This window comes from Eublepharis macularius, chromosome 5 (assembly GCF_028583425.1).
Source record: "Eublepharis macularius isolate TG4126 chromosome 5, MPM_Emac_v1.0, whole genome shotgun sequence".
In the NCBI taxonomy this organism is placed as follows: domain Eukaryota; kingdom Metazoa; phylum Chordata; class Lepidosauria; order Squamata; family Eublepharidae; genus Eublepharis; species Eublepharis macularius.
The window spans coordinates 122,817,247-123,071,604 of record NC_072794.1 but is presented as its reverse complement, the minus strand read 5'-3'; the positions used below and the strand labels follow the sequence as shown (position 1 = coordinate 123,071,604).

The 254,358-nt window shown below is 43.1% G+C and overlaps 3 protein-coding genes across 5 annotated transcripts; 1 reads left to right on the top strand and 2 right to left on the bottom strand.

The window, feature by feature from the left end:
- Window positions 1–15,140: 15,140 nt before the first annotated feature.
- Window positions 15,141–61,713, bottom strand: CAPZA1 (capping actin protein of muscle Z-line subunit alpha 1). 2 transcript variants are annotated; one of them, XM_054979879.1, is made up of 10 exons: window positions 61,630–61,713; window positions 46,709–46,772; window positions 44,740–44,791; window positions 43,705–43,768; window positions 32,661–32,867; window positions 25,414–25,493; window positions 24,822–24,900; window positions 23,283–23,354; window positions 19,141–19,203; window positions 15,141–17,111 (listed from the first exon to the last, which is right to left on the bottom strand). In XM_054979879.1, the coding sequence occupies exons 1-10, from the start codon at window positions 61,663–61,665 to the stop codon at window positions 16,971–16,973; spliced, it is 858 nt and encodes a 285-aa protein (XP_054835854.1). In that variant the 5' UTR covers window positions 61,666–61,713; the 3' UTR covers window positions 15,141–16,970. The 2 variants fall into 2 exon arrangements, with proteins under 2 accessions (XP_054835854.1, XP_054835851.1); XM_054979876.1 differs by lacking the exon at window positions 61,630–61,713 and adding an exon at window positions 60,991–61,099.
- Window positions 61,714–61,754: 41 nt separating this feature from the next.
- ST7L (suppression of tumorigenicity 7 like) lies at window positions 61,755–180,257 on the top strand. Of its 2 annotated transcripts, none has more exons than XM_054980226.1 (15): window positions 61,755–62,028; window positions 72,015–72,097; window positions 73,934–74,099; window positions 74,618–74,672; window positions 92,119–92,234; window positions 93,453–93,531; window positions 106,528–106,682; window positions 109,083–109,180; window positions 119,775–119,889; window positions 125,193–125,265; window positions 127,676–127,778; window positions 144,286–144,436; window positions 145,564–145,656; window positions 149,866–150,005; window positions 179,394–180,257. In XM_054980226.1, exons 1-15 carry the CDS (start codon window positions 61,755–61,757, stop codon window positions 179,487–179,489), a joined length of 1,797 nt encoding a protein of 598 aa, XP_054836201.1. In that variant the 3' UTR covers window positions 179,490–180,257. The 2 variants fall into 2 exon arrangements, with proteins under 2 accessions (XP_054836201.1, XP_054836202.1); XM_054980227.1 differs by having other exon boundaries at window positions 61,827–62,028; window positions 73,985–74,099; window positions 179,394–180,252.
- Window positions 180,258–198,831: 18,574 nt separating this feature from the next.
- WNT2B (Wnt family member 2B) lies at window positions 198,832–238,545 on the bottom strand. The gene is made up of 5 exons (XM_054980046.1): window positions 238,341–238,545; window positions 208,396–208,616; window positions 202,709–202,986; window positions 200,391–200,655; window positions 198,832–199,819 (listed from the first exon to the last, which is right to left on the bottom strand). The coding sequence occupies exons 1-5, from the start codon at window positions 238,496–238,498 to the stop codon at window positions 199,590–199,592; spliced, it is 1,152 nt and encodes a 383-aa protein (XP_054836021.1). The 5' UTR covers window positions 238,499–238,545; the 3' UTR covers window positions 198,832–199,589.
- Between the last annotated feature and the right edge of the window lie 15,813 nt (window positions 238,546–254,358).

Here is a 254,358-nt window from a genome sequence, read left to right as displayed (position 1 = left end):
GCTCAGAGAACTATGAGAAACTTGATTTTTTAAAATTGCCATCAAGTTGAACTGCAAAAAATGTCATATGAGGAATATAGATTTATTGTTTTGTTTGCCCTGTGATCAGTTTGAAGAGGCCTGACGTTTTTGCCCAAAGATACAAAATAGTTTTTAAAAGTCTTTCCCAGGACAATAGTGGCCGGGGTGGGTGGGGGGTGGGAAGAGAATATGCATAAAATCACCAGAGTCACTTCAGATAGCAGGAGGGGGATTCCAGCTTTGCATGTTCCTTTGTATTAAAGAATTCCCCACAAACAAAACCAAGAGCAGCAGAGAGAAAGCAACATTCCAAAAGGTAACTACCCCCCATTGTGTATCTGAAGTGATGGAGTGAATTCTTCCACCTCTGCTTTCTCATTCCCCTGCATAGGAGAACCAGGCTTGACTTATTTGCATGAAATGTACTCCCCCAAATACTGAAATATGTTCAGAGGTTCTAGAATTAGGAATGCTAAATTCTTAATTCTAGAGGTTGTATAATTAGGAATACTGAAAAACAAATAAAAGCTGTGGCAGAAGCAGCATCTGATTACTTTTTGCAAAGGAGCAGGCTTTGCCCCATGATCTGCTGTGACTTATCAGGTGTCCAGATGAATTTTTATAGGCCAGATTCATTTCCCCAGTAATTCCCTTGTGCAGCCAGGGCTCAGAATCAATACACGTTTCTCCTGGGCATAGGTAAATAGGGGATGGAAAGACCTTAACCTGAGACCCTGGAGAGTCACTGCCCGTCTGAATAGACTGTTGGTGGACCAGCAATCTGACTCCGTATAAAGCAGCTTCATGTGTTCAAAGGAAGGCCAGGGAAGAGGTACATTATACTGGAAGTTGTATACCACTATTGCTTGTTCCCTGGGTGAGGTCTGGTGCCTATTCACAGTTTACAACTCTACACAACTTGAGTAGAAAGCTGAATATCAGCATAGGATAGCCAGTGATGGTGCACGGCACTTACAGGGCAGGGTGTTGAATGAATGAAGATAAAATTACAGCAGTCTCCATCTAGACCAAATATCACTTGTAAACACTATTACATGAAAAAGTGCCAAAGAAGCAAATACAAGTCCAATTTTCTCCCTCTTTTTGGCAGGGGAATAAAGCCACAGCAGTCAATAGAGCTAAAATATTCTGAAAAAAATGATAGAGTTGTGCCCCAATGTAGCCAACATAAGGAGAAGGGTTGCAGACTGGATATGTTAGTTCAACATCATCTGAAAGGAAACATACTGCAACGCCTACTTGTTATTTTGAATACAGGCTACTTGGTCAAAGTGAAAGGTATATGATACACCCTTCTATAGTACGCCCAGCTGTGAAGGAAGTAGGCTTGACATTGGCAGGCTAAAAGCCAAATAAAAGCTGTGGCAGAAGCAGCATTTGATTACTTGAACTAAATTAGTATTGAGTAGGAGTAGCCTTTGCTCTATGATAAGCATCCTGCTTAGTCTCACTGGCACTCATGTTTTAAATATTCTAGAGCTGAGCTCTGGCTACCAAAGAACCTGTTATCTCCTATATTGTCTGGGGGAAAATGGAGTCTACAGTGAGCCGTGAAAACCGCAAGCTACCAGTCATCCCCTGCAAAGCTTCTGGCAGGCAAAGGAAGACCAAGGCCAGCTGACTTATCTTGTGAAAGGAATCTGCAATTGCAAACAAACGAACAGAACGATCGCTCTTCTGTTGTGCAATGAATTTCTCCATGTAGGCTACCTGTTCTTCTCTTGAGAGAGACTGCAAATAATCAACAAAGAATCTCAATGTGTAAATGTTTTGTTTGTTTTATTTTGCTCCAAGTATTCAGTTCTGGTAAGGTTTAAACAGTTAAGGGGTCAGTGTGGTACTTCAGTGACATTTGTGGTAACAAGGTTTTGTGGATCAAAACTCACTTTGTCGAGTGGATGAAGAATTGTTTTCATTGCTCTGGAACCTGGTACTTTTTAAGACTTAACAATACAGTTAACAGCCACCCACTTATTTCTGTGGGAAAGACAAGCTATGAACACACTGTTCGGACACTATTTACTGTGGAAACCCAAGCACAATTATATTATTCTAAGCTCATTGACTCCAACGGTCCTAGAAGAGTAACTCTGTTTAGGATTGCACTTAGAAATAATAATAATAATAATATTCGATTTATATACTGCCCTTCAGGACAACTTAATGCTCACTCAGAGCGATTTACAAAGTATGTTACTTTTATCCCCACAACAAAACACCCTGTGAGGTGCGTGGGGCTGAGAGAGCTCCAGAGAACGGTGATAAATTGTCAAGGGAACAGTAGGGCTTTTAACAAGTAAGGAGGAATTCTGTTGGTCAGAAAGCCTAAATACATTAATACTTTGCAGAAGGGAAAAGATACACTACAAAAAGAGGAAGAGGCAGGTGATCTCACCAAGGGGGTCTGTCATCAACACCCCCTTGGTCTTCAAACATGAGCAAATAGATTTGTTTCACTCAAGCAGATAGGCTGACTATCTTTTCAAAAGTTTGCTTTGAACACTTATTGTCAGGGCTTGCCGCTGCTGCCGCTGGGCGTGGCACTGGGCGGTCTGCTCCTGACATCATAGGGGGGCCAGGGATGCTGCAGGACCCTGCTCTGTGGAAGGAGGGGCGGTATACCTCACCCAGACTCCCTCTCAGTCCACTCGCTGGCCTGCTCAACCTGGCCTGCTTGCCCCCTGTGTCCTTCTTCATCCCCTCCTTCCAGAACTCTCCTCCAAAGCTCCACGCTTGCATTGCACCGCTCGCACTCCACATCAACGCTCCTTACTCACATCTACCACCCCAGGGCTCTTCCCAGCCAGCTTTTATAGGGCTTCCTTCTACTGTCCCACCCCTCTTCCAGCCTGGTCTTGGGCTGCACCAAGCAGTTGCAGCTGGGGTAGCTGATCTGGCCCCACTGACCAGCACCAGCTGTGCCTTGTTCCCTGGCTGCCCAGCCTCCCTGCCTTGGCTGATTGCTGAAGGCCTGTCCAGCTGCAGTTCCCTGGCTAGCAGCCCGGCCTCCCTGGCTGAGCTGATGGTTGAAGGTGGGACCAGCTGTGGCTCCTTGGCTGGTTGCCCAGGGCTTCATGCAGAGTGCCTCCACTAGCCCCACCTGGAGTGGCTTGGCTTTTGGCAACTCCTGGGCCAGGCTACTATTTTCTAGCTGGGGCGTGGCTTTGGGTTGTTGGGGCTGCTGCTGCTTCTCCTCCTCAGGTAAGGCCTTTGGGTGGGTGACTGCTGGGCCCCCAATCCCTCTGCCCTTGCCCCCTTCCGCCTTGCTTAGTCCCCTTTCCTTCCCTAGGGGAGTGGGACTCACTGGCCTCTCTCTGTCTCCCCCTGCCTCCTGAGGCCCTGGGCCTTTGCCCCTTGTCCCTGGCACTGACAGGTTCTGGCCCCATTTGCCCATGGGAGGGGTTGGCCTGCTGTTCCCCGGCTGCCCCCTCTGCCTGCCAGTCAGACTGGTTGACCTGCTGTCAGCTGGCTGACCAGTTGACCTGCTGTCTGCTGGCTGACCAGTTGGCCTGCTGGCTGCTGGCAGCCCCCTCTGTATGCCCATCAGACCGGTTGACCTGCTGTTCCCTCCTACCAAGTCTGGGGGCTGGGACCCAGACCCCGGACACTTATGATGGAAGAAGAGTTTTGTCTAACTTGAAAGGCCAGTGGTTTCAACAATCGTTCATTCAGTAAAGATATCAGCTCACTTGCTTTATAACTTACACTGTCTCACATAACAGCAGCAAGTTCCCTGAAAAGCAAAATTCAAGCCTGGCCAGATTTTACATGAAGAATAAGGCCAGCAGAGGACTTCCGGCTTGGGAATCATGGTGGTCTGACGCAGTTCAGGGAGCTGAGCTGTCCAAGTTGCTGTTTGTCAGGGCTGGTGGGGTGCTAGATCGCCCACGGCCCCCTGCTCTCAGGCGGAGAGCAGGCAAGAACGCTTGAGACCCTGAGGGCGTGTAGATTTCGGCTGAGGGGGGGGGGTTCTGCGCAAAGGATTCCCTCCCAGCCTTGAGGTCCCGCTCTAAGAAGGGTGGCAGAAATCTCTGCAGCAGCTTTGGAGTCATTGAGTTGGCATAGGATCGCCATACCCAAGCTTCAGTAACTAATTTGGACTAATCTGTACATCTGAAACAGTGATTACAACCCAGAAAAGACCCGGCAAGGTAAAGATCGTTATCTCTTCTACGAGTTTGAAATTGGACTAGAGGATTTAAATTCAAGCAGAAAGCTGAAGTAGAAAGTTTAAAAGGACTAATTAAGTTCACCCTGGTAAAAGAATTGTATGAAAAGAAGCTTTTAGAAAAGAATTAGAGGTGAAGAAAGGATTATTATTTACATACCTGTGGTTTAAAGAGATAGCTGTGGGAATGGATAAACATCGCGGGAGAAAGTAGCGGTGCGACAACGGGGAAGGAACAGGAAGTGCGTCATAAACATCGAGATGCGAGGCTAGAGCGGCTGTGAAGGAAATGCACCATTTTGAAAGAGGGCAAGGGCGAACCCTCATTGCAACCGGAAGTGGGCCATCTTGGAGAAGGGTAAGGGCAAAGCTTTGACTTAAAACCATAGAGAAAAGACGCCCGCCATTTTGGACAGATAAAGCGCTAACTTTAGGACAAAATACTAGCAAAACAAGAAAGTTAATTTGGGAACTTAAATATTTAAGCCATGGAATTGCGAAAAAGAGCAGACTCGTGGGAGCGGAGCAAATCGAGCCCCACAATGTCGAAAAAGGACTGGCAGTCGGCATTTGATAATTTGGATACGAAAGTGGCTGAAGGTAACAAAGATTAAAAGATGTAATACAAGAGATGATGAAGGATCTCAAGGAGACAATTAAATCTGAAGTGGCAGAATTAACAAACAGTATCGACGAGGTCAAGAAGGAACTACAGACGACGCAGCAAAAAGTTAACGAGGTAGAAGAAAAGACGGAGAAGCTAACCACTACATTTAAAGCAGAAACCACAGGCTTGAACGAAAGAGTGGCGGTGATGGAATGTAAATATATGGAGAGACAACTTAGATTTCGTGGCATTCCGGAGAAGGAGGGGAAAGTAGCCCAAGAACAGATATCGGAAATATTAGCAGAATTCTTGAATAAAACCATGGAAGAGATCGTAAGTCATGTGGATGTGGCATACAGAATTAATTCAAGATATGCAGCTCAAAAAAATCTGCCTAGAGATATGATTGTGCAGTTTACTACCAAAAAAATGAAAGAAGACATTGTGAGCAAGCAATTTCAAAACCCACTGGTAATGGAAGGAAAAAAGGTGAGAATAATGAAGGAGTTACCTAAAAAAATCCTAATAGAAAGGAAAAAATACAGAGATCTGACTCAGATCTTGAAAGAGTTGAATATAAGATATAGATGGGAGATTCCAGAGGGTCTGAGTTTTGAATTTCAAGCAATTAGGAGATCTATCAGATCACGGCATGAGATGGAGATGTTCTTGTTGGACAATGATAAAGACTTACCTAAAAGACGCAGAATTTGATTATGGAGTGTAAAGTAATATCATGGAATGTAAACGGACTTAACTCACCTTCCAAGCGTAAAACTATTTTTCATTGGCTATCCAAGCAACATTGTAATATTTGTTTACAAGAGACCCATGTTAAAAACAAGATCAAAAGTACCTAAAAAATTACAAATTAGGAAAAGAATTTGTTGCCGCAGCAAAACAGAAAAAAGAGGAGTTGTGTTATATATCAAGGAGGAGCTGCAACCTAAAATGATATTTAGTGACTCTGAAGCCAGATATCTTGCATGGAAATTATTTGGAACTCCCAAAAGATGCTAATAGTAGGGATTTATGCACCAAATTGAGCTAAAGACATTTTTTTTAAAGAATTACAGAAGCAATTAGACGGAGTGACTTATTCACAAATAATTCTGGCAGGGGATTTTAATGGAGTGGTAAACTTACAGGAAGACAAAAAAAACAAAGGGGACTCAAAACGGGGATTATTGCCAAAATCTTTTTTTGAAATACAAAAACAAGAAAATTTGCAGGATCTGTGGAGAAGAAATAACTCCAAAGCCAAGCAATTTACCTATTATTCGGCAAGGCACTCGTCGCTATCGAGAATTGATATGATCTGGGCCTCTAAGGAATTGGCAATATGGACTAAAGAAGTTGAAATTATGCCCAAAGTAAGATCAGATTACAATCCAGTTATGTGGAGATTTGGGAAATGTATTAAAAAATTTAGATGGAGAATTAACGAAGATTTACTGCAACAGGAGGGCAATCTAGATTTGTTACAGAAAGAAACCAGATTTTTTATACAATATGATTTGGATAAATCTGTACCAACGTATAAAGTATGGGATACGTATAAAGCTGTAATGAGAGGTGTCTTAATGGACTTAAACACGAGAGACAAAAAAAGGAAAGAAATTCAGGAAAAGATAAAAATCAAAGAGACTCAATTAAAGAAAAAACCGGGGGAAAGAAACTACTCTTGGAAATAAAGGTTCTCCAGGAGATAAATTGTTCTGCAAGAACAATTAAAAGTAATAGACAATAAAGAATTGGAATGGGAATTGAAGAAACTAAAACAAAAAACATTTGAGGGTGCCAACAAGCCGGGGAAATATTTAGCTTGGCAATTAAAGGAGGGAAAAAAGAGTGATAACTAAGATTATAGAAGAAGATAAGGCGTTAATGGATCAATCAGCCATAAGTAGAGCATTTTATAAATTTTATGCCAAATTATATCAGAGTAAAGTGGTAAAGGAGGATAGTATTGATCAATATTCGAGTAAAATTGATTTACCAAGGCTATCTGAGAAGTGAAAGCGAAAACTAAATGCTGAAATAACAGAAACAGAAATTATGGATGTGGTACAGTCGACTAAATTGGGGAAGGCACCAGGACCTGATGGTGTAACAGCTAAATTTTATAAAGTAATAGCAAAAGAGGTGGTGCCTTTCCTGAAAAAAGTGATGAATGGGATCTTAAAGGGACAAAAGATTCCAGAAACCTGGAATGAGGCTAATATATCACTGATTTTAAAAGAAGAACAGGACCTATCTAATGTAAAAAATTATCAACGTATATCGCTGTTAAATAATGACTACAAGATTTTTGCGAAAATATTGGCGGAAAGGCTGAAGGAATGGCTGGCTGAATTTATTGCAGAAGAGCAAGCAGGATTTTTACCAAACAGGATTAAAGACAATTTAAGGACTGTAATAAATGCAATAGAATACTATGACAGACACTGTGAAAAGGAAGTTGGTTTCTTTTTTGTGGATGCAGAGAAGGCTTTTGACAATTTAAATTGGAATTTTATGTTCGCCACAATGGAGAAGTTACAGATGGGAAAAGTGTTCATCCAAGCAGTAAGAACTATATATAAAGACCAGTGTGCAGCAATCATAGTAAATGACGAATTAACTATGAGACTGGAAATACGGAAGGGTACAAGGCAAGGTTGCCCATTGTCTCCACTGTTGTTTGTCTTGATATTGGAAATTTTATTGATGCAGATACGAGAAGATGACGCCATAAGAGGTTTGAAGATTAAGGGATTTACATACAAAGTCAGAGCTTTTGCGGATGATGTGATGGTTATTGTAGAGGATCCAATCCAAAATATGCCAAGATTGTTGGATAAGATAAAAGAATTTGGTGATTTGGCTGGATTTTATGTTAACAAAAGAAAATCTAAGATATTATGTAAGAATATGGTGAAACAAAGACAACAAGAATTAATGGAAATTACCAACTGTGAGGTAACACATAAAGTAAAATATTTAGGAATAGAGCTTACTGCTAAAAATATTGATTTAATCAAATGGAACAAGTTGAATTTGTCGTGGCTAGGAAGAATAGCAGTAATAAAAATGAATGTACTTCCACGAATTATGTTTTTACTGCAAACAATACGAATAATAATAGACAACAAGCAATTTGACAAGTGGCAAAGGAAAATATCGGACTTTGTATGGGCAGGGAAGAAGCCTCGAGTGAAGATTATGGATGGTTCCAATACAGGCAGATTAACGACTTATATGATTCGGATCGTATAAAATTGGGATTTAAATGGAAAAACGCGGAATTGGAAGAATGTGTACTACAAGAAGGCAAGAAAAAGATTTCTAAAGTTTATAAGATCTTGTTAAAATGGTATACAGAAGATGAAACTGTTAAAGTCCAGATGGTGAAGTGGGCTATAAACTGTAATAGAGACATAATGTAGGCATGGGAATACTTATGGAAAAATACATTGAAGATATCGACTTGTACTAATATTAAAGAAAATGTTTACAAGATGATATATAGATGGTACTTAACGCCAAAGAAAATAGCATATGGGAATAACAAAACATCAGATAAGTGCTGGAAATGTAGAAACCATGAAGGTTCATTATATCATATGTGGTGGACCTGTGAGGTAGCAAAGCAGTTCTGGGGAGATATTATAGAAGCTATGACTGCAATTTTACAAATCCAAATAAATAAGAACCCAGAACTGCTGTTGTTGAATTTGAATATGGAGGGGATTCCCAGGCAATATAGAACATTACTATTTTATATGACAACAGCGGCAAGAATTTTATATGCTCAGAAGTGGAAGACAAAAGAAGTACCATCTATTGAAAATTGGATATAAACATTGCTGTACATGGCAGAAATGGACAAAATGACAAGAAAGCTGAGAAAACAAAATCCAGAGGAATTCTTTAATGATTGGGGGAAACTAAAACAGTATTTGGAAAAGAAGTGGGACGTAAAGGGAGAAATGTGGGTACTAGATAACTATTAATTTAGCAGAGGAGAGGAGAGGGCGATCTTTACAAGAGGAGAAGAGATAAGTTAGAAACATGTTGTAATTGTTAATTTGATATTAGGTTTTTTATAGTTTAACATATAATATCTATTTTAGTGGTATATTAGAATGAATAAGAAAAGAAAAAGAGATATAAGCAGTAGATTTAGACAGCGGGTTGGAAAACTGTTGGAAGTCTGAGATAAAAGGGGGAGGGGAAAGGGTGGGGGAATATGGAAATGAGGGTATTAATCAAAAATTTGTAATATTAAATTTTACTCACCCAATAAAAATCTTAAAAAAAAAAGAATAAGGCCAGCAGAGATGTATTAGGCATATGAAAATATTGTTGATCTTATGCTATAAATTCAACATGAGTGGAAAACCACCCAGAAATTTCAAATAGTAATTTCAAAGAGAAGAACATCTCAAAAATGAGGATTAGTTATTGATGCATGTGTCAATGGCTAAATAAACCTCTTATATGCACAATAGATCAAGAATTTTAGAAAAAAGGAAAGTTTTTTTGATTATGTAGCTAGAAACTAAGAAAAACTGCAAATTATTATATAATGCTGAACATAAAATGTTGAATACAAAATAGTGAATGTAAAGTAATAAGTTTGGGGATGGAGAGGAAAAGTATTATGTAGTTCAAGTACTTTGTTATATATTCTGTTTTGGTTCATTTATGCATTGTTTACTGTTATTTTCTTCTTTAAATAAAATACATAGAAACTAAAAAAATTAGCATTAGTTTAAACAACATGGAAAGGACAATTAAAGTTACTTTAAAAACTAGGTGAGGAATAAATAAAAGGTATACTATACACTAGAAGCATAAATAAATATAGAGATCCAGCCTTGCAGAACAGCAGAGCCATTAAAGCTATAATATAAATTTTTAAAAACATGAAGCATACCAACACTGGTAAATTATGTGCCTATCTACGGTTTAGACAAACTAAGTACAGCACAAATCACTGAAGATATAACATACTGGCTTATACTCCCAAACCTTTGGGCAGTGAGATGCTTGCAGGAATGGGACTTTCCTGTTTCCCCTCTCCCACTGAGCTCCCCAAAATTCTGGTCAGGAGGGTCAGAAGATCCTCACAAACAGGATGGAGACAAAGCAAGAGGTCTGCTGGTAGAGGAGGAAGTTGTCAGTGAAAGGGAACATCTGAAAATGGTAGCAGGTAAGCAACCATGGGTTGGATTGTATGCTTCATTTTTGTTGGCGTAAGAAGCCTTCTTCCAGCAATAGCAGCTCTGCTGATAGGAGAGAGGTGGGATGATTCTGGGTTTGTTTCCTTCCCCAAACTGCTTTGCTTTTAGTCCATTCAAATCTCACAAACCCAACATCACCATTTCAGTGCTCATGGAGGGAGAAGGCCACTTCTGCCATTGCCTTTTGCTGGTGCTGCCTTAGTTCCTGCCCACTACATGTCCCAAATTCACAGCTTATTGATGAAACTGTAGATAAGGGGTGAAAAACAAGGTTGTACATACCTGTAACTATTGTTCACTGAGTTGTTCTGTGCAGGCATACGAGAGACTCTGCATGCATACAGGCCTGCCGACAGGAGAAATTTTTTTCGCTACTTTAAAGGTCTGTTAAGGGCTCGCTTCTCCCAAGCCACATAGCAACCGCTTTTCCCACCTAAATGGTCATGTGACCCTCTGGAGGAGTAATTCCCACCCTCAGTTCTGAGCTGCTGCAAGCTGCAACTGGATAGCACCAGAGAATTCACAGTGGGGCAGGAGGGGGTGGGGGTATGTGTGTCTGCACAGAAGAACTGCACAGAACAATAGACAGATATGTACAACCCTGTTTCCATCGTCATTCTTCTGTGCAGTCCCAAATGGGAGATTACCAAGCTATACACACATAATAAGGAGGCGGGGTGAATCCAACTCAATTTTATTAACAACACAAACCCCTTAAACCAGATGAGAACAACACTATAACATAAAATTTTCAAAATTTCAGCATGAACAGTGAAATTGTCTTATCACTCTAGTAATAAAGACTCTTTAAACTTTATTATTAAACAGAGACTGCAGAACCACTTTAGCTACTGCTGCATCCTGAGATGTCTACATGAATTGCATAATGTTTCACAAAAGTGTCTGAAGAGGACCAAGTCGCAGCCCTACAAATTGGTACCCCTCTTGAGAGGGCCATGGAAGATATCAGCGCCCTCGTGAATGTGTCTTAATCAGCCATAGACATTGAACAGCAGCCTGTGCATAAACTGTCTTAATGGTTGTGACAATCCACCTAGAGATGTTTGATGATGCCCGTTTGCCCTTATTTGGTCCACCATAGCAAATAAATAAATGATCTTTATGAAAGACCTGTGTCCTGTATAAATAGAAAGACAATATCCTTCTCAAATCAAGTGAGCAGAGTGCTCTTTCCGCCCTTGATTGCATATTGGGAAAGAACATGGGCAGCACAATTTCCTGCGACAGATGAAAAGGGTAAGAACCTTGGGTAGAAATTGAAGACTCAGTCTGAGGACCACCCTATTACTGTGAATTTTTAGGAAAGACGGATCTGAACTAAGTGCTGCCAGCTCAGAGACCCTCCTAGACAATGTGATAGCTACTAAGAAGTTAACCTTTAGAGATAGTAACTCCAGTGAACATGTGGCTATAGACTCAAAAGGAGGCAACATTAGTTGCAAAAGAACCAAGGACAGAGACCACTGAAGTATAGGAGATGGTACAGGGGAATGTAAATTAAACAATCCCTTTAGGAACTGTTGACATGTTCGGTTAGAAAACACTGACTTTCCCTCAATTTGTGTGTGGAAGGCCGAAATGGCAAAGTGCATTTTGACTGATGTTACAGCTAGCCCTTCAGCCTTTAGGGTACAACGGTATTCAAGGATACTGTGTATGGAACAGTCTGTTGTTGAAATACCCGTCCTTTGTCCAGTGTATGAAATGTTTCCTTTTTGATTTGCTTGACCTCTTAATTGACAGTCTTCTCACATTGTACCTCTAGTGAGAGTGCTGAGTCTCTGAACAAATGCACCACTTTGTTAAATGGAATGTGTTGGGGTTGTGGTGATACAGTTCTCCATAGCTCAGGATGTCCAGTACTGTTGGTAGTGTGATGTAATTCTGTTTGGACAGACTTACTAATTTTGGGAACCAACTTTGCCTGGGCCACAAAGGGGCTATCGAGATGCAGTCTGTCTTGTCTTGTTGCGCTTTGTATAACACCTTGGCCACTAATGGAATTGGCAGAAAAATGTAAAACAGGTGGCCTGTCCAAGTGAACTGAAATGCATCCCCTAATGATTGGAGGTTCCTCCTTGCCATGGAGCAAAACCTCGGTGCTTTGGCATTAGACACAGTGGCAAATAAATCCACCTCTGGGAAACCCCACAGTGTAAAGATGTGATTGAGATAGACACTCTTTATTGACCACTCCTGATTGACCCATGACACTCCTCTCAGGATATCTGTTCTGGCATTGTTGGATCCAGCAATGTGAATGGCCTGCAGGGAGACATTGGCAATGGCCCAGTTCCAAACAACCGTGGCCTCTGCACAAAGGGGCAGGGAAGCAGTGCCCCCCTCTTTGTTCACATAGTGTTGTCCGTCTGAATCTGAACATTCCAGCCCTTCAGAAGAGCTGTAAAAGAGATGGCTCTGAGTTCCAACACACTGATATGCAGGGTTTGATCAGCAACAGACCACTGATCCTGAATGTATAAGGAACCAGAGTACCCCAGCCCTGGGTGGAGGCATCTGTTGTAACTGTAACCTGGTAGTGTACTGTGCCAAAGGGCATTCCTTTGAACAAATTGGCATCCATAGACAACCAGTGTAATGACCCAATTACCTGTCTAAATATGGAAACTTATGATTAGAGGAGTGTATTGTCACTTGATATCTCCTCACAAACCAATTTTGTAGCTCAAGAACGTGGAGGCGTGCAAAAGGCACAACAGAGATAGCCGCTGCCATATGTCACAGTAACTTTTGTATTCTCCACACCGGTTGGAAATGGTTCCTGGAGAAAAGGGTCACAATTTTTTTTTTAAGCGTAGATGCTGTCAAATGGCAAACAGGCTCTTCCCTTTATAGTGCCTATGCAACACTGTGCTGGTTCAAGTTTTAAATTTTTCAAAGTTAATAGGCAGTTCCAAACACAAGCAGATGTTTACCACTAGTGAAACATCATCCCATAATTGATTCCTTGAAGGGACTGTAATCAGCCAGTTATCCAGATAGGGAAACACTGAACAACGCTGTTGTCTTAGATGTACTACCACTGGAGCCATACACTTTGTGAACACTCTACTACTCTAGGACCTGTGGACAGACCAAACGGCAGAACTGTGTATTGAAAAACTGTTGAGATATTTAAACAACAGAAACTTCCTATGATCTTTCCCAATTGCAACATGGAAATAAGCATCCTTTAAATCTAGGACAGCAAACCAATCATTAGGGTTCAGGAACGATAGTATAGCAGACAAAGTGACCATTTTGAATTTGGAAGTTTTAAGGAACCAATTAAGGCCTCTCAGATCGAGGATGGGCTGAAGTCCCCCATCCTTTTTGGGGACCAAAAAGAATCTAGAAAAGAACCCTAATGTATTGCTTTGCTTGTTGGATTTCTACAATTGCTCCCTTTTTCAGGAGACTTAGGATCTCTGCATCCAGTTTGGGTAAGACGACATTTACAGCCAAAGACTGTTCAATGCAATCAGGTGTGTCCACAAACTCCAACCCATAACCATCCTTAACAATGGCTAAGATCCAAGAGTCAGTTGTTATTTACTCCCATTCTGGAAGGTAAGCTGAGAGTCAGTCTTCAAAAAAGCAGTCTGGGTTGAGTGTGGCCGCAGCAAGTCAGAATTGTTTGGAAAGTCTTTGAGGATCCTTCCACCGAGAGCCTTGTTGGGACTGTTTTGGCCTGTATCGCCCACATCTCCTGTTCTGCTGGGGCTGGTTGTAGGGATGCTGGGATGATCCATGCTGTTGCTGGAAATGTCTATACGGCCTATCGTATGGGTGGTACTGGTACTGATGTCTTGGGAAGTACCTGAGCTTGTAAGATCATTGTTCAGCCGGCACTTAGCTGTTCGTTGATTTTTCTTCTTTGTGAGAGAGTGTCATTTGTTCCAGCTGCAAACAGCGAAGATCCTACAAATGGCATTTCTTCGACCTTTGCCTTTGTTTCTGGCAGTAGAGCAGTTGAGCGCAGCTGTGTCTTCTCATGAGGATTGCTCCTCCCGTGCCTCTGGCCCATGTTTCAACAGCATGTCTATCAGAGTTCATTTCTTGTTTTGATAATCTGATTGCCTTGGTTTATAGCAGGGATATCATTGCCTTCTTGTCTTCAGGGAGACCTGTGGTATAATCTGACAGCTTCTCCCATAGATACAGTTGGTGTCCTCCCATTATGGTTTGGTAATTTGGAATTCCCTCCTCAGGGAGATTCGTCTGTCTCCTGCTATTGTCTTCTGCCAGTAGGTGGGATTTTTTTTCCTTTTGGCATACCCCCAGTAAACTCTTATTGGCCCTCCTCCCTGGTTGTGTTGTGTTTGTATTTCTATGTTTTCATTGTATTGTTAAATATTTTATGTATACATTTTAAGTGCAGTTTTAAGTATTCTAAATATTTTAATGTTTTGATATTTGCTGCCTTGGGGATCCTATTTAGGTGGAAAGGCAGCATAGAAATGTTCAAATACTTTTGGTCAGGGCTCATTTCGAGGAGAAACACACAGGAATGCAGGTCCGGCAGTTCCCCAAAGAGGTCACATATCAGGTGGCCCCACCCACCTCTTGGCCATTTTGGGCCCGTTTCGGCCTGGATTGGGGCCGAAACGGCCTGGATCGGGCCTCTGACAGGTGGTGGATCACGCTCCTGCTCATCAGTGGCCTGATCCTGGCCATTTTGGGGCCAATTTCAGCCCTGAATTGCCAGGATTGGGTCCAAAACAACCGGAATAGGTGATGTCAGGGGGTGTGGCATATGCAAATCAGTTATACTAATGACACACTTCTGGTGATGGCAAGAGGCGTGGCATATGCTAATGAGTTATGCTAATACATCATGCTAATGAGTTCCTCCAGCTCTTTTTCTACAAAATTACCCCTGCTTTTGGTATGCCATTTTAATGATTTCAAATAATTGTTCTCCTTTAGTATCTTTGTAAAATCAATAGGTAGAAAGTCTGCCAAGAAAACGTCGTGATGCGACATCCCCCTATGGGTCAGTAATGACTCGGTGCTTGCACAGAGGAGGTAACTGTTGAAAATGTAAATAATAGTTTTCAATAAAAAGATAAAGGCAAAATTTTCTAGTAATATTTTTATTTGTGTACTATATCCAAACCCTGACCTGGATAGCCCAGGCAAGCCTGATCTCATCAAGTCTTGGAAGCCAAGCAGGGTCAGCCTTGGTTAGTGAGAGGATTGGACACCTCCAAGGAAGAACAGGGTTGCTATCCAGAGGCAGGCAATGGCAAACCATCTCTGTTAAGTCTCTTGCCATGAAAACCTCACCAGGAGTCGCCATAGGGTTACCTATGACTCACCATTATATCCAAAACAAAGCAAAAACACTGTTGACATGTACCTCTTACCAAGAGATGAATGACCCGATGCTGCCTCAGGCCTCTTACATGCATGCCTATATCTGAATCAGGCCTCATCAGAGTCATCTGGGATACTGGGAAGATATGTATTAGGTTTAGTGTTATTAGCCATAACTATTTCACAGTGGGATACATAATTTTACAATCTCCACAGTATTCAGGATGAGAATACCCCAAGCACATTCTCAAGAACATCCCAAACTGGGTGAGTGTAAAATGCAAGTCTGAAGTGATGAAAGCTTATACAAAACCTTTGTTAACAACTGTGTGTTATGTGGAGTGAGGAGAATGCTGGACCAAAACACTGATATTGGGGACACAGTAGACATTTCAGTGAAAAGGTCTACTAATTGTCATAAGCCTTGACAATGTAAAGGAGAACCTCCATTTTCAGAGGCACCAACCTCAGATTATTAGATGCTGACAATAAAACAGGGAAACGCTACCTTTCTAGCCACAAACAGAATCAATGTTCTAGAGTAGATGGACTTTGGCTCAAGTCGGCAAGGACTCTCTTATGATAAGATCTTACTACCAACATCTTTAAGCTCCAAGAAATAATCTCAACAAATATCCATTGAAAAGCATTGCTCATCTTGAGTACCACAACAGAAACTACCTACACCAGAACATGCTTTGGTGCAAATCTTTTATTGACTGTTTATAAATGTTCATTCATACATCCCTGGTATAAATGCCATCAACTTGCCACAAAGCATTAAAGCAGAGTAAGCCCAACTTTCTGTAAACAATTCTGTAATTTCTTCTCAGTCTAAACAAGATGTTTTGACAGCAATCAGACATTATTTTAAAAAAAGAAAAATGGGGGATCCATTTTGTAAAAATGCAGATGTCTATTTGAAACTGTTCTTCCAAGAAGAGAAAGGGGAAAAATTGCTTGAACAAAATGTGACTTGAATCTTTGGATTTAAAAAAATACCCTACCCCCCTTCTAGAAGATCTGGCTTCCTTGGGATTTCTGGGAAGAATGTTGTAAACACCTTGCAAACATTAAAAGCCAAGCCTAGAGGATATCGCTAGGTGGAAATTGGCAGTCATGGGGGCAAGTTAGGACAAGGTGTATTTGGTGCAGTGTGATGTCTTAAACTGCCTGCAGTCCTATTAAACTGAACGCAACATCTGGAGTGCTAGTAAGAATTCTAGAACACTGTCCTCAATATTACCAGCTTTCATTTCTATGAAAGGCTTTCCCAGCTAAGAAGTTTTCCAGCCCACACTAGAAGAAAGTGGTATCACTGGTCTCAAAGTGGCTGAATAAAGAAGTCCTACTAGGAAATGCATGGATACTTTTGCACAATAAGTTTACATGGCAGGGGCAAACAATACACAGACAATGCAATGTGTTCAGCAGTCCTTCATGAGACTAGAAAACCAGTTAACTCTGAAAGCCCTAGACAAATGCCAGCATGTCAGAGAAACTTCCTACTTGGCATAGGAACACATTGAGTGGTTTTGCTTTGATTTTGCATGCTAACATTTCCTACACCATTTCAGCTCTGGCCTTAGGCATTCTGCATTTCTTTGCCAATCTTGTAGCTGAGTATTTTATTCCAGTCGATCTTGGTACGGGTGACAGGCAGTTGCCGGCGTAAAGCTTTGAATGTGGTGTCGGACATAGTCTGGTAATTTTCACTGATTGCTGTCTGCAAACAATAAACAAGACTTGAGGTTAAAATTTTTAAAAGTACATAAACAAGTTCTTTTAACAAAGGTTGGTTATCCTATTGTCAAAGTCTGAGAGACATACAATCTTCTTGAATCCTCCCAAAGCGTGCTTATGGATAGGAGGTTACCCATGAGATCAGTTACAAATTGCAGAAAGAGAATTCTTTTCTGAAGATCCATATAGTAAAAAGACACACAAGAGACCAGAACAGATGTGATAGCAGGTCCGAGTATAAACATATGGATCTGCTGCAGTCACATAAAGAATGGGAAAGAACAAGAATCCAGTAGCACCTGTAAGACTAACAAAATTTGTGGTAGGGTATGAGCTTTCGTGAGCCACAGTACACTTCTTCAGTATCTGAAGAAGTGAATTGTGACTCACAAAAACTCATACCCTACCACAAATTTTGTTAGTCTTATAGCTGCTACTGGATTCTTGCTCTTTTCTATTGCTACAGACAAACACAGTTACCGATCTTGATCTATCTCCATAAAGAATGGGAAAAGGCATAGGGCAGACTTTCAAGAAAATGGGACATGGATGACTGAAGCTAAATCCTTCCAAAGCTTCATCCCTATGTCTTGTCCTTCCAAGCACTTTCCCCCTCATTGGGCTCATATATAGTATTGGATAAAGGAGAGTGTGAGAAATGGACTGAGGGAAAGCAAGCTGCAAGTGCCTTATAGAAGACTCTCTATTTCTGTATGACCACGGATGATCCAGACTTAAACAATATATCTATTTAGTTTGGCTCAAAGACTGAGCACGACTGTCAGGCACTGACACAGATGGGGCTGGGTCAGTGAGAACGGACTGAGAACAAGCTCTAGTGTTATGGAAAGTCTGCTGCAATTGATCTAGCTTCTCTCATACACATGGAACTGACTATACATCAGTGTATGTACCAACTGTCATTTCTGAGCATCACAATTTGTGTGCCTTGAGATCATTTAAGTTGCTATGTCACATGCGACACTGCTTACACAAGCACAGTTATGGCAATACATGTAAAAATTCACTCTGCTGCATTTTAAAAGGTGAAAACAAGCTTTCTATATCATTGCTCCTACTAGCTAACAGGACTGAGCACTTTTTTCCGTTCTGAACATGAGATCAAATGAAAAGATGTGCTCCTTTAGACTGCAGTCACAACTAGCAGATATGGAAGGCTAGTCTGGAACTGAATCACATTGTCACATTTAAAGATGACAGACCACTTTATTAAATTCTATAGGGTATAGGTGCACTGAGAGGAATGACTAACTAGAGTTCTACTGTATACTTCTCTTTTTATAAAGACAGGAGCTCAAAAGCATATATAATAGCATGGGAATGGAATGCATAGAATGACAGGGTTGGAAGGAACCTCTAAGGTCATCTAGTCCAACCCCCAGCAAAATGCACGGAATTCTCAAATACCTCCCCTCCCCACACACAGTGACCCTTACTCCATGCCCAGAGGATGGCAAAACTCCATCAGGATCCCTAGCCAAGGTGGCCTGGGGAAAACTGCTACTTGACCCCTGCATCATCTGCAGGAATTACCCAACCACGATGGAAATGTTCCCTTTCCATGGCTCTTGTCTTGACAAGTCCTACTCTTTACTACTGTTTAGAGGTACAACTAGTAAAACATATAATATACAAATCTTTTACTCTTCATGCATTTCTCAATCCGCAGCCCCAACTTAGATGGCAGTAAAGGAGGCACGGAAGCTTCAGCAATGTTGTCTAAAGGTACCAGCAATCCCAAAAACGGCTATGAGATCTCATGAGATCTTGGTTGACATTCTTTTCAAAGATGCAGACTTGTTTCTATGATTTGGGATTTTTAAAGCCCCAAAGGTATTTTTAAGTTTTTATTTTTTTCTTCAAACCTAGGGCTTCCTCTTTGCTTGGGGGTGTGTGTGTGTGTCCTGAGACCAAGTTCAGAATCAGATTTATAGATGTACAGTTTCTCAGTTAAAATGATTACAAAAAAGTTCAAAAACCAGTGCTCTTACCTGATACTCATTTTCTGCAAGTTCAATAATTTTAATAAAATCTTTGGCCGTCTGAACATCATTCTATAAAGATAAGAAGTAACACTTGGTCTATCAACATGTAGTGAAACTTCTACATGAATCTATGCCCAAAGTCCAACTGTATAAAAACTGAAAGCTGACTGTCCTCTACAGAAAAAAGCAACACAAACAGAATGTGTAACTCCTACATGCTGTTAACCTGCCTCTTCTTTATAACCAGTCCAGAACTATGTTTACATGTCCTGCATGTGGTCTGAAATTAACAAAAATGTTAATTTATTCTCTCATAATAATTGCACAATGTCAAGAAAGTCACTTTGTTTCTTGTTTCAATCAATCATTTTAAATTAGGCTTTCACCCTGGCTAAGATATACTTAGATTTATTGCTCTCTCTTTATAGTCCCCCTCTTTGATTTTGGAGGGAGACAGTTTTTCTTGAAGACCAAGGCTGGATGGTACCACCAGTTCTCGGATTGATAAGACAGAGCTTGTCTCTGTAAGTGTGAAATTCTCAAGGACAGAGCTTTTAGGGAGGGTGACTCTGGCATTCCAGCTAATTAGCTCATGGCCTCTTGGGAGTAGAGTGCTGAGTTCTTCCCTTGCACCTGTCAGGACTGGTTACTGCACAACTGTCCTCACAGGTTTGGTCCATTTTGATTGGCTAATCTGTTCTGACTTGCTGCAGGCAGCTGGCCTTTAAAGAAGTGTCCTAGTCTGATCTTTGTTCCCCTCTGGGTTCCTTCTTGGTTCTCTATGGGGCCCCTTTTGGTCCACTCTGGCCTGAAGGATCAACCTTTCTTTTTAAAGATTATAGATGGAGTCCTAAAGTCAACGTCCCTTTAGTTTTGTATCTTGGATTTTGGATAGAGATGGGCACGATCCGCATTATGATCGAAAAAAACCCCACGATAATGGCAATCGCGCGATCGGGACCCGGCGGATTGTGCTCGGGCACAGCCAACGATCCAGCGGTCGGGAGGGGGGCTGGATCGGGGCTTGATCATGCTCAGATCGGGAAGCCAGACACTCAGGCACCAGCAATCTATTGCCCTGGCAATGGAGCCAGGGGAATGCGAGAGCTGTGTTTGCCCTCCTTCTGTCGCCCTGGAAACGCGAACGGAAGCCTAGCTAGCAGGGCTTCCTTCCAACCACGGAGCAGCAAAGCAGTCACCAGCTGGAAGAAGACACCCAAGGGAGGGAGGGGAAAGGGGGTATTCTGTAGCCATGGGCACTCCAATCTCATCCCTGCAAACCCTGATAGGCAGCTCTGACGGCAAAACACAGACAGCCAAACAAACACAGATGCTGCCGGCATCAGCCACCATTCCTGTATTGCTGGGAACAGTGGGGCGCCCCTCCACTTTGGCCTCCACGATCCACGAATCGGAAACGGGAGATGATCGGTGTGGATTGTTAATTCGGGATCGTCGCCGGTGCCAATCCATGATCAGCTTGATCAGTATTTTTTTTGGATTGTGCCCACCTCTAATTTTGGACTTGTCATCTTGAAACTTTAGGATTTTGCTATCTGCCTGAAGATAAGATCTAAAGATCTGCCTGAAGACTAAGATCTGGAATAAGTTTAGGGCTTTCTAGTGCATGCTAGCCTGCCTAGCTATCTTGTTAGCAGTCAGACCCCTCCCACACACGGAAAAGGGCAGTTTATGGATATGGAATATAATAAACCTCTTCCTCATATGCCATGAGCACATGGCACTGCTTAGCAAGGCAGAATAATTCCCAGCCCAGCTGGAGCGGGAAAATTACTAAAATCTGAGTCATAGGTAGTCTAGTCTGGCCAGCTGATGCCCCCACACTCCGGAGAGTGACACATGCCTAAGAATGAAGAGGTCTCCCAAGAACACCCAGTTAATCTCGTTAACACCTTCCCTTGACCTACACTTCCTAATCAGAACTATTCTGTGAACCCAATAGTCCCATCCAGCAATTGCTGGGTCATCAAGTCCCATTCACACCTTTTGTCTACTTCAGGTAGAGCCACTGAGCCTCTCCTTATTGTCCCAACCTCCAGACAGCCATCAAGCCTTGGTCTTTAAGGCAAATACATCCATTTTGCCTCAGGACACACATTGGTGTGTGTGGGATGTGTGTGTGTTGCCCTCCCTGAAACTGCTTTCCCATTTCCTCACTGTTAGTTGGCTCTGTGTATGTTGTGTGTGTCTCCTAGTATACATTGGTGGAGATCCCTAGTTTATCCCCTCTCACTGCATCTCCTTTAATGCTAATTCCCCCAGCTCACAAGGAGACCTCCCATTAGGGTTAAAAATCTAGCATTTGTTATATTTCCTTCTCCTGATGCACTCTTCTATATACATTTATAATTGGCCTTTTGCACTTTAATCAATTCTATTGATTATATCTTGTGTTGAGTCATTTTGTTACTGCTTCAATCTGAATTCTGTACTTTTTCCAATTTGCCATAACCTACTTAAGTAATTTATTTCCTGGACTCAGCATGCCTGGTTCCTACTTTTAGAGGTTGACTTCGGTTTGCTTAGTGCCCAGAGGGCTTGAGGCTTGCCTCTCAGTCTTTAACTGTAGGCTAATTAGAAGGGCTGGTGGTAGCTGCTGCCCTGGCAAGTGAGGATTCACTTCCCAGTTTTGTATTTTGCCGTTGTCACCACTGAAACCCTCCTGGGGGATCCCAAGCAAGGCAGCCACCCTTTTCTTATACACAACTTTCCCCTTACTGTATTCATTTGTGACATATAACATATTAAGATTTTCTATGACTTTTCAGATGGAATGGCAAATCATGATTTGCTGCTACATACCCAGGACTGATTGATCCTCAGGATCATGAACACTTTTGTGGTAGACATTACCTTGGTTTATGTTCTTTCCTATAAATAGGGATTAAGCTGTGGATGCAAATCCTGGTTTGCAGGGAAGAGCTCAACCCTTAGTGCGTGGTTTGTATGTATCACTAAATCAGGGTTTACAACTGAAATATTTAATTAGATTCATATTTGCAAGGGGAGGGAAGACAAAGCATGCAAATCTAAGACAGCCTAAACTCATTCACAACAAAGCCATGTTGGTCTGCAGTAGAACAGCAGGATTTTAGTCCAGTGGCACCTTAAGAGATTTTCAGCGTGTAAGCTTTTGAGAGTTAGAGCTCCCTTCTTCAGACACTCTCTAAGTTGCCACTGGATCAAAATCCTGCTATTCACATAATGATTTACCAAAGCATGATTTAGAGAAAAGGCAGGGGATGGAAGTTACAAGACAGTTATTTTTCCAACACTGAACTTTCAAACAGAATGCTTCTTAGCCCAGATTATTTTTGGCTACAAATCTTTAGCAGGAACTGCCTGCAAGTTTTCAAGTTCTATTTGAGCACTAGAAACTTACTCCTTAAAGAGAAAAAGAACTAAGTATCTCAAAACACAAATCTACTAGATTTTCTACCCAGACATCAGAATCTGAAATTTAGGATGCTTGCTGAGGAACGTATGGGATTGACTACCGTTAGGTATTCTTAACTGAATAAACATCTCAGCAATAAGATGCAAGCAGTTTTCTACATACACTAGGAGGATTTCTCTAAAGGACAGAAAAGGCAGCCTACAAGCATGAAGCACTTATATTACTTAAGCGCTTGCAACATGTTTTCCTAAACAAGCTTTCTGTACAAGCTGTTCATGGTACTTGTTTTGTACCAGCAAGGTAACTGCTGCCTTCAATTCCCATCTCAGTAAAAAAGTAAAACAAAAGTCCTGTGGCATCTTTAAAGACTAAGCATTATTCCAGGATAAGCTTTCATGAATCAGAGTTCATTTCTTAGGATACTATGAAGTGAAAATAATTTTGCAGCTTTTAATATGGAAAATCACAAATGGGGGGAAGGGAGTTAAGCCAGAGACTTAGTGTGGATCATAAATCTTTCAGGTCTGATTCTCTGTGTAAGGGAAAGGAATGGATTTGGTTGGTACACATAATGGATGACGAGAAGCCAGTGGACTGTTTTATTTTGCTACAATACACTAACACAGCTACCTTTCTGGAATTATCTCAGTAAAAGCCTTCATAGAACCAGGTCTGAAAGCAGAATTACATGCAGGAAAAAAAAAAGCATCTGATGAAATGTTCCACTCACCGAAACTGCTACAGAATCCTGTATGTCTTTGTGACTAACCAGCTGCACATTACCATCTTCATAATAATGCACCTAAATTAAAATAAGACCTATATAGAATTGAGTGCCATCATAGTAGCATTTAAAGATCCCAAATTTGTTTGGTGGGCTGCTGAACTAAGGACTGTATATACACAAAGGATCTAGGAACATCTCCTCCCACTGAAAAACAAACAAACATCCCAACAATACTTTGGCCATCATTCATAGCAGCAAAAAGGCATAAACCAGATGAATTTTCTACTAGATCTTTGTTGTTGTTTTTAAAGCAGGCCAGGTATTCTCCATATCATGCTACACTTAAAGCAGTGAAAAAGTCTTCGTGGCACAGTAAGCTAAAGCTTGTTCACATTATATGGGAGAAAAGCAAGTCTGTTTAACAGTGACAAATTTTAAACCACCTGGATCAGGGACTACATCCATCCATTCAATTGGCCTTATAAGATTTTCTACTAGCACAAGGAGTGATATTTCTTCAAATACAATTTAGAAAAAAAATCAAATTAAATAAAACCATGTTATTTAGTTGTCATATATTCCATTGGCCCATATGATCATTTTGTTAAAAATTACATTTAAGTGTAATGTATTGCCGCAGCTCTTGTGCTACTGTATCTGCAAGTGAAAATGTGCGAAGAAATTTTCCTTTTTGTTCATGCATTGTTAGATCTAAGCAAATGGCAATATGAGTCTGCTGTATCCATTATAATGCTAATTTTTACACACCACAGATATTTACATTTTTAGCTTTTTGGACATATCATGGAAGGTGTCAGTCAATATAGCGCTCATTAAAACTAGCCCAGTACAATGAGTTTTTTTTAGAGGAAGACCCACAGAATATTTCAAGGGAATTATTTCCTGACATTGTGGGAAGCTCCCCATATCAAAGGCAAATGTCCTTAGGATTCCAGCATCCTTTTATCATAGAAATATCACATCATGTAAGTTTGAGGTAGATTAATGTAAAAATTCACCTTTTAAAAAATCATGGCTGTAGTGCCCTGACCAGGAAAAGAATGCTTACTGTTTTTAGTGTACACGCCTACTCTGTAAGATATGGCCTCCAGGTTAGCTTCGGGGGGAAATTGTCTTCCATAGTTCCTGTCACTGCCTTTAGGTCTCTCTTACTTCATGACTAGGCCTCCATTGTATCAAGCAGTTCTACTTTCTCAAGGTCAGGAACACCTTTGCCCTTGACCATGGGCTAGTCTAGCCCCCTGAGATAGAGCAGGCCCTTTTCTAGCCCTCTTCACACCACTCTCCTTCCTCTGCCATTTACCTGCTGCTTCCCAGCTATGTCCATTTCCTTCCTTGGACTGGTCATGAGCAACTTAATGTTTATGAGGTTTCCCTCCTGCTCCCCAGCAATTATGGCAAGTATGTTCTGGCCACTTGCCACTTCCACAACAGCACTGTTGTTCCTCATGACACCTTCTTTTTCGTCTTCTCTTACTCTGAGACTATGGTATGGCATGTCAGAAACATAGTAAAACTGACCTGTATCTTGAGTACAGCAACCACTTGAGCCGTAGGTGGTGTGATAGTAAACTTCCACTCTGACCTCCAGCGCCCATTCCTATGTAAAAGAGAGCAGATGCTGACCATGAACAAACAGAGGTGAAAAGGCTACAAGACTCAATTTCATATCCCTAGGAGGTCATCATGCATATATGCAGATTCAATAAGAACCTCTTCTCTGAACAACTAAACATGATAATTACTTGAAGCCTTTGCCTCAACAGGCAAATTCAGCTGTAATTAACTTCGACAGCAACCTGTATGGAGATTAACACTGCTTCACTTCTTGTTTACAAAAGAAGTTCGTGGTGGGCAAAAGAGTTGTTTCTAGTTCACTGATGTCTTTACTAATTATAACAGAATGTTGGCCATTAAGCAATACAACAAAAGAATGGGAGTGTGTTCTTTATCCATTAGTTAATGACTTATCTGTGATTATTCTTACTCTTGGCTTCCAGTGCAAGGGGATAACTAAGGGGAAGCAGGTATATTTTAGATCTGTGGGGAAGGAAGCCAAGATGTAGGACAGATATGTGCTAAATACAATTTGAAGTATTTTAGACATGCTCACCAGAAATTTTTGGGCTGAAACTGGTGGCTCTCAATGCAAGCAATGACTGTTGGCTGCCCATCTATAGACTTCCCATAAACCTGTTGCCAAAAAGAAAGTTTACGTACATAAGATACATCCTGGAAATAAAATGTCCTTTAAATGTTATAACAGCGTACATGAGGGTTTCTTTAATATTTATAGGCATGCCAACTTGTGGACAGTTTTAATTGTTTGGGCCTTTACCACCCAAATCAAAAATTACGGAGGAGGAAGGAAGGAGTTTGGGCAGAGAAAAGAACCTGTCATAAATTATTCGCTACAATTTTCTGTGTAAGAGACTGAAAAAGGTCAAGTTGTTATACATAATGGGTGATGAGAGGTTAGAGATTAAACAGGGTTAACATACCTGTAACTTATGTTCATCGAGTTCTTCTGTGCTGACACACATGGGGACTGCGCAGGCGCAGGCCAGCCGCCGGAGAATTTTCTAGAGCTTCCATGGCTCCGAAGGGGCCGTTTGTCGCGCGCCTCAGCGACCGTTTTCCCGCCCAAACGGTCACGTGATCCTCCAGCGACCAACGGCCCCTTCCCTCAGTTCTCCTTTGCCGCCGCTTGACCAACACACTTCAGCCGTAACACCTTAAAAACACCAATATCCGTTACAGCCATCACAGTATTGTGCATTGGAGTTCACAGCGGGGTAGGAGGGAGGGTTGTGTGTCAGCACAGAAGAACTCGATGAACATAAGTTACAGGTATGTTAACCCTGTTTTCATCTTCGTTCTTCTGTGCCTCCACACATGGGAGTGTACCAAGCTTCACACAATAAGGAAGGCGGGGGTGAAGTCCAACACAATTTTATTAAGCAAACAAGATCAACAATAAATAGATATGCATATATACATCTATGTAAAAATACTGTGTAAGGACACATAAATACTCAATATTCACATATATACACACCCCCAGGTACATATATACACACTTTCACTCAAGGGTACCCAACAGGTACGTCAAGAAAGTCATACCAAAACTCCCTCAGGAAAAGAGGGAGTGTAAGACAGCCTTGGCCACAGATACATCCTGCTCCGCATTGACATCAACGGCGTAATGCCTGACAAAGGTGTCTGCAGAGGACCATGTGGCTGCTTTACAAATGTTAACCAGGGGCACCCCCCTGAGGAGTGCCGAAGAGGATGCTTGGGACCGCGTGGAGTGGGCTCTGACATGAAGCGGGCAAGCCACCCCTGCCAGGGAATAGGCCTTGCTAATGGCCGCCACAATCCACCTAGACAGGGTCTGTGAGGAAGCCCTGTTACCCTTGTCCTTGGCCCCAAAACATACAAACAGGTGAGGACAGGTGCGGAATCCCTTCGTCCTATCCAGGTAATAGGCTAGGGCCCTCTTCAAGTCTAGGGTATGGAGGGCCTTTTCCCCCTTAGAGGAGGGTTGAGGAAAGAATGCAGGCAGTGAGATATCCTGCGAGAGGTGGAAGGCGGACACCACCTTGGGCAGGAACTCAAGGCAGGGACGCAGGACCACCTTGTTGGGATGAAACACAAGAAAGGGAGGGTCAGACCGCAGTGCAGACAGCTCACTGACCCTTCTGGCCGACGTGACGGCCACCAAGAATGCTACCTTGTAAGATAGCATATCCAAGGGGCATGTAGCCATAGGTTCAAATGGAGGCAACATGAGACGTGAGAGCACCAAGGACAGCGACCACTGAGGCACTGGCGCTGACACAGGTGGGTAAAGATTGTACATGCCCTTAAGGAATTGGCGGGATTGTGGGTGAGAAAACACCGTAGCACCCTCAACTCGGGTGTGAGCAGCTGATATCGCTGCCAGGTGGACCTTGAGGGAGGAAGCCTTCAAGCCCAGGCCACGCAAGTGGCACAAATACTCGAACACAACCCCCAAGGGACTGTTGTCAGGCACCACTCCTCTGGCAAGTGCCCAGAGCTCAAACCTGCGCCACTTGGCCGCATAAGCGCGCCTAGTGGATGGCCGACGAGCATTCAGGAGGACCCTCTGTACCTCGTCAGTAAAGCCTATCGGGGAGGAACAATCCGCCAAGCCGTTAGGTGCAGCTTCCTTGGATCGTGGTGGACCAGGCTCCCGTTTAGGAGAAGGTCTTGCCGAGGGGGCAGACTCACATACGTCCGTTGGGACATCTGCAGGAGCTTCGGGAACCAAACCTGCCGTGGCCAGAAGGGGGCCACCAGAATGCAGTCCGTCCCGTCCTCCTCTATCTTGCACAGGACCCTGGGAATCAAGGGGAACGGAGGAAACATGTAGTGCAAGCCCTGCGTCCACGTAAACTGGAAGGCATCCCCAATAGAGAGGGGGTCGCTCCCTGCCCTGGAACAGAACGTGTGGGCCTTGGTGGTCGCCGCAGTGGCGAACACGTCTATCACTGGACGACCCCACATCTGGAAGATCGGCCCAACGCACTCTACGTTCAGTTCCCACTCGTGGTCCAGTAAAGGGACCCTGCTGAGGGCATCTGCCCGGGCATTGTCCGACCCAGCCACGTGTATAGCACGGAGCGACACGCCGTTCTTGATAGCCCACTGCCAAGTGAGTGTGGCTTCCCGGCACAGGGCCATGGACACTGTGCCCCCCTGCTGATTCACGTAGTACATGGCAGTCGTGTTGTCCGTCTGCACCAAGACCTGACGATTTCTCAGCAGTGCTGTAAGAGACACAAGTGCGAAACGAATGGCCCTTAGTTCAAGCACATTGATATGGAGGGTCTTTTCCCTGTCAGACCAGACATCTTGCACAGACACATCACCACAGTAAGCCCCCCATCCCAACAGAGAGGCATCAGTGGTAACCGTGATGTCATGGTGTTGATACCCAAAAGGGGTCCCTCTAAACAAGTTGTCATCAGACAGCCACCAGTCCAAGGAGGAGAGGATGACCCTCGGGATAGAGAATTTGAGGGACGGAGGGTGCAGTAAAGCATCATACCTCCGCACAAACCAGTTCTGGAGAGGGCGCATACGCAGCCTAGCGAAAGGCACCACAGAGGTGGCCGCTGCCATATGCCCTAGTAAGCACTGGATAGTGCGCACAGACTGGAATCGGTTCCTTTTAAACATGGACACTAGACCCCTTAGGGACCGAGCCCTCTCCAAAGGGAGCAGAGCCTTACCCTCCACAGAGTCTAACAGTGCACCAATGTAGGACACTTTGCAGTTGGGCACCAGTTTGGATTTCTCCAAGTTTACCAGGAGCCCCAGGCGTTGGCAAGTGCTAAGTACCAAGCCAATGTCCTGCACCAGCCTAGACTCCGATTCAGCCACGATGAGCCAGTCATCGAGGTACGGAAAGATGGTACAGCCTTCTTCCCGTAGGAAGGAAACCACAGGGGCCACACATTTAGTGAACACTCGTGGGGCAGTGGACAGGCCAAAGGGGAGCACCTTATACCGGAAAACCCGTTGCCGGTAAACAAAGCTCAGGTATTTCCTGTGCTCCTTCCGTATGCCCACGTGAAAGTATGCGTCTTTTAAGTCAAGAACCGCAAACCAATCCCCCTGTTTCAGCAAGGCGATCACAGCCGCCAACGTTACCATTTTGAATTTGGTCACCTTGAGGAAGGCATTAAGGCCCCTCAGATCTAAGATGGGACGTAAGCCCCCATCCTTCTTAGGGACCAGGAAGAACCTAGAGAAGAATCCCTTTACAGAGTCCTCATAGGGCAATTCTTCCACAGCACCCTTGGCCAAGAGCGACACGATCTCCGCATCCAGCTCGGCCATAGTGTTATTGACAGCTGTCAGGGGTGAACTGCATCTAGGCAGCTCAACAAATTCCAGCCCGTATCCCAGCTCAACAATAGTTAAGACCCATGAGTCAGATGTTATTGACTCCCACTCAGAGAGGAGTGGACTAAGTCTGTCCGAAAAGTTCGGGGATACGGCTGGCGTGACCCGTCAGTACTGCCTCCCGGTGCCCTGCTGATCCTTCTGCTGGGCCGGTTGTTGTGCCGGACGAGGCTTGAAGGGCCGACGCCTCCTCTGCTGTTGTGCGGGAGGGTAGGGCCGCTGTTGGTAGGCAGGATACTGCTGGTAGCCCGGCCGCTGTTGCTGGTATCTGCCCTGGTAATGGTAAGGGCCAGATCGGGGAGCGTACCGTGACCTGGAGGAGGGCTTGTCCGCTGGAGCCAGACCCAAAGACCGCGCCGTCTGCCGGTCCTCCTTCTTTTTCTTCAGGGTCTCGTCGGTCGCTTTGGAAAAGAGCGAGTCCCCCTCAAATGGCATGCTCTCCACTCTGGAACGCACCTCTTGGGACAGGGCCGTAGACCGCAACCAGGAGTGGCGCCTGAGGACCACCGCCGAAGCCATCCCCCTAGCAGCAGTGTCAGCAGCGTGGCTCCCTGCGTTCATTTGCTGTTTCGACAGCCGGACAGCCTCTGTTTGCAGCAGGGACACCACCGACCTCTGCTCAGGAGGGAGGTCCCGGGTATAGGATGCCAACTTCTCCCAGAGGTACAGCTGGTACCCTGCCATGATGGTCTGGTAGTTGGCAATCCTCAGACCCAGCGAAGAGACGATGTACTGGCGCCTGCCCATGGCATCAAGCTTCTTGCCCTCTTTATCGGCAGGCACCGAGGAGTGACCCGATCGTCGGGGGTTGAATTCCTCTGTGACCAGGGAGGAAGGTGGAGGGTGTTTCACCAACGCCGGCCAGGTACCCTGCTTAATCTTGTAAAGCTGCTCGATGCGCTTGGATGTTGGAGGTTGATCGCAGGGCACCTGCCATACCTTCTCCACAATCTCCTCAATACCCTCGAGCATGGGGAAGCCAACATACGCCGGATTATCCCCATAGATACGCTTGAGGAGCTTGTCCTTGGTCTGGGGGACTGCCGAGGAGATGTCCATCTCGAGAGCCTTCGCCATCCGTGCCATCTGGTCGGCGTAGATGCGGAGGTCCTCGAATGGCGAGTCCGCAGATGGCACTAGCTCCTCAGCTGGCGATGGTTCGGACCAGGACTCCGACTGGTAGCCGCCAAAGCTCTCCACATCCTCCTCATCGGAACCGAGCTGGGATTCCGGAACCTGGAGCGGAGGGGGAGCCCACGCCGACCTCGATGTCGAAGGCCTCGGTTCCGACACGGAGAAACCCGCAGGTGCCCCTTCCCACTGGCAACGGTATGGCGAGGGGAGGTAGGAGGCCTGTCGATGTCGGGACGCAGTGGACCGGGCCGATCGGACACTGTCCCCAGACCGACGTCGCTCACGACCGGCAGCTGGTGAAGATGGACGGGCAGGGGAAGGACGGCTCCGACAAGGAGACGGGCTCGGTTCCAGCCTCGGCGACCGAAGAGCAGGCGATGGTCGGCTCCGACGGCGCGGGCTCGGCTCCGGCCCCGACGAGAATTCCGCGGGCACCGTCTCGAAGGCCATCGGATCCGGCACTGGCACGGCGAGTTCCTCTGGTTCGGGGGAATCCAGATGAGGGGAAGGCGTGTGAGGAAGCACGATGACCTCCTCCTGGGGAGCGGGATGCGGCGACTGATGATGTTTGGTCTTCTTCTTCTTCTTCGGTGGTTCCGAAGAAGACCTCGGAACCGACGCGCTCCTCGCCTTCGAAGGGGACCTCGGCCTCGATCTCTTAGGTTTTACCGGAATCGACCCGGTCGTCGGTTCCGATCGGGGACTCGGTAGACGGATCCTCGGTTCCGATGTCGGTCTCGGATCCGACCTGGTGGAAGATGCGCTACGGGGCGGCCGCACCGGTCCCTGCGCTGGAGAGGCCGCTCTCGACGCCGAGGCACTCGGGGGACGCGGTTTCGACCCCGACCTCGCGGAGGCCACTGAGCCAGCTCTGGAATGCCGTTCGGCAGAGGGGCTAGGGCCGGCCTTGGAGGAGGGCAACGGGGCGCCTCCGGACATGACCTTCTGCCACAGGGAGGAGTTAAGACGGGCCTTGCGCTCCTGTCGGGCCTTGCTGGTGAAGCCCTGGCAAATCTTACAGGCCGTCACATTATGGGTCTCCCCCAAACAGAACAGGCACAGTTCATGGCCATCGGTCTTGGCCATTTTAGTGTGGCATTGGAGGCAATGCTTGAAGAGAGCCTTTGAGGCCATCTTCAGGGGCACGCGAAAGGAAGGTCAAAAACAGTCCGAGTCAAATTACCGAGTCCACAACAAAGTCCAAAACGAGATCCGAAGAATAGTCGAGGTCACGAAGTCCGAAGTCAAAAGCCAAGCAATCAGTCAGAATAAAGCACGAAGCACAAAAGCACAGAGCAACGAAGCTCACGTTCTCTCCAAGCGGCGGCAAGAAGAGAACTGAGGGAAGGGGCCGTTGGTCGCTGGAGGATCACGTGACCGTTTGGGCGGGAAAACGGTCGCTGAGGCGCGCGACAAACGGCCCCTTCGGAGCCATGGAAGCTCTAGAAAATTCTCCGGCGGCTGGCCTGCGCCTGCGCAGTCCCCATGTGTGGAGGCACAGAAGAACGAAGATGAACAGCCTCTTTCTGGGGTGCAGATGGACAAAAGTCACTCTCCCTGTCTCCCTCCCCCTCAATCTGACTCAAAAGCTCATGATGGAATAAGTTGTGTTAGTTTTTAAGGTGTCACTAGACTTCTGTTTTATTTTGAGCAGTTAAACCACCTAGGTTTTTTTAAAATCTCCCTTACTCAAATATTTCAGAATTTGTTGCTACTGGGACATATTATTAATATAAGGTATCTTTAAAGATGTGTTTGCTAAATAAAAATGGGGAAAAAACACATGCCAAATCATATCCCTTTATTTAGGTCATCAGATAGTTTCCAATTCTTAATTTTTTTCAGAATATCCCACATTACTGGTTACAGCTCATGTGTGCTGTGTGCATATTTCCCCACTACGCTTTCTTATTGCCTGCACAACCAGAGGATTTCTCTTCCATGACAGTGAACTTGTGAAGTACATTTATGTGACTTCTACTAGGTAATTCTGAAGGTAACTTAAGTACAGATCCATAGAACTATTCCAAAACTTCTTTCTGAGAACAGATAAAGGAGAAGGTAAGTTGGTTCTGTCCTGTGTCCAGAAACAGTTATGAATCTGCTGAAGCCCACGGAAAACGTCCCAATGCTCTTTAATTCAACATTCATATCCCTAGAAGTTCATGCATAAACACTGTGTCCCATTCTAACAGAGAAAAAGCAAGGCAATAATAACATCTGTACAGTTAAATTACTGATGAGCCATATATTAATTAATATATCACCAAAGAAAGAAGGTGGATACTTAACAGTACAAAAGCCCTGTGGGTAGTGATCCTTCACATAGGTTCTTAATGCATTGTCACAAGCATCCCTCCAAGACTTGAGCGCTGCATCTGTGTCTTCTGGCTGGGAATCACTGGCTTCTTTTCTTAAATGATCAAACTTAAAGGAAAGCTTGTTCCTTGGGTCTAAAAATCTGCCATTACCCAGATCACCATGTTCTGTAATTAATACCTTATAAAGAAAAAACAGTCCATTATGAGAACAGTTACTTAAACATACCTTTTTGTGAAATATTTCCTTGACTCACATTTCAAGAAAGTTAAGAATGGAAGATTTGTATTCACTTACCGTGAAGCTTCCTTTCTCGGTGGTCCAGAAATGGGGCAGTCCTTACTTTTGGGATATAGCTCCTCCTCTCTGAAGGCAGGGTCAGTCAGCTGATTTTGATCCTGGAGGGGAGGGGCTTGTCCCTGGAATCACCAGTCTGTTCCCAAGCCCTGACTCCCCATCATAATACCAGAAGGGAAAATAACTGTCCTCAATTTTTTTAATAGAAAGATCCCTCCCTTGAATCCACTGGGAGGAAGACTATCGTCCTAACTCTTCATCCAATCCTAGAAGCCGCCCTGCCAGAAACTCGGGTGGGCAGGACTGCCCCACTCCTGGACCACTGAGAAAGGAAGCTTCACGGTAAGTGAATACAAATCTTCCATTCTCCGGTGGTCCTAGGAGTGGGGCAGTCCTTACTTTTGGGACATACAAGATCAGTGTACCCCAGGGTGGGTAGTCCGGCTTCCAGGCCTAGAGGGTGTGTATTAGTACCCTCCTGCTAAATGTTGTCTCTGGGGAAGGCAACTTATCTTAGACAATTATTGGGAAGACCACCTTATCGATCATTTCTAACGACTAAAGGATTTATAGGTTGCCTGTGTCGGTTTCCCTTAGTGAGTGCACCGTGACATCTATGGGCATCTCCAGACCTCTGGCTTGACATGCCAGAATTATGTACCCTCTGCTTTACCTACTTAGCCAAGAGAAGGACACTCTGGGTCCCAAGAAGGGCCTCCTGCAAACACACAACTAGCGTCCCAGACTTCTGAAACACTGTTTAGTCCTGCCCAAGTGGAATCTCACATGTCTACATATATCAAGGTAGTGAGATTTATTTATTCATTTTCTTCCTGTGCTTTGGATTAGATTAAAGGGAGGGAAGTACTATCTCTTCTGTCCTATGAAAACATGAAGTTCGCCTTTGGAAGAAAGTTGTTTTTGTTCATAATTTGCTCTACCATCTTGGAGGAAAGTGCATGGCTCTCTATCTACTGCTAGTGCCTGCCATTCTGACACTTGTCTAGCTGATTTTATTCTCATCTGAAAGATGGTTTTAAAGGTCAGTTCCTTTAGGGGACATGAGGTCATAGGCTCAAGGCATGTTTTGTATAATGCTCTCAATACCAGATTAAGATTTCACGTGGGAAAAACCAGCGAATCCTTGGAAGATTCTACAATGAGGTCCCCTTTTAGAATCCACTGCCATGAAGGTGATATATAAGGGAACGTCCCTTCCTAGAACCCCTAACTGGTCACTACCTGTTGTCTAAGGGTGTTGGTATTAAGACTTTTCTTCAACCCCTCTTGAAGAAAGGATAGTAACTCCCTAATTAGCCCCAAAAGATTACATGACTCTATCCATGCACTCTTCTGGGAACTTGGCAGGAATTCTGTAGAACTCTTCCTGGAGATTAGCATAGTACCAATCATGCCTTCTATTTAGTCCAACCCTATTAGCTGTTTGTGTTCGACCTCCACACTGTGAGGCTTGTCAGAGCTGGTCAGGAGTGTCGTGTTGATCCCTGCATCAATGGGCCCTCCTGCAGTGGAGGTGGCAGGGATCCATGCTTGAAAGATTCTTCAGGTTTTGAGACCATGTCTTTCTGGACCTGAAGGTTGCTATTAGCATCACTTCTGCACTTTACTGTGTGATCTTCTGAACAGCTTTGTGCAATAGCTGTACTGTGGAAGACATACAGGACGTGTGAAGGCAGCTTGCTGCTCACATCATCTATCCCTATGGTTTGAGGGTTTCTTCTCCTTGCACCTTGTTGAAAACTGTGGTAGACCAGTTGGGGAAATCTCTCTGGATAACATCCATTCTGCTTGGTTCATCACTCTCTGGCTTAGCCAGTCCGCCTCAGAGTTGTCCTCTGTATAAACATATAGTGAGCTGTGGAAAGATTCTGAGATTCCACCATACCATGTCTGATGGCTCCGAGTTCCAAAGGGTTTACCCTGTTGATTATTTGTCCTTCAGCCAGATGCCCTATGCCATTCTTCCTTGGGTGTGGGATCTCCATCCCCAAAGACATGTTCATAGTCATCACTGTTCTCTCTGGTTCCTTGAGTGGGACACCAACGTGGGACTGAATGAGGTACAGCCACTGGTTGTTTTCCTGTTTGAGGACCTCTGGCAATTCAACTATCCTGGACCTCTTGTGATCTAACACCCCATGATATGGCAACAGGCATTTCTGAAGTGCGCAGATCAAGATGTCGTTTGGATACGGGAAAGGAGCCACTCTCCGTGGCCTAGCCATGCTATCAGTGATACTAGGAGTCTGAAGAACACCATAAGTGGTGTTTTCAGCTCAAAGGAAAGGCCCAATGTTGGAAGTGCCTCTATGAGAGATTGAAGGAAGCCAATCTCCCTTCTGAATGGCAGTCATGACAAATTTTACCCTTTCCATTCCCACCTTCTTGTTCATAGAATCATAGAGTTGGAAGGGGCCATACAGACCATCTAGTCCAACCCCCTGCCCAGTGCAGGATCAGCCTAAAGCATCTCTGACAAGTATTCATCCAGCCTCTTCTTGAAAACCGCCAGTGAGGGGGAGCTCACCACCTCCCTAGGCAGCTGATTCCACTTTTGAACTACTCTGACGGTGAAAAAGTTTTTCCTAATATCCAGTCGGTACCTTTGTGCATGTAGTTTTAGCCCATTGCTTCGCGTCCTACCCTCTGCTGCCAACTGGAACAGCTCCCTGCTCTCCTCCAAATGACAGCCTTTCAAATATTTATAGAGAGCAATCATGTCCCCCCTCAACCTCCTCTTCTCCAAACTAAACATTCCCAAGGCCCTCAGCCTTTCCTCGTAGAGCTCAGTCTCCAGACCCCTGATCATCCTCGTCGCTCTCCTCTGCACCCTCTTGATTTTGTCCACATCCTTTTTGAAGTGAGGCCTCCAGAACTGCACACAGTACTCCAGGTGTGGCCTGACCAAGGCAGTATAGAGAGGGGCTATGACCTCCTGCGATTTCGATGCTATGGCCCCTTTGATACAACCCAGGATTGAATTAGCCTTTTTTGCCACCGCATCACACTGACTGCTCATATTCAGTTTACAGTCCACTCTTACCCCAAGATCCCTTTCACATATACTACTGCCCAGAAGTGTATCCCACATCCAGTATTTGTGCTTCTCATTTTTGTGGCCCAGATGTAATACTGTGCACTTGTCTTTGTTGAATTGCATCCTATTCACAGCTGCCCACTTCTCCAGAGTATTCAGGTCTTGTTGAATTTTAATTCTATCTTCTTGGGTGTTTGCTACCCCTCCCAATTTGGTATCATCAGCAAATTTAATGAGCAGCCCTTCCACTCCTTCATCCAGATCATTGATAAAAATATTGAAAAGTACCAGGCCCAAAACCGAACCCTGCGGCACCCAACTGGACACCTCCCTCCAATCTGATGAAACGCCGTTGACCACCACTCTTTGAGTGCGGTCCTCCAACCAGTTCCCTATCCACCGAACTGTCCTATAGTCTACTCCACAGTCTTCCAGTTTTCCCATCAGAATGTCATGGGGGACCTTATCAAAAGCTTTACTGAAATCCAGATAAAGCACGTCAACAGAGTTCCCCCAATCCAGCAAGCTGGTCACTCGATCAAAGAAGGAAATCAGGTTGGTCTGGCAGGGTCTGTTAGGAACAAAACCATGCTGACTTCCCCGGATCACTGAGCGGTCCTTCAGATGCTTACAGATTGATCCCTTTAAAATCTGTTCTAATATCTTCCCAGCAACAGAAGTCAGACTCACTGGCCTGTAGTTTCCCGGGTCATCCTTCCTCCCTTTCTTAAAGATTGGGATAACATTTGCTCTTCTCCAATCTTGTGGCACATCTCCAGTCCTCCAGGAGGCCTTGAAGATGATGACAGGGGTTCGGCAAGTTCTCTGGAAAGTTCTTTCAGCACTCTTGGGTGCACCCCATCCAGCACAGGGGATTTGTATTCATCCAGTGCAGCCAGATGCCTCTCCACTACCTCTCTGTCAATGTCAATTAGCCACTCAGGTGTCCTGCCACATTTTCTACTATCTCTAGATGTGCCTGAGTTCTTCAGGGAGAAAACAGAGGTAAAAAAGTCATTAAGCCTGTCTGCTTTTTCTCTGTCCTGCATCAGAGTTTCTCCATCTACTCCCAACAGTGGTCCAATTGCCTCTTTTACCTTGCGTTTGCTTCTCACATATCTGTAGAAGTTTTTCTTGTTGTAGCGAGCCCTCCTGGCCAGACCCAGCTCGTACTGAGCTTTGGCCTCTCTGATGGCTGATCTGCAGTACCTAGTAACCCTCATATACCCTTTAGAGGTCTGTCCTTCTCTCCATTTCCTGAACATTCCCTTTTTCTCCCTTAGCTTATTCTGGAGCTCTCTGTGCATCCACATTGGTTTCTTGGAGCCCTTACCATGTTTCCGTCTTGCTGGGATAGTGAAGGTTTGAGCTTGCAAAAGCTCATGTTTGAGAATGGCCCACCCTTCACTCGCTCCTTTTCCTTCCAGCACACTCCCCCATGGAATGACTCTCATCAAGCCTCTGAGTTCATCGAAGTTGGCCCTACGAAAATCTAACCTACAAGTCTGGCTACGAACTTCCTTGGCTCCCCACAGCAACTGGAATTCAAGAAGGACATAGTCACTTCCCCCTAAGGTCCCCACCACCTTCATCTCATCTACCAATTCTTCCCTGTTGGTTAATATCAAGTCTAGTATGGCCGAGCCCCTTGTAGCTTCCTCCACCTTTTGAAAAAGGAAGTTATCGGCCAGGCAGGTCAGGAAATTGCGTGATTCATGACGCTTTGCTGAGCCTGTCTCCCAGCAGACATCAGGGAAGTTGAAGTCACCCATAATTACAAGGTTCTGATGTCTGGATACTCTGCCAACTTGTTCAAAGAGGGCAGCATCCATTTCTTCTCGCTGGTCGGGTGGTCTGTAGCAGACTCCAACAACAATACACTTTGTCCTTCCTCCCCTTATTTCTACCCATATACTTTCCACCAGGCTGTCCGCCCCATTCTCCATAACTTCTTGACAATCAAGCCCTCTCCTCACATACAACGCCACTCCACCTCCTCTTCTACTCTTCCGGTTTTTCTTGAACAACTCATACCCATCCACTAGCACATTCCAGTCATGGGAATCATCCCACCAAGTCTCAGTAATTCCTACTATGTCATAGCCCTCTGTTTGCAATAGAAGCTCAAGCTCTTCTTTCTTATTGCCCATACTTTGGGCATTGGTATATAAACACTTGTAGCCTTTGATATGGAGATGCAGACAGCTCCTTTTGGTGTGTGGATCAGTTTGCTTGTGTAAAGATTCAAAGGAGTTTGCCGTGTTAGTCCGTAGTAGCAAAATCAAAAAGAGTTCAGCAGCACTGCAGCACAAGCCCTCGATAACCACAGTCCTCCCCGGCAGATGCATCTGACAAAGAGAACCATATCAAAGGAGTTGTTTACATCCCCCCTCTCCTCCTTCCCCCCCTCTCCTCCTCTATATTTGGCCAGTTTCCTTCTGCCCTCCATGCATCTGACGAAGAGAACGTGATTCTCGAAAGCTTATGCTACAATAAAGTTGGTTAGTCTTAAAGGTGCTACTGGACTCTTTTTGATTTTGCTACTACAGACTAACACGGCTAACTCCTCTGTATCTGGAGTCAGACTCCCATACTGGAACGCCTCTCTTGCCCATCTGAGAGTCTAGCCGCTAGACTATTTATTGGTGTGCCTTCAGGACCTCTTTGAATTCCTTATTTCATCCTGGGCCATGCCAGTTCATTTGTTAAATAGTAACTATGGCTGCGACTATGTAAATAGGGGGCATGTAATTTCTTTCCCCTTAGTGGTGGAAAATGTCATCCAGTCATAGTTGCCTCTGCAACACTGGTCTTTTTTGGAGGTCTCCCATCCAATTGCTAACCAAGGCCAGCCCTACTGAGGTACTGAGATCTGATGAGATCTGGCTTGCCTGGACTGTGATATCACAGTCAGGGGCTGGAATAAGGTCAGAATCATCATTATTCCCCCAGAACTGCTAGGGGAAGATTTTGACCCAAGGTAAGCCACTGAGTTCAAGAAATTATGGGACTCGAACCAGCAGGGTAATGATTCATGTCCCAGCACTTAACCACAACATTACAGCAACTCATTTCAGGCTTCCTTGCCTGGTGGATGCAAACCCCAGACCTTCTCCCTTTCACTAGTCTCTTGAGATGCCCGGGAGTAGGCTGAGGCCTGGGAATTGGGCAAGTTTAGGCTGCAGGCTTGCACTCTCTGAGGCCTGGAAGGAGGCTAGGCCTGCCTTTGCTGACCTACCACCAGCAGAAAATTTTCCAGGCATTCTTGCCTGACGGGTCCAGGCCCTTGGGCTTTTTCTCTTTCACTGGCCTATTGAGAGGTCTAGAAGAGGCTGAGGCCTGGGAGTTTGGAAAGTCTAGGCCGTAGGCTTGCACTTTTAGAGGCCTGGGAGATGGCTAGGCCTGCCTTTCTTGACATTCCGCCATCTAGGCCCCTGGGCATTTCTCTTTCACTGGCCTGTTGAGAGGCCCAGGAGGGGGCTGAGGCCTGGGAGTTTGGAAAATCTAGGCCACAGGCATATGCTCTTTGAGGCCTGGGAGGTAGCTAGGCCTGCCTTTGCTGAATTCTGCCATCCAGGCCCTTGGACATTTCTCTTTCACTGGCCTGTTGAGAGGCCTAGAAGGGGCTGAGGCCTGTGAGTTTAGAAAGTCTAGGCCGCAAGCTTATGCTCGTTGAGGCCTGTGAGGTGGCTAGGCCTGCCTTTGCTGACATTTTGCCAACAGAAATTTTCCCTCCAAAAGGAGAAATGAAAGTGAAAGCGTACCTCACAAGTCCCAGCTGAAAGGAAAGAGAAATAAAGGAGGGCTCCTTTTTATTTAGAGCAAGCTGGCTCTGAGGCTTCTGCTACTCTTTTCTCCTCCCTCCTTCCTTTCGCTGCCCCCATTACTCGCAGAATCGGTTTTACCGCGGTTCAGTTGGGGCTGCTGGGGTTGGAGCAGGTCCTCTGCTGCCGCTGGAGGCTGCTCCTTCCAAGCCTGAGGGAGTTCCCGATAATATCGGTCTCTACAACAGGCTACCGCAGACTCAAATACCGGACCCTCTGGCCTTCTGACGGGGGGGGGGTCCTTCCAACCCGAAGGTGGGGAACCTTGGTGGAGTTTTGCGGTTGTGGCCGTGGAACCTAGGGCCGTCGGCTCTAATGTTCGTTGTCACTCAGAGCGAAATGGGTGTGGGGTAGGTGGTAGGGCCTTTCCTTTCCCCTGCGAGCTCCTCACTGCCTGTGGCCTTGGCCTCCCTGAGTACTGGGATTATAGGCGCGCGCCACCACACCCGGCTCATCTCTGGCAGTTTCTTCTTCACCAGGATCACTGCGCTCCGCAGACCGTTGCTGAAGACGTCCTGCTCGGATGGCAGGGCCAGAAAACTTGGTGATTCCAGGGACAAGCCCCTCCCCTCCAGGATCAAAATCAGCTGACTGACCCTGCCTTCGGAGAGGAGGAGCTATATCCCAAAAGTAAGGACTGCCCCACTCCTAGGACCACCGGAGAATTGTTAATTCTATAACTTCTTCCAGGATAGACATTCCTGTGTCATTCTGGGCACAAATTTCCCTTTCTCTACAAACAACATACGTTTGCCAGAGTGTAACTATGGCAATACTGTATAAACTGAAACCCAGGAACTGAAATTCTGCTTTGTTAAAGCCACAATTAGGAGTTGATCCAGAGGAGTTAGCCGTGTTAGTCTGTAGTAGCAAAATCAAAAAGAGTCCAGTAGCACCTTTAAGACTAACCAACTTTATTGTAGCATAAGCTTTCGAGAATCACAGTTCTCTTCGTCAGATGCACAGAGGGCAAGAAGAAACTACTCTTCCACAACCCGGTTGTGGATGCATCTACTCCTCCCTCCCCTCTCCTCCTCTATATCTGACCAGTTTCTTCTTGTCCTCCATGCATCTGACAAAGAGAACTGTGATTCTCGAAAGCTTACGCTACAATAAAGTTGGTTAGTCTTAAAGGTGCTACTGGACTCTTTTTAATTAGGAGTTGGTCTCTCTCTTCTCCAGTTGGAAACAACTATTCAGGGTGCTTAGAACACAGTCATGATTCATTGGCTCAGGTGCTTCTGTGCAGCTCTGCAGAGCAAAGATGGCACTCTAGAAATCATTATATAACCCAAATCCCAAAGGAATCTAAAATATAATGGCTGATATGCTTATGGAGAGAAAGAACTAAAAGAGTAAATTATATCTATGGCTCACTAACATGTAACTGCAATACCAACAGCTTGTCAAGATGGCGAAAAATCCTCACCTTATGCAAGTGTCCATTACTCTGTCTCAAAGAAGATACTATCCTAACTTATCAGTGCTGCTTCTAACTGGGGGGGGGGGGTGCAATTTGGGTTCAGTATTCAGTAAAAATCACCAAATTTTATGTGATTCAGAAAATTCGGTATTACTGTACTTAAAATGGATTAACTAATGAAATTCAGTAACACCAAATTCAAGTTTACCAATTTATCTGGTAAACTTTGGAAATCATGGCTAGGCTGTTCCTTTGCTAAAGAACAGCAAAGAAACACTGCTTCCCACCTTTTTCAACCAGATGGGAGGGGGGAAGGAGGGGGGAGTGAGGCAGAGGCAGAAGTGATGGGGAAGGGAGGGGGGGAGTGAGTGGCCAATCAGTGCAGGAGCTATCCTTCTCTGGCCAATGGGATTCTCAAAAAGAGTGCCTTTTAAAAACTGCGCTGCAAGGAGTCAGCCTCCGTTTTGTTCTGACCTGGAGACTGAGAGACACTGCCTGTGTCATGGGTCAATTAGGCACAGCCAGCCCTGATGAAGCAGACAAACTTGGGGAAAGATGAAACAGCCATAGGAGTACTCTACCCACCTTCAGCTATAAGCAAACCACTGCCAGTCAGCAGTGGCTCATCTGTCTCAGTTCAGGACACACCAACTAGCTCCCCACAACCCACCTCACCTTCCCCCATTGCAGGAACCACTGGAGCACAGGCAGAAGAGGATCCAGCACAAACTATTGGAGAGGAGGGGAAATGCACATTTAGCAATTCAAAGGCACCTGGAGCCAATTGAGGGTGCAGGAAGAGCACACACTGGGCAGGTGCAGATCTGCAGAAAAATGAGCACTTCAGCAATAAAAGATGGGAGGGGGGGAGTAACGGGTTGTGGAAGCAATGAGTCAAATCATCTTTGACCTCACCACCACTAAACCTGACTCTGCCTAGCTCTTGCAACTTTGGACTGCATTGGCCTACGACCTCAGACTGCTTTGGAATGCAAATGGATCTTGCTGCCCAATGAGTGGATTCCTGGTTGTTGCTGCTTGTGCTAACACCTGCTGCACCTGGAGAATTTCTGCTGGTGCCCGGTTTGAGAGTCATAGATTCACTGGGGTTTTCCCTCTTTGCAGGGAGGAGGTTGACCTGGTGTCTGGGAGGAAAAGGGTTGGGGGAGGCATTTTTTTACTTTGCATTTTAAAAACTGTTCTTTTGCTGTGTGTGGGAATGCTTTGGTTGAGCTTTTGTGTAGTGGAGGGCTTTGATTTCTGGTTTTGAAGTTATATTTACTGTTCATTTTCCTGCTTTTTCTTCGGGGGGTGGGGGTGGGTATTTTCTCGTGTTGTAGGTACTTTCTTTGTTGCGATACATTTTTGATGGTTGTTCTTGGGGGGGAGGGCAGTTTTCCCCTGCTATTGGGACTTGCTCTTTCTTAGAAGAAGTTGGTTGGTGTTTTTTGCTGGGTTCTGATTTCTGTTGGCACAGAAGTTAGTGTGGTGTTCAATGGTTAGTTGTTCTTCTTCTGGGGGGGTGTTGTTGAGGTGTTTGGTCCATGTGTTTCTGCAGTAGGAGTCAGCTTGGGTCCCCCCCCCGAAACAGGAACAAATGGGAGTGGATGGGGGCACCTTGTTCAGGGACCCACAGAATTTTACCCCAGGGTCCAATCTTCTTGAAACTTGGAGGGGAGAGTCTTTAGAGGACATTTAGGAATAGGTCTCCTGCAAATCAGTGGATATTGCTTGCAAAATGTCACTCCCAGCCTCCTGGATAGCCCCCATAGTTTTTCCCATAGAGAATAACGGAGATTAGAAGTGGCTGGGGACACCTTTTGGAGGGGCATAAAATGGCCCTCTGTAGTCCAATCTTCATGAAACCTAGGGGTTAGTTAGAAGACAGATAGGAGTAGGTCCCCTGCAAATTTGATGAAATTTGGTTCAAAAATGCACCCTCCCCCCGGCCACTGGATCACCCCGAATTGAGTTTCCCATAGGAAACAACAATAGCCGAATTTTACCGAATTTGCTCTGTATTATTGAACTGAACTGGAATGTTTTGCTTGATCCAACATATGTCCAAATTCTTCAATCCCCTGATATATTTTAAAGCACTACTGCTGTTTTGGATAGTGCTTTAAAATGGGGAGAGAGATGATTAAAATAATGGATCATAAAAATGCTTATTTTTGTACACACACTTGAGGGCAGACGTAGGGCAGACGTAGGCCACACTCTGAACTGACCTGTAAGAATTCCAATAAGCCATTTTCTGAGCACAACATTCAAAGAAAATATGTAAGCTAATCAGTGGTCAAGTTTGTGTTAATTGCAACTTTCTATCCAAACTTCTGTAAAAAGGGGTCCAAATATCTAATTACTTGAAAAGTACAATACACGATCACTGGGGGCAAGTGGATTTTCATTTACCTGGTCATCGTACCCCTCTATCTTCACAGGAGTGAACTGATCCATGTTATACTGAGCAAATGCGCTGTCAAAGACAGAACATGAATTAGTTAACATTAGATTCTCTGCAAAACCACATTCTCAAGTCCTACTGTTTTCAAAAGTATCAGTTATAAACTTAAGTATTTTTCCAGTGTGGAGAGAATTTGACTTTCATAACTAACGGGCCTATAAAGGAGAACAGTGTTTTGGTATTGGAAACAATTACATCAACCCCCTCCCCCCCAATCCCATTTCATGCTTTATTGTACAAACACCTGTTCATGAACAAATTTCATAGCTGAAGCCAACATAGATGTCAGAATGCATCATCATCACTAACCTTAAGGAATGAAGACAATAAGTTGACAGTATAGCTTAAGGGTAGTTGTTGAAAGGGTAAGAATTGAAAGTATAAAAAGCTAATACATTTGTAATGTTCACAAGCAGACATAGCTGGCTACAGTCTACCAAAATGGAACTTTTCATTTAAATCCATTTTGGCCACGATGTAAAGAGAAGCTTTAACTATACCTAGTAGGGATTTTGAAGTTATTTTGTTGAATAGCAGACCCTTATGTCACACCACAGTCTGCTTTAGCTTTCAAAAGCAGTTTGTTTGTAGCATAGGAGCCTAAAATGTCTTTGGGCACATAGAATTAAGAAGTACAAACCACATTCCCAGTTATTATTCGTATGTAAAGCAAGAAACATACCTAGTGTCCCTTCTCCACTCATTAATAAAGCAAAACAGACACTAATACCACTTTGGACTCCTTTCCACACTACCAGGAGAAATGACAGGAGGAGCAACTAAGGCAGAACTAAGGCAGCTGTACTATTAGAGAAACTCCCAGTAGGAAACTACAAAAAATATCCAGACAGCAGTAGTTCTATGGATAATGATGCCACTTTAAAGAGACTTGTAAGTGTATGATACTACTAACATTAAAGCACACAGTGTTCTTTATATTGTGTTTTGTTTCTTTTTTTAAAAAAAACAGCAGGAGTACTTACTGAGCTGCCCCTTCCCTAAGAAGATTGTCATTATTAAGCAGCAACCGAACATCTAGGAAAGATATATATCCATGAAGATTAGCAACAGTTCCTCTGCTTCAATGTATTCATTTAATGGTACCCAGGTAAACTTTTGAATCGTAACTTGTTTGGCATTATAAAAAACAGATCTCATTAACACGTTTAGTTCTTTCTTGGGAGTGGGAAAACTTCTATTACAAACTTATGAAGAACGTGTTCAAACAGACTGCTTGGATCCCTGTCAGTTCTGGCCCCATACTGCTTCAATTTATACCAATTTCCACACACATTTTTGCCTTTAGTTTCTGTTTCACATTTTTTGGTTCCCCTCCAGGGTTTTCTGGTTCTTTTAAGATCACTTTTACCACCCCAATCTTTTTCTGGAAGCCAATGTTGAGACAATATTTTCCTCATGTGTGTGTTTTTCATTTTTATCCCACCCATACCCACATATCTCCAACCAACTTTTCAATTATTAGACTTTTATCATCATCAAACCACTCCTCTCCTCCATGTTCCTTTAACCCCATTTTGGTTTTGTTTACTATCTTTTTAAATCATCATTGTCATACTGATATATTGACCTACCATTGTAAAAACAGTCTCTAGCTCGTTCCATTCCGAAGATATTTCTTTTTCCTTATATCTCAGCCAGGGAAGGTGCTAGAGACTTTTAAAAAGTGAAAGCAGGAAAAACAAAGCATCTGCTGCATATATTGTCACAAAAATATGTAAATATAACACTATGAAAAAGACATGTTTTTTTAAAAAAAAAATTGCAGCAGGGGGAGTGGCCACTTCTAGGGCCTGAAAAAGCAGTTTAAAAAGCACTCTGGGCTCCAAAAGAAGTCAGATTGCCCAGCTGATGCCTGCTTCTGCTCCTAGCTCTGGGTCAGCACACGTAGGGCTGTCTGGTTTGGAGCATGGGGGAGGGCTTACGTATGGGTGGTGGGAGAATTCCTCATGTGTTCATTTTTGATCTTTAAAAAAAACAGCCCTTATACTGGTATAATATAAGCATGAGCAAAAAACTTAAAGGGTGTGTGTGTTGTGACATCACCAATGGGAGGACGACAGCAATCTCCTTTGAAAATCCTGATTATTTAAGGCATATGCAAAAAAAAATATAAACTGACTCCACAACTGTAAAAATGCAAAAGGAAGGCAGATGTGCAGAAGAACCATACCTAAACCAATTCCAACGTTTGGAGATCAACTGCTAAAAAAATCAAGAGTAAGTTGAGTTTGTGGAAAGCCATATATCTGAATGCTAGTTTTCAAATGGTAACACACTAATCATTCAGCTGGCTTTGAATTGCATGGTGAAAAAAAAGCAGTGATTTCTAAGGCAAAAAACCCTAATGTGCAAAGTAATAAAAAGCTATTGATTTTCTGTCAGGTAAATAAGCTAGAAAATATATTGTTGACTTCAAAAAAGCTGGAACACTGAAGTACAGAGCACGGCAAGCTTCTCTGTACTAAAAAGGCAGATGGCAGAACCAGGTATAACTTAGGCAATCAAGTGTAACCCTTGAACAAACCTATTTTCATGGGCTATTAAAAGCAACAGAGAAATTCCCAACGTTCATGTGTCTAAGCAGCACAAATGGTTCAGTCAGCTGCAAGCAAACATTCATAAGTCTATGACCCTGCTCACAGACTAGAAACAGGAAGCAACACACAGGCTCCATTTCTCTGCCAGAAAAATCAAAGAGGCTCAGCTTCATACAGTTCCAGATAACACTGCACACAGATAAGCTAAGTTACCACAAACAATGATTTTAGGTGCTACAGATGTCTTGATTGACAATTTCCCAGAATTATTTATTTACTTCATTAATAAACTACCTTTCTCCCCACTGGAGGCCCAAAATGGCTTATATTGGTCTATTCTCTCTTTTTCCCACAATAAAAGGCAAAAATTGCATGAACTATTTTGTTCACTTACCATTAAATACTTCATTGAATTCCCCTGGCGGTGCATGAGTGATGAATTTTGCAGCTATACGCACCTGCAAATAAAAGAGGTGAGCGTTAGTAGAGTCACTCACTCAGACATCTCAAACCATTCAGCCACAGAACATTCACAGTGGCGACAGATGAAGCTCTAGCACAGTCATATTTCATAAAGTCGAGGAAACTGGTACCTTGATAGCTACATCAGATGTTCCTGGTGGCTTTATTTACAAAATTCTAAACTAACTGCATTCATGATTTCTCTTGGCACTGAACAGCAATATGCATCATTAGATTAAGTCAAGTTAGAGAGAGTCCATCTTTCCAAGTTAGTGGCCCTGTATCTAACTGTTGTGTATGTGATAGAACTGACAGGTGCAGCTACTCAAACCACTTCAGCAGGACTACAAGGCAAGATGTCACTAAAACTGTCACTGCTACAGAAGCCCTACAGGTAATAGGCTAGCTATTCCAACATTAAATATTTGCATATGATCTAATTCTTAATCGTGTTATTCTCTTCTTATATTCATATTCATGTTTAAGAATCTAAAATGTACATTAATTGTGTGTTGCTGATCCCATTACCCATATTTTATACTTTTCACAGCAAATGAACACCTGAAGACTACTTGGAAACCAGGCATCAGTATACCAATATCAAACACTAAGAATTGGAACAAAATAATTGCAAGTAATAGTCTTTTTTATTGATCTTCTGATAACAGTAATGTAATACTGTTCTCTTGCTGCCTTCCGGTACAGAATATATGTAATCTTCTAGATTAAGTTGTCTCAAAGACTACTGATCAGGTTAAACAAAAAAAGGGGGGGGGGGCTTGTACATTCGTTTTCTGTTCACCTGCTGCACCTGGGGTTGCTATATTAATCAATTACCTTGTATAATATTTTGAACTGACCACCTACAATTTAGCCACAGTTAAATATCAAATACAATTTGGAGCCAAAAATTCCATTAAATAGGTAGCAGTTTTAAAATTCCATTACAGTCTCTTTTTTTTTTTAGCAAGGGAAGGTGAGAATGCTGCTCATCCCCAAGACTTACAGTAATCAAGGATAAACTTTAAAACAGAGCAAAGCTTCTCTTGCAGGTAGGGTTACAGTAATCAAGGATAAAGCTTCTCTTGCAGGTAGGGTTGCCAACAACCTGGAGGAAAAAGTGTCTTGCTGTAAAGAAAATGGCTTTTCTGTTCAAACTGTGACCATCTTAAAATCTTTGATTAAAGGAAGAAGGCCTGAGAAATGTTTACAGAGCTTGCAGTACACAATGACCTTTGAGATAAGAGAAAGCTCCTTAGCTCCTTAGCAGAGCCTCCATGGCATAGCTTTGTACCGATTAATGTTCTTGAGCACTAAGCATATCTTGCACCTGTGGAAAGGGGCTGAACTAAGATTGCAGATTGGTTTCGTTTCTGCCCACTCAAGCGTTCATGCCAGCACAGTGACATCAATTCTTGGAGTTCTGATTGGCTAAACAGGTCTGGGCTGATTGAGACCCCCACTCTTAAAGTAAGTTAGTAACATGAAGAGGAGAGAGGTTAGAAACTAGAGACAGAAACTAGTTTTCTTTTGCAAGATGGCTGCTCCTTTGCAACCATCACGTTGTCTGCTGTTATGGATCTAACACCTACGGTCCTTCTTGTCTCTTTAGAAGAGACTCTGAGGTAATTTGCACATATATGTTTGCCTTCTGAAACTACTATAGATTGTGTAGTTAGACCTTAATGCTAAGGTTTTCTTTTGTACCCATAGCCTGTCTTGTCTATTTGAATATCTTTACACCTAATAAATAATTATATTTTTTACTCTGTTGTGGTTCTTGACTCCTAAACCTCAAAAGGCTGAAACTGGTGTCTTGACCCTGAACTACCTAACAGGTAAAACTTGATTGAGAAACTCTACTTGCAAGTCACCCTTGCAAGGTAGACTTTCCGTTTAAGTTCCCTGACAGGCCAGGAGGTTTGTTCTCTTATTCCTGTGCTTCGGGATAGAAAAAAAGGAATGGTGGCAGCTACCTAGGCTAGTGTGAGAGCAGTCTCTCACTGGCATTTTTGTAAATCCTGCTTTTACCAGAGCTGGAGCCCAGTGTGCATTCATCTCTAGCATGGGTAGAGGCAGCGGGGCCCTGGCAGCTGTGATGCTTGCCTTAACAGAAGCTTAATGTATGGGAATCAGGGTGGATAAAAATCAATGATTTTTTTTTAAATGGATTTTTTTTTATTTAAATCAGATTTTTTAAAAATAAAATGCTTTTTGAGGAAAATATATTACCATCCAAAGGTTATTCCATCATGAAATAAAGATTAGTTTTTAATTATGTAGAATAAGGCTGTATATGCTTAATTTTTTTGGTAAATAAATTCCATTAATCCATTCACAATGTCATGCTCTTCTAGAGGTTTTTGTAAGATTATTGGGCAGTTTCTCTGCCTACAAGATATTATCACAGATGCTTGGTTTTGCAGTTCTCAAAACTGAATTTGTGTCAGCTCAGCAGAGATCACATGCCTCTTCTTCACAGCAAAAATGTTATAACATGAACAGAGTTGAGAAAAAGACCTTAATCCTATTGTTCTACAAACCTATGAAGACAGAATCAACCCCTTCAGTGCTAAGTTTCAAGAAGTTCAGTGAATAGAAACAATATTTTTCTGATTGTTTGGAGTGGAATAGATCTGCACAAGAAGAAACTAAGTGTGAGGAGGGAGGGACAAGCAGTACAAAATGACAGTGAAACTTTTTGAGCACAATACTGCACAAGTCTTTGGATCTTTTGTGTGTATGACCTGAGGTTTATCACATTCTTTCCTTGGAGGAAAAAACCTATAATGGCAGCAGGCCATAAAAGAGACCCAGTTTGGGAATACTTTAATGAAGTTCCTTTACCTATCGGTAAGGCAGGCATCTACTTGCATATTAAAGTTATACCAGCAAGAATTAGTCTTTATGTAGAAAACTATAATTTAAATCAAGCCTTAATGACTTGATTTAAATCAAATCCATCCTGATGGGAATGGGCAGCTGAAACTTTTCATGGAACAAAAACAAATATCACCTGGTAAACAGCATTCCATTAAACCTTTGATAAAGGGGTAGGATTTTTTTTCCTCCAGATTGTTGGCAACCCTACCGACAGGTTGTCTGTTGCAACACTTGGTCACCATAGGGCCACCTGTGATTCCACTTTATTTGCTGCAGAAACGAAGGAGCACCCTTTCCCCCATGTAATTTAACTTTATTTCTGTTATGAGGTAGGCCAACCTTGATGTTCCAGGACAAGAGTAAAACAAAAGAATAATAATATAATAACATTTGATTTATATACCGCCCTTCAGGATAACTTAACGCCCACTTAAGAGTGGTTTACAGAGTATGTTATTATTATCCCCACAACAAAACACTATGAGATGGGTGGGGCTGAGAGAGCTCCTAGAAGCTCTGACTGACCCAAGGTCACCTAGCTGGCTACAAGTGGGGGAGTGGGGAATCAAACTTGGTTCTCCAAATTAGAGTCCCGCACTCTTAACTACTACCCCAAACTAAAGTTTAGTGAATGATTCATGTTTATAGAACCCTTATCTAACATTGTTAGAAGTATCTTTCTGTTATATAATAAAGGCTTTAAAACACTCATTTGACCAAATCTTTCTTTATCCGTCAAACACCCATCCTAGCAAGATATGTGAATGGTCACTGTGAGTCACCAGTGGTCTATGATGCAATTAATTTACTGATGTGGGCAAGCAGAGAGAGTATATGTTCCAAACCACCAAGAAGTTAGAACAGCGTATTGTGACCAAAGGACTTTTAACCCTTCCTGAAGCATGAAAGATATCTTCCCTGCTCAAAGACAAAAGGGTGAACAACCTAAACTAGAAAATGAGTACAAGGAAATGACTTGGGATGTATTTCATGAATCAGAGTTTATGAGCTATAGAAGTGGTTGAACTAATCAAAACCTACACAAAGCATCATGATAGGCGATGATGAAAATATAGATACCAAAACAGCACAAGATATCATAAGATCACCACCTGAAGCTGAACAGATGACATCAGAGGACGTACACTGGATCAAGATTTTGAATTTCTACATGCAATTTCTCTTGTGGTAGTTGTTGTGAGTAGGGGTATGCAGTTCAGATATCCGATTCAGGAAAAATTCCTGAATCGGACCCGATCCATAAAGATTTGGGATTTCCAACATGCTGACCCTGATTCAGAAATCCCGAATCAAAGCTTTCCAAAGCATTCGGAATGCCTCAGAAAGCTTCGGGACTTAGTTTAAAGGGCCCCGCCACTGCTTCCAAGCCCTTTAAACACCATCAAAACAACCCCACCCCCACCCGCCCCCACTTACCTTGGCTCCATGGTCAGCAGTGGCTCCGGCCCTCCCCGCCGCCCGCGGGGCCATGGAGCAGCAGGAGGCGGTGCAGTGGCAGAGGAGCCAGCCGGCTCCAGGCTGCTGCATGACGCCGCCGAGCACTGCCACCGCATGGCAATGCCACCGCCACCATGCAACGCTGCCACGGCTGCTGAGCACCACCGCGCGCCACTGCCATGGCCACCGCCGAGCAGCAACGCCAACGCCGCTCAGCTGATCCCCCTCCCTCCAGCGCAAGGTAAGTGGGTGGGGGATTCAGGGGTTGCCCTGGGGGGGGGGTGGAGGGGTTGCCCCAGGGGGGTGGGAGGTGGGGGAGTCGCTTCACTATGCTCCGAATATTTACGGAGCATACCGAGGTGAGTAAAATACCATAATTCCGAAGTGGCTTGCCACTTCGGAATTATGGTATTCCCAATTTTTTTCCTGCTTTGGGTAAACCCGAAGTGGGAAACCCAAAGTGACCTGGCCCTGCACACCCCTAGTTGTGAGTGTGTAGTAAATCCTACCACCCCGAACTGAAGTCTTCCAAGGCATAGACTACACACAATGCAAAAACAAATGGTAAGTGCTCCTAAACTGCTGAGAAATTACTTCCTGAATATATCAGCATCAGGAAGGGTCTGATGAACCAGAGAAAGGATATAGGTGAAAGCAACAAAACCTTTCAGAAATATTAGAAAGGCAACAAAACTGGTAAGCAGCAAAACCAGACATTTGGTTTTGGCGCGTTTGGCTGTTGCAGCAATTGTACTTTATAGTCACATGTAGATCAGCAAGTCTAAGAAACTCTCTCTGAAGCACTGGATGGATTTGTGTAATATAGAAGACTACATTATGAGTTTAGAAAAGCAATAACTCAATGTATTGAAGAATAAAAAAACCCCAAGTCTCTGGGATTACAGAGAAAAAAAAACAAAGGCGTTGCTTCTACTGCTTGCACTAAATAAATCTCGAAGGCTTTGCATATTGTATATATGTAACTTTGACTGTACAGATACTCTTTTCCCCCCACACCCTTTGGGATGTGCAAAAACAATAACCCACATGAAGCAGGGATTTGTTGACATGTAGATGGAACAGCAGAGAAAGTTTTTATTCAAGCTTTCTTTAGCCTACTAGGTGACGGCACAGTTTGACTGGAGCTGGCCCAATCATCACTATCAAACCTCATGATTTATCATAATCATTGCCATGGAGTTTCCATTCCTGAGCTATTGCACTGTTGGGAATTCTGGCTGAGTAAAGAAGTGAGGGCAATTCTACACATAATTTGGAATAATCTCTGGCATTCAGGGATTTGCTGGAGCTGTTCTGTTCCATATTTTCCCTTGTCTACCCGAAAGCAGATATTTTACTGGAAATTTTACAGCAGCTCAACCATAAATTTCCATAAAGCAGCAAGGGAGCTAAAATACACAGAATAGCAATCAATAAGATCTTTAAAAACGGTTAAATTCCCAGGACACTGCTTGAACTGCCAAAAGCAGGTCAAAAAGAAAATGAGAATTTTGAAAGTAATGTTTGTTTAAAAATGTATTGTGGTCATTATTTCTTCATTATAGCCAGATTGCCAAGGCACTAAAGGGCATTTTATATATTATGGTCTCACCACAAAAATGAGGAAGCAGCTTCCCAAGGGGAATTCACTCATCAAAGATTCACTAAAACGTACACAGTACAAACAGTATAATTCTGCCACCAGTCATATAAACCCAGGTCAGAGAAAAGAAGTACAATGATGTTAAGTGGATTGCATTTTAAATATACATATTACTAAATACAGGACCAGTTGACAGTAAAGCTGACTGCATACACACACTCTGCAAGTGTGGGCCCAGTAACATAATAATAATTTTTGATTTATATACCACCCTTCAGGTCAACTTAACGACCACTCAGAGAAGTTTATAAAATGTATTATTATTCTCATGACAATCACTCTGTGAGGTGGGCAGGGCTGAGAGAGCTCCAAGAAGCTGTGACTGACCCAATATCTGACCCCCCCCAATATCTTTTCTTTGAAAAAATCAGTCACACACATATGACCTGAGTACTGTGTGGGATATATCATCATGCTTCCAGGTCTATGCAACAGAATGGAACAAAGCACCTCTTGCTTTCAGTGAGGAAAAGGAATTGCTACATTTTCAGATTTTATAACGTGTGTGTAAAGAAAAAAATAGAATATATTTTCCTACCATGACCAAGCAGCCTCTGCTCCTGACAAAAAACCTGGCTACTCTAAAATGCAGATTACCAAGTTAAAGCTAGCAAGAAGACTTCTTGCCCAGTTTTCTCCCTTTGGCTTTACAGAGCGCTCCCTTAGATGGATGAAAACCTCTTTCAAACTATAGCATGTGCTTTTATTAGAAAGTGCAACTGTAAGCAGTAGGCATGACACTCTGGTTGCATTAAAGCACTGCTACAAATACGGTGCTCAGAAGACACATTACTTTATCTAACAAGCACCAGGATCTATTTCAGCAGAGAGAGTACCAGTAGTAGTCCAGGATCTATTCCCCTGCCTTGTTCATCCTCCACAAAGCTTCCCTCTAGGGTGCCACAAAAGAACAACCTGGCAAAATGAGAAGCTGAAATGGTGGGAGAAATACAGCCCCTTTGGAACATGCAACTGCTTTATACAGTTACTTATAATCAAACTAACAGCAACTTATTCTTACATATAAATACAGTCCTACAACAGAGGGAGCCAGAATGCTTTAAACTTATCAGCAAACATTTACAACAGAACCTCAAGGTAAGGTAAGGACAGCTATAGCTCTGCAGTAGGCAAAATAAACATTTACTACAAGTTACACATAAAGTGTAACTTTTGGTTACTTTCTTCAGGAAAAAAGGCTTAATGGCCATGACTAAAACTAATGAACCATGCTTTTTGTCAAACAGAGCTGGGCCCCAGTGTATACAATATGATAAACCGTGCTTTCAGGCTTCCCTGACATTTTGGCACCTCAGAATGTTGAAACAGATAGTTCTTGCTCTTCTTCCAAGAAGTGAGGACCTGTGTACTTGGTCCACTGCTGCTATTTAACATTAAATGCAAACTTCCTGTTTCTAAAAGGAAAATGATCCAAAATTACTTTTAGTTAGTTTGTCATGGTACATTCAAATACAGCACTACCTACCAAACGCTGCTGCTTCTCACCCTTTCTTCTTTGAAGGAGTGGGAAGGACTGCCATTTCCCCCACACATGCTCCATGAAATTAACAGAAATTTCCCAGTACTTACTAGACTATGCTCATAAACTCTTATTAAGTGTCACTTCCTTCTGTTATCCAGCATATAACTAGAGGAAGAGAAGATTTACAGCTCTAAGTAGTTTGGCTCACTTGCTTTGCAGTAGATCCTGCAGGCCTCTCGATGTGTTCTGGGTGGTATGTGAAAATTCTGTTTTAGTCTGTTCTAAACTCCTCATCACGCAACTACTCTCTCCAGTCCCATAACTAATTTGTCTCAGTACCCACTGTAAGGAAAAGTGTTCGTAAACTAACCATCACTAGTTACAAGATCTTGGGCAAGGAAGGCTTATTGATGAAGAACTACATTGGTGTGACAGACCGAGAGGATATGCATTACTGTGCCTTTCATGCCTGATCCCTATTTAAGAAAAGATTTTTTTGCTACTGATTGGTAACCTTGGATCTCCCTTCAAGATGTGTTCTGAATCAAGTAAGAGTCTGTGTTGAACCTTCTTGTGCCTGTGCTAGTGTTGTTCACTAGTGTTGAAAAGTGAGATCTGGTTAATCTCATTTTGGAGATATGTGAACTTCATGACACATACTTTCCATCCCTTAATTTTGTACAACAGCTAAAATGTTAGATTTTGTTATAGGAACCTCACAATGCAAATCCCTGCCACATAAAACATATTGGGCAACCTTGGGCAAACCATAGCTTACACTAAAGCATCCTTGTGAGAGAAACTAGAACAGATGGCTTACTGAGAGGTTTTCTGAACTTTTTTATCCATCACTTCTGGCCCTATATTGCTTTGATTTATCCCTTGATTTTTGCATGCATTTTTTTGCCTTTCGTTTCCGCTTCAGTCCCGCACCCTGTTTTTTTCTTGTTCAAGACAACTTTTACCCCAATCTTTTTCTGGAAACCAATTTTGAATTGATTTCCCACCCCCCTCATGTGTGTTGTTTCTTTCAGTTTTTTTGGGCCTGCCCACTCCCACCCACCTTCAACCCAATAACTGGACTTCATCACCACCAACCGAACCTCCACCCGATCTTCCTTTCCCCTTCTCTTGGTTTTTTTTTAATTGTCATTTTCTTAACATTATATCAGCCTACCACTGTAACAATACATGCAGCAGATTCTCTGAATCCCCTGCTTGCAATTTTTTTTTTAAAAAAAGTATCCAGGCCATTCCATTGTAGAGATATGCCTTTGATTTATATCTCTGCAAGGGAAGGGGCTATTGACTTTTTAATAAAATGAAAGCTGGGAATTCAGAGAATCTGCCTCATGTATTGTTACAATGGTAGGTTGATATAATGCTAAGAAAATGGCAATTTTAAAAAAAGTCAGAGCCTTGGGAGCCCAGGGGAGAGGTGGTAGCTATTTCTGATGCCAGAAAAAGCAGTATGGTTTGAAAAGCACATACCAACTGCTGCTCCAGACTTTGTCCCAACAGAGGTCAATTTGCCCTGCTAGTGTTGGCCTCTGCATCCTAGTTCTGGGTCAGCGCAGGTGCGATTCTCCAGTTTGGACCGTGAATTGGGGGGCTTAGATATAGGTGGTAGAGCTGCTTCTCTTTTAGGCTTCTCCATGCAAAAACTTCCCTGTGTGTTAATTTTTGATCTTTTTAAAAAAATCAGCCCTTATACTGATATAATGTTATATGCAAAAAATAGAGGGGGAAGTGCTGTGACATCACTGATACCACCAATGATGATAGCACTCTCACTCAGGGTGGATTTGATTTAAATCAAACTGATTTAAATCACGATTTAAATCACTAGTCAGTAAGGCTTGATTTAAATCATAGTTTTCTACATAAAGACTAATTCTTGCTGGTATAACTTTAATATGCAAGTAGATGAAGATTGTTCACAAACTGTCATCAGAATCGGCCAGTTCTTGATATACTGCTCAAAACAGTCCACCACAGAGTTCCATCTAACATCTTGTGGGAGCGTTAGCTTGGTTCCACCCATCCTTTTCAGAGCTGCTACAGCAAAATGACTGTTACAGAAGTATTTAGCAATTTCAACATTAGTCTTTATTTCTGGAACACTTAAGTCTTTGGCTAAGAGGTGCAGCAAATGAGCACTGCAACCATATGTTATTAGCTTTGTATTCCCTTCCTGCTCTTCTAAATTTCTTCTCATCTTGGATACATTTGCAGCATTGTCTTTAAGGTCTTTTTCTCAACTCTGTTCATGTTATAACATTTTTGCTGTGAAGAAGAGGCATGTGATCTCTGCTGAGCTGACACAAATTCAGTTTTGAGAACTGCAAAACCAAGCATCTGTGATAATATCTTGTTGGCAGAGAAACTGCCCAATAATCTTACAAAAACCTCTGGAAGAGCATGACATTGTGAATGGATTAATGGAATTTATTTACCAAAAAAATTAAACATATACAGCCTTATTCTACATAATTAAAAACTAATCTTTATTTCATGATGGAATAACCTTTGGATGGTAATATATTTTCCTCAAAAAGCATTTTATTTAAAAAAATCCGATTTAAATTTTAAAAAATCCGATTTAAATTAAAAAAATCCCATTTTTTTTATTTTTTTTAAAAAAATCATTGATTTTTATCCACCCTGCTCTTACTTGAAAATCCTGGTTATTTAAGGCATGGGTAGAAAAAAAATGAGTCCATAATTGTAAAAATGCAAAAGAAGGACAGATGTGTGGAAGAACTGTGCCCAAACTGATTGCTATGCTTGGGGATCGACTGCTAAGAAAATCAGGAGGAAGTTGAACATGTGAAAAATCCCTGAATTTACGCCTTTTTGCAATTATCCATGCTTGATTTAATGCTTTCTTTTACCTGACATGCAATGTTAGCCTGTGTTTCTTATTATTTGCTGATCTTTGTTTCATGGAAAGTTAGGCTGAAGGCAAAAATGTGCAGGTGGGTTTGGCTGGGAGTAATTGTGTCCACTTGAAGGAAGTGAAAAGACAAGCTACAAGTAGATGAGTCTACTCCATTGTTTCTAGTGAGCAAAAGTTACAAAAGCAGAAGATACCCTCCCTCACCTCAGCCCTCCTTTGGTGCTATCTTGGCTACCTCTGGCCAAGATATTGATAATGTCCCTGGATCAGGCCCCACCAAGGCTCCATAATCAGCCGACAACAACCTTCAATTAAGAAGGAAAGGAGAAGTTTCACAAGGCTATCCCTAACAGAAGGCTGTTTTCCCACAAGCGCCACCCAGCTGGATCTGGCTGATTCCCATTCTGTTCCTAGAACAGAAGGTACAAACCACACGGGGCCTGAAACACGACTACCTGTCAGGATTCTACAATCTGAATGTATCAGCTGCATCTAAAGCCAGCCTAGGTATGTATGGAGGCACCCGTAAGTATGAATGTGTATAAGTGGAATGCAATGAGGTGTCTTTGGACTTTCTTAGTGTGAGCTTAATAAACATTACTTCTATATTCAAAAAGAGAAAGCCTGGCTTTCTCCCAGTGTCCCTCTCTCACCTCCAAGGAAGAAACTTGCTAGGTCAGAATGAATTCGGGCAGAAGTCTGATCACCCTTTTATCTCATTTGCACTGGACCTGGGCTCTTTTTAGCCTTAATGCTTATGAGTATATTCCTATATAAACCACCCGAGGCTTCTTGCAAAAAGATACAAAAAGGAGAGAAAATAAATGTGAACCTAAATGAATGCAATGTTTCTATGAAGTAACTGTCAAATTAAAAATTCATGCAGCGTATTGGGGACTCATTCTACAAGCTGTTTTTTTTGTAATACTTTAAAACCATTTACTTTACCTATGTGTCTCAGTTCTCCTAGCTATAAATCTTACTGAAACTATACAGGCTATTTTCGGTCCTAGTGTTCCCAAAAGTTCTGTCTCATATCAGATGCATATTCTCATCTTATACTCTATTACAAATATAGTGATAGTTCAGACTCTGCTAAATTAGCAATCAGTTGGGTTAGAGAATTGCTGTGCATCATCATGCCCTAAAATAATTAAAAAACCCTCCTAAAACCAGACTTGGACACTAAGAACAATTCCATAGATTTATATATATGCAATGTACAGCACATCACACAATGATTAAGGGCTGCTTCATCATTACTGGTTACTCAAAGACCAATCTCTGTGCAGTCCTCTGCCGATCGGTTACTCTGCAGCCACTTACCATGTATATAGTATAACACAGAGAACTCTTTGCTAAAGTAAAACATTTGGTTCCTATTGTATGGCCTGGATTCATTTAGATTTAATTTAAGCACTATAAAACTGAAAGGAATTACATATACACATAGTGAAAGTTAGAAGAGATCCATGCAAGTGGTCAAATGCAAAGCTGGGGCTTTACTGTAGAAACAAAGCAAACATGATGTAGTAATTCATTTCCCCTTGTTCATCTTTAAAAATATTACCTGTAACAGTAGGCCAACTGAGTTAAAGCAAATAAAAATGCTCTTGCTATTGCACTTATTGGGAAGGGTAGAATTTTCTCCACTTTCCAGTAACCTAGATGAATGCGCATGGAGGGGAAAGTTACTACAATGAATACACTGATATTATTCATGCATGCATAACTGGAAAGAGAAAAATCTATTACCTAGTTGCCCCACCCTTTTTCAGCAGACTTGGAGAAAAAGCAAACACCATGTATGTATTGGCACATCATGTTTTAAGTATTCCACTATCATGATCAGGACAGTGTTACAGCAACTTAAAAGTGGTTCTGATGTGATCAATATTTTGTAGTTCCATTTTCTTGGAGATGCTTAAAGCAAATTTTATGCAGCATTCCATAAAGCAAATATTAAAAAAATTAGGTAAAGTTCAAGAGTAACATGAACTTTTGAACATATATTTGGTGGCTATATTTTTTCTGCCATGGCTCTCAACCTTTCCCCCATTCACACTTTACACAACTATGCTGCAAACCAAACTAACATTTCCCTTCCAAATCCAGAGTCAACCATCTTTTAGAGTAAATCAAATGAGGACCTGTTTATCAGAATACGGAAGAATCCAGTTAAGAAAAACTCATGGCTGCAGATACCATGTTCTGGAAGATACACTGAATTTTTAACAAACAGAAAATATGTCTAATAAAGAATGGACCACTTCCCCCTTATCAACTGCTTCAAGCTGCTACCTCAAACACAGGCTTCCATTCACCTATAGCCCTGACATGCATAGCATTACCTGCAACTATTTGAAAAAACAACAACAAATAGTGTGCATATAGTACTAAAGAGCAGTATGCTTCCCATAAAAGAGGAATAACAACAACATTCAATTTATATACCACCTTTCAGGACAACTTAACACCCACTCAGAATGGTTTACAAATTATGTTATTATCCCCATATCAATAATCACCCTGTGAGGTGGGTAGGGCTGAGAGCTCCTAGAAGCTGTGACTGACCCAAGGTCACTCAGCTGGCTTCACCTGGAGGAGAGGGGAATCAAACCTGGTTCTCCAGATTAGAGTCCCACACTCTTAACCACTACACCAAACTGGCTCCCAATACCAAGAAAGTCACAAAAAACAAAGTAAAAAGAAAAAAAACCTATCTTCTCAGAGACTAGAGATACAAAAAGAGTTTCTTAGGCTGAATATAGGCAAAATCTTTCCAAACAGTTATGAAAACGCTTTGACAAAGGCAGGATAAAATGTACACATGTATCATTTGTCCAACTGTTCTCTCAAACAAATCACATTTCTGAAGCAGCGTAAAACTCTGTAATAGCTGTTTATTGAAGTGCAGTTATGCAGGAGAGCAAGAATAGACTGCCCTAGCATAGACAGTAGAAGATGGAGTCCAGTTTCAAACACTTCTTCGTATTAAAAAAATCCCCATGCAAATAGAAAACTAGCACAGCAAAAAGTTTCTACTTCCTCCCTTCACTTGCTGCACTGGTTTTCTGTTTACTGGGAGTTTTTAAACACAGCAGGGCATTTCACAATATGATCCTCCACCTGCAGTCTGACACAGTACAATCTATTCTGCAAACTCAGCATTTTACTGCCCAATTTCTTCGCTTATATAAATAAAAATCAGGCCTGAGGCAAAAAGATGACATAACAATACAGTTGATGATCAGCAACTTCTTTCAAACTTCTTTTAATTCTCTTTAAAAAGAATTATTACCTATGTCTGTTCATAATACAGTCTCTCTACTGAGTGGATTACAAGAACTCAATTCTGTGCGTTCAAGATTACCTTTTTTATCTGAACAATATCAGCAATATCAAGATATTTTCTCAACGAGAAAGAACTAACGTAGCCTTTAAAAAAATTACTCGAATGTGTCTTTATAAGAAGATGAGAAAGTATCACTAAACACTATACCTTCCTCAAAACCAAAATTTTATGAAACAAGTTCAACTCAGAGGCAGCCATTCACAAGACCTAACTCCATCACCAGCCAAGAGGTAACGAAGAATATTTAATCATCGGCATTAAAATGGAAATAACAGGGAACGAGTCAGAGACGAAAGACGCTCCCCCCCCCCCCGAGAGGGTAAAGGAGAATAAGTTTATAAACCTATCTATTACAGAAACACGACTGGGAAGAACAACCAGAGTAAGGGAATTCTCTCAGCGTAGAGAGCTAGGATAGCTATTCTCTTCGTTCCATTCCCAAAGTGTTCAGAAACAGCCTAACCACTTCCTACCTTCTCCTCATCAGACACCCGATCCTCAAAGTCCGCCATTTTGGCTTCTCTGACGCCAGCCCAGCCCCACCAGCCACACCCGAGCAAAGAGCGCTGGGAATGGAGGAGTGGCTGGGAGTGTGACGAACGCTCCTTCTGCCGGATGCCGACCGTGGCCGATCTTTCGCTGTTCCACGGAAGCCTGTAAGCGCCATATTTGTTACGGGCACGCCAACTCTTTAAAGCCAAGCCATCACCGTTGCGCTGGTAGCACCGATTGAAGCGAAAGGGTGCCATTATGGCTAAGGGCAGAATTCATGAATCGTGAGGAGCCGGCCTCTCCAGTTACGCCCTAGCCTAGCCCTCGCCTTCGCTTTAACAATACCACTGGCCCCGGCACCACAACTGAGAACGCTACCGGCGAGCAGGCGGCGTCTGAATGAATGCCTCCAGCAGTCCGCCGTTGTCCACCTTCAGGCGCAAAGCCTCTTTCAAAACTCTGTCCGCCTAAAGGCGCGCCACCTCAGAATAAAAACTGTGCCCCGCTTTCAGTCTGGACGTTTCCTATACCTATTAGAACGTCGTCCCAACGCTCGCGCTTGGCAAACGACGCTGTTATAGGCGCCGAAGCCTGCCCATAGCCTTAAAAGGAACACGTACATCGTTTCGACGTTCTTTCGGGACCCGAGTCAGCATTAGAAAGGCCAGAGGCCCCAACACACCCTCGCTCGCAGCTCTCTTGTGCCTGCGGGGCGCGCGCTTTCCACCTTCCAGAGCCGTCGGGCATGGCGGTGGCGCGCGCGGCTAGTCCCACCCTCCCGCCTCCGCTCAGCCAGCCAGGCCGCGGCAAGCGAAGGGCGGGAGTCATGGCGGAGAGTGGTCCTGTGGAGGAGGATGCGGCGCCTTCCTCCGCTGAGGCACGCCTCGCCTGTCCGGGGCGCTGGGAGCGGTTGAGGTTGGCGGCCGGGCCCTGGGCTCGCACGCTAGCCGTGTTGGCGGCTCTCGGCCTCCTCTACTGCCTCAGGGGCCCGCTTCGGTTGCGGGATAACTTGGTGGCAGGTGAGGAGCGGAGGGGCTGCTGGGCGAAGGAGGGGCGTCTGAAGGCAAAGGCACGCGGGATTTGGGAAAGTCGGGGGCAGCTGGAGCTGGCGACTCTAGGCTCACGCCTGCCCAGGTGGCTCATTCTCGTAGCCGGCGTTGTTTACCCAGAATAAGAGACGCTTGGGAAAAATATGCTTTGAGACAATACGATTTTTTAAAAACTTCTATTTATCCCGGGGCTGAGCTTTAGCAATGAGAGCCAGTTTCGGGGGGTCTGTTAACCTCTGCCTCACACTTGGTGAGAATTGGGGAGGAGTTCCATGTAAAAGGGGGTCGGAAGGAGGAAGAGTACAATCAAGAACTGGGTGCTCCTGTCGGTGTGCTCTTCTTCAGTTGTGCATGTTTTTCAGTGCTGGCAGTCTCCAGAGACGACGTTATTTATTTCTTGCCCAGTTGGGTAGAAATCTGACTGTAGAATCTCCCAGTTGGTTTCTTTTTTGCCCCTATTACGTTCTTGTTCATTCTTTTAAAAACATTGTGTAGTTATTATGTTTCATAGCGTTTTGAAATATTTTTAATTAAAGTTTTGTTGTTCTTAGTTTTTAACAAGTCCATGTTATCTGTTGCTGTTTACAAGCCCTCAGGCTGACAACATTGAGTGCTAAGAGCTGTCAAGTGCTGGGTATCCTCAAAGCAGACAGAGAGACTCTCATGTTGGCTGAGAGCTGCAAAATACATACATCCTTTTCTTTAGAAGAACACATTTGGAGCCATCGGTAGTATTCGTGTTTTGTTTTCATTAGAGATAGTAATATGCTTATAACTGTATATAAGCAAATTTCTTAATCTAGGTACAGAGTCAGTTGTTGAAAGGGATATAAATTCAGTCTTAAAGGTTTGTTTTACCAATAGACTTGCAGCTCAGCTCTGTCCAAGTCCACTGAGTGCAATAACGCTTAAGTCCTAAGTATGTGAGCATAAAATTACTAGCAGACTTTGTGGTAAAGTATCCCAAATTATCTTGACTGACGTTTCTGGCAGATACTAAAAACCATGTGTTGGGTAAGAGGAAGGAAAGTGTGTTTAACTCATCTGCCATATGGTCCCACAGAGTTCCACCATACTCCAGAGAGCTCATTATTTCCACTAAAAGTTAAATATAGTGTTAACTTGTTGCCCCTTGATTCCCCACACTATTTAATGTCTATGCCATGCATTTAATTTTGTATCTTAATTATTTCTCTCTCTTAAACTGTAATTGATTCAAAGGCCTGAGAAAGTGACAAATGGAACTGACTACAATGTATTGTCGAAGGCTTTCACAGCCGGAGAACGATGGTTGTTGTGGGTTTTCTGCGCTGTATTGCCGTGGTCTTGGCATTGTAGTTCCTGACGTTTCGCCAGCAGCTGTGGTTGGCATCTTCAGAGGTGTAGCACCAAAAGATAGAGATCTCTCAGTGTCACAGTGTGGAAAAGATGTTGGCAGGTCATTTATATCTACTCAGGAGGGGTGGGGTTGAGCTGAGTCATCCTGTAAGAGTTTCCCAGGGTGTGGAATGCTAATGGCAGGAGGCTTCACTGTATCCTGAGGAGGTTCTTTTGCATATGGATTGGTGCTTGATGTGCTAATCTTCTCTGCAGGGCTATTGTCGGGTATACAGTGTTTTGTTAGCCTGGTGTTTTTCAGAACTGGAAACCATGCTCTGTTCATTCTTAAGGTTTCTTCTTTCCTGTTGAAGTTTTCTTGTTGAAGCAAAACTTCAACAGGAAAGAAGAAACCTTAAGAATGAACAGAGGGGGACAGGGCGTCGTGAGCGTGCATGCCAGACGCGTGAAGTTCAGGCTCCTGACTCAAACTCCCTCCTGACCTATTTAAGCAGCTTTTAACCCGAGCTCTTCATAGCAAATCATGGGCAAAACAGGAGGTAATAAAAATAAGGCTTCAGAATTGACCGTACTAACAGTTAAAACCTTTTTCTCACCATCTGAATCAAAGAATGGGGCTGAGATGGAGCCACGTGCTGCAACCAAGACGGCCGCTCCCCCTGCCAGTCGGAAGGCAGCTGACAAAGAAATCCAGGTACTGGAAGCCCATATTAATCTCAAACTAGATCAACTTGAGGAGAAATTTGCTAATCGGATGGAAAAGTTGCTTAAGCCTATGAATGAGCAGCTAACCCTCATTAATGAAACTCTTCAGCAAGTTGCTAAAACAGCTGACTCAGCGTTAGACCTCAGCCTGTCTTTGCAAAAAGGCGCACGCGTAATGCAACGAAATGAATGCTGGCTTAAAAATAAAATCATGGATCTAGAGAATAAAATAAAATAAAATAATTTGAAATTCCGCGGATTTACAGAGTTGGAAGAAGGCACAGCAGATTTAACTGCGTTCTTATCAGGCTGGCTTGCTCATGAGCTGCAGTTGGAGAAGGGGGTGGCACCAACCATACTGTCTGCTTACAGGCTGGGTTCCCCTCGAAATCTGAGAGCAAATGCTAACAGAGACATTGTTGTCCGCTTTTTGGATTCCTGTACCAAAGAAAAAATCATTCAAGAAGCAAGGAAAGAGGCACGTTTTCTTTTCAAGGGAAAAAAATACAAGTCTTCCAGGACCTGTTGAATGAAACGCTGCTGCATAGGAAAGAGCTTAAGCCTGTCACCTCAACGCTAATTAAAGCGAATATCAGATACAAGTGGGTGTCATTGACTAAGCTACAGGTCGCACATCAAGGCAGAGTTCTTCATGCAGTGGATATAGTCTCTGGCCTGAAACTTCTCACCGATTTGAACTTGCCAACCCAAGATTTGATTGTCAACCCACAAGAAAACATCTCGGCTCAAAATCTTCCCACTCAAGAGAGATGGATCACGATCCCCACGAAATCATCTTCTTGAGCTAGAGATTGTTCACCAATGTCTCCTGTTTGGCTCGGCTTTTGATGCAAAGAGCTTGCAAGGAATAAGGGGGTGGGGGAGGGGGGAAGGAAAAGAGGGGGGAAATGTTGGCTTGTTTCTTTTTTGTCTGAGAACTGTCTGTTCTCTTCTGTCGCTACCCTTATCCTTTTTCTTTCTTTCTCTCGCTGCCCTTCACCCTTTCAGCTCCAGCTATTGTTTCATCTTTTTTTTGCCAATCTGCAGTCGTGGGGGGGGGGGTGGAGTGGGAGTTACCTGTTTTTCATTCTAGTTCCCAAATTTCTTAGGGACCTCCAGATATAGGGAGGTAAAGATTTCTTTTCTCCCTATTAGTTGTACAGGAAATTTCTTTCTGTGCTTCTGGAGGGGTTAGCTCTTTGGTTTCAAGGAGCTATAGTTTAGGTTAGTTATGTCTAAGTTGTTACTGGTTGGGGGGTGTTTGGGGTTAATTGGTACTGTTAATGTTTTCCCCTGGAAGGTCTGGTAATTCTTAGCTTCCTATGGTAAGCCGTGCAAGGTAAAGGAAGAAGCAATTCCTCATTCTAGAGCTGTATTTCTTTTGTCTGAGTTTATTACTTGTACTCTGCATCAGCTTAGCCTCTTCACAATGTTAAGTCATGACAGGGAAAATTAAAATTGTTACTTTCAACTGCAGAGGTTTAAATAACCCCATTAAGCTCAAACGTGTTTCCACAGCTTTAGCACAGCAGAATGCAGATATATTATTTTTACAGGAGACCCATTATAAAAAGGAAATGCCTCAGATATTGAAATCTAATAGATTTAATTTGCAGTTCCAAGCTCCCGGCTCCTCAAACGCAAGGGGGGTTGCAATTGTATTTTCAAAAAATACCAAATTTCAATGGGTAGACTCTGAAGTGGACCATAGAGGAAGGTTCATATTTATCAAAGGGAACCTGGAGGGGACAAGGGTAACCCTAGCTTCGATTTATGCGCCTAATGATAAGCAACTTGATTTTTTGCATGAAACCTTTTCCAACCTATGTATGTTTGCTGAAGGTGAGATTCTGATTCGGGGGGGGGGGACTTTAATTGTATAGCTGATTTAAATCTGGATCGCTCCCAGAGGGATGGGAGACGTTGCAAGAAAATACCATGTCAACTAAAACTACAAATGTTGTTCGATAAATTTGCTTTTAAGGATGTCTGGCGAGCTCACCATGGAGTAGAGAAAGATTTTACTAATTTTTCAGCCCGGCATCAAGTTCATACCAGAATCGATTTTATTCTGGCCTCCAGTAAACTTTATCAAAATTTATTTTCTTCTAATATTGGGAGTAAAATCTGGTCGGACCATGCCTGGGTGGAAAGTCACTTGAATTTAGACAATAAAATAAAACAAGAAACTCATTGGCTATTAAATAAATCCCTTTTATTAAACCCATCTATACATAAAGAAATAGAGAAAATACTTGAAAATTATTTTAAAGAGAACATTGCAGGGGAGGTCTCCCAGGCAACAATTTGGGATGCTATGAAGGCAATGGTCAGAGGAAAAATCATCTCTTAGCCTCCTTCTACAAGAAAGAGAGAGAAATTCAGATTGGACATTTTAAGCAAAATCCAAGCACTAGAAATTAAGCATAAAAAATTTAATAATAAAAAAGTTTACAAACAACAACTTCTGCTTGAAAGTAAGAAGTTGGAATCTCTAGAGTCCTCTAAAATCAAGAAGAACTTACTTTTCTTAAAACAGAAATTTTGGCACAGAGGTCCTGGAACACTTTGCTTGCTTGCTTGGAAAGTGAAAAAAAAAGATCTCAGCCCACCAAATTAATCTGATTAAAAAGGCAATAAGGATTATACTTCCAATAACAGGGAAATATTGGGAGTATTTTACAACTTCTACTCTAAGCTCTATAGAACCACAAACCCCTTTATATCTGATATTGACAACTTCTTAGCATCCTGCACCTCCCTAAAAAGTCTTAGGCCAGCGCATAGGGAATTCTTGGAGTCTCCCATTTCTCTCCAAGAAATCACAGAGATTATCAAGAAGCTTAAACTTAACAAAACTCCCGGCATGGATGGTTTTCCTGCTGAATTTTATAAAAGCTTCACACACAGCTTAGCAGAACCACTCAGGCTGACTTGCAATGCAATTCTTACCCAGGGCATCTTCCCTCAGTCATGGAATGAAGCCTCGGTCATTGTGATCCCCAAAAAAGGTAAAGATGTCACCCTCCCATCATCCTATCGTCCAATTTCTTTGCTGAATCAGGATGCTAAAATCTTTACAGCTATATTGGCCAACAGATTAAACAAAATCATTAATCATTACGTTCACCGTGACCAAACCGGCTTCATTCCACACAGAAACATGGCAGACAATGTGCGTAAATCTCTTAATATAATCAATCATTGCATTACCTATCAAACGGAGGCTCTCTTGTTGTCACTTGATGCAGAAAAAGCGTTTGACAGCTTGGAAACTAATTACCTTCTGAGACTCCTGTCAAAAATGGGTTTTGGCCAAACTTTTATATGATCAGTCAGCTTACTTTATGCCAACCCTACGGCCCAGTTAAAAATAAATGGTATAAATTCAAAGGATATTAAACTTACAAGAGGGACCAGGCAGGGCTGCCCCTTGTCACCACTACTCTTCGCCCTTGCCTATTAATCTCACTGATCAAGACATCCGAAAGTGGCAAACTCTTATAAATAAATTTATTTGGGCTAATAAACATCCTAGAATTAATTTTTCAACCATGAAATGTTCAACCAAAAAGGGTGGCTTGGCTATTCCAGACCTAAAATGTTATTATATGGCAGCGCAGCTAGCAAACATAGTGCTTCTTTTGCATTCCTCAGATAGTTCAGACTGGACATACGCTGTAACTGCACATATTCTTCCCCATGATATAAAGGATATAATTTGGACAGACCCTAAACACAGGCCTACCCAAACTCTTGCCAATCTATTTTTGAAATGTACTATATCTGTATGGGACAGGGTAAGAAACTATCTAGCTCCTACACCCTCACCCCTATCATCCTTCCTGGACCAATCGTGGTTTCCACCAGGTCAGGATTTAATTTCATTTCAGCAATGGAAGGTAATTAAGAAATCTAGGATCATTGACATCACCCAACATGGGGCCATCCTAACTAAGGAGCAAACAGAAGGGGATATAGAGGTTGTGGTCCCTTGGTATCAATACTTTCAATTATCTCACCTTATAGGCAGCCAACTATTTGTTTACTCCTTGAAATGGGAGTTAACAGATTTTGAATGTTTATTAAAAAAAATACAACCTCATCGTAAAGGTCTCATAGCTAGCATCTATGCTAATTTAAACTCACAGAATGATCAGTCCTCATTAAGGTACCAATTGAAATGGAATAGGGACTGCAGTATCCCCTTAACAGAGGAGCAATGGTCCACAATATGGTCTGGCAAGCCCCTAAATTCGAACGCAATCAACATCAAAATGTCTTTTTTTAAATTGTTGTCGAGATGGTACATGACTCCTCAATTGCTACACTAAATTAATCCCAATTTAACACTGCTCTGTTGGGAAAAGTGCGGTCAAATTGGTGACTATATCCATTTGTGGTGGTCTTGCCCCAAGATCCAATCATTCTGGGACTTAATTTCAAGGAAAATTAAGAAGATTACAGATTATGAACTGCTCATGACTCCAGAATCAATTTTGCTGGGTCTTTGGGAAGACCCTGCCATACCAAAGGTGCGGAAAAAATTAATATTTATGTTACTTGCTGCTGCAAAAATGCTTCTAGGAAAAAACAGATGGCCACTCCCCTCCAATTGCAGGTACAACAAGGGACCAAGTCCACGGGAAGCAAACTACAATACTCAGCAATAAATGTACAAATATTTTTTAAATTTATAAAGGTATACTCAAAGTGCAAGTGCTATAAATAGTGAAAATTCATACATATTGTAAATTCATACCCATACATTCATTCCATAATCATCACAGATTTACAAGGGAAGATACATCCATAAACATTGAACAATAGGGCTATAACTCCATAGGTATTTTCATGAATTTATATATGAGGTATTGTGCAAAACCAAACAGTCCTGAGTCCTTCCAGAAGTGACACCATTGGAAATGAAAGGCAAATTTCCAAACCACGCCCAATCTGGGGCCGGCTTCACGCTGCAGATTTCGTGACACCTTCGTCAGGAGCGTGCTGTTCACTCCATCAGGTCAGGACAGAGCACAATCCAACATAATTCCATCACCAACACTCTTGAAAGCTCATGGCACGGCAGCTATGCTTGTTCTCTTGGCGCAAGAGCCTTTACCTCCAGGAAACTGGGTACTCATTTTACCGACCTTGGAAGGATGGAAGGCTGAGTCAACCTTGAGCCGGCTACCTGAACCCGGCTTCTGCCAGGATCAAACTCAGGTAGTGAGCAGAGCTTGGGCTGCAGTACTGCAGCTTACCACTCTGTGCCATGGGGCTCCTCAGGTAGACAAATATTAAGATATAACTCTACTATCAAAAGCATTTTAAATTTTAATCTACTGTATTCTGAAAGATTTTACTGATGTTTCTATTTATTTTTGTGATACCTTCTTACTGGTATTTTTAAGTGTTGGTCACTGATTATGAATAAAATTCATTCAGCGGGCAAGGGGGACGACGGAGTCCACCTGCCCATTCACCACTCAACTGGGCTGGGAGAAGGCAGATGAATAACAACAACAACATTTGCTTTATATACCACCCTGCGGGACAACTTAATGGCCACTTAGAGCAGTTTTCAAAGTATGTTATAATTATCCCTGCAACAAACACCCTGTGAGGTGCGTGGGGTGAGAGAGCTCCTAGAAGCTGTGAATTACCCAAGATCACCTAGCTGGCTTCAAGTGAAGGAGTGGAGAATCAAACCCAGTTCTCCAAATTAGAGTTCTGCGCTCTTAACCACTACACCAAGCTGGCTCTCTTCTCTGGGCAGGGAGAAGGAGAACCATCGCATTCTCCCTGCCCAGCTGATCTGTGGGCAAGAGGGTTGGCAGAGCCATCCGGTAGCCCGCTGCCGCGCCAGGCAGCCCGGCCTGCTGCTGCGCGGCCAGCTACTGGGTGGCCCGGCCCAGCAGCCCTCTGTGGTACAGGCTGGCTGGCCGGCACCCACTGACAGGGCCCATTGTGTTATAACACAACGGGCTCTGGCACTAGTTAATATATGAAAATGTTAACTGCTTCTTATTTTCTCCATAGATTTTCCTACATCTATTTTTTCTTTGCTGTGTTTAGTGATGATGGGAGATCAGACTTTGAGCAGTATGTTCTGAAACATACTGTAGATTTGCATTCATTGTTATGTGTGTCTGTGTCGTTTATGCTTAAAATTCTGCTTTTTGAAATGTGTGAATGGTGCTATGGTTGGTGTGATTGCATAATCAGAAAACCATCAATTGTGATGAGGAAACTAAATACAAAAAGTAACAAATCTTAGTCAAATAGTGATAGTGTTGCAAGATCAAGAAAATCCAAACTGGCATTCCACATTACTATGTATGGATGTGAAAGTTGGACAGTGAAGAAATCTGACAGAAAATTGATTCATTTGAAATGTGGTACTTGAGGAGAGTTTTATGGATATCATGGACAGCCAAAAAGACAAATAAGTGGGTATTAGATCAAATCAAGCCTGAATTCTCCCTAGAAGCTAAAACGACAAAACTAAAGCTTTGGTCACATCATGAGAAGACGAGATTCTCTGGAAAAGTCAATAATGCTAGGAAAAGTGGAAGGCAGTAGCAAAAGAGGAAGACATAAAACGAGATGGCTTGACTCAATAAAAGAAGCAACATCCTCCAGTTTGCAGGATCTGAGCAAGTCTGTTAATGATGGGACGTTTTGGAGGTCTTTCCTTCATAGGGTTGCCATAGGTCGGAGGCTACTTGATGGCACATCACACACACGCACACCCTTAAAAATCTTCACTGTGTATGTACCTTATTTACATGAAACAACAACTAACATATTCATAAATAAACCATTGCTTAAATATTCAGTTCATAGAAGCAGTAGAAATCCCATACTCTGCAACATATATACAGAACCATTTGTAGACAGCAGTACTGAACTGTCAATGGTTGCACCTTGATGGGGGGCCGGCTAAAAAGCACCCGTTTCCACCGAAGTCTTTTTCAAGTGCTGTAGCCATGTAATTAATAATCTCTGTATCACTGTAAATAATGTACACACACAGACTTGTTGTAACACTTTATTACTACTTGATTAAATTTTGCTTGTTTTTGTATTTAGTTAGCTCATCATGGTAGATGATTTCCTGATTGTACTGTTTCTTTTTATGATCCTTATTTACCCTTAAGGCTGGTGTGATTGCAGACATGATCAGTTTTATAGCCATGTATGAGGGAAGGAAGGAGTATTTGAAGTTGAGGATTTCCAAGGTTTGTTTTTATAACAAACCATGATTTGTCACTAAATCTGGTTGCAGCCATTGCCTCTGTTAACACCCAGACCCAAGTTGCATCATGTTAGCACAAACTCCATAAATTGTAATGGAACTTTCCTATGAGTGTGCAAAGGCTTGTAGATGGCAAAATAGGTTTACTTTATGTTAATATTTTGTTTCTCTAAATATGGGATCTTGCATTTTACCTTATTTGAATGTTTTAGATAAAAGCTTTTTTCTATCTTTTACCTTATTTGAATGTTTTAGATAAAAGCTTGTTTCTATCTTCAGCTGTTTATACTAAATGCTTCCATTTCTTGACGTATGCTAGAATTTTAGGGCTTTATGTAAGGTGGATTCTTGCATTAGAATAACTGCTAATTCTAATTTTTCAACTATTGCCTAGCACCACTTACTAATCCTAACAGAGTCAGAGATTCCTACAGACATTTGAGCAGTGTTTCTGAATGTGTCTAGAGTTCCTTGTAATGTTCAAAGCTGTGCAGACTCTATCCACATTTACAACTGGTTCAATTTCTCTTACAAGGTGCTGCCAGTCCAGTGTAAAGGTGTTCATGTTGCTCCAGAGCTGCTGGCAAGAGCAACATAATCGTTGTTGGAGAGGCAGATACAATGATTAACAAAGCTATCTTTTTATTAACAGTGACTGTCTTCTTGAGCACGTTGACTCCGAAATTCTATGTTGCGCTTACAGGGACTTCCTCATTGATATCTGGCTTGATATTTGTAAGTAACTTCCTGTCTTTATTAATCCTTAGGTAAACCTTATTTGAATCTAAATAATTATGTTAGTCCTGTAGAACAAGAAACACTGATAAAGTGACTCCAATGAAAGGTAACTAAAAATATCAGTTTTAGAATTCTTGTTCAAGCATCACATGCTCAGAGAATGAAAAAAGGTCAATGTTGCATTTCTAGAATGTTTTGCCTGCCATTCATGATGTCAACTCAGTACCATGTCAAGTAATTATATTGAGAATAGTGCTGTCTTGCTTTGAAGACTGGAGTAATATTTCCCTCCTGGGAAAAATCTATTTTTGTTTCTCTTGGGAATATAGTACACTAGAATTGGGTGTGTTTGCTTCTTTAATAGTATTTGAGCTTCTTGGGACAGCTGGCAGTTACAGAACAAATAAAGTGAAACATTGTTGTATTTGTATAAAAACAGATTATTTTTAATTAAACTTTAATGTTGATCTGTAGATAATTAAACCATGTTGATCTGTAGATAAAGGCTATCTTTGATATAACAGCTGAACTGTAGGTGGTGCTCTTATACAAAAAAAGAACAAATATTTTGATTCTTTTTGATGCAGTTCTGTACCATTTTACCAGCAGCTTAAAAGCCAGGTTTTAAAGACCTGTAAAAGTGTAAGAGGCAACCATGAGAGTGGTGGTATTGTACTCTAGAAGCCTGGAACTTAGTCTGGAAAGGGTTTTGTGTCACATCTGTGTTTACCTCTCTCAGCCTTAAGCACAGGGGAAAGTAGCTACAGGGATAAATAGCAATGTCAGATTTCCAGAAATTTTGAGCATCAGGGTCGAGGGGGAGGAAGACTTACTGTATAGGATAATTGCTGTGCCATTTCCAAAAATATAGATAAATAAAAACTATTCTAGAAAACTGAATCTCTATTTAAAGTATAGTATTTGTTATGGTCCACTTACTGCCATAACTCCCGCTGCTGTAGTTACGGAAGTAAAATGAGAAACTATTTTCTGTCATTGGTCACAAGCGAACTCATTCTTCTGTGGAAAGAAGCTTAACTAAACCATAACTAATCAAGGAACAATTCTAAGCAGCTCTGTTCAGAATTAATTCCCTTTTTACTCTGTGGGGCTTACTCCCAGGAAGGATGATTGCAGCCTAAGGGAGAAAACCTAATCAGGTCTACTCAAAAATACCCTCTTTTATTCAATGGGACTTAGTTTGGTGTAGTGGTTAAGAGCGTGGGACTCTAATCTGAAGAGCCAGGTTTGATTCCCCACTCCTCCGCTTGAAGCCAGCGGGGTGACCTTGGGTCAATCACGGCTCTCTGGAGCTCTCTCAGCCCCACCCACCTCACAGGGTGTTTTGTTGTGGGCATAATCATGGCATACTTTGTAAACTGCTCTGAGTGGGTGTTGTCATCCTGAAGGGCGGTATATAAATCGAACGTTGTTGTTAGTCCCAGGAAAGTGTTCTTATAGTGCAATCCTATAAAGAGTTACATGAGTCTATGCTAATAGATCTCAGTGGGTTTAGAATGGAATAACTCTGCATTGGATCGCATTGTAGCCTTCCAAGGTAAACCTAAACAAATTTATAGTTGACTTTAGTAGATTTTGCAGGGCATCAGTCTGCATAGGATTGTACTGTAAGTTTTCTTTGGTCATGTTGTGTATTATACATTGTAATGCTACTTTATTTTTTTTATTAGTGCATCTTAAATTTTGTTGGTTCTTTTGTATTGTACTATTCTTACTGCACAGTTTTTAGTTGTAATCCACCTGAAGTCTCAACAAGAAAGACAGACTATAAAATTAAGTAAATAAAGGGTTTTTTCATGCTTCTTATTACAGATATTTGAATGGTGGTATTTCAGAAAATATGGCACTTCTTTCATTGAGCAGGTATCCGTGAGTCATTTGCGACCACTGATTGGAGGAGCAGAGAACAATACTTCTCCTCAGTCAAATTTCTCTGCCAGTGATGGAGAAAGTGAGACAAACAGGCAAAGTTTATCAGGTAATTGCTTATCATAGTTGTCCTAAGCCCAGGCCTGTAAAGCTTTCTTCTGCTTTGTATTACTTGAATTCTTTTTTTTTTTTGGTGCTAAAGATAGTCAAAGCAAGAGAAGTTAGAAAAGCAAGTCGAATGAGAGTGAGAGTTTGGAGGTGGGAGTAGGGTTGCTTGGTTTCTAGAACTCTGGCAGTTGTAAAACAATAAGATTTACACTGAAATCCTAAGAAGTTACTCCAATCTAAGCCGATTGATTTCAATGAGCTTAGACTGGAATAACTCTGTTTAGGATTTCACTGTTAGTTGTTATCATAAAGGGCTTCCTGCATGCAAACTTCTCACTATGGGGTTCTGAATGATGGCTTTAAGAGACTCTTTAGGCTTGTGTTTATCCTGTGAAGGAACAACTCCACTTGCTTGAAGCTATGGTAGTGGAGAAGGTACTTTATCTTCAATGTAAATGGCCGTATCTACTAAGCTAGAACAACAGACACTTAAACTTAAGCACTGTTGCTTTTTTACAGAGTGCAAAGTATGGAGAAATCCTCTCAATCTATTTAGAGGAGCAGAATATAGCAGGTATTCTTATTCAGTTTTACAACATTTTACTATTTGTAAAATAATGGGTGGTGGGAAACACAGGGTATAAATATTTTTGAATTAATTTTTATGGTTTATAATATTCTTTATTTGAAAAACAAATAATAAAATCATAGTAATAAGAAACATATTGAAAAAGAAAAGAAATCTGTAACATGGTTATATAAATATATAAATCAAAGATAACTATAAATAACAAAATATATAACTACAAAATATTTTCCCCCTCCATCTCCTTACTTACTTTTATTAAAATATATTAACAGATTTGATAACTAATGTGTTTTGCGATAATTTTTCTTATTTTTTCTTAATTTTCAACTACATAATCCATTTTTCTGAAATTCTAGGATTGGTCTTTTGTATATATAAGATGTTAGTTTTGCCATTGATGCATATGCGTATAGTTTATTCGTCCATTCTGCCAAATCTGGACAGTATTCTGCTTTCCATTTTGTTGCAGATACTATTCTTGCCACTGTTACCATATATTTAAAAAGTTCGCTATGTGTGTTTGTGATATTACTTGGTAAAATATTTAATAACATATTTTTGGGGGTCCCACACAAAACGGCTCTTTAATATCTTTTGCATCTCTTTATGTATTTTTATCCAATATTTCCTCGCTGTCTTGCATATCAACAACATATGATAGAATATTACATTCTGAATTTCCAGCACTTTCCTCTATAGTCTTTAGCTTTTGCAATGTCCTTACAAGTAATATGGTATCTAAAAAACATTTTATACCAATTCTCTCTTAACATTTGACAATCTATACATTTGATTTCTTTAGTCCATAAATTTTCCCACTGGTTCATAGATATATTTTCTCCAAAGTTTTGTAGCCATTTTATCATACAGTTTTTTTACTAGTTCTGATTCTGTATTGTATTGTAATAAGATTATATACTTTTCCTAATAGGTGTTTTGAGTCTCCAGTGGTAAGTCGTTCAAACACTGTTTTCTAGAGAGCCAGTTTGGTGTAGTGGTTAAGACTGTGGGACTCTAATCTGGAGAACCGGGTTTGATTCCCCACTCCTCCACTTGAAGCCAGCTGGGTGACTTTGGGTCAGTCACAGTTCTCCGGAGCTCTCTCACCTTACAGGGTGATTATTGTGGGGATAATAATGACATTCTTTTAAACTGCTCTGAGTGGGCGTTTGTATGGATGTAAGCGGTCAGCCCTGCCGCCGCCATTTTAATAAGCAGTTCTGGATATGGCTGCTTGTGATATTAAAGATGTTCACGCCTCTGGAGTTAAAATGGCTGCTGTATTGCCACTAGAGAGCCTCTAACAGTTGCTGAGTCCCGCCTGGGAGAACCTGGCATGCATGGAATGCTGCACAGGAATGCAGAGTGATTAAGAGACTATTGGATTTACTATCCTTCCAGCCCCAAAGGTGCCCAGTGCAAGAAAGGTCTTGCAGAGTCATCCCAACTTAACACATTCCTTTCCCTGTTTTGCTGATGAGATCTCCTGTCCTTGACTGAGGAGCTAATCAAATGACATTCATAAGTATATACAGTCGTTCCTGGGAAAGTACAGTCCCCACCTAAAAAAACATCAACTTAGCTCCAGTAGAGTTCACTAACAAACTATCCTTTTTGTACAGCGCTAGAACATGTTTTGCATTTGCTTTCACACACCCCAGCAGCTACCAACCGAGGTACTCAAACCTTTTGTCAAACCCAGGAACTGACCGTTGGAGTCTTTGTTCTCCCTCTGAGGCGGAGGACATCTTGGGTGATTCCCACCATCCAATCGGGGAGGCAGGAAGTTAACAATCTTCCTTCCTCTTCCTCTAGTAGGTGGGGTCACCCTCTGATCTCCAGTTCTTTTCCTGCCTTAGGGGAGAGCAGTAGTGCTTAGGCTAGCTTAGCTACCCAGTCTACCTAGAGTTTTCCTTTGACTCTATCCTTTCCTTAGCCTTTCCTTTCCTGTTCCCTTCCCCATCTTTCTTTTACCTTGAACTTCTATCCCACTCCCTGTCCCTTCTGTGAGGAGCCCTGGTCTCCTCAAAAGAAAGAAATGGCCTACAGGGAGTCATCCGACTCCGAAGAGTCCTTTATGGACAGAACGGAGGGCTACAACTCTGGAGCTGTTCTTCCATCGGTGGGAGAAGGCTCTGCCGGACCAGACGCGCCGCGGAGGCTCAATCGGTCCCCAGGAGAAGGCACTTCCAGAGGAGAGGAACAGCCTTCCAACAAGCGCCCCCGTCTGCCGAGCAAGACGTCAGAGGGGGCAGCAAGAAGAGCCAGATCGACTGGAGGCGGCAACAGAAACCGCGGCTCAGATTCAGCGGGAAAAGCGGCCAGACACGATTTCCCACCAAAACGCATCTCCGTGGTTGCCAACCTCCCGGCGGGAGAAATTGGGCAAAACAACGATTCCATCTCCCAGAGTCACATACCCGCCCAAGGGATATGGTCGACATCGGAGAAGGACCTTCCGATCAATGTCCTGGAGATGCGCGCCGTCTACCTGGCGCTAGTCCACTTCAAGGACCGGATTGCCCAGTCCCACGTTCTGGTGCGGACAGACAACGTGGCGACGAAGACGTATCTGAACAAGCAAGGGGGAACCAGATCGTCACGACTTCAGAAGGAAACCATCAAGATCATGACTTGGGCGGAACGCCACCTGGCATCCATTCAAGCGGAGCACATCAGAGGAGTGCAGAATGTTCACGCAGACTGGTTGAGCAGGGAAGCACTGCACCCAGGGGAGTGGTCCATCAAGAAGGAAGTCTTCGAGACCTTAATAGAGCGTTTCGGCCGTCCAGAGGTGGACCTGTTCACGACTCCTCTGAACAGACGAGTTCAGAGATTCTTCTCCAGATATTTCCACCCCCTGGCGGAGGATGCAAACGCCCTCACAGCTCCCTGGCCGAATGTTCTCCTGTACACTTTCCTCCCGCTACCAGTACTTCCGCGACTGCTTCGGAGAATCATGGACCTGGGTGCCAGAGTCATCGTGGTAGCACCCTGGTGGCCGAGAAGACTGTGGTTCTCCACTCTTCAACAATTGTCAGTCGCCCCTACATTACGTCTGCCGATCCTGCCAGACCTGCTACAGCAGGGCCCGATCTGGCATCCTCAGCCGGAGTGGTGGGCCCTAACCGGATGGAAGCTGAACGGAGCCACTTCCTAGGCCTAGACCTTCCTCATCAGGTAGTGGACACCCTGATGGCTTCTAGAAAGGAATCTACCACGCGGATCTACAACTGTACGTGGAAGGCTTTCCACAGATGGTGCCAGCGGAAGAAGAAACAAGGGGCAGAATTGTCCTTACAATCAGTGCTAGGGTTCCTTCAAGAAGGTCTAGACAGAGGTTTGAGCTCGGCAACGCTGAGGAGACAGGTTGCGGCTATCGGCTCAATTTGGATGGATGAGAAGGGCGCTTCTCTATCCTCTCACCCATTAATTCGCAGATTTCTCAGAGGAGCTACGCTACTGCAGCCTCCAACGGTTCATCGTTTTCCCACATGGAGGCTTAACGTGGTCCTTTCGGCCTTGACTAAGGCCCCCTTTGAGCCTCTCAGAGACATTCCTATTAGATGGCTGAAGCTCAAGACGATCTTCCTGGTAGCGATTACGTCGACGCGCAGGATCTCGGAGCTCGGCGCCCTGTCCACTTGCCTCGATCTGTGCATCTTCCACAAAGACAAGGTGGTACTACGCACGGATCCGACTTTCCTGCCTAAAGCATATTCCGTCTTTCATCGCTCACAGGAGATCAGCCTGCCGTCCTTTGCACCTAACCCTGGGCACCCAAAGGAACAGGAATGGCACACCTTGGATGTGTGAAGAGCACTCAAGGCTTATCTAGTCCAGACGGAGGACTTCAGACGGTCAGATTCGCTATTCATTAATGTCTCCCGTCCCAAGAAGGGACAGCGCATGTCTCCTGCAGCAATAGCCTACAGTATCAAGTCTTGCATAAAGGAAGCCTACAAGACCCTCGGCCTGGACGCACCGCAAGGCATTACGGCACATTCCACCAGGAGTGCGGCTACCAACGCGGCTCTGAGAAAGAACGCGTCTGTGGAGGAGATATGCAAGGCCGCCACGTGGTCCTCTCTATCTTCTTTCATCCGTCACTATCGCTTACACTCTAGCGCATCGGCTGACGCAGCGTTTGGGCGGAGAGTGCTTCAACATGTGCTAACAGACGAAGAGGCATTCCCCCCTGATGCCTGACACACTGCTTTGGGAGCACCCAAGATGTCCTCCGCCTCAGAGGGAGAATGGCCCCTTGGATACTCACCGTGAAGGGTCCTTCTCCTCTGAGGGCAGGAGGACATCCTGCCCTCCCTTTGCTCTTCGTCCCACGCTGACAGCCCATGTTTCTATTCATGTTTCTATTCGTGTTGTATTGCTCCCACAAGTTTGACTTGCCTACAGTGGGAAGCATACTGTTCCTTCCTGTGTATGCGTGTTTCTTATAACCGCCTTATGCTGTTTTGTTTTCTACAAGTTTCCTTACACGTTGAATGTTACTTACCTGTTTCAAGTTCTATTCTAGTTTGGTACACTTCTGCAGTGAGGGAGTGACTGATACTGCTGAGGGGATTCACCCGAACTGGAGATCAGAGGGTGACCCCACCTACTGGAGGAAGAGGAAGCAAGATTGTTAACTTCCTGCCTCCCCGATTGGACGGTGGGAATCACCCAAGATGTCCTCCTGCCCTCAGAGGAGAAGGACCCTTCACGGTGAGTATCCAAGGGGCCGTTCTAACGGCTAGGTGGGCTATCCCACCTCAGGGCACATTTTACCTATAGAGGTAGGGCCCTGGCCTCATTCAAATCGTGCACGCTTTCTGTCTCCAAGCGCTGCTCCCTTAGGGTCACTTCCCTAAGCCTCTCTCTCATCGTACACGCTTCCAGATCCATAAGCGCTGTTCCCTTGAGGTTTACCCAAGCCTCTTGTTCTCTTGGCCGAGGATGCTGGCCGTTCTACACTACTCTCTTCTCCCTCGGACTGGACCCCTCTTCAGGATAGGTAGATATATTTGCTCCCTCTTTCTCTATTCCCAATTTCTGAGTAAACTTCCTAGGATTGTGTGTGTGTGTGTGTGTGTGTGTGTGTGTGTTTACCCCGTAATTGCAAGTGTATGTGCATGTCATTTTGTTCTTAATAAAAGTTATTGTTGGACCTTAAGAACCAGCCTCGTTTGCTATTTTGGGAAGGGACCTGGTAGGAACTGGTAACAGACAGCATTGCTGTCTTCTTTGCTTGCTAATTCCTCCACAAATCATTTTATTGCAAGGAGACCTGTTCCAGTGACATGGAAGGGCAGTATATAAATCGAATGTAATTATTTCTTAACCAGCCACCTTCTTTAGATACTTGTTTTGTAAGTTTAGACACCATCAGCCATGAAATGTTTTTTTCTTGAGCTTGAATTTCTTGTCATGTTTCTATTTTTCCTTTTTTATCCATCATATATTCATAATTTCCGGTTTGGGATCCATGGAGGTCTAACGCAGCTCTAAGTGCAGAGCTGACCGGGCTGCCGTTTCAGCGGCCGGAGGGGCACAAATAGCCCCCGGCCACCTGCTCTCAGGCGGAGAACAGGCAAAGAACGCTCAAAGACCTCAGGGCGCGTTGATCTCGGGCGAGGGGGGGTTCTGCGCTAAGGATTCTCTCTCGACCCTTGAGGTCCCACCCTTTGACAGGTCGGCATAGATCGCTGCGACAGACCCGGGGCCAGTGCGGCTGGCATAAGACCTTCATGCCCAAGCTTCAACAGGGGGAAAATAAACGGAAAGAGAATTTAAGATTGAAGCAGTGATTACAACCCAGAAAGACGTTTGAAAAGGTAAAGATCACTATCTCCTGAATTGGGATGGATTGTTAAAAGTAACGAAGTTTTAAAAGGACTTTTTAAACTGCAACAGACTTACTATAAGGAGGGGGAAACCCGGCAAGAAATAGATTCCAAAAAGGACTAAGTAAAAAGAAGTAATTTCAGAAAAGAGACATTTGTTTATCATACCTGTGGTTGAGAATCGATAGCAGGCTGTGGGAAAACTTCTACCATCGCGAGAGCTGCAGCGGAGAGTCGGGAAACAGGAAGTACGTAATAGTGATAGAGTCGCCAGAAGGAGACGGCCCCTACTGGTAGACAGGAAGAAGGGCATCGCCATTTTTGAACAGGGAAGGGCTTTGGCTTCAGCAAGGGCGGAAGTAGGACATCTTGGATTACAAAAGGGTACAGAGAAACCATAGAGAAAAGACGCCCGACATTTTGGATTTTTGAAGCGATTTTTGTTCATTTAAAGGACCGGGACTTTTAAATTAATTAAAAGGACTACCAATTTGGACGCCACGGAGCTAAGAAAACGTGCAGACTCGTGGGAGCGAGGTAAATCGAGCCCCACGATGTCGAAGAAAGAGTGGCAAGCAGCCATAGAGAACTTGGACAAAAAATTTTGTGAAATGCTAAAGGAGCTTAAAGAAACAAAATTGGAGTTGGTGAAAGAAGTCAAAGATGTCAAAGAGACAGTTAAAAATGAGCTGGCAGAAGTAAAAAAGGGAATGGAGACGATACAAACCGACCTGCAGGCAGCGCAGCAAAAAGTTAACGATGTGGAGAAGGCGATGGACAACCTTACAGAGACGCAGTGAACGGACATGAGAGTAATGAGGGGAAGAATGGCAGTTGCGGAGAGTAAATATATGGAAAAGCAGCTGAGGTTTCGAGGTTTGTTGGAAGTAGAAGGAAAGACAGCACAAGAACAGGTGACTGAAGTGTTAGCTGAATACCTGGAAAAGGAGGAGGAGGAGGTTGTGGCTTTCCTAGATGTGGTGTACCGAATAAATTCCAGATTTGCGACCCAGAGAAAGGTACCAAGGGATGTGATAGTGCAATTTACGACAAGGAATGTAAGGGAAATGATAGTGACTAAGCAATTTCAAGATCCATTGATAGTTGATGGCAAGACAATTATCATCATGAAGGAGTTACCCAGACAGGTGCTCTTGGACCGGAAAAAATACAAAGTGTTAGTCCAGACTTTGAAAGACATGAAAGTAAGATACAGATGGGAATTACCGGAAGGGATATCTTTTGAATTTGGAGGGGTAAGAAAGCGCATCAGATCTGAATTGGAAATGGAAAGGTTCATGATGGACAATGAAAAAGATTTACCAACAACAAGGCTTTGAATATGGAGTGCAAAGTTTTATCGTGGAATGTAAATGGACTTAACTCACCTAATAAGCGAAAAAGTATTTTCCACTGGCTATTAAAACAGAAATGTGATATAGTTTGCTTACAAGAGACTCATATTAGAAATCAGGATGTAAAATACCTTAAAGTAAGTAAATTGGGCATTGAATTTGTAGCGGCCTCAAAAAAGAAAAAAAGGGGAGTGGTACTATATATAAAAGAAGAGCTGCAACCAAAGGTGATAATTAGAGATGGGGAAGCCAGATTTATAGCAGTGGAATGCATTTGGAACTTAAAGAAAGTGTTGGTGATTGGAATATATGCGCCTAATGGAGCTAAAGAGTGCTTTTTTGAGGATTTAAAGAAGCAACTAGATGAACTTTCATATGATCAGATAATACTTGCAGGAGACTTCAATGGAGTTACGAATTTGGAACAAGACAAGAAATCAGCCACTACACAAAAGAAAAGAGGATTATTACCAAAGACTTTTTTTGGATTAATGCAACAGGAAGCGTTGGAAGATGTGTGGAGAACGCAGAATCCCACAATCAGATAATATACCTTTTTCTCTGCAAGACACTCTACCTTATCGCGTATTGATATGATCTGGGCCTCAAAGGACTTAGTACTTTGGACTAAGGAAGTAGAAATAATGCCTATGGTAGGCTCAGATCATAACCCAATTATGTGGAAATTTGGAAAAAGAACTAAGAGAAAAGGATGGAGAATAAATGAAGATTTGTTGCAAGAGGGAGAAAATATGGAAATGTTGAGAAGGGAGACTAAATTCTTCATACAGTACAACATGAATCAAGAAGTACCAACCAACAAGGTATGGGACACGTACAAGGTAGTAATCAGAGGTGTATTAATGGACTTAAATGGAAGACTCCGAAGGAAAAAAGAGGAGAAGAGACAGGAGATTATGGAAAAAATAAAAGCCAAAGAAATCCAGTTGAAGAAAAGACCAGGGAAAAAGAAAATATATCAGGACATTAAAATCCTTCAGGAGCAGTTGACGGCCATGAATAATAAAGAATTGGAATGGAATCTGAAAAGACTGAATCAAAAGTCGTTTGAAGGGGCGAACAAACCTGGGAAATTTTTGGCATGGCAATTGAAGAAAAGAAAGGAGAAAAAGATAATAAATAAAATATGTGATGACAATAAAGTACACATGGAACAGGTCGCTATTAGCAGAGCCTTTTATAAATTTTACGCTAAATTGTATGATAAGAAAGAAGTGAATAAAGATACGATAGCCGCATATCTGGAGAAAATGAAGCTGCCAGTAATGTCCAAGGAGTGGAGAGTTAAACTAACAGTGCAATCCTATGGAGAGTTACTCCAGTCTAAGGCCATTGACTTCAATTGGCTTAGACTGGTGTAACTCTCCATAGGATTGCACTGTAAACAGTGAAGTAACAGAAGAAGAGATAAGGAAGGCAATACAGTCAACAAACTTGGGAAAAGCGCCAGGGCCTGATGGACTCACAGCTAAGTTTTACAAGGCAATGGCCAATGAACTGGTACCGTTTTTAAAAGAGGTGATCAATGGTGTTATGAGGGACTAAAGGATCCCAGATACCTGGAGTGAAGCAAATATATCATTGATCCCCAAAGAAGGACAGGACTTGACCAATGTTAAAAACTACAGACCTATCTCTTTACTTAATAATGACTACAAGATTTTCGCAAAGATCTTGGCGGAGAGAATAAAGGGGTGGCTAGCCGAAGTTATTGGAGAAGAACAAGCAGGCTTTTTACCAAATAGATAAATCAGAGACAACCTAAGGACAGTCATAAACGCTATAGAATACTATGACAGGCGATGTGATAAGGAGGTTGGTTTCTTTTTTGTAGACGCTGAAAAAGCATTTGACAATTTGAACTGGGACTTTATGTTTGCCACCATGGAACAGCTACAAATGGGGGAAAGGTTCATAAGAGCAGTGAGAGAAATTTATAGAGACCAGAGTGCAGCAATTGTGGTGAATGACGAGCTGACTAAAAAACTGATTATTGGAAAGGGTACAAGACAAGGTTGCCCGCTATCCCCATTGTTGTTTATTTTGGTTCTTGAAATTTTGATGATGCAGATTAGAGAAGATAATGCAATCCGTGGTATAAAGATAAAAGACTTTTCCTATAAGGTCAGAGCGTTTGCAGATGATATAATGTTAATTGTGGAAGATCCAATTGAAAACATGCCTAAGGTAATAGAAAAAATAAAAGAGTTTGGAGACTTGGCAGGTTTCTATGTAAACAAAAAGAAATCAAAGATTTTATGTAAGAATATGATTAAACAAAAGCAACAGTTATTAACGGAAATAACAGACTGTGAGGTAACAAGTAAGGTGAAGTACTTGGGAATTGAATTGACTGCAAAAAATATAGATCTATTTAAGAATAACTATGAGAAATTATGGACTCAAATAGAGCATGATTTGATCAAATGGAATAGGCTGAACTTGTCATGGTTGGGAAGAATTGCAGTAATCAAGATGAACGTGTTACCAAGAGTTATGTTTCTGTTACAGACGATACCAATCATTAGGGACTCCAAGCAATTTGATAAATGGCAGAGGAAAATATCAGAGTTTGTGTGGGCAGGTAGGAAGCCTCGAGTGAAAATGAAAGTGTTACAGGATGCAAAAGAAAGAGGGGGAATGCAACTGCCAAACTTGAGACTTTATTATGATGCAATCTGTCTGGTATGGTTGAAGGATTGGATCACATTGAAAAATCGCAAACTGCTGGCCTTAGAGGGATACAAAAAATTATTTGTATGGCATGCATACCTATGGTATGATAAAGTAAAAGCAGATTCTATGTTCCTGCATCACTATATTCGGAGAAGCCTCTTCACAATTTGGAAGAAGTACAAAGAATACCTTCAAGAAGGAATTCCCTCCTGGGTGGTTCCATATGAAGTAATAGATCCAAGAACGGTCGATAATGAACAACAGTGTTTAACGTATAAGGAGATAACTCAAATAGAATCCTTTAAAATAAGAATAAGAACGCAACAAGAGATGTCTCCAAACTACGACTGGTTTCAATATAGACAAGTTAGAGATCTTTATTACTCAGACTGTGCGAAGGGAGGGATAAGGATGGAAGACTCAGAATTAGAGAAAGTAATTTTACAAGAAGACCAAAAGGAAATTTCTAAGGTCTACAAAGTGTTGTTAAAATGGTATACTGAAGATGAGACAGTCAAAGTGCAAATGGTGAAGTGGGCTATAAACTTTAACAAAGAAATAACAATGGAGGCGTGGGAATACTTGTGGAAACATACATTGAAAATCACGACATGTACCAATATTAAAGAGAATATTTACAAAATGATTTACCGTTGGTATCTGACGCCAAAGAAGATTGCGCTAGGGAACTCGACTATGTCTAATAAATGCTGGAAATGTAAAAAACATGAGGGATCAATGTATCATATGTGGTGGACTTGCGAGGTAGCTAGGCAGTACTGGGGGGAAATAATAAGAGTAATGAGTGAGATTTTACAATTTCAAGTTAACAAGAACCCAGAACTCCTGCTACTGAACTTGGGAATGGAAGACATCCCAGCACAACATAGGACATTGATATTCTATATGACGGCAGCAGCCAGACTTTTGTATGCGCAGAAGTGGAAAGTACAAGAAGTGCCAACTACTGAGGACTGGATTTACAAATTGCTGTACATGGCGGAGATGGACAAAATGACAAGAAAACTGAGAGACCTTGATCCAGGGCAGTTTAACACGGACTGGGGAAAGCTGAAACAATATTTGGTGAAAAAATGGGAGGTGGGAGGAGAACTGTGGCAGTTTGAAAATTATTGAGGTACACAGGAGGAGAGAAGTGACTATACTGAGGGGGTGGAGAGTTAATGGAAAAATTCTAAGCAACTGTATATGATTTTTAAGTATTATATTAAGTAGCAATAGCGTTGATACTATGTGAATTAATGGGATAGAAATTAACTAATCTTTATTTTTTGGAAAGATAACCGTATAACATAAAGTGAATATATACATACATACGTAAATTCAAAGATAGGTCTAATTGTTAGACTTATGGTATATGTATAGATAAAGAACAACATATAAAACAGAAGCCTAAGCAAATGACAATAAATATGTATAATAAGTATGTGTATAGAAGTATTGGAATTGATGTATAAAGGGGGGCAAATTGTTTGTCAAATATTGAAGAGAATAGAAGGAGTAAGATAAAACACAGGTTATCAAAATGAATATTATTAGTAGTTTTAATGAAGAAGATAGATTAAGAGGATTTTATTTATATGACAATTTATATGACAATTTATATGTGAAAGGAAGTGGAAATAGTGCTTAGAAGAATCTGAAAGTATATTATAATAAACAAATAAAATAAATATGAAGGAGTAGAGCAAAAGTGGATAGGGGGTTGGAAAACTGTTGGAAGTCAATAAAAAGGGGGGGGAAGGGAGGGGGTTAGAATTAGAAAAAATTAAAGAATGTGATTATAATTGTTATTATATGTTTCTAATCCAATAAAAATTCTTTTAAAAAAATATATTCATAATTTTCATAATCAGTATTGTTTCTTATTATAATATCATAATAGGCATCTATTGGTGACAATGTCAATCTGTTTTTGATAACGTTTGGAGCATATATTGACGACAATGTCCATAATTGTCCTTCTGGTAATTTAATCTTTAAATTAGGTATCTTACATTGTTATCTGTAAGTTCTTCGAGAATTTCCAAACTTCGGTTGTTAATTTGTATCACTGCATGTTTTTTCTTTGATTGTGATGATGCTATATAAACCTTGCCCAATCTTTTGCAATTTAATACATTTTCTTTATCTTTTTAAATATGAGTCTCTTGAATACATAAAATATCTTTAAAAAAATCTAAAAAAGTCCTTTTTTTTCTCTCCTTTCTTTTTTTCTCTTTTCTTTTGCTGATTGCTCCTTCTTCTTCTCTGGATGAAGGGCTCGTGTCTTCTGAACCCAAACTTTGATCCCTGACCTTCACTTTTAAGTCATGTAAGAGTGCTTCAGCTTGCTGCCCTCTTATTTCCTTGTCAGGCATACTTTTAAGGTGAATAGAATTTCCCAATAGCATCTGATTTGCTTCTGCTGCAACACTCGTTTCAAATTTCCAAATTCTTTTTGTTTTTTTAGTATATTTGGTGGTAGATCTTGAAATACATAGATTTCTTTTCCTTCATCTTCTAGTGATTCTTTTCTGTGTTGAGATAAAATTGTATCCTTCAATTTTTTTACAGGTAAAAGAAACAAATATGTCTTGAGGTACCTTGTTCCTACTTGCATACTTTGAATTAATTCTAAAAATCTGCTCAATTTTCGGAAAATCATCTTGCACTTTCAAATAATCTGGTATTAGCTTTCAAAAGCTGCTCTCTCAGTCCAAGTCAACCTAAGTTTCTGGAATTCCACGGAACCTTAGGTTGTTGCTTCTGAGTTTCGTTTCTAAAATTTCTGTTCTCTGGTCAGCTTCTGTCAAAGAGCTTGCTTGAATTTTTGTACTAATTCAATTTTTCTTGTGTCCCTCTGAGTTCTTTCTGCTGTGTTTTGATTTCTTGAATATCTTGTTTATTTTCTTGGATTTTCTGATTTATATTTTGTAATCCAGAAGATAACTCTGTCCTTAGTTTTGCTTATTCCAGTAAAGGTTTCTTGTGTAGTCTTGTCCAGTTAATAGTTTCTTGTTTTCTTGTCCCATTTTCTCCACAACTTCTTGAGTCATCTTATTAGTTTGTTGCAGTTGGCTTAAAGCATTTTTGTTTTCTTGCTTCCATTCTGTGAACAAAGTTTTGATTTGTCTTGAAAGGGATGACATTATTTTCTCAGATGTTATGTTTATATTGTCTTCTGAGCTTAGCTCAGCTTTTGCCTTTCTTGTACCTGCAGCCATTTTCTTCAGTCTGAATAATTTTCTTTTTCTCCTGAACACCCCATAGAGTTTATCTACATAACAATGTGTTTATGTATTCAATATTCAGTGTATTCAGTAATCATATACCTATACCAGAGTGAACTGAGAGACCCTCCCCATGCCAAGCCCATCCCTGCCTCCACAAACACAACCCCCACCCCCTGGCAGCAGTTTACCACCTGCACCCCGTCTTCCTGGCTTATCAGATGCCAGCTGCTCAGCCTATCAGAGAATGAAAGTCCTCGGTGCCTCACCCACATTTATGAGCCATGGTTCAGTTCCCACCCCTCTGCCTGACGTTACATTGGGGGGGGAAGGGGGCGGGGAGGCTGAACGGGGTCTGCTTGATACATTTGTGGGGATGTGCGAGTGGAAATGTGTGATGGGGGTGTTGGGGGAGGGGCTAAGGACAAAGTCAGGCATGCAAACAGAAGTTTGTTGTTTTTCAACTCGTTTTATTAAACTGGAAAAGGCGCCCTTGTTTCTAGGCTGGAAAGGGAGCCAAGGCATTTCGCACAGCCCTCCTTCTCGCTCCCAGGGGCGAAGCTGAGATGAGGACTGTGGTGAGATACTGCTTCCTGGGCTGGATCCGAATGTCACTCGCAGAGGATTGGGGGGGCGGGGGGGAGGAGCGGACATGCTTGGGACGTGCCTGCAAGAGAAAGACACACATGTGGGCTTTGCCTCGGTCCATGGCCGAGGCAAACCCCACACTCCAACATCTGAGAAGATGCACATAGTAGAGAGCGGCGGCAGCAGCGACCTGCTGATGCAAGACAGTCTGGTGAGGATGCACTCTGCCTTGGGGTGCTTTTACCTTTAAGGGAGGAAACGAGCTGGTAGTTACAAACACCTGGTCAAGAGTAGTTTTCTGGGCAACTGCCTCTGGGGCGGGCAGGGACAGCCACCATTGCCCCCTCCCCTGCTAAGCCTCACCTGAAGAGGCTAGTGGTCAGGTGGGTTCAGGTGATGGGGCGGTTAGCACTAATCACTAATCAGTGGGACGAGTTCGCTGTCGCCCCATATCCTCCTTACCGGTCAGCGCTCCCTCGCTTCTTACCGAGCTGGAACTTCAGAGTCAGGACACCTGCAAGGAAACAGGAGTGGCTGTTGTTAGTTAGCCAGACATTTTGGACTTTGCCCTTCCCTTCAGTGAGTGTACAGTTCTCCCACTTTTCTCACAAAGTCCCCAAAGTGCACTCAGTGCCTGCCACTGTGAGCATCCTCTCCCCTGCCTCGTGTTCAAAGTGGCCACGGCACACAGCAAACAGGCAGAGCTTCCCACCATGTGCTCACTCACCTGAGGCACGGGCAGCGCTGGCTGGATGTTTTATAGGGTGCTTTTGTGGGTGATTGGGTGCGGGGAGGAGGGCTCGTCCATGCCGGGAACGCACGCTGATTGGTCCCCAGGACAGTTCCCATCCGATGCTCCTTCGGGCCACGGGGGCGGGACTGGGCGCTCAGAGAGGGGGGTGAGTTTTCGCTGTTCAATGGGCGCCTATGGGCTACACCTTGTTCTTCGTGGCATAGCTCTTTTGCACCGCTGTGGGCGTTGCCGCTTCTGGAAGAGCTTAGGGAGCAAACTAACTCCTGCCCCACCCTCCTCCCCGCCCCCTCCTGCGCTGACGCAGGGCTCTACCCTGCTTCTCCGCCTCCGCCCAGCCACCTCTTGCTTGTGGCGGCGGTGGCCCAGTGGCGGCCATGCGCCTCGTAGCACCACTGACGGAAAACCACGTAGGGGCCAGATCCGCTGTCGCAAGCCTTAGTTTGGTTCCTATTCACTTTCCCCGCCCTCCTTAGGATTGCACTACAAATCCTAAACAAAATCACCATGTAATTAGTATGATATATTGGTTATTATTTTATAACAGTTAACTACAATGTTAAATACAAATTTAAAATCAATAGACATTTAAATTTTCTTATCTCGATCTTGAAACTGTTTAGCCTCCAATGAATAGATAAAGGAGTTTTCTTATTTAGCTCCTAAATATTAAAGATCTGTTCCTTCTTCAATCAATAGGTGGCAGCAAAGTCCTGTTAATTAATTTTAATCAGGATAGTCCAATTCATTAGCTAACACATTGTAGCAGAGTTCAATTAATAACTCTTCAGCACCGTTCAGTCCACAGATAGCAAAAAAAAAAGAGCAAGTAATATAAATTCCAGGAAATCCCAGTGATATATGAAAAATAATCTTTAATTTTAAATCTTTCATGGTATAATATGATCCCATAAAAAAACCTGAATGTTTTGTAATCCAAAGCAAGAATAAAAGAATTAAAAATTAATCCAGTGAACAGAGCAAAATAAAGTTGGTTAAAGAGTTCAATTCCATCTTTAAAAAAAAACCAAACAAGAAGATGGGGAATTAAAACAAAGAAAAATAATATTCAGTTTTGACAGTGTTTCTAAATATGTTTTTGGACTTTATTTATAAAATATTCCTGTAATTATTTAATAATCAATCTGCCTGGCTGTTAAGCCCAGAATACAGAAAAGGCATGAGAGCACATAGGAAAGTGTGCCTTCAGTCTGTCGCCATCTTTCCTTCACTAATCAAATATTTTCGTTAATTAATACAAAATAAAATATTGGAATCTAGTCCACATGAGGGAATAAAATTACAAAGGCTATGGCAAAATTCAGAAATCATTGTCAATTGAGATGTATGCTGATACCTGGCTTATTGCTAGTAGGGGTGTGCAGCGGGGGAAAGATTCGGTTTTCCCGCTTCGGATTTACCCGAAGCAGGAAAATGATCCGGAATAACCCAAAACCCAAAGCGGCAAGCTGCTTTGGGTTCAGGTTTCGGAAATCGCTTCGGTATGCTTCGAAATGATTTGGAGCATACTGAAGAGAGATTCTCACCTCCCCCTTGAGCCCCTCTTCCCCCAACCTCACTTACCTTGAAGGCTGGAGCAGGCCTTCTGCTGCTGCCGCTCTGGCCCACAGGGCGGCAGGGAAGGCTGCGCCTGTACCACCTGCACCACCGCTTCAGCCTCTGCGGCAGTGAATGCCAGCGGCAGCGCTGCCACTGCCTGTACCGCCACTTCGGCCTTTGCAGTGGCTGGCAGGGCGTCAGCAAAAGCCGCTGCTGCCCATGGCGCTGCAGAGGCCGAAACAGCAGCCCAGCAGGGCATCAGCGAGTGCCGCCGCCGCTGCTGCCCGCACTGCTGCAGAGGCCAAAGTGGCGACCGGCAGGGCAGCAGTGAATGCCTCCGCCGCCACTGCCTGCGCCGCCGCTAGAAGACTGCCCCAGGTAAGTCGGGTGGTGGTGGGAGCGTGGGAGGCCGGGCACCCTTTAACGCCCCGAAGCTTCCCAAAGCAATCCGAATTGCTTTGGGAAACTTTGATTCAGTATTTCCGAATCAGGGCCATCATACGGGCCATCAGCAAGCCACATGTGTAACATTAGTTAGAAGTGTGGTGGAAATGCAGTCCTAATGGCAATTGTTTGTTGGGATAAGAGTTCTTTACTTTTAAGGACTAGGGGTCCTAAAAGTGGTGTCCATGGGCACCATAGAGCCTTTTGGCACCTTTCTGATGCCTGCTGGGTGTTCTTAAAAAGTGAGTACGGCCAACTGGGGCTTTTGCTCAGCAGGGCTTTTGTTTGGCCTTTGAAGATCTGATTGGCTGTGTTTTTTAAAAAGTTGCTTCAGCAGCGCAAGGATCTTCACTGTGTGACTGAAGATAAGCTATGTGTATGCAAGAAAATATTTTTAAATGACATTAATATGAAAGGCATCATGTTAAACAGAGCATTAGCCTGAAATGTTGAAGTGTTACTATTAGAGTTAATCATGATCTCACTCCCTGATATTTTCTAGTTGGTTTCACCTCCTGTGGTAGCCGTTTTGTGTCTGGGTCTGCCTCCTGTGGCAGAATTTGAAAGGTACCTATGGGATCAAAATGATAGGAGACCCCGATCTACAGCATTTCTTCTAGGTTGCCTCTTCTCTGTGTTTCTGTAAACCATGTTATCCTATATGTAGCAAATGTGCAGTTTTGAAATATAAAGACGATAATGGCCATTACGGGCCTTGATGCACATTTCTACCACAAAAATCTACTTTGCTTTGACATTTGTAATGAATGCTTATCCCAAGACTACAATCCTCAATGGAGAAAGAGTATAAAAATAGCTGCCTTTTATATAATGATTTGTGCTCTCTACTTGGTCTAGAATTTATTATGCATACAGATAGGATTGAACTGTCCAGTTAAATGCACGTGTCAATTTTCTCATGTCAATAAATCATTGATACAGTCTTTTTTCTTCTTCTTGAAGATACACATGGGTGACTGGAAAGGAGCCACTCACATATTATGACATGAACTTGTCTGCTCAGGATCATCAGACTTTTTTCACATGTGAAACAGACTCACTCAGGCCTTCAGATGCAGGTATCCTTTTTTCTGTAAAAGTTAGAATGAAAAGTAGATGGTGGTTGTAGGAAATAAAATTAATATATTAGAAAGCCGTACACAGGCTTTCTCTGTGGTGGCCCCTATCCTGTGGAATGACCTGCTTGAGGAAGTCAGGAGAGCCCCCGCTCTCCTGGCTTTTCATAAAAGATGCAAAACCAAACTATTCAAAATGGCTTTTTACTTAAATGGGAGGACTGTATTGTAGGGATGGGGTCTCAGATGCTTCGCTAATGAGTTAGGGACCATAGACTTCATCACTATATTGCCTTACATCTTATCTGCTGCTTTAAATATGTACTTCTATGTACCACCAGTGCTCCATGTTGTCTAATATTAGTCCTAAAATTGATTATGTTCTGCTTCAGTATTTTTTCTATGCTGTATTGGATTCTTGCTAATACTATGGCTTTTAAACTTGTATCTATTTACCCTATGTCATTGTTTATGGAAATGTCCTTGACACTGTATTGAAATGTATTTGATACTGATTGTACTAATCTCATACTGTATAATCCGCCTTGAGTCTCAGTGAGAAAGGCGGGCTATAAATAAATAAATAAATATCACAAATAAATAAATACCACATTTTCTAGGTTGAAATGTATATTAAAGGCCATTTTCTGGCCTACATATTCCTTGCTGCTTTTTCATAAGATGTATTCTGTTGTATATTTTACATTGATTCAAATGTTCTGTGTTTTTAAAATAACTTTTGTTTCTAAACCAAAATGCAGGAGCTGATTACTTATCAGTCATAAAGGGCTTGTGGCTCTGAAAGGAACTGACTCAAAAAGAGTCTATATCCATTTTTTACAAACTTAAGCATACTTTAATTCAAGTAGATCTGCAGCACAGGGAATGCCTTACTAATAGCAAGTTTTCAAGAAGAAAGTTTGACCAAATGGATTTTAAAAGTGTTAATCCATATTTGAAGTTTGTGGACCAGATTAGTTGACTATTGTGCATGGTCTTCTTAAAACCAAGAGGTTTCATCACAGCATTCTACTTCAGCACCTCTAAATGCCTCTATGTGAGTTGGTGGAGAATTATAGGTCCAAGTTGGCTGAATAAATAGAATAGGTATTCTTGCCTGGTTTTAATGAGTTTTACTTTGATTGAATAATGTGTATTTCATACATTAAGCTTTCCATTCACAATCAGCTTTTAAATAAAGGTTTCTGTCTCTTCCAACAGTTATGCAGAAGGCATGGCGGGAGAGGAATCCTCAGGCTCGAATCAAAGCAGCATATCAAGCTTTAGAATTAAATAATGAGTAAGTTGTAGTCATTACATAGAAATCTTGAACAAATAGGGAGATTTTTATCTTGGATCAGTTGATGGGTTATGAGGCTGAGTTTTTCTCAGCTGAGATCTAGATAGGATTTGCCAACTTTTGCTGAATGGCAATATTTACCACTACAATTTTTATTGGTATCCAAGTATGGTCCTGCAGCATTGAGTGTTTCATAGTCTCCCCTACTTTTGGAAACTTAGTGAATTTATTTAAGTTGCATACTTACTAACTTTGGGGCCCCAAAGCTACAATATTTATTTCCCCAAAGCTACAATATTTATTTCATATAGGTTAGTAAGTATGATTTGCAGAATCTTAGGAATGAATGGAATAAGGAGTTAGACTGCTCAGTCTTGCCAAAGCAATAGGGTAAGTCCTGTTACTTCTGTGGATCTTAAGTGACTTACTCAGCAAAAACATATGTGAGGGTATATTGGAAACCATAGTACCCTTATGGTAAAGGGTACTGGTCTGGACTCTGAGAAGAAGCCAGAAAGGGAGCTGCTAGAGTGGTGTCTTTTTCTGTTGCCTTCCTTAATTGCTGGGGGAATTTGCTGTGGTTACTGTGTGGGAGGACAGTGTTTGGGGCTGTGTGAGTAAGTAGAGCCTACGGTAAAGTTATGCCAGTTGGAGTGTTTCTGTTTGTCTTTTTTGCCTGACTTGGAGCTGATTGCAGAGGGGGATTGTTACTAGTTGGAGAGCTTCTGTTTTGCCTGGGGCTAACTGCTGGCCCCACCCTCTACTGAATGAGCCTTGATTGAATTAGGCTCCTCCTCACCAGAAGCACATCACAGCCATCTGGGCTCTGAGAAGGAAAGGGACCTGCAGCTAGAAGAATACTCTTGGAATATACTTGGACGGCGATGATGTCAACAGAAGGCCCCTTTCCAGTAACCTGCATGGAGTGTGCCATGTTTGTTTTCCTCCTGGAAGAGACGACGGACTTCACTTGTCAGAAGTGTAAGCTGGTCAGGCTTTTGGAGAAGAAGATTCAGAGCCCAGAGGAGAGGATCACCACCCTTCAGGAAATCAAGGGAGGGGGGGATTTTATTGAGAAGAGCCTGGGTGCTCTGCACAAGCATGAAAAAATAAGTCCAAGAGAAGAAGGAAGAGTCGATCTCCCTTCTGAGCCTCCTCTTAGTTCTGCAGTACTAACTGGAAGACATGGACTAAGGCAGCGCTCTGGTCCACTGGAGCTCAAGAATAGTTTTGAGGTGCTTGAGATGGTGACAGAGATGAGAGTGGAAGGAGAACCACAAAAACTTGGAGGAGAGAGTGAAGAGAGCATGGGGCCACACGGGTGGAAGAAAATGGGAAGTGGTGGTCATTGGGGACTCTCTGCTCAGGGGTATGGAACATCATGTGTCCAGCCCATATACCCCATTCCAAGAGATGTGTTGCTTGCTGGAAGCCAGAATTCAGGATATTACAGACCGACTGACGAAACTGATAAGACTGACTGATCAGTACCCGTTTGTGCTGGTTTACATGAGAATGAATGACACAGCCACAAATACCATTGCAAGAATTAAAGAGGACTATGAAGCTCTTGGAAGGCAGTTGAAAACAGTGGAGGCACAGGTGGTATTCTCTTCTATCCTTCCTGTCAAAGGAAGAGGAATGCAAAAGGAGCAGACCATACTCGAGGTGAATCGTTGGCTGAGGTGGTGGTGCCAGCAGGAGCGCTTTGGGTTCTGGGACCATGAGATAAGTTTTCTTAGAGAAGGCCTTCTAGCACATGATGGGCTTCACCTCTCAAGGTCAGGGAAGAAAATGTTTGGAAAGAACCTGGAGAGCTTCATCAGGAGAGCTTTAAACTAATGCCGCAAGGGGACGATCAGCAAGGGGATTTCAATGAAGAAGTGATAACAGCGGGGTCCATCCGGGCAGGACAGATCAAATAAAGGTACAAGGCTACAAGTGCCTATATACCAATGTCCAAAGTACGGGTAATAAGAAGGAAGCGCTTGAGCTTCTCTTGCAAATGGGGCTACAATATAGTAGGAATTACTGAGACTTGGTGGGATGATTCCCATGACTGGAATGTGCTAGTGGATGGGTATGAGTTGTTCAAGAAAAACCGGAAGGGTAGAAGAGGAGGTGGAGTGGCATTGTATGTCAGGAGAGGGCTTGATTGTCAGCAAGTTCTGGAGAACGTGTTTGACAGCCCAGTGGAAAGTATATGGGTGGAAATAAGGGGAGGAAGGACAAAGGGTATTGTTGTTGGAGGCTGCTGCAGACTGCCTGACCAGGGAGAGGAAATGGATGCTGTCCTCCTTGAACAGATTGGTAGAGTATCTAGACATCAAATCCTTATAATTATGGGTGGCTTCAACTTCCCCAATATGTGCTAGGAATAGAGATGGATACAGAATGGGGGGGAAAGTACCACTTAGTTCGTGGTTCATTGATTTTCACGGAACACAAACCACGAACTTATGAACCTCAACCAGGGAGTTTTCAGCAGGCTCTCCTCCAGCCACCCTCCATGTTTTGTGAAGATTGCAATGTGGATCTCTGAGTTATAGAGCCCCAAAGCTGGTGCCCCCAAGAAAGTTCCATTCAGTAGAATTGGAGCCATCAATGGCAATTGCCTTATGCCTCCATTTGAAATGATGGACTCCCAGATGCGGGTCATGTTGGTAGCAGCCCCCTCCTCGTGGGCGGGCTTGGGGAGGCATCCGGCCCCCAAACCAGCCTCCACCCAGTCACTGGCCCCAGGTACACAGTGCTCAAAAGGAACAAAAAAACAGTGTGGGAACTGATGGTGTGTGCGCAAAGCAAAAGTGAGCTGCACTAGAAAAGCATGCAAGTGAGGAGCCTGCAGACAGTAGAGCAACCCATGCGGCTGTGGGTCAGCGGGCAGCCCACAAAACCACCTCCATCTAGTCATTGGCCTCAGTTACACAGGTGCTCAGAATTAAAAAAAAACAGTGTGGGCGCTGATGGTGTGCGCAAAGCGTGCAAGCACTACAGAAGCTTGCAAGTGGGGAGCCTGCAGACAGTAGAGCAACCCATGCAGTTGTGAGTCAGCAGGCAGCCCCCAAATCCACCTCCACCCAGTCACTAGACCTGGCTACACATGTGCTCACAAATAATCACAGTGTGGGCACTGATGTTCTGCGCAAAGCACAAGTGAGCTGCACTGGAGAGGTGTGCAAGGGGGGTTGTGAGTCAGCGGGCAGCCCCCAAAACCACCTTTACCCAGTCTCTGGCCCCAGCTACACAGGTGCTCAGAATTAAAAAAAACAGTGTGAGCACTGATGGTGTGTGCACAAAGCAAAAGCAGACTCTACTAGAAATGCGTGCAAGTGGGGGGAGCCTGCAGACAGTAGAGCAACCCGTGCGGTTGTGAGTCGGGCAGCCCCCAAACCCACCTCCACCCAGTCACTAGACCTGGCTACAGGTGCTCAGAATAAAAAAAAAAAAGTGTGGGTGCTGATGGTGTGCGCAAAGCATGCAAGCACTACAGAAGTGTGCAGGTGGGGAGTCTGCAGACAGTAGAGCAACCCGTGCAGTTGTGAGTCAGCAGGCAGCCCCCAAACTCACTTCCACCCAGTCACTGCCGCCAGCTGGACAAGGGCTCAAAATAGAAAAACAGTGTGGGCGCTGATGGTGTCCACAGTGGAGAGAGTAGAGCAACCCCATGCGGGTGTGAGTCTGCGCAACAGAGGCATGAACTCCCCCCCCCAAAACACCCAGTCACTGGCAATGGATGTGAAGGCGCTCAAAATAAAACTAAAGGGCACTGGAGGAGTGTGCAGAAAATAGGGCAAACTTCACTGCACCATACAAGTCCACACAGAGAGCAAACAGCCCCGTGAGGGTGCGAATCAGCGCGCCAGAGGCACAAGCCCCCCAAAAGACCACTCAGTCAATGGCACTAGCTATAGAGGTGCTCAAAAGATAACTAGAGGGCACTAAAGGGGTGTGCAGGAAAAGGGCAAACTACACCACACCACAAAACTGCACACAGTGAGCTAACAAAAAAACGAGGCTCCCTGGGTGTGGGGGGGGGGGCACAACCCAAACCAGAAGACAGACTCTCCAAAAAAAAACAAGAAAGGAAGAAAAGCAAATAAAAGAGGGGCTACCTGGGGAGGGAGGACAACCCCGCCCCAGAAAACAAACCAGAAGATTGGTCCTCTAAAAAGCAGAGAGAGAGAAAAAGAGAAAAAGCAAGCAAAACTAACTTAAAGAAGCAAGAACCCAGTTATACTCAAGGGCCTAAGACTAGCATGGGGAGGGGGGAGATGAAAAGCTAAGACTAGGATGGTGGAGAGAAGAAAGGGAAAAAAGCACCATTTCCCAAACTCCTCCCCAGTTCCCAGTAAAACAAGGCAGCAAGAGAAAAGAAAAGAGGCTTTTAAGTCCCTTTTCAAGAAGCAAGAAGTGCACTGCAGTGCAGGCCAAAGATCCCAAGTTCCTGGCAGTACAGCCAGCCAGCAAGTTCCCTAACCCACTCTCTGGAGAAAATGAAACGAGTCACATTGCTTCCCCTAATTATGGGAAAAGCCGAGACTGAACAATACAGGAGAACTCTGGTTGGCAGAAAGACCTTTATGTACTTTTAAATTAACTATCTGTATCCTGGAATCTAACTGATGGTCAATAAAAATGGAAACTTTATCCTCTTTCTGTAGCTAAAGACTTATATTACAACATTGGGGAGACAAATGCCCCCTACCATAATTTAATAAATGGAGGACCATAAAATTTATCTATACTCTAACAAATGGCATATAGACAACTGCTGTCGAACTTATTTTTGGATATCTGGAAACCATTTATAGATGTGTTTGTGTAGATTTCTCTCTATTGTCATGTGTTAATTTCTATTATGTATGAGGCTTATTTTTTCCATTTTCAAATACAATAAAAATTAATTTTAAAAATCTTTCTATAACTTCAGATTGCTAGTGGTAGATCCAATATCTGAATATGACCTTCATGTGTAAACCACTGCCATGACAGGGTAGCTTGTAGACATTCCATTCCCCACCTTGCAAACTGACATGATACAGTACTATAAATGATATATTACAAGAGTTTAGTGATCATGGAGTTTTTAAAAACAATGGCATGGCCCAGAAGTAAGCATTACTGAATTCTGTCAATTAAGTTAAAATTAACTTTGGCTTGATTGTGCCCCAGGTTAATATAGTGTTAGCTAAGTGATGTCCTGCCTTTCTGCCCTCACAAGGGCCACCAAAGTGGCTAATATATTAAAACATAAAACTAAAATCACATTATAAAACTATTAAAATCAACCAAAACACAACATTAAAACAATTAAAACCAAAGCTTTAAAAACATACCCTTTCCCCATATGAACCCCAGAGGACTCCATTCTAGTGATAAACATCTGCTAAAGGTCCCTGGCCCCCAGGGAGGCCTGCCTGGCATCGGCCAGGGCCTTCTTGGTCCTGGCCCCAGCCTGGTGGAACGCTCTGTCTAATGAGACCAGGGCCCAGCAGGATTTGTTATCTTTCCGCCAGGCCTGCAAAATGGAACTGTTCCGCCAGGCGTACAGACGGTGCTAGGCGGAGCCACCTGGCTGGTTGATTAGAGAATAAGCCTTCCCTCCTAGCAACACCCCCATCTAGTAAGCAGTCCCTGCTGCGATGCTCTGGAGAAGGTCTAAGGTTGGTCGGTTGAATTTTGTGCTGCTATGTATACGTATATATATGTATTTTAATTGTGTAATGTTGGATGTTTTTTGGTTTTAATTGGTATTAACTGTTTAATGCATTTTATACTGTATGTGGTTGTAATCCGCCTTGAGCCTGCAGGTGTGGGGAGGGAGGAATATAAATCGATATAAATAAATAAATAAATACAAAGACATAAAAACAACAATTAAAACATTGGGCAGGAAAGAGGAATTACTGAGGGTACATCAAATGAAACAAAAAAATTTCACTTGCTGGCAAAAGATAGCAACAGAAGGGGACGGAGGAACCTTCTTGGGGAGAAAGTTCCAGAGTTTTGGTGCCGTGACTGAGAAGGCCCTCTTCTGAGGTGTCACCCACAGTAATCTCAGAAAGCAGGGGCACCCCAAACGGGGCCTCCAAAGATGACTGCAGTGATCAAGTAGATTTGTAAGGGATTAGACACGCCTTCATATATGTTGATCCCAAATCATGTAAGACTTTAAAGGTCAGCACCAGCACCTTGTATTGTTCTCAGAAACAAACTGAACTACGATTCATTCCAGTCAACACTCTGGCTGCAGCATTCTGCACCAAATGAAGTTTTCAAATACTTCTCAAGGACAGCCCCACATACAGTGCATTGCAATAATCTAATCTCTCATCATATCTCAGAAGTTAAGCAGAGTTGGCCTTGGTTACTAATTGGATGGGCAACCCTCACCCCCATGAAGACCAGTGTTGCAGAGGCAGGCAATGGCAAACCACCTCTGTTAATCTCTTGCCATGAAAACACCACCAGGGATCGCCATAAGTCAACTATGATTTGAGTGCAGGATTTAATTTCAATCTAGATGTAGCTAGAGCGTGCACCACAGGAGTGTCAGGACTGGTAAATGCTGGAGTGGAGCCTTATCTTGTCTTGAGTTTTCCTTACAGTTTGATACACCTCACAGGACTGGACAGACTTGCCAATGTCCTTACCCATTCCTTCCCAATAAAACTGTTGTCTCAGATGGTCCTTGGTCCTGCTCACTCCAGCGTGACTACTGGGGTGATCGTGAGCTAGGCTCATAAGCTGGAGGTGATATTTACTCAGTACCATTAGCTGCAGGTACATTTTCCACTCACTCTTATGCTCTGATTGAAGAGACTCTCGATACACCAACCCATGGTCCCAACACAAATCTGGAATGGAAGATTTCACTTAGAGGGTTATTCTTCAATGCCTGTTGGCGAGCTTCCCTGAGGCTCATCTCCTCCTGCTACTTCTGGAAAACAACTGCAGTCGCTGGAGAAGATTCCATTTCACCTTGGTCTGTGATGGAGTCTGGAGAGGTTACCACAGTTACTTTTCCTGTAGGCAGTTTCTTTGTCTAGCTGCGAGTTAACACTCCTATGAAGTTCTCAGTCCCCAGGCTGTTATCACCCAGCATAGCTCCGAAGTCTCTTAGAAATTGCACATACACATCCGTCACAGGATTAGTCTCAGCTTCTGAAGGCCCCGATCCCTGTTGTTCTTCTTTCCATTGGAGCACGTGTTCTGCCAAGTCTTCCCCCACAAACATAGCCACTGGAGCGTAATCATGCACAGCAACCTTCCATTGTGCATTCCAGCCCTTGTATTGAATCGGTATCTTGGCCACCTGGAGGGTAATCCCCTCTGCTTTGTGAAGGCGCTGTACTCATCTTTCCTCTCTGAACGAGATTCTTAGGATCCATGAGAGAGCAATGGACTATGGTCAAGAGGGGGAAGCAGTGTCTCGCCAGGCTATGACATCACACCCATTCACGTTGACCTCCTTATGGCGGCGCCAAGGAATATATTCTGGGTCAAAATTAGGAGGAATGGGTTGGGAACCCATCGGGATCATGTGGTATGCACTTGTGCTGAACTTAGGACACTTATGGAGGTGTCCTAAGGCATACCACCAGGGTACTTTCCGATCTCCTGCTGGCAATTGCACACCAGTACTTAAAGAATCAGGATCCTGCTGCCTGTGTTGCCCTCCTCTAGCTTCTGGCTGTTCCCTGGACTGCGTTGGGAGCTTCGGGGGGTCCTTCAGGTGCCAGTCACAATGGGTGTTAGGTCTCTGCTCCCATATGCTTCCCCCAAATTCTCTGCCCACTGTCCAGTTTCTTGGAGAGTGGAAGGGCTCTTATCTATAAGCAGGCATCTAATGTGATCAGGAATGAGAGTCAGAAACCAATTGATGCAAATTAGAGGCTTTATATCAGCTAGGGTCTTAACAGCAGCTACTTTAGTCCATAGATAATAGGCCTCCCCCAGTCTATAAATTAACTCTGGGTAGGACTTCGTTTTCAGGTTTTACTCCTTAAATCTCTTGCAGGCTCCTTCTTTGGAAAACCCCAGCCTCTCACACACTCTGTGTTTAAACAGCTTGTAATCTGTCCTCTCTTCGCCTTCTATTTGTCCAGACACTGAGGCCAGAACTCCACTCAGCTGAGGTCTCAATTTTTCCATGTACAATTCTGAGGGGATCTTGTAATCCATGCAAACTTGTTCAAGGTTCTGCAGAAATGCTTTGATGTCCTCCCCTTCTTTGTATAGAGGATATTTTTGGCTATCTCCCTTTGTAGCAGCATCTGGGGGAAGCAGCCCCTTTTCAATCCTCGCAAGTTCAATCTCATGTGCCAGCTTTATTTTTTCTCTTTCCAGCTCATCCTGGTCACATTCTCTTTCTCATCTCTCTGCAGCTGGGTTCTTTCTAACTCCATCTCGAGCCTGGCCTTCTCGAGGTCTGCCTATTTAAATTGCAGTTGGAGACGCAAGGTCTCTTCGCTCAGAGACAACATTGCTTGGGACATGGTTGCTTCAACCAGAGGTGTGCCTGTAGTCAACATAAGTCCAGCAGTCCATTTCCCAGTTCTACTCTTAGGAACGGGAGCATCTTCCAATTTTTCTTTCCCAGAACTGAGAAACATACACTCCTATTCCTAGCCTGGCTATCCTGTTGAGCCGACAACTAAGAAAATACACAAAACTTCACCAGTACCTTTACTAATCTCTTGCATGCTCTGGAGAACAACTTAGGAAATGAGACTTCCTCAAGCCAAGAGGCAAAAAGATTTTTTTTAAAAAAAGTTGGTAAGGTCAAATAGCTCTCTGCCTCTCACTGGGTCCAAATTTAAGCCATCCCACTGCTAGACCACCATGTCACAGCTGGCTGAGGCCCAGGGAAGCTCTCTGTAGGCTGCCACCACTCTGGTACAAGTTTTCTTGGAAGGACCCAGAGCACCCAACAAACCCCTTCAGTTTTCTTTTTCCCAGTAGGATTATGTGACTGAATAAGGTGTGAAAACCCAGGCAGAATAATAAAGAACTTTATTAAAAAGGTTTATTAGCAACTGATGTTCAAAACTTCGTAAAGAGAATAGTAAAAGGTCAGTGAACAAACAAAACTATAACACCCTAACGCATGTAACTAGACTGTTCTTAACTGTCTCCTGGCTTCTAACTCTCTCACCCCTTCTGGATGAGGAAACACTCTGTCTGCAGCAGCCTCTCCTCAGCTCTTCTCCCTAGAACACCCTCCCACTGAGTTGAGGCCTTTTATCCCTTCTCTCAGCCGCCATATTCCTACTTTCCTATTGGTGCAATTTTTCCTTCAGAATCTCCTCTAACCCAATTAAAGGGGCCAAAGGAAATGTGGGAAATGTAGGCTCTGCAGTCACTTTAGTGCAGGCTTCCCCAGAGCCACTAGGCCTCACTAGGCCCAGGCTCACTAGGCTGCATCATTCTGCACCAAATGAAGTTTTCGAATACTTCTCAAGGGCAGCCTCACATACAGTGCATTGCAATAATCTAATCCCAAACTACGGACTTGTTCCTTCAAAGGAAATGCAGCCCCATCCAGAACAGGTGGTACATTAAATCTTAGGTCAGACCTTCCACTTACCAGTAGAACTTCCGTCGTGTCAGGATTTAATATTAATAAAATGTTTTACCATTCTCCAAATACTTTGAGGTAAACAACCTCTGCCATACAACTGCTAGTGCTGCATGGGAACAGAAGTAATGAAAGCTATTGATAACTGCTACCACAGTATTTTTATATGCCTCCTAATGAGCGCTGTAGTATTCTTGTGAATATTTCAACCCTACTTTTGAAAACTGCTAAATTACAGAAAACCATTGTCTTTCAGATGAACAGGAATATATGACTGTATCTGTTTTCTGGGTTACAGAAGGACCCATTTTTATTTTTAATATGGCTTTCTGGTTTATTTTAGAGATGGGCACGAACAGCAATACGAACAAAAAAAAGCTACAAACAGCCCAATCTGCTGTTCGTGAACAAGCTGTTCGTGAGGCCCCATTCTAAATGAACAGGTGGGCGTTGCAAGCCTCGTTCGTTGCTGTTCATCAAGCCAGACAGTCCGGCCCCCGCAATCAATTCCCTTGGCAACTTAGGCAGGGATTGTCTGAACTCTGTCTGAACTGCTGTTTTCTTGGAAACCCCAATCTAATCCCAATTTAGCTTGATAGGCAGGTCTTCCTTTCAAGTGTGGAGCTCCAAATTTGTTACAACAAGAGAGCAAATACCAGGGGGGAGGGGGGCTTCCAGCTCTGACTTTGCAGACAGTGGAGAGGGAGAGAGACAGTTGCTGTTGGCATTTTGATAGAGTGCATTGGAGCTTGAATTTTCTTTGTGTGTGTTGGGATAGGGATCTATCCCTTCAAGTTCCAGGGCTGCTGCCAGGCTCTGGAGCCAAGCTATTATTTATTATTGGTACCTTTCCTGCTACCTGCTCAGGTAAGGTTTCTGGGAGTGGTGCGGTAGGGATCTACCCCTTCAAGTTCCAGGGCTGCTGCCAGGCTCTGGGGCCAAGCTAATACTTATTATTGGTACCTTTCCTGGTGCCTGCTCAGGTCAGATTTCTGGGAGTGGTGCAGTAGGGATCTTGACTTGGATGATGGCTGGAGGCCCCCACTACCAGCTAACCATGAACAAGTTTGTGAACAGGGCCATGTTCGTGGTTGTTCGTGAGTCCCTGGCCGAATCCACACTTCCCTACCTTCCGGTTTTCCTGCACATTTATTGTGCTGGATTCTATCCCGCAATATCCCAGGCTGTGTTCACATTCCCTTTCTTACTGAGTCAGCGTTGTGCTATGCTTCATTCACATCCCTGGGAGAAAAGCAGGATAAGGGGCGGGTCTAGATCCGCTGTCGCTGATGACAACATGACTTTTTTTTAATTTAATGAGAGATTTCTGCTATATCGATTTTCTGCTGTATTGCAAATATGTTTGATTCATAGAAAACACCACGCTACATCGCACACTCAGGCCATGCGAGACCGAAGTAGTATTTTCTGTTGGGGCAAGCCTCCCCAGCCCAGCACCGACCCAATCCCGGCTGTTTCGGCCCCGATCCGGGCCGCAACGGGTCAAAAAAGGCCATTTGGGGCCTATTTTGACCCGGATCAGGGCAGAAACGGCCCGGATTGGGTCGGTGCTGGGGGGGGGGGACCTTCTCCGCTTGGCACTGATCCGGTCCCAGCTATTTTGGCTCCAATCCGGGCCAAAATGGGCCCAAAATGACCATTGTTAGCCAGGGCCGAAATGGCCAGGATAGGGTCAGTGCTGGGTGGGGGAAGTCTCCCCCGCCTGGCACCAACCCGGTCCCAGGCCATTTAGGCCCCAATCCGGGCCAGAACGGGTCAAAAATGGCCATTTCCAGCCCATTTTGGTTTGGATCGGGTTGGTGCCAGGCAAGGGAAGCCTCCTCCGCCTGGCACCAACCCAATCCCAGTTGTTTCAGTCCTGATCCGGGCTGAACCGGGCCCAAAATCGCCATTGTTGGCCCTTTCAGACCCATTTTGGCCTGGCTTGGGGCTGGTACGGCCCAGATCAGGGCCAAAATGGCCTGGATCAGGTCATTGCCAGATCGTGGAAGCTTCCTACGCCCAGCATGGACACAGTCCTGGCCGTTTCGGCCCCATTCCTGGCCAAAAAGGGCCCAAAATGGCCATTTTGGGCTGTATGGGGCCTGTTTTGGCCCCGGATTGAGGCCAAAGGGGCCTGGACTGGGTCACTGCTGGGCAGGGGAGGGTTCCCCTGCTTGGCTCCGACCAGATTCGGTCCTTTTTGGCCCCGATCCTGGTCCAAAAGGCCCCAAATGGCCACTTTTGGCTGTTTGGGCTATTTTCTGCCAGGATCGGGGCCAGAACTACCGGGATCTAGTCAGTGCCAGGTGGGGGAACCCTCCCCTGCCCAGCACTGATCTGGTCCAGGCTGTTTCAGCCATGATCCGGGCCCAAACAGGGCCCAAATGACCATTTCTGGCCCTTTGGGGCTCTTTTCAGCCAGGATCAGGACCAAAACTGCCAGGATTGGGTCCGTGCCTGGTGGGGACCCCTCCCCTACCCGGCACCAACCAAATCTGGGTCGTTTTGGGCCTGATCCAGGCCAAAACGTGCCCAAAATGGCCATAATGGGCCTGTTTTGGTCTGGATTATAGGCAAAACAGCCCTGATCAGGCCACTGCCAGGTGAGGGAACACTCTGCCATCTGGCAGGAGCCGAATCCTGGCCATTTTGGCCCGATCAAGTGGTGTGGTGTATGTTAATGAGTTATGCTAATGAGTTCCTGCATTTCTTTTTCTACGAAATGACCCCTGCAGAGAACAATTTTAACACTGACAGGAGTACCAGGGAAAGTTGACAAGGAAGTTTGGGAAGTAGGTGCATACTGCCAAACGGGCTAAAGAAAGGAGATAGATCTTCGAAGGAAAGGAGATTTTCCGTACTCAGTCAAACAGGGAGGTAGCTCTGGAGAGTAAAGAGATCCCTGGTCAGGTGTGGTTGAGAACTGCCTGTGGAGATCTTCAGATTACATTAACAACTGAATGAAAGCACTGGTGTGTGAAGAGAATGGGACTGGGGTACTAGAAAGTGGGTACCAGCATTCCTAACTCCAGAAGAGAAAGAGAATACTAAAAGAAAGTATACTAGAGTGTTTGGGGGGAAATAAGAAAGCCTTAAAACATAAGCCTTTAAGTATCTGAAGAGCATAAGAACTGAAGTCTATGTATGTTCTGGTTTTACCTCAGAGAGAGAGAGAGAGATGTTGAATTACCGCCGAAATTTTCAATGCCCAATTTCACCTGATATCTTTCCTCTAAAGTAAATAAACTAGTTAGTTATTTTGGAGCCATTTTTGTTGTTGAAGGATGAGGGATCGTCCTAATGTACAGAAGAAAAAGTTAACCATAGATGTCTTTCTGTCTACATGCAAAATAAGTTATGTGACTGGCTTCTATTTAAGTACCATCTTCCTCTTCTCTCTTCCCATTCAGATGTGCTACTGCATATGTTCTCCTGGCTGAGGAAGAAGCTACTACAATTGTAGATGCTGAGAAGTATTTCAAGCAGGCCTTGAGAGCTGGAGAAAATGTTTATAGGAAGTCTCAGCATTGCAGTTCCCAAAGTCCTCAACATGAAGCTCAGCTTCGTAAGAGTTCTTGCTGAAAAGGTTGAAGATAAACAGTTGAAGATTTTGGACTGCCTCGTTAATGGCTTCATTAAAGTCTCATGCAAAACATCACTGTTTCCAACAGTGATTAAAATCTACATGAGTACGAAAGCAAAGTGTTCATTTTATGCACAGCTTAGAAGTATGGGTGTGTATCCATCCATCTGTGGATTATGCAGAGCAAGACTCCCGCTGCAGCCCACTGATAATCCTCTCCATTTTTTCCCGGGGAGGAGGGCAGTGGACTGCAGATGTGAAAACCCTGGTTGAGGAGGATGGGAAACTTCAGGGTACATTTTTTTTTGTTTGCTTTTCCCTGAGAACTGTTGCCAGTTTTTTTTTTTATGGGAAATTTGGAAAAGCACAGGAAAAAAATAACTTTCCCCCCCCTTTTGGAATGGATGAAGTATGCTAATATAGCATATAGTGCAGCAGTTTGCAGCTCTCTCTCGTTTTAGTATATTTGCAATTTTGGTTATAATAAAGGCATTTATACTTTTAAATTGCATAAATATGCCCATTGATACAGTTTTAAGGATAGGAAAGTAAACATTACCTGTACCTCTCATTCTACCCCCTCAAAAACTGGAGTGTGGGGAATCATTTTATTCCATGGTCTCAGCATTTTTAGAAATGTTACAAGAACAGCATATGGGGGTGAACTGGAAATCTGCAGTGGAAGTTGGGAATCGGCAGAAATCACTGCTCCCTCTTTCACAAATGAAAATACTGATCCATTGGAGGACCCACATGGTTGGATAAAGACCACTGTCCTTATCTGAAGAAGTGAGCTGTGGCTTACAAAAGCTCATACCCTACCACTAATTTTGTTAGTCTTATAGATGCTACTGGACTCTTGCTCTTTTCCACTGTCCTTATTAAGATAGATTACAGTTTAAGTGCACTTGACTAAAAAGTGCAGAACTATTTTGTTGTGATTTACACAGCATATTCATAATTGTTAAATCTGATATATTTGCTGCACAGTAATATTTATTCTAGAACGTCTTACCCCCTCATTCAGCTAACAATTCATATGGCAGTTAACAGTCAGCACAGTAGTACTATTACATTACTGCATCAGATAGGGCTGGTTGGCTTCTTGAGATGCAGACTGATTACTTTAAAATCCTTTGAGCTGTAACCTTTGAGAATGGAGTCACAAAAGGGGAGGTGAGACTGTGGCTCAGTGGGTAGAGTACGTGATTTGAATGTTCCAGGCCCAGACCTGGCATCTCCATTTAAAGAATTTCAGGTCACAGATGCTGGGAAAGACTTCCCCCCATAAGGTCCTGTCAAATAAATAATACTGAGCTAGATGGACCAAAAATAGTCTGATTTGGTACAAGATGGCTTCATATGTATCTGAGTAGTAATACCTTATTATTGATAACAGATCGTTAAAAGTTTTATCATCTAGCATCTGCTTAATGATTTCTCCCCTAGCAATTCTCCAGTAACTGCTGAATAGCTAGAAATTATAATACACTTCTCTATTTATCTTACTCTTTTTCCTTGTGTTATAGAATGTGATGTCTTAATTTGAACCCAGAAATGATTTCTCAACCTTAAATGATCATGATGGAGTACCAAATATGTACTGACGTTGTGAATTTGCTGTTTAGGTTATAAAATGTTGAAGGGGTTCTGCTCCCCTATCCCTGTATATGGAAGTGTAGGAACCTTAAGCTTCCTTTGCCCTTTCAGAGTTGATGCTTAACTCCCATTTTGCAAACACAAATAGACCTGCTTACAGACACAAATGCTTATTTTCTGTGAAACTGTTACAAAAGAAAACCCTCTATAGTTTTGACCTACCTTTATAATGTTCCTGACTCTGTATCTGGACCTTACTCTATATACCAGCTTTCTACAATGGTCTTCTCAGTAGTAAAGCTCCACTTGTGAAATGCTTTCTCCGGAGGGATTCAATAGAGTCTTGCATTGTGTACTGTTGCAGAAGAGTTAAAACAATAATATGCTGTAGCATAGTGGTTAAATGGTTGGGTTGTGAATCAGCACTCTGTTGGTTTAAATCCCATTACTGCCTTGAGCTCAGCAGGTGGTCTTGGGTAAGCCATTTCTTTCAGTCCAAGGTCCGCAACTGTATTGTGGGATAGTAACACTGACTTTATTTACTGTTTTGAGTGGAGCACTTTTCTGACTAGAAGAGCAATATATAAGCAAAGTTGTTGTTAATATTAGCTTTTGTTTTTTGTATTGGCATGTTCTTAAAGCTATCCTGCTTTAAGAACTATGATGATGTGTTATCGAAATAACTTTTTTCATTTAGACAAGAAAAGTAGACTGACAGAAAGCATGATAGGGAAAAACATGACATGTTAAATTTTATATAAATTGAGGTATTTTCTTCTGCAGGAAGAGACACCAATGTACTGGTGTATGTGAAAAGAAGACTAGCAATGTGTTCAAGGAAGCTTGGAAGAATTAAAGAAGCAGTAAAAATGATGAGAGATGTAAGTAATTTCTAATTTAATTTTTTACGTTTGTATGGCTGATAGTCTGTTGTTATTTATTTATTATTTATTTATTACATTTCTAACTCGCCCTTCCCACAATCGGGCTCAGGGCGAGGTACAACAGTTATAAAAATATAATACAAATATTAAAACAATTAATAAAATAACAGTTCATCATAAAATCAACAAACAGATAATAACTGTCCCAAGATGGGGTTAATTCCAGATTCCTGCCCATCAACATACAGGAGGAGGGAAGCGGATAGATAATGTACTGCAACCTATACATTGGTCAGCAAATGAATGGGCACTACATAGCCCCGTACTCTACCCATATGTTGGTTAGCCGGCCGGTGGACACTGTATAACCCCACACTTAGTGGGAGGCTGGTGGGAGGCTCAGTGAGGATCTCATGCTGGCCTCAACCATACGCCTGGTGGAACATCTCCGTCTTACAGGCCTGGCGAAATGATAGAAGATCCTGACGGGCCCGGTTGTTCTCAAGCAGAGTTCCACCAGGTTGGGGCCAGGACCGAAAAGGCCCTGGCCCTGATTGAGGCCAACCGAGCCTCCGTGGGGCCAGGGACCACCAGCAGATTTTTCCAGCTGATCGGAGTGTTCTCCGGGGCACATACGGGGAGAGGCGGTCCCTTAGGTATGTTGGTCCCAGTCCGTTTAGGGCTTTATAGGTCAAAATCAGCACCTTGAACCAAATCCGGAATTCCACGGGGAGCCAGTGGAGCTGCTGCAGAATTGGTGTAATATGTGTCCTATAAGGAACACCCGTCAAAACACGTGCAGCAGCATTCTGGACCCACTGTAGTCTCCAGATCAAACCCAAGAGCAGCCCTGCATAGAGCAAGCTACAGTAATCCAACCTGGAGGTGACCATTGCATGGATCACTATCATTAGGTCCTGGGCTGAGAGATAGGGGGCTAGCCGCCTGGCCTGCCAAAGATGGAAAAAAGCAGCCCAGGCAACCATCATAGATCTGTGGGCCTCCATAGATAAGGAGGAATCCGGGTTCACGCCCAAACTCCTGACGGATGGTTCGTGCACAAGTGGTGCCCCCCAAAGGCTGGGAGATGGATCCCCTCCTCTGACAAGTACAGGACGTCCGTCTTCACGGGATTCAACTTCAGCCTGCTCTGTGCCACCCATCCAGACATGGCCTCCAGAGCTCTCAACAGGGCATCAGGGGCAGAGTCAGGTCGATCGTCCTTCAGCAGATACAGCTGGGTGTCATCCGCATATTGATGACAACCCAGTCCAAACCTCCGCACCAGCTGGGCAATGGGGCGCATATAAAGATTGAACAACAGGGGAGAGAGTATCGCCCCCTGAGGGACACCGTGCACCAAAGTCTGGAGTGTGGACAATCTTTACCCCAGCACCCTCTGTCCCCGACTGTGGAGAAAAGAAACAAGCCACTGCAAGGCCGTCCCTCGAATCCCCACATCAGCGAGGCAGCGTGCCAACAACTCATGGTCGATTGTGTCAAACGCCGCTGAAAGGTCTAACAAAATCAGCAGCACTGACCCACCATGATCCAGGCGCCTATGGAGGTCGTCCATGAGGGCAACCAACACTGTCTCCATCCCATGGCCCGGAGGGAAACTGGCCTGGTATGGGTCCAGGACAGAGGTCTCTTCCAAGAAAACCTGCAGCTGTTCCACCACTGCCCGCTCAATCACCTTTCCCAGAAATGGGAGGTTCGAAACTGGGTGGTAACTGAACGGGTCAGTGGGGTCCAAGGATGTTTTTTTCAGAAGAGGCCTCACTACTGCTTCCTTCAATGCACTGGGAAACCCCCCAGAGCTCAATGATGAATTCATAATATCCTCCAGTTGGGCCCCCAACATGTCGCCACTGGCTTTCACCAGCCACGACGGGCAGGGGTCTAGGGAGCATGTAGTGGGCCTGACCAGCCTGTTACAATCTGATTAGGTCTACGTTTGTGTTCAGTTTTTGTTTCTGTGATCTAACTTAGAAAAAATAAATCTTAAATCTTTTTTAAAGATTTAAAATAATCTTTTAAAGAATGCTTATGATTGCAAATTGATGTAGAATTTGGTAATCATAAATAAAACATTTTTGTAAGAGAAAAATATTCCTTGTTTTTGAATGAGGCTTATGAGACTTTACACTAGGCTTCCTCACAGAGGCTTTCCCCTCTGGTTCAATAAGATGGCACCTCCCATGTGCTGTTTTTTTAAGTTATTCATTCACATGTGTTCAAAATGTTGCCTGATTAATCAAGGCTACTTTTTAATAGGTTTTTAAAAACTGCTGACTAAAGGTGTCATCCCTTGCATTTCCCTCTAGCTTTTATCCTAATTATAGACTTCACCGATACTACCATAAAAACTATTTCTTTGAAGAGCTTCAAATTCAACATCATAGTGTTGAGTGTCAGACTGTGGCTAGATAAGGCACTCACTACAGGGTTCCCTTTAGAAGCAAACACAAGTCCATTGTTTGGAAAAGGAAACTTTACTGCAGAAAAGGTCCATTATAGTCCACTGTCCTGAATAGGAGAATCAGGATGGTACATGATCATTGTTACCAATGAAGAGCCAGCATAAGATACAGAGTAACAATACCCATCTGGATCAGCCTCCCCCCACAGTTCTCAAAACAACATCTCGCAGTCCTGGGAAGCTGCTCTCCTTCAAGGCCAATGCTTGGTGGAACGGTGTTAGACAAAACAGTCTCCTCCGGTGGGAATGCTGCCTGGGAACTGGTGCACCTGGGAAGAAAACACTCAAACACTAGAAGCATTAGAAAATGGAGTCAGTACAGTTTAGATATACACTGGACCTGACATTCTGCCCCCCTTAAAACAAATCCCCCCCTGGCTTATATGGGTAGCGAGTATGAAAAGCTTTGGTTAATCTAGGAGCATGAACATGTGCAGAGTTCACCCATTCATCGTAACCAGAATCAAAGTCCTTCCATCTAATGAGGTAAAAAAGCTGATTTCGTTTGAGTTTAGAGTCCAAGATTTGTTGTACCTCATAGTGTATTTGGTCGTCAATCAAAGTTGGAATGGGTGGAGCTTTGACGTGCCATTTGTTGTCGATGGGAGCTCTCTTTAGAAGACTGACATGGAACGTATCATGCACATGGCGCAGGTTCTTGGGCAAAGTTACAGCAACAGTCACTCTATTTATTATCTTGCGCACAGGAAAAGGTCCTAGGAATTTCAGAGCGAGTTTGCGGCTTGTCTGAGCGAGTTTTAGATTTTTTGTGGAAATATACACATGATCTCCGGGTTGTAATTCCCATTCGGCCACACGATGGCGGTCTGCATGTTTTTTGTAATCCAGTTTGGCTTTTTCAAGGTGTTTCTTAATAAGAGTCCAGTGCTGCGCCGCCTCCCCCCACCACGAAGATACATCTGGCAATTTAGAGGAATGGAGAGGGGGTGCATCCAAGGGGAAGGGATTGAAGTGAGTCCCGTAGACAATTTTGAAGGGGGCCTCCCCCGTTGAAGCGTGGACACTGTTGTTATAGGAGAACTCGGCCAGAGGGAGAAGGTCCACCCAATTATCTTGTTGAAAATTGATGTAGCAACGAAGAAACTGCTCTAATATTTGGTTTGTTTTTTCGGATTGCCCGTCGGTTTGTGGGTGGTGGCTTGAACTGATGCCTTGTTCAATATTCAACATTTTCAAAAGCTCCCGCCAGAAGTTGGCAACGAACTGTCCGCCGCGATCCGAAATCACCTTGGACGGAAAAGAATGTAATTTTACGATGTGTTTTAGAAACAAATCTGCTAGTTTTCGAGCGGAAGGTATAGTAGTGCAGGGGATAAAATGAGCTTGTTTGGAGAACAGATCTACCACAACTAAAATACAATTATGTCCTTTTGAGATAGGTAGATCAGTGATAAAATCCATGGATATTATTTCCCAGGGTCTATTTGGCGTTTCCAATGGCTGCAGGAGACCCGGAGGCTTCCCTTTCCTGGTTTTGGCGCTGAGGCAAACAGGACAGGAACTAACGTATTGGGAAATGTCTTTGCGCATGCCCGGCCACCAGAATTGTCTTTGGATTAGGTGCAAAGTTTTCAGATACCCATAGTGTCCAGCAGTGGGAGCATCATGACAGCGCTGCAAAATTTCCAGTCTGAGGCTGTCTGGGACATAAAACTTGCTCCCGGCTAACCAATCCCCTTGTGGGGATTGGGTCAGTTTGCTTCGCGGAGCCCTATCCCCCTCCTTCTCCACTTCAGTTTTAAGTTTCGATTTCCACTCTTGGCTGGCCGGGAGGGGCTGCTTGGCACGGCTGCGAGTAGTCACCACGCCCCCAAGTTGCGTAGGCGAGAAGACAGTGTCGACAGTCTCCTCTCGTTTACTCTTATGTTGGGGCATGCGCGATAGGGCGTCTGCCAAAAAGTTAGTTTTGCCCGGGAGATAATTTAGAGTGAAGTTGAATTTGGAAAAGAATTCCGCCCATCGCAATTGCTTGGCATTCAGTCTGCGTGGGCTTCGGAGAGCCTCCAGATTTTTATGATCTGTCCAGACCTCGAAAGGGTGTCGCGCCCCCTCCAGCCAATGTCTCCAGTTAGTAAGGGCCGCTTTTACTGCAAAGGCCTCCTTCTCCCACACATTCCAATTCCTGTCCGCCGCGATCCGTAATTGGAGCGGAGGTCTTTGCACAGGCCGGTAACAACAAAGTTACTGCAAAGGCCTCCTTCTCCCACACATTCCAATTCCTTTCCGCCTCCGAAAATTTCCTAGACAAGAAAGCACACGGCCGTAGCCTACCATCCTCCCCCTTCTGCAGTAAAACCCCCCCTATCGCCGTATCGCTGGCGTCGACCTGTACTATGAAAGGGGATTGTTCGTCGGGGTGAGAGAGGATGGGTTCTGTTACAAATTGCTTTTTTAGACAATCGAAGGCCGTTTGGCAATCGGGGGTCCATTGCAGTTTGGCAGAGGGTTTTTTGGCTTGGTCCCCTTTATCTTTGGTTTTCAGCAAGTCTGTTAAAGGGAGCGTGATTTGGGCGAAATTTGCTATGAAGTCTCTATAGAAGTTGGCAAAACCCAGGAAGGATTGTAATTCTTTACGGGTGGTGGGTGTCTGCCAGTCCTGGATCGCCTGTATTTTGGCTGGATCCATTTTCAAACCTTCTTGGGAGATACAATACCCGAGGTAAGTGAGTTCGGTTTTATGGAATTCACATTTGGACAGTTTGATGGGTAGTTTATTCTTCATTAGGGTGGCTAAGACTTTTCGTACCGTTTGAATATGTTCTTCCTCTGTGTCCGAGTATATTAACACATCATCAAGGTACACCACCACCCCTTTGTACAGAAATTCGTGTAGAACTTCGTTTATCATGGACATGAATACAGACGGGGCTCCCGTCAAACCAAAAGGCATAACTAAGTATTCATATTGTCCGAGGGGCGTATTGAAAGCGGTTTTCCACTCATCCCCTGCCTTGATACGAACGTGGAAGTAAGCATCTTTTAAATCTAATTTCGTAAAGATCTTACCTTGGGCCACGACGTTGAGAAGGTCTCGGATGAGCGGTATAGGATAGGCGTTGTTGGTGGACACTGCATTCAAGCCTCGGAAATCTGTGCACAGTCGAAGTCCCCCGTCCTTCTTTTTCACGAAGAGGACTGGAGCGGCGTGGGGGCTAGCGGCTGGGCGGATGAACCCTCGTTGGAGGTTGGTGTCAATAAATTTCCGGAGCTCTTCGCGTTCATGGAGACTCATGGGATAGAGTCGTCCTTTGGGCAGTGAGGCTCCGGGTAAAATTTCTACCGCACAGTCCGTTCGTCGGTGCGGGGGCAGAGTATCTGCTTCCTCTTCAGAGAAAGCATTTAGAAAAGGCCAGTATGGTTCGGGGATTTGATTGACTTCTTCTTGGGTGAGAAGGGCCTTTTCTTTATGAGTTGGATCTTCGCCCCAGTTTTGATTCCAACGGTGATTTTTGCAGTTGGTATGACTGAAGGTAATACATCCTTGTGCCCAGTCTATGTAGGGATTGTGATCACATAGCCATTTGCTGCCTAGAATTAACGGGTACTTGGCAGTAGAGCTGATGACAAAGGATCTTTTTTCCCAATGTTGTCCCATGCCTGTGATCACTGGGATGGTTTCAGTTGTTACAGGATTCATGTTGGTACCATCCATTTGTTCAAAGATTACTGGATTTTGTAAATCCCGAATTGGTAGAACTAGTCCATTGACTAGAGCAGGGGCGATGATGTCTCTGGAGCAGCCCGAGTCAATGAGAGCTTGCACCCGAATGTGCATCTTCCTCTCTGGGTTGATTAGAGTCACTGGCATGAATAAGATGGACCCAGGCGGCCGGTTCCGTGCAGGGACGGGCTTAGGGCGGATCTGTCGTTTGGGTCCTTTCACGACAGATCCATTTCGTTTCCCGACTGGGGACTTTCTGGATTGGCTTCTGCGGTTGGGGAAGCGGGATCGTATTCCATGACTTCTTCCGCTTCCAGCCCTCTCTCCGAGGCTGGCCTTTGGGAAGCGCCGCGGCCTCTATTTGCTCGTGGTGCTGGAGTCGGGCGTTGGAGCGTAGGAAACGGGGCAAGGGTTGGACGCCGTAATTGGAGCGGAGGTCTTTGCACAGGCCGGTAAGGACATTGTGCTGCAAAGTGACCAGCCTGTCCGCATTGCAAACACAGCCCTTGTTGCCATCTAACATCTCTCGCTCCACGGGTGGCGTAGCTAGCTCCCCGTGTTCCCCTCTGTAAGGTCAATGGTCTTCTTTGTCCCGTTTGTTGTTGTTGTTCAACCAAACGGACTTCCAAAATGCGATTCTCTACTTCGCAAACCAGTTGGATCCACCCTAACAACGTGGGGGGATTATCTTGCATGAGAGCTCTGTCCAAAAGTCTCGGGTTAAGGCCTTGTTTGAACAGAATAATCTTGGTGGACTCCTCACACCTAGGGCACTTGGCTGCTAATTGCCGGAATTTTGTGACATAGTCTCTTGCTGACATGCTGCCTTGTTTGATGGCTTGCAATTCTGTTCTGGCCCTGGTTTCTTCTAAGGGGTCTTCATATTGTGCTCGGATAGCATCCACTAACCCCTGGAGAGTATCGAGTTCTGGGGCCCCGACATTGTATAGTCCTACATACCAATCTGCTGCTTTGCCCTGTAAACGAGATCCAAGATGTTCGATTTGACTGGCCTCACTGCCGAAGAGGTGCCCCCAACGGTTGAAAAACTGTACCACTTGGACTAAGAAAAATCCCAATTTGGATGGATCCCCATCGAAGGTGGCTTCCAGCTTCACCCAGCCCATCGGGAGTTCTTGTCTCGGAGCAGGCGCTGGGTAAAAGTCCATTGGCAGTCTTAGTTGCGCCTGAGGCACAGGAGGAGGTAACTGGAGTCTCGGTCGGGGCAACGGTGCCGGCTGTACTGGCGGCGGTTGAACCGGCGGTGCCGGCTGGGGTTGGGCTGGCTGTGCGGGCGGAGGTTGCCGTGGTTGCGGTGTTGGGGTTGGTCTCGGTTGGGCCGGAGGCTGCAGTGGCGGGCGAGCAGGGGGCGGCAGTCTCGGTCTGGCTGGTAACACGGGAGGCGTTGGCGGTAGTTGTCGAGGTGGAGGAGGTTGGTGTGGTTGAGTGGAGATCGGCCGCTGAGGAGGGGGTTGAAGGTGTCGTAGTGGTGCAGGCCGTCCCGGTTGGTTCGGGGGTGGTAAAACGGGCTGGTCCTGGGGCTGCTGCAACGGTATGAGCTGCGGTCGAGGTGAGAGGGGCCGCAGCGGCGAGGGTTGAACAGGTAGAAGGCCGCGCGGGCTTGCCCCTCCGGGTGTTGTTAATCTGGGAAGCAGCGGCTGGCCTCTTGGCGCTGTTAGACCGTCCCCCGTAGGTTGCCTGACGGGGACAATATCTCGCGGTTGACGAGGGGCTCCCTCCTCGGATGGAGCCGCTTGTGCTCCCGCTTGGTTCGGCCGGACCGTTATAGGAGAAGTAAGAGGGGGTCTCACCGGTGTATCACTTGGCTTTTCTTCCTCTTGCGTAGGCCTCTCAACGGGAGTCTCGTCTGGCGGCACATCCCCTCCCTGGTTAGGAGGTTTGGTGGGGGTCCCTCCGGGTGGCTCAACCGGGTCATCCCTTCTCGGTGGAATTTCCTGCTGTGCGGGAAGTTCCTTGGGTTGCTCTCCCGATTCGTCAGGATAGGTGTCCCCTTCGCCGGTAGGTGACGGCCGCTGCTGGACATCCTCCACCGGATAGGAGATGACACTTTGAAGGGTAGCTATCTGTATCGCCATCTCTTCAGGGGACAATCTTTCCCCTGCTCCCATTGACGAAATTAAATGGATGGCATGAGCCAAACTTTCTTCCATATCCATCAGTTTAGCTTCTAACTGTTGCATTCGACTTGCCCCCGGTTGCTCGCTTACGGAAGCTTCATTCGTTGCACTCACCGGGGACAAGGGGCCCCAAGGAGGAGGGTCCCCTTGGACGACTCTCGATCTCGCGGCTAGAATTCCCTTGGCCATACCCGTCACGGCCGAGATGCTGGTATCCACCGCATAGGTGCGACCTTGTATCTGCTCCCAACTTTGTTCAGGGACCTCCGTTGGCTCTTTCCACGGAACAAGTTCGGAGTAATCCCAACTCAGGGCGCCGCGGCGAGACGTGTCCCCCTCCGTCTGCTCGGACGTCCTGTTCCAATATCGCCATGGTTGGCTGCTGTCTAGCTCCGGGACGGTTCCTAGGCTTCGGCGCCCTTCCATCGAAACTCGCGGATGGAGTCCACCTGCCCGACGCTCTCTGGTTTCTCGGGGTCTGGCTCCCCACTCCGACGGGGTGGGTACCGAAATCAAGGGGAGAGCGGTCGCTTTCGGCCTTGCCCCGAGGTTGGCTTCGGTCTCGTCCCGAGTACTGAGATCGATGAGAGGCGGGGTGGAAGTGGATGCTCCGGTTCCGTGCCCGGCTGATCCCAGCTCCTGGGAGTCTTGGGCTTGCACGGGTTGCACAGGTTGATTGTCGGGAGACGCATACGGATCAAACAAAGGATCCCTGTCCGGGACAACCTTGGATTCCGCTGGGCCCGACTCAGACATGATTGGTAACAAAATGTCAGACTGTGGCTAGATAAGGCACTCACTACAGGGTTCCCTTTAGAAGCAAACACAAGTCCATTGTTTGGAAAAGGAAACTTTACTGCAGAAAAGGTCCATTATAGTCCACTGTCCTGAATAGGAGAATCAGGATGGTACATGATCATTGTTACCAATGAAGAGCCAGCATAAGATACAGAGTAACAATACCCATCTGGATCAGCCTCCCCCCACAGTTCTCAAAACAACATCTCTCAGTCCTGGGAAGCTGCTCTCCTTCAAGGCCAATGCTTGGTGGAACGGTGTTAGACAAAACAGTCTCCTCCGGTGGGAATGCTGCCTGGGAACTGGTGCACCTGGGAAGAAAACACTCAAACACTAGAAGCATTAGAAAATGGAGTCAGTACAGTTTAGATATACACTGGACCTGACACTGAGTAACAATTTGGGCTTTGCTTTTCAGAGTCTTTGGAAGTGTTTTTTGCCTATCTTGATCTACGTCATGCTGATAAATGAAGCTGATAACCTTCCAAATGTGTTGTCAAGCCATTGTGATGTTCCTTAAGGATAATGATTGACCTCCGTATTTCCTGTATTTTTCAAGGCCAAACAATACAATGCATTGAGGGTATTGGGGGCATCTTTTTTTAAAATTCTCCTAAAATTGTATATTTCTATATGCAATTAGCTAGAAGTTTAGATAGTTCAAACACAGCATTTTTTATCATCACCAATACTCTGAAATGCATATTGAAAATCCAAAAGTTACTGGGCCTGGTTTATGTGAGATACAAGCTCACAGTACTTGCAAGGATGAGTGACTTCCTCTGAATGAAACAGTGACCCTAAGGAACAAGTGAACTGACTTTTATTCTTTCTATTAGTTACATTATTAAACCCTTCAATATCACATAGTGCTGCAGACTTCTCTTACTTTTTACACATTTTACTTCTCATAAAGCATCTAAGTTTTGTTTTTTAATACAGGGGAATACAGGAAAGAATCACAGTCTGCATCTGCTATGGCTTGAATCCCTGGCTTCTCTTTACACAGGGAAAAGGGGAAAGCAGCCCTTGACTGGAAGCTATGCTTTTCTCCCAGCTATGACTGTTCATATCATAAAAACATTGATCTGGAACCCCCTGCAAAAAAAGGTTAAGGGAAAGAGTGGGGGAAGTTTGAAATGGCTTGCCTTTCAATATTGCTTTGCAGAAGAGAAGCAGCATCCAGCATTTCAAGACAAATGATATGAGTGGAACATGTACGTTTTCAAAAAAGCCGTGAATGCACAGGCATTTGGTTCCAGAAGCTATTGACTTTGTCCTCCACTGTGTTGACTTGTTGAGATAAGGCAGGCTTATCTCAATCTTATCACTTACCACTGATTTTAGTGAATTAGTGGACATAGTTCTTCTAGTTGCTGTCTTACAGAATGATCTTATGAATGTTTACTTAGAGGAGCAGATGTGCTAAGAATGGGGTGTACAACAGTAACTTCTGTAAACTGTTATTGGTTTCTCTCCTCTTTTCTTTAGTTAATGAAAGAATTTCCTGTCCTAAGTGTACTGAATATTCATGAAAACCTCCTAGAGGCCCTTCTTGAACTGCAGGCATATGCTGATGTCCAAGCAGTCTTAGCAAAGTATGACGGTATGTATACATATATGCCATTAGGTATCATCCTATGCTGAGTTATACCAGTCTAAGCCTAGATTGGAATAACTCTGCATAGGATTAATGTGGATACTGGGCCCCCTATGTCATTAGGAGATATCCTAGGCTGTTTATCATAGTGGTCTGTTAATTAGCCAATATCAGAAACAGAATAGTTTTCTAGATGTATTATGCCTACTAATTTATCTGTACAATTTTTATCTTGTATTGATCCTTCTAAGGTGGCTTAGTGAGACCCGTAGTTGGAAAAAGTGTCAGTATTGCATTCTCTGCCACTATTCCTACATATGACCAAAATTTTGTCACCACTAGTTTCTCATTTATTGGAGATGTAGTCTTGATTCATTATAAACTAATTTTGTCTGGTTATTTGAAACAGAAAATTAATCTGTTTCAATCACAAATCAATGTCTGAGAAACCCACTTTTTTCTTTATGATTTCTCAGCATCACACCATTTTTTCTACAGAACAAAGTTTTTAATATCAAAGAACTATAGTGCTCTTGAAGTTCAGTGCTAAATTTACTTCTTCAGTTCTCTTTGAAAGGTAGATTCAAGTAGTTCCGGCAAATTTTCTTCTACTCTGTAGTCAAGGGTTATAATAAATGTTAACTTCCCATGAATGTGCCTTGGAACTCAGCAGACAGCTAAGATCTCAAAATGGAATAAATTACAAGAATCTGCAGATTTTAGCAATGAAACATTATCCAATACTGTGTATACATATTTATTTTATTTATTTTATAGCCTGCTTTCTTGCTGACACTCAAGATGGATTTCAAAATATAAAAAACAATTCAGTTAGCCAGTGTAAGACAGCCGGTAAACAATGACATAGAACTGAGATTACAGAACACAATGCAAACAAAAAATATCTAAGGCAAGATATACCATAAACAAAGGTAGAAGACTATGCAGTAAAAGCAAAATAACTACAATAAATGTTTCAGTAGACTACAATCCTGTTCCCTTATAATAGCTCACTCCCGAGCTGTTCCATTATACTACAGTTCTGTTCCCTTTCTAAAAATGCCCTCCAAAACATTTCTAAAAATGCCCTCCAGAACGTTCTGTTTTGTGCATCCAGCAGAATGATAGGTGTGGGATCCTTCCTGATTTCCTCAGGTAGACAGTTCTACAGGGTGGAACCCACAGCAGAGAATGCAAGTGTATGGGCAGTTTCCAATGTTACCCATTTGCCAGATGACACCTTCAGAAGGCATTGTTCAAATGATTGAAGCCGTTGCAGTGGAGCATAGCAGGAGAGTGGTCGTGCACATATGGTACAAGCAAATTAAGGGCTCTATAGGTGATAACCAGTAGCACCATGAATGGTTCCCAGTAATCAATCAAGTGACTGCAGAATGAGTGTTTGATGTTCCCTCATCCTTAAACCACTGAAGTGGCTCCAGAGACATTTTTAAAATTTGAAAAATAACTAAGTAGCTGATTTACATTAGAGGGGAAAAGTCAGGTGAAGTCAGGGGTTGAAATTTTTTGCAGTAAAATTCAGAACATGCACAGACTTCCATTCTTCTGCTCTTCACTGTTACTTAAGGCTTATGTTTTGAGACTTTGGTTTCCCTTGTTTTTTTCCAAACACTCTAGTATACTTTCTGTCTGTATTCTCTTTCTCTTCTGGGGTTGGGAAGGCTGGTATCCACTTTCTAGTACCCCAAGCCCCGTCTCTTCACACCCCCGTGCTTTCCTTCAGTCGTTAACTGAATCTGAAGGTCTCCACAGGCAATTTTCAACCACTCCTGACCAGGGATCTCTCTGCTTTCTAGAGCTACCTCCCTGTTTGACTAGGTAGGGAAAATCATCTCTCCTTAGAAGATCTATCCTCAATCTTCGGCCCATTTGGGAGGCTACACCTACTTCCCAAACCTCTTTGCCAACTTTCCCAGTACTCCTGCCGGTGTTGAAACTGCTCTCGTCTCTCAGCCCCTTCATACTTGATCTCTCTCTGCTAAGACTAAAAAAAAAAAGACCCTCTTCTTTCCAGCCCAGGCTACCCAATCTGAAGCCTTGAAATAGCCTGCCACTCAAAGCTCTCTGATTCTGAGTGGGATTAATCCTAAGAGCAAACCCCTGCAATAGTATAGCCTTGAGGTATCCATAACTTGGATGTAGCATTCCAAGTTTTCCTCTTCAGTTGTTCATTCATTTGAATTGAGCCCCATGTTCGTAATCTTGTGCTTCTGTGGCAGTCTTGTCGCTAATGAGAATATACTTATTTCTCTTTCCAAGTTATTTATTTCAGTGCTTAGAAGAGCTAGCATTAGTGACTGAGAGATGTGGTGTGTTTTATTGTTATATATTTGTTATGGAGTGGAAATTCTGCAGTGACTTCTTAGAATTTAAAACTTTATTTGATTCCTAACAAGCCATCTGGAATAATTGGAGCAAGGTTAGAGAGCTGCAGGCTGAGGATTGAGAGAGAGAAAGAGCTATCCTATTTGCTGAATTCCAGATGTTTGGATAGTTTGTTGCATGGTAGCCCAGGGTATAGTTTGTAGAGTCATCTGCCTATCTGTCCAAGTTTTGTTTAAATACCAAAACTTAATTTTTAATTATATTATATTGAAGTATTTCAGTTGTCTAAATCCAGGGGCAAATATTTATATAGCTCTACTTTGCAAAAGGTAAAAACTTGAAATTGTAAAGTGTTTCCTGTGAAGACTGTATAATGCACAGGCAGCCCCTGCTCTCTCCCTGTGAAGGTAGATTTTCCCTCCAAAACCGACAAGGTTGTTTACTGGAGCCGGGGAGCCTTTTGGTAGTGTGCATTTTAGAATTCCTGTTGTCCCACACTTAAAGAATGTATATATAGTTGGTTTATTACCCAGCCCAAGTTTAATAATTAGAGGAAACACAGAGGCCCATATCTCCTTTAAAGTGAAATGGCACAAGAGGCTTAGAAAAGTGTAAAAGGTAACAGAAAATTTATTCAACAGGCAGGGTTGGTATGAAGATGGACAGGGAAAGGAAAACTAAGGTAAATTTTTGTTTGTTGATCAGAATACTTCACTAGCATGAGGCACCATAGCCGTTAATTACTGCAATCCGAATACTTGGAAAAAGAAAGCATTTGAAAAAACAATACACTGTTGATTAAATGCCCATGAGGAAGCACAGCAAATGTGAAACAGACGGGGCCAAACAGTCTCTAGGGCACTTTGGGGCAGAATTACCATGGACATCCATGTGAATTTCCATATGAGAGAAGTGCATAACACGGGATAAGAATTGCACCTGCCCACAAATCTGAGAGGACTGGTACCCTTGAACTTCACGGACTTCTTGGTGATGTACCCTGCCTCATTCATTTCATCACTTTGCACTTCATTGTATCTCTTAATGAATTGAGACTTTATTCCCTTGAAAGAATGTTTTGCTGAGGGTGTTTATACTGGCTCGTTGTATGCATTTTTACTGATGATGTATTATTGTCTATAAGTGTTAATGTTTCTTTGAATATATTGAATATTGTGATAATTCTGGCATATTCTGGCATATACATTAAGGTATTGAACGTTGACTGTATGGTGTGAGAACCTTTCTGGGAGCTTTGCAGTTTTAACAATTAATATACTACAAGTAGGAGCCCTAAGAGCTTGCTGGAGGGGCATCTCATTTTCCCTTCATCCACCGTGTCCTCATTCCCTTTACTGTCCCCCATAGCCTCTCCCGCTTTTCCTGCTTCCTTCTCTCCTTCCCATGCACCTTTGTCTGCCCCCTGATTTCATCTTTCCCCCTCCCCCCCCCAATTGTATAGTGCTGGGTGAGCCAGGTCCAGTTACGTGGTGGGGAACCGGCAAGCACTGGCACGTAGTATTTCACTTACTTCTCCCTGTATATCCTTCCCCACACTATTTCCTCTCTCCCTCCTCCCGGCATTCTCCATATGCTCACCTTCTCTTCCTCAAACCCAGTAAACAACTTACCTTTTATCTGCCATCCCCATCGTCACTTATATTTCATAATTTACTTCATTTATATACTGTATTTTTCCACAATGGGAGCCCAAAGCAGCTTAAATCATTCTCACCTCCTCCATTTTATCCTCGCAACAATCCTGTAAAGTAGATAAGGATGAGTATGTGTGACTAGTCCAAAGTCACCCAGTGAGCTTCCACAGCAGAGTGGTTATTCAGAAGAGGGCCTCCTAGCTGCTACTCTGAAACTCTAACCAATACACTATGCTGGCTTTTAGGGGGACTCTGCTGTTGAACAGTAGCAAAAGCAGTCAGGCCTGGGTGAGTCATGCAAATCACGTTGTATCAAGTCTCCCTATGGTTGCTTCTTGTCTGGCTCCTTTGAATCCTCCCACAAAGGCCCAGGCAGCCCTGGAAAGGGACCTGCCCCCTCCCTCTGCCTTTTACTAACAGAAAGCAAGCCTATTGCCTAGCAACAGCCACTGAGGGCATCTGGTTAAAGCTAAAGCTATTTTATCAGTGTGGGGTTTTTTTTAACCCTCCAGTGTATATTTTTAAATTGCAGATTTTTCTGCAACTGTGGGTCATTTTTCAGGTGTGCAGGAAGATCTGTCTTGTCTTTTCATGACTCCTGTGTTTGGATTTAAGTATCCAAAGATCAGGGCCACTTGGCTATTAGTACATAAGATCATGTGTTGGATGATAATACATTATCAAAATATGCTGGTTGTCCTACTATTGTGTATGCTTTCTTTTGGTGTCTTTTATTTGTTTATGCTTTCTTTTGGTTTCAATAGAATTTGTTTTCTACCAGTGTCTATTTTTTTCCTACCTCTTAAATGGCAAAATTAAGATACATGTGCTAATAAAGGTATTATAGCATGTAGCAGTTTGCAACTCTCAAATGTTAGGTATATGAGGCAGCAGAAATAGACCAACTCCAGGTCTTCTTGGATAATTTTGATGCTCTAGACCCTTTTCAGTCTGGTTTCAGACAGATATGGGACAGAGACAGCTCTGGTGACTTTAGTTGACAGCCTTTGCCTACATTCACCCCCTCTGTGGGAGCAGAAGGGCCCCTGTTCCATGGACTGATAACCTGGGGACACATGTTCCTGTTGGCATACACTTGTGTGGACAGAAATTCTGAGTTCATCTTAAATGTCAAATCTTAGGAACGTTGCACACAGCATCTGAGCTGAAAACGGCTTCTCAAATAGGATAATTCAAAATGTTTCAGCTGTATAAAGCATCTCAGATGTAAAGTGATGTCCTCAGAGGTGGTGATTTTGAAATGTTTCTCACTTTAGGATCTAAAGACAACCATTTATTGTTCCATAGATATCAGCCTTCCCAAATCAGCAGCAATATGTTACACAGCAGCACTGCTAAAGGCCAGAGCGGTTTCAGATAGGTAAGTGAATTTCAGATGAGTACAATATCAAAACCAACTACTTATAGCATAAATACAGCACTGGGTTGAAAGCCTGTCCTTAGTGGGCTTTAACTCTAAAAACAAGCTCTTCAATATAAGCAGATTGTCATGCGCTGGGGCGCCCCCTGGCAGTGTTAGCGGCGGGGCGGGGCGGGGCCACCTCGGCGGGTCCGTCCTGCGAGTGTCGGGCCGCCATTGCTAGGCCCAGGGCGCGAGGGTCTCTCCCCAGGTGGCCTCAGAAATGGGCGGCCCTTGTCTGCACCGGGGGTCCAGGCAGCACGTGGCTCCACCCAGCCGACTGCGCCTTAACACCAGGGCAGCCGGCTTCCTTCTCCTCCTCGACCAGCCTGTGGAGCCCTCTTAAATACCTTCCTCCCCCTTCAGCTTCACCCCCTGTCCCATGCACCCCCACCCAGGGCCATCCCTACCACCTGGGCCAGGTGTGGCCACGCCTGTCGGCCCCACCTGGCCCCAGCCCGTTGGTGGGCTTCGTGGGGTTTTCCCACCCCCTTGTCTCTGCTGCCCTCCCCCTCCCTGACGGGCAGCTGGTGGGGCCTTTCCCGGCCCGGCCCGGCATGGCCAGGCCCGCCCCAGCATCCAGGCCGGCCCAGTTGGCTCCCTCCCCTCCCTGCCCCCGTTGCGGTGGGGAGGCGCCCGGGCCGACTGAGAGCGCCTGCGCCGGCGTCCGTCCACTCGGCCCGGCCGGGAGCGGCCCGCCCCTGCCCCTTTCCCCACCAGGACGCCGGTGCCAGCGCGCAGCCCGATGCCGGAGCCGCTGCGGAGGCCGGCGGCAGCCGGGTCTGGGCCTCGGCCGGCGGTGCGGCGGCAGCGGCCGGCGCCCCGGGAGAGCGAGGGCCGCTTCGCATGCTGCCCCGCGGGGCCGTGGAGGCCGGCGGCAGCCGGCCCGGGGCCTTGGCCGGCGGCGCAGCGGCAGCAGCAGCGGCCAGCGTCCCGGGAGCGGAAGGGCCGCTCCGCGCACCACCCGGTGTGGCCTTCTCCCCAGCCCCCCCCACCGCCCTCCCCTCGACCCCCAGGTGGGTGGCAGGGGGGGTTGCTGCCGCAGGGGGGGTAGGGGCCTGAGGAGTCCGAGGCCCCCGGGTCGGGCCTCGGACACAGATTCACCTAATGGCTTGGATCAGGGTGATAGCTGCGCATCTACCGATGGTCAGCTCACTGTACAAAGCAAAGTGTTCATCTGGCTGATTGTGCTTTATGTCTGTATCTCTGGCCAACACACAGAGTTATGAGATGTGTGGTGCAGAGTTCATTTCCTACTGACAAGTGATCCCAGTGTGTGGTAGAACATGTAACCACAATGTTGGCATTAAAAGCTTCTGACATGTTTTCTGCTTGGCTATTCCTCGGTGTCAAGGCTGAATAAGACCTTGATTTTGGTCATCGTGTTGTTTTTCTTGAACAGCAAAGCATGCTTCTCTCAAAATAACTGCACAAGGTCTATGTATTGTCGAAGGCTTTGACGTCCGGAGAACGATGGTTGTTGTGGGTTTTCCGGGCTATATTGCCGTGGTCTTGGCATTGTAGTTCCTGACGTTTCGCCAGCAGCTGTGGCTGGCATCTTCAGAGGTGTAGCACCAAAAGACAAAGATCTCTCAGTCTCACACTGTGACACTGAGAGATCTTTGTCTTTTGGTGCTACACCTCTGAAGATGCCAGCCACAGCTGCTGGCGAAACGTCAGGAACTACAATGCCAAGACCACGGCAATACAGCCCGGAAAACCCACAACAACCATGCACAAGGTCTGTTTGTAAGTGCATCTGGGGAGTGTCTTATCACATGCTATTTTCCATGCCTCTACTAACCAGCAGTAGAAGTACATTGCAGTGATAGTTTGACGGATTGGTAGTGTGTGCACATTAGTGGGGAAGGGACAAATCAATGCGGTGAGCTGCAGTATGTAGTCATCCTACCATGTGGAGCAACTGTCACATGAGAACAGTTGCAAACAATACCTTTGTATGAGTCAAGTCCAAGCTATTCCTGAAGCTGGATTGAAGAGTATTTGGTTCTTCTGTTTCTTTGAATTTGAGATACTCTTCTGAATTAGTAAAGAGCTATGCTTTCTAGTATTCACTAACACTGGTTATGGAATGGGCGTAATACAAATCCCTGCCTCAAGTCAAAGTTTGGTTTGACTAGATCGTGTCAGACTCAAAGAAAGGACAATGCTTTGCTCTTGCTATAAAGCATATAGTGATGCACTTGGCAACTTGAAGTAGCATTAATTGCTTTGTAGGACTGAAGTCTTGTATCTCTGGTCTACCAGCCCAAATTATTTGCAAGTTTTTCCTCTCAGTTTATCTTGAAAAAGATGAAGCAACATTATTCTTAGCTTGAGAAATTTAATAATCTTTGAAATGTTGCTACAGGTTCTCTCCAGAAACAGCCTCAAGAAGAGGACTTAGTACAGCGGAGATTAATGCAGTAGAAGCAATTCACAGAGCTGTTGAATTTAACCCTCATGTCCCAAAGGTAAGCGCATTTGCTCCCTAGTGAAAATATTTTAGTTACTGCTTGAATATCTCTAAAGAAAAGCAAGGAGTGGTTGTTTTTAAGGTGGTACTGCTGGTGCCCTGAGCCAAGGACAATATGGACTCAAGGAATCCCTTACGGTTCTTTTGTTATGAACTCCAGAAAAATAATCTCTTAGAACATCAACAGCTTGTTTTGTTTGTCCTAAAATCCTCAGCTGTACATATGGGCAAGCATGCAGCCCATGGAAGAATCCCTATTGCTTTGACTTCCAAGTGAAAATTGGGCAAGTTGCAACTATGTGCAAAACTCAGGATAAAAAGAAATTGGGTAAGAAATGAAGGAGAACAGGACAACTTACTCTCCTAGTAATTGCACACCTCTTTAGGGAGACCCACCTACTAGTTTAAGAACCATGAGAACAGAAATACTAGCCAGGAAAATATGATCCTATCAACATTATTTTGAACTGTTTGGGACAGTTTAGATTTAGCTATAGCATACTATGTAGAAATGAGTCAAAATAACTTCTCTTGGGAAGAATTTGTTTTTTGCATGTTCTTACTAGTTTTTTTTAACAGTGAAATTCTTAATAGCTCAGTTTTTGTTTAATAGAAAGTGAAAGCTTTTTCTAAATGGTTGAAATTTAGGATTTTTTTCCAGCTGAAAACTAGATAAATCAGATAAGTCATACAATAAGAAACAGATGAGTTCTCAGAAGGATGCTTGGCTTTAACAGTTTAATTCTTCCCTTTGTGAATATGGCCTTCTCCTAAGTAAATCTGTGTACCATTCTTTCTACACTGAGTTCAGTCCATCATGTGGACACAGTGCTAGCAGAGTCCTGTTTCTTCTTCCAAGGTAGATCCCCTTGGATGAGGGATATGCCCCCTCATCCAGAAGCAGGACTTTCAGTGGATTTGCACTCTTCATCTGGAGGAGTTCCTTAAGTCTTGTTGTTTGCATACTACCCTTCAAAACTACAGGTTTTCATGCTTCCACCCAACAAGAACACTGAACGTCAGCCCTTTTCCTAGGCTCAGGCTATTCAGAGCACATAAAAAATGCATTTTATGACTCTTTTCCTCAACTTTCTGACATAGGATGGGATTCCCTAGGCAAATGTTCCATACACAAGCCCTCAGGCTAGGTTATCAAAAGCATTCAGAGTCCCAGAACTGCAGCCTAACACAACAGGAGAGGACAAACTGTCAGAGTCTGAAGGGCAATGGTAATATTGTCAAGGCTGTACCATCACGCTTCCATGTTACCGTATATTTTATGAATATGGCGAAGGACAGAGAGAGAACATGAAATCTTGCAAGAAAATTACAAATATTACTCCAAAAATATGCCTTCCCCAGGAGACTTTGCTGCCTTTCAGATGCCTGTTTTTGATTGCCCGGTCATGCCTCGTATCTTACAGTTGTCCTCCAAAAAGGGTGGGAATAAGGTCTTTACAGATAAAAGGAAAAGAAAAAAAGAGAAGATGACATTGGCTATTTCCACACGCCCTAAAAAGAGCACCCCACTCACCCAGTGTTGGCGGCTTTTCTGCAGGCTTTCTGATGTCTCTGTTTCCAAAACAGATGCAGGCAGTTTTGCTTCCATTTTTATGGTGTCGCAAAAACTGCCTCATCCGTTTTGGAAACAGAGTTGTCAGAAATCCTATGGAAAAGCTAGCATTCGGTGGGTGGGATGCTCTTTTTAGGAAGTGTGGAAATGCCCATTCATTCTTTGCTATGTCCGTCCTCAGGATGTTCTCCAAGTCCTTGGAGGAAGGCAACATCTTTGTCCTGGCTAAGTGTGATCTGCTGTGATTACAGTGGGAAAAGGTGTGGGCGGGAGTGTTTTCCCTCTGAGGCAGAGGACATCTTGGGTGATTCCCTTTGCCCAATCAGGGAGGCAGGAAGTTGATTTTCTTCCTCTGTCCTGTTGGAGCCTGGAACACCCCTTTCTCCAATTCTTTCCTGTGTCCAGGGAGAGCAGTCATCTCGGCAGATCACTCTGCCTCTCATTTGCTAGCACCTGAATTCCTTTCCTCTCTTTTCTACCTTTCCCGCGTATTCTCTTGTTTTACTTATTGTTCTTTGCTTCCTTTCTTTGCTTCCTTCCTCCACTCCTTTCCCCTCTTTGATGGTCGGCTAGACCGAAGATGGCATGGAATCTAGGGATTCAGAGGGAAGCTTCATGGACAGCGAAGAGGAAGCTTCAGCAACAACTACTCTCGTAGCCAAGAGCTCCAATCCTCCCGGTACTGTCCTGACCCCTGGGTTGGAATGGGATCCCGGCAACTTTCACTCCAAAAAGCCTCGGAGAAGGCACTGGGAGCTGAAATCATCAGTGGAAGAAAGCGTGTCAGGCCTTTCCCACATGGTTTGGACCCTACCTCCTGCAGATGTTGGCAATCCAAGGACTTTCCCTCCTGAGACAAACAATGAGGGAGGAGATTGTTAAATTCTGCCAGCCCCATTCCAACGGCAACAGTGAGGAGTCCTTGATTCCCCCCTCCCCCCCAGCAAGCAATGCTGCACAGAGAGGCAGTGGCCCACCAAGGCTGCCCAAAAGTCTGCCCCAGACAGATCCAAGGGCCCTAGACAGATCTGGGAGGGGGAGACGTCCTCTGAAAGCAAGGGCAGAGTGGAGGGAGACTTCCTCTCCTAGGAGGAGGAGGAAGAGGTCTCCATTCCAGAATAATCTGACAGGTTGTTCAAAATAGATAACTACCAATATCTGCTAACTGAAGCCCTGGCAGCCCTAGACCTTCAAGAAACCCCAAAAAGGGAAGAGGAAGATCCTAAGGTGGGCAAAACCCTTTCCAGACCCAAAGGGTGTACAGAAGTTTTGCCCAGGGCTGACACTCCAGTAAGGTGTCTTCCCTTTCCCAGAGTACTTTGAAAGACAATTGAAGGCAGAATCGGTCACCCCTGCAGCCAACAAACAGTACTCAAATTCAGTCAGTTATATGCTTTACCTGCTTATGCTAATGAGTTGTTACAGGTTCCACAAATTGATGCCCATCACAGCTCTACAGTCCACAGACCTGCTGTCAGAGGATGGGCAAGGATCTGTGAAAGACAGAAAAGCAGAAACCGCTCTCAGACAGGCCCACGAAGCATCAGCCATGGCAATAAGAGCTGCCGCCACCACCTCCGTTTCAAGAGTGTCGGTGGTATGGGTTCGTAAGCTCATACAACTACTCCCAGGGGATCACAGACATCTCTTAGAAGGAGCCAACAGGATTCTGAAGGCCAACACCTCAGCGGACACCACTCCGGATGTCTTAACCTTCTCTTCCAGGGCTATAGCATCCGCAACAGTTTCCAGGAAACTTCTTTAGCTAAGGGCTTGGCCAGCTAATCTTCACTCCCAATTCATTCTTATGGCTTACCCCTTTCAGGGCAATAAACTGTTTGGAGAAGCACTGGAAAAGCTTCTGGTAGAAACTCAGGACAAGAAGAAGGCATTGCCTAAAACACTCAAAAAGGCTGACAGATGTCCTTTTAGTACACAGTCCTTTCGTCCCCACCACATCCTATCTAGATACCGTCAGGAGACCAAATGTTCTTTCTGGAATATCTCCAGACAAAATCTCAAGAGAGGTCCCTTTGGGTCCAGATTCAACAGATAACCACAATCCAGAGGTGACAGACAGGATTTCAACACCAAAGCCCCAGAATCCTGATTCGCTTCAGGCCCCGGTGGGAGAGACATTACAGGTGTTCCAGCAGTCTTGGGAAGAGTCAAAGGTGAATGCCTGGACCTTCAAAGTGGTTTCCGAAGGATATTCCATCAGGTTCAAATCCTGCACCCGGATCGCTTCCTGAAGTCTCCTCTTTGCAAAAATCTCCAGCGGAGCTTAATACTCAAAAGGCAATTCAACATCTTCTGGATATCAAGGCCATAGAAACCATTCCCATTCAGGAGTCAGGCCTAGGGGTCTGTTCCATTTTCTTCACCGTTCCAAAGAAAAACGGGCTGGAGGGCAATTCTGGACTTAAAATTCGTAAACCAGTTAATAAAGCTGAAATGTTTTCACATGGAAACACTGCGCTCCATCTCTGAGGCCCTGCGCTCTGGGGAGTTTCTCACATTGATAGACCTCACTGAAGCCTACTTACATATTCCTATCCATCCAGCACATCATCGCTTCCTGAGATTCTGCATAAACGGCCAACATTTCCAGTTCAGAGCACTATCCTTCGGTTTGGCCACAGCCCCCATAGTGTTCTTGAAGGTATTTATCAACCCCATTGTCCACCTCAGGGAGAAAGGGATTCACATCAACCCATATCTGGATGACATCCTTATCAGAGCAGGCTCTAGAGAGAAAGATCTCCAGGACATGTGGGCAGCGATCCATTGTCTCCAATCACACGGGTTCCTAATAAACATGAACAAATGCTCCATCATTCCCTCTCAGAGACTCTTGCATCTGGGAATGATAGTGGACACCAGGAAAGGATACTTTTTCCTCCCTCAGGAGAAGATTCAGAAGACCAAGGAGTTAATCAAGTCTGTGATTCGGAGCAACTCTACATCTCTACTAACCCTATCCAAACTGATGGGGACACTTGTAGTGAATTGTGAGACCATCTACTGAGGACGCTTCCACACCAGGGAGCTCCTCACCTTTCTCCATCCATTCCAGTTTCAGATCATGTCCAAGTCTGATAGTCATGTCAGGGTACCATGGAAAGTCAAAGAAAGCCTCAGGTGGTGGTCTCGCAACAACAATCTCCAACAAGGCAGCTCTTTCCTGAACCCTCAGAGGATGCAGATATTCACAGATGCCAGCCTAACAGGTTGAAGGACGACCCTGGAGGGCCATCCAGTCCAGGGTCTCTGGTCCAAGGAGGAATCATGACTCCCCATCAACCTTCTCAAGATGAGGGCGATTCGCCTGGCCCTCTCACATTTCTCCAATCTTATATCAGGCAAGGACATACTGATCCACAACACATCTGCCAAGTCACATATCAACAAGCAAGGGGGCTCCAGGTCCTCCAGGCTCCACAAAGAGGCGATAAAGATTATTTCATAGTGTGGCAGCTCACCTTGGCAAGGGATTCAGGGAAAGAGGTTGAGAAGAGTGCAGCTGGGACAGACTTCAGGGAGTGGCCACCGCAGGAAGGGCAGAGGGGTGGGGGAAGAGAAGCACCGGGACTCTGTGGAGGGGGCGGGGTCAAGGCGGAGAGACGGAAGGTTCAAAAGGGAGGCTGGGATGCAGAAAGAGGTGGACGGTAGCAAGGAGAGAGGGAGAGAGCGAGGTGCATAGTGCAGGAGGAAAAGCAGGCAAGTGGAGGAGGCAAGAGGCTCCAGTGAGGGCCGGGAGCTGGCACCCAGCCAGCAGAAGCTTGCTACCTCCAGCGGAGAACCAAAGGGCAGGGTGAGCTCAGAACCTCCAGGCTAGACAGGGAGCCAGCAGCTTCGCCACCCAGTGGATTAAGAGGGCCCAGGGAATCCCCACCACCCCTTCCCCTCATAGACAGCATACAAGAGAACTCTTTCCTCATGGAACATGTGAAGGGAACACACCCAGGTGAGACCAGTGATGAGCAATCAGAGACTCCAAAGATAAAAAGCCCTCAATTTCTTTCTCCCTGTTGTTTTCTGTATTGTACACACATGAAGGCGCTGCATCTGCCGCCTATGGAAATGGAAAGTCTGTGAGTGCCTTCCATAGCCTCTTCCAGAATTTGCATTCCCTGGCTCAATGGAACAGAGAGGGCTGGCAAAGATATGAGTGATGTGAACAAACTCTCCATATTCTGGTACCGTTCCCTCAAGCATGTATTGAGAAAGAAAATATTGCTTATATGAATGTCCCATTGTGAGCATTGTATCTGCCTGAGGAAGGGTCAGGTAGGTCCATAGGGTTTTGGCAAATGAACAACCTTTCTGTATTAGTAAAGGGAAAGGTTGTTTCTTGCCTTGTAATAATTTGTTTTATATGCTACAGAATAGCAACAGCTAAGACCCAGTTTTGAAGAATTTAGAAAACTGCCAAAAATTTGATTGGATAGGAAGGTTTGCTATTGCGATGAGCCATTTGTGCAGTTCCAGGAAAGAGTGAACTCTTTGCAAGTTTCCATGCAGGACGATGTCAGTAGGGTAGTGGTGCTGAATTTTCCCTTTAATATATAATTATGAGTGGTATTGTATGTTATTTAATACTGTTGAAATGAGCTGAACTTTATAAAAAATGCTTTAAGATGTTTTTTAAAAAAACAATGAGATGAAAATATTTTCCAGAAAAGTTTTTTTTCCAGTTTATGGAAGCCATTATTATATTCTTGTGAAATTGTTTTGTTCTGGGAAGCTAGTCTAGTGTGAAGGTATTTGAAATTCCCTTTAAAAACTAAATGAACATATCACCACAATGGCTATTGCTTCATAACTTTAAAACATACTGTATACCAGTTCTGAGACTTCTGTTAAATATTTTAATTATGTGAGGTCCATTGTTCAGAATTTTAGTCTATTTTCAATTAATATTCCCAAAGTGACTTATAGAAAAAACATACTGAGCCTTTGCAAGCCTCCTGAGTGACATCTTCTCTATATCAAATAATAATGCTTTGCATTTATGTGGCATTTTCAATACTTCACCCACATCATCTTAAAATCCTTGTAACATCTCTGTAAGGTAGGCCCCTATTATCCACCTGTTGGGAATATGAAGCAGAAGCTCAGAGAGGAAGGCCTGGCAAAGGCCATTAAGTGAGTATGTGGCAGAGGCCAGATTTAAACTAGGGACCTCCCTGATCACAGCTCATTCTTTTAGCCATTATGTTACAATAGCCCTTCCTGGAACTAGTTTAAAAGGTTTGCTCCTGGTGAATGCTAACCTTGCAACCACAAATGGGAGATCCTTTATGCAGGGCCTCGTTAACAGATTGTAAAGAAGGGAATCTTATTGGGCTCGTGCAGTGTCTTTAAGCTATTATTCTCAAATTCAACATTATTGTAGCTGTGTGATTGCTGCCATAAAATGGTCCTGCATTTAGTTGGCTCTCCGCAAAGTGAACCTCAGTGCTCTGGTGTTGCCCATGCAAATTGACCGGTTCATTTGAGAAGCTGATGTGAAGCCCTAGCCTAAAAGGAGGAGTTTTTCAGCTGTCAGACGGTCTGGTCCACTTGAGCTCAAGAATAGTTTTGAAGTGCTAGAGATGGTGACGGAGATGAGAGTGGAAGGAGAACCACAAAGACCTGGAAGACGGTGTATAGAGGACATGGGGCCACACGGAAGTGGAAAAAAATGGAAGGTGGTGGTCATCGGGAACTCTCTGCTCAGGGGTATGGAACACCATGTTTCTGGGCCAGATCCCCTATTCTGAGAGATGTGTTGCTTGCCGGGGGCCAGAATTCTGGATATTATCGACCAACTGCCGAAACTCATCAAGTCTGCTGATAAGTACCCGTTTGTGCTGATTCATGTGGGAATGAATGACATGACTGCGAATACTGTCGCAAGAATTAAAGAGGATTATGAAGCTCTTGGAAGGCAGTTGAAGGCATTGGGGGCACAGGTGGTATTCTCTTCTATCCTTCCAGTCATAGGAAGAGGAACGTGCAGGGAGCGGACCATACTTGAGGTAAATCGTTGGCTGAGATGGTGGTGCCTGCAGGAGCGCTTTGGGTTCTGGGACCATGGGATAGGTTTTCTCAGAGAAGGATTTCTAGCACATGATGGGCTTCACCTCTCAAGGGCAGGGAAGAAAACGTTTGGAATGAACCTGGAGAACTTCATCAGGAGAGCTTTAAACTGATGCCGCAAGGGGAAGGGGACGATCGACATGGCGATTTCAATGATGAAGTGAAAACTGTGGGGACCCACCTGGGTAGGACAGGTCAAACAAAGGTACAAGGCTACAAGTGTCTATATGCCAATGGCCAAAGTATGGGTAATAAGAAAGAAAAGCTTGAGCTCCTATTGCAAACGGAGGGCTATGATATAGTAGGAATTACTGAGACTTGGTGGGATGATTCCCATGACTGGAATGTGCTAGTGGATGGGTATGAGTTGTTCAAGAAAAACTGGAAGGGTAGAAGAGGAGGTGGAGTGGCGTTGTATGTGAGGAGAGGGCTTGATTGTCAAGAAGTTATGGAGAATGGGGCGGACAGCCCGGTGGAAAGCATACAGGTAGAAATAAGGGGAGGAAGGACAAAGGGTATTATTGTTGGAGTCTGCTACAGACCACCTGACCAGCGAGAAGAAACGGATGCTGCCCTCTTTGAACAGATTGGTAGAGTATCCAGACATCAGAACCTTGTAATTATGGGTGACTTCAACTTCCCTGATGTGTGCTGGGAGACAGGCTCAGCAAAGCGTCATGAATCACACAATTTCCTGACCTGCCTGGCCGATAACTTCCTTTTTCAAAAGGTGGAGGAAGCTACAAGGGGCTCGGCCATACTAGACTTGATATTAACCAACAGGGAAGAATTGGTAGATGAGATGAAGGTGGTGGGAACCTTAGGGGGAAGTGACCATGTCCTTCTTGAATTCCAGTTGCTGTGGGGGGCCAAGGAAGTTCATAGCCAGACTCGTAGGTTAGATTTTCGTAGGGCCAACTTCGATGAACTCAGAGGCTTGATGAGTGTCATTCCGTGGGGGAGTGTGCTGGAAGAGAAAGGAGCGAGTGAAGGGTGGGCCCTTCTCAAACACGAGCTTTTGCAAGCTCAAGCCCTCACTATCCCAGCAAGACGGAAACATGGTAAGGGCTCCAAGAAACCGATGTGGATGTACAGAGAGCTCCAGAATAAGCTAAGGGAGAAAAAGGGAATGTTCAGGAAATAGAGAGAAAGACAGACCTCTAAAGAGGAGTATATGAGGGTTTCTAGGTACTGCAGATCAGCCATCACAGAAGCCAAAGCTCAGTATGAGCTGGGTCTGGCCAGGGGGACTCGCTACAATAAGAAAAACTTCTACAGCTATGTGAGAAGCAAATGCAAGGTAAAAGAGGCAATTGGACCGCTGTTGGGAGTAGATGGAGAAACTTGGAGGACAGAGAAAAAGCAGACAGGCTTAATGACTTTTTTGCCTCTGTTTTCTCCCTGAAGAACTTGAGCCCATCTAGAGATCGTAGTAGACATGACAGGACACCTTGGGGGCTAGTTGACATTGACAAAGAGTTTGTGGAGAGGCATCTGGCTGCACTGGATGAGTACAAATCCCCTGGGCCGGATGGAGTGCACCCAAGAGTGCTCAAAGAACTTTCTAGAGAACTTGCAGAACCCCTGTCCATCATCTTCAAGGCCTCCTGGAGGACTGGGGATATGCCACAAGATTGGAGAAGAGCGAATGTTATCCCAGTCTTTAAGAAAGGGAAGAAGGATGACCCAGGAAACTACAGGCCGGTCAGTCTGACATCTGTTGCTGGGAAGTTATTAGAACATTTTAAACGGATCAATCTGTAAGCATCTGAAGGACCACTCAGTGATCCAGGGAAGTCAGCATGATTTTGTCCCTAACAGATCTTGCCAGACCAACCTGGTTTCCTTCTTTGATTGAGTGACCAGCTTACTGGATCGGGGAAACTCTCTTGACATGATTTATCTGGATTTCAGTAAAGCTTTTGATAAGGTCCCCCATGACATTCTGATGGGCAAACTGGAAGACTGTGGACTGGACTATAGGACAGTTCGGTGGATAGGGAACTGGTTAGAGGACCGCACCCAAAGAGTGGTTGTCAATGGCATTTCATCAGATTGGAGGGAGGTGTCCAGTGGGGTGCCGCAGGGCTCGGTTTTGGGCCAGGTACTTTTCAATATTTTTATCAATGATCTGGATGAAGGAGTGGAAGGGCTGCTCATTAAATTTGCTGATGATACCAAATTGGGAGGAGTAGCAAACACCCAAGATAGAATTAAAATTCAACAAGACCTGAGTACTCTGGAGAAGTGGGCAGCTGTGAATAGGATGCAATTCAACAAAGACAAGTGCACAGTATTACATCTGGGCCACAAAAATAGGAAGCACAAATACTGGATGGGGGATACACTTCTGGGCAATAGTATATGTGAAAGAGATCTTGTGGTGGCAAAAAAGGCCAATTTAATCCTGGGTTGTATCAAAGGAGCCATAGCGTCGAAATTGCAGGAGGTCATAACCCCTCTCTATACTGCCTTGGTCAGGCCGCACTTGAAGTATTGTGTGCAGTTCTGGAGGCCTCACTTCAAAAAGGATGTGGACAAAATCAAGAGGGTGCAGAGGAGAGCGACGAGGATGATCAGGGGTCTGGAGACTGAGCCCTGCGAGGAAAGGCTGAGGGCCTTGGGAATGTTTAGTTTGGAGAAGAGGAGATTTATTTATTTATTTATTTAATCACATTTCTAGACCGCCCTCCCTGTCAGACGGGCTCAGGGCGGTTTAACAACAGTTTAAAACAGTAAAAACATTATAAAAACATTAAAACATATCAAAACAATTAAAATTTGCGGGTATAAAATATTAAAATACAGCATTGTCCTGCATGGGTGGTGGAAGGTCTTCAGTGGTATGGCCGGCGAGAGGACAGCCTAGCCCCCACCAAATGCCTGGTGGAACATCTCCGTCTTGCAGGCCCGGCGGAAAGATAACAAATCCTGCCAGGCCCTAGTTTCCTCAGACAGAGAGTTCCACCAGGTCGGAGCCATCAGCAAGTTCTTAGTGGCTAATCGAAGCGACCTCTGGGGAACATATGGGGAGAGGTGGTCCCGAAGGTATGCAGGGCCCAGTCCGCATAGGGCTTTATAGGTCAACACCAAAACCTTGAACCGTACCCAGTACTCAACCGGTAACCAGTGCAGCTGACGGAGGATAGGTGTTATATGAGCCATGATTGAGGGGGGACATGATTGCTCTCTTTAAGTATTTGAAAGGCTGTCATTTGGAGGAGGGCAGGGAGCTGTTCCAGTTGGCAGCAGAGGGTAGGACCCGAAACAGTGGGCTTAAATTACATGCACAAAGGTACCGGCTGGATATTAGGAAGAACTTTTTCACGGTCAGAGTAGTTCAAAAGTGGAATCAGCTGCCTAGGGAGGTGGTGAGCTCCCCTTCACTGGCAGTTTTCAAGAAGAGGCTGGATGAATATTTTTCAGAGATGCTTTAGGCTGATTCTGCACTGGGCAGGGGGTTGGACTAGATGGTCTGTATGGCCCCTTCCAACTCTATGATTCTATGTATCTGTTGTATTTACTCGAAAGGAAGACGGCCTTACATGTAAGTTGACCCCTTTTAAAAAGTTATGCACAAAATAATATTATTGGACATAACTGTAACTTTATGCAAATGTAAGATGACCCACTTTTTTGATGGCATACGTATGAAAAACTTAGTCTTGCATTTGAGTAAATGCTGTACTTTATCTCTGCTGTAAAGTTTGAATCATGTCTGAGAGGAACGAAATGCTATGAACATGTGGATGCACTACAGTTGGATTGGCAGGATGTTTTATTGCAGGCTTTATAGGATAACTTTGGACTGGACCCTAAGATCCATTCCACTAGCAGTGGTACTTTACTGTGCTACATGGAGCCCTTTCCTCTCTTGTAAGAGGCTCTTTCAGCCCTACATGTATGTCAGTGGTGAAAATTGAATTATGCAACTGTGAAAAGCTGCTTAGACCATACTAGCCTATCCAAGCCTGCATAATTTGTGCCTCTTCTTGCAAAGAAGATGCTTAATTTTATTTAGTACATTTTTCTCTCCCCCCCCCCGCCCCACTTCCCTGCAAGGAGCTCAGGGCAGAGCATACTTATTCTGAATATCTAAAGGATGAGGCCCTAAATAATTTTTCTCATATATAGGACAGCTTTTGTGTTGTGTCCATGCAAGTATGGACACACCTGTATCCCTTTTCTAGGCAAAAGTTAAGGACCAGTTCAGCAGACTGTCCTGCGGCATAAATTTTTGTGAGCTGATGTCATTGTACAACTTGCATAACCTTCCAAGCCATCCACTGCGTTTGCAAGATAGCTTTTAGAAGCATTTTATTTCCGTATCTTTAGTCATAATGCAGAACAGGTAAAACCTTCCTACTTTTAAAAAATATCACCTTATGAACTAGCCAGAATGAGAGACTTTCTCCCCCATTCACTTTCTCTTTAAGTGAATGCATATAATTGAAACTTCTGTATAGCTCTACACATTCCTAGCAATGACGATATATTGCCCTTGCAGACTTGATAGGGGAACGATAGTTTATCCCTGGTCCTAATCCTCCTCTGATAATCAGGGCGTCCAAGTGGTTTTTGCCTTGAAGGTCTGAATTTATCCATCTAGTCTTCTCTCTGCCTGTCCAGTCTGATAGAATGTGCACTGAGAGAACTAATTGCTGAGAGAATTTGTTGTCTGCCTGCATGACTGATCAAGAGCATAGCAAGTTCATTTCAGACAGTCTCAGACAGATTTTCCTTCAGCTTCTCTGCCTTTAGGGGGAAAAGATTATGTGTTATCATTATCTAAAAGCTGGGTGTCCTTTCAGTTATTTCAGAACTCCAGTGTCTTTAAGGAGTTTTAAGACATTTATAGTGTCATTGTGTACTACTGACTAGTACCACAAGATGTTAAGATTAGTGCTTTATGTTATCGATAATTCTACCATATTTTTTTCTTACATTCCCTTTTGGATTTCATTATTTGTATTAAAAGTTCCACTTCCAGGTATGATGGCGCTGAGGGGAATGGTATGTCAACTGTATTAGATACATAAACAGCTATTTATATTAACGACAAGTCTACATTTAAAAAATAATTAAGTTCTAGCATATATTAGATATTTGGCTTCATATTTAAATTGATCATGGTTATCTGGTCTTGCTGGTATGAGTTTTTTGTACATTTACACTTTGTTTAATCTCAGATACCCTAAAAGAGTCTTCATGTAAAGCATTAAATCTAACAACAACAGCAGGAAAACCCCTTAAGTTTGAAATAATGTTAAGTTTTATTGTAGGCATAATCTGTTTTTTGTATAATAGAAGTCCTTAAAATAATCTTAATCAAAGTTAAGAACTGAAGGTAGCACAAAGTAAAAACAGTAACACAGGCAGAATAATTCCTTCTTCATACCTTAATAGCAGCTTACTTACAAAAAGGAGGAAAACAGATCTTCAACCTTCCCCCCGACACCATATATCGTGTGTAGGTGGAGGTGAAATCTACTGAATTTTTTTTTTACAATTAATCTGAAACTGTTCGGAAAGAAATTACAATTTATTTTTCCTGTTTTCCTTTATTGCAGCCTTTCTTCACTTAAGTTTGCCATACCTGATCAGTGAGAATGCCAAAAGTTAGTACTTTAATCTATCTCAAGATCATTTATAGGCTGAAAATTAGAGCTGGTATTAATGTAGGTGCTGAAAGATGTACATGATTGCACCTGTGAGAAAAAGATACAGCATTGGTGCATGTTGGCATGCAGTAGATGAGCAACATTTGCGTCCATTAGCACGTTAAAGATCAACAAGATCTCTAGGGTTTTGTATCCTGAGCCATAACTAAAATATTATCATCATTAATACTGGCTCCTTTATTCCTTGCCTGAAAGTAAATGGCTTACCAAATACTTGGGGGAACAAAATAAAAATCTGTTTTCTTGCAACTATTGCTTGTTTATACTTTCTACATGGCATAATAAAGAGGAAAAAGTAGACTTTAGCCGCTGCTGTGGAGACTTTACGACCGCGTGAGACATTACTTTAGTGGAGGCTTCATTTGCCTTTCAGTCTTTATGAAATCTGCTCAACACCAAACTAGTCATTGCAGATACCATGAGGAGTCATGTCAGAGGTCAGATATTTGAGACAATTTTCCCACAATGACCCTGTGAGAGTGATCCCTTACTGTGTTAAAAAAATAGTCAAAGAGGATTAAATGGGCTTAGCAAAAATATTACCCTTCCTGAAGTAGCCCCAAGACATTAAGAGAAGAACCTAGCCAGGCAGTAAATGTGCTTTATTTGACCAGGGCAGAGTCCTGGCCACATTCCTTCAAGAATCTGAATGGGAGAAGTTAAATCTGCTAAACTGGATTAGTAAATAATCTCATGGTTTGTGGCATCTCCTGAAATAATTCAGTGAGTTGGCTGCATTTGTACAGTTTTGAGGAGAGCTGCTGGAATTTTTGGTTATCGTAGTCAAAGATGGGACCATATTTGGCCATTACTGTGTGGGCCAGGCTAATTCATAAGCTGATTTAAAAAGCCATTTATTTTTTATTTGTAAAATTTCATTTACGAAAAAAAATCAAATTCTATACATTTGGGAGAAGGATTAAGAATCTGTTGAATGATGCTATCCATTCAGTATGTTATAGTTAGGAGAAAATTTTCATTTCTCCTATATCTGCTTATGGTGTAAAGCCTGCCATCCATCTGTGGAGTGGTTTGTTCAGATACTAGTCATTGGAGACAAAGACAGACCAGAGGTCCCCTAACTGTAACAATTCCCAGACTTCCTTACTAAGAAATCTACTAATTATAGCCTTCCTACAACTAAGATGAAAATACTTTAGTTCCTCCTGAAGGATTTACTTCAACAGCTACCGCTAACAGTTTTGGGTTACTTTTAAAGCTTCTGTGACTCACTATTGTGTCCTGTTTCATTGGGCTTCAACTGATATCTTGTTATACATAATTGGGCTGCACCCTGATTCACTGAGGATGATACAACAGTTCCATCACCATTTTCTTCATGCTGGGGTGAAGGCAGAAGAAAGTCCGTCATATGATCAACAATTAAAAACAGTTTAAAGTTATAAGTGAGTCTTACCCTGAAAAAAATAAAATAATTTTACAATTTGAGAGTCATTCTTATATGGATCTAATTCTCTGCGGTTGTTTGTTTTTGCCATCCTGATCCTGCATATAAATTCAGTGATCTGTGAAGGGAATAAAAATGTATTTCTGTAGAAGAAAAACAGAAATAGCAGGCGATACTTCAGAGAAATTCCAGCTATTATAGTTTGATTTTTTGCTAGGAAAAGGTGGGAGGTGAAGGAGGGAGTGGTAGGTTTTTTTACTGACATCTTTGTGTGTCTTGGGTAAGTCCTTTGTATGTCCTTCCTTTTTATATTGTATTGTGTTGTGTTGTAAGAAAGTTTAAATGACTGATACGGGGTTGGTTGTTGGGGTCTTTGGGTAATTGTTTTTTATTTTGTTTATGATTTTGTATATTTTTGTATATCTGCATTAATAAATTTATATTTTTTAAGAAAAATGTATTTCTGTAGGCATTCATTTGCACAGTATACTTTATTCTTTATCGTATTTGAATTGTGGTTTAAAAAAAATCAATATTTTTAAATTTGCATTATTTATAGTCTGCCTTTCTCATCGAGACTCAAGGTAGACTATGGAGTGTGAGTCAGTACAGCCAATTTCAAAGAAATTTCAATAAACAATGTAGTAGGGTATATAAATGCAAATTTGTAGAGATTTAAACCAACAGAAATCCAATACAGTGTTGAAGAAAGGCTGAAACTGTGCATAAGCAATTCTAAGCCTGACATATTAACTAACATAGAAAATACGCAGTAGTATCATACTTACAGCAACAGACAATACATAGTAGTAGTCTATCCTTATCACTGTATTGATGTATCCCTTACAGACTGCTTTCTTTCAGTACAGCCCTTCTACCTAATAATTAAGTTTCGTATAATTTGTGGAAAGCCAGGAGAATGGGAGCTTTCCTGACCTCTTTAGGTAGGCCATTCCATAAATTGGGGGAATACCATATGCATACAGGCGGCTGTTGATTTTGCCATGTGCAAGGTGGCACCTGCAAAAGGCCTTGTTCAGATGAGTGAAACTGCCTTGGTGGAACATTGGGGGAGAGGCGGTCCCATAGATATGATAGACCAAGGCCATGAAGAGTTTTGTAGCGTGTTGCAAATTCAAATGGGCAACAAGAACAAGTAGTGTCTGGTTTGCAGCTAGAAGGGATGGGCCAGGGATAGTTATGTCTATAATAGTTCTAATTGGTTTTGCTGGGTAGAAAGCTACTTGACCCTACATACCACTGTAATTTTCCTTATGACTTGTCACCCAGCTCTCATTGCTGATTTGGAACGAATGGTGTTTAAAACATTATCCCCCAAAAATGGAGTTTTGCATCAATATAGCACTAAAACTGGTATGTTAAATGCTTGTTCCAAAAGATTTATCTGACACCCTGCCCCCCGCCCCAAATACCTATCTTCCACTTTGCCTAGATCAGCATTTATTCCTTGGGAGTGCTTTGTATATGACATTCTGATTTCATAGTAGTAAAAGATTTTGTAGTATCTTTTATAGCACAAATACGATGTACTTTCCCTTTGTTTGGGATGATTTTGTCCAACTATTAATTTGTATTTGAATCATTGTTAACCATTGTGCTCGTCGCAGGCAATCTCTTTGCTGCAGTGATGTACATAGCTGAGCCAGGTCTTAACATTTGAAATATTTGGGGGATTGTATACCAAAGAATACCACAATGGCTTGTATAGTGTCAGATCACTTTATGCTTTTTCTTTTAGTACTTGTTAGAAATGAAAAGCTTAATTTTACCTCCGGAACACATTCTGAAACGTGGTGACAGTGAAGCAGTGGCATATGCTTTCTTCCATCTCCAGCACTGGAAGCGAATAGAAGGGGCCCTTAATCTTCTGCACTGTACATGGGAAGGCAGTAAGTATCCTTTTGTCAGTTGTGTGAGCCAATGTCTCTTTCATTTGTAGTTGATATTTTAAATGGCCACCTGAAGTTTTTTCTGGCTATTCAAATGGGTACTGTGTAAAGCTCTCTTGAGTCTTATATTATCATCATCATAATTTGTCTTAGGCCTGTTGCTTTCTTCCAGATAGAATTATCTAGTTTCAGAGACTGAAATCTCCTATCAGTTGCCTAGAATAAGTTCTTCAACTTTTGCCACATGAGCACTTGAATTGGTCTGCTTCAAGCTCTGAAGAGGCAGCAAAGAAATATTCTAAATAAATAAATGCCTGGTGGGACTTAAGGATCCTTGTGCTTTCCAGAACGCTTTGTGGGGATTTGATGATCCTTAAAGAATTGCTCTGCAGCTGGGCTGGTACATATGGAATTAGACTCTGACTAACATCTGGTTGCATGTAAATGGGGTATCTCTCAGGCACCCTTTCCATCCCTTGTGTAAAGGAGAATTACAGAGGTAGAATGCAGTAAAAGCAAGGTGGTACATACAGTGAACATTGCAATAATCATTCTCATCCAGTCTTAGTTGGATGAGAAAAATATGAGACATTCCCTTTTTTAGCTTGTTTTATGTTTGGATGCCAACAGGAGTTCAGGAAATGAGGGCAACCATTGTATGTTGGAGTCCCACATGATTGGTGAATGTTCATAAGGAAAGTATAAATAGATGGGTGTAGGGGATTATCAGTGTCTCCATGAGAGGAAAAAATGGTGCCACTTTTGAAAGAAGCTGTGTTCAAACTCTTCTGTAAAGGAGCCACTTTTGTTAGAAGATAATCTTTCCAGTTATTACCTAGTTTCACATTTGTGGCTAAGTGGATGGCTTAATTTCTTAAATCTGTCATCTATCCTGGATTTTCAAATGAAACTGCCTTAGTAGCCATGCTGAGCCTTCATTGTCTGGAAATGAATTGAAGAAATTCCACCCTCTTTCTCTTCTGAGACATCTCAGACTACTGCATTTAGTAATAATGCATTCTAGGTGCTATATAGAATGCAGAAGTGATTTCATTCTTGGTAGCTGCTACAGATGTGAATTTTGCATGGGTCAAACATCAGTAATTTTTGTCTTTTTCCCCCCTCAGCATTTAGAATGATCCCATATCCATTAGAGAAGGGCCATCTATTTTATCCCTATCCCAGCTGCACAGAGACGGCAGACAGAGAATTATTACCAAGTAAGTAACTGTTCTATTTCTCATAATTATTCATTCAGCTGTAGCCTTCTTTCTAAGCCTATTTAGTGATGTGCTCACTGGCACTCCTACATACAAGTGTATGGTGAATAGTATGCATACCTGAACACTGAAGTTCAATTAAGTAAAACAAATGTAGCAATCAGTTAAGAACAGCATCCCTTTCCACATTATCTTTGTGCAGTGAGAACTGCTGCAGTATGTTGTCTTTTTGCACTGCACATGTTGTAAGAAAGAGCCTAGTGTTGCTTCTTCCACTGCTAAAGTTTCAAGGAGGGGTGCAGTGGTCTAGGGAAGAGCTCTTCCTGTATGGCCTGTGGATTCCAATACTCCCTTTCTGATGATACAGAGGAGAGTTGTACTGTAGTTACTCCTGCAACGTGAGGGTAACATGAGATGGGGTATTTCTCTCTCTAGTGCTTTCAAGAGGAGTTAAATAGAAAGAAGTTATAATGGCCTCTTGTGTTTTTATGTAACTTCAGAATTAGTTAAATATTGTCACATGGCTTTATCGAACAGAGGTTGCACCACACCACTAGCCTCAGAATTAAGACAGAAGGAGGTTTTAGATGGCACCTGAGTCCTCATTCTGTGTCCCAGTCCTCTCCAGCACAGCCCGAGGAGAGAAGCTAGGCATGTCCTCATCAGCCCCGCTCATTGCCCATTTTGAAGGCAGCCTCACAGGTTGTACAGGCTACCTCTTCCTGTGGGTGGGGCTCCATGCACAAGCAAGTGGGGGCTGCTTCCCAGGCCCCCACCACTGCATGCCTTTGACCAGGCTTCTCCTCCTTACCTGTTTCTTTGGCTGAACTGCAGTAGGAATTCCTTGGTAGGGACTCATCATTGCCCCGTGGTTGCCCTTTCCCACACTGCCAATCAGCTGGGTGTCAGGAGAACCCTTAAAGGCCTTACATATATGGTGCTGGTTGGTCCCAGCTTCTCCCACCTGTTGCCCAGCCAAGTGGTGACCAGGGTCCTAAGATTATTGGCCTCCTCAACAGCCACCCAGAGCTGGCCTACAGCCTCCTCTTTTACATCTGCCAGTTAGGAGCGTGGAAGCTCCCTGAGCCTCCATTCTCTGATAATTATTAAAGCGTTTCTCTCAATCATCTATCCTCAAGTCTGAATGGTGGGAAGAGACACTGAATTTTCTAAATTCAGTTAGTCCTTTTAAAAGAACTTTCTTAATGCATAGGTATTTGATAATGTGATGGTGTCTGTAATATTTATATCGCTCATCTGTGAAGCTGTGAAGCTGCTTCATCATTTCGGAGAACTTGATTGATAAGACTTGCATCCCTAATTAGTGTAGGCTGCCATACATTGAATTGGATCCAAACATCGTTTTCCACTAATGGAAGAGAGGGAGCAGTTTTTGATGATTCCCTCCCACTCTGCTGCAGCCCCGTAACTTGCCTCTGATGCTGTTCCTGAGGGTCCCCTCTTCTTCAGGACTCGGAGCAGCATTTTGGGAAGGTCAGTGGGTCACAGCAGGAGGGGTGAGGCAGGAAAAATTTTAGTTGGGAACCAACTCATTTGTTCTGTCATGTATCAGGGAATACTTTTAAACTTCATAACTTGTTGAAAAAACCTCTGTTACCTTTCTGACTTTTAAATGGCCATGGCAAATGATATGAAAAGTCAGATAGGGTAAGCTTGATCAGTACAGAGGGACACTGAAGTGTATGATGCTGGAGGACTGCAGAAATCTCTGTGTGCTGGGTATGTTCTATGCTGCTCTTTTATATTACCCTATATGAGACTGGCATGGTTCACTTTCACAAGATGTGTAAATTGAAACTTCATTTAATTGATCATTAAAGTTCAGTAGCCAAAAAAATACTCTCACATGTGTCTGGTTGGGGACCGAAAAGTGAATGATGCTCACAGGGCAATACCTGATGTCCTTGGAAGAATAATGTGCCCTTTATTATGCCAAATGATTATGCCTAATCATTTTAGGATGGATTCAGAAATTACATGGTTTCTGGCTGTCTGCATATACATAAACCTTGTAGAGATTGTCGTGCACATCCTTCTATTCTGCTTTGTGAGTATGATGTTGAACAGATGTATGTGCAGCTGTCAGCTAGAAGGGGTCTCTCCATGATTCTTACGTTTCTTCCTGTCTGAAAAGTCCTTCCTTATAGGAAGTAACAGTTTGGCACTCAAAAATGTTTAATCATTCTAGGATTCGGGATGCTCAGTGTTCACTGGTACCTTGAGGAGACTAATTGCTTTTCATGGAAGCTATAAGGCTAGTGGCTGGCTTTTTATGAGTTTGAGAGTTCAGCTTATAAGAGGCTGTGGGCTCCACACAAGGTGTTTGTGTCTGTGCACTGTCTTACAGTGTTCTTTCAGCATTTCCAAGGATTGTAGATTTTCTCATATAAAACATTGTGATTTTTCAAATAGTTGCTTTTCCTTTCGGGGGTGGGGAGGCATTCAGGTATACACCATATAAGTGTATCTGCTTAATTTGAGGTAGAAGAGATGTCAGAAATGTCTTGACATAAATTGTCAATTAAATCCTACATATAGACTGCCAAATTTATTGAGCCTTGTAATAGCAGGTCTCCAGAATGGTCATTCTGCTTTGGAGTTCTTCACAGGCATCTCTGATACATCAGAAAAGAGGTTCTCCTCTAGTAAATCATTATCTTGATGCCAGTCCATGAGTGATCCTTTGTAAAGCAACCTGAAAATATATGTCTCGCTTGCTAAATATGAGAGTTGTGTGTTGCCCTGTAACGTTATAATAAGGGGTTTGTTTCAAGCTAGGTGCTGGTGAGATTCTGTTAAGTGTTAACTTCTGCATGTTGAGAAGCCCTTCATTTGCAAAGTGTGGAGCACTTATTGCCAAAGCACATCTGCCTCAAGTGCACTTGCATATATGTGGTTCAATAAAAAATGTCTTTAAAAATACTTTGAAAAGCTCTGTTTAAAAACTAATTAAAATCAGCCCCCAGACTGCTCTAAATTACTCATTTCTCACTCATGCAGGATATTGCTCAAGGAATGCTTCGGCTAGTGACTAACCCTAAGCCGTGGGTTTCCCGGTAAAATTAAACTCCAGTGTATGCAGACATTTCAGCACAATCACTCACGCATTCCTGTTAAATTTTAAATACAAATCTATCCATAAATAAAATCATCTTAACACTTTTATACTACAACTCTCCAGTAGTTCTGAAAGTTTAAGGATGCAGCTACTTGTTTTTTTTCCTAGGTGAAAGAACTTCTTTTACACTATTCAGACTTGCACTGATTTACATCTAACTGCAAAAAATGTATCATGTATTCAGCATTTTTTTTTGTATAAGTTAGATCAGAGTTTGTAGGTTTGTGGAAAATTTGCTGTGCAAGCTGCTTCTAACTTAATTTTTTCTTATTTTTCGAGGAGTCTTGGATTTATAAAATCTGATGCCCATAATTACAAATTCTGCATGAATTAACTAGAACTAATTGTGAGAAGGAGATGAGGGCATAGCCACTGTATGAAGGTTCTGGTTGTTTTTTTATTGTGGAGGAGGGAGAAGAGGCAACTCTTTAAACCTGCTGTTATCACTTGACCCAGCAAGATCTCTATATAAACTTATACACAACTATAAAACATATAGATAAAATTAATGGAATTGAGCCCACAAGTATCTTTGTGTACTTCACTGTGATCTACCAAATCTTAATCAAGGTGTAGAATAAATTTGCCCACAGTTCCTGTAATGGAAAAATATTTAGTTTTGGTTTAATTAAAACTAATTTTGGAGGAGTGACATTACAAACGTCTGAACTGGCCCTTATAAAAGTTCTACCGAATTTTATAAGGAAAACTAACAGTTGAGAGACACAGTCATTACTTAGTTACCACCACCACTTTCAACTGATCGTGTCAAACTGCTTGAACAGTAAACATATTTCCAAGCCCAGACCTCTCTCTGACAGAACCTACAATTTCATAAAACCAATCATATTTTTGGTGTATTTTGGAAACTATAATCAGCATTGTGCTATATTTCAGCATTTGCCAACAATGTCTTTTGTTCCTTCTTTTAAAAATACAAATGTATATAAAAAAACCTGTAACAATTTATAATATTAATCTCAGATATTTTTCTCTGCTAAATCATTGCATTTGTAAAGTAGTCCCCAAATACCTGAACCATCAATAATTGTCATCGTTTTTTGTTCCAGCATTTCATGATGTGTCCGTATATCCCCAGAAGGAGCTTCCTTTTTTCATCCACTTTACAGCAGGGCTGTGCTCTTTCACAGCAATGTTAGCCCTCCTCACTCACCAGTTCCCTGAACTCATGGTCATTTTTGCTAAAGCTGTAAGTATTACCTCCACTTGAGAGCTTACGTAAGGTATTGTGTGGCACTAAGAATGGAAACAAAGAGCCTTGTCTGCAGGCGTCTAGATGCCAGTTCTGTATCCCTTGAGGTTCTTGGTGCAGCATCTGCCTAGTGAAGGAGGAAACTGTGATCTGTCATTCTAAAACATCTTCTTTGCCAGCTACTTGGTCAAGTGGAGTGCTAATTTTGAATTATTGAACTTGGTGTTGAAAATGTGGAATATATTAGGGGTTCTGATGGTATACCACTCCACTGCTTAACAGTCTTCTTTCCTTAGCTGCCAAGGGTGGTTCTGTATGTTGTGCTGAGGGCTCCCAAATGATTAGTTTTCAGGGACTTCAGTATTCAAATAGAGGCCTGTCCAAATGCTATAGCATTTTATGACATTCATGATAGCCATAAGGTTGTCCTAGATCATCTTAGTTCCCCTGTATAAAGTAGGACAACTGAGTAAGCTCAGTTGGTTTTCTTTTTTGACTCAGTTCAGTATGGTTAGAGTGTGGAGGATATCTCAGTGATTCTTTGTCATGGGCAAAAATTTAGGCTTCTGGGCCTCTACAGAGGTGGGGAGCCAATTGAGATTCTTGTCCCCAGAAGATTGATGAATCCAGATGATTTCCTGACAGCCCTTGGAGAATTTCCAGTTATCATGGTTGGTGGTTCTATGCCTGCCTTAGTTGGGGAAATGGGGAAATTACCTAAGCAATTGGTGCTATACTTGACCTTTGCCCACTTTATCTTTTAATAGTTACCTAAACAGGATAGCATGACTGGGTGCCTGGAGTAGTGGATATCACAGATTGACAAAGTCATTCCATCCCTCTTGAAGGAGGCGGTGGTGAGACCTTTCTTAAAGAAGTTCTCCTTGGTCCAAGAAGACGTTAACAGTTATTGCCCAGTGATGATGATTAGTGCCTTTTTGGGCAATGTGCTCAAGCATGTGATATTCATACAGCTATAGGCTTCATGTCTGGCTATGGTAAGGAAACTGCTTTATTTTTTTTTTTTGAAAAATTTTTTATTGGGTTAGAACATTTTTATTTTTACATTACAATCAATTTTCCCCTAATTTTTCGTTTCTAACCCCCTCCCTTTCCCCCCCTTTTGTTGACTTCCAACAGCTTTCCCACCCTCTGTCCCTTTTCCCTTACTTCTATTAAATTCCTCTGTCTAAAACAGATATACATTCTCCATTATATTAAGCAGTGCATCATTAACTCCTTTAATTATTATACACCCAAACTATACGTCTTTAGATAAACAATTTGTCCCATTTTCCAGTTTTGAATAATTCTATATAAACCTATATATCATAAACCATAAAAATTTCCCACATTTAAATCAAACAATTTGATTTGTTCTCTATATATTACTCATTTCAACTTTTTATGGTAATTCTATATAACTCCTCAGATACTCAATCAATTTAACTCTTCTATACATTCAGTTTGGTGCATATAAATCTTGTCAAAGAAAGAAAATATTGTTAGTTAGTCAATCCTCATGTTTAAACCTTATCATTAATTATTCTCTATCAGTTGACCTATACATATCTATATATATCTCAATCAATTAATCTAACTGCTTATAAATTCACATTTCTCTTCCTCCCCCGGTAAAGTCACCCCTCTCTTTTATACTTTTATTATATTTCAGTAGTTCTCAAACTGCCACAGTTTTCCTCCCACCTCCCATTTCTTCTCCAGGTATTGTTTCAGCTTCTCCCAGTCTATGTTGAACTGCCCTGAGTCCAGATCTCTCAGTTTTCTTGTCATCTTGTCCATTTCAGCCATATACAGCAATTTGTAGATCCAATCTTCAATAGTTGGTACTTCTTGTACTTTCCATTTCTGCGCATACAAAAGTCTAGCTGCTGCAGTCATATAAAAAATCAACGTCCTATGATGGGCTGGAATTCCCTCCATTCCCAAGTTTAGCAGCAGGAGTTCTGGGTTCTTATTTATTTGAAACTGTAAAATTTCACTCATTTCTCTTATTATTTCCCCCCAGAACTGCCTAGCTACCTCACACGACCACCACATATGATAGAGGGAGCCCTCATGTTTCTTACATTTCCAGCATTTATTAGAAGTATTCAAATTCCCTAGCGCAATCTTCTTTGGTGTCATGTACCAACGATAGATCATTTTGAAAATGTTCTCTTTAATATTAATACATGTCGTTGTCTTCATTGTAGTTTTCCACAAGTATTCCCATGCCTCCATTGTTATTTCTTTATTGAAATTTATAGCCCATTTCACCATCTGTGTTTTAACTATCTCATCCTCAGTATACCATTTCAGCAATACTTGGTATACCTTGGATATTCTTTTCTTGTCTTCTTTAAGAAGGGTCTGCTCTAGTTCCGAGTTCTCTGTTCGTATGCCCCCTTTTGCAAAGTCTGAGTTGTATAAGTCTCTAATCTGTCTATACTGAAACCAATCATAGTTAGGTGATAGTTCCTCTTGCGTCTTTATTCTAAGTTTAGATACTTCAATCTTAGTTATTTCTTTATACGTTAAACATTGTTGTTCATTATCCACAGCTCTCGGATCTATCACCTCATATGGAACCACCCACAAGGGGGTTCCTTCTTGTAAGTAAGTTCTATACTTCTTCCAGATTGTAAATAGACTTCTCCTTACAAAATGATGCAGGAACATCGAGTTGACCTTTACTTTGTCATGCCATAGGTATGCGTGCCATCCAAAAATTTTTTTATATCCCTCTAGGGCTAATAGTTTCTTATTCTTTAATGTCATCCACTCTTTTAGCCAAACTAGGCAGATTGCATCATGGTAAAGTCTCAGATTGGGCAGTTGCATTCCGCCTCTCTCCTTTGCATCTTGTAAAACTTTTACTTTCACTCGAGGCTTCTTGCCTGCCCAAACAAAATCTGATATTTTCCTCTGCCATTTTTCAAATTGTTTAGAGTCTCTGATGATTGGTATTGTCTGTAACAAAAACATTACTCTTGGTAACACATTCATCTTAACTGCTGCAATCCTGCCCAACCATGACAGGTTCAATCTATTCCATTTGATCAAGTCTCTCTCTATCTGAGTCCATAATTTTTCATAATTATTCTTGAACAAATCTATATTTTTTGCAGTCAGCTCAACTCCCAAGTATTTCACCTTACTAGTTACTTCACAATCCGTTGTTTCCATTAACAATTGTTGTTTCTGCTTAGTCATGTTTTTGCATAATATCTTTGACTTCTTTTTGTTAATGAAGAAACCTGCCAAATCTCCAAACTCCTTGATCTTGCCTATCACTTTTGGCATGTTCTCCAGTGGGTCTTCTACAATTAACATTATGTCGTCTGCAAATGCTCTGACCTTATATGAGTAGTCCTTTATTTTTATTCCTCGTATTTCCTCATCTTGTCGAATTTGTATCATCAGAATCTCCAATACTAAAATGAACAACAATGGAGATAACGGGCAACCTTGTCTTGTTCCTTTACTAATCGTCAATTTTTTGGTCAATTCATCATTCACTACAATTGCTGCAGTCTGGTCTCTATAGATTTCCTTGATTGCTCTGACGAATCTTTCTCCCAGTTGTAGCTTTTCCATAGTGGCAAACATAAAATCCCAGTTTAAATTGTCAAACGCTTTTTCAGCGTCTACAAAGAAGAAACCAACCTCTTTGTCACAACGCTTGTCGTAGTATTCAATAGCATTGATCACTGTCCTTAAGTTGTCTCTTATTTGTCTGTCTGGCAAAAAGCCTGCTTGTTCCTCCTCTATGACTTCCGAGAGCCACCCCTTCAATCTCTCCGCCAATATCTTCGCAAAAATTTTATAGTCATTATTGAGTAGTGATATAGGCCTATAATTTTTCACGCTAGTCAGATCTTGGCCCTCTTTTGGGATCAATGATATATTCGCTTCGCTCCAAGTGTCTGGAATTCTTTGATCCCTAAAAACTCCGTTCATCACCTCTTTTAGGAATGGTGCCAGTTCATTGGCCATTGTCTTATAAAATTTAACCGTAAGTCCATCTGGCCCTGGCGCCTTTCCTAGATTTGCGGATTGTATTGCCATGTTTATTTCCTCATCAGTTACTTCACTGTTCAACTTATTTCTCCAAGCTTCCGAGATCTCTGGAAGTTTGGTTTTCTCCAAATATGATGCTATTGATTCTTTGTTTACTTCTTTTTTATTATACAGCTTAGCGTAAAATTTATAAAAGGCTCTGCTAATGGTAGTCTGCTCCAAATACGTTTTGTTTTCTTCACAAATTTTATTTATTATTTTCTTTTCCCTTTTCTTCTTTAATTGCCATGCCAAATATTTCCCAGGTTTATTAGCACCCTCAAAAGCTTTTTGATTCAGTCTTTTAAGGTTCCACTCCAATTCTTTGTTACTCATTGCTGTTAACTGTTCTTGAAGAATTTTGATTTCCTGATGTATTTTCTTTTTCCCTGGTCTCTTTTTTAACTGTACTTCTTTGGCCTTTATTTTCTCCTCAATCTCTTGTCTTTTCTCCTCTTTCTTTTTCCTTGCTCTACCATTTAAGTCCATTAGTATGCCCCTTACAACCGCCTTGTACGCGTCCCAAACTTTACTGGTTGGTACTTCTTTATTCACGTTGTATTGTATAAAAAACTTAGTCTCTCTTCTCAGTGTTTCCATATTCTCACTTTCCTGTAACAGGTCCTCATTTATTCTCCAGGCTTTCCTTTTTCTCCTTTTTCCAAATTTCCACATAATTGGGTTGTGATCTGAGCCTACCATCGGCATTATTTCTACCTCCTTAGTCCATAGCGCTAAGTCCTTTGAGGCCCAGATCATATCAATTCTTGATAATGTAAGATGCCTTGCAGAATAAAAAGTAAACTGTTTGGTTTTAGGATATTCTCTCCTCCATACGTCTTCGAGAGTCTCTTGTTGAATCAACTCAAAAAAAAGCTTTGGCAATAGTCCTCTTTTCTTTTGTGCTTTTGTAGTCTTTTTGTCTAATTCCAAATCTGTCACTCCATTGAAATCTCCAGCAAGAATTATCTGGTCATATACAAGATCGTCTAGGTGCTTCCTTAAGTCCTCAAAGAAGCTTTCCTTTGCACCGTTAGGTGCATAAAGTCCGACTACCAACACTCTCTTTAAGTTCCAATTACATTCCACTGCTACAAATCTAGCTTCCACATCTCTCATAACAAATTTTGGCTGCAGCTCCTCTTTTATATACAACACCACTCCTCTTTTTTTCTTGTTGGAAGCCGCTACAAATTCTTTGCCCAATTTTCCAGATTTTAAATATTTTACATCCTGTTTTCTAATGTGGGTCTCCTGCAAACAAACAATATCACATTTTTGTTTTAGTAGCCAATGAAAAATATTTTTTCTCTTATTCGGTGAGTTTAGTCCATTTATATTCCAAGATAATACTTTACACTCCATATTCATGGTTTTGTTGGTAAGTCTTTTTCATTGTCCTTGATAAATCTCTCCATCTCCCGCTCAGATCTGATACGTTTTTTTGCCCCTCCAAACTCAAAGGACACTCCTTCCGGTAACTCCCATCTGTATCTGATATTCATGTCCTTCAAAGTCTGAATTAGCACTCTATATTTTTTCCTGTCCAATAACACTGATCTGGGCAGTTCCTTCATTATAATAATCGTCTTGCCATCAATCTCCAATGGATCTTGAAATTGTTTGGTCACAATCCTCTCTTTCATATTTCTAGTTGTAAACTGCACAATCACATCCCTTGGTAGTTTCCTCTGGGTTGCAATTCTTGAGTTCACACGATACGCCACATCTAGGATAGCCACAATTTCCTCCTCCTCCTTCCCCAGGTAATCAGCCAACACCTCAGTCATCTGTTCTTGCGCTGACTTCCCTTCCACTTCTGGCAGACCACGAAATCGAAGCTGCTTCTCCATGTGTTTAGTTTCTGCAACTGACATCCTCCCCTTCACCAGCCTCATCTCTGTTTGTTGCGTGTCTATTAAATTCTCCATCGCGTCTTCTACTGTTTTAACTCTCTGCTGCGTTCCTTGTAATTCACTGCTAATCGTTTCCACACCTTTTTTCACTTCTGACAGCTCCGACTTTACTGTCTGTGTAACTTCCTTGACCTCTTTAATAAGCTCCAATTTCGTGTCCTTAAGTTCTTTCATCATGTCTATAAGTTTTTTGTCCAAGTTTTCTATTGCCGATTGCCACTCTTTTTTCGACATCGTGGGGCTTGCTTTAGCTCGCTCCCACGAATCTGCTCTCTTCCTCAGCTCCGTGGCGTATAATTAAACGTTTTCCTTTTTTTTAAATGTCCCAATCTTTGCCAAAATTAATTTTTTATATCCAAAATGTCGGGCGTCTTTTCTCTATGGTTTCTCTATGTTATTATAATCCAAGATGGCCTACTTCCTCTTCCGCTGAAGCCACGACCCTTCCAGTTTCAAAGATGGCGATTCCCCACTTCCTGTCCTTTGGCAAGGGCCGCTTCCCTCCAGCCACTCTATTGTTGTTACGCACTTCCTGTCTCCCGTCTTCCCACAGCAGGTCTCGCGATGGTGTCTTTTTCCCACAGCTCCAAAACCACAGGTATTCAAAACAATAGTCCGATTTTTGTAATAACTTCTTTAAACTTAGTCTCTTTTAAAATACAACTCCTGCCGAGTCTTCACCTCCTTTTCGCTAGTCTGTTGCAGTTTAAAAGTCTACTTTCTTTCCTCTCTGTTTTTGTCAATCTGTCCCGTTTCAAGAGATAGCGATCTTTACCTTCTCTCCAGCTTTCTCGGGTTGTAATCGCTGTTTCGATCTTAAATTCTCCTCTCGACTTCCCTCCCCGATCGAAGCTTGGGTATGTAGGTCTTATGCCAGCCGAATTGGCCCCAAAATTGCCGCAGAGATTATAGCCGACCCGTCGCAAGGTGGGACCTCAAGGATCGGGGGGGAGACTCCTTGTGTAGAGCCCCCCCTCGTCCGAGATCTAACTCACCCTAGGGTCTTGAGCGTTCTTTGCCTGCTCCCCGCCTGAGAGCAGTCGGCCGCGGGTTATTTTCACCCCTCCGGCCGGTTAAAACGGCAATCCGGTCAGCTCCACAAATGGAGCTGCGTTAGACCTCCATGAATCCCAAACCGGAAGTCCCCCGGTAAGGAAACTGCTTTAGATGCCTTGGATGATGACTGCTGCTGAGAGACAACTTCGCTGATTCTCCTGGCTCTGATAGCAGTTTGCTGTCATCACCCATGGTATCCTCCTTGATAGGTTGATGGATATGATATTGGGGAACTGTGTTACAGAGGTTCCAGTTAAACCTGACCTGTTGGTTCCAGAAGATGATGCTGGGGGGAACTGCCTAATCTTTGGTGTTTGAAATTTGGGATCCTGCAGAGTTCCATCCAGAGATTCATGTATTTTTGAGAATGCTGGTGTAATTAATCTGGAGATTTGGGGCTAAACTATTGTCACAGGTAACCTCTTTTTCAGTTGCATCAGATTAGATGGTAAACGTTTTGAACCCATGTTTGGAGGAAGTACTAGACTGAAGCTCAGTCCAAATAAGGTTGAGGTACCATTGCTTGATTATCAGGCCAGTCTAGGTTTGTGGAGTCTTCCTGTTCTGAATGGGATTGCACTTCCATTAAGGAGCATGCACGCACTTTAGAAGTGCTTTTTGATCTGAGGTACAGAGGGAGGTGCAGATCTGTTCCGTGGCTTGTAAAGCATTTTATTAACTTTGGTCTGCCAACTGCAGCCCTGTCTTGAGAAACATGATTTGCCCACAGTTATCCATGCTGTGCTTGCATCCAGATTGAACTATTGCAATACGCTCAGAGCGGGTGCCGATGAAGACAATTTAATATTTTCAAATTACTTCTTCATGCTGTGAGTTTTGCACCTACGCAAACTTCTAGAGCTACAAAATAAGCATGAAAATCCCTTTCCCTCTCCCATGGACATAGGTTTGGACCATGTATGTATGTATATTTCCTGCTCAGTTCTTTTTTATCCGCTGCAATAAATGTAATGAGCAACTAGGCTGCTAGCAGGTGTAATGCATCTTGTCAGCAGGTTTTTTTACACTGGCTGCTGGTCTGCTTCAAAGCTTGATTCAAAGTGCTGGAATTGACCTGTAACCTTTGTTCAGCCTTTGACCAGAGTACCTGAAAGATTACCTTCATCTCTATGTACTTGACCACCCGGAGATTATCTATGGAGGCCCTGCTGTATGTGCCCCTACATGCTTAAGCAAAGTGAATACACACCAGAGACAGGGCCTTCACAGTAGAGGCTTACCTCATGCCAAGTTTGTATCAGACAATATTTTTATTCTTGCAAGCATTTAGTCTTCTTATAGTCTGTTTTAAAATTACCACATGGGCCTATATTTTTATGCTACAGATTTAGTCTAATTGTAATATCACTTTTTGGATGTTTAGAACTTGATATGGTGTGTGCCTTTTTGCTGGCAGTTTTAGTTATTAAGTTGGTGTATCTAATAGTGGTATTGAGAGAGGTACAGTATGTTTTAAACTTTTTAAAAAATTCACAGCCATGATCTTCTAAAAATCTCATTCAACATCACAGAGAGATTGTTTTTTTTTTTAAAGCAAGTTTCAAGTTGATCCCTAAAGATCCATTTCCAGCTACTGTTGGACACTGGCCCCTGTTGAAGCAGGAGGGGGAGTTTGATATATCATTGTATATGGGTTATATAAGAGGTAGAGAGGGGATAATGTTAGGCCATTTAAATCATAGCCAGTGACTTGTTAATAGTATTTAAATAGTATGAGAATACTAGACTAAGCTTCAGGGCCAGGAAGATGGATTTCTACCTCTCTTGTAAAACACTAACAGTGCTAGCCTAAGTAAAGTCACTCCCTCCTGAGCCCATTGGCTTCATGGATTCAGTGGGATCAAGTTGCTGACAAAGTTTTGTGTGTGAACTCAGTGGGAGCTAAGGGACTAGTATTATATGGCCCAACATGCCCTACTTGCTGCATCATAAAATTTGTTTTCCCTATCAACTTTTATTTCTCAAATTCACCCTCTTTTCTCACCCATGAAGAGTTTCAGATGGGTAGCCATGTTGGTCTGCAGCAGAACACCAGGATTTCAGTCCACGGGCATCTTAGAGACTAACTAATTTCAAGGAATAAGCTTTCAAGAGTCAAAGCTCCCTTCTTCAGATACAGGGGGGAATGGAGATCCCTGGACTCAAATCTTGCTTTTCTCACCCATTCTGACTAATTTTCCCAGAAAAAAATGCAATATTTTGTGCAGATCGAAATAAACTATGAGCTGTGAAAATCATGTAGTTTTCCAGTATTTTATCTTCATTTTGAGTGTTTTATTGTGTTTCATAATAATTCACTTCAGATGATTAAACTGAAGGCGGGGAGGGCTTCTGACTGTGCAGTGAGAAGGCTTTGAAATCTCTTAGCTTGAAGAAAGATGAGGATGTTTTCATTTGAAGCCTCACCACAACTCAATGGATTTTACCCAAAAGTGGATTCACTTATAAGAATTAGGATGTGCAGAATTTGATTTGTAATTACTTAAAATTTTCTACCTCTAGACTCTATCTTTGAGTCATTTTTAAAGGGTACTCATTTTGGTAAGGAAGAGGGCATGCATCGTGTTGAAATTTTGCTACAAATAAGAAGAATAAAACTGGCCCTGGCTGGAAATATTATTTATCGATGTTATCTTTAGAGGGCTTAAATGGGTGTGATTCTGCTTAGGATTGTATTGTTATAGCCCAGTTTCCCTTTTTCTATGTACTTTCCATTTTTCTAGTGTAGCAAATTTGACAAACTCAAGTTCTAAAACTTTGCGCAAGAGACTTTAAGGGTTTTTTCCCCCTTTCCCTTTAAAAAATCTAGAGTAGAATGTTGGCAAATAGAGGTGGCTCATTCTGATAAGAATATACAGTTACTAAACACACTGTACACGACATACTTTCTGTTTAATGACAGTTAATCATTTTATTTAGAAGATTTATTACTATTTATTGCTGCTCCCCTGGCTTTGCTCCCCAGGCCATTGGGTGGGCACAGGGAGGGGGAGCACTACCGCTCTCCCGTTGCCCTGTGCAGTGGAGGATTTGCGGATTGTCCTGAGGCCAGATTAATTAAAAATCGCCATTTGGAGGTGATTTTTAATTAATCTGTCTTCAGTGCGACCACAGTTCCTCTCTTGCACCGGAAAATGAGTACTCTGCTGCCCTCCCCCCTTGGTTGGCCCCTGGAGCCCCTGGAAGCCCTATTTATTAACCCACTTTTCAATACAAAGAATTGCAAGTTGAGGTAAAATCACATACAAGAAATGTAAATGCAAAGGGGGGGGGGGACCCAAAAACCTGATAGTAGCAAATTTAAATTGCTGGTTGCAGTATATTGACAAAAATGCCTGTACTAAGGCAGTATGTCCTGAATCTGGCACATGAAGCAAAAACCATCAAATATACAAGTGAATTTTGTACTAACAACAATTACAATCATGCATTGTGTAAGCTGCTGAATAAAATGAGAAGGTAGTTTAGTGAAATATGAACTGCTACTGGTTCCAAAGAAGAGGGGAGGAGCCAGAAATCCTACACGATGAAAGGAAGGAAACAAAAACCACTTGGCAAAGAAACCTAACAGGGAAAGTTGTTCTGTTTGTATGTGTGCATGCAATAAATAGTTATTTAAAGAAGACACCTAGTCTCTGACATCAATCTGACAGACAACTTGAGACTCTGAGAAGTAAACAGGGGAGGACGTTATGGGGCACGCTGCAAACACAGTTCAGTGGTTTAGACTAGAGTAACTGTTTAATAATAACAACGACAACAATATTCGATTTCTATACCACCCTTCAGGACAACTTAATGCCCACTCAGAGCGGTCATTATTATCCCCACAACAACAATCACCCTGTGAGGTAGGTGGGGCTGAGAGAACTCCTAGAAGCTGGGAATGACCCAAGGTCACCCAGGTGGCTTCAAGCGGAAGAGTGGCAAATTGAACCGGGTTCTCCAGATTAGAGTCCCGCGCTCTTAACCACTACACCAAACTGGCTCACTGCACTGTTCATTTCTGTTCTCTGTGCAGTCCCACATGGGACTGCGTATGTGCAGGCCTGCTGATTGGTACATTCTGCACCATCTCAGATCTAGAAACATCACTTGACCTTGAGTGCTCCACGCTCATTGGATCTGACTCCATCTCAGGCTCATCAATTGGCTTTGGGCACCTCGAGCCCTTCTGATCCAGCAACACCACCAAGCTTCAGGCACTCCAATCCCACCCGCTTTGACAGCTTTTCAGATCTGACAACGCTCCAAATCCAGAGAACCATTGGCTCGGAGGGTACGAACCCCATCCATGACACTTGCCTTTATGGATCCATATTTGACTTTCAAGCCCAATAGGCCGTAGATTCAAGGGAACTGAAGGGCTGAGTCCAGAGTTTCTAGAATCACCCAGAAAGAAGAGCAAATCTAAATCAAAGCACTCCAAACATAAGAGGAGTTCTCACAGAATGCAGGTAATAGACTGGGAAATCTGGAGGTAGTGGAGACCCCAAATACCCCTTCTTCTCCCTCAGGTTTCCAGCTTACTCCTCAGAAGAGTTCCAAACTACTCTTTAGAGTGGTTCTCAAACTTTTTGAGGTAGAACCTGATTCTAAACTTACTAGAGTTTTTGGGACGTGCCTGCAATATAACTTCATACTACTTTCTTCCTCCCCACTATAAGATACAGGAATCTCACATCAGTCAGCACTAGAAATGTGAAGCATTGGGGGCAGAAAATTTTTGGGAGAGAAAAATGCTTTTTCCCAAGAATTTTTCTTTCCATGTCTTCCAAATGTGGTCATTTTAGGGAGCATTGAAATATATTCTGTTCTGGAATGTGTGAAATGCTTTCTGAGCAAGGTTTTACTCAAACTGTGATTTTTTAATGTAAATTTTTACAACTTTAGAGAATTCTTGTGTATATACTGTAAACACATACAATATTTATTTTGTTCACTTATAGCATGTATGATGTGTGATGATAATACATTATTAAGGATTGTAATGTTTTAACCTGCTATCCAAATTTGGTGCTAGTGACTAAGATTAAAATGCTGTTCAAATCATACCCTTTCTTTTGTTACAAAATGCCTATTGTCAACGTATATTTTTTCATACCTCTCAGATGGCAAAAACTTTCTCAGATGGCAGTTCTTTCTCTCCAGTATTGACTATTTGCACAGTTTTGCTCAACTGAAGCATTGAAGTGCTGTTCTAAGCAGAATTACACTCTTCTAAATTCATCCAAGTCGGTAGGCTTAAAATGTGTAACACAGCTTAGGCTTGTACTATTTTACTTGTAAAAGTTTTAAAAATATGTCAAATAGTATAATTTTATATGCTACCTAAGTTATAAATGATGGCTTTTAGGTTAAAATAGAAACATGTTTCTCTTTAATAAGAGAGTAAGCATTGCTTATATTTCAGTTTTCCACAGAATTGCTATATTTTTTCTTTTAAAAGTGCCCCTTCAACCTGGCTTCAAAGATTCCAGATTTTTTTCCCATCTGTAATTCACTTTGAACAAATTTATTTTTCAAGTTTATTATTTACTTAGCAACAGGCTGCATTTCATGGTCATTTGGCACATTAGGTGCAAACCAAATATGCCACTGAGTCTCTTCACCCAGCTCAACCTGTTCCTCTTCCCACCTGCAAGAAAATTGTGATCTGCTTTGTGATCTTTCCTGACCCATAGTTTGAGAACTAGTGCTCTAAGGCGTCCATCCAGCTTTTATCCCGCCATGTTCCTTGCACTGTACTTTGAAGTACTGGCTGCAGAGCTACAGAACGAATTTGCATGAAATCATTAATTTGCAATAGCAGAAATGTGAATGTAAAGACTGTTGATATGAGGGCAAAACAGAACAATGGCTTGTCTCAAATGTGAAAATTGCATGAAATATGTTTTCACTTGCAGCACTGAAACTATGTAAGTCTGATAACCAAAGTTAGTTAACTATTATGTGGGGAAATGTAGCTGGATGCCAGTGGCACATTCATGCACTGTTCATAATTGGCTGCCTTTGCATGAACCAGGCTATAACTATCTGCTTGATTAATTCTTGAAGGACTGCATTTGCAGAGTTTGTATGATGTCCAAAAGAGATATGAGGTCAAATGTTACACTAACAAATAACTGCTCAGTAAAGTTCTCTGTTGGATTTCTCTACCAAAAACACTGTTACTTCCTAGTTTGCCCAGAGAGCACATTGATTAACATGTGTAAGCAAAAAACAAATTGTGTATACTTGGTATAGAATTGTCTTTGGAAATACTGTTTGATGGGAACATTTTCATCTCCTATCCCTTGTTCTATTTAATGTTTTGCCACCATAATTACTTCTAGCAGTTTCGCTAGGAGTAGCCTCATTTGGAAAAACAGAGTAGGCTAGCACTGGCGTATGTTGATTTTGTATTGTTTTTTCTGGAAGAGTTCCATTCCAGACCATAGGAAAAGATCTCTCCAGTGAAGCTAATACCAAAATCATCAGTTACCCATAACAAAATGTGGTCCAGTTATTTGAGTATAAACTGACAGTCTTGTTTCTTCTGCCTTTGAGTAAACTTTGCTGTGTGGGTCTGGATAATTAACTGTGTGTGTAATGTAGCTGTTGAGACATTTTAGTTGATTAATCATATGAAGATTAATTAATTGATGATATTTGCCTAAGAATAAACAATTCTGAAAAAGATGCCTTAATTTTTTTTAGTAAAAAACTACACATCACTGCAGCCACCAGATTAGATTAGAAGAAATCATTAGGCAAACCTTGCTGCATCAGATTAGTGGTCTGTATCCTTTTTCTTCACAGTGATAACAAAATGTACCAGAAGATGCTTGAGAAGGGGAACATAGGCTACAGGTGTCCCCTGTTGTTGTTCCCCATCATCTTGTACTCAGAGATGCTACCTCTAAACATGGAGTTTAACTTAATAAAAGCAGAATATCCAATTATGTTAAAAGCACCCAATATTTGATAAACTTAATTTATAAATGTCAGTTCAAAAGGTTGCAAAAAATCAAGAAAATATTTTGATTTTGACTGTCAGAACTCCAGAAAGAAATTCCACAATTATGTGATAGCCACTGCAAATCCCTTTATACATGTCATTACTACATGGAATTGGCATTTGGATGTGTATAGTCAAAATGTCTGATGGTCAAAAAGCCAATGATAATGGTACAAAGGAGTTGGTGTTTTGAACTATATAACTGATTCAAGTTATTAAGATCTTTGTAGGTCAAAACCAGTACTGGCTTAAGCCAAAAAGGCCGTAGGGGGCTCATGCAAATCTGGAATGCTAGTTTAATGTGCTCTTGATGGTTCATTTTGGCAAGAAGAGAATTTAGACAGCTTGATGGGGAGGTGGTATATTCCCCCTCTTTCTTCTCTGTGCTGAGAATTTCATCTTAATGCATAAGAATCATTGTCTCCTTTTAAAGGTGTGTTTCTCAGGGTTTTCTTTGGCCCTGTTGCTAGGGATGGAGCTCATCTTTCCCCTAATATTTTCATTTTCGAAAAGAGAGAGTTGGTCTTGGCTTTCTTTTGTTCTCACTTTTAAATCATGCCAGGTCTTGAGCAGTTGAATAGCCACATACTGTAGTTGAAGCCATTTTGAACCTCTAATATGACTTGAATACAGGACTTAATATATTCAAGGTTGAGCCCTCTTTGGCATTTTTCATCTCCAAATGAAATAAAGTATTTTACCTGATGTAAGATTTTTTTAAAAAATTATTTTCATGCTATGACTTGCATATTATTTTGAAGACATCAGCTTCATTTAAATACATTTCTGCTACCCTGGGTATTAAATGAGTGAAACAACTGGAACATTGAATTTTCTGCTCTTCCTCTTCCCTCCATCCTTTCCCCCTTTTGCATGTTTCTTAGGCGTTATCAAGTTATAAGGAGCCATGAACCTCATGACAGAAAGGCAGTATAGAAATAAGTAACAAAATAACTTCCTTGAAACATGGCTGCGATTAAACTAGCTGGCTTTGCATTGTGTTACCAAATAAAATAATACAGATCTTAATGTTGTGGTAACTGAAGACCTAACTGTGTTACACTGTTTCTAGATCTGCTTCTATCAGATCAAACATACATGGCAAGTAATCACATGTTCAGAACTCCCAGCTATTGTTGAAACTTAACTCATAGGACCTTGATCTGAATTAGAACCATAGCATGCAGGGACAGGAGCAGTTTCAGGTTGAGAAAATAGAGCATTGAGGATGGCCTAAGCCCCCTCTCCCACATATGGCTGAGCATGAAGTTCTAAAAATTGTTAAACTCAGAATATTTAAGTCCCAACACAACCTGGTTTGACTTGGAGCTGATCTGGAAACCATGTAATGTTTAGTCAGCATCTAAAATAAGCCTAGAGAAGGTTATCCCCATAGCTTTTGCTTGTTTTAAGTGTAGAGTAAGAGCAATCTGGTGGTGGCAGCTTATAGGTTTTAGTCTCTGCTCTGATGTGATCCTAAGTCAGTAATGCACTAAAAAACTATTCTGTCACACTATCCAACTCTTCTGTACACTGCAGAAAGAAGATGTTAGATGTCCTCAGCTCTCTAATCCTTGCTGTCTGCTATGTACTCCTGCAGAAGAACAATCTCGTTATCTTTTTATTTAGCAGAACAGCGTTGACTTATGTATTTTCACTGGATAATATTTCATTTGTTTCCTCTACAATCAAATTGCCAGACAAGACTCTTGCCAAACTGCAAAAACTGTTGAGAGGCCAAAACCCACAGTGAGTCTTTTAATAGTTACAGCATACACAATGGAATATGCCAACAGCACAAGCCCGGCACTAGCACATAGCTGCTAGACTGAAATGAATGCAAGCTTTCCATTGGGTCCAGTGGGCACAGAGTTAGTTTTTGATGCAGCAGGAGTTAGCGATTTTTCTCAGACCTGTTTTTTAGAAGCTTTGGATATCCCAGTGGGAAACAAGAATACCGTTCTTTGAGTTTGTTTATGTGGATGCTTAACCTGAATGAATAGCCAACTAACTTCGTTTTGTTAAGATTATTAACCTAGAAATGTTATTATATCAAAAAGAGCTTGAGGATCTTTGAGTCCTCTTTTCTCACATCTGTTCCCATCTCAGGGTAGCTTTCCTAGCAGCTCGGGAAAGAGAACAAGGACTTGTCCTTCAACAGTGACCTGTTTCTAAAGCCTTACTGCTGAAGAAAAAGGCTGGCTTTACTATGAAGCAATCACTTCTGAGAGCAATTTAAAGGGCTCGTACTATTTTCCTGTTTGAAATCTGGATGGTGGGGTATTTTTAAAAAAATTAACTCCAGAGTGTAAGGGGAAGAGGGTGATTAAGTTGATCACCAGTTCACCAGGTGTGCAGATATCTAAGACTGGCACTGAGGTTTCAATCTGTATTTAGGGGTGTGCGCTTCAGGTTTCTGATTCAGGTAAAACACCAGAATCGGACCCAATCTGTAAAGATTCAGGATTCCCTATGCTGGCCCTGATTCGGAAATCCTGAATCAAAGCTTCCTCGAAGCATTCAGGTTGCTTCAGGAAGCTTCAGGGCCCAAGATTAAAAAGCCCTTTTCCTATCACTTGCAACTGGAGGAGGTGGCATGGTGGTGGTGGCGGCAGCAGCTCCAGCCCTCCCCGCAGCCTTGTGGGGCCATGCAGCGGAGGAGGAGGAGGAGCCGGAAAAGGCCCTGCCCCTCAAATGGCCATTTGAGGGGCAGGAAGGGCTGGAGGAGGTGGCTCCAGCCTTCTCTGCTGCCCTGCAGGCCTGTGTGGCAACAGAGGAGGCCGAAAAGGCGCTTCCTGCCCCTCAAATGGCCACCACGGCCCCGGCCTTCGCCGCCGCCCTGTGGGCTCGTGCAATGGAGGAGGAGGCTGAAAAGGCCTTCCCTGCCACCCTGCGGTGCCATGAGCCACCAAATCTGGCCTTCCCGGCCGCCCTGATGGCCCGGAGGAGGCGGCGGTGGTGGTAGAGGCGGCGGCTCTGGCCTTCCCCACCCAGCCAGGTAAGTGGGTTGCAGGGGATGTGGCCGCTAAGTGGGGGGTGGGATGGGGTGGGTGCTGGGAGAAATCCCAGCCCCCTGGGTCACTTTGGAATGCTCTGAATCTTTATGGAACATTCCAAAGCGATTAAAATACCCGAATCTGAAGCAGCTTGCAGGAAGCAGGAAACCCGAATATTTTCGGGTTGTACTCCCCTAATCTGTATATGTAAAGACAAGTGTCCTGACTGACTCATCAATGCCCAGCACAAACCCATTAACCTAGAAACATGAAATTTGGAGAGAACATTCCATTCATGATGTAAACACCCACTAAGGGATTTTAAGAAATTTGTCCTAAGGGGGTAAAATATGTTTTCCCAAAGGGATACAGCTTCCCTGTGTGGCTGGCAGGCTGCTGCCTGCTTGCACCCCTGCCCACTAAGCAACTCTTCCCTGATTGGGCCAGCCTTTCAAGGGCATTTGCATATGCAGGCTGATTGGGGCTCACAACATTCCACACCTCATTCCCCCCCCCTCCCGAGACAGTTGGACCACAGACGTCATTTGCGTATGCGGCCTGATTGGTCCTCACCCCACACTTTCTAAACAATATACAGTTGCTATTGGGAGTCATTGAATGTGTCCTGAGGTAAAATGCACCTCCCAGTCTTCTCCTAAAAGTTCACTAGGGTTGCTAATCTCCCTGTGGGGCCTGGCTTTCCTGTATAGCTGGTAGCCCCCCTCTCTCTGATTGGTCAGCTGTGGAACTCTGAGTTCTGAGGTAAAAATCAGGTAAAGGATTGTGGTTCATGATGGGCACGAAACACAAAAAAACTGAACCATGCGGTTCATGATTCAGGAACCACAAACTCCCATGAACTGGGGCAAGGTTTAAATGCCCCTTTCCAGCCGCTTAGCAGCAGCAGGGAAAGGGGCATTTGATCAATTAAAGGACCCTTTCCTGCTGCTTGCAAGTGGCAGGTCCCTTTAAACTATCAGGTGGCGGGGGGATCCCTCCCTCACTGCCTGCCAGCTGATAGTTTAAAGGGACCTTCCGCTTGCAAGTGGCAGGGCCCTTTAAACTACTCAAACCCCACAAGCCCCAGCCCCACACTTATCTTGTCTCATGGCTCCAGTTTTCTCCGCAGCTGTGGTGTCCTCCCCCTCCTTCCGCGAGGGGTGGGAAGGCCGTTTTGGCAGAACACCGGAGCCGCGAGACAAGGAAAGTGTGAGGGTGGGGGGGGTGGGGTTTGTGGGGTTTGAGCTGTTTAAAGGGCCCTGCTGCTTGCAAACGGCAGGAAAAGTTTAAATGGTCATTTCCCCGGGGAAATGGCCACTGGCCCTTTCCCTGCTGCTTTGCAGCTGCAGGGAAAGGAGCATTGCTCTTTAATATGAACCAAACTGAACCAGTAGACCAGTTCATGGAAACGAGCTTCCACGAACCACTGATTCACAACCCACACACCGGGCTGGTTCGTGGGTTTTTTTGGTTCGTATTCTGGTTCGTGCCCATCTCTAACTGCAGACAGTTGAAGAAAGACAGTACAAGACTTCTGAATAGGGATAACATGCTTCGCTTTATGCTATTACGCTACAAAACCAACTCAAAAAAGTGTTACATACCCATAAGTATTATAACTGGATTGAAAGTAGTTAAATGTGAGCAAACTCAAGGTGAGTTTGAGTTGAGATAATAAGACTATAACTAGAAGAACAAAATGTACCAGAAGATGCTTGAGAAGGGGAACATAGGCTACAGGTGTCCCCTGTTGTTGTTCTCCATCATCATGTACTCAGAGATGCTACCTCTAAACATGGAGTTTATATCCAATAATATATTTATATATCCATAATATCCAATTATGTTAAAAGCACACAATATTTGATAAACTTAATTTATAAATACTACACATGTTCACAAAACTGTTTGCTTAGAAGTTGAGTTTGCGAAGCATCTCTAGAAATCCCCATTGTTTTTCATCCTTTGTATGTGAAACAAATTATCAAGCCACTTTTCTGTACTGCTGTCTCTACTTAAACAGACCTTGAACAGGAGGGCTGGGATAAATCACTGCTGATCACATTTGCAGGACCAGGCAGACCTGTGATCTTACTCTGTTTTGGGCTTCTCTGTATATTCATATGTATAACTGAAGAAAGACTTGTGAAACAGGCTTTTCTTCATTCGTCTTCTGACTGTGTACCAGAGATTTTTGTGTCAGATTTGGCACAGATGGCTAGATTTGGGGGGGGGGGGAGGGTCCCAATAGGGAAAAGATGCTTGGGAGCTATTTGTGTAGAACCTACCATGTTGATTTTGCATACAAAATATCTGATCAACTAAATTCTCAGTATGAAGCCTTAAAACCGTGATATGATTACAATGGAATTACGATTCTCCCCACTACACACATGACATTGAATAGCTTACAAAGGGGATTAGCAATGTAGTGACTAGAAAGGATGTTTACTTTTTTTTTTCCACCAGAGAGAGAGGCTTCTTCAGGGAGGTTGTAGATCATTTAATAATTCAAGAAGAATCTTGCTCTAGGCTGTGCAGAAGATTAACTTTCAGTTTGACCCCTCCAGAAATGAGTCATTGTTCTCTGATCATGGAGGACTGGTGTTACATAGGATTTGATCAGTATTTAGGATTCTAATGGATTTGGATCGCTGATGTTGACTGTACCTTTTATTTATATATGATTCCTTACCTTCCTTCTGTTTACCTACTTGAATAGGTAAGCATAATAAAAATAGGATTTTTGGTGTGTGCCGTCAAGTTGCAGCTGACTTATGGCTCCATAGGATTTTCAAGGTAAGAGATGTTCAGAGGTGGTTTGCCATGGTCTGTCAGTCTTTGGCAACCCTTCCCTTCCTTGGTGGTCTCCAATCCAGATACTGACCAGGGCCGACCTTGCTTAGCTTCTGATGAAATAGTTATCTGGACCATCCAGGTCAGGGCAACTTGATTTATGCCAGCACACAATTCAGAAAAGAAAGGTTGTTGTGTGATCTTGAAGGCATCAATTGACATGCAGCAAAACTTCAGCATTCTTGCAGGTGATTTCTACATGTGCATAAAGGATATATAGTAGAGGTTCCTAAATCTTTTCATTGCAAAGGTTGTAAATAAAACTTTTCAGAGATTCAAAGTAGTACTTAAAAATTGCATCTTATGAAAGTCATAAGTTGTATCAAGAAGAACCAGCACTGGTTCAGTAGATGCTCTTTGTCATGGCAGTTGCGTTACTCTTCTACAGCAATGCCTCAGAACACTATGAATATATTTTTAATTTGTTTTAAGGATTCACTCAACAGTCTTCTCCTTATGCAGCTTATCTTTTAATATTAAATTGGTTAGACTTGTACTCCAGTCTAGTCAATTTCACCACTCTTTACCTGTAGAGGATATGGGAGATTGCAATTAGGAAAATAGAACTAAGTAGTGGGGACCTGCAAGAACTTGCAGGGGGGTGTCTCATTTTCTCTTCCCCACCATTGCTTCTTTCCTTTCACTGCTTCCCCATAGCCTTTCCCCCTTTTCCTGCTTCCTTCTTTCCTTCCTATCCACATTTGTCCCCCTGACTTCACCTTTCTCCCTTCCCCCTTCCAGCATTTTCTCCCCTATGACCCAGTTGCATGATGGGGAACCTGCAAGGACTTGTGTGGGGCACTTCACTTTTCCCTATATCCCCTTCTCTTCACTATTTCCTCTTTCCATCTTCCTGACAACTTCCATATGCTCACTTTCCCCCCCATTCTTCCTTCCTTCAAATCCACTAAACAACTTGTCTTTTATCTGCTTTCTATCTTTACCTATATTTCTTACTTTACTTTATTTATATATTACTTTCTCCCTTGTGGGGACCCAAAGCAACTTACATCATTATCTTTGCCTCCATATTATCCTCAAAACAACCCTGAGAGGTAGGTTAGGCTGATCGTGTGTGACTGGATCAAAGTCACCCAGAGGTTGCTTCATGGCCCCTTTGAATCCTTCCTCAAAGGCCAAGTCAGCCATAGGAAAGGCCCTCCCCCCTCCCTCTGCCTTATATTGACTGAAAGCAGGCATGGAATACTGGCTAAATTGTTATGGTTGCCTAGCAACAGCCACTGAGGACATCTGGTTAAAGCTACAGGCACTCCTTTTATCATTTGGGGTTTTTAACCCCCCCCCCCCCAATTTATATTTTTTAGATTTCAGATTTATATGCAAACCTGGGTCATTTTTCAGGTGTGTTGGAAGATCTATCATGTCCATTCATGGCTCCAGTCTCCAGATTTAAGTATCCTTAGATCTTTGCAACTTAGTTATTAGTATATAAGATAGGACTTCCCTTCAGCACTGAATTTTTGCCCCCATCCCATCCTCTTGTTCCGTAAGCAAATACCTGAAGTATTTACTTAGTTAAGTTCATTCTAGGTTAAAGGGTAATACCACTGAAACACTAAGGACATAAAACCTTACTACAAAAGTAATTACCTATACTTGTTCAAAAATGTCACTACTTAGGCATGGAAGTTTAACCTTTTGTTCCTTGATTCTAAGGAGCAGATTTTGGTGCTTTCTACAATCAGGGACTGTCCTCTTAAGTCTCAAGAATGATCTATACATGCAGTTGGTTCTATATTTGAGTTCTCTGTTGCAAGAACACAAGCATTTGTTGATTCACAAATCCATTGCATTTAATGTTCATTGATACTACAGACAATCTGGCAGTTACTTGGAAGTGTTAGAGCGAGTGTAAAACAACGCTGCAGAATAAACGCTGAGCTGATTAGAGAGGCAAAAGCTTTATTTGAGGAAGTTACATACTTGAGGGAAGGAGGGAGAGAGAGATCCTAGCTATCTGACTACATCTTGCAGAGAGAGAGAAGAAGTGTGGCAGGAGAGAGAAGAAGCAGGATATTGCCCTGGTTAACCCAATAGGAGACAAGACAAGGAAATGACCCCCCAGGAAACAAGAGAGGTGCTATTCTCACTGTCCTAACTAAGTGATCCTTGCTGCCCCCTGCATGGTAGGCTCTTCTTCCTTCTTGCTGCTGCAGTACACTAGACATTGCTATTTCTAACACCCCTTCTCAATGTCTAGTGTACAAAGTCCACAAAGTCCATCTTTCACGTAGACTTTGAAATTTCTCTTTGGCAAGTGGCTTGGTGAGGAAGTCTGCTATCATTTCTTCTGTAGGGCAGTACTGTAGCTCAACAAGCCCTTCTTCTTGCATATTTCTCACAATGTGATTCTTTATGTCAATGTGCTTGGTTCTTGATCCAATTCTTCCTGTATTTGCAAGCTTTATGCAAGATTGATTATCTTCAAAGAGCTGTATAGGTTTCGGTTCATTTATCCCAAAGTCTTCTAATAGTTGTAGAATCCACTTGAGTTCTTGGCATGCTTCTGCTGCTGATATGTATTCAGCTTCTGTAGTTGATGCCGCTACTAGGTCTTGCTTTCTGCTTGTTCAACTGATTGCTCCTCCGCCATAAAAGAATACTCGTCCACTGATAGACTTTCTGTCTGTGATGTCTTCTGCCCAGTCAGCATCCATGAATCCCACTAGTCTGGGATTGTCGCTTGCTGGTAGCTTGAGCTTCAGTAGTGCAGTACCTCTCAGGTATCTTGCCAGTCTTTTGACTGCTTGCCAGTCATTCACACTTGGTGATACACTTTTCCTGCACAGTATTCCAACTGCTGCTGCTATGTCAGGTCTGGTCACTGTACTTATGTAGAGCAGTTTTCCAATTGCTTCTCTGTACACTTTGATGTTTCTCAGAGGTTCATTGTTTCCATTTTGTTTCAGGAAATCTGTTTCCATTGGAGTACATGTTGGTTTTCCATCTTTCATATCCATGTAGTCTAGGAAATCCATGATCTTTTGCTTTTGATTGAGGTGATAGCTTCCATCTTCCTCTCGCTCTATTTGAACGCCGAGGTAAAAACGGACATTTCCAAGACGCTTTACTTCAACCTCTTGGTTCAAGTGCTGAATTATTTCATCACAATCTTGTTGATCCTCATAACAAAGAAGAAGATCATCTACATAAATCAGAATAAAAGTCCATTTGTTGTCTTTCTTTCTTGAGTACAGGCAGCGTTCTGCCCTGCCTTGCTTGAATCCTTCTTTGATGAGCATTTGGTTCAGTTTCTGGTTCCAGGCCCTTGCAGCCTGTTTCAGTCCATAAATGCTCTTCTGGAGTTTGCATACAAGTCCTCTGTCTTTGGACTGTTCAAATCCAGGAGGCTGTGTCATATACACGTCTTCTTCCAGCTCTCCATGAAGAAAAGCAGTTTTCACATCCAGATGCTCCACATGCATCTTCCTTGCGGCTGCTATGCTCAGTAGTGTTCTTACTGAAGTGTGTTTCACTACTGGCGCAAAGGTTTCATCATAGTCTTCTCCATACTTCTGGGAATATCCCTTTGCTACTAGTCTTGCTTTGTACTTTTGTACTTCTCCATCTGCATCAAGTTTGGTTTTGAAAATCCATTTGCATCCTACTGTCCTTTTTCCAGGTGGTAGTTCTGTGAGGATCCATGTCTTGTTCTGGATCAGAGAGTCAATTTCTTCTTTTGCAGCTTTTCTCCATTTCTCTGCTTCTCTTGTTGGCATTCCTTCTATGTCTTCCCAGCTTGAAGGTTCTGGTACAGCTTCTGTTTTTGCCAGGTAAGAGAATTTCAGTGGTGGAACTCCTTTGTTTGTTCTGTCTCAGCGTCTGACACTTGGCTCTGCTTCCCCTTCTCTTTCTGTGGCTCTGCAGGTGTCTCTTGCGTCTCAGTCAGGTCCCAGAGTTGCACAATTTCTGGCTGCTGTGCTGCATCAGCTTCCTTTGGTGTAGACTCTCTGGTGTTAGGCTTGCTTGCCTTCTCTTTTTCATCAATGAACACCACATGGCAGATCTTCACCGTGTCTGTCTCTGGGTTGAGGATTCGATATCCCTTGCATCCCAGTGCATATCCAACAAATATGCCTTCTTCTGTTCTGAGATCCATCTTAGACCTCTTTTCTTTCGGAACATAACTGTAGGCCTTTGATCCAAACACTCTCAGATGCCTTACATTGGGCTTGCGGTTGTACCACAGTTCAAATGGTGTGCTGCTTGCACCCTTTGTAGGTAGCATGTTCTGCAGATAGGCAGCAGTGTTGATAGCTTCTCCCCAATATTTTTGAGGTAGCTGTGCTTCTTGCAGCATGCTCCTGCACATTTCTGTGAGAGAACGATTTTTCCTCTCCACGATCCCGTTGAGTTCGGGGGTGTATGGCACGATCAGGTGATGCTGTATTCCTTCAGCTGCTAGGAAGCTTGTCATCTCCTTCCCCACGTACTCGCCTCCATTGTCTGTGCGGATAGCCATTGGTTTTCTCTGGAATCTGTTCTGCACCATTGCTAGGTACACCTTGAATTTTTCCAGTACTTGGCTCTTTTCCTTGAGCAGGTAAATCACAGTAAATCTTGAAAAATCATCAGTAAAAGTCAGAAAGTACTTATTTCCACTGGGTGTTTCTGTTCCCATGGGTCCACAGACATCACTGTGAATCAGCTCCAGTGGTCTTGTCGTTTGCTTCTCACTCTGCTTGGTGAAAGAAGGTCTTGTGCCTTTGGCTTGAATACAGCAAAGACATTTCTCTGCATCAGGACATTTTCTCATTTGCAAATCATTAGTCAGATTCTGCCTTTCAAGCTGATATATATAATCCATATTAGCATGTCCAAGCCTTCTATGGATAAGATTAGTACAATTCTTGTGAGTGTAGTTTTTAATTAAATTCACTGCCCCTTCAGAGCAATCCAGCATATACAGGCCATCCTTTAATGTGCCTTGTGCAATTAATTCACCTTCATTGCTAATAAAACATTTCTCTCCTTTGAATACAGTTTCAATGCTCTTTTTCGCCATTACAGAAACAGACAACAAGTTAGTTTTAAGTTCAGGTATGTAGAGACAATCAGCAATCTGCACTTCTCTAGTTTGGTCACTGGGTAGCGCACAACATGCAGATACGGTCCCTTGTCCCCGAGCTGTTAAAGCTTCTCCATTCGCCGTATACAGTTTTTCATGATTTTCATTCATCTCATCAAAAAGCTTTTCATCTTTGCAAAGATGGTTAGTACATGCACTGTCAATTGCCCATTTGCATATGCTTTGATCATTTTTACCAACATTTAAACAGTTGTTGTTTGGTTTGCTGGCATTTGGCCGGCCGTTAGTATTTGGCGAGTAATTAACTCTATCTGCATTCCTAAAGGCTTTTGTTTCCGTCCCTCGTGGCGGTTTGCTCACTCTCTGTGAATCATGAAAGTGACAGTCTTCCTTTAAATGCCCTCTTTTTCTGCAGATGCTGCAGAACGAATCATTTCTTGAACTGACTCTGAAAGCTAGCTCCCTTGGCTCATTTTTATAAGTCTGTCTGTTAAAACTTTCTTCTTGCAATCTTGCAAGTACATAGTTTAAGCTTAGACTTTCTCTCATTTCCAAAACATGCGCAATGCTTGCATAAGATTGAGGAAGGGTGCTTAACAGAATTATAGCTAAATCCTCATCCTGGATCTCCTTTCCAAGGGATCTTAATTTCTGTGTTAATTCCATGAAATTTGCAATATGGTCTTTTAGTTGTTGGTGAGGCTGCATCTGAATCTGATACAATCGCCTCAATAGCAAAATTTTAGTTTTAATTGATTCTTGGCGGTTTATTTGTAGAAGAGACGTCCACATTTGTCTAGAAGTGGGCTCGTGAATAACTCTTAACAATTGTTTATCACTTAAAGCATTAATGATAATAGATCTTGCCTTATTGTCTTGTTTTGTCCATCTGGCTTCATTCTGTTGATTCCCTCTCGGTTTTTCATCTGTTACCATAGACCAGACGCCCAATTGTATGAGGTGCGCTTTCATCCTTTCTGCCCAGAGATCGTAGTTCCTCCCGTCGTCTAACCGATCGACTTGGAACCCCTGCTGTGCACCATAGGAGTCGGCCATCTTTCCTCTATTGTCTGCCCTCTGTACTTTAGCCTGCGGCTATGGCAGAAGTTTTATTGCTCTCTCTTAACTTCAGCTTGCGTTAATTGCCTCTGTGGCCCATTACCCTGTTAGAGCGAGTGTAAAACAGCGCTGCGGAATAAACGCTGAGCTGATTAGAGAGGCAAAAGCTTTATTTGAGGAAGTTACATACTTGAGGGAAAGAGGGAGAGAGAGATCCTAGCTATCTGACTACATCTTGCAGAGAGAGAGAAGAAGTGTGGCAGGAGAGAGAAGAAGCAGGATATTGCCCTGGTTAACCCAATAGGAGACAAGACAAGGAAATGACCCCCAGGAAACAAGAGAGGTGCTATTCTCACTGTCCTAACTAAGTGATCCTTGCTGCCCCCTGCATGGTAGGCTCTTCTTCCTTCTTGCTGCTGCAGTACACCAGACATTGCTATTTCTAACAGGAAGCTCCATAGGATATTGGTTAGCTTAGCTCCGTTTTGTATGTTGGATCAACCAGCAATTGTAGCTTAGTAACGTCTTTGTGTGTGCTTGAAGAGCTAGTTGTATCTATAGCAGCTGCTGTTGATCTTTCATATAGCAGACTTTCAATATAATGAAATTTTGTAAATTGGTCAGAGACTCACCTAAAGTCATATATCTGTGGACCCAGTGGTGTATTTTCAGTGTGTGGAAGCTCACTGCTAGTCATCTCTCAGAACTTTTTTTTTTTAATTCCTCTCAGTTTCTCAGATGTTCATATTGAGCAAGAATCTCCAAATTTGTCTAAAAAACCTGCTTGAAATAAAATTTCGCTGACAGTTGTGCTCCAAAATCTTTGCTTTCTATCTGTTAAGTCCCAAAATATAATTCCGTGCAGATTGATTCCAGCCTAAGCCCATTGATTTCATTTGGCTTAGACTGAAGTAACTCTGTGTAGGACTGCATTGCCAAACTTCCAGCTTAACCATCCATTGCTGATAAGAGCCAGATAGCACCCATATCATTACTTGATTACCATCATGCATGAGTGTTGCTTGTGGCTCCCAGATGTGCATAAGCTTCTTGAGAAGCTTAATTATTATTAATAATAGTTAATGTACTGTCAAGTCACAGCCAATATGTGGTGACCTCAGGACCATGGATTTTTCAAGGCAAAAGATGAGCAGAGTTGATTTGCGTTTCTCTGCATAGCAACTTCAGTCTTCCTTGGTGGTCTACCAGCCAAGTACTAACTGTGGCTGACCTTGCTTAGCATCCAAACTCTGTCGAGATTGACTAGTCAAGGCTATTCAGGCTGCTCATTAGCTTGTTACAACTTGTGTTTTTGCTTCCCTCAAAAATCCTCCAATGACTTTTCCAGCCTGAAACTTACAAATTTGCTCCAATGTTTTGGGAAAATTAGGTGATAGTTGTCATTCACATATACTGAGATGACCTACTTATATATCATCCCATCACAATCTGCTTCAGAGGATTCTTCCACAATCATTTTGGAGTTCTGCATATTTATTTTGAGCCATAACACTAAGCCAAGTAGACCTCTGAATCCCAGGACATTCATTCTACTAATCTGTATGGCAACAGATTTTGTAATAGGAATAAATCCCTGCACTGTTTTGTTGAGGCTCATTAAGTGACATTGAAAAATTAAGTTACTACACAGCTGTTGAACGTCTCAGATTTATAAACAGTTGAAACTTTTGCTTATCTGTGAGAATGTTATATGATTTGGAAAGGTATAATGAATAATATTCTACATTTAAACTGCTTGAAATATTCTCCCACAAACTGAATGTGCAGAATTTGAAAGGCAAACTTTTCTTGCTTTGCTAATCATCATCTTAATCGGTGTTCTTGATATGAGAGAGGCCACTCATAGGCAGATAATTGAGGGGTTGGCTTCTGTGTGTTCCTGGGATATGAAGAATGATCTTATGATTAAAAGTTCCATTAATATACTGGTGGAACTCAGTCACAAACTGTTCTATGTCAAGGCAATTGTGAGCACAGCACGTTTGCCTCAGTTTCAAGCCATTGGCACGAGGTAGTATTTTTTAACATTCTTTCTGGACTTAATTACCGATGGGAAGAATAGGGAAAGGTCTAACAGATTACAGAAGGCAATTAGGAGAAGATGGGATGGTCTATTGTTTAAAGTAATATGAATGCTGAATGTGAAAGGGCTGAACAAGGTTAAAAGTTTATTTTAAAAGTCAAGTATAGTGCATGTTTGTCTTGGTATAAAGTTGAAACAAAAATGAAGACACTATTAAATGATTATAGCTAACAGCTTGAAAATTTTTCTTCTGGTTTCTATCCTAGTTTTGCCATATTTTCCTTAAGTTACTGTGGTCATAAAAGTTCCACTTTCTGCCTTTCTCTAATAAGGGCAATCTTGAGGAAAATAACTTCTAGAGTTGACTGAATTGTTGTAAGAAAAAATAAGAAGGTGAACATTCTTAATGAGTCAAAAATATTCATGCCACCTATTTAGGCTTACCAGTTGCCTGTTGGTGGAGGGCAATTTCCCGGGGGCTTGCCCAGTTGTCTGGTGATTGCTGGCAAATGGTAGGAGGTGGCAAACCCCCCCAGCAATCACCCATCACTGGCAGGCAACTCAGAAAAGTGTGCATGGGGCTCGCTCCCGGCAGAGCACAACAATGTAACTTCCTGAAGTGACATCATTGCGCTGGCAATGGGCATGCTCCTGCGCTTTGCTGAGGCCAATTTTGGTGCTAAACTGGGCAGAATTGGCCACGTGTACAGCGCAGGAGCACACCCATGGTCAGCGTGGTGATTTCACTTTGGGAAGTGACATTGTCAAGCCTCTCCAGGACTGCCCCTGGTGCGTGCTCTCCCAGGTTGCCTGTCGGTGGCGGGTGATCACTAGGGGGTTTGCTCCGTGTGCAAGAAGACTTTGAATAGTGGGTCCCCCATCTCCTGCCAGGAGGATATAGGGAACTGGGAACCCTGCATCTGTTGCTTTGCCTGAACTTCAAATTTTCAGAATATCCATTGAATTTATTTATGATGCATTTTGCTTAACTATCCCTTTTCTCTCCCTACACTCCCAGAGAAAACAGAGGCAATGTTTCCCTTGGTGAATTTTTAAAAACAATAGGTTTACTTGGTTTTGCAAGATACTTTAAAAATAATTTAAACATTTTCCTTTATCCCAGTTTGTTGATTTGGGGAGATGATGCTTTAATATGCTAAAATTAGTTTGGTGTACTGTTAAATTATTTCACCTGTTCTCATTTGTTTCTTTTAGTGATACATACAGGGGAAAATGTTTTTTGGACCTCTGTTTGAAGTAGGAATTATTTAGGTAGGTTGATTTTAAGCATCAATGTTCATTACATCTCTTTTTCCCTCTTTCAGTTCTTTGGAACTCTCTTGTCGCCTTTGAGCTTCATGATGGAGAAGATTGAGCGCCTCATGCCTGCTGGTCTCTGGCATCAACTGACCCAAATTTGAGTGGACCTCAATGGTTGGATCAGCCAGTGTTCTCAGGAACTCTACAATAAGCACCCCTGCACAACAGCACTTGCAGCAAAGGGTGTGAAAGAACACAAGCTCTATGACTTTGTTTTGTTTTACATCCTGTTATTGGTGCTTAAGAGTTGCTGTATTCCTTCTTAAGCCTTAGTATCTGTATCAATTAGGAACAAGCAGATTATATTGTGTGTGAGGGAAGGGTATTGTGCTAACTTGAACATTAGCTGTACCACTTGAAGCTACTGCTTTCTGTATAAGAGCCTTTGGAAAGCAATAAATTTGGCAGATGGTGTATGAAAGTTTCTTCAGAACAGCAGGTACATTTAAATCCTCATTGGCCTAAATTCTAATGAGACCTTATTTTGGTCTTCGGAATACAGTCTTCCATGTTAACTCATTATATTTATATATGTCTGCGGTGACTTTTTTTGCAGTGTTTTTTTGGTGATTAGTTACAATAACATTGTGAGGTATCTCAGCCTCAACAACAGAGAAGGATAATATTTTTGATGTGATCCCCACAAAAACCTTAGAGCTCCATACTTCCTGCAAGCCTTGGGGCCATATACTTGCAAGACAAACATCATGTTATTACTTGCAAGACCACTGATGCAGCTGATCCAGCTCCTCCCAACTTGCTATTTGTAATCTGCCTTGAGTCCTAGTGAGAAAGGCGGACTATAAGTAATACCAATAAATAAAAAAAATAAAAGAGGTTAGATTTTCTGATACATTTTTTCTCATTACCACTTGAGGCATACATCAAAACTTAGTAAGTGGCCTTTGTCATAGCAACTGTTTCTGGAATTGATCTACTGTTTGTAGTGCTCAGTAGAGACTAATAGCTTGGGAGGAGTGTCTTCAAAGTACAGCAGACAAGGCTGATCTTTGCTTTGATGTTTGACCATCCAGAAGCATTCACAGAGCTTGGTTTTTATACTGTCCCTTTCTGATTCACTCTCAAGCAGCTCACATGTGGGGGAAAGTGTGAGACCTAAACTCTGTGGTGCAGCATCAGATAGCACATCCCTCTCCCAGATCTTCAGTCAGAGGCTTTGCTGTAATGTCCATTTAATCTGACAAAGGGAGCTTTGACTCACACAAAAGCTTGTGCTGCGAAAATCTTGTTGGTTCCTCGGATGCTACTGGACTTAATTCTTGCTGTTCTACTACAGACCAATACACTACCCTAGAAAACTACAGTACACGAGAAAACTACATAGCATTTATCTTACACAAAGGCTCATTCTGATTTCCGCAAGGCTGCTGGTTGCAAAGCATGAGGCTATACTACTGTCCAGGAATTCATGATTGTAGCTTTTCCTGTGGTTTCAAATTTTATTTTTTTGCATAAACATTTGGATCTCTCCCTGCTCCATAACTAATATCAGAAAGTTGAGAAAGATGGCCCACTTTTTCATTCCTAGTAGTGGTTTATGTAGGTTTCCATTTTGGTGAGGAAATTTCTTCAGTCGCAAGCCTGAAGCTATGTTACCGCCTACCGCCTCATCCATACTGATATTAGCATTCATTTACGATGACGTAAGAAAAGGAGAGATACAAATTGCTGAAACTACACAGCTACCAAGAGGTAACTTTTCCCCCGCAGTATTTTCTTCCAAGTGAACATAAGCCACAGGGGCTGTTTCTCACGCTGGTATCACAGTGATGATTAATAGACATGTTGTGCTCATGTAATTTCACTTCGCCATCCACAGGGGCCCATAAGGTAAGCGATATAATGCTTTTTAAAGTTGAACCTTTTCCAGCATATGTGTGGGGTTATAAATGAAGCACAGCCTCCCATGTATCACTCCCTAGAGCTGTTTTCTTTCACTGTCTCCTCTTTGACATAAGTGTACTAGAGCAGGATGGGCTAGGAGTGAATGTAAGGGCTGGCAGCATTCTATAATATCTAATACCCTTAGCAATTCTTGGTAGCAATAGATTTTTTAAACTTGTCAGAGTCACACAGGCTACTTAGGTAAAATGTCTCTGCCAGTACTGAACAAAGCAAGCCAGTTGGTACCAGTTCCATTCTACAGCTTTTTGGAATTTTGTCTTACCCAGTTTCCTTGCAGAGAAATACGGACAACTGTCTGGTTTGCATGAATTCTTGCTTTGAGATACTGAAAGAGCCAGAGGTCACCAATCCCATAAACTGTAGATATCCATTCCTTTTGACAAGTGTGGCACTAGTAAATTCCAGGATACATGTATCCTGGATACATGTAAACCCTTACGATCTGGGGTGGTTTTGCTCCTACTTCTTGAGGAAGTAATTCTTTCTTCTTTTGTATTGCACATTGAGAATAAGAACTTGCTCTTGCTTAGATGGCATTGCTTAATTTTGTGCTTGTAGTATGTGAATTCTCCAAACTTTATCTAACCTCTGCTTTTGAGGAAACAGGCTTTCTCTGCCATTTGTAATTTTCAAGCAGCAAGTACTGGGTTGAATCCAGCAATCCAATGATGCCAAAAGTGTGAATCTTTGCCACACTGGCCTTTCTATAGCAGTCCATTCCTACCTCAGGAAAGTGATTGCAGGGCTCATAGGGAATAACATCTGCGTAGGTCGAAGGGCTGCACTGAAAAGGGATTGAAATCACCCCTGCTTCTGCAAGCACAGCTTTGCTAATAGAAGAGAGAGGAGGTACAATTTCCCCCCTTCTCAAGCCCTAATTGTGTCTGTGGCCTCTGCTTTGCATGTAGAATACCCTGGTTCAGTCCCCGACATCTCCAGTTTAAAGGACCAGATAAGAGGTGATGTGAATGATGTCTACCTGAGATTCTGGAAAGCTGATAGAAGTATGAGTAGACAATACTGGCCTTGAAGGATTAGTGGTCTGATTCAGTGTAAGGCAGCTTCATGTATGGCTATTGGTCCACATAGCTCCCAGAATCCTGTAAATCAAGTTTCTGGGGGTTGGAAAAGGACTAATAGTATGGAGGTGGGGATGGGAAGATGGCAAAGATGCACAGCTACCAACATCTTCTGTTGATGGATAATTGATCCAGCCTATAGATTGTATCTATGTTCTCCAATGGTCTCCAGGTGTGTTATGATACTGAATATTACCTTGCTTTGGAATTAGTTTAGGAAATGAAATAGCCCATCACAATCCTAAGACTTGGGGAAACGAGCAACATTTATTTAAAAATGTATCAAAACTATTAAGAAAAAGTATTTACTTAAAAGATATTTTAAAACGATGTCTCCCTATTTAATGCTGCCTGGTCCAAACAAAGCCTTTGTGTGATGCTTGAAAATGCTGAAACACACACTTAGCAACATCTAAGGGAAGGATGTTCCACATGTATTGGGGTGCTTAGCCTCTGAAGATGTGCTTCGGACTTGGCACATTGTTCAAGCAGTTACGTACTCTTGGTTGATCCTGGAGTTCATAAAAACATAAGAGAAATAGGCTGCCTGAAAAATCTACTTATCATTTATAAACTGCTGTCAGTGTGTGAAGAGTTTTTATACATGCTCTCTTGTAATCCTTACAACAGTCCTATAAGACAAACGAGTATTATCCCTGAATTTGCAGATAGAAACTGAATGATTTGCCCAAGGCTACCTAGACTGTTCATGACAAGAGGTAAAATTAGGACCAAGTGTTTCCCAGATTATACAAAACTCACTTAACCACTGTGTTACACCAGCTCCTGTTCAGGCTGACCTAGTTTCAGAACTTGTTACCAGGTCTAAATCTGAAAGGGCATGATTGTCTCACCAAGTGATTGATGAAAAGCACTTTTGGTCCCTGCTGTAACTAGTTTTTGAAGACATAGTGGTGGATCACAGGTCTCAGAGTTGTTCCTATTGTGCTTTGCTCATTCCCTTCACTCTTAAAGTAACTGGATCTGCCAGTATAATATCCTCTGTATTTTTGTCCTGCAGGTAGAGTTGCCAACTGTTTGATTTAAAAATTCTGGTACTTGAGCAGGGCTTTTGAGTGGCATTCTCTCTGGATCTGGGGTGGGGGAAAGAGCCAAAGCAGGTTTGAAGAAGTCCACAGTTTGGGGGCTTATTTTGTTTTAAAGTAGATTGGAAGGGGGGGGGGCTAGCCTTGTCCCTGTAGGAGGCAGATCAGAGCTAAATATCACCTGTGCTTTGATGATAACCTAATGCCATACCTCCACGTGTCCTGGTGTCTCATATATACTCTGAAGAGGAAGGGGGGCACAGGGAACTCTGAAGAATCTTAAAGGGGAAAGTGGCAGGATGTGGAATGTAGGTAAGCAGCGCACACCAGGGCTTCCTCTCTCCTTCCTGTCTTCCAGGGAGCAGAGCCATTTTGTGTGGTTCAGGGAATGCCTGTCAGACCCCACATACATATTCTTAGCCCACCCATGTTTTTAAAGATCAAAAGACAGGGAAAGAACTAATGGGATCAGACTGGTAAAGATGCAGACCAAGAACTCATCTACAGTGTTTGTTTCCCACTCTAGAGTACCATCAAACTGGCAGGGGATCTGAAGAGTGATGGCAGGTGGATCTAAGACAGTTACTCTAATTATTCCTCTTTAGAACAATCTCTCCAGGAAGTGAGCAGTGTTGGCATAGGAGAGATCTTTGACTGAGGACTCCTACATGACTAGTTTCTTTGATATGTCACAAAGGGCTGTGTGAAAAAATAGCCCATATTACTGTGTGGGTCCTAATATGTCCTGCTGGCTGCTGTTAACACGTTATCTCCATCTTCACCTCATTGGCATAATAGTTAATACCGTCATACTTGATTCTCCTGTTTCTTGAAACATACAGCCAGAGAATCTAGGCCAGGCAGACTGTTTGTGATATTTTCAGGCAACAAAGTAATCTCTGGATGAAGTTCCTCCATGGAAGAAGTACATGATACAGTTTTGCTTGAAACTAAATTTTCTTTTATTGGATCTGATTTAAAGTTGGACAGTTTTATTTATTCTCCTCCTGCATTTAGGAATGATTGCAAAGGTGCCAAGACTTGTGAATTCGTGACTCCAAGCGAGGCTGGGTTCAGAGGTCACAGTCAAGACCATTAATAACAAGGTGCAAACGGCTGGTTTATATGTAATGTGAAGCTTTTTACTTATTTCATTTATGCACTTCGGGGGCTCTGTTTGCTTACGGAGCACTTGGTGTCTGGTACTTATTTAGGAGATTGGGTTCATACAGGCCTTTGAAGGAATGCAGCAAATTGTTCTCCAGTGTTGTAATTCTGCAGTGGTAGCTGAATTTATTTGTCTCTGCTCGTTACATATGTACTCTGCTTGAAGATTGTTCTTCACTTAAGCAGCAATTGTTGAATCCACAAATACTGCACGCTTCAAAGGCTGTATCTCACACTTTTGTAAGTATTTAGTAGTAGAAGTCTGAGAGCTTGGGTTAAGAGAATGCTCTCCAGTGATGAGTTCTCAGCATGGGGTTCTCAGAACCATAAATGAAAAGAACCTTCATTTTGGGTGATGGGATGGAAATAGGAAAGTGGTGTTCTTGCATTTTATTAGTGTGTTGTGGGGGTGGAAATTTAGCAAAAATGGAAGCCCAGTTCACACACATCTCCAGTGTGCAAACTGTACATGCAGCAATGAGTTGCAGGCATGAATTTCATTCCTTTCTCCCAGTATATGAAACAACCTCCTGAGCATGAGAATTCCATGGAGCATAAGCAGAATACATACGTGAATCAAACTGTAATTGTAATAATATCTCTGTTACCTGAGATGTGAAAGTGAAATTCATTTTCTTTAAGTGAAATGATAGAAAGCTGAAGAAGTGAGCTGTCCCTCACAAAAATTCATACCCTACCACAAATTTTGTTAATCTTATAGATGCTACTGGACTGTTGGTTTTTCTACTGCTCAGAAAGCTGCTGAAAGAAAAAGACGAGGTATAAAAACACACTTGTCCCTTTCCCCATATGAGATTTTGTTCAAAACACGATTTTGAGGCCCTGAAAGGTAGATCCCAAAAAGATGATCTGGCAACACTTAGAGGCTCCAGTTCATAAAAAAGAGTTCTATACATGATGTGTGTGTGTGCCATCAAGTCATAGCCAATTTTGGTGACCCCCTGCTGAAGTTCTCAAGGCAAGAGACGAACAGACATGTGTTGCAATTGCCTGCCTCTGCATGCAAAATGTATTGCTCACAGCAAGCTCCTCCCAATTCTCCTGCGTATGAGAACTCTAACATTTGTCAATACAGGCATGTCAGTGGGCTTTGTTTACGCAACATTTGCCATGGATCGGTTATGAACGTTTTACACAAGCAGGCCCCACTCAGCGTAAATGCCACAAGTTACCTGTGCGTTGGGTGCAGGAGTACTTCCTTCTGGCTGCCTTGAATAGATTGCCAACCAATGCATTAAGTTATCAATGCACCATCACTATCTTTTCACCTGTGTTAGTTCTTTATGCTTTTTCATTCAGTCTTGCTGCTGGCTCTCCTCAGTTACACAACCCGCTTGGTGGCTGTTGCATTCCCTTGCCTTGAATCATCAGCCAAGATTCTAAAGCAACAATTCCTCTTCCACTCCCCTCCCCCCAGCTTGGCCTGTGTCCTGTGCCGTAATAATGCACTTGAAGGCTGTGGCTAAAACTCCTCTCCCACACAGGTCGTGGCAGGTTAGACAAATATTAGTTCAAACGTCCCCATAAATTGTCCCTAGAGGGCCTTACTAGTAACCATTTCCTTTTCATTGCACAAAACCAACCATCCTCAAAAGGGAAATTAGTGGCTATTAGCATGTGTGAAAAGGAACTCGAGATTTTAGAAAACTCAGTGTTCTGTGTACACAGTATTGATAAGATGGTGAAGGTGAAGTTGCCTTTTGATGGCATTTTTGTCTGGACTGGTGTTGAAGGCATACTAATAGCAGGTGTATGTTAAGGATTCTAATAATACTTAGTGTAGCATTTTTAGTATTCGTTATAATTTTCACAGTTGCATTGTAAGGTAGGCCACTGTTATCCCATGATGATGATACAACTTGTTCTTCTAGATAGATTAGTGCCTCACTTGGAGTGGTGAACAAAATCAGTGTTATTATTGCTCAATACAGCTGTGAAGCTGGGGCTGAAAAGAGTAGCTTACCCAAGATACCCTGCTGATCTCATGGCAGCAGTGGGATTTAACCAAATCAGCATGCTGATTTGCAACCCAACCAATTAACCACTAGCTATAGCAGCTGATGAAGAACTATGGCTGAAATATGGTGGCTTGCCTAAGGCAAGTTTGAGCCAACACTCCCAGAGCATATATTGCTGTATTATAGTAGGGTTTCTGTCACTTTTATCCAGAGGTGCCCCTGACTTCCTGTAGCCTTGATATACCTCCCAGATCCATCTGTGACCAGCCATTCTGCACCTTAAAAGAAGAAAGGGGAGAGGGAGCAGGAGAGACCCTTTCTGTTGACCTGCCTGGTTATGGATACGCAAAGGTGCCTTCAACTGAGTCAGATTATTGATTTATCAAGGTCAGTATTCTAACTAGTGGCAGTTTTCTAGGATCATCATGAGTAGATGTCTTCCACATCACCCCCTACCGGATGACTTTTCACTGGAGGTGCCAGGGATTGATTCTGGGACCTGCATGTATTGTAGATGCTCTACCACTGAGGCACAGCCCCTCCCTCAACTGTCACCTGGCCTTTTCCTTGGGTATCATCTGTGTCTCGCCATTCAGCAGCTTAAGAGGAAGAGAGAGGCCAGCCAGCCTGCCTGCCTGCCTGCTTGAACTGCTACCCTTCCCTCTATCAGCAGCCAGTCATTCTGCAAGAGAATGAGCAAGATACAGTGAGGGATCCAATGGGCCCACTTCCACTAATTTGTGTGTAAAATGTTTGGCTAGCCTGCTTGGTTATCACTTTGAGAAAAGAACAGAGGAGTACAATTATATGTTTCAAACCACATGTGTCCATTCTCAGGATTATGTACAGTTTCTTGCCCACTGGCTAGCTTTACAACTCTCCAGCCCTTCAGCATTTTTGCAGGAAGAGAGGGGAATTCCTTTCTATCAGCTACCTGGCTGAACTCTCACCTGGCCTGGCCTCTGTCATCTTGCTAGAAGCAGCGGAAGAACATCAGGGCTGGAATTTATTTCTTCTCTATTTGCAGGTATTTAGCCTTGGTGTAGCCTGAGATGCAAGCTGAAGGGTTCTTGTCCCTGGGCTTGTGGCCTTGAGTGAGACAGCCCAATGGACATCCCAGGATGTGGTTTAGCATATTCTTTTTCTGTTTATTTCAGTTCTATGTTCTAAATAAACAAAGTTTTTCTTGTGAAGTTTTAAGAGTCAAATCTGCAAGGGGAGACCAACCCTGGATTCTGCTATGTAATGTGACATGAGTTCATGTCTTCCCTTTACTGTTAGTAGTCTACAGAAACAGAGAGAAGAAATGGAAGACTGTGTTAGAAGATGGGTCTAAAATATCATTTTAGTCGCATATTGTTATCATACAAATGTTAGTAATGTTTAGAATTAAAATATAGATGGTTATAAAATCTAAATAAACACATTTTGAAGTTCAATGAAAACGAATGACTACATTAACTATGCTTTTATTGAATCTGGTTGTTACATTGTCTTGATCAGTGCCAAAACCAAATATTTTGACTGAGTATTAGGAACTGAAAAGTATGGTTCAAATATGCACCATTTTGAATTATTTTATCTAACAGATCTATGGAAATGTCATTGCACTATTCTGAGTCCTGAGTTTTCCGAGTCCCGAGTTTTCTGAGTGAAAAGTCTGACCAATTGTTCTGGCTCTGGTCATTTGGATTTCCTGTTGCTGACACCTTGAAGAACTGCACTAGCACAGTGTAATGGTTAGGGCGTCAGGCTAGGATCTGGGAGACTCTGCCTTGGAAGCTTGCTGAGTCAGCTTGGACCAATCACACACTCTGTCTAACCTACCTCAAAGGATTGTTGCGAGAACAAAATGGAGGAAAGCAGAAAGATGTATTCTATTTATACATTTAAAATATTTATATGCTTCTTCTTCAGAGATCTGTATACTACTCTGAACTCTTTGGTGGGATAAAAATGCACCCAAAAACCTGTTGGGTTGGATCCACAGGAGCAAATTGCACCTTTGGAAGAACCCCATTCCTTGGATCCAGTGCTATATGATGAGCAGAAATCTGTGCTGCAAATGTTTAGTCTTTTGACTGTTGGGTTTCTTCCCACTGATTCCAGTGGAGTTGGAATGAAGAGCATATAACAATTCTTTTTTCTCAGAGCATGTTCCTGATCCAGCAAGAAACATCCATGCTCCTAAACAGCTTTCTATATGCATTGCTGATGTGGATGTGCAAATAGGTTTGCATCCCATCAGTGCCGTGATACTCATTCAAACCCTCTTGCTTTAGGGGATGCATATTTTGATAATGGTAAGGATTCATAGTCAGATCTGGATTATGAGTGACCAGTTGCCCCTCATAGTTGGACCATGGCCACAGTTTGATTAGGATTGCCAGCTTGTTAATGAATACTTCTGCTGCTGCAGAAATCAAATGTGAACATTTTCGCCAACATAAATGTGGAATGTTTCTTCTGGTGGATTCTAGCTCTAATGCTGTTATTTAAGGCACAGAGCCCCTCTGTATAAAATGCTGGCATCTTCCTTGTATGAAAACTTGCCTATCCCTTTGATCGTTTCCTAGGCTTAGCTTGCCTGGCTATATCCATTTCTAATGGGATTGGTGTAATTCACTCCTACTGTTCCATCCCAGTTTACGGCTATCTATCCTTAAACCAATTAACTCTCCTGCTGGCCTTATAGCAGACGTGGTGGATTTAAAGATTATTTGTACATGATCTTCTGCGGCAGTTCTTCTAGACACTTAATACACATCACTTAGGAAGCACTCTTTAGTGGAACAGAGAATCCTGACAAAGCACATCCCACTTTTAAAAGCTCCAGCAGATAGAAAACATCTGCTTCTAAAAGAGAAATTCGCACATTCAGTGGAAGAGTCAGTAGAGCAGATACATTATGTAATGAAGCATATAGGGAGTTCTGCGTGTTACTAAACTTACCAGGAAAGAGAGTTCTTTCAAAAGGATGGCTGATACTTCTCTTCTGCATTGTTTTTGCAAAAAATTAAGCACATTTCTTGGACAAGGATAGAATAAGAATGTACAAAGCAGCACCACGGTGTCACAGTAATGTGTTGAGTAGACTTGTGCTTTCTACTTTGAGGGACGTGAGCTCTCCAGAGTCCCAAGGCTACCAGCTGTAATCCCTTTAACTTGTAATTTTAGGGTTCTGATCAGGGGATATTCTGCATTTATCCTGGTATAAAGCTAGAGATGCCAACTCTTGAGCTGTGAAATTCCTGAAAATTTGGTGGGTGGAGCCTAGGAAGTAGAGAAGCCCAGGGCATTTTTTCAGCGGGATCTCCTGGAATCTGAGATTTGGCACCTCTGCAAAAAGATCACATGGCTGGTGGCCCCACCCCCAGTGCCCAAAGACCCGTGGGCTGTCTCCCTGGGTGGAGCTTCTCCCGGGCCGCCTGCTTCCCTAGCCTCTTCCCCAGCCTTTCCCTTCCTCCCTCCTTCCCTTTCTTTCCTTCTTTCCTTGCTTCCTTTTTTCTTTTCCTCCCTCCCTATCTCTTTCCATGTCTTTTCTTCTTCTCTTTCTTTACCTTCCTTCCTGAGGTGCCGCCACCTGGCTGGTTGAGAAGCAGGCCGAGAGGAAGAAGAAAGGAAGAGAAAGCTGTCTTCCTGTTGCTCTTCTCACTGCCACTGCCGCTCCAAGCAAGGGGCGAGAGAAGGAAGGAGGCGCGTGGCTGGCCATTGTAAGAGTTACTGGTAATATTTGCAATGCTCTCTGAACAATTGCTATAGAAATGCAAAGCATTATTATTTCACTTAGAAAAAGTGTAATAATACAAAGCACCATAGCTTTGTCTTTATTTATTACCTTGTTGGACTTCTATCCCACCCCATCCCAAAGACAGGGTAGCTAGCAATACTTTAATTATCACTCTCGTTTATGTACTAGCAAAACTGCAGCACTGGAAAAGCAATCATAAGCAAAACCTACTTAGCTTCCAAGATCTAAGATCAGGCTATCCTGGCTATACTGCCCCAGTTAACTCTTATGCTAAAATAACTGTGAATAGATCTTTCATCCACACATTTCTCTAATCATTTTTAAAGTTCCTAATACCCTCTAGCAGTTGCCACTTCATGTGGCAGTGAACTCCATATATTATAGATGCACTCTTTAATATCCAGAGGAGTTAGCCATGTTAGTCTGTAGTTGCAAAATAGTAAAGAGTCCAGTAGCACCTTTAAGACTAACTAACTGTATTGAGGCATAAGCTTTTGAGAACCACATGCCTAAGTGGGTGTCATCAAAATATTGATGGCACCCAATACTAATGCCTCAGACAATCTAATTCAAAAGTCTGTTAATCAAATGGATTCTGGTTTTGGAAAAGGCATGACCAAACTTGCAATTTGCTGCTCACAAAGTAGATTTCTGGCTCACAACACTGCACCGCTTAGAGGGAACATTGCTGCCAGGTAAGGGGTAGGGAGGTGAGTGGGCCCGAATCGAAGGAGCGCTCGGGGGAGGGGGGTGACTGCACCTTGCATGATGACCTCACTTCCAGGAAGCAAGGTCACTTGTGGAAGTGATGTCATTGTGTTTTTCCGGCAGCACACACACACTTTGTGCATGCACATGTGATAATAGAGAGATCCGCCACCTCTTTTCCCAGAAAAAAAGCCCTGGAGAAGCCTCAGTGGTGTATAATGCGATACAGCCCAGCTTCCAAGCAGCTGTTTTTCCTAGGATAGCTGATCTCTGTATTCTGCTGATCAGTGGTAATTCTGAAGACCTCCAGGCTTCACCTTCAGGTTGGCAGCCCTATCTTTAATTATGTCCCCTCCCCTTATGAATACAAGTTTTTCTAGTTATTGCATGAGCATTCATCTGTTGTAGTGGTGAAATGTTCAGTCTTAGTAGAAAAATCCAAATTGGGGAGGAAAGTTAAAATTTAATTTAGTTAGGAGTAGTGCAGTTCTCGGCAACATACTGTGTAGCAGTTACAGTCACCATAGAAATGTTAACAGGAAGAATAATCACACTGTCCAGTGACAAACTGTTGGGTATTTGACTGCTAGGAAATGCCTTTTTCTTGCAATAATAGCAGTACTTTTTAAGGAGGACATCTGGATCTCTTGCCTAGGGTTGCCAACTCTTGGTTGGGAAATTTCTGGATATTTGGGGATGAAGCTTGGTGATGGCAGGTGATTGGGATGGGGAGGGACATCAGCAGGGTGTAGTGCCATAGAGTCTATCTTCCAAAGCTGCCATTTTCTCCAGAGAAAGGGGACTGATATCAGTAGTCTAGAGATCAGGTGTAATTCTGGGAGATCTCCAGGCCCTGTCTGGAGACTGGCAACACTACTTGCAACAAATGAATAACTACTGCATAGATGTTTCTCCAAAAACAATTATCTTGCAAGGTCCCAAGAAACATTTTATAATACTTCCATGCTAACAAAATTTATAATGAAAAAAAAATTAACAGTACTTTTGTTGCTGTGCCTTGAAGAAAAAGGGAGAATAGAATTGTAAGTCATGTTTGTCTTCATTTTTTCAAACTTTCTTCTAATGACATTGCAAACCATTCTGCATGTTGAGCTTTGATTAAAACACTTTACTTAAATGAGTCATTGTCTGTCATTATTCCTAAAATGGCAACGGTAGCCCAGCTAGGAAAAGCAACCTGGCTACCCTCTCCTCTTCCTCAAAAGCTGTCAGCTGAGCTGTACATGACGGTGCCTTGGGCCTTCTATTTTTACTGCTTTAATGAACACACAGAACTAGAAAAAGCCAAAAAGTATATTCCAGGACTGTTGTGGGGGCAAAGCAAATTAAAGCAGTGAGCCCCCTCCCCTGAATTCTGTCATTCATCAGTAGGCCTTGAAGCACCAGCGTTCTTGCCAGAGGGGAGCTTCCAGCCATCTTGCAGCAGAGACAAGTGTTTATCAGCTGTCATTGCCCCTTAGCATTTTGAGCACTGAGGTCCTTTCCAGCCCACTGAGCGAGCATTGCCCTGAGGGGGAGAGAGTTAAGTCTTAAATTGATGGCAGGTGGGGCAATAATGAAGATAAATGAAGGGAGCTCTTCTCAATAGATTAGATCTCACTGCTGATGAAGGTGTCTGTAGCAGACTTGAAAGACTCTAGGCTGAGTTTCACTCCTCTGCTCCCCTTTTGCCTGTAGAAATTTCAGTAATGCCATTTAAAAAGGGAACAGCAAACTTTGGTGCACAAATGGCTGGAGCTATAAAAGCCAGAGGCGTTGTGGAAGCCCTTGCTGAGAGGAGCTGCAGCTAAGCAAAATGGAATGTGAACTTGACCCAGGGCTCAAGAGTTGCTACAGAATCTCAACAACAGATAGATGGGAGAAGAATGTTTCTCAGTACTCAAAGAATAATCTCCCTAATGCTTATAGCAGCCCACAATGTAGGTCAGTATTCTTATCCCATTATGCAGATGAGGGCTGAGACTGAGGTTGTGGTTTGTCAGAGGTCCGTGGCAGACCCATGAACCAGGAACTTCCAGTTTATACTTCAGAATCAGAACTTTGCTTTGGGTACCTTTAAAATATTCTTTTTGGTATTACAATTGTGGTAGGTGGCCTGCAGTAGATATACCAGATGTTCCATATTTTAATTGCAAACCCTTCAATACAAAACTTTAAATTTCAAACTCTACATGTCTACTTAAATCTGTAGAAGATATTAGCATGTTGCTATTTGACAAACTTGATTAAACAAAAAGCTCAGTTAACTGTATATGAAATGATTGCTCCAGAAATTTATAATGCAGCCTTAAGAACATTTTCCTGGGAGTTTCCCATTGAGGAAAACATTGAGGGAGATTCTGAGTAGGCCTGCTTTGGGTTAGGCAGTGTTTGGTGATGTGACCTTGTTCCTTTGCATATACAGCATTACGTTAGTTCAAATTGGACAGTAGGATCTCCGAAAGAGCACAATTCATGCTCAGTGAGAAAGGGGAACTACAAATGAAGTAAATGAATGATCAGTAATTTCTGGGGCGAGGGATCTGATTCTCCTCTGCTGATATATCAGTAGCCATCTATGTAGAGCTCATGCAACTGTTAATATATAAACAAACGTTAGCTGTAAGAGCCAAGGGCCAAATCCACATTACTTCTTTTTTTCCGCGTTTTCCCCGCATTCTCCCCGCAATCCCGAGTGCTGGTCACATTACCTCATTAAACAGACGCATTTCATTCGCATTTCTCCCGAATATGTGGTCACAGGTTTTCAACGGGAGTTTCACGGTGGCCGTGAACGGGCCAATGCGCAATTTACGCGGTTTTTTTAAAAACCACCCCCCTTCCTGTCTCTCCGGCCGTTCCGAGAGTTCCTATTGGCTGATTCAACTTGCAAGTGCTCCGTAGTCTGCAAAAGACTGTTTTTGACTTCATAGCATTGGATTTATTGATTATGCTGTTTCTGAATCAAATCTGGTAGTTTGAAAAATCATTTTGGGGTGAATCCATCCTCAGAACGGACTCGCAAAACTTCCTTTTTAACTGTTTTTTATTTTTTTATTTTATATTACTGTAATATTGAAATTACAGTGAATCAATCATTCAAAATAAAGAAAACAGTCGCTGCCGAGGGCCGCCCCAGCGGCGGGGCTGGAGGCGCTGGGAAGCCGGCGGGCTCATCACTCGCCTCCTCTCCCGCCGGGGTCAAGAAGGTGCCCAGCAGACCGAGTCGAAGCCCAGGCACAGCTGGAGGCTCCCGGCTCAGAGCGGAGAAGGGACTGGCCAAGGCATCCCCGGCTGAGCCGAACGGCGGGGCTTGCGGGGGCTGCCGGGACAGCAAAGGTGGCTTGGCCCGTGGGCTGGCACATCCGCGGAGGGGGGCTGAAGACGAACAGGGATTTTAAAAACTGCTGCCCCGGCGGCGGGCCGGGGATGCCGGCCGAGGAGACAGCCGCGTCCCTCCAAGCCTCTCTCTGCAGTGAGCCAGTGCTGCGCTGCCGGGGGGCGAGGATGCGCTGCGCTGCGAGGCGCCCTCTCCACTGTGGGCGCTCCGGCTCAGGCGCTCGCCACGCAAAGGCCCAGCTCGCGGGGCGCCTGCCCCTGCGAGGTCGCCCATCAGCGCGGCGGTCCGCGGGAGGGGAGGGGGCACAGCCTTCCCCCCTTGGGGTAAACAGCCCTCTGGCCACCAAGCCGGCTTGACCCCGCAGGCGCTGCCGCTCCAGTCTTGGAGAGGGGGGAAGGGGGAGCGGACGGCTGGGTGGCGTCTCGGCATGCTCCACTCGCACAGACATGCAACCCGCACCTTTCAAACAAGCCTTAAAAACTGCACCTTTCAAACCACCTTTCAAACCAGCCTCTTCATCCAAAGTGACTGACCGGCCTGAACCCGCCCAAAGCTTGGCTTTGTGAAACTTCAGTAAAATTTGAGCACTGAACTGTCCTGCATAGGAAATGCCCACGAAAGCTTCCCGCATGCTTCAAAATTTCCAAAAAAGAAACGGAAGAGCCATCAGTGCTGTCAGTGGGGGAAAGAGAGGCATCATTATCTTCAATGATGTTTCTTTATAACACAAGATCGAAATAACGGAAAAGTGAGCTCAAAATTTTTTTTAAAAAATGGGCGGGGAAAAAAGGTCCCGCCCAAAAAAGCAGTTTTCGAGCAGCCGTGTGACCGGAGGGGCGCGCGAGAAAGGCGGATTGGAAGCAGGGATGTGAACGAAGAGGAAAAAATCACGGATTGGAGGCAAACGGAAGATATCCGATAAACATGCGGGTAATGGGTGAATGTGGATTCGACCAAGGTGGGAAAAAGTTCAGATTCAGGAGAAGAAAGGATAACCTGGTAAACTACTTTATTTAAAAAGTTCTCATTTAAATTAAGCTCTGAATGCTTATATAATTAATTGTACTGGCATGTAGCCTACCACTCCACTCAGCAAAACTTGAAATCTTCCTCCAGCCTAAGGAGTCTTACTCCAACTTAAATGACTCTTCTAAATGCTCATTTAGCTGGAGGAAGGTATCAAACATTGCTGAGCAGAGATGTAGAATGTATGCTGATGTTTCATAAAATATGAAGTAAAGATCTTTAATTTATGTGCAATAACTGTCATATAAACAAACAACAAACAACTCACGCATACAGCATGATATAATCCCAATGTAAATAATCAAGAAATCCAGTACCTGCTAGGTTTGCCTCTGATAAAAATTGAAATAATATTTTTTTTGTGTATGCATATGTTAAGTATAAAGGAAAAAGAGCAGATCCCCTAAAGTTTGGTATATTTCCCCCTGATGTCAAATTTTATGAAAATTATGAAGTGAAAAGACAAAACCCAGACAAATTGAAAATATGTGGTGCCCATTTATTAATTTTTGGAACCTTAAATATAACATTGATATAAATGTTTGTTTCTGCTTTTTTCAGTTTTAGAACACCAACTCAAGTTTATTTTTATTTTTGATTTTTAATTTCAGTGGAAAAATAGTCTGTAATAGAAAGCATAATTTGATTTCCCTCCTTTTACTTTAAATAAAAAGAGATGTGAAGAGGCAGATTTGTGGACAAAGAAGCTCATGGTTCAGATATTACCTCTGTCCTGATCCTGAACTCTCCTGGTGGTCTTAGGCAAATGAATGTCTCTCAGATTCAATCCCTTATTGGCAATCTCAGGATAATAATACTGAGCTACTTTGCGAGGATTATTGAGATAATATACGTGAAATGCTTTGAACATTCTAAAGTGCCAAGTAAATGTTGTGTATATTATTCAGTATAAGAAGGGTAAAAGGGAAGACACAGGTATCATGTGAAGAAAGAGAAGGATTTCTAGAGTCCTACCGGAATGTTGAATTACAGAATAGAATCCAATAGCAACAACAGTAAAAACAAAAATATTTGAAGGTGATACCTCTTCATCAGAGTAGAAACAAATGTGGGGAGGGGGTATTTGAGTTCAGCAATGCAAAACTGGACACCACAATGGTCTACCACCACCCCGCCCCTTCTCAGCTCAGCTCAGCTCCCTGCTGTTCCTATTGCTAGATGCTGAATAGCTCTCTCATCAAAGCTTTTGCAGGCCAGTAGCAAATTGTGCCAATACAACCCTGCAGAGAATGTGAGAGGTGACCTTCTTGTGCAGGTGGGAAAGTTTCAAAGTTGAGCTGCTTGTTGCCATGGAAGCAGAGAACCAGGTTCCCAGGTCTATATTTTCTTCCTAACCGAAGTGAAAGCCTGGTGTCATTTGTTCTCAGTATTTCTTACGAACATAAAAATACAGGCACACAATAGGCTTGGCAGCTTTTCGGCATAACGTTTGATAAGGGAAGATCTTAATGATGATCCAGTTTTATTTAGCCATTAAAAAAAGATTTCTAGAGGTGTGAGTGCAATTTATGAAGACTGCTTTATGTACCTGTACTTTTAGACTGGCAATTAAATCACTACCAGCTGGCAAGAGCTTATCACAAATTTCTCTTATTTTCTAGATGAGCAGACTGTCCAAGCAGTGAGAAGCTGGGCTTTGAGCAGCAGCAGAACTTTTTAATGGTGCTCTGTTTTATATTTAAGTACCGTTACCTATTTTTATATAATCTTCCAGGAGTTCACAAAGCCCTTTTGTATTTGGATGGTGCAACAGCTCAGCAAAAAATTGAGTTTGCCCCAGAACAGAAATGATATATTACAGCATTGGCTAGATTTCAAGTGTGAGAGATTCCCTGAAATATTAGTCAGTACACTGGGTTGGATCCAAGCAATGGGGTTGTACCCAAAGGGGTACTTCCATTAACGCAAAAAGTCCTTCCGGTGATAGAAGGGGTATTTTCTGAATCCAACCCACTGCCGTTCTATATGACTATCTGATGATAGGTGGCAATGATTTCTGTGTTGTCTGGGTTCTGCAGAGCCACTGTCTACTGCATAAGGCCATGACCTCTGACCCTGTTTCTGTGCTGGAGAGCTAAGAATCACTCAGAGAAGAAAGGGCTAACGTGGTACAATGGATAAAGTGTTGGGTTTGAACATGGGTGATGTCAGTGTAAATCTCTGTCATAAAGCTCACTGCCTAATCCTCTTGAGAATTGTCAGGCTCTTCCTGCCTTCAAAATTCTATGTAGAAATCATTAATAGTAAATGAAAGAAAAGGTACAGCGGTAGCAATCCTGTGCATGCTTACTTGTGAGTAGGTCCCACTGAACTCAGCGAGGCTTATATTTCTGAGTACAGGAGAATAGTATGAGGCTGTTAGTGAGACACTGCTGGGCTCTGGCTAAATGATAGAAAACACAGTAAACTTGGAGGCAACAGATTGTAGCTACTAAGGAATGAGCAGCTCTGTCTATATGATCTATATTGATTTAACAAAAGTGTGTTAAAGTTGGTGCACCCTGCATTATGGACATGATTTAGATTGTTTTGTTGGCTTCTCTGAGTTCACTCAAGTTATATCAAGACAGTGAACCTCAGCCAATTTAACTCTCAAAGTTTCATCCCAAGGAACTGGAACAAATCAGTTAAAGATGCATAATCTGCATAGTCATCATTAAACTGAGATGCTGTGTCTGATTATCTGGGTTAGTTTGTGTTGAAGGACCTCTTGTATCCATGATTGTAAAAGTAGTTACCACTTTTGCACATACACAGATCCATACTTTTGTACATGACTCTCCATGTATCTTGAAAGTTATGGAAGGATGCCTTCAGAAAGTCTATGTTTGGAAGGCTGCAGAGCTCATTGTTTGCATGTCCACAGTTTAGCACAGTCCCTGCTTCTTTGTGGACATGGAAACAATGAGCTCTGCAGATCTGTGAAAAACTGTTCATTAAAGTGAACAAGTGTTGATGAAGATGACCCCTGTGCTCATGTAAATCCTTTGTGTTGGCGATCAGGGGGTTCCCTTTGCCTGTTCCACTCAAATGAATACGTAGAGAATTGCTGAAAAGATAGATGGCCAAGGTTGTAGGAGTTTCAGTAGAAGGCTGACGTATCTCTGTGCTTGTGTATCAGGCCATGGAAAGAGATGAAATACTGGCCAGGGAAGAAATGGTAAAAATGAGAAAGAAGCTGAGACTTGTGATGATGTGTGTTTGATGAGGGTCAACAACTTTGTCTTGTACGTTTTGGTTGTTTATGGTGGAGATCTGCCTTTAGCCTTGAGATTTTTTTTTCTGACTTAAAGTGTACCAATAACGCAAGTAAGGACCTGTTTCTTAGCTAGTCCTGAATGTAGGAAATCACAAAGCAGAGAACATCTTTTTTTCTGATACAGGTTTATATAGGGGTTTTTTGATTTAAAGTATTTAAAGCAGTGTACAAAATGTACAATTGAGTTTGTATAAAACAGTCACGTTATATTAGTTTCCTTTAAGGACCTACCAGTATGCCCAGACTCATATGTGTACTCTCACTTTCTCTCCCTATGAGGATACTTTTCTCTTTTTGCAGGTAATTTGTAACTCCACTTCCAGGTGAGGAGGAAAATTAACAGTCCCTTTACACAAAATTGCTTGCATCCAGCTGTCGTCCATAGTGCGGTCATGTGTGAGTTCTGTTGAGAGAAGTCCTTAGCCGAGCATCAGAGTTTCCTTAGGACTGTATAGGTATCTTTGTTTGGGAAAAAAAGAATGCTTTCTTCCAGGGTTGATTGAGATTTTTTCCCTCCTGACTTTTGATACACATATAATTTACTGCCTTTAGGTAGAGTCCAGGTCTTTCCACTAATTGCAACCTGATTCTCCATCTCCACTGTTCCTATGCAATTGCATTCTCCGTCCATTTTTATACAGAACATCACCAGATATAGGAAACTTCACAATTCAGTGTAATTTGCAAATTTCCTTTTTTAAAGTAGTGGATGAATTTTTCTGGTGAGCAGAAGAGCTCATTGTTTCCCCCCTCTGGGAATGTAGTCTTCTCCTTTTAGTGCTTTGCAGAATTAATTAAATAAAAGCCATGCAGTTGAACTACAACTCCCAGAATGTCAGGGCTGTGGGTGGCACTATGCCAGTTTTTCTTTTCCCTCTCTGGCTCCATTCCACACTGTCTCAAGTTTGGTCTACCCACTCTGCTCGTTTTGGTGCTTTGCATGTGTGAACATCCACAGTGTCCTCGCATTCCTTGCAGCGGACAGCACAACACCAATGGAATTTGCACTCACATTTGGTAACTCGCGTCACTCGGGTGGTGTCATAACCTCGGCCACAGCACATGACCTCACACCCATCAGTCCCACGTGATGCCTTGTTGCACACTCTCCCTGCTGTCCCTAATGAACCTGTCAAGGAAGAAGGAAAATGATTTTGAATTGCACTGGACTGTCTGCCTTACCATCCCCACACAGAGAGAATAGGGACGTGTTATTCATGCAAGCAATATCAAAGCTGAGTGATGGAATCTTCCACAGTGAGCAAATTTGGGCCTATCAATAAGCACTTCAAGGTATCTTTATGTTGCACTTTACCTGTATAGTTCATACTCATTGCTTCTGGGAACTGCAAATTTTCTGGCTCTGAAGTGGTAGGAGATGAGAGGCATGGGAGAGAGATGTTGTGGGTGTTATAACTGATTGGTGTTAAATGATTGGAACTCATGAAGAAAGGAGAAAGCAGCTTTAGAGGCACAGAAGCCTCTGCAAAAACAAATCTAATTTTGCAAACTTTGCCATAATGTGTCCGAAGTTATCCTCAAAATTGTAGAATTTAGAAGCATGAAGCTTACATCTCCTCCCCCCCCCCCCAAATTCTCAGCAATACATCAGAAGTTAGGCTTCAGGTGGACTTTTTGAGAGCGAAGAGCTCTTCCCAAAATGTAAGGCTGTAAACAAACAAGTTTCGGTATTTTTTTACCTGCAGACTTGTCCATCAGACAGTAATCAGGAGAGTTCTCAAAATATACAAGGTCAGTTTTGGTGGGTTTCCGGAAATTCTTATTAGATACAGTGAACCCAGTGCCGTCCTGGTTCATGGTGACTTGGATGGCCCCATTGTATTTTTTCCTTAGGTAATCTCCTGTTCGCCGAAAGTCCGACATTGCCAGCCAACAAGTCCTTAGAGTGCAGGAGCCGCTGACACCATGACATTTGCACTCTAGTTTCAGAAAACGTTTCACAGCCTGGAAAAGAAGAGCTGACATAAAACCTACAAATGGCCCATCATGATCTTAGTAATGGTGTAAACTGCTTCAAGGCAGTGTCTGTGTTAGTCATGGCCAGGGCTTTTTTTTCAGCTGGAACACGGTGGAATGGAGTTCTGGAACCTCTTGAAAATGGTCACATGGCTGGTGGCCCCGCCCCCTGATCTCCAGACAGAGGGGAGTTGAGATTGCCCACCATGCCACCAAGCGGCACAGAGGGCAATCTAAACTCCCCTCTGTCTGGAGATCAGGGGATGGGACCACCAGCCATATGACCATTTTCTCCAAGGCCAACCCACTGAGTTCTACCACCTCTTTTCCCAGAAAAAAAGCCCTGGTCATAGCTGCCAGTGTGTTCTCCAGGTTTTGCCATCTTCCTTTTCCTAAATGTTTAAAAGACAGCCTCTTTCTACATGCGCTTGCTCGCCAGCTTTGGTCACTACAGCATCTTCTGCTAGAAGTTCCCTCCTTTCAGGAGGAAAACATGTCATCTTTATTATCTTTTTTTTTCTGAGGCAGACCTTATCCTTTGGAAGTTTCCCAGAGGAAGTGTGTACAGAACCATATCCGGCAAGAAATATGAAATTATGGAAAGCTGATGTTTTCTGTCAAGCCATTGAAAGGCCCAGCCAAGATGTGTGATTCTAGAGTTGGGCTTATGGTATGGAGATGATGGTATTTTATTATGGTCTGAATAGTTTATGAAATATTGTAGTTTTACTTTTTGCAAGCTTCTTTGTGCTTTTGAAGAAATGGGATATGGTTTTCTTTTTTTAAAAAAAGGAAATCCCACATAGGAAAGATGTATGGGACCAGTTAACAATACCTTCAAGTTCTCTAGTATGGTCAATCAGAGCCATGAATTGTTGCTCCAACTGAGACTCTCCCTTCACAGTCTTTAATGATTGCAAAAGGGTAACCATATTGGTCTGTTGTAGCAAAAGAAAAGGCCAGTGGCATCTTAAAGACTAACAACTTTTATTTCTATCTGAGCTTTTGTGAGTCAAAACTCATTTCTTCAGATATCACAACAGCTCATATTGAAATAAACATTGTTAGTCTTTAAGGTGCCACTGGATTTTAATAACCACACAGAAAATGCTCTTGCTGGAAGGGGTAACTATGTCTAACAGTGCAACCCTAAGCAGAGCTACTCTACTCTAAGCCCATTGAAATCAATGTGCTTAGACTGGAATAACTCTGCTTAGGACTGTGCTGTAATTCTGCCTGGATAAAAGTTGCTTTTAGATAGAATGAGGAATGGCTGATTGGAACAATCATCTTACAGTTCAACCACAGCCACTTAAATTTATTCACGCTTCTACTATGTTCACACATAAAATGGGGATTCCTATTTTTTTAAATGAAAAGAACACATGAATCAGGAGAGCAAGTCATCCCCTTCTTTAACTGTGCTCCTTTTCTTGAAACATTTTCTTCCTGGCTTAGCTTAGTTCTGCTATAAAAACCATGCTGGGGAGGAAAATGCTTAAAGCAAAATGTGTGTGTGTAGAGGGGTGCCTCCCCCCACTTGTGTGCTCTTTCTCATGGGAAAAATAGCTTCTCACCCTACATCATAATGAATGGGAATGAACAAATGTGTAGTTTAGATCTCAAAAGCAGCCATCTGATGGTGCTGAAAATGTTTGATTATGCGTGTCTGTGTAAAACAACATTTCCTCCATCTTAAATACAATAGGAACTGAGGTAGGGATAGCGAGGCAGTGATCTTTCCCCCCAGTTACTCTGACTTCTCTTGTTTCCTTCCCTGTTTAGCCTGTTTGGGCCTGGTGGCTGCAGTAAGATAATGGCTGCTAGTGAACAAGGCCAGCACAAGGAGTTTTGTGAGGTAACCTAATGCAATCCAGGCTCCAGCACCCCAATGATAAAACACCATCCTTTTTTAGATGTGGTATTTTGTGCATGTGATGGTCTTCAATATAGAAAGTGTTCTCATTGGTTTTGACTCCAAAGTGTAAGCCATTTCGTATAATTCATGTATAATTAACCCCTAAGAAATGGTGCTACTAACCGTTCTGCCACATCGGTTGTTATGCAGGTTCATCAGGGCCCGGGCATCTTTCACTGTTTTCTCCTTGGCATCCACAAAGTCCTTTGCAAACTTGATTCCATAGTTGATGTTGTCACTACAGCCCCCCCAGTCAAATTCTCCCCTTTCGTCTTTGGAGCGGCCCCGCTTGTGGGGATCACAACTGCAGGCTTTCAGCTCCCCTTGGCTGCAAGCTCTGGTAATGGCATATACGACTCCAGCAGACGAGATGGCATAGACAAAGGCAGCTTCCCTGCTACCTGCCAAATGAATAAAAGAAACAAGGAGGGAAAAGAGTCAGAAGATGGTGGCTGCAGGCTCAACTAGATGATATGTGTGACATGAGTGGAGCTTGGGAACACTCCAACCCAACTCCCATCACATGTAATATTAGGGAACTAAATGATTTGGCTTGAAAGCATGGCACTTGCCTGTTTAAAGTTACACAGGTGGCTAGGAAGGGAAACTTTTTTACACAGCTGGTTTGGATTTTTTTTACTTCAAACAAAACTCCTGTAGTTTCAAGCGGCTTAAATCAGTGCAGGGGTGACTAGGAGAGATAGGGGAGGATTGCAGAAGCTTCCTGGAGAGGGGATGGCTGTTTCCTAATGGGATAGTTGTGGGGCAACAATGATGGGGAATGATTCCTACAGGTTTGGACAGCGAGGACTCTTCTACATTTGTTAAAGAATGCAGATGGAGGAGTGCAGCTGGGGGATTTTAGACTTTGAATTTAATGGTCTTGTGGGGGATCACTTTAGATCATGGATGCACAACTCCAACAATGACATGAGTCTTAATGGGTCTTGACTGGAACGATGTGGGCCACCTCATCACATCACCTGGCTCCATTGTGGCCCATGTAACTGGGGTGGGGGTGGGTGGGGCTCAGTGTGCTGCCTCTCAGCTGTTCTTTGGGCTGAATGATAGCATTCTGTCCTCCCCTCAGTGAAATTTCTCTTTGGTTCTATGGACTTGAAAAATGTGATCTGGTCTGAAAGTAAGTTTGCCAACCTCCAGCTGGGGCCTGGAGATATCCTGGAATTACAACTCATCTCTGGACTACTGAGATCAGTTTCTCTAGAGAAAATGGTGGGTGGCTTCTATAGCATTATACCCTTCTGAGGTCCCTTCCTTCCCCAAACTCTGCCCTTTCTAGGTTCCACCTTCCAAATCTCCAGGATTTTCCCAACACTGAGTTGGCAACTCTAGCTGAGAGACCCACAGTAAAAATGTTTGCCACATCCCAGAGCAGAAATGTACAAAATTTGGAGGGGGGGAGTGAAACCCCACTATGTTAGTGCCTTCTTCCTCCACCCTCATGGGAGGAGACTGGGGGCCGGCAACATAGTTCCACCAGGCTGCACAACGTACAAAATGAATTTGAAATGAATCCTATATCAAAGTTGAGTTTCTTTCTTTTTTTAAAAAAGTATCCTTAATGTACTTTTTTAAAAAAATGGCAAAACTAAAAGGACTGGTTCAAGAAAACAAATCAAGCATCCTCACCAATTGCCTTCCAATTGATTTGTTTGTTTACTTTCTTTATAACCTGCCTTTCTCCCAAATGGAGACCCAAAGTGCCTTCTTTTCTCCTCTGCTTTATCTTCAAAACAGCCCTGTGAGGTAGGTTAGGCTGAGAGAATGTGACTGGCCCAAGGTCACCAAGGGAGCTTTCATGGTAGGGAGTGTGTGTGTGTGTGTGGGGGGTTGAGTCTAGGTCTCCCAGATCCTAGTCTAACTGCTGCAACATTTGCAGTGCAGGTCCCAGTTCCCCACATTTGCAGCATTTCTCAATTTGAGTCCTGTGGTGGTAGAGGAAAGTGCCTGTTGTGCTTTTCAAGGCAAGAAACTGACACAGATGGTTTGTCATTGCCTGACTCTCCACAGTAATGCTGGTCTTCCTTGGTGATCTCCCATCTAATTATTAACCAAAGCCGATCCTGCTTAGCTTCTGGTATCTGAGGAGACTGGGTTTGCATGGCATGATGCAATTAGAAAGGTACACTAACCACTGCCCAAGGGTATTCTTGGCTTCACAGAATATTTGGCAATATTTTAAGAGCAGTAAAATATCAGGTTTACCAGTCTATTGACCAGTCTCAACCTTAACGTAGATAACAATGAAAGCATGTTAAGAAATATAACATGAACTGCTCTAATAGTGAGGTTCATCTTCATGGATTGCTTTAGATAGCATTAATAATCCTAATAAGAATCACTTAGTCAGCTTGATGAGCCAAGAATCCATGCTCTGGTAGCCAAAGTAAAGCATTTAGAGCAAATCTCTAAATTATATTTTTGGTTCTGAACAAGGATTAGGGTTGGGCAAATCCAGGGAGTGTCAGAAGATGAGCAACAGCAAAGGTTCAAGAAAAGCATACCGAGGGAAAAAGAAATCTTTAAAGTGAGCTATCTTAGAAAAGGGGGTTGAAAGTCAAGGATGTGTTGTCCTAGTGTGGAATTGTCTGCTGGAAGAATAAGAGCCTTTTAAAAAATCCTTTTTTTCTTATATGATGGAATTAGTAATTTAGATGCTCCTAGCGGGCAAACCTGGATGATTCTCTTTCCACCTCTATTTCCACAATGTCCTAGATTTCTGAAATTTGGTATCTTGGGGAATTCTTGCTTATTTATATGTGCAAGTACATTTGTCAAAGTCTTACTCCACTCTTTTCTAGTTTCTTATCTTTCTCCTTATACTTTCTGAGCATGAACAGTACGATACCCTTCCCCCATCTCATTTGGGTGGTTCGTCTTTTTGGACAAAAGCATACAGTATGAATTCTTCCCAAAGCTGTAAATTGCCTAGCAACTCCTCATATAGTGAATGGATGCTGCCTGGTATTTTATAGTTCTGCTTTGAATTTGCATCTGTTTTTATAATAGCCATAAAAACAGCTGCAAATCAAAACCACACTGTTGCGTTCCTCAGCCACAGCCTTAGAACAGCAGCTTCAAAGTGAGCTGTGCATTCTAGCATCCTTAGGTAGAGACTTGGGAGGCAAAGGATAGGCCTTCTTTCCACCAGAAGGACACATGGCAAGCTTGGCCCTCTCTCCCCCTTTCCAGCCCTAGAGCCAAGGTTTCTAAATCCCCATGGCCTGTCACGTATAATACCCCCTGCCTTTTAGCCACTGTTGTCTTTAATTGGAAGCCAAGCTTAGCTTCAGAATATGAACAGCAGCAGTAATACCCCGGTGAATGAACTTACACAGTTGCCTCCTGCTAAAGCGTAATGGAATTCATTAACAAAATCCCTTGGTCATGGCACTGTGTATATGCATGCATGGCTTCCAACATTTCCCATTATGCCTTTCAGTGGTGAATACTGGTAGAAAACTCTCATTCTCAACTTTTCTCCTAGCAACTGAACTTCTCCTCTTTAGGATAACTGATGCCAACCATTATATTTATAAGTGTAAAAGATGTTATGAGTGTCTGACGATCCTGTAGCTGCATTGTTTTAATAAACATCTACAGCACCTGAGGTACAGGTGACGTAGATGCACTTTTGTCAAGCAGGCAGACAACTTTGCAAAATCTTCTACAAGAACTAGGATAGGATCACGCCAAAACTACTCTCATATTAAAGTATCACTTTCCCAACATTAAGCACACTATCTGATTACTGGGCAATGCCTGTTTTAAAATAAGGGAATCTAACGGAGGGGACAGCTCTGCAAGTTTTCTCTAGGCCAGCCTTTACATGACACAGGATAGGCGGGGCTGTCTCGGGGATGTTTTTCATCCCATGAGTGCTGCCCCTGTTTGAGAGGGAGGACAAAAGTGCAGCTTGGCCTTTTGCACTACACACAGTGACGACAAACTTTGCCCTCGAGAGCTGACTCCCAGCCAGCTCTGCTAGCCAAATATTTATATATCCTGTTACAGTTTACTTTCAAGCTCATGCTTCCAGAGGTGTTTTCTCCCATCCTGAAGTGGCTGCTTCCAGGGCAGTGACATATCCCATTACTGTTTGCTTTGCATATAAGGGAAGCCAAAACATAGCATGAGGAAGTTTAGGCTCTGCTTTTTCCCCAGTTAACAGCATTCATCATGTGAGCACAAGAGCATCATGCTTTCTATTGGGTGGAGATTCAAACTAGATGTTAGTGGGGGTGGGGGTGGTGGACCTGCCTCTTTAAATAGGGATCTGCCCTCCCATGTATAAAACAGGGTCTGGGGTCTGATATTTAAGAACCTCCTCACCTGTATACCCTTATTCCTATATAGATTGGCTGCCTCTGTTTGGGGGAACCCCCCATGCTGCACTGGTATAACTGTGTATGCAGATCATAAGATGATGTCACTGACTGCCAAGTTCTCATCCATCCATCCATCCATCCATCCGTCTGTCTATCTATCCGCCCGTCTGTCTGTCTGTCTGTCAGCTGATTTTCTGCCCAAAGGTCCTCAAGGTGATTCACAACAAATTCAACAGTAAAACAATTTTAATACACGAGATACATTATAAAATCTCTTACACCAAAACTCTTACACCAGCAATGAAGACCAGTTCACAGTATGGGCTTTGAAGATCTATTGTCAAATGTCAATGAGAAAATGTGGCAGCAACCAAGCTTGCCTTGGTTGGGAAGGTCAACAGCATCACTCCTGCCACCCCCTACTTGAATTAAGTAACCTCTTTCTCTTATAAGGGGAGGAAAGACATGGCAACTGGCAGCTCTAATAGTCTTAATCTATAGCATCCAAATACACATAAAAATAAATAGCGAATAATACCTGCAGTCATAGATGCTGAACATCTCATTAGTCCAGACTCAAAGATTAGTGAGGATGTTTTTACCTTTAATAATACTGGTAGATACAAAAATGGTTGGCTGGAAAGTCTGCAAAATCTAGACAGTCTCCAATTTAATTCCAAAACATCTCTTTTATAAGGTTTATGAATGATAAACTCTTTCATTTGCAACTTCTTAAGTGATCTTGAATGCATATACATCATACAGACTGTGATAAACTGCAGTAGTGTCAATAGAGATTTGTGTGCTGCTATCAGGTGGTATACCTGGAGTCAGGAGAGCCAGTCAGCAACCCCTCATCCATATTCCATCCCTTATCATTAGAAATGGATTGTGCTAGTTCTGCAGCTATTATGGGCCAACATTCCTGCACAACACTGCAGCACAAGGGAATGGAAAGGATCTCTCCACAATGCCTAAACTTTCAAAAAAAGATGTCTGGAAATTTCATGGAGATGTCTATCAGTAGTAGTTAACTAAAATAGCTAAATGAAACTCCATGTTCAGAGGAAGTATATCTGTGTATATCAAAGCTGGAGAAAATCAATAGGGGAAGGATGTTGCCAGCATAACCCTTTTTGTGAACCTTCCAAAAGCTCCTGATGCTGATGGAAATAGAATCTGCACCATTCTGGTCCAGCAAACAGATCTGAGTCCTTTACTCTCATCAGAATAATATAGTGGCCCTTGTAGGGTTAATGCAGCAATTCTCATTATCAATCCTGGTCATCTCTGCTGTAGTAATGTAACACAATGGCATTTCCCCACACAGTTTTCTTTGCTTTTGAAAAATAAAAATAATTCTAGCGAAATGAAAACAGAGTGATTTTTTTTACAAGAATTATAAACAACTGGCCCCTGCTAAAGAGAGTTAGAAAAGAAGAGCTGCTGATGGGTACCTACTTCGTAGCATGACTCTGCCAAAGACGGTGTGGTCTCTGTCCAAAGTGCTGCAGTTCCAGCGGTGGTGACGAAATTGGTGCTGGCATTCCCGGATCCACTCCTTGGCTCCTTCTCCAACTGACTGCATAATGTCTGGGTAACTTTGGCACAGCTGCCGCTGTTTGTTTACCAGTCCAGGGATGTTGTCGCAGATCACCCTTGCCCCCAGGGCCCCAATGTACCTGCAGGGATGGCAAGAATATCATGGTAGTTAATGAATTGAATGGGAAAACACTAATGAAGTGCTGGGCAAAGAGACAGTGATGCTTGTGTGAACCAGTCTATATACAGATACCAGCAAAGTAGACAATCATTTTGTGTTTAAGATTTTTGGTTTGTTTTGCAGATTTGATCTTGCTATCATATTCAGATCTTCTAAAATAATGAATCAAGCATGCTAAGACTGAATGTAATTCCCCCCCCCCTAATCTGTTAGATGCAAGACTGAAGGTTTGATTCTTATTTTTAGAGAATGGTATGTTTTATTTCCTCTTAGAACTCTGAAAGATGCTGAAAAAGCGAGGCTACCAAATTGACTTCCATGATAGATTATTGCACTTTCTGGCTATTACTATATTCCTCTTTCACAGGCCAAGGAGGGCAGGCCTTCACTTGCTTACAGGCAGGCCCCCAACTCTTAAAATGGCTCCTCATCAAAAACCACAGCCACCCAACAAAGACACAAACCCAGGAACCAAACTCTGCAACAAACCTAGATGACAACTTTGTCCCCTATACACTTGGGTAATACTGCTATGTGACCTAACAACATCAGCTACACCACCCATGGCTTAAAAAGTTGCATTTCATCCAATTCAATATATGCCATCATGGGATAGCAATGCCCTTCTACTTTTTATATTCAACAAACATTTCAGTCTCTACATGAAAGAACCAAGGAATACAACTTGGCCATAAGAAACCACACCATTCAGAAAACCAGTGGGAGAACACCTTAATCTTCCTGAGTATGCTATCGCAGACCTGAAAGTCACCATTTACCACAAAAAAGTGCAAAGGGAGTATACAACATGAATATGCTGAATTAGAACTCATCAAGAAATTAAACTCTACATGAAATTCTGACTTAAGCAGGAAGCCTTAACTCACTACACTCTCTAGCAACTCTTCAGGACCCATTTTATAGACATTTTAATTGGCTGCTCTTAGCATATTTTACTAGATTATAACTTTGCTATAGTTTCAAGTGGGTAACCATGTTGGTCTGCAGTCAAAGAGCAAGATCTTAACCTTGTTATAGTATCTTTACAAGAACAGTAAATTTTCACTGGAACTTACCACTTTGCTTAGCTGTTTGAACTTTTGATCGTTCTCATCACCCATTATTTGTAACTGAGCAAGGTTCCGGTCCAGTAGCACCTTAAGACCAATTCGATTTCCAGGGTATGAGCATCTGAGAGTCAAAGCTCCTTTCATAAGTTGCTGCTAATTATGTTTGAGACATTCAAAGATGGCAAGAGACATCTGACACATGAAGAACATGTGTTGGGAGATGCCATGTTAGCTGGGAAGGGTAATTTAAAAACACAGAGCTGGTGGTAGGGCAAAGGCTTTGCTATACACTGGAACTGTGCGAAGGGGCTGTGAAATGCCAGAAGGGAAACTTCAGCCTGTTATAATCTCTCTAGGTCCAAACCTGGCTCTGGAAGGCATCTCCAGCCCATTTCCATTCCTTGCTGCCCTCTGGTTGTGATCCCACACAGTTTTAGACAAAAGGTAAAATTGGCAGAGCTTTTGGGGAGGCTCTGAGGAACAATCTCTGCCAGTGCTGTCTTTTAAAACTATGTTTCCCAGCTAACATTTGCATTTTCCTATACTTGACGAACATGTGCTGAGGCATCTCGAGTAGAGATTCTCTGCATTGCTCGGTAGAAGAAGAGCAAGATTCAGGTCTAGCAGCACCTTAATGGTCTCGAATCCTGCTCTTCCCCCATAGTGAATCTGCAGAGTGAATAGAGTGAAACTGCACAGCAGTATTAACCATCTGCGTTCACCCACCCCCCCGCCCCTGGCAACCTGCCTGTAAGAAAGCTTCTCATTTTGATTTCCATACATATCTAAAGAACAGACTCACAAAAGCTCATATTGAAATAAATGTTGTTAGTCTTTAAAGTGCCGCTGGACTTCTATTAGTATTAATAACAACAAAAGTATTTATGTAGTGGGAGTGGAGTGTTCAGTGTGCACCCATTGCCTCTTACGATATCCATGGAAAGTAGGACAGTATTATAATTGTTTCCATATTGTACATAAGAAGGATGAGGCAAAGAGAATGCTAGCTTGCCTGTGCCTTCCTTGTGGAATTCTGACTACGATGGGATCTGAAACGAGGCTTCCCATTTCATGCTATTTGCCACCCCAGGACTAATCTAGTTCATTTTATCTGCTTTAGATGAATAAATCTGCACTGCCTTGCTTGTTATTGGTCTCTTCTGTGCTCCCTGAACTGGGCCCTGAAGGCATTGCGGCTGATCTTAAAGTTACACAGACAGTGGAGTCAAGGGTGGAATTTTCCACATCCATCCAAGATCATCCTTTCTTTTAACTCCAGACAGAAAGCCGGAGATTTTTTTAGGCTGGAGAATGGCTTTTGCCACATACCACTAGTTGCATTTCTGGCTGAAAAATGGAGCGATTTGGGCAGCATTCAAATGTTTCAAGCTCCTAGACTGGAATTAAGACCCTCCCTTTAATAATAAGGATGAAAAGCAATAAGCCTGGGCAATATTTCACTGTCTGCTTCATCGTGTGCTATAATTTGTATCGGTCACGGAGATAGCTTGCAGCCCCAGGGGAAACTCTGTGAATCAAGACATGGGCCCTTTTATTTTTTCCCTTTTAAAATATTTGGTTAAAACTCTGGTGAGAAGTCAAGGTCATCTAGGGTTTGCATGGTGGCTTATAAACATTGCTCCTTACACTATTTGCAAGTTAGGAAGGACTGTTCTGGTTAACAATTGCTGTTTTCACAAGCCAACTCATCAACCTTTCAGTCACCAGGAAATGGACAGGGAGAGGCATCAGAAAACAGCATCTTGTCAAAAGTGAAGAAATATGGAATACAGGGAAAGTTAAAGAACCAGGGGGTTTAAATTAGTGTCCATGGAAAAAAGCTTTGTCTGGTGCTTGTATCCTCCTCATCCTAAAGCCAAAAAGTGTTCTTGAGCCTGAAACTGAAGAGCAATTTTGCAGAATCTAGGATGCCCTATTCCAAAAGAGCAGGTCCATCAATACAGTAGTCCTTTCTTGGTGGAGCTGCCCACATTTACAGGTGGGACATCAAAGAAATGAATGGAAAAATCAGTAGGATTTGCATCCTGTGGTACCTTAGAGACCAACAAGATTTTCAGAGTGTAAGCCTTCAAGAGTCAGAGCTCCCTTCAGACACAAGTAGGAATGGAGATTCCTGAGCCTTTATATCCCAGCTAAAGATAGATGAGTGGGTTTCACGATGTCAGGGTGCAATGTAGCATGAGTAGATGGGAGGGGTGTAACAAAGGAAGACATCAGGATGTCAAGGTACAATGCAACTTGATTACAGCAGAAATCAGCGTCTGTAGTGAGATAAGTGCAGAGGAGTTAGCCGTGTTAGTCTGTGGTTAGTAGTGAGATAATAATCCTACGTCTTTGTTCAGCTTCCCCCCACCCCACACACACAGCAGGGGGAGTCCATTGTTCTGAATTTGTGAATAAACTCCATTTCAGCAATCTCATATAATTTCCCCTCTGTCAGCAATGAATGTCCTGGAAGATTAAATTTTTCTTCCGCTGGTTTTGAGAGTTGTAATTTGTTAGATTTATGTAATTTCTAATGTCAGATTTATGACCATTTATTCTTTTACATAGGGACTGATTTGCTTGTCCAGTGTACAGAGGAGAAGGGCATTGCTGACACTTGATAGCATATAATATTGGAAGATGAACAAATAAATGAACCTGAGATGGTGTAACTGGTGTTGTTAGTTCCAGTGATCATGCTGTTTGAATAAACCCCAGCCTCCACCGCTGAATCTCCAGGAATTTCCCAACTCAAAGCTGGCAACGCCAGATGTCATTGTATTTAATTGATTGATTGATGCGGCTTAAATTATACACAACAAATGACTTCTGTCTGACTCATCTAAACCAGACCAGGTATGGCTAACTTTCTCTGATGTGGATTTGCATCTAAAAGTCCTCTCAATCCTTAAAATTAAAATTGAATTTGAAATGAATCCTATATCAAGGTTGAGTTTCTTTTAAAATATCCTTAATATACCTTTTTTTAAAAAATGACAAAACTAAGAGGATTGGTGCAAGAAAACAAACATCCTCACCAATTGCCTCTGAGTTTGCTTTCTTATAACCTGCCTTTCTCCCAAATGGAGACTCAAAAGTGGCTTACATAGTTCTTTTCTCCTCCATTTTATCTTCAAAGCAGCTCTGAGGGAGTTTTCATGGTAGGGTGAAGATTTGAGCCTAGGTCTCCCGCATCCTAGTGTAACTGCTACAACATTTTCAGTGCAGGTCCACCATACGCAGAAATAATCTGTTCCCAGTTCTCCACGTTTCCAGAATTTCTCAGATTGAGGGCCAAGCTACAAGTGACGAATGACACTTGAACGGCAAGTGTATTTCTCCCTGTCCACTTGCGCTCCACTCAATCCACTTGCCGTTCAAGTGTCATTCATCACTTATTGCTTGGCCCTGAGTCCTGTGGTGGTGGAGGAAAGTTCCTGCTGTGCTTTTCAAGGCAAGAAACTAACAAAAGTGGTTTGCCGTTGCCTGCCTCTGCATAGCAACTCCGGTCTTCCTTGGTGGTTTCCCATTCAAATACTAACAAAGGCCAACCCTGCTTAGTTTCTGAGTAACAAAATTGGGCTAGCACGAGTGATCCAGGTCAGAGCTTGAAACTTGTACATCTTCCCTGCCTGTTGTCTACAGTGAGTAGGACTGCACAGAATTCATTAGCTATGCATATACTACTGTAGTGTTAATCTCTGAAAAACATACGTAAAGCACAGGCTTGCAGAATATGAGAACTTAATCCTCTTGATTTCTTTCTCAATAACAGCATCTTCCATGTATCCCCCAGTATATAATTGTCAAGCATTGTGCTTATGAAGCAGAAAATAAAGTGTTATTGAGTGTCTGGAGGTGAATGTATTGAGCAAAGCCATCTGGATGGCTCCAGCAAGTGAGCCAGGGCAGACTTTGGAGGAAGGCAATTATTGCCCTCCATCCTCAGGTGCTTGTCAATCCTTTCTGGAGAAAACTTTCAGACACCCAACATGATCACTTGGCAATTGATTCATGAAGTTGAGCCTCCCTCAAGACAACATTTCAAGGAAGATCATGAGTCTATGACTCACGTAACTGATTTATGCTTCTGTCCATTTTTGCTGCCAGGGGTCCTGACTGAGATGAATATTATCTTAAGGCTAAAGCAAGTGAGAGAGAGGGAGAGCACAGGAAGGCCACTAATTGCTTTCTTTTCCTGCAGTCCACCTTGCCAACAAAGTCCCACTTCCAAAGCGCCAGCTTCATGCTGTGAGGTGATGATTACTGTCTGAAGTGGCAGACCAAAAATTTAGCAGACCCGTTTTGGCATTGCTCTGCACGAAACATTAGCAGAAGTGTTTTTCATATCTGTTGAACGCAGGCATAGCTAAAGACTCAGAAGAGAATTAGAACTAGAGCCAACTGTTTACATATAACATTGTGCAGAAAAGGAAAATAGCAACATCTTAACAATGTCTGAAGTGAACTGAGATTTGAGGTACACTTTTTTTCTAAGCAGCTATAGCTTGAAGAAAGCTGGGTTTTCGAGTTCTCCCTCCATATATTTGTGGCTGCCTAGATAAATTCCAAATACCCATTGTCTATATCTCTTTTCCACCTCTTTCTAGTAACATCTTACTGGGAACATATACTATATGTATGATACTGAAATGCATGCAGAACCCTATCAAGTAGATCGACTGCCAGACAGACCATGCTTGTGTTTGGAATAAGATCCAAATTACCCTGAATTCAGCTTCTTTGGACTTTGGCTCCAACATGTATGAGAAGCATATTGTCTTGCAGTTAAAAGTTGAGCTGGACAATCCTGTTACTTAAGCTATGATAGGGAATTAAACCAGGCTGGTCTAGTGGTTTGATTGTTGGACTTGGAAAATCCAGGTCCAAATCCCCACTCAGACCTGACACTCACTGGGTGGTGTTGGGCTACTGCTGGTGGGAACTGGCAGTGCCATCATATCATAGCTGATTTATGTGACCCCTGCTGCAGTTTTCAAGGCAAGAGACAAACAGAGGTGGTTTGCCATTGCCTGCTTTTAGAGTGACCCTGGTCTTCCTTGGTCGTCGTCTTCCATCCAATTACTAACCAAGGCCAACACTGCTTGGCTTCCAAAATCCAACGAGATTGGGGTAGACTAGGCTATCCAGGTCAGGACTGATCTTGGGCTAATCACTATCAGCCTAATTTAATTTGAAGGGCTGTTGTAATTATAATAATTATAACTGCACTTATATATTGCTCTTCTAGACAGATTAGTGCCTCACCCAGAGTGGTGAACAAGTTAGTGTTATTATTATCCCCACAATACAGCTGGGGAGCTGAGGTTGAGAGAAGTAGCTTACTCAAGGCTACCTACTGAGCTCATGGCAGTAGTGGTATTTGAACCAGTAAAGTGCTGATTTGCAGCCAAACTACTTAACCACTGCGCTACAGCAGGGGCAAAATGGAAGGGAGAACCATTTATGCTGCCCTGAGTTCCTTGGAATAAGAAAAAATACAATGAACAGAATAACCATGGGCTACAAGCAGCAGTAATTTTAAGAGAGCTGACAGTGGACTGAGAGAGGCTTCCCTTTCTATTATGTATTGTGGGAGAAACATTGCAAAGTCCTACAATTCTGTTTCTCAGAGACAAAAACATGTTGAGTAACAACTGCAATGAGCTACTTTCCTGTGGTATTTTGGGATTGCCTTTGGTTACTCAGCACATGCCTTTGGTTACTCAGCACATGCTCAGAAACAGTCTCTACTATTTTTATGTATCTGGAACAGAGCCCTGTTACAGATGGGTCCAGAGCCAAATCTTGTCACACTCAGAATTAACCTCATTTTTTTGATCAAGGCTGTATGCCTCAGTAAATATTAATTAGCATCTTTGATTTTGATCAATGTGCTGGCCTGAGTCTGCCAATAAACGAGCACACCTATTTAACCAAATGTGTATCGTGTAGAATGCTGGACTAGAACTGGACTGACTTGATTCAAATCCATGATTCATGCCTGAAACTCTCTGGGTGACCTTGTGCCAGTCACTCTCTCAGCCTCACAGAGTTGTTGAAGGGATAAAATGGAGGGGAGAACTATATATGCTGCTACAAGCTCCTTGGAGGAAGAATGGGCTTCAAAAAATTACAATAGATGGATGGCAGTTGTGGATGAGTCCAAGCCCGTTACCTCAGCTTGCAGGCTCACTAATGCCATCTGTGCTTTGCATTGACTCTATCTCTCTATAAAAAGATGTTTTGGTCTTATTATATAGGTAGGGGTCATGGTTCAGTGAGAGCATTCACCTCTCACACAAAAAATTCTAGGTCCAATCCAGCCAAAGGGTAGCAGGTTTGGAGAAAAACCCCACTCTGCCTGAGGCACTACCTCTCTGTGCTGAGAGAAGCTTTCTCTATTTCTACATCTTATGCAGCTGTTAAAGATTCAAGGCCTATAGCCATTAAAAATTAGACAATTGGTACCCTTCCCCCAATCCTAGGTATATTTACCTGGAAGTAAGTGCCATTGACTGTACTTTCAACAAAGCACAAGAGTTATAATGCTTATCCTCAACAAAAGACTGTTTATAGACGGAACTAAACACTGTAAGAAATCACTTTCCCCCTCCATATCATACATTGTAGTAACTTATCTTTACCCTGACTACATAACACTATGTATTTCCCCCAGGGAAACTTCCAACTTCTTCTTAAGCAAATGTCTCCCTGGGTTTTGGAGTTCTAAATTACTTGGGCTTGTTTCCAAAGTGGAGCTGATGCATTAGGAATTCCTTGTTATTTGCACATTTTTCACAGCATACTAAATGTGTGCTGTTTGCTGTAGCTTTTTACTCCTTCGGCCTGTACGCCTTTTTCTCTCTGTCTATTTGTGCATTGATAAGACACTGCGTCCATTTTATCATACAGTTTTTTACTTGTTCTGATTCTGTGGCATACTGCAATAAGATACAGTAAAAAACTGTATGATAAAATGGATGCAAAATTGTGGAGAAAATATTTGAGTCAGTGGGAAAACTTATGGATTAAAGAAATTAAATTTGCAGACTGTCAAGTATTAAGGGAGAATTGGTATGAAATGTTCTTTAGATGGTATATTACTCTTAAGGACATAGCAAAAGCTAATAAGGATTACAGTGAAAAGTGCTGGAAATGTCAATACATTAATGCAAAATTCTATCACATGTGGTGGACATGTAAGAAAGTGAGGAAATATTGGATAAAAATACATGAAGAGATGCAAAAGATACTAAATTTTCACTTTGTGTTGAACCCTGAAAATATGTTGTTAAATATCTTATCAAGCAATATTGTAAAAATACATAGCAAACTATTTAAATATATGGTGACAGCAGCGATAGTAGTATATGCAACAAAATGGAAGGCAGAATCTTGTCCAGATTTGACAGAATGCATGAAGAAACTATATGAATATGCATCAATGGAAAAATTAACATCTTATACATACTAGGCCAATCCTAGAATTTCAGAAAAAAATGGAAAGCTTTTTTTATTATGTAGCTGAAAATTAAGAGAAACTAAGAACAATTATCAGTAAAATGGAATAGTTATCAAATCAGTAATGTAAAATGTTGAATATAAAATGTTGAATAAAATGTATTTTAACATAAGTAAGTAAGGGGATGGAGGGGGGAACACTCAGTAGCTTATATATTCTGTTATATATCATTTCTGATTTACACAATTATATAATTCTTTGCTTTCTTTAAAAAAAGATAAGACGGTGCAAAATATGTCAGTGTGCTTAAAAGTACAGTTGTATCCAGATTCTTTTGGGGTATGTTTTACCAAAGTGCAGGAGTACAGGTCTACAGTGGATCAATACACATAAAAGGCTTCCTGATGCAACTATTTGCACAATCAGATTTTTTAAAAATCAGTGCACATGTGTGAATGTCAGAGAGGAGAATGCAAAAGTAGGAAATGAAAGATTCATCAACTGCATGTGATCCAATTCTGGAATTCATTTTAGAAATTCTCCTGTTCAACAACAATTGAGTGGCACACAGAACACAGAGAAATTCTGGAATGATAAAGGAATGCAATAGGTCCCCCCCACCCCCATTGCTGCTCCCCATCACTAGCTGCTGCTTGTGTCAGGTGAGAGGGAAAATACAAAGCATATCAGTGTCACCATACAGGATTTTTAGCCTTCCAATCCCACAAAGAGCTCAGGTTGGTGTACATGATCCCCCTGCCTGCTTTTTATTCTCAGAAAATCTCATCTGAGAGAGAGATGTTGGACCAGTGTCTCCCATTAAACTTTGTGGCTGAGCAGGGATTTGAATCTGCTTATTTACAAACACTGGTATTAGCTTTTCAGCTATGGAAGGGTGGGAAACTTGCCACGAGGAGGTCATTATTGGTGGCAACCCCATATTGTGAAATGTTTTATTTTCCCCATAACATAAAGGGATACTTGAAAAGAGGAATAGCATAGTGAATATGCCCAGAGTCTAGATTGAATCAAAGGGGCAGGGTGGGTGGGGAGGGGTCATGATACGATGCTTGTTTTTGAGATCATCCTCTTGGGAAGGCATAGAAAAAGTTTCTAAATAATTCCTTTCCCTTCCCCACTGTTTGGCAGTGCTCAGAAGAATCCATATTAGATAATTCTGGAGAAGTGAAGTTTTATTGCTTTTCCTCTTTTCCGCCCACGAGTGAATCTCTTATCAACACAAATCTCGACAGGCAATTGCCAAAGCCTCTTTTTCTCCATGGCCCCTTAATGGAGGCTGCCCTTGACGCAGCCCTCAAGAAAACAGAAGAAAACTGTCACACATCGCCTCCCAGTTGCCATAAGAATCTGTTGGCTCTTCTTCCAATAAACAAGGAGAATCCCAAATTGCCTCTTAGATAAACACAACAATCAGAGGCAGCCATGTCTATTTACTCAGCAACATACGTTTCATTTTAAACCCCAACAAGCATGTGTTCCTGGTGTGCACATGTTCCCATGAGAGAAATGAGGAGTAAGAATCTCCAGGGTCTAGACACTCATTTGACTTGCTATTTCAGTGATGATAATGATGATGATTTTCTGCCGATCAATTTAAATGTCTAGAAGATAGTTTACCTAGTACAATGGCTTCGAATTTTCCAGTGGAAAATGCAATGTTCCTTTTAATGTGTTTCTTGGAAAGAAAAAATACTCTTCATTTACAAGAGGCACAAGCCTCAGAGTATGTGTAGCCTGTGCTCATGGCCCTAGGAAAGAGCTGAGCCACCCGCTTACATCAGATGAAATGTGCATAGGTCTCCCATTGCAAGTAACGGCAAGATTTCTTGCCAACATACAGCTCCCTAATCTTAAACCCAACCCTCACTCACAAAAATTCACTTCTTAACATGTTCTCATGTAGTTCTCAAACAGAGAGGCTTCAAAAGGCAATTACCACTCAAGTTTGCTGAAACTGAGTTTATTTGCAAGTCTGGAACAATGGACTCCCCAGGGTTGAACTGGGACACAGGATTTTTCTCATGCTACAGGTGCTAATTTTATGCGCTTCTCACCCCTGCTCTATCAAGCTAATTACTGCATGTATTACAGCTGGCTTCCCAACTGACAGGCCCTTTTAAAAAGAAGGAATCCAGGCAACCTGGAGAATCAGCAATCCAGGCATGACAGTGGCAGCAGTTTGGCTTGCTTCGTAACATACAAATTGGTTTACTTGCATGATCCAGCACTGCCTTGGCAAACACCAGATGCTGAGGACAGAAACTTGGGAAGGCAGAGTTTGGGGAGGATGAGCTGTTACTTTCAAGTGATGATGTAGGAGTTTCCCACCCTAACTCTATGGTAAAGACCATAGAGACATGGTGAAATTCCTAGAATGTTACTAAGGAGACTATTTTCCAGCCATTTTTTTTTGCTGCTCCTCAGCTTCTTGTGAACAGGAAATTGGGGCCTAAGGAAGGGGTTTACTCATCATGGATGGTCAAATGGCAGGCCTAGATCCCCCTGGAATGGTTAGTTGGGCAACACCTGTGACATGGTCCTCCTTTGCTTAATTTTAATCCCTGTTTATGGCACACTAAACTGAAACAGCTGTATTTATATCTGCAGGTGGCCAGTGATGGTTCTCAATATTAGTCAACCTGGAATTCCTGTTTTAAGGTAAGTGATAAGGGAAAGCTACAGCACTTTATTGGTACAATGCCTCACGGTACCAACATTCCTGCCTAACTAGTCTCCATACTTTGCTGGAACTGGTTGAGCTTAAAAAAAACTATCACCAGCAGCCAATGTATTGTTCTTTGCACGTGCTGGGCTGGTTATTGAGGGTGTGTAATAATATTTAGCGGTCCTAAAGCTTGGTCCACAAACCACAGTATCATTAGGAAGAAATGCAAAGCATGTAATCCCTTTGCAGCTAAACAGTTGATGCCATCAAAGCTGTCTCAGTTGAATTAGAACTGCAGGGTGAAGCTCCAGACGCCCAGGATGTTTTTCTAAGCTGGAGGAAGACCTCAGTGGGTTGGAGGGGGTTATTTAAAGCCTATCGTTTTTTTAATCTGGGGGAAGAGGCATGGTAGAGAGTTTTGTCTGACTCATCAAGTGCAGTGCCTCTCATACAGTTGCCAACAGGCCGGGAGAAAAATGTCCTGTCCCTATAATAGATGTTTAATGTGTGGAAATGGAAGTACATAATGCCGCTTGACAAATAACATCCCATGAAGTCTCCACTAAAGGTACAGCCCGTTTTTCTCTACAGCAGTAGGCAATTCAGTAGAATTTTTAGAAATAATGGTTTTGATTGCACTTCTAAAGTGGGAAGCTGTTGCTACCAAGTAATGCTTCAATACACCCACCCCGCTCATCTACAGAGTTGGGTCATCCATAAGGTGGTTGCATCGGGCAGTGGATGGGGGGGGACTTCCCTTTCTACCACCCCTGCCCTAGTTGAAGGGCCTACTGCTTCCTTATTCTCACTTCTCTAAAATCAATGTGACAAGCTACACATGCCCATAAGGTTTCCCAGACTCTCAAGAGTTTCCTTTCTCTCACATACCTTTTTAGCTGGCCCAGCAACCAAATCTTGTGAGACTTTGGAGAGCTCTATAGGGCATGTGTGGCTTCTTGTGTTAGTCTTATAGAAACTTGGGTAAAAAATGGTGGCAAAAAGCATTCGCTGCCCTGGCTTTGGGCAGGGGCAATGATGAAGTGGGGACAAAGGCAGGGGTGTCACAACTGGCAGCAAAATGAGTAAGCTGCCACTGCCTGTTCAGCATGGATAGGCTGGCCTCTGCAGTATAAACATATCCAGTATTTACGCCAGGACCCCCAACTTTGTGGAGCCTATGGACACTTTTTGGAATGCTGAGAACAGGAGGTGGGCACCAGCTATAAGATGGGTGCCCCAGGAACTAGGGGTCAATCACAAAATGTTGGGAGGTTCTAGGCCAAGCATCCTCCTGTGATGAAGGCAGCTATTTCTGAATGAGCGCTCTCAGTGGACAGTAAGGTGATGTCTTCTGATCCTTTCTGAAGCTTCTCCTGCTTGAATGAGGTGGAGGAAAGCCAGAAGTGGCTCTTTGGGGAAGGGACACTTTGCCAATTAGGCAAATGGGTGTCAGGAGACCCTTTGGAGGGTACTATGGTGTCTATGGGTGCCAAGATAGACTTCGCTTATCATTGTGCACACATTCGTAGCCAAGAAAGATACTTAATATCTGCTTTTTCTGTTTGGTTTCATTCTTGATTTGTTTAGAATAAGATGCTGAATTGTAGAGGCAGAGAGTTAATTTCACAGATCTGTTGTTTTGTCCCTCTTTTATATTACAAGTAGCAAAATGATGTCCAAAACATTGGCTGATTGATCCAGTTTGGACAAAGTAGCTCCAATAAGAGCCTGGAAAGAAAAAGCAAGTTTTTGTGATGCTCTGATTGCTCTTGCACTCCCTCTTTCTCCTCTCTGCCAGCTGACTTCCCCTCACATGGCACTACTTTGGTTAGAGAAGGGAGAAATGTGAAAAACTCTTAAACAATTGCTAGGCAATCAGCCACCTACTTTCCTCAATTTCCCAGTAACTGAGCTGGAAATGGCACGGTATTGGCTTGACAATGGAGGGACCCTGGGCCATTTTGGACCATTCAGCTACCAGTGCTGGGCTCACTAGAAGGAAGACTTGCTGCACAACTTAGTTTTGCCTCCTGAAGAACACCTGACAAAATGCTCTCTGACTTTAAATCTCTTTAGTTTAAAAAAAATCCCATCTTCAGACATCAGTATCAGATTTGCTGTGGATTGCAAAGCACCTTGGAATGCAAAGTGTTACATAAAAGCAAGATTTTTTAAAAAATTAATATTATTATAAACTCTTGCTGTTTTGTTAAACCCTGCTGGAAATGAGGCCATCCTGACTTGTTAAAGGAGTTGACACTGTGGAATGATTAATAGTGCTAATTTCCTCATATATAGTCACAGTTCTGAACTGATTCTGCCGGTCACACACAGCAACCTCTGATCCTTGTTTAATTTCAGTGTGTCCCCCCCGCCCCGCCCCATTCTTCATTCTGTATAGTCATTCCTAGCACATATTTTCAACAATGTGCTTTTACAAAACTGAAAGGATTCCCATTTCAGGCTATGCATTTCCTGAAACTAGACAATCTGTAACATCAAAGAAAGAGGATGCATGCAAGAAATGGGTGATTTCTAAAAGAGAATTGCTAGGGCTCACACCTTACCTGAAACTCCATCTTCTGATGGAGACCCTCCGTCAGAGACCCTCTTGTCTTTATTTGTATTTCTGTATGTTCTAGTGCTGAATCGTCAATTAATTTATAGGGCTGATCCATGAAGCCTAGATGCAACATAAGTTCTAGGTATGGACAAAAATTCTGGTAGCCAATGCTATAGCATAAACATGTCAGACTTGAGCTCTAGTTCTCCCATTCAGTCACGAAGTCCACTAGGTGACCTTGGGCCAGTGTCTTTCTTCGCAGTCTAACCTATTTAACAGAGCGCTTGAGTAAATGAAGTGAGTGATGGGAGAGCTATGTGTGATCTTTGCAAGAAAGGCAAAATAAAAAATGTGACTGGCAGTTTTAAAAAAGGGAGCAAATTAGAAATATGTTTTCTGTTGTCACTACAGTAAACATTTATCGAACATGGGCCAATACAAGAAACTAAATTTCGATTAAATATTGGTAAGCACTTGGAACATTATACAACAATCTAGAGGAATGGCATGAGTTTAGTTTTATCTTATTTTATGGTTCCTCTGAACATTTTCTGCCTGTAGAACAACTTCAGAAGATTTACAGCTTTAAACAATTAGTTAATCCAATAAATGATACACTTTTTGCCTATTCTGTGTGAATTCCTAATATTCTATCTAGCAATTTAACAAATTGCTTTGAGATAGTATTGAATCTCCTTCCCTGGAGATTTCAAGTTAAGGCAAGCCTAAGAGCTTGTAGTGGCATTTGCTCACATTCTTCCCTTATTGAGAGTCAATGTATGTACTAGAGTGTCAGACTAGGAGAGGGGAGATCTGGGTTTATATCCCTGCTCCACCATAAAACTCATTTGGTGACCCCCCCCCCCATCTCTCTCAGCCTAACCTACCTCATAGGATGGCTTGAGTACAAAATAAGAAGAAATGGGAATCATACTGAACTCCTTGTAGGAAAGCAGGATAGAAATCTAATTAATCCCCTTGTTTCTTTCCTTCCTATATTGTCTCTCCCCACTCCCCAGCTGCATCCATACCCTGCTGGACATGACAGTGGCGTAATATCCAATGATGTGCAAATGCAGCTTAGGGCAGAGAAAGGGGACAACTTTATAATGAGGCCAACTAAGGTTCAGGCTGCCAGTGATGGATTTTAGGAGGATGCTGATTAGGTGGGGTGCAGACTCCAGGTGGGATGCAGACTCCAGGTGGGGTCTGGCGATCTGGAATTACAGTTGATGTCCAGATGACAGCTTTCAGTTCTCCTTGGAGAACTGAAAATAGCTACTTTGGAGGGTGGAGTCCCTGCTGAGGTCCCTCCCTAGGCTCCACTTTCCCCAAATATCTAGGAATTTCCCAACCCAGAGTTGACAACCGTGGTGCCTATGTCCTGTTCCTGCCCCCATGATCAGCCTCCCCTCCTGCTCACCCATTTCCTCTGTCTCTGCCTCTCCAGCCTGCCCTCCCCACTCTTGCTTGGGAACCAGAGCAGCTAATCATCATCTCTTTGCCCCCCAAGGACCTTGCCATCAGGCCCTATAGCGCCGGCTGAACTCTCCTGAAACAACAAAATAGAGAACCAGAAATTATGGCCAAACTCTGATGAGAGGAAGGAATCTCATAAGAGTTCAGCGATTCCTAGAGGACAGAGTATGCACAGCTTGCTGTACTGTTTTTAAAAAGGTCTGAGGGTCAAAGTAGCATAGGAGGTGTAGCTGTACCAGCTCCTAAGCAAGGGCAGCTTGCCAGCATCAATTGGCTCTATCAGTTGCTTGACACGAGTCAGAAATATCTCTGGCTTGCTTATCTGATCATGTAAAGTTCTCTGTACATCGATAAGACTATACAAATCAGTCCATAGCCTCTCTGTTGAGGCTGGTTCATGCAATGGCTATCCTGCCTTAGTTGTGTGTGTCTGTGTGTGCATTTTGGCATACCCACACTGCATAACCTGAGGGTTTCTTTCACTGCAGATTTGATCCAGTATTCATCTTTACCTATTCATCTATTCATTGAAATGGGAGTAACAGTTTTACGTCCAACTTTTTCTGCACTCTCCCCCAATTCACCCGATAAGCTTGAGCTATAACATTCCGCACCGTGTTCCACTTTTCTAACTTAAGTGTAGTTTGTAAGGTTTACATTGTTTTTGCAAGGACAGTGTCTGGTCTCTGGAGACAGACTGGTGTTCATGGAACCATTTTAATAGCAATCGTAATAAATGTATCAATGTCCTTCTTAAGGCAAATCAGTAGGGAGAGCAAATACAAAAGAAGGGCAGGGCTCCTGTACTTTTTAGCAGTTGTGTAGATATTCGAATTTGGGTAGGCTGCAGCGGGTCACGCAGAGGCGATAAAATCTGCACCTCCTACAATTTCCTTTTCTACAGAGCTATTAAAGATCAAAGAGGTTTGGTCTCTTTGGCACTGGGTGAGTCTACACTTCAGTGCTGCCCATTAGACTCCTGAGAACCCACCCCACCCCCACCCCGTTCTTTTAGAAGTGCTATCTTGTAGTATCTGGCTCATAGCCAAGGACTACCTCCTCATTGCTGTCCTTTTCCTGTTGTTATTCTCCCATGCCATCAGTTGTTCAGAATGCCTCTGCTAAAATAATCTCTCAGCCATTGCAGTGATCATCTCTGCTCTGCACTAGCTCACTGTGAATTCTGCATCACCTTCATAACAGGCTGCCTATGTACTTATTAATGTTACTTTTTTTAAAAGGTAAAGGTAGTCCCCTGTGCAGGCACCGAGTCATTACTGACCCATGGGGGGACATCGCATCACGACGTTTTCTTGGCAGACTTTTTACCATCCTTGAGCCAGCTACCTGAACCCGGCTTCCACCAAGATCAAACTCAGGTCCTCCTGAGCAGAGCTTGGACTGCAGTACTGCAGCTTACCACTCTGCACCACAGGGCTCTTCTGTTATTTATAGTCCGCCTTTCTCACTCAGTCTCAAGTTGGGTTATTTATTTAAAATATTTCTCAGCCACCACCAAAAAGGAGCTCAAGGTGACTTACAGTATAAAATATAAACAGACAACAGTTTTTACAATATAAAATAAATAATCAAAATACAAAATACCAAAACAGTTAAAAACACACTTAAAAATACATCTAAAAAGCTATCCTAAATAAAATGGTCCTCACACAGTGTGATTCAATACTATCACTAATTCAATACTATCACTGCTGATAAATCTCTTGAGAATTCAGCCCTTATCTCTAAAGAAGTCTCTTTTATGATGCTCCTAAAGCCCATCTCTTCTACAAGAGGCTGGGGAGGGCAGGAAGGAATTAAACAGTGCCACCCAAAGCGGAATTACATTATTCTAAGTCCATTGAAGTCAATGAACTTAGAAGGATTTAAGTCCATTTAGAATGGCACTGTATAAAAACTAAACTTTAAAAGCATGTTTCTTGCTCTTGTTATGAAAATCTCTAAAGATTTTGAAACAAAATAGCAAGCAGCAGCAGATCAACTTTCTTGCAATTCAAATCTCACAAAATCCAGATCTCTCTAGAGATCTGTTAAGCATTTGCCCAAATAGAAAGGCACTAAGCTTCCAAAAAGGATAACAACACATGCTGCAGCTTGGCATCTGAACAACATTAGATACTCCTGGCAACTATTATTAATTATATGCAGCTATACTATGTAAATTAAGTACATATTATGTCTTTCTAACATTTTCAACCCTTGCTTTAAGTGAGTTCTCCAATGAATGAAACATGAACCAGGAAACAGAATTAGACAAAATATTGTGAAAAGGAATGGAACAAACCCATCAGTTATAAAATATTCCATGAAGAAGAATGCTGGAATTATTACAAAGGCTGAACAGTTTGCTGATTTATCATTCTTATTTTAACCTCTGTTCACATAGCAATTTATATTTTAAAACAATTTAGAAGTGCATGATCTACATAACAACAAAACAAATTAAAATGTTTTGGAGCCACCAAACATTTTAAAAAGAAATAAAACAGTATCAGCAAAAGGCTTTAATCACTAGGGCTTTTTTTTCCCTGGGGAACATGCTGCTACATATTACTGGCACCTTTTTATGGAGTACCAGTGCTTCTTAGGCATTTGGGAGTTGGGATGAGAGGGGAGAACATCACGAGTACCAGCACTTAAAAAAAAAACTGTAATAAATAATCAAGAGCTCACCCGAGCTCTTGATGGGAAAAAACACCTTGTAATTTGTATCTTCAAAGAGCAGCATGCATGTTTTGCTTTCTACCAAATTAGGACTGCTTCTGAAAGGCACTTCTAGTAGACATCAGTTGTACATCCACCAATGAAGATACCTTAAGCAGGCCCTTCTCAGCAGATCAGTAGATCTCCATATTTGATGCATGCACAGAATTTGGGGTGCCAGGGGTATTTGGAATATTCCAAAATAATATATAAATGTATTAATTTTATCTGTTTGTGATGGCTTAGAGGATCATGCCATTTGATAATTTATTTATGTTTCTGTCTAACATTGTCTAATGGTGTCTGAAGAAGGGAGTTTGGACTCTCAAAAGCTTACACTCTGAAAATCTTGTTGGTCTCTAAGGTGATGATGAACTAAAATCCTGCTGTCTAATTATCTGTTGTACTGTATCAGAACAAAGCATTCTTGAAAGCAAACATGGCTTCAAATATTCATAAAAAGTCCAGAAGTTTGTACTGATTCAAATACTAGGCTAGATGAATTCTGCCCCAGCAAGTTGTAAGGTGCAATCAAAAAGGATCTGTTGCAGCAGTGTGCAGCATGAAAGCTCTGCCCCAACATACTCTGCAACATTGCAAGAAATCCTGGTACATATTGTGGATTTCAGGTGCTTCATTTGCTCCCTCTAATTCGGATTACTGGCCTTATTGGGTGTGGGGTATCTCAGTGTGTTCAACCCATGCATTCCATTTCCTGTCCTCGTAAGCATTTCTAATTGCTCATATGACAGAGTAGCTTCACATACACATTCACTGTGGGGCTTACAGAAAAACTAGCAAGGTCACACTTCTGAATTCCTGCTATAGATGTAATATCCAAAGACAGTGAGATCCATCCATTACCAGATGATCTGATGAGTCCCAGCTTTGTACCTATTTCTGAAAATCAAGACTCCTGTAGAATGCCATGACTAGCAAAACTTGCTCTTGCCAATTGTACCAAGAAAGGTTAGTTAAGAATTTATTTCCATGAGACTGAAACATAACCATGGAATCATTTGTGGGTTTTGTGTCATCCATAATTCCCACACGTGTTGGTCCTGCTCTGGATCAGGACTGTAGTAGCATGCAGAAAGAGTTTCAGTCTCCTTCTCCCCTCTTACTGTTGCCCTGATCAGGATCAGGAATGGTCCATGAATCTGCACTTGTCTAATAACACACACACACACCCTTTCTTTTTGAGGTAACAGTTATGGCGAAGATGCTGAAAGTGCTGTGGCTGCATGCTGCCCCAATCGTGATTCAGGGGAGCAGGAACCGCTCATACGAGAATCATGGAGAACACAGGGCTATTGATGGGTTAAGGGTGGGGCCTTCATCTCGGACTTACAGGATGACTGGGGATAACTGGGCTATTGGCTCTAGCCAGTGTAGTGCAGATCTCCATGATCTCTCCCTCCCCATTTCCAAAGACCATAATAAGTGGGAGGGCAGAGATTGTCTATGGCTTAGTTATCCCCTACTTCTTCTTAAAAGTATTCCCTGACCTAAAACCCTGCCCCCAAGTTGCTAGTAAAATTAAATTTATTTCGAAAATGTATATACTACCTGTCTAGCAAACTGCTAGAGGCAGTTTACATGTATGTATGTATGTATGTATGTATGTATGTATGTATGTATGTATGTATGTATGTATGTATGTATGTATGTATGTATGTATGTATGTATGTATGTATGTATGTATGTATTCCTTTCATCTTTCTCCCCAATGGGAACCTAAGGTGGCTTACATTATTCTCTCTCCTCTAGTTTATTCTCACAACAACCTTGTGAGGTAGGTTCATCTGAGAGTGTGTGACTGATCCAAGGTTACTCAGCAACCTTCGATAGCAGATTGGGGATTTGAGCCTGGTTCTTACCAGATCTTAGTCCAAAAAGATATAATGATGACCCCTTAAAATATGTATAAAATTAGCAACAACCACCACATCTTACAAACAAGCCAGGGCATAAAAGGGCATTAATCAAGAGACTACAAATAATATTCATAAAACAGTCCTCCGGCTGCAAGCAGCAAATCATCAAGCTTAAAAAGATGAAACTGATCAGTTAAAGCCCCAGATAAAAGGAAAGGGTTTGGCCTGGCACTTTAAGAAAACATGTAGATACTAGGTAAGACTCAAGGGGAGGGCATTCCAAAGATGAGGCGCCATCACTGTAAAATCCCTGTCTTTAGCTGTCACACATCTCACTTCTGCAGGCAGCACAGAGAGCAGAGCTTGGGGAAAGTGTTTTGACTAATGGGCAGGACTGCATGAGAGGAGGGCCTAAAGCCATAGAACCAAAGTCACAGCCCAACACCATAGAACCAGGAACTTCGAATTGTGCCTGGAGAGAGCTGGAGAGCCAGTGCAGATCTTTCAGCACAGAAAGACACCACCCCTCTGTCTAGCCTTTACAATACTCACCCCACCCTCAACACACAAATGTGAGGATCCAGGGAAAGGAGGAAAATTTCACTCATTCATCAATATTGTCCTAACTCTGTGTGCTGCTACGCAAGCAAGAATGTGAATTGTCTACAAATCAGAGACTCCACTGTCTACCCGTAATCTGTCACAATCCTGTGTCTGAAGGGAGTAACAGTTCTGGAGAATTTCATGAAAATTGTATGGGTCAAGAGAAAGCATAGGATCAGGCTGCACCTCATTGAATTCTACCTCGGTGCAAACTGTATTGAAAAGAATGGAGGTTTGTTTGTTTTTTAAAGAAAATTATACCCCACCTTTTAATTTGTTTTTACTCCATCCTTCTTGTGTGGACCTCAGAGTGATACACACAGCAACCTGTGATAACTTAGTCTGAGAGTCAGTGACTGGCCCAAGGTCACCCAGAGAGCTTCATGGCAGTGTGGAGATCTGATGTTCTACCAACATTCTCCAAGAAGGTCCACAGCCTAGGAATAGATGCTGAGACTCCAAGAACAGTGCTGGTCCAAGGAATATGCCTATACTGTAAAGCTGGCATAGTCTCATCCAGAACAGCTGGTATCCAACTTCTCAAACCATCTGAACCTTTAACCAATAGCATGTCCAGCTTCTCAGGATTAAGCTGTATCCCCATCCAGCCCATCACTGAATGCAGACACTGGCCAAGCAAACCCACAGCTTCCTAAATGTCATGAGGATGGGGGGGGGTCACCTGAATATGGAAGGCACTGTAACCCAAACCAGCTGGTGACCTCCCCTAGTGGTTTAACGTTGATATAAAATAGCACAGAGAATAAGGTAAAACAGTTCAAATGATGTGGGAAGACCAGTCATCTCCAAGTACTACCCTCTGGACTCGTGCCTTTCAGAAAGAATGAGAACCACCGCAACATGGTACATCCTATCCCAACTAGTAAATCCAGAAGAATATCATGCTCGGTGGGAATGAATGCCACTAAGAAGTCTAGGAGAACTAATAGGAGCGCATTCCCTCTGACCTCCTTCTAGCACAAGTTGTCAACTAAGGTGGTTAAGGCTATTTCAGTGACAAAAAGGTCTGAAGTCAGAGCAAAAAGTGTTCAGATTATTAGTATCATCCAAGAATCCTCCTTTAGGCTAAGCTGCTCTGCTGCTAAATGGCGGTTGTGGACGAGGGGTGTGGGGAGGGAGACTTCGAAGAACTGTGGTTTCAATTGAATAGATTAGCTAATTAGAATCTGGTATATGTGAAAGTGAGTTTACATGCAGGGAGGGAGTGTTTGTATTCCTGTTTGTATGTGGTGTCAGTGTGTTGCAAATACATGTGATTGTATATAGTTCACTTGAACTTCCCTCTCAGCAATGAATAAACTCTACTTAGATATTTACACCAAGATTGTTTATTGCACAGATTATGTTTAGGAGTTGCATTGCTCTAAGCTGCTCCAAATAGCTCTGCGTTGAGGCTTATGGTCAATGCTTAGGGCCATACCCTGAAAATGCCTTTTCCTTGGTTGAACAATAGTTCTAATGTGCTTCATAAGAAAGTGCTGCACTGGTAAGTCTTTCCCCCCTTCCAGTTACCATCTGTATTATTCCAGGGAACTTACAAGTCATAGGGGGAGGCAAAGGTGAAGGTTTAGAAGGGAAGCCAAACAATATGGCATCCTAGTGCCCTGTCACTTCTGAAGAAAACCAGCCACACCCACAGAAGGTTCCCCATGCAGTGACGGGCAAGTTGAGAGGACCTCTGGCAGGAGTCAGAACTTCATGAGTTGACCATATTGTTGCGAAATTGTTGGCCGAGGACAGCTTTGCCATTAAGCAGCAGGTTTTGTATGTGCTTTAAAGAGTGACATAATGTGAGTTATTTAACCTATTATATTTTTCACCCATGAAGGGGTGGGGATGAGGGGAGAGATTACTCTTTGCATTTCTACTTCAAGAGGAAAAATGGCCTGTAAACCTCTTTACTTCAGTTGTGGCAGCTAATGGCATGTCTCCAACCATGGTTTCTGCTGATTCCCCTCTGCTGCTGTAAACCCCTGCTTTGTACTCCCCCTGCCCCTTGCTGTTCATGAAAGTCCAATGACCCCTAGGAACAAAACTGTTCAGGAATAAGTGGGTAAGTCCTGTTTGGCAAGGTCTCTGGATCTCTGGATACATGCCAATGTGTATTTATAGGATTTGACTGTTAGGATTTGTGTTCTGTCAAAAGGAAGTATTGAAATTAGACATCATAAGTTATCTAAGAATCTCAGCTCCAATCAACAAGTCCTATCGTTGTATGAAGCTGCCAGACCAGAACATCTGCTCTAATTGGCAGAGACCCTCCAACAGCTCAGACAAACATTCCTTCTCTTTTCTACCTGAGATACTTTTAACCAGAGATGCCAGGGATTGAACCGGAGCCTTTCTGCATGCAGAACATGTGTTCTGTCACCGAGCTCAAGTAGAATTTGCCTGATCACCTATTTTTGTGCTCTAGCAAAAAAGAGCTTCAGTATTAGAAATTAATTCTATTTAAGATTCTGGATTTTGATCTGTAATTGTTAGGCATTATAAATCTAAGCTCCCCTCTTCTTTATGTAGCATATGTGAAGTTTGCAAAACAAAACCATAATAGCAGGAGAGCTTTTTCCAGCTGGTGGAACCACCTTATGGAGCCCATCTGCCACAGCTTTTTTAAAAAAAACTGAGCTTCTGTTGTATTGTAAATAACATTTATTTAGAGTTACAAGTTTTTTATACACACATCCATTTGCAAACCACCATGCTGGAGTTCAAGCAATTCCTGGGGGGTTTGTGAAGCAATCTGCATCGTCTCTGACATCACTGAAAATTCATAACTGGCTGCTGTTTAGAAGAAGCATTTGGTTGATATTTTCTTTTCACGCACAGGAAGAACAAAACCAACCTGGCACTTTCCATGATTCAGCTTCAAAAGCCGACTGATGAAAATGACAAGCATTTCCCTTACGCACAAGTTTGAAGATCATAAATCTTAAGAAGAATTTGGCAACCCTAATGCAATAATGTACCCCCACTCTCAACGCTGTGATATCAGTGATACTGCCTTTATGTGTAGAAACATAAATTACCATGAAAACATTTCTTGGAAATTCTGTTTTCTGTACAAGAGGACAAATCTTTCTTCTCACCAAAGCATCAATTAATTTTGGCTGAGCACTTTACCTACCAACTAACAGGGGAATAATTGCAATCTTCACATTTGTAAATGGTGAGTATAAGTTTCAGATCCAAGTTGAACCTCAGAGTGGAAGGAACCCAGTGGGCTGCCCAGGCTAACCTAGAGACCAGCCCTAAGCAGGTTTATTCAGAATGCAATTCAGGTCTATTCAATGGGACTTATTCCCAGGAGGGTATTCTTGGGAATTCACTGCTATTGTCCCAAGGATGTACCACCTAATTAATGTGCTCTAATTGTCATTACAGCATTCTAGGATGTCATTCTGTGATGGGGACTAAGGATCTCTAAACAGAAAACTCTTAGCTAATTAAGGAGAAGAATCAAGGAGAATCCCAGGATTCTTTGGGGGAAAGTATGACAATTAAAATGGAAGAAAACTGGTATTTGTAGACTGTGCTGATATATATGTCCTGAAGAGACTTTTGATACCTAAGACATTCCCATCCCTCATCAACACTTGTTGCCCATGCTTCTTTGGTAAACTTCACAATAAAACATTCAACAGCTTTCCTTGGCCGGTAATTCCACTGGTGGACTTTTACAGCAAGACACCCCCCCCCCATATTTAACTTCAGTTACTTAAAAAAAAATTAAATGTGTCACTTTTTGTCCTGTTCCCCACATAAAGGGGTGAAAATTATCCCCTCTGCTTTTGGACATTCTCTGCAACCAGAGGACCCCTGAGGTCATTCTGCAATGCTCAACACCTGTAGTAACCTGTCCACATTATTATAACAGAGGAGTAAGCAGACTCTTCCCCTGAGCTGGCTTGTATGCAACAGTGTACAATGTATTCCAGATGGGCATGTCCGTTTGTGAGGACCCTACTAGGTTCCTTGGGAAATTAAAGGAAAATAAGACTGATACTTGCTATGCACTGTTGTTTCACAGCCTGCATTGTCTATTCCCCATTCTCATCATTAATTTGTCCTTCCCAGTTTTCAAGCACATGCACACAAAAGACTCAGGGCTGCACAGGTCACCAGGTGAGTGCCTAATTCCAAGCTCTTCTTCCTCAAGAGATGCATTTGATCTGATTACTTATCCTTTCCTCTTGCATGCGATATATGCAATCAAAGCTCATAAGACATGAAAAGAGCAGTATGTTATGGAACCAAACCATCCCTGCATTACATAGGTAAGAGATAGGCCATAAAAATAGCTTGATATGCACATGACATTGTTTAAAGACACAGAAGAACCTCTTTCCTCTCCTCATTAGAAATATAGAGAAGTCACTTATTCAGGTTGCAACAGGGATTTGGAGAAAGATATCAAAATCCCTCAATCAGTCATATTTTATTCAAATTCAGAGGCGTAATTATAATTTAGACAATACTCATAGTGCATTTCCAAAGTGCTCAGAGTGCTGGAGAAACATTGTTTCAGCAGTCCTGTAAGGTTATCAGAAACCAGACTCTCCTCCATGTAATTATTATTAGGGATTATTATTAGGGATTAAGGCTGAAATTCTAACCCTATTTACATCCCAGCCAAATATATCAGGAACCTGGAGGCACCTGAAAGACCACTAAAAGTTATCCCACCATCAGCTTTGTTGAGTCAGAACTCGACTCATCCTATGCGTGAAGTTAGCTCTGACTCAGGAAAACTTATGCTGTAATAAATGTTTTACTTTGTTGCTACAGGCTGACACGGCTACCCGTCCATTGGGAATTTGCCTCCCAACCAAGTTCATTGGATTGGCTTATAAGAAAGGGCGCTCAGGATCACAACCAAGATGCTTTAGCAACCTGATCATTCCCTGTTTTTGAAGGAGACTTTGGGACCTGGGAACCTGGAAGCAAATGCCTTTCTGAGTCACTGTGTCTGTCACAGCTGGGAACAGTTTCAGGTAGGTAGCTGTGCAGGTCTGCAGTAGAACAACGTGATTTGAGTCCAATAGCACTTTAGATACCAAGAATCTTCTGAGGGTGCGAGCTTTGGAGAGAGAAGTCTCCAGATGGCAACCGCAGAGACTTTTCTGATGGTTTTCCTGCCTTGCTGTTGCAAAAGGCAAACGTTTGCTTGGTGGTACTGGGGAAGCAACCCAGTGCCCTCTCAAGCCCTTTCTTAAGCAAAGGGAGGAAGCTGAAACATGTAAATGGGGTGGGGGGGGGCAAATGAGAGGACTTGGTTGTGCTCCCAAGTGTACCTGCTCCTTTTGAGCTGCATCTGCTCCTCAGCAGTGGCTGCAACTTGCCTGAAAACAGTCCTAGAGGGTTGAATCTTCTCCGTTTTTCTGTTCCATTCCTTTCCTCACCACAGTCCCCACCTGCCTGGCACTTATTCATGTAGGTTCCACCATCCCCAGCATAGTCTCTCCATAGGTTAAAAGGGAATCTCCCGACTCTTCCACCTGTGGAAAAGCTGGTTGGCTCCAACCCAGAGAAGCCTCAAGACTGTCGCCTCTCCTCTACTGGCATAGCCGAAGGATCAGCAGCAGCCGCGGGGATAAAATGAGGGCATCATTGCCAAGGCAGCCTTACAGGCGATGATGTCCTGCCGCCTCCTCTTCTACGAGCCGAAGAGAGCAGTCGAGGGGCTTTCCCCTCTCTGTCGGAAGGGCTCCGGCTTGCGCCACCCAGGTTTCCTCGGCAGTGGAGCTGACAGCTCGGAGGCGCCGGATCAGCCCCAGAGCTCAGCGCTCTGCGAGGGGCATTTGCCTCGGCCTCTTTCGATGGGCGGGAATCCGATTCCCGAGGAGAGACGCTCCTGGCAGCAGCGGCAGCGGTTAAGGCTGCCAAGCGGAGGCCAAGAGAGACGGGGAAGGAGTTAAACGCGGGACGGAGACTGAGTCAAAGGCCCAGCGATCGGCGCTCCGCGACGGTGAGAGATTCCCCGGCGAGAGAGAGTTGCAGGTGGGCAGCCGCGCTGGCCTGCAGGAGAAGAGCAAGAAGAGTCTTTGACTCTCGAAAGCTCATCCCCTGGAAACCGAGTTGGTCTTCAAGGTGCTACTGGGCCCGAATCTTGCTCTCCTAGATCTATAGCAGATCTATGCACTAGATCTATGCACTATCACGCAAAAAGAACGAACGAAAGAGAGAGGGGTGGCACTGATCCCCACAGACATTTCAGGTACGAAAGAAAAGTGGTTCACATTTCCTCTAAAAAACACTTTTGTATTTTACCATGATTCGCAATTCCGTTTACCCAAAAGTTCCAGTGCATTCAAAATACAGATTCCCCCAAGTAAATTATGTACAGGATGGCGGACTGTCAACCCCGTCCATTTAAATGCAAAGATTTGTGGATCGCAGCACACAAACGCTCCGACGTCCTTACTGACATTCTCCACCCATAGCCTCCGGCGAGCGATTCGTTTTACACGTGTCCCTCCATCTATTCGTTATTATTATTATCAAAACGCATCAGCTTAATACTGTTTGGGTTTCAAAAACCTGACAGGGAGGTGCACGTGGAACCCAGAGGCCGACTTCTACACTCAGGAAACAGACAAAAAGAAAAATCTAGCGCGACGGGAGGAATGATGAAGTATCCCTCTGATTTCAACAGAACTTTTTATATCCCAGTTAAACCTGCCAAGGATTGACCCGGAATCAGACTTCAGATATATACAATATAGTGAATATGACTCTTTCAAATATTCATTCAAAGATTAGAGAAGGGCGTTCTGACCCCCTCCATTTAAAATCCCTGTGATTATATTTTTGCTCTCCTACTAGTTAATTTGGGGGGTTTGCTACATACTGCTAAACGCGTATAATCCACCGAAACAAAGCAGATGTCTTTCTTTAGCTCTCATCGTTCTTCCATCGTAAATTTCTTTTTATTGAGTAGGGTTTTCTACACGTCAGTCGCTAGAAAGAGAAGAGCACGCGTTTCTTCCAAAGGGCTGGTTATTATCACGGAACGCCGAATCTGACTCAGTTGAAAAAAAAATATTGCTGTGACGTTATAGGCAAGTTCTGTCTGTGACATCAGACGGACCATTCACACGTGCAAGCCAGGACCACGCTGCCCAAGGACCACTTTGCACGTGTGAAGCAGTCCTAGAGTGGCTGTCGGTGGAAGGGATGACCCTGTGGTGGTGAGTCGGTGACGCTTATCGCTTGCGGTTCGGCTTCGTCCAGGAAAGGATGTTACCGCAGAGAACAAGCGAGGAACACACTCGTGTGAACAGGCCTCCTCCCCAGTGCCCGCGTATTCAGGGAAAGCGCTGCCGAAGCTTCGCTCCTCCGAGCGGACTGACAGCTGTTCCCGTTTAGGAAGGCGCTCTTGTTTAAGCCCCAAGTATGAACAATAAAAACAGTTTTAAATTAAAACGAGTCTGTCATCAACAAGGCTCAGCCGTGTTTACGCCGGCCGCCGCAGCGCGAACAAACACAGGCTGGAAGGTTGGCTGGCCTCGTGGGAGTCGGACCCCCGAGCTGGCCGGAGGCTCCGCCGCCCCCTCCGGACGGAATGTCCTCTCCGCCGAAGGAGCCTCGGGGCGGGCGGACGGGCGGGCAAAGGCCGGCCCGGGGAGGGGGGCGCTCAGGCGAAAACCGGAGGGATGGAGGGAGCGGGGCTGAGGCAGCGGCTCGCTGGGCGGGGGGCCGCGGGTCGCCTGTCTGCTGGCAGCCGGAGAGACGAGGCAGAGAGCCTCGCGCCCCGAGACCGCTCGCGCCAAAGGAGGCCGAGAGACCCCGCCACAGGTGGCCGCGCAAAAGAAGGCGAGCCGCAACCCAGCCGGCAGGAGAGGAGAAGGCCGGGCTCGTTGTTCCCGGAAGCGCGGTGACGCCACAGGTGGGTTCTCCAGCCGCTCGGGTCTCAGGCCCGCGGGGACCTTGCTAGCTGGTCCTAACCGAAGCAGGCGGTGCGCCCTACACTGATGGCTCAACCCGGCCACCTGCAGTAGATCTCTTAACTGGGCTGTCCACGTATCTCGCCTACTCTGCTCGCCCTCTTCCCAATCTTTCCATCGAAGAAGTTACAGAAATGCGAAATGGGGCAGCCGCGGCGCTTCCGAGGCGAACCCTCCAGCATCAGGGCTCGGGACGGGGGTCCGCTCACTTGGTCAGATGCACGGAATACGTTGGGTTCGTCTTTATGGTCTACTTTCTGCCGCAGACCAACCCGGCTGCCCATCTGGGGTGAGGGACGAGTCAGAGGTCTCCCCGGCCAAATGGGGGTTCATTGCAGCGGGGAACGACAAGGCACGAGCTCAACTCTTCCGCGGCGGGGGTGGGGTGGGGGGGTGTTAAGGCCGCACCCGTGTCCTTCCCGGGGAGTAAGCCCCACGGAAACCGGGCGACGTGTTTGCGGCTAAGCTTGTCCGGACACGGACTGCAAGTGTTTCGCGTGGGCCGGATAAGGCTCACCATTTTTGCAGGGCGGTGAAAGGTGGTGGTCTCAGGCAGATTCACCCTCCCCCTCTCCCTATCTGGGTAAACTGTTGATTCTGCCTCCGGATAAGCCCGCGGCAGCAAGCAGCGCGATGCGCGTTGACAGGCACCGTCTGCCTTCGCGGCTTCACTCCTCCGTACCCTCCCAGCTTTCTGGATAAGCAAAGCCCTCGAATGAGAACTTCCCTGCCAACCTCGCCTCGCAGCCCAGTCCAGCTGCCCCTCTGCTCTGGCTTCTCGATCCCTCAAAGGAACCATGGACAGACCCCGGCCTCGAAAGGAGAAGCCCCACGTCGAGGCCGGGGAGGGGGACCCTCCCGACGCCCAGCCCTGCCCTTCTCCACGCCGCCGGATTCTCCTGGGCTGGAAGCCCCTTCGCCGACTTTGCCTGGCAGCAGAATTTCCTCCATTGCCTGGTGTCAAACAAGAGAAGTGCATGCCGGGGTTAAGCCGGCGGCGGCAGCGCCTCTGACTCGGGGGAGAGGTCTGGGAAGTGACCGCGAGCAATTCTGGCGCTTTGCACATGCTTTGAAGATCGCTTGCCTTTAGCCTTCGCGGCCGTCGCACGTGTCCGCTTTCCGAACAGGATCCGTGGCTGAACCCCACCGAGACAAGGGCTGAGGATCTCCGACGGGGCATCCTGCCGGGTTCCCTCCCCCAGGACACCCCCCCCCCGAAACAAGGGCTCTGCCTTCCACTCACCACCAGGAGGAATCCACGCGGGGCGTGAGACTCAGCAGCAGCAGGAGCAGCGGCAAGCAGAGGCGGGAGCTGGCATGGATGCCCTCGGCCGCCCGTCGGCTGCCCCCGGGAGTCCAGGCAATCCTAGCAGCGCTGGCCAAGCGGTTTGAGCCGAGCATAATTCCCTCTCCGGAGGCGAGAAAAGAGTATCAGGAGGAGGGCGAAGGGAGCTCCAGAGTAGGCGACCTCGTGTCCAGCCCGGCCGCTGCTCCCTGCCCTGCCGTCTGCTCTGGGCCAAGTCAAGCTAACCACGGGGCCGGGCGGCGGGCTTGGCGGGCGGCGGCTTCCCTCCGGAGATGCGCTGGCCTCCGCCTGGGCTGGAAGGAGCGGCTCCGAGGCAGACCCACGGACGGGCATCTGGTGGGAAGGATGATGACACGCCGGAGGGCCGGGCTCGGGGGCAGGCGGGGGAGATTGACACCTCCTTTGGGCTCTCATTGGGCAAAACGCCCCGGCACAGAGGCAAGGCTGGGGCCAGGCGAGGCGCGGCGCAGCCCGGCGGCCGGGACGCCTCTCTCCCCGCCTCGCCTCTTCCCTTCCCTCACCTTTTCCCTCCCAGGCACCACCTGCTGCTGGAGCCAGAGCCGGAGGAGATCAGAGACAGCGCTGAGCGCTCCCCAAGCGGGCAACAGGCAGGCGCGGGACGCCCCCGCGGGTCCTAGCGCCTCCTGAGCCTCTGGTTCTGCGCGGCGATCCAGTCATCGCAGACCCGGGCCAGAGGAGGCTGCTGGGTGTGGATGGGTCCAGGGATAGTCGCTTTTGGCTCGACCAGAATGGAATCGCTGCCTTCCCCTCTTTCTTGGTACCCCAGTAGTTTAGGTGGGTATCAACAGTAGAACAGCAGGCTTTGAATCCAGTAGCACTTTGGAGACCAACAAGGTTTTCAGGATGCAGGCTTTCCAGAGACAGAGCTCCCTTCTTGAGACAATGGGTACCCAAGTAGTATGCAACAGAAGGCCTCCTTGGTGAGGCAATCGATGTAGGGAGTTCAAGTCTCACACCTGCCAAGCACAGGGCCAGAACAAATTGCATTTTTTAATAATTGGAAGAACTCACAAAGTGGTTGTGTGAGAGCAAACAAAAAACCCTGTAAAACCTCTTTGTTAGCGTTCACATCCAGTGATGTACATGTTTTGTTTAATGTCCTTTACCCCAGTTGTGCAGAAAATGTTTTATTTCTATCCCAACTTTCTTCCATGGAATGCAAGACCGACCTTAGGAACTTTTCTATTTTAGGACTGACCTGCCTCAAACCTGCTTAATTTTAGTAAGATGTCTGCATTAAATGCTGAAACCCAGAACATGTTCCTTGTCACAAAATATTACCAAGTGAAGTTCATGTCAGGGTGGGGTTGGTGTTCTTATTTCCACACATCACATCCTCTCTCTGCTGTCCATACCAGCTTTTCCTGCTATTTACCAGAGGTGGAAAAACCCTTTCAGAGATCTTGCAGTATCCAGTACCTATATATGCCTCACAGAGATGATAACCAACAGCACAACCCTAAGCAGAGTTACACCCTTCTTAGTCCATAGAAGTCAACATGTAACTGTGTCCAGCATTGCACTGTGCATGTCACAGTCATAATCATAATACTTTTCTCTGCTTTTGATGCATCTGTCTGACCAGTGTTTGGAAACAGGACTGGGTTGATTACAGCTTCTTTCAGCAAGGCACTCCTTGAGTGTTTATATCCAGTCGAATGTATCTTATTGGCAGGACAAAGATGGAAGTCATGCATCTTTGTTAGGGGACTAGTTTTCTGGGGAAGTTCTCTGCAGCCCTCTGTACACCTGGAGATCTTCCTTTCAATGACTGATGGATAAAAAATTTCAACTGCATAATCAAGCCTGCGTTTTAGTTTCTCAAAAAAACAACAACTCAAGTTTGGAAATCACTGCTTGAAATATTAACAGTAACAATAGGAAAGAACTATCAATTTTTCAAGTTGTCATCAGTCCAAAGGATGTACACCATTTCTTTAAATTTATCTTGCCAGTCAAGCCAAAAGCTCTACCCCACCCCTTCCCGGTGTGGGACTCTTGTTTTCCTTTTCTCATCTTTACATACCTTGCATGGTATTTGGAGGAAGCAGTTCTGCCTGTGGCTTCTTATCTTCTACTCACACATAACAGATAGTCCATTATTCCACAGCTTCCAGCTGGGATTGCTGCCACTGAAAATCATAGGAGAGTGGACTGATTAAAATAGCCAACACTGAATCAACCTTTTGATCTCTGGTGCCTGTTTCATGCATGTAAGTCATTGTCTGGTATTGCCTTTACAAGTGATGGACCTGCATATGTGCATTCACCTCAAGATGGATAGTTCTTTTACACTCTTACATGGCTGCCAAGAAAACCAGAACTAGAAATCATTTCTGATTTAAGTGGTATCTTTTAGGGGGTAGGAACTAACACTTTAATAAAGAAATATGTATGACTCTCTGGATCAAGTAAAGCTCTATCCCACAGAGTTCAGTGTTCAGTGCTGGCCTGCACAACATAGTTTTCAATTTCATGTTGATTCACTGTGGGAAGGGGGGGTATTGAAAAATACAGTTTCCGAATCCCATTCTCCCTCTTTCCAAATTCTTCTCCTATCCCATATTAACCTGCTTAACTTGCTATTCTGTATGTCATCTCATGATCTGTGCTAAAATGTACAGTGTAATGGCAGAGGTAAGGGAAGCAGGGAAACTGAAGGGGGGGGGCAGATAAAAGGTAGGTGGGTGGGTGGGTGTAAAGGAGAGAAGGGGGGAGGAAAAGGGGAAAGGCCATGGAAGCTTTCAGGGAAGGGGAAAAGAAAATAATGGGGTAGGAGAAAAGAACCCCCTCATAAGTCCTTGATGGTCCCCTGCATGAAATAGGCCTACAATTTGCTGGAACTTGATTATCTAATGAAATCTGTTTCAATAATGGTCTCATTAATGTCTTTTCCAAAGGTTTAAGGAAGACCTCTCATGTCTGACTAACAAATATGTTTACCAAAAAATTTACAACATCTCTACTCCAGAGCGTATAAAATATTGGTTCCTAGACTAATTTCAGTAGCCATGAAGAGCAGAGACCCACCAGAACCGATGAGCCTCCACCTGGTAAGGGCCACAGACTTCGAGGAGTGGGGAGTGAGAAAGAATATGGCCTCTATCGGAAGCACTCTAGGAACCCCAAATCCTGTTGGTTGTGCTCTTGGCGGTTCAAAGTAGTTTATTTGTAGAATGTTTTAGGCCTCATTCAAAATGCCAGGTGACTACTATCTACTGCAAAACTTTTGTCAAGGACGAAACTTACTTCATGGTGATGTTTTTCTCCCCCTTAAATGTATGCTATTTTCTTTTTGTTTTTGTACATTAGCAGGTGTCTATGTTTCTGTGCAGCCAACATCTTCTCTGAGCTGCATTCTGAGTTTTGTCTAATTAATTTCACAGGGTTGCAAGTCTTACTATCAGCAGGCATTTTGGCATCTCTCCCTTCTCCCTTTGCCAAATCTCCTTCTTCCTTGTCCAATCGTTATAAATAAAATAATGACTTTCAGTGTAATTCTAAGCAAAGTTACTGCAGTCTAAACCCATTGATTTCAGTGGCCTTAGACTGGAGTAACTCTGTTTGGGATTAGGCTGTTTGTTTGGCTTGAGAGAAACTGAGACCAGAAAGTGAGGCTTCTCTATAATCCAATTAGGCTTCTCCAATTTTCAGTGCTAGAAAGTAAAAGCACGTGGGACTCTGCTCTTTTGTCTGAGGCCCAGCTGAATGATTGTGTTACAACTTATTTATAAAACAATCCCAGTGTGGGGAGGTGGCAGGAGAAAAGTGGATATTTATAGACTATGGCCTGGGCATTTGCTGATAAGCTTATACCTGCTGCTCTATAGTGAGATTCTTCTGATAACTCCCCACCATTGCACTTAAATGTACTTGGTTAATTTATTTTATTATTGCTTATTGTATGTTGATTTTAGAATTATTGTTTTCTTGTTATTATTGATTTTAATGGTTGATCACTGCCCAGAGCCCCTTCGGATGGGCAGTTTATAAATTGAAATAATAAATAAAATACGTAAAACTTCATGCAGTTACATCACTGAATATTTATTCCAGCCTCCTGCCCGCAAGGTGCTATAAAGAACTTAGAAGTGACCATCATCCTACTCAGAAAAATTGAAACCTAGATAAGAAGGAAAGGAGAAAGAGGAAAGGTGGGGCTTATCACCAAGGGAATAACACTTAGTCCCTGTAACTTGTTCTCTGTCTGATCTCCATTCTGGATCCTCTGAACCAACATCATAAGAGAGCCCCACTAAGCACGTGCAAAGTGTTTTCCATTCCCCCTAATCCCACCTTGAACATGTTGTTACTGCACATTCACTGCACATGTTTAGTTTGCATGGCTAACTAACCTTAAGTTCTTACAGTGCAATCCTAAGCAGAGTTACTTCAGTCTTAGCCCATTGAAATCAATAGGCTTAGACTGGAGTAACTCTGCTTGGGATTGCACTGTAAGAAACTTAGAGGTATATAAAGAAACCTCAGAACCATCAAATATTCCCAGAGGTCTTGGGGCATATCTGTAACACTGAAACTAGTTCCCCCTTGTATATTGGCATTTAAAAACTACTAGCAGTGTGTAAAACTCCACATGCAAACTCCTTCATCTTGGAACTCATGCTCTGAATTTGCATGGTGCAACTGCTCATTTCAGTAGACTGAAGCGAGAGTGGTGCCAGATATTTTGCCTTAAGGAGCACCTTTTGTTGATTCTGGGGCAAGTCTACCCCTTCCCCCATGTTTATTTCGCTGCACTTCTTCAGAGTGTTCAGTTTCATCTCGGCTCTGAACTGAAACGAACCTTGGATATTCTTTAGCCCCTCATGCACGCACAGCCTGCCAAGCTTGCAGAGTAGCAGAGTCTTCTCAGAATTTTTCACGGGAGTTCTGTGAACTCTACCTGCTATTCTCCCCCCCCCCACTGCTGTAGTAGTGGATCTCCTCCACCCCTTCATATGTTGATCCTCAACCTCAGAACAGTCCTTTGAAACCTGATCAAGCAGAAAAACCAGAAAGCCAACCAAATCCACTGTGCTGTTGCCATTGCATTTTTTTTGTAACGAGTTTATGTTCTGTTGTGGTAATGCAATGGCAGAAGCTGCCTTCCATTAGTGATGCTCTCACAACAGAAACCCCAAACTCTGTGCTTTGCTTTGGTCAAAAAAGAAAACAGGAAATATAACGGACTTAACAATGTCATCTGTGCACTTTACTCATTCACTGATTGCGTGTGGGACAATGTCATGGGTTAGGTCAATGGGTGGATTTTTCCATTTGGAAAAATGAAACCCATTTGCAGGGGTTGGGTAGATAAGGCAATATTTGGCTTTTTACCAGACCAGCTGACTCAGTAAGGCCACCCAAAGAGAACATGAAGTTTCAGAGTATGAACAGGTGGACATTTGGATGCAAAAAAGCAAAAAAAAAATGATGTGGGCCTTAGGAGATTAAGGAACAGTTGTCCTCAGCTCTATGTGAAGTTCCCTCAAGAGCACTGATTTTTTTTTTTATCAACTCCTTTGTTCAATATACTAATCCTATCTGGGACCTCTAAAATTAATATTTTCCTCTTTATCATGCTAATGAAAGAGCCAAGTTAACTGAGAGGGTGAAGCATTAAACCCCCTTTCTCCTTTTTTTATGTGGCCCCAATTTGAACCACAGCCAAGCATACATGCATTGTACCTTTAACAGACAGAGATTCTTCAATGTTGTCATCTCTTTAGGGTTAAACTAAACAAAAGCCAGTATGGTATAGTGGACTAGGATCTAGGAGGTCCAGGTATAAATTCCTGCGGTGTCGTTGAAGTTTCCTGGTTGACCTTGGACTAGTCACACACTCTCAGCTTAACCTACTTCACAGTGTTGTTGTAGGGATAAAATGAAAGAGAGAACAATATAAGCTGCTTTGGGTCCCCACTGGGGAGAAACATAGGGTACAAATGGAATGAATGAATGAATGAATGAAGGATGCATTTTCAAAGCTAAATTGCAGCCATGCATAGACCCACTTCAGCTTGAGGCTGCATGGTGAAGACAGGAGAGATTTAATTGGAGAGATTTAAAATCCCTTTCCCTGCACTACTATTAGTCCTGTAACCATCAGGGCAGAGACAGCCACGTGTCTTTTGCTTTTTTTTCTTTCAAGGCTAATGGCAGTAAGAAGAGGGCATTCTCAACAGGTAAAACTATGCACATGGATCTATGTCCTACCAAGGCACAAAAGCCTTTCTTGAAAAGCAAAAGGGGAGGACTGACATTTGCTGACTGCATTGCCACAATTATTATGAGGTATGAAATATAATCACATCAAATGCTTTTAGAACACAATGCCTTTCCCCTGTCACCACAAAAGAGAAACTTTCCTAATATTGTCTTCCCTGTGGAAAACTCTAAAATGACTGGTCAACTGTTGATTATACAGGATTAATTTTAGGAGGATAAGGTCAGAATTGCACCTTTGAAAAGGTCCAGGTATCTGATGTAAGAACAATGCTATCAAATGCAAATGCTGAAGAAGACAAGTAAAAAAAATGAGGCGTATACAAACATTCAGTTCCTCTGATGGAACACCGTTTCTGTTTGGGAAAAATGGAGCAGTGATTTCCATTGACCCCTCCCCCGCTGCAACCGCCGACTTTGTCTCTGTGTTGTTCCTGAGGGTTTGCGGTCTTCCAGGGTACACAATTTTAGGTGGCGCAATGAGCTGCAGGAAGAAGGGGAAGTAGGAAAGTCAACTCCGTGGAATCCGTAGAAGGTTGGATAACCACATTAAAAGTGTGTGCAAGAGATCTTGGAAAGAAGAGTTGAAGTTACCACTTTATGAACGTGTGAAAAATTAATAATACAGTAGCATCACTAAGAAGGATTTGGATAAACTGTCCAGAATGTTGCACTGGGCTACAAAGGGTAGGACTTGTATTAAACATTTCATTGAAATAACAGCCTAGCCCTATTCATGTTAACAAAGAAAAAAGTCCCATTGTGTTCAATGAGTTGCTTCCCACAAAGAGTGTCAGGACTGTAGTCTATTTGACGCTGATGATCAAGCTTGTTCCTTCCTGTCAGCAACAATCAAGAGGGATATTGAGATTCCGGAGGGAATCAAGAGAGTATTTCAAGGAACGATGCAAAGGTCCTCAAGGCAAATCACAAAAAGAAAAGGAGGTGGGAAATTGCAGATTTGTTTTGGAGAAAGGAAGATCAAGAATAGACACAGGCTGACTATGTAGATACTTATTTTCAAATGATGCCAGCAAGAGGATTGTACACTATTGATTACTGTTTCTCCTCTGAATGGAATCTGAGATGATGAGCCAGAGGTTAGATTTTCGCCTGTTGCTCAGTGGTAGAGCACTTGATTTACACGTGGAAAGTCTCCAGTTAAAAGGATCATGGAGTAGGTGAAGTGGATTCTGCCTAAGACCGGAGATCTACTGCCTGACAGAGTAGACAATCCTGAACTTGGTAGACTGACAGTTTGAATCAGCGTAAACTGTGTGGTTAGTCAAATATTTTAAAAAATCCCCCACTCGACTAGCTTTCCCTGTATTTCCCCTGCCCCAGGCCCCATTGCAATCACACACCCTCCCACACTTTTGGGGAGGGGTGGTCTTTTACAGAGGTTTTTTTTTTAAGGTAATGGACATGTCAGTTTGCCATTATAAATATGCCAATTGCCATTTAAAAAACCCTCAAAAAGCACCTTGATAGCATGTGAGGAAGGGATGGCTGCTGCAAGAATTGGGACAGAAAAAATAGCTGCTGCATAGGTATGACTGGGAAAATCCAGAATTTTCTTCCCCCAGGGCAGTCAGCCAGGCTTTCCTGTGATCTTTCCTAAAATGTTGCTGCAAAACTGATTTGGGAAAGATCACAGAAACGTTCTGCATTGGGGAAGTAGGAAACCCCCCCACTTTCCAACAGTGTCAAAGCTGGGGCAAATCACCCATGTGGAAACGGCCATAAACAGAGAAGCTGTTCCAAAAGGCAAATGGCATCTGTGCAAAGAAGGCTTATACGCAAATCAAAGCATCAAGGTGATATACTGTATTTGTTGACCAGCTTCCCTCATCACCTCCCTAGCTTTCTCAGAAGACAGATTTTCACAATGAGATGAGTTCAGTTGACAGACTGGTCTGTGCAGAGTGAAGTACAGGACTTTAGAGCCATTTTCCATTGACTCCATGAAGGTTTAAGCCAGACTTTCACTTGTTTGGAATTGTGACAAGAGAACCGCCTCCAGTGATGCCTGACATGACTCAAAGCCTGGCCCAGCTTCTATGCAGAGAGGCTGCTGGAGAGAACAGTGGCCCTTCGAATGGCTTCATACTGTTTCACTCAACTCCATTTGATCTTTCATTCAAATTAGTGGCCTGCACAGAATGGGTGCTTGTTTTCTCCACATGAGCTGCAGTGTGTAAACAAACAAGTCCTGCTTTCAAATGCCTTTATGACTCATTAACTTCAAAGGGATAAACTGTCTGTTTTCATAGGAGGCCAGTCACTTCAGAATTTCCCCATGTTCTGCCCACGTTCTGTCAGTGGTGAAGGTGGTGACTTGATTTGGCTGAGTGTTCGGTCAGCCACTGCTGCTGTTGTGGCTACCACTTCTTTGCCAGCAGCCACAGCAATGTTGAATAGGAGGGTTGTTTTCAAAATCAGAACTTTTCAGTTGTACAGTTGTATTATGTAAACAGGCACAGTGCCCCAGTGGTTAGGGTCATTAATTGATTTTATAACAATGAAGGGCGTTCAATGCATTGTAGAGGGGATCATATTTTCCCTTAGTGTGCCATTTTGGAGTTTGAGCAGTATGTGACAGGTCATAGGTAAAAACAATATGGTGGGAATTATATTTAGCAGCATCACCGATTCATTGACCTGGGACTTTCAGCGGCTTCCAGTCAGCTCCTGAAGTTAATTTTGTTCCCTTTTTTGTTTTTGTTAAGTAGAAGCTTGTTAAATATTCTCAGAGTTATTTACTTTCTTGTTAAAATAATATTGTGTGGTATCCTATCTTGGGCAGAATGAAGTTCCTCTGGAGGAAGTATCTTTAGCTGTAAAGTCTCCTTCTATTTGTATGGCCATAGCAGTGGTCTGTGTTCCACCACTCCACTAAGCTAAAGTTTGAGGCCTTTCTCCAGTCTAAGGAGCCTTCTTCGAACTTAAGTGGCTCTTCCACTGGAGACAGAAGTACTTAAGTGGAACAAAGGCTCCTTAGGAAGGAGGAAGGATTCAAGGTTTGTTTAGTGCAGTGGTGGGACATGAGCCAGTATTACAGCAGTACAAATGGGAGAAGTCAACTATCTCTCCAGGCTCTATAACTAGCCTGACCTGCTTAATGAGCACTGATTGTATTTGATGACTGAAGGTAAGTGTTGGGCCATTTGAATTGAGCAGGTAGAAGAACAAGAAGGTGGACTTTTGCAGCTGCCTGAAGGAGGAGCTTTATGAGAGGGGGGGGGGGCTCCAAGAATATGCTGTTTCCTGATGCTGTTTTCAAGGCCATCATTGTCTGTAGAGCACAAGTAGCATGCCTCACTCAGATTTTGATGCTTTCTCTGCTGAGCTGTCTGGTATAGCTCAGATCTTGCCTCAGGTTCTCAGAGACTGTCCAAATTAACCTCAAGATCTAGCAGATGACCTACAGGCTTCTAGCCCATAGTCTAGGCTTTTAAATCATGAAAAAAACCAATGTCATTCTGAATGGTAAATAGATGTTGCAGACTTGCATCCTGGGCGGGCCCCTTAGGACCTAGTAAATAGTAGCCCATTCTCTGCTCCCCATTCTTGGGTCCTGACAGTCTGACGAAGTACTTCCCTATACTTATAAGTAGGCATTCTACAAAAACACCACACATCTTCAGTACACTTGCCATACAAGGCAATCAGCTCTACCAAAAGCTATCCCCATGTCTTCCTATTTGACTAGGGAAGTGGAGAGCTTGATATGTTTGTGATACATCTAAAATCTGATGCATGCCACAGTTAATCTGATTTTCTTTCTTCAGGAGATAGACTATATGGCATACAATACAAATATCCATACAAACCAGAAATGGTTACCTTCTTTAGTTTGAAGGATGCTGGTTAATTTGAGCACTCTGTAGGGCAAGGGTTCTCTGCCCAGGCTTCACGGGAGGAGATCCCCCAATATGAAGCCAAATGATTGTATGAAGCTACCTTACATTGAGTCAAATTATTGTTCCATTTTGCTTAATGTTGTCTGGTTTGTTGGCTAACGGCTGCTCAGAAATCCTAGAGAAAGGTCTTTCTCAACACCTGTCACACTTCAGATCCTTCAACTGGAAAGGCCAGTGATTGAATTGGGGAAGGAAGCATGTATTCCAACAGAGAGTAGCGCCTCCACCAGATCTTGATGCCCCACCCCCTAAACTATCTTGGAGCTGTCTAAATGTGAAACTCAGAACTTGCCCCAGATTCCCAGAGATTGTCCAAAATAATCTTGAGAGCCAGTGGTAGTTTATGGTTTTTGTGCTGGTCACACTAGTTTAAGTGTGTGTTGTTTGGGGCTCATTAGGGGATTTGATGTACTCCAACAGTGCACATTGGTTGAGGTTCTAACTTTAATACTGCACATACAGGTTTTGGTCCTTATACTGGATTAAAATTTGCCATGCAGTCTGTGCAACCACCAGCTTTGTGGTGTAGCCAAGGGCAGCGCCCCTGCCTTGTCTCTTCTAAAGGTGCTTCATTCCCTTTCACATGCGGATGAAAATGTCAAACTGAGATTGCTGGAAACTGCTGTGCATTCCAGAACAGAAAAAAAATCTTGCCAGCTGGAGGCCAGATTTTGCAAAAGCGCACGCCCTGTTCTGTGAGCTAGCAGTGTTAGAAGGACAGGGTCAGGTTTAAAACAAAGCGCTGGAGCTCAAGATGTTCAGGTCAGTGATGGATGCAGGTAGTAGATCAAGCACAGTGTTCAAATAGGGTACAAACATTCTTTTTAGAGCATCTAGGAAACCTTAATTCACAATGTCATGGGCTGGGAACTTGCTTTTGCTGTTGTGCTGTTTTTGCCACTTGAATTTTGTGAACCCTTGTAAAAGACAAGTCTTTGACTTTGAAGCCATTCTCCTTAATCCTAACTTGCTGACTAGAATTACATGGGCAGTTAGGAAATAACACTCTGCATATGCCCAGAAGCATTTTCTTCATTTTCAGTACTTCATATATTCCAGAGTTGATCCCTACCACTTAAAACTATTTCCCAAGTTCAACTTGGCTTCAAATTAAGCCCGGCCCTTATGCCAACACATTCCTGTGATTATCTTTAAAGACCAGATGTCAAAGTATCCATTCCTGATAGCTCTGTGACTCTTTCTGCCCTCCTGGGTGGCCATTCACTTCCTTTCAAGGTTCTCATTAGAACCTGAGAGACTATCTTGGTCTAGAAATAAAGCTTGTTATCAACCCTGGTGATCTCACAGGAGACACATTCTCTGAGATGACAAAGCCTATTATAAATACACCATTCATTAACTGCTTATTTTGGAACATGACATTAAGGTGGCAGAGCAAAGAGCGAGGTGAGAGATCTTCCTCTTCAGATCTCTGGAGAAGAGCCTGGCCTTAAAAAGTGAACATCTGAGTATCTGATGAGATGCACTGAATTTTGTATTTAATAGCAACAAGAGCATTTGCAGACAATAGTCTATGATGTAATATATGAGAAATAGCTATACAACTGCTGTAGGAGAACACGAAGTCCTTTCTTTAAGGCAGAGCTGTCACTGGTTAAATCCCAAGGCTCCTCCAGGCATCAAACCCGGCAGCACTGACATGGTCAAACTGGGAAGCACAACAGAAGGTCTCTCAAAGCATAGGTACTTCCCAGAGGTGGCAAATATGTGTTTGTGTCTGACAGCAGGAATTGCTGCCAATCTTATTAGTCAGTGTGCCATAAGAATGATCAGTATTGTGACTGCCTGAATGTGTAGACTGCATGTGAGTGGTGCTCAGTTTAGAGTGCCCATCATCAATAAATAACTCCATCTGAAAGTGCCCACATAACCCAGAAGATTTGAAGAGCTGATCCTGTGTGAATCAACAGGACTAAACATAGCTACAGCAAAGCTTTTGACTGTGCGGATCATGAAAAGCTATGGACGGTCTTAAAAGAAATGGGGGTGCCGTAACATCTGATTTTTTTGACACGCAACCTGTACTCTGGACAAGAGGCTCTGTTCACTGTCAGAACAGAATATGGGGAAACAGAATGGTTTCCAATTGACAAGGGTGTCAAACAAGGATGCATATTAACTCCCTACCTGTTCAACCTCTATGCAGAGTATATCATAAGGAAAGCTGGATTAGATCTAGAAGAAGGTGGAGTGAAAATTGGTGAGAGGAACATTAACAATCTGAGATATGCAGATGACACCACATTACTAGCAGAAAATAGTGAAGACTTGAAACAACTACTGATGAAGGTTAAAGGAAAAAGTGCCAAAGCAGGATTACAACTGAACATCAAGAAGACAAAAGTAATGACTACTGAGGAACTACACAATTTTAAAGTTGACAATGAGGAAATTGAAGTTGTTCAAGATTTTCTATTCCTTGGCTCAATCATCAACCAACAGGGAGACTGCAATGAAGAAATCAGAAGAAGATTGAGACTTGGAAGAGCAGCTGTGAGGGAGCTAGATAAGATTCCTAAAGATATAGATGTCTCTCTGGGAACCAAGATCAAGCTAATCCAAACAGTGGTATTCCCCATTACTTTGTATGGATGTGAAAGTTGGAGAGTGAAGAAAGCTGACAGGAAGAAAATGAATTCATTTGAAATGCGGTGCTGGAGGAGAGTTTTGCGGATACCATGGACAGCCAAAAAGACAAATAAGTGGGTACTAGATCAAATCAAGCCTGAATTCTCCTTAGAAGCTACAATTACAAGACTAACAATCCTATGGAGAGTTATTGCAGTCTAAACTCATTGACTTTAATGGGCTTAGACTGGAGTAACCTGCCATAGGATTGCACCGTAAAACTATCATACCTTGGTCATATCATGAGAAGACAAGATTCTCTGGAAAAGTCAATAATGCTCGGAAAAGTGGAAGGCAGCAGGAAAAGAGGAAGACCTAAAACGAGATGGCTTGACTCAATAAAAGAAGCCACCTCCTCCAGTTTGCAGGATTTGAGCAAGTCTGTTAAAGACAGAACATTTTGGAGGTCTTTCATTCATAGGGTCGCCATAGGTCGTAGATGACTTTATGACACATAACAACAAGAAACTGTGTCTATAGTCCACCTTTCTCACTGAGACTCAAAGTGGATCATACAGTGTAAGTCGCTGCAGTCAGTAAAAATGCCACTTCTTTGCCATAACTTACTTGAGAATTGGACTCATTGTATTAAAATTACAAGTGTAGTGATTGGATTGGTCTTGGGATGTGCAGCAGATTATTATACATTAGTGGAGGTGATATTGGGATTTGAAAAGTATTGTTGTAACATGTGAAGATGTGTTAGGAATTTACAGTGGGCAGGGGAGGGCAAGTGGAGAGGGTCTCTATGGTGCTTTGAAATAAAATATGGAAGGGAAGTGCCAAAACAATCCTTTGCCATCCTTATCACCCCTCCCAAACTGGCAAGGCTCCCTGCTACATATGTGTGATGCCCTCATTCTGCCCAATAATGTTGGCAGCAGAGCAAAGTTACAGGTCTGAACTGTGAACCATCTGGGACTGTTAGGCTGAAGAGAAGTAGCAGCTTTCTGGAACCTATTCTTCACTCATCCTGAGAGGGCACTGTCTCTTCACAGCTTAAAGAATTTCACAGGTGAGGAAATTGCCTCGGGGTGGCATGCCTTCTGGGGTTTTTCCTACATACCCAATCTTTTTTTCACATGGGAGGGAAATGACCCTCACAGGTTTTCTCTTTGAGCCAAATTCCCTCCCACAGACTTTTAAACTGCATAGTGAATGCTCCAATGCAGTTAAAAAGTACATTGGGGGAAATTGATCAAGATGGGTAGCTGTGTTAGTCTGTCTGTAGCAGTAGAAAAGAGCAAGAGTCCAGTAGCACCTATAAGTCTAACAAAATTTGTGGTAGGGTATGAGCTTTCTTGAGTCACAGCTAACTTCTTCAGAATGCAGCTCACTTTCTTCAGGGGGAAATTGGACATCTCTCCCTCACCTGTGAATTTTATTATGCCCAATTCTATTTTTCTTTTTCAACTGAACCTAATGAGGCAGTGAATATCCAAATGCAGTGATGGGCTGGATGAAGTGGAATAAACTGAAGCTCATTCTGGAGAAAATAGAGATATTAATGATGGTGGTAGAGATTGATTTAAGTGGGGTCCAGGGTGGGGGCTGGGGAGCCATACTCTGTCATCTCGGAGGATCTTGTGTTTAGTTGCTGTGGCATACAGCTTTGGCTTGTATGCCAGCTATGTCCAGGCTACTAAGTCCCATACTTCTGGTGATATGCCTTGATTGAATTGTAAAGTGTAATTGAATTTTGTTATTTTTAAAAGGCTTTTCTTGTTTTTGCAACTCTGATTTTTTAAAAAGCTGCCCCAAGGATCCATTGGAACATGTGGCAGGGTACACAAATGTGGAAAGAAGTTAATAACTAAGGGCATTTCCATTTAAACAGAAGCAAAAGGAAACACTGTGATTTGTAAAGCAGATTTTATTGAAATGCTAGGTATTGCTATGAAGTTCTAATAATATCTTTGGATGGCTGGATATAATTGTCATGTGGAACCATCTAGCTTTATCTCCATGGTAATAGAAATGAAATAAACAGAAAAAAATAATGATCACCTTCAAAAGAACAATTGAACAAATTACACAAGTGACCTGTTTGCCATGTACCATGCAAATTACTCCAAAGCATCTATAAATGATCTTTGTCTTTCAAATAGCTAATTATCAAAATTATCCCAAGAGCCATTAGTAATGCTAACCATTCCTAAAAACACCAGGCTCTCTCTTTCACTGGCCAGTCTCTAGATCTGATGTAGTACAGAGAAAATATGGGGCTGGCAGAGAAGGTAGGTCATAAATCTTCTAGACTTGTGTGCTACTTTTACCCTTTCAAGGATCGCCTTTTTGCTGGGGCTGGGCTACCCGCATGGCTTAGTTTGTCTGTCACCAACAGAGCTGAGGAAAACTGAAAGCTGGCAAGGCCAAAGTAAAATCCTCTTCTGAGGTGTTGGTAGTGAAGGTTTTATTTATACTCCCAGGCAAGAGTTCCAGTTGGCTCCTATAATGATTCACAGCAAGATTTCAGAGCATGTGAAGTGCTTAGTCAGGAAATACGAGCCAATATAGCTACATTTAATATAAATGTGGGGCTGACAAAAGTTGGAGATTGGGGGACAAAATTCCATGGGCCTTGGTCATCCTGGGGCCCATGAAGCCCACTATGTTAGGTGATTTATGTTTATTAAGATATTTATATACCATTTTTCTCCTAAGGAGTAACCAAAGTAGCTAACAATATCTTTCTTCCTGCCTCCATTTTATTCTCACAACAGCAACCCTGAGAGGTAGGTCTGGCTGAAAGAAAGTGATTGGCCCAAGGTTATCCACTGAGCTTTCATGTCAGAGTGGGCATTCGAACCTGTTTGTCTCAGACCCTAATCTGACATCATGTTGACTAATACACCATGCTGGTGCTCATGTTTTCATATGATATTTGGGTTGTTGTGTCTGGATGATAATCTGAAGTTCAGATGAGGAGCATATAGTAAATTTATGGTGTCTCTTGCTGGGTTGAGAGGCAGATTGCCCCTTAGTCTGGTTTCTGTGGAATAGAAAATCTAGGCACAATTCCTGGTCAAAGCTAACATTTTATTTATTTACTTCATTAGGATTCTGGCAGAAGGCCCTGGTCTTCAGTTTTCTCTCTTTTAAGTTTGGATCATATTATCTCATAGCTGACTTTCTCA

Coding starts and splice junctions, on each gene's coding strand:
- ST7L (XM_054980226.1), top strand. CDS start 61,755: ATGGCGGTGGCGCGCGCGGCTAGTCCCACCCTCCCGCCTCCGCTCAGC. Junction 92,235..93,452: donor ACTCAGGCCTTCAGATGCAG/GTATCCTTTTTT, acceptor CTCTTCCAACAG/TTATGCAGAAGGCATGGCGG. Junction 150,006..179,393: donor TGGTCATTTTTGCTAAAGCT/GTAAGTATTACC, acceptor TCCCTCTTTCAG/TTCTTTGGAACTCTCTTGTC.
- WNT2B (XM_054980046.1), bottom strand. CDS start 238,498: ATGCTCGGCTCAAACCGCTTGGCCAGCGCTGCTAGGATTGCCTGGACT. Junction 208,617..238,340: donor CGCGTGGATTCCTCCTGGTG/GTGAGTGGAAGG, acceptor CCATCCCTGCAG/GTACATTGGGGCCCTGGGGG. Junction 199,820..200,390: donor TCTGATGGACAAGTCTGCAG/GTAAAAAAATAC, acceptor CTTCCTTGACAG/GTTCATTAGGGACAGCAGGG.
- CAPZA1 (XM_054979876.1), bottom strand. CDS start 61,029: ATGGCGGACTTTGAGGATCGGGTGTCTGATGAGGAGAAG. Junction 23,355..24,821: donor TTGCTGTACTCAAGATACAG/GTCAGTTTTACT, acceptor ATTTTAATTTAG/GTGCATTATTATGAAGATGG. Junction 17,112..19,140: donor TTGCAGAAAATGAGTATCAG/GTAAGAGCACTG, acceptor TATTGTTTGCAG/ACAGCAATCAGTGAAAATTA.